The sequence below is a fragment of the Staurois parvus genome, unplaced genomic scaffold, assembly GCF_062004578.1.
Source record: "Staurois parvus isolate SC_StPar_1 unplaced genomic scaffold, SC_StPar_1.0 ptg000151l, whole genome shotgun sequence".
In the NCBI taxonomy this organism is placed as follows: Eukaryota; Metazoa; Chordata; class Amphibia; order Anura; family Ranidae; genus Staurois; species Staurois parvus.
In genome coordinates, this window is record NW_028317947.1 from 9,696,464 (window position 1) to 9,984,821 (window position 288,358).

The window sequence follows — 288,358 nt, forward strand, 5'->3', positions numbered from 1 at the left end:
ACATAACATGCAGTAATGTGTACAATACCACAACACAATAGTGTGAGGGGCCTTTAGCTATATATGTAATCTATAAACCTTCCTCCCCTTCTCAATTTATTCTCTCTACTCCAATCCAATCTGATTTCTTTGTATGTAAAAGTCATCCTAGCGGCTAATTAGCTACCCCTTCTACTGGCTCCTGGGGAGCCTGGCACTGAAGCTTACCATAGAGGGTTTCGGAGACCAGATCATCTCCGGTCACCTCTTTGGTATTAGGAACTGGAAGCAGCCAAGATTTTGTCACTTCCAGTCGTTTGTTTACAAGCTATTATGAGTGTGTACAATCATCAGATCAGACAGATCTTGGCTTGATCTAATACTGTTAAGGGCAGAGGGAACATCTGGGGTCAGATAGACCCCAGATGTCTCAGTAAGGAGGACCTGTGTCTGCTGATTGTTGTCAAAAGGGATGTTTACTTTCCTTGTGACAGCAATAAAAGTGATTAAAAAAAAATTAAAAAAGAATGTAAAAATAAAAAAAAAATCAAATCGAATACATAATTTAAACAAAATTAAAGCACCCTCATCCTCCCATGCTTGCGCACAAAGGTGAATGCATGCGTCAGTTCCGCATGCATATGTGAACAGTGATCGCACCACACATGTAAGATATAATGTTGAATGTCAGAGCAAGAACAATAATTCTAGCCGCAGACCACCTGTGTAACTCTACACTGGTAACCTATAAAGGCATTTAGAGTGTCCCCTTTAGAGATTTTAAGGTACCGTAGTTTGGTGCCATTCCACAGCCGTACGCAATTTTAAAGTATGACATGTTAGGTTCCTATTTGCTCGGCGTAACATCAGCTTTTATATTTTACTAAAAAATGGTTATTATGTTGTTTCTGTGCACTAAAATTTATTAAAGTGTATTTTTTCCAAAAAATTGCAACACTCACTGTTTTATTCTCTAGGGCCTCTGCTTAAAACATATATAATGTTTTGGGGTTCTAAGTCATTTTCTTGCAAAAAAAATGGATAATTTTTATATCCTAGATTGTAAGCTCCAAGGAGCAGGGACCTCCTATCCCTCTTGTATTGAACTGTATTGTTACTGTTGGAGCTATATAAATCCTGTATAATAATAATATGTAGGAGAGACGTGTCAGAATAGGCTTGGGAAGCAGATGGTTAAAATTAGACCCCTTGATGTGTATGCACTTAGCATGAACAAAAAATATATCTAATGTTAAGTCAGCTTTGACTGATATTTCATATTTAATTGATTGAAAAGAAATAAGACACATTTTTCATTTTTTTAATAGTACACATAACAAGTAAATAAAGAAAATGCATGTGAAGATCTGTCCACATTCCCTTTTAAATTAGCTTATTTATATTAAAAACATGAACAAGAAAGAAATAGGAGTGAATTTATTACACATTCTGTACAATATAATTCCTATCACTGACAGTTAAACCAGTCTCCTTTCAGTTCCACATCAGTAATATCACGACTATCTGTAGAGGTTTCCAGGGGAATTCAGCTTCTGCAAAAATGTTTTTTTTTGTTTTGGCAGCGAGTTACACAGTCAATTAAAGCCGATATGATAAAGATCAGCAATAATACCAAATGTCATATGAGTCAGACAGAAGAAAGCCATTTCTGAATAGTAAACTATGATTCACAGATTACTTGAGTTGCCTAATTTGCGTCAGTTTAGGTTTCTTTTAAAGTTGGGTTTTCACCTGAAATGCCATGAAGTGGTGGCAAACTGTTTATTTGTCTTCTCAAAGTCAGTGGTTGTTCTGATCAAGTTATATGGAGTCCATTAATATCACTGTCAGAAATATTTACACATTCAGTTAAAGGGTCAGCCCACCCAAATTGATATTTCTGTTTTAGCTGGAATCTGGTGACTTGAGTTGCCCTTGGCTTCTTGTATGTCTTCTTGAGACCTTCAAAAGTGGACCTCCCTGGCATAATTCCCGTCTCTGTTCCTGTCTATGTTCTAGCACATGCTTTGAGTGTTGAAGCTAGTCCTGTGATATTTTTTTTATAATATGAAATAAATATAATTCCAGCAAGAACAGTGGGAATCCTCCGAAATAGCGACAGCAGGTGTGTAGAGCCAGGAAGGCAAAGAAGATATCTCACCAGTAAAGTCAGAGGATTATACAGAATTAAAGAATACTGGCACCATCCAGGAAATATATTTTTAAACAAATACTGTAAAGGTGGGATGGATGCCTTCACAAATAAACTTGCAAATGGAATACATTAAAAATAGGTTACCCGGTCACCACCTTATATAACTATCTAAAATATACTTTTTATTAACAAGATAAATGCCCCTCTGATGATGCCATTATAGTGAAACACATAAAGGCCTGGTCCCAGAGCCATGTGGATCACTGTCCAGTTTCGTCTCCTGTTTATAGCTCATTTCGATGGTTGACTGCCTTCATGCATTTACTTCATTCTGCTTATGAGATATTTGGATACTGGCACCTGGACTGCACTTTTATTGAGAATGATGATATGAGGCCTGTGTATTTGATGATATTGGGACTATGGATGAAATCATGTGGGTCTGGGTGTTTGATGTTATTGGTACAATGGATGACATCATATGGGGAGATTTCATCACCTATCACTACATATGTTATAGAAAGTGCTCATTTTCATATGCTGATATAAATCTATGTGGTATACAACAGTATTTGAGAACTAAATTATCTATTGATTGAAGTCTGAGCTTTTCCACCCATATCCACATCCATTATTTGTTGGATATAAGCATGGCAAAGCAGCAGCTGGGAATTACATCTTGTATACTAATATTGATTGTGGACAATACTCTTTCTATTCAATGTATTGGCTGTACATTGGTACTCATCAAGGGACATTTGAGAATCACTACTCCTTAAAATGGAATTTTAGGTAAAAAATAAAAATGGGCAGACAGGCAGGATTTTAATGCAGAAGAGACATGCTTTGTCTCTCCTGCATTAAAGCTACATACCTGCCTGTTCCCCCCCTGTACAGGGAGCTGTGCAGGCGAGCAGCTCACTGTACAAATTCGGTAATGTTGAATTTGACATAACTCCCGTGCATGCACGGGAGTGACCAGGGGCGGACTGACCGTTTGAAAACTCAGGCACTGCCCGAGGGCGCGGGGTCAGTAGGGGGCTCCATGAGATGCCCCTGGTACCTTTTTCATAGGCTTTTTCAGTTTGGGCAAGGGCACAGGGGCTCCATGATCCCCTATTGCCCGGGGGCCCCATGAGTTGTCAGTCCGCCCCTGGGAGTGACGTTATCCCCACCTGCCCAATGACCGTGCCCGGCATTTAGAAATTGGAAGCCGGGCGCCTGAAGGATGTCAGCGGGCCAGACTGGGAGCCGCAGGACAGCGCATCATGGGATCGGAGGTGAGTATAGTTCTGTTTTAAGCATTAGCTTAATGAGAGGGAAGCTCATTACTATGACAACATGATACCAAACAAGGTGGCTAGGATTGCCTAACCCGAGACACCTGAGGACGTCACGTGACTGTGATGTAACACAGAGTGTTAGCGAGGTTATGACACTAAACTACCAGGAAGTGATCAGACACATATGAGACCAGAGCTGATCACTAGCCACCTTTAGAGGGCTCTGAATCGGCAGAGATTTGATCCTTCTACAGCCGGATTTATACACACTCCTTTGCATTGTAACTATTTGAAACTATCTGACCCCATTAGAGGACAGTCTTTGTCTAGGGTAAGCCCACTTTTTTCAATCCCAGAGCGGTTTTGTTTGCTAATTTTATGTTTGAGATTCACAGTACAATCCTATTTTCTCACAAGGTACAATTGACAGAGTGGAGGAATCCTCCATTATATGGCCAGTCAATATGCCAATTGACCATTTTGTCTGACTTTGGATAGCTAATGTGAGAGACTATTTAAAATTAATAAATACTTTTATATATCAAGCACACAATTATATTCTTGGGTCAGATTATCATGTGACCTTCTAGGAAGAATTTCCAAAATATTTATGGTGAAGTGCGATGCCTGTGGACTCCTGTGTTGTAATATAAAAGATTCACTGATAAATAGTAAATGTGGTCACTGTACTAAGTATTTTTATGGACAGGTCAATGCAATACAATAGACATTTTCATTTTTAAGCATGGTGGTTGTGATTCGGGTTTTGACATTGTGCCTTTTTAGACCGTGTTCATCTTGTAAGTGTAATCAAAAGTATATTTTAGATATTTATAGACATATTTTGTCAGACGGTTTAAATCAAAAATGAAAATATCGGTTATGGGTTGACTGATCCTTTAGAAAGCACTTTTGTGTCCATTAACTGAAGATTTAGGGAGAAAATGTGGTTGTTGTGTCAGTGTCCATTGCAAAGGAGCCTCTCTTGCTTGGCTTGGCTGTTGACCATTCTGCAAATTTTTCCTGGCTCAGGCAACCAAAGTCTTGAAAGAACTTGCACAGGTCATTTCTGAATTTGACCCCAATGATGACATAGAGGAATGGGTTCAAGCAACATCGGAAACAGGCAAGGGTGTAGGTAACATAATCGGCGATATCAATGGTCTTGCTGATTTTGCAATCAGTGCTGTTATCAAAGGTCTTAATCAAGCTGACACTATTGTAAGGAAGTTGGAAGACCAAAAACACAATAACAATGGCAATGATGACCTTGATGGCTTTGTACTTCTCAAAATTACGCACATGAAGCAGTGTCATGATAATCATGCTGTAACAGAAGACCATGATGATCAACGGCATAAGAAATCCAATAACCATCTGGGAGATCTTGAGTCCAGCGTTCAGGCTTTGTAATTCAGCAGAGATAATGTCACAAGTTTTCTCACCATTAATGGTGTTGACACCACTGTAGATCAACTCAGGGATAGACAGGAAGAAAGCAACGACCCAAATGAGAGCACTGGAGAGTTTACTGATCAACACTGTCCTGGACCGGTGTCGGTGGGCAGAGGTGGCCAGGACAATAACAAAGTATCTTTCAATGCTCACGGACATAAGTATGAACATCCCACTAAAGAAGCTCATTTTGTAGAGACAAAATATGACTTTGCACATGTCGTTGCCAAAAATCCAGGTCTGGACAGTGCTAGCTGCCCAGAAAGGCAAGGTGAAGAGGAAGACCATGTCCGCTAGAGCCAAGTTCAGCATGTAATAATCTGTTCCAGTTTTCAGTCTGTTAAAGCAGACATACCTCAGCATCACTAAGCCATTCCCTGCCAGCCCTATCACAAAAATACATCCATACATTATTGGCAAGAAGATAGACCGGAACCCACGGACATCTGCTTTCTCACAAGTTTGTAAATAGCTGTTGTAATCTGGTGTAAAGTTACTATCTTCATCCTCAGGTGTAACAGTATCATTCTCCTGACCATCATCCTCAGGTATAGCGGTATCATTCTCTTGACCAGCACATAGCTAAAAAAAAAAAACAAAACAATTTATAGAAAACTTTTATATAGGAGATAAACATATTGAAGTATTGTAAGCTTAAAGCGGACATCCACCCAAAAGGGGAAATTCTGCTTTAAGGCCTTATACACCACTCCCCAATAAAGATTGGCAGAAACAGAAACAAAATCTCCTGCGCTCAGAGACCCAGATCAGAATTCAACGGGTTGAACCATATAGGAAAGTTCAATAGCCGATCAAATGTTGTGCAACTCTGACACAAGGCTGGGGAAGCCCAATAACAGATGTAACGAAGAACAAAAACAAAAGCGCACCAACCCTGCGCATTACCTCAGTAAATAAAGGGTACATTTATTGAACTGAGATATATACTCACAACAGTAGCAATAATAAAAGTATATAAAATCCAACATCAGTGCACTGGAATAGCAGACATGTACGGGTCCCATCGAGAGTTGACTCTCGGGATGAATCTGACGCATTTCGAAGGGGGATCCCTTCTTCCTGAGAGCTAGTCAAACTGAGAATAGCTTCCTCTATATATAGCACAAGGCCATGTGTGAGCTTTCCCATATGGGCAGGACATTTACATCATGGGGGGGTGGGGCAACAGTGCTACAAAATCACAGAGCAAATACAAATAAAATAAACATAAAAACATGCTCAGGATAAATGCTCTTCATCCCGAGAGTCTCCCCTCACTGGAACCCGCACGTGTCTGATATTCCAGTGCACTGATGTCGGATTTTATATGCTTTTATTATTTCTACTTTTGTGAGTATATATCTCAATTCAATAACTTCACCCTTTATTTACTGAGGTAATGCGCAAGGTTGGTGCGCTTATGTTTTTGTTCTTTTACAGCAATAAGGATTGGCACCTTGGGGGAGGGGGTACCCGAATTTGACAGGTACCCACTTCCACTGAAGCGAAAGTTGTCCCCCCCCCCCCCCCCCCCCCTCTTTCTCCCTAGTGTTCTAGGACATGTGACAGGTCCCAGAAGACTACGGGACCATTCACAAAGTGCAGCGCTACTTGCACATGTGCACAAGTTGTCAAAGCCAGCCAGGCGCCCACACTGAAGATTTCGGTGCCAGGGACACAGGATGGCCAGTGAACCTAGCTGGTGTAAGGACACCGCTGGATAGAGGGACCCTAAATCGATGTTTTTTAGCAGGGGCTAGTGGGTTAAATAACTTTCCAGGTTTTAACATCTCATGGAGACTCCAGGGGCAGGATACCTGGCATTTTTGGGTATGGAGGAGCACTTGCCATCTATTCTTGGATATAGAGAGAGTTGGTTATATTGCATCTCCACTATTTAGGAGAAGCCTTTTATTGTAATGTATACAAGGCTTCCTCCAAGGTGGAGATTATGATGATATCTGCCTGCCTGTCCACCTCGGCCATTAAAACGGTAGTAAACCACTGCCTTTAAAAAAACAAACAAAAGAAAAACCCATGAAAAACAATGGCATAATTTTGCTAGTACACATCACATACTAGTACATTATGAAATACTTACCTTAGAACAAAGCCCTGACAGGGCACATGGTTTTTATACACTTACATAAAAAACACTTTAAATCCTAGCAAAAAGCAAATCCTTCTCAGAGGACAAGTGTAGCTCTATCAAGCCCCGCTCTACATGTTTCGTCGCATGACATCATCAGTAGCTTTTTGCTGGGATTTAAAGTGCCATACACATGGTTTTTATGTAAGTGCAATTTTAATAGTTTTTTACCTAATAAATACGGTGTTAAGCTATGGAAGTTTCCTTTTGATGTTTTTACGGTGGTGGAGGAGTACTGTGGAGGTTCTGGAGGAGTTTTGTCGCAAACAATTGATCGAGAGGTGTTTTCACTATGGAGTCTATCATCAGAGAATAGAGGTGTCAAGACCACACAGACGGCCAACTTTCCTGCAGGAGAGCGCTGCAACATCTCATGCGATATTTGACCTACCATTCCAAGTGGTCAAATATTTGTGTTGGCTGGGGCTCTGGAGGGGGAGCACTAATTGGAGCACTACACAAAGAGAATAGCTATGGATAAGAAGATTTACTACTGTATCACTTAATATTCACACCGGATGCAGATGGGGGTTTCTTTGGGTTTTGTTTGAAATGTATCAATTCGTTTGGAACTTTTATATGTTTGCACAGTTATTGGGACTTATATATATATATATATATATATATATATATATATATTATATATATGTGTGTGTGTATATGTATGTATATATATATATATATATATATATATATATATATATATATATATATATATATATATATATGTATATGTATTGTTTTATACAATTTCACTGTATACACAGTTTCATGACATTGTATATGTGCTATTTTTAGCACTATGGTCGTTTAAGCACCTTGCATTTACTTATTGGTTTATTTGGGATTTAGTCACTGGGGAGGAGGGATATAATTGCCAGCCCGCGGGGCATTATAGCACATGCATATTTTTGGGGACCCTTTGTGTAGTAGGGAGTTCATTCATTTAATTAATTAATTAATTAATTAAAGTAGTTTTTGGGAGAGGCAGTGCAGCAATTTTCAATGGACACATGAGCATCACAACTGGAGCATGGAGCAATGGAAGAAGGCAGTCTAGTCTAATAAACTCAAGAATTGTTTGAGGAACACGAGTTTAGGTGTTGACATGGCCTCCAAATTCTCCGTATCTCAGTCGAATTGAATATCTGTGGGATGTGCTGGTGCCAGATTGCACAGCATACCTTCAAAGGAGGTCTAGTGGAGTCCCATATCTCGACAAGCTATGGTGGGGTGGTCATAGTGTTTTGTGATTCATATATTTGAAAGAAGGGCAGAACATAATTATCAGATTCATAACCATATGTTAAAATGTTTTGGCTGATCAGTGTAAAATATCGGTTTAGACTAGCCATATCAATCTATTGACTGGTACTGTGTATATATAGCACGTACCTAGAGATATGTCTGCAAGCTTGGACAGTACCAAGATGGGCCAAAATCTGACAGAAGCCACAGCCCATGGGGGTCTTACTTTGCTACCATCAAACACCTCAATCCTAATGGCATTGGTTATCTCTTTCCTCTGAACCACTACAGTTTTCAGAACACTGACTGTCAGCTTGCTCACTCAGCATGATTCCTCATGTCTACCCTTGGTCTGTTGGCTTACTGTTGGCTCCCTTGATCAGTGACAGCATGAGTAATCAATGCACCTAGCTAAGGTTTCCTCTGTGCAGCTGAACATTTCTCCATTCCACACTCCAGCTCCCAGTGCCTCTTCCACCAGTGATCCTGCCACTAACAATTGGTTGAAATCACCAGTTGCAGAATCACAAAGTGTCTGTTTGTCAGTAATTTTTCCATACTCAGTTCATTATATAAATACTTACATAATTTAATTTAATTGGCATCAGATATAGGTAATTAAAGGGGGCAGTTATGAGGATAGCTTGTGTATGAATCTGTATATAACTGTATTCTGTTGCTGGTTGGAAAATGCCATATTATTAACAGAAAACAATGACCTAATACAGTATACATCATATATAGAATAATATTATAGACTTAGCTCATTAATGTTACGTTCATCTTGTGGGAAGGACAGAGAACCGAATTTGGGAAATGAGTAATGGTACTGAATGTCATTACTAAAGGTTTATATGTATATTACAAATGAAACTTCTCAGTAAAAGAACATTTTAAGCAAGAAATCTGATTATAAATCAGAGATTAGGATCCAAAAAGGGGCCTGGAGGGGCCTATAAACAAGCACAATGAAAAGCACTTGTTAAATAGAAGCTTCAGTCTCCCCACCCAAAAATTAATAGACTTTTAATATATAGACACTTACCTGTCCAAGGAGCGCGTCCTCACTTGAGCTTGTTCTTCACCCGCTCTTTGGGTCCCTGATGTCAGCAGCTTAACTAAGAGAAACCAGTTGTGAAGCTTTGTGGCCTCACAGCCAGATTCTCACTGCGCATGCATGAGCCGCACTGCTCTTTGACACAGGTTCCGCAGAGAACTTACTTGTCTGAATCCTATCATCTTGTACATATTTTTTTGCCCATTAACATTGAAAGACAGAGTTATCAAGTTGGATTTAACTGTACAGTAATCCAAAATAGAACGTACAGAAGAGGCCAAAACGTTGAGGAAATAGTAGTAAATAGCCATTTGGAAAAGACAAAACTTTTCCAAACTGGATACCCCAGTGCCCCAAAGGGACTTTTCGTAGGCCTGCCCTTATATACCTACAGTAAAACTTTTATTTTATTTATTCAGAAATGCAACATAGTTGAGATCATTTTTTTTTTTTTTACAACAGTAGTTCTGAACAAGTTGTATATGCGCATGCCCACCATAGGCAAAATGATCAAACAACTGATAGAATAATGTCATTGTACATGTGCAATGAAGTACAGTATGTGGTATCTGGTATTGGTAGTGCTCAGTAATCACAACACAATGGTGTTATGTACCCTGATGACGCCATGCATTTGGTGAAACATGTAGGAAAAGGTGACAGGAAATGTGTACTAGGGAATAGTGGTTCATGAAGTAAATAGACAAGAGCGAGAGAAGATAGAGAGCAAGCACTAGGGGGTCACCCAAGACTCACACTTTTGTAATTGAATCCTATGGAAACAATGTGTGAATCTTGGGTGGAAACATTGAGAATTACAACTTAGATGGCACCTTTTCAGGGCTATCAGAAGTGGGTATCCTCTCTCCCTAAAGCTGGGCACACTGGTACCAAATGTCGGCTGGTTCAGCAGGAACCGTCTGACTTTTGATATATCTCTACTCTTCTCTGTTGAACAGAAGCCAGTCTAATGACCAGCTTCTGTCGAATGTTTGTGCTAGGAAGCCAGCATTAGATCAGTGCTTGCAGCTCCAAGTGCTGATAAAGTACTCTGGAGAGGGAGAGATTCCTGCACCAACATCATATGTGCTGATCTGGGGATTAATCATTTTTTCAGGAACTTAACATGTACAGTTGGGAGGAAAGAAAGGAAAGGGGAGACATGATAGAAACCTTTTAAATACATCGAGGGGGTGAATAAGATTCAGGAGGGCAATATTTTCAACACAAAACCAAAATCAAGAACACGGGGACATGACCTTAAACTAACTAGAGGAAAGTTCAAAACTAATCTCAGAAAGTATTATTTTACTGAAAGGGTAGGTAATGCTTGGAATAAACTTCCAGCAGAGGTAGTGAGCCAGTCAACAGCAAATAGCTTCAAACATGCTTAGGACAAGCACAGACCTATACTCAGACAAAAAAGTAAAAAAAACCCCCAAAACAACACCCCCCCCCCCCAAAAAAAAAACACACATACACACAAAAGGGCAGACTCGTGGATGACTCGTTCTTTTTCTGACGTCACTTTTCTATGTTCAACCCACTGGATGAGCAAATTGAACTACCTGTGATACCCAGATTTACTGTTTCTTCAGTCTTTTTCTGTAGTAGATATTAAAATGCAGTGGCAATGACATGACTCAGAAAATGGTAGACAGTAGAACTTTTCTTAGAATAAATGGACAAATCACCCCAAATTGTTACAGGGGATTTTTTTCAGTTTCTAGTGCAGTATGTGGAAACATGTCTCTGTAGCAACATTTTCATACATGTATACTAATAGTGGGTGAGAGGTTTTGTTTGGCCTGGTGCTAGCTGCAGAAAAACTATTTGAAAGGCAAAATTTTATTAGGGAAACAACACTTATGGGTTTATTTATTCTGAATAATTCGCTGGACAAATGTCACAAACATTTTCCCAGTTGTCAGGAATTCTGATCATATTTGGCTTAATACATTGATTTGCTATGATCGTCAGTATCATCTTGTGGCCATAATATGGTATTTTTGCTGAAATACCTTAACCAGGAAAATACCACATTATGGCCATTAGATGGAACTGATAGGAAATCAAAGTATTAAGCAAATTACATTCAGAATTTGTGAGGGCTGGGTGAAAGCTTGTGACTTTCTAACATCAAATTTTGTATAAATAGACCCCTTAATGTGGACTACATTCTTCCATTGATATTTAGAAAATCAGGCAATACTTGCTTCTCTAAGCGCAGTATCTCCAATATCTCCTCATTTTGACAGTATCAGAACTAGTGCAGCTGTCAGGTAGATTTCTCCATCGAGGTCCATCACTTGTGCACAGTGATAGAGGAGAAGGGGGAGCTGGCCGGGGATTAGGGAGACATGTTAAATGTGGCAAGGACGGACAGCTCACCCCTCATGGTTCTAACCAGGCCAGCCACAGCTCCAAGCACCTATCAGATGCAATCACTGTTTAAGTACACAACTGCTTGAATGAAACAGTCATTATTGGAAATTCAACCATCCATGCTGTTTAGCATGGATGGAGGAATTTGTTGGTTTTCTCTTGTTTAGCCTGTATGGCTAGCATAATAACCTGAATAAACCAGTCAAACACCTATAGGGTAGGACATAGCAGATTTATCACTGTTGGAAAACCAGAGGTACAAAACCATCTCTATGTCACTCATCCCCTCTATATATGAAAATACATTTTTGCAGGTGTACAAGTTTTTTTTTTTGCTTTGCACATGTCTGCTTTTGTATTCTGTTCTTCCACCACATCCTCTCACCTGAGGTCAGGAAGCCACAGATTCTTACTGAGAATGGAAAGAAGTTTTTGCTGCAGCAGGTGTAGCTAGTTTACAGCTAAACAATCCACCTTGACCACCCACCTACTTTACATGTCCCTTTTACTATCTGAATTTATTATATTTTATTATATTGAGTATGTATTTATAGGTCTCTCGGTTAACATTTTACTGGTAATTTCACTGATAATTGAATACAGTAGGTGCCCTACAATGTTTCCCTTTGAAGAACTATTGTCATGCTCCTCAAAAGGAAATACAGGGGCAGCCATTGTGGGCTCCTTCTTAAATTGCTCATTGCCCGGCTGCCTTGCTGACTTCCTAACTTGAGTGCTTTCTGTTTCACTAACCTGAAATAGGTTCTAGTTTCACGTGCTGCATGATCGTTCTAGTATAGTGGCAAAGAAATGATTGATGATGAAGAAGACAGCTAGGCAAAAGGCATTTTAAAGAGATCAGCAACAGCAGACACTGCACTATTCCCATGAAAGGTGGACTTTAGCTTTTAAAACTCTTGCCGACCATGCAATGCATATTTGTGTCGGCCGGAGGGTGGGTCTTAATGCCTACAAATGAGTGGTGAGCTCCCGCTTCCTGTAGGTGACCAAGAGGCGGTTGGATGGATCCCAGAGCATGTGACCAGTGTGACAGCCAATCATAGTGATTATGTGATTGGGAAGTCCATCCAGCCTCCCGTCATTAAAACCTACCTAAATGGGAGGGAGTGGGAATGAGTTAACCTCATGAATTAAGGTGAGGGAACCTGTGAGTATTGAAATATGGGCGATGCCATTGCTGAGTTGGATTTTAAAGCTAAAGGTCCTGGACTGTCATCTTAAACATGACTGCATAAGTTAGCAAATCGGTGACCTGGAACAATTAAGCAAGACAAGAGTTTGGACTATTAATGCAGGCCATAGATGGGTCGTTTATCGGCCAAATTTTTGTCCGCACGAAAAATTGGGTGATATTCATGCCGTTAGTGGGTTCAGCACGTCGGCCGTTTTTCGCGGATCTTCTCGTTTAGTTTTATCGGTCATGCTGGAAAATCCACGAAAAAATGGACGTTTTTCGTGGACATTGGTGGCAGCACCGGTGCCAGCAACGACCGATTTTCCGTTTATCAGCCAACAATTCGGCCGATAAACGGCCCGTCTATGGCCTGCATTAGGCTTCACTGGCTGCATGATTGTTCTAGGGGATTATCTTACTAGGTACGCATGAGAAGTCTTTGTTCATTCAACCCAGTTGGTTGAACAACAAAAAACTGAGAGGTCGCTGTACTAACACAAGGGATGTTAGTGTAGCGCTCTCCCCTGCTGAGCTATTTTTGTTCTGACAGGGGGAATGACCCCCCCCCCCCCCTGCCAGAACACACTGATCAAATGCCAATCGGATCTTGGTTTGACAGAAGCCAGTCTTAGACACACTGTCTGAATATTGGCCAGGTTCCGTTGAGCCAGCCAATATTTGGCCTGTTTTACCAGCCTTTAGGCTGGCCATAGATTGTTTTTTTTTTTTTTTTTTTTCGATCAGCCACAGGGCTGATCGTGAAAGAACTGAATGGATTTCCCCATCCACACAAGTGAAGTGGATAGAGGAATTCTCCCATCTCTGGCATTGCATTCTGACAGTGGGGAATCCTCCATTGTCAGAATACACTGACCAGCGCTGATGCCATTGATTGAATTAAATTTTTCTAACATCGTGTTTGACAAACGCCAGTCATTGGATCAACTTCTGTCAAGTGGGGGATGGCCATAGATGGATCGAAATTCAGACAGTCCCTGCTAAAGCATATGAATTTTGATCCATCTTTGGCCAACTTAAGCTCAAGTCAGCATGATGATGTCCTCCTCGGGGTGTGTCCATGACAGCCTGGGCTTACTGGAAGTGTGTTGACTGAGGCTGTACATCATTTAGCCACAAAGACTGGAAGCATCTGGTTGTGTAAAGGAATTACTAAGTATGACAATGAGTATTGCAGCAAAAGGTTTTTGTTTTTGTTTTTTTGTGATGCGCAAGGCAATTGTCTTTTTTCATTTACAGATCTTTACCTTTTGCCAAATGCTATCTAGAATTGTTTTTCATAACAATTACTCATTGTTCTGTTGTCTACAAAAGTTTACATGACTGAAAAACCAAACTCACACATGACTGACTGGAAATTTCCCTTCTTTGTAATATCACTGACAACATGCTGCTGATGAGATCATGGTCAGCAATGGCACATCCCTTTTTATGGTTTCTTTCTATAACATGCCTTGTGTTTCAGTAAGTAGTTTTAAATTCAATATTTTTTAATATGCCTCAATATATGTATATTAAATTCCCAAAGCAATAATAGTATACTGACCTACTTTAAGGATTAGAAAGGGAGGTTGGGGAGCACCTACCAGGATGGCTATAACCTGACAATGCTTTATTATGAATGTTCCCCTAAATATGGGTGAGTTTGGCATAGTAATAGTCATTTTTTTGATTATTTTGTCGGTAATCATTGTAAAGTTCTTCTTAGATATTGTGGGGTTGATTTACTGAAACTGGAGAGTGCAAAATCTGGCGCAGCTGTGCATGGCAGCCAATCAGCTTCTAACTTCAGCTTGTTTAATTAAGCTTTGACAAAAAAAAAAATGGAATCTGATTTCTATGCAGAGCTGCACCGGATTTTGCACTCTTCAGTTTTATTAAATAAACCCACTCTGTGAAAGTAATCCAGATTCACCACTTGCCCCCCAGAGGATGTAACCCCCTTCCTGACCAGACCATTTTTTGCGATATGGCGCGGTGTTACTTTAACTGACAATTGCGCAGTCATGCAAGCTGCACCCGAATTAAATTTATGTCCTTCCTTTTCCGACAAATGGAGCTTTTTTTTGGTGATATTTGATCTCTTGTGCGGTTTTTATTTTTTGCGCTATAAACAAAAAAAGACTTTTGAAAAAAAAACAAAAAACAATATTTTTTACTTTTTGTTATAAAATATATCCAGTGAAAAACCAAATTTAATCACAAATTTACACCAAAATGTATTCTGCTAAAAAAAAACAAAAACCTAATACGTGTAAATGAATTGGCTTACGTGAAAGTTATAGTGTCTACAAATGGCGGTATATATACTGGAATTTTTATTTATTTTTTTATACTAGTAATGGTGGCAATCAGCGACTTATAGCGGGTATGCGGCGGGAATTCTGACACTGGGGGAGGGGGGGCTGACTAACTGTCACTGACATCCCCAGTGACACGAATACAGTGATCAGTGCTAATAAAAAGCACTGACACTGTACTAATGATACTGGGCAGGAATGGGAAAATGTGGGGCGAAGGGTTAACTGTGTGATGTGCTTTACTGTGTAAACATGCTGCTTTGTATTGCTCTACTATGCAGAGCAATACAAAGCAGTGTGCTGGAGCTGACAGGGGAGAGATCTGTATTGTTTACTTACAGACCTCTCCCCCATCAGTGATACTCGGCGATCACCGCAGGTAGGGTGCTCGCGCCCATCCCCTACCCGAAAATACAAAATCACGTATATATACATGATTTTGCGCAGTCCTGCCACCCTGTAGCAATAGTTCTGCTATAGAGCAGTCTGGAAGCGTTTAAAGAGGAACTTCACCGCAATCCCCCATTAACTGCTATGCTGGGTTCTCATAGAACATACCCACCTGCAGATCCAGAGTTGTCCTACAGCGATCCACTCTTCAGGTGTCACAGCCTGACTGTCCTGCATCACCATCTTGGTTTCCTCATCCTGCTGCCCCACCCTCCAATGACACAATACAGCTTTGCCGCCGGCTGATCGGTGAATGATCTCCCATAGCATGCTAGGATACATGGCAAGGAAGGATATCGGAGGGGGCAGCAGGAGCAGGACATGTTATACTAGCCCAGGCAAGAATGGTGGCGCAGTCAGGGCCGAAGGGAAAAACAAAAAAAGGAAAGACCCTTTTATTCCCCTATCTGTTAAAAAAAATTTTAGTGGAAAAAAAAAATATGTGAAAGTAAAGTTACACCCAAGCGCTTAAACCCCCTACATACACACACATACAAATGTTATCACACTTGTCAAAGTGCCTACATATAAAAACATTCACGTGCTTCACATGCTTGTTATGGCCGTGCACGCCAGAATGAGAACAAAAATTCTTGGCCCATTATTCAAAGTTAATGCTAAATTGAAGACCCGTATGGGCTTTTAGAATGTCAACGATGAAAAATTTAAGGTACCAAAGTTTGTCGCCGTTTCACAGGCGGGTTGGGTATCTATTTATTCGGTGCAACCTCATATATTTTTGCAATAAAATGGGGAAATGTATTGTGTTTGTGTGCCCTAAAATTAACTTTAGTGTATTTTTTCCTGAAATTTTGCACTTGATAAACCGCCACATACACTAAAGTCATCTTTTATATTTTTCCAATAAAATGGGAAAATGTATTGTGTTTGCGTGCCCTAAAATCACCATTAGTGTATTTTTTACTGAAACTTTGTGCTTGATAAACCACCGCATTAATATCATGTGACATGAACAAAATTGGAACTGCCACCATTTTATTCTCCCAAGTGTCTGCTTTCAGAAAAAAAAAATGCGAACAGGGCTCTGGTGGCAAACGGGTTAAAACTATAATTTGTGTTGCTCTTCAGATAACCTGTGCCTGTTTTTCTAAGAATTTCTTCCTTTTGGCAAACAAATTGTTACAGAGTGCAGATAAACACATAGGATGCTTGTGGTTAAGATGTCATGTAGGTTGGGTGTAGTCTGATAGAGTTGCCTGGATTATATACATACAAGGGGGGCTGTGTCGGTGACAAGCCTATTTTGGATGCTGCCTTTGTAGTAGAGTTCCTTTGTATCAAAGGTGTGCAGAAAATGATACCATACAAAGATACTGTTTGGCAGTTGTGGTTTAGAGGGAGTGACAAAATGCAGAGGGGATAGGTTGGGAGGAGTTGAGACAGTGTATTGTGCCACAGAAACCAAAGCATGGTAGTTACTTGACCCCAAATATCAGTGAAATCTGATTTCTAAAAGTATGATGCCCACAAAGTCTCAGAATACTCACCTGCACAGTAGTCAGAACAATTACCACCAAGGAGAATTTCTGCAGCATTTCTGAAATGATGAAAGGAATAAAGTCAGTATCTGTTGTATTTATAAGTAAAGGAATGTATTCAAGCTCTATTGTATATAGAATACTGTTTTCTTACATTTCTACACATAAATTGGTACTTTAGGCTTCAAAATAACACCTTTGTGGATTAAAAGTGACCCTAAAGAAGAAATTCTTTATTATTATTTATTGAGTAGATCTTGGTGTCCACTGCAATCCATTTGATTGGTTTGCTGATATAAAAGCCAAAGAATACACTGATAGAACCAGGGTTTCTCCACCAGGATTCCGTGGAACTCTAGGGTCCCTCCAGAGGTTGCTAGGGGTTGCTTGAGTAATGATCAATTTTTGCCTCTCAGGTAAGGTCCCACTGACACCATTGATCGTTTTAGCTATATATAAGGGGGTAATTCTTCCCAATGACCACAAGTGTAAGGAGCATTCTTCCCACCGACCATCACACTAATGTATCATGAGTTATAGATATATGATAATTTATAGCAGGGGTTCCCTGAAACCGGAAAGTTATTTCAAGGTTGAGAAAGGCTGATCTACAGTATATCACGCAGGAAAAAGCAAAAATCTCAAAAACTCTCTGCACTCTAGAAATTTAGTGGATGTATATCCAAAACCTTCTTTTTGTTTGAAAGGTTCGACCCCCCCCCCCCTTTTTTATTTTTTGCTATATACACAGTGGGGAGATTTACCCTCTTTTGTTCCATGGCCATTTTCACAAAGATAGAAATTGATGGGAAACCCCTGTTGTCACCAGAACAGGTGAGGTTAAGGCTCCATGTACACAGGACACTTCTGAACAATGGACACTGACTGCTGGAAAACATAGGTTAAAAAAAGTATTTTTAGCTGTGTTTGCATACCGCGTTTATGCGCGTTTGCGTTTAGAAGTGTTTTTTAAAGATAACCTCAGGAGACCTTCCAAAATGCACTGAAAAACAGTAAAAAATTAACTATTTCAGACATTTTGAGAGAAATAGAGAGAGCAGAAGTGGAGAGAGCAGTATGTGTTGAGATTAGCTGTTTTTTTTTTTTGTGGTGTTTGGATGTGTTCCAGCTCATTTCTGTGCAGAAATTATTGCAGCAGTGTCTAACATACTTTCTTTCATGCGAATCCTCAAACTATGGTGTGCCAGGTTCATTTGAGTACTGGGAAAATGCTTTGCATGCATTTTTCATGATGAAAAAAGGCTCTGGACAGCATCTGGAAATGAAAGAGTTAAAAATATTTTCTAACCGCAAATGCTTATAAACGTGGTTAACCACGTTTACACACGTTTACAAGCATTTGGCATTTGAAACACTGATAAAATCTACTCCTGAACGCGGGTTTGGTGCGTTCAAAAAAAGACTGGAACAAAAATGTTTTCTACATTTACTAAGTTAAACAATCTTTGATTATGTAAGAATGAGGGGGGTGAAAGAAGATGAGTGGAAGTTAGTTTTGTGCTGGAAAGTTCATTTTAAGTGACCAGGTTCCTTTAAATGTAGGCATGTCAACAAGGGATAGCTGCATTGTGCGTTCAAAGCACTGTTACTGTTACCTTGACCAAAACCATAGAGGGTAAACCACGTTATAAACTTTCTGTTTTCAAGTTACTTTTTCCACTCAGCAAACCACTCTGTCAAAGTTGTGAAATGACAAACAAGCATTCGTTTCTCATCTACTTGAGAAGCAGCATAAAATGTCCCACAACTGTTTCTCAGTTTTGATCATCTAGGTGATGCAATGCAAATTAAGCAGAATTGATTAACTCTTTCACAGCCACTGAGAACTATCCAAAGATAGGAGCATTAGGGTAATTTTTGCAGCTCAGTAAAGCTACTAAAATTGCTAAAATTGATCAGTAAAGAGACGGAACAAAAGGCTTCCTATCAGGGGTGGACCAACTCATGGGGCTCCCGGGCAATAGGGGATCATGGGGCCCCTGTGTCCTTGGCCAAACTCAAAAAAGCCTATGAAAAAAGTACCAGGGGCATCTCATGGGGCCCCCTACTGACCCCGGGCCCTCGGGCAGTGCCCGAGTTTCCAAATGGTCAGTCCGCCCCTGCTTCCTATAGGATAACAGATAGCAGCAACTACAGTAAATGCAAATTATCTCATAATGTGTGTGATTAAATGATACTTTTTGTAGGTTGCACCATAGTTATCAGTTTGTACATTCGCCTAGAGACTGATTTCTACCCTTTTGGGCTATGTTTATAAAAAATTTGCTTGTGAATGTCTAAAGCATTTGCCCAGCTGTCACAAATAATCCATGCTTTTTGTCTAATATGTTTAATTCCTATAATCATCGACTCCATCTAGTGGCCATAATGCTGGATTCTCCTGTTTGAGGTATTTCAGGAAAATACCACATTATGGTCACTAGATGGAGGTAATGATCATGGGGAAAAAATATATTAGGCAAAATATTGGTATTATTACTGACAGCTATGTGAATTCTTAAACCATTAATACAGATTTTTATTTTATTTTTTTAGTAAAAGGACCCCATAGTGATTACTTGCTAGCAATTTAGCACAGTGATTGAGCTTTTAAAAAAATAGACCATGTGCTTCTGCCCTAACACAACAAATAATGTAAACTATCCGTCCACTCACATTTAATATTTTTAGAATTCTGACAGGTTTTAACTCTTCTCCTTTGCTTTATATACACTTTAAAGGATAAGTTCACCTTTGGAACATGTTACATGTTCCACCTGTTTTTAGTTTGGAACATGTATCATGATCCAGCATCTGCAGCCCCCCGATTCCCCCTCCCTGTGACAGCGGGCAGGGGATCATCTCTCTGCACCCGCTGTCACAAATAGAAAATAACAGGTCCATGCTGGGCTCCACCCACAAAACCATGTCATTCATTCATTCATAATTTCCTGTGAATGAATGCCTACAAGTTTTGCTGGCTATTGCTGTATATATAATGCTGTCATAGTCCAACGATCTTCCTGCTCTTAGGTACAAGGTACGGAAAGACAGCTATCCTGAGAGTCTGTAGGAGCCTTACATCCAGTGTTCTGCAGGCTCATTAGAAAAAAAAATGCTTATTTTTTTACCTGCAAAAAAATGTGCATTTAGTGCTTTTTTTTTTTCTTTTAAAAGTGAACTTGTTCTTTAACCGCTTCCTGACTGCCCTATAGCAGATATACTGCAACGGGGCGGCACGGGTGCGCAAATTCATAAGTGATTTTGCATTTCCGGTTAGGGGGCATGCGTGAGCCCTACCTGTGCCGTCATACGCGGTCGCAGCTGTCATTCACTGGGTTCTGGCCGGTGATTACTTGCTGGCACCCGGTGATTGCCGAGGATCTCCAACGGGGAGGAGAACTGTGTGTAAACAATACAGTTCTCCTCCCTATCAGCTTGTGCACATTGCTTTGGATGGCTGTGCTGTGCACAGCCATCCAAAGCAGTGTGCTTACAGTGAAGCACAGACACAGAGCTTACTGTGAAACAGCACACAGTTAACTCTTTGATCGCCCCCTCATGTTAACCCCTTCCTGCCCAGTGCCATTAGTACAGTGTCGGTGCTTTTTTTTTTTAAGCACTGATCACTGTATTGGTGTCACTGGGGATGTCAGTGACACCAAGTCAGTTTCCCCCAGTGTCAGAATGCCCGCTGCAGTCCCGCTATAATTCGCTGATCACCGCTATCACTAGTAAAAATGTAAAAAAAATTCCAGTATCTACAGTATACCGCCATTTGTAAACGCTATAACTTTCATGTAAACCAATTCATTTACATGTATTGGGATTTTTTTTTTCTTAGCAAAGACATGTAGCTGAATACATTTTGGTGTAAATTTATAACAATTAGATTTTTACAATTTTTTTTTTTACTGTACATGTTTAATAGCAAAAAGGTAAAAATATAGTTTTTTTTCTCAAAATTTTTGGTCTTTTTTTTACATTTTTATTATTGTCAGTTAAAGTAACGCAGCTCTGTAAGGAAAAAAATGGCCTGGTCAGGAAGGGGGGTAAATCCTCAGGAGGGCAAGTGGTTAAGGCTTCCTCGTAGAACAAATACATTGTATAACCTGGACAAAGAGAGAACTCAATCAAATTGCAACAACACAATATCGTATTATTTGCAAACTGTATGACCATATGCTTCTTGAATCTTAAAGTGGCAGCTTAATATAGCTTTCCTTTTTCACAGAAACAAAAGGTACAATACTAACATGACAGCTAACCACCTCTAACCATGCTCAAGTCAAAACCTAATCCTGAAGTTTAACTCCTTTGCCCAGTCCTGGAGTCCTTTTATGTGGGTCTTTATGCCTGGAGGTGGGAGGGACCTCCTGATCATGGTACCACTGTGAATGGTTGTCACAGTGGTCACATGATCACGAGCCCTTCTTCCAGCTTCCGATCATAATGAGAGACCAAGACCTATGACAGCTTGTTCACTGTGCTGGAAGCACATAGTGATCGCCCTCCCATCACAGAAACCTGTTCATGGATGCATATGTATACCCTCTTTGCTTCTGCACATATGCATTACGTGGGCGGCAAGAGGGTAACAGTTTCCACACAGTGCTTCTACTGCAAGTACATGACTATAGATCAGTCAATAGTTTACTTTCAGTGGTAGGACCAGGAAGGCAGAATCAGGAGCTGGAGGGATGTCAGACCACTGCTTAGGGGACTCTACTTTAATGGATGTATGCTCTCAATGTTCTGACATACTGTATACATCCCCGTTACTCATCAGAAATTCTGTCAAGTCCCATTTAACATCTGCTTTTCCTAAAGTATGCTCCGAAATGAGTGTATCACTGTAGGCACATAGCTTTGTTGTAGATTCTATGACTACAACACATTGCCACTCATTTTGTGTGTTCTTAGGTCAATAGCCCATGTGATGTGTGATGATTACTCCATGGCGGACCTCCCAGAAGGTATGTGGGCCCCTACAGCAGTTGGGAAGGTAATTTTCAAGTGGTTAATGAAAATGTAATCAGGCTCAATTCTTTAGTGTTCTTTGTTGAAATTGAAGGAAAAGACCTTCTGAAGCATGGACAGACATCTCTGTTCATACTTCTTGGAGAGATATTCACTCATAATTGAAATAGCATTACCTGGCTGTTTACTTAAACTCAACTTGAGGCATTGCTTATAGGTATCAGGGAGCAACCACCTCTATATCTCTGTGTGGAGATGGTCCAGATTGCATCAACCATCCTCTTTTGGTCATTCTCAACCTCAACAGATGTACAGTTGGTGATATTATTCCTTCTGCTCTTTCGTTTTGTTCCAACAATCCCCTACTTTATGTATTGAGGCATACTACACTAAAAGGGCTCTCTCGCATACCCTTTTTTCTTGTCTCCTGTGATACCCATGAGAGGGAGTCATTCTCCACTCCAAAGAACCACAACACAGAATTTTGGATGTATGGCCATAGGGTTCCAATGCTGTTTATGTATAGCTAATAAGGATTCATTTTGCTAAAGGTGGAGTGGGAATTAATAGATTCTGATTGGTTCATATGGTTTACTGCACTGCACCTAATAATAATAACCCTTTATTAAGACTTTTGGCACTTTAGGGTTGAGCTGCATACATCAGATATCTGACTTCAGTTCAAAGGGGATATTCACTATTTAATGCAAAGAGCACAGTTCAGCCTGAAATATGACAGACCAAGCAATCAAAGTAAATTCATTTTATTAAGTTGGACCATTAATGAAGGTTAATGAATATTAATTGGTTGTTAAGGGTACTGTGCACTACTCCACCCCCACTTTTATTGAAGAAGGTGATACATTCTTAGTAAATGAAGGGAGCCTGGTCATTGTACAAAGTGCAATAACCCATAGCAACCAAATACATTTTAGTTGGCTGCAGTCACTTCAGAGATCAAGAATTATTGGTTACCTTGGGTCACTGCACTTTCTACATAATCATTGTATGTTGCCCTATGAATTAAACCCATTACTGTAACTGTTACCCACGGCTATGTCCATAGGTGTATTGCTGTGTGAAGCAGAGATTTGTATGTAGATCTCCATTTCTGGAAAAAGAAATGCAAACCACGTACAACTAATAACTGGCGTCAATGATCCACCTAATCTTTTTCATTACCGTTACATGTATAGATGGATTTACGAAACCCAATTTGCATCTGCAGTTCTCCACAGGCAAATTCACCCACTTTTACGTATGTCAAAGTAACCCAGTGTTCCCAAGTGTCCCCGATTTTACAGTAACAATTTCTGATTTAGAAGACCTGTCAATGGAAATTATAGGAAATGAGCCCAGTTTTTAAATTTGACCAAGAGAATAATACAATTCCCCCTAACAAAATTCCCATGTTATTATGTATTTTTATGGGGATTTTTTAAGCATTTTCATTTTATATGTAGCATCTCAAATACCATAACGTTTGTAACAAGATATCAAAGTGAAAAATAAATCAAACCAAAGTCACCATAATACATTGCTTATACTATATTATGAATGAATGTCATTGCAGAGCAGTATGATTCTTAGTTTTGTGAACTGGCTCTGCATGAGATCTAAAGAGACTAGTATGACATTCCTGTATGGTAATAAGAGGAGTAACTCACCAAAGTTTCTCAGCAGCGGCATGGTGACTGATGTGTGTTCCTGTTTGTAGGCTATATGTGATCCTCTATTGACTCTGAAATGAATGAGCAGTAGTCCATACTATACATAGAGAATATACAAAACTAGAACGCCCTCCCCTTCTTCCTGAATCACTTCATCCTGAACACCCAGCAGTATACTGAATTGTGTATGCACTCACAGACAACTCCGTGATCCCAGTGTAGAATCATACGCAATACTTGTAAGAAAATCACTGTGCAAACTTTGGCATTGCATAGTCTACAAACCCCAGATCATTTTATTTTGGTGCACAGCTTGTGGAGCAAACCTCATGGCATGGATATTTAGGCACATTGTGAAGACGTGTCAACTTTTTTTTATAGCATGATATTTTTAGCATGATCACATTTTTTACTGCTAGTTTTACAGAGATTGTAGTACTGAAAATGTAAAAATATACTGTGGAATTAACTAAGCCTCCTGCGCCGTTATAATGACACAGAAAATTGTCAGAAGTGGCATGCATCACATTAAGACAACAGGTACACCTGTTTCAGGTCTATCTGTGCCAGTTTCTATTTCAGAGCGAAATAAAAACTGGTTCAGATCTGCCACTAAGTAAAAGAGGGAATATGATAGTGTCCCATATAGAAAATTTCCACAGATTTCTGTAAGGTGCAACCTTGTCGTACAGAATGTGAGCTGTCAGCAGACTGCTCATTCCCCTCTCTCTACTTGAGCAGAGCCTGCAGGGTAAACTACTCCTTCCCGATCTAAGCCCAGCAGGAGATGACCAAGAGATCGGAGGATGCAGCTCCAGCAGTTCATTCTCTGTGTTGTCTGTCACAGACACAACAGAACAGAGAACTGGTCACTGTTAATTAACAAAGGGGCTTACACCCATTTTGTTAATTAGGAGCATCATTTGCTCCATTTGTTATGTTTAGAAGCACCATGTGCTGCATCATGCTTGCATCACTCTTTGCCAATTCCTCCCATAGTTTCTATTGCTGCATTAACCACTTCGTCCCTGCCCTATAGCAGAAGTACTGCTACAGAGTGGCAGGGATGCACAAAATCACATAAATATACATGATTTGCATTTTTGGGTAGGGGGCGTGCTCGACAACCTACCTGCGCCGCTTTTGGCTGCCGGACATATCAATCACAGGGTTCCGGACGGCGATTCTCAGCTGAGACTGTGATCGTCAGCAGAGCTGACAGGGGAGAGACCTGTGTGTAAACAACACAGTTCTCTCTCCTGTCAGCATAGACATGTGGCTTTGTATTTCTCGGCATAGCAGAGCAATACAAAGCAGCATGTCTCCATAGTAAAGCACAACACAGCACATAATGTAAAACACAAACATCACACAGTTAACCCTTTGATCGCCCCAGATGTTACCCTCTTCCTGCCCAGTGTCATTAGTACAGTGTCAGTGCTTTTTATTAGACACACACACAGCCCGGCTTGGGATCAAGCCTGAAAGTGGTTTCCCATAGCAAGTGGCTTCCTTTGGAGATACAAAAGAAGAGGAGCCTAGAGCGCCAGTGGGGGACCCCAGAAAAGGAGGTTCGGGGCTGCTCTATGCAATACCATTGCACAGCACAGGTAAGTATAACATATACCGTATTTGCCGGCGTATAAGACGACTTTTTACCCCTTGAAAATCTTCTCAAAAGTCGGGGGTCGTCTTATACGCCGGTATACGGCATACTGACACTTTTTAGGGGGGCGGCGCGTTGCCGCCGCTGCCCCCCCCTTCCCCCAATGGAAGGGACACTAAGTACAGGGGTGGGCAGCGGCTGTTTCTTACCTGGTTCCGGTCCCACGACGATCCGGTCCAGGAAGCGCGGCTGCGCCTTCAGTTCGGCCACTGGATGTTCGTGCGGCTGCTCGGCTCCGCCTCCTCACCAGTGATTGGCCGCCAGAACTGTAGCTCAGGAAAGGCACACAGGCGGCCAATCACCGGCGAGGGGGTGGAGCCGAGCGGCCCCGCGAAAATCGAGTGCAGGACCAGCAGGTAAGTGGCTGCAGCAGCACCATACGAGAACAGGGTCAGCAAGTGTCAGTGGGAGGAATAGTGCCTCATCATTGGTGTCACTGATACCAATGATGGAGCACTATTCCTCCCACTGATACCAATGATGGGGCACTATTCCTCCCACTGACACCAACGATGGGGCACTATTCCCCCCACTGATACCAATGATGGGGCACTATTCCCCCCACTGATACTAATGATGGGGCACTATTCCTGCCACTGATACCAATGATGGGGCACTATTCCCTCCACTGATACTAATGATGGGGCACTATTCCTCCCACTGACACCAATGATGGGGCACTATTCCTCCCACTGATACCAATGATGGGGCACTATTCCTGCCACTGATACCAATGATGGGGCACTATTCCTCCCACTGATACTAATGATGGGGCACTATTCCTTCCACTGATACCAATGATGGGGCACTATTCCTGCCACTGATACCAATGATGGGGCACTATTCCCCCCACTGATACTAATGATGGGGCACTATTCCTCCTACTGACACCAATGATGGGGCACTATTCCTCCCACTGATACTAATGATGGGGCACTATTCCTTCCACTGATACTAATGATGGGGCACTATTCCTGCCACTGATACCAATGATGGGGCACTATTCCCCCCACTGATACTAATGATGGGGCACTATTCCTCCTACTGACACCAATGATGGGGCACTATTCCTCCCACTGATGCCAATGATGGGGCACTATTCCTCCCACTGATGCCAATGATGGGGCACTATTCCTCCCACTGATACCAATGATGGGGCACTATTCCTCCCACTGGTGTGCATTGGAAGAGGGGTAGTCTTATACGGCGAGTATAGCTCAAACACTAAATTTTAGCAGGAAAAGTAGGGGGGTCGTCTTATACGCCCAGTCGTCTTATACGCCGGCAAATACGGTATATACAAATATGCAGTGCTGAGAAAAGGAAAAATTAAAGTGACTGGTGCGAGCGCTTTATAGTGCTATATGTGATAATGAGTATAACGTGAATTGTACAATGATGACATATCAGCAAGTGAAAATAAATAAATATAATAAATATGAATATAAAGTGACTTGAGTGATTTGTTGAATTATTGACATACAACAGCAAAATACATAAAGTCCAACATTCAGGTGATCCGTGTCGAAACTGATAATGTGATTGCACTCACCAGAAGCGCAAAAGTAAAGCGCTTGTGTGTATATATTATCCCTTTGTGGTCATCTGGGTAGGTAAGGATGGTGGAATAAGTTAAGGATAAGTTTTCTTTTCACTTAAAAGACCGCCACCCCCCTCCCCCTAGTCCCCTAAATTATCCTATGCATAAATACTGCCACCCAGGTGTTTACTAACCTCCTGCAGACTTCCTGGTTGTTTAAACCCTGGCAAAAAACAAATCTACAAATTTAGGGTGGCACTTGTCACACTTATGCCATAACGTCCCATTATATATTACCAGTTCAATTAACAAAAAAACAACTGGCTCCTAACTTTTTTAGCTGGCTCTTAGACTTTGTGGTATATTGTCTTATCTGTCTTTTTGGATCTCTCCTATGTAGGCTGCACCAGACCACGGAGGAAAACATTTGGCGAGCACTGTCACCTAATAGAAGATGGTAAAGAAAAGCACAGTGTGCCCCACTTCGAATTTCATCTAAAGTCCACCCAAGGTTTAAAGGTACGTTTGATTGAGGGTATGCCGAGGGAACTCCTCGAGGCAGTGCGCTTCCATAGACAGAGGGAGACCTTCTGGATATACAACCTTGACACTCGCTCTCCTGGTGGTCTCAATCAGGAGCTACCATTCTCTAAACCCTTACTGAATACCTTGTAGGAACGCTATTTAATCAGAGTCTAGCATCAGTCAAGTCAATTAAACTCCTGGGATATTGATCTAGTCAGTTAAGTAGCAGAGGGGGTTGTTTCAGCTGCTTTGGTGTTAATGAAATTAACAACAGGTGCACTAGATGGGCAACAATGAGATGACCCCCAAAACAGAAATGGTTTTACAGGTAGAGGCCACTGACATTTTTTTTCCCTACTCATCTTTTCTGACTCATCTTTTCTAGTTCTAGTTTTGTATTTGGCTAGGGTCAGTGTCACTACTGGTAGCATGAGGCAATACCTGGACCCTACAGAGGTTGCACAGGCAGTCCAACTCCTCCAGGATGGCACATCAATAGGTCTGCTGTGTCTCACAATCTTGAGAGCATGAAGGAGATTCCAGTAGACAGGCTCAACTCTAGGAGAGCTGGACAGGGCCGTAGAAGGTTCTTAACCCATCAGCAGGGCCATTATCTGCTCCTTTGTGCAAGGAGGAACAGGATGAGCACTGCCAGAGCCCTACAAAATGACCTTCAGCAGACCACTGGTGTGAATGTCTCTGACCAAACAATCAGAAACATAGTTCATGAGGGTGGCCTGAGGGCCTGATGTCCTCTAGTGTGCCCTGTGCTCACTGCCGGCACCATAGCGCTCGATTGGCATTTGCCATTGAACACCAGAATTGGCAGGTCTGCCACTGGCGCCCTCTGCTTTTTACAGATGGGAGCAGGTTCACCCTGAGCACATGTGACAGACGTGAAAGGGTTTGGAGAATGGTATGCTGCCTGTAACATCAGCATGACCGTTTTGGTTGTGGGTCAGTGTTGGCTGGGGAGACATATTCATGGAGGGACGCACAGATCGCTACAGGCTAGACAATGGTACCCTAACTGCCATTAGGTATCGGGATGAAATCCCTGACCCTTTGTCAAACCCTACGCTGGTGCAGTGGGTCCTGTGTTCCTCCTGGTGCACGAGAATGCCAGGCCTCATGTGTATGCAGGCATTTCCTTGAGGATGAATGAATTGATACTATTGAATGCTCACCTGACCTAAATCCAATAGAACACCTCTGGGATATCATGTTTCGGTCCATCTGACACCGCCAGGTTGCACCTCAGACTGTCCAGGAGCTCAGTGATGCCCTGGTCCAGATTTGGGAGGAAATACCCCAGGATACCATCCGTCATCTCATTAGGCGCATACCCCGAAGTTGTCAGGCATGCATACAAACACATGGGGGCCATACCAACTACTGAGTACCATTTTGAGTTGCTGCAATGAAATCTCAGCAAAATAGACTGGCCTTCTACATAATTTTTTTACTTTGCTTTTCAGGGTGTCTTTAAATTCAGTCCTCCTGTATGTTGATCATTTTCATTTCCATCAAACAATGGGGCATCCTTATGTTCTTAACACATTACCCCGTCCATATCAGTATAGATATCCAGCATGAGATTTTTCCCCATTGAGATCTGATGGGTTTTCAAAGTGTTTCTTTACTTTTTTTGGGCAGTGTATATATACAGTATATTAGAAACAGAGAGTGTATACTGTATATAGCTTTATTTGTGTTACTATTGTATATGACAGTTCTACCTTCTAGATAAACTGATATTAGTGCATCATGTGTTATAATCATGTTTCACATTAATGTCTCAATTAACAATTACTTTATCTGCTATCCTTAATTTACATTTTATTATTGATATCCAGTTATTGTTGCGCTATTAATAAAAAATATGTTAATAGTGCCCACCACCAAGAGGTCTCTATTTCACTACACACGTGGAGGAATATTGTGGACACAGATTCATCATAATTTGAATTTTGTCATCAAAAGACTTTTTCATTGTTGGTGTTTCATGTATTTTGACTTAATAATATTATTGGAAGGAGCACATTTAAACTATAAGTGACTCACTATTAATATATTTTTATAAATAGTGCAACAATATCTGGATATTATTAACTGAGTATTTGTATTGTGTATTTTTTGAGCGCAGCTATTGTTTCACTGTTTGTTTTATGGTTCACAATTTGGATTTTCTTGGCACTCAGCGCAGTTACATAATTTTCACGTTACATTTTATTATTGCTTTTTAGTTACCTGTGTACTTTATCATGCTTTTACATTTATTGGAATTTGTTATAGGTATTGCAATATAAATGAATCTTGCTGAGCTCTGTAGTCCTACGCGGGCAGATCGCTATGCATAGAGGCTTCTCATTCCTGTCTATTTAGCCTGATGAAAGAGCGCGTGCTCTGAAACGCGTTGCTTTGACTCTGGTCACCTCATCCCGCTGACATTTTTAGCCACGTGTGCTCTCCAGCACCATCTTTGAAGTGCCTGGCCGACTTCCCTATACCATTCATGGTGTGGATGCAGACCCTGGCGGCTCCCCAGCAGCTTTCCCAGCACAGTGTCCCGGACCTACTATTATGTGATGAGCCTTAGGACTTAGAGGGGCTTTTTCCCTTTGTTCTTTACTAGATGCCCTTATGCAGGCTCTGCCTGTTTGGTGTGTCCTCTGCACAGGCAGAGGGAGGCATGTGAGTTGTCTGCCAGGTTACCAGCAGACATCCTTTTGCACCACATCCAGTCTGGCCAGGATCTGCAGCAGTTTTTCTTATACAAACTGCTGTGATTTATGTGTTTAGGTATATGTGTTTTGTTTATGGGGTGCACATCACTCATGCCAGCTTCCTGTACCATTATAATTGTGCATTAAGCTTTGTTTTATTCCCCTCAATATTTTATGCAACCTTGTTTGATATATTCAGATTTTTAGAATGGTACAATTGGGCTTTAATCTTCCTAACACATAGCAAGCATTTTTAAAGGCCATAGCATGAAAAATCTTCTCATGCCAGCTTGTCCCTGTGGTAATTACAACATATAGATGGTTGTTATTTGTGTGAGAATTCTTTATGGATCACGGGGCACCCTACACTTACTGTATATGCTGTTACATAATGCTAGAAGTAGTGTATAACAAGTGTGTGCAGGGTTTGTGGTTGTGAAGAGGATGTGGTAAAGGTGTTCCAGCCAGCTATCTTCTGCAAGAACAACAGGTAAGTAAGCCAAGAGTGGTGCAGATCAGTGCCGCACAAAGTCAACAAAAGGGGTTCTTGAGCAAAAATGTTTACCCACCCTCCACCGAACCATAATGATCATTATATTCATAATGATTGTTATTTTCAGCAATGAAATATAAAATGTTCTAGAAAAAAAGACAGTTGCATGCCTGAACACAACAATCACAATAACAGATGACATATGCATTGTAGCTTAGTGAATTCAGTTTTTTTTGTGATATAAAATTATATCAACAGTTAAATGGCCATTTTATTAAAATGTATTTGTTCACACCTCAATATACAGGAAACCCACTGACAGATGCAACTACCTCCACATTCCAGCTTCCACCCCCAACACATGAAACGTGCCATCATACACAGTCAGGCCATTAGATACCACTGAGTATGTTCTGACCCAAGAGACAGAGATAAACATCTCGGGACACTAGCAGACTCCTTCCATAAGAAAGGTTACAAGGACAAAACTATCAACACCAGCATAAACACAGCCTTGAGAACCCGAAGGGAAAATCTACTTCAGTACAAAGAGAAAAAAAACAAACAACCGTGTACCTGTCAGGAATGGACTTGCCAATAGTGGTGGGACTCGCCTGCCTTGTGGGCTGCAGTACCAGGGCTGGCCGGCGGGTGCTCTCAACAACCAGAGGTTCACTTCGGCAATTAGCCATCACCTGGGGCTGATTGCAGGTGGTGTATTTAAGGGATGGCCAGACCTGCAGTCTGTGCCTTGGTGTGTGTTTTTCCATGGGCCCCTGTATCTTGTAACCTGCATTCCTGTTCCTGTTCCTGTTTCTGCCTGACTTGTTGCCGACCCTGCCTGATCCTGATTTCTGACTTCTCCTGTTTGATCCCTGGCTTGTGACCCTGACCATTCTCTGCCTGACCCCCTGTACCTACCTGTCCGTTAGTTGCTGTACCCGGCTCGGGACCTGACTACTCTCCGCCTGCTCCTCCTGTACCTACCTGCCCGATAGTTATCGACCCGGCCTGCCTGACTACGTTGTGCTCTATATGTGTATGTACCTGTGTATCTATATCAGTTTAGGTTTGGGTTTGTTTCACCTTGTTGTATGTATTTGTGTTAGCTTGGGGTTTGGTGCACTGCGTTTATATTTGTATTGTTAGTCTTAATAAATTGTCTTATTTATACCATATCTGAAGCCTGCGTTTCCCTGTGTCAGTACACACACTTCTGGTCACACCCCCATCCCTGACAGTACCTCTAGTAACCACATACAACCCAGCACTAGAAGGAATAAGAAAAATAATCAAAGATTTACAACCCATCATAACAGAGGATGGAACTCTGAAAGAAATATTCCAGCAACCCCCAATACTGGCTTTCAGACAACCCCCCAACCTCAGAAATAAACTAATCAGTAGGAAACTTCCTTCTGATTATGTCACAAATAATGGAAGCACACCCTGCAATAAGAAACGCTGCAAGCTGTGCAACCAAATCAATCCATCAAAAAGTGTCAGACACTCAAAAGGAATCTTCAATATTTCCGGATCATACAGCTGCACCTCCAGTAATGTTGTGTATCTTATCCAGTGCAGAAAATGCAGCAAAGGATCTTATGTTGGCGAAACAGGACAGAAGTTGCAAACAAGGATGAATTTGCACAGACATACCATCAAGGAACATAAAGAAGATGACCTCTGCACACCTGTAGTACACCATTTCACACAACCAGGCCACACAATGGGAGACCTCAATGTTTTAGTTCTGAAAGGAAAATTCAAATCCATTCAGGAAAGAAAAACATTTGAACTAAGAATAATAATTCTATTTGACACAAGAGATAACGGCCTTAACTTGGACATGGGATTCCTCAACCATTATGCGACAGTTTTATGACTATCTATTAGCTGAAGCTTGACCCCCTCTGTGTGAGTGTAGTACCCCCCCCCCCTCGCTTTTGATGTATCTTATCTGTAGATTTTTTTTTTTTTTCAATCCCTTCTAACATTCTGCTTAAACTTTGTGATTTGTAATAGTACTGTTTGGACTTTGAAGAAGGGGACATACCCCGAAAGCTTGTCCTCAAAATTGTATGTTAGTGCAAATAAAAAATGTATCACGGACAGTACTCAATTGTTTCTGTTGCAAATGCACTAATACGGCTACAATCACCTCAAGCATTCCTAGCAGAAAATTTCTGAGATATTTCTGACATAAAATAATGAATGGATTTAAAATAACTTGTCTACTTTAGCGAACTAATCTTTACACTATATGTAATAATTGCACTGCAACAACAAATCACATCATACCATAGCAGCAGCACATTATACTGCTCTTACACCAAATTACGTATATGGTTACAAGCAGGGGCGGACTGACAACTCAGCGCCCGAGTGCTCGAATGGTCTTTCCGCCCCTGGTTACAAGCGAATATCACACTATAGCAAATTGCATCAATTAGCTACAGAATTATATCACATCACAGCAGCACATTATCACCCTGCACAGACATACAATATCCATCCTAGATTGGAAGCTCCAAGGAGCAGGGTCCTCCTATCCCTCTTGTATTGAACTGTATTGTTGCTGTATTGTCTCCCGTTATATTGTAAAGTGCTGAGCAAACTGTTGGTGCTATATAAATCCTGTATAATAATAATATCAGGCCACATTGGTACATTATATCACCCTGCAACCCCATATAAAGCTGCAAAAGCAATTTATATTAACTTGGAACACATGACAGCAGCTCACCCTCAATTTCCCAACTTGCAGCCCTTCTCATAATTATCTATTACTGGATCCCATTATGTGTAGCCCTCTTATATTCATTCACCACCAGCTTCCTCATATGCAGTCCCTGCAAACCTCCTGTTATGGAGCCCAAATTGTAGCCAGCAAGTCTGGCAGATGCCCCTGGAAGTTGGAAATCACTGATGTAGACATTGCTGCTCTAGTGATCTTCTCTACCTTCTGGGTTCCATGCTGAGCGGCTGCTCTTCTGCATTGTTAACACAGGAAGGTGGCCACTTTGCACAAGCGCCATTTGGAGAATGCTTTGCTTTTTCTCAATGAACGCAAAGCTTTTTCTGATTGGACGAGATGGAAAGACAGGGTGGTAACAACCTGAGTTCACTAAGCAGTAGCGCAGCTGCTCTACATGAAACCTGGAAGCTAGAGATCACTGGAGTAGTGGTATCAACTAGAGTAGTTTCCAGCTTCTAGAAAGATCCCATAAATATGGTATATGCATAGTTACATTGGTCCAAGCTGGACCAATGTAACTATGTACACAAAATGCTGTACCTAGAATTCTTTCAAAACAGCCCTCTCCCACAAATTATGGTCATTGTAGAATTCTCTTTTACATTGGTTGGCAGTGTAAATGCTCCTGTCATATCGGTGGTTATATTGAGAGTTCTCTGACTTGGAACAAATGTGCATGTCAGCGACTCAAAGTGATACTAAAAGCTATATATTTTTAATTAATTAAAGAGAGTTAATATTTAGTGCTCTGTGCAGTGATATTGCATAGAAATGTAATTTTCCTCCACTTTTGGCAGTGTCGTGCCAGCTCTGTCCGCTTCTCCTTCTTTCGGAGTATCTGCTGAAGCAAGCTAAGTGCCGAGAAGCCACCTGTTCATGCGTGCTCATGTGCCAAGCTGTGCGAATTCAAAGATATGCACGGTGTGCCAGTAAGCCGTGCCCCCGTTCCCTGGTCACAGGACATTGACTGACAGCAGCAGGAGCCTATGGCTTTGCTGCCCCTAGTTTCTCCTGTGATAGCAGGAAATGAGAATGGTGCTGGAGCTAAACACCGCTGGAGCAGTGAGATGAGTCATGACTGATGGACATGCAGAATATCGAGGCTAACACTTACCCCCTAATCCATAAAACCACCACCACCCTTCAACCTCCCCCACCTAAATAAACACGCGACTCTCTTTATGGTGTAAAACTGGCCATAGCAGCCATTTATTTAACATAACTCTAACATAACACTTCTTACAATACACTCAAATAATAACTGACAGTAATGATCCCAACCGAGTCCAAGGTCTTCGAAGGCACCATTACGCACATCAAAAACTCGGCTGTATCTGACACCCAATGAAAAGGTCTCCAGCCGTTACTACACCAACTCGGGGACAATACTTCAGTTACGTAGTCCCAGATACAGCCAATGAACTCCCACATTACCAACGTGACCTTATAATTGGGATACTTACGATGGGCCCAACCCATAATCCACCAATATGTCACTCCAGCACCGCCTTCAAAGACCCATAGACCCCTGCCGGCTGCCATGACAAAACAAACAAACACCTCAGGACACAAATGCCGTTCCAGACAAGAAACAAACTCAAAGAACCCACACAAGACAAACAGGACAAACACAAAGAACAAACCATGACCAAAATAGCAAAACAAAAACACGAAACAGCTCCAGGGAGGGAGGGCAGGAGAAACCACCCCCGTGCTGACACAAGCTCCGACTGACCTCCGACAAGACCAAACCCACCTCCTAATCCTGGCAAGACCACCCCTCAAGTTTGCGTACTCCAATCAAGTGAGTAACCACCCCCTTACCTCCTGCATATACTCCCACCCAAATACACGCTCCGCCTCGTCTGCACGCCCCCTTCATGCTGGCCCTCCCTTTTAGCTTTGCTCAGTCCAAGCCCTGACTGGTAAGTGTTTAGGGATGGGGGAAGTTAGGACAAGTAATGGGGTTTTTTTTTTTACCTTGATACAGAGAATGCATTAGGTAAAAAACATTTAGAGCAAAAAAACTCTTGAAGCAAGAGGGGTGAGTATGACAGCCACGCAAATAGCATTTTTTAGAAGGAATCCGCATTGGCAGGCCCCATATTTCTTTCATGACAAGTTACCATTGATGTGTCTTCTATTTGTTCTGCCTTTGATCAGTTTGAAGGGAGAAGTGCTCGTTTCCAGTTTATGGGTGTGATATTGCAAGATGTGTAAGAATGGTACCCTTCGATGAATCCGATCTATATATGGCAGTTTGATGTGTATTTTTTTGTTTTATGAAAATATGTACCTTACAAGTTTTTCTTCTTTTGTAGCACAGAACAATCTTCTTAGAACAGAAGGTGTTCCAAAGTGAGGGAATCCTTGTCTGTCACTAGAACTTTACATAACTGGTAAGTCGGAGTCCACTTCTACACTACTATGTTACAAATTTTTTGTGATATAATTGCACGGTCATGCAATGCTGTACATAAATTACATTTAATTTTTTCCCCACAAATAGAGCATACTTTTGGTTGTATTTGATCACCTCTGTGTTTTTTATTTTTTGTGCTATGAACTGACAATTTTGAAAAAAACCCCGCAATATTTTTGACTTTTTGCTATAAAACACATCCAATGAAAAAATAACATTTCTTCATAAATTTAGGCCACAATGTATTCTGCTACATGTCTTTGGTAAAAAAAATCCCAATAGGTGTATATGGATTGGTTTATGTGAAGGTTATAGTGTCTACAAATGGCGGTTTATATACTGCTATTTTTATTTTTTACTTTTACTAGTAAGGGTGACGATCAGCGTCTTATAATGGGACTGCAGCGGGCATTCTGACACTGACACTGGGTGGGAACTAACTAACTAACTGCAACTGACATCTCCAATGACATTAATGCAGTGATCAGTGGTAATAAAAAGCACTGACACTGTACTAATTACACTAGGCAGGAAGGGGTTAACATCTGGGGTGATCAAAGAGTTCACAGTGTGCTGTTTTGTGCTTACTGTGTGCTGTTTTACTAGGGGACGTGCTGCTTTCTATCTCTCCGGTTTGCAGTGAGATAGAATGCAGCACTGCCCTGCTGACAGTAGAGACCTGTGTTGTACACACACAGATTTCTCCCCTGTCAGTTTCTCTGACGATCACTGAGTCCCGACAATGAGTCTCTGGCCGTGACCCGGTTGTTGACATCTCCAGGAGCCAATGACAGAGCAGGTTTGGCAGTGCGCGCACCCCCTACACGGAAATGCAAAATCACGTATTTATGCGTGATTTCGCACAGTGTGGCCTCTCTGTAGCAGTATATCTGCTATAGGGCAGTCTTTAAATGGTTAATCCTTATGCTGCTAGCATCAGTGAATAGATAGCAAAGTTTATCAAATTTACTCGTTTTAAACTATTTTGCTTACTTTCTTCAGTTACTTCTTGGTTTCTTGTTTAGGCAAATTATGTCATACATTCCAGGAGTCTTCTAGAGGGGAGGAAGGGTTTTCTCAGCTAAGCAAACCCTCATTCTTTTATAAATGAACTAAGGGCAGATGGGTATCCAGGAAGTCAATGCTACATGAATTATTTGCCCTTTTTCAAGATGGCCACAGCGAGAAATGCTGTGGGGTTTTTTTCAAAGTGATTTCTCAGCAAAATAAAGCATGGAGACATAGATGGATGAATGGGGTTTGCGTTGTATATTAAAAATGTATTAAATATCAATTTTGCTTTGTGGTGCTCAGATGCAGTGTAGTTCCACTTTACGTTTTTCTAGTCCTTTACTGATTTTCATCAGGCACAAGAGTACATTCAATATAATGTTATTACATATTATTACTGTCTTGTTTATTATACCCCTCCTTTTATTTTGCATAAATTGGGGAGAAACCGTTTAATACAGTTGTGTTCTCCCTGTCATCAATTTCCCTGATAATCTTTTATGGCAAGTATGTTCTGACCCCATTTTTTATCCTATTAATAGGATTTTTTTTTTCACTTTCACCCTTGCTGATCATGGTAAACAGGACAAATAGAGGGGGTGAATTTCCCTAATGGGGGTAACAGTAATAAACACTTGACAGGTGTTCTAATCACACATATTTTTGGTAAATAGAAAAGATGATGTTGCATGGAGTAAATGGATACCAAACATGTCAACATTTAAAATTGCACATGCCTGTGAAATGGCTAGAAACAGTACCCAAAATTACCCATAGATAATGCTTTAAGCTTTTACAGGTTATCAGTTTAGAGTTAAATATGAGCTCTTGTGGCAGAATTATTTCTCTCTCTGACGTTTGCAGCGACACCTCACTTGTGGTGCAGTCACCATTTACTTATGTGTGGGACCTACGTGTGCTATGGCATTTGCACGCAAACACGATGGAGATGGTTTAAAATTTCTTTAACCACTTGCCTACTGGACACTTATACCCCCTTCGTTCCCAGGCCAATTTTCAGCTTGCAGCGCTGTCGCACTTTAATAATTGCTCGGTCATGCAATATTGTACCCATATGAAATTTTTATCATTTTTTGTCTCACAAATACTACTTTCTTTTAGTGGTATTTAATCACCACTGGGTGTTTTATTTTTTGCACTATAAACAAAAAAAGAGCAAAAAAAAAAAGTTTTTCTTTGTTTCTATTATAAAATTTAGCAAACAGGTAATTTTTCTCCTCCTTTGATGTGCGTTGATGAGGCTGCACTGATAGGCAGCACTGATGGGCACTGATGAGGTGGCATGGATAGGCAGTACTGATGTGCGCTGATAGGCAGCACTGATGATGCTGCACTAATATACAGCAATGAGGGGCACTGATAGGCGGCACCAATGGGCAGTACTGACTAATGGCACTGCTGGGGGGCACTGCTGGGCACTGATCTTCACTGCCCTGATGATCAGTGCCGATCTGTTCTCTGACAATTGCCGGTGATTGGCAGTACTTTTCTCACACTGTGACAGCGTGAGGAAAGTGTAGCCGATAACCAGCAACTGTATTTACCCGGTGATCTGCTGTGTCATTGGACACAGCTGATCACGTGGTAGAAGACCGCTGTGATTGGCATTTTACCACATCACGTGATCAGCTGTGACCGTTGGACACCGCGATCGCGGAGATCACCGGGTGTGCGCCGCTGGGGGCGTGTGGGAGGGCACGTTCTGGGAGGACATCATATGATGCCCTTCCAGAACTGAACAGCCGTGCTGTAGCCATTATTCGGCTATAGTGCAGTTGCCAAGTGGTTAATATTATTAAAATTTTTTAAATATTTTTAAATAAATTTTTATACTCTATATGCTTTTTTTAATTTAACACCGTCCCTTGTAATGGTTTGTGGCATTGACAGGTCCTTATTGAAAGAGCAGGAGAGGTCTATGACCCCTGGTCCCTCCTCTGCCCTCCAAGGCAGCTTGTCTTTAGCTGGGGTATCCCTAGCTAAATGTAGTGTCCTTTGCAGCTAGGCTGTTTTCTAACTTTGGTTATATTCTCTGGTTTGTTAGGTTTTTTTGAGTACAGGACATTAATTATTTCTGTCTGCTGGTGAGTTGTTCCCAGTAGTTTGAGAAGTAACAATGTATATCTGTCTGCTTAGCCAGTCAGTGAGTTTTTTTTTATTAAATGATGTGAGCTAAGGGGAAATATTTGGAGCAACCAAAATAAAAGGTCATTTGCCTTAATACCAGGGCCTTAGCCTGGAGAGAATGCCACATTGTGGATGTCTTTTCTTGGGGCCTGGCCTTAACTAGTGGCCTGAGCCAAGTCCAAAGAAATCTAAGCCAGCCTAAGTTTGGGCCTAGAGAATGAAGATGAATGCTATCTGTGTGGAGCATCTTTGGAGGAGTCTGCTAAGCTGAAGAATGTCCACAACAGCTTGGGGGAAGCTGGTGCTGGATGAACATGGCATGGAGACCTCATTACTCAGCTCATTAAAGTTGTTCTTAATCCCCCTATGTTTTTCCCCCGTTACCTGTATTGATGTGTTCTCTTTATAATACATACTCACCTGCCTAGCAAATCCAGTGCTGTCCCACTACAATTTGCTGTTCGGGTGACATAGGTTGGGTTCTGTGCCTCTATCTTGGTCCTCTTTAGCTTGCAGTCTCTATTAGGTTCAAACAGCAATTTTCTGGATTTAAGGACATCACAGCTGGCGCATCACGCCTTGTGACAAGCCGAGTGCCGGCCTGTGTTCCCATGCTCCAGCGGCTTCCCTTGTGGGTGCCTTGGTGTGCACCTTGAACCTCCTACCACAGGAGCTGCCATTCCCCATTATTACACCCCAGGCATGCCTTACCATCTCCAGGTGTCAGTCACCGCATCACCAGCACGCCACTTCCATCTTTGGACAAGTAAGCAACCTATTCTGGATGTCACTCAGACACGACTCTATATTGTCATACTGTGAGCCTTTATGAGCCTGCAGTGCCTTTTCATATATAGCACTATGTATGGAGACTATACAAGTTTACATTAAAAGCATTATGTGGTTTTAAGAAGAAAATGCATTACGAGAGTATAACTTTATCAGTTACTTAATCAGCACTGTGACATTGCAATTTATAGAAGTACCTCCGAGTGCCTACAATCAGGATCAACTGATGACACACCAGGCACACACTCCGGCCGCTTTGTGTGTCTGTTCCTGCAGCCTCCTGAGAGATGTGATGTAAACAAATTAGCAGGCTGCAGGAAGCGACACATTATTCTGGCCTAGGCGGTACTTCTGTTTAGAGCAGAATGCACCAAGAGATGAATGCCTGGAATAGAGTTCTCACATTCCAGGCATTTCTTCATGGGTACATACTGTACTAGGTACAGCTAGGTGCATTACCCAGCCCTGCACAGCCACAGCAGCTGTCAGCCTCTCGAAGACTTTGACAGGCTGCCCGGCAGCAAGGCTGGACAAAGCACCTGTGCCTTCCACCCTCAACTAAACACCGGAGCCCCATGACCTGGAGCTAAGCTACAATATGGAAGAGCAGCTAAATCTTAAAATAAATAATGAATCATTTTTAATCATGTAATAATAATAGGAATGAAAACTTATTAAATAAAATGTTTAAGCTGTGATCTCATATAGTGGAAAGTCCCACTAGAAATTAGAAATAAATGGAAAGTCCTGAGGTCTTGTGATGTCAGTAAAACCAGCCAGTGTAGCACTCTGCTGAAGGTCAGTGTCCTGAAACTGAAAGTAAAAAAGAACCTGCCCACAATGAGAACAAAATTCCACCACCTTCATTCTAATATAAATACCGTTGTAAAAAAAAAACCTCAAAAAGTATTTGCAATTTTAATTCTTAAATTCACATATCTTTAAAGTATAACTTTTTTTTAGGTTTTGGATAGAGTGGAGAGTGATTAGAACACTTGTTAAGTTTTTACTGTTTGCCATTGTCATTGAGAGTGAAAGTAAAAGAAAATCTAAAATGTTAGGTTGTTAACAGAACAAAAATAGAGCAGGAGTCTTCCAATGGGGAAACTAGTTTTGGCGACAAGCAGAGATTCTGTCACTTTGTTGGGAATTCCTTTCACTTCCTGTTTTGGCTATGTGACAGAAAATGAAAGGAAATCTCCCAAATGTGAAACAGATGGTAAAAATAACTGTCAGAGGTTATACACCTACTCTACTTATAAAAAAAAAATGTCCTGCTCAATTTTTTTAATTTAGCAAATGAAAACCAGCATTTTCATACATTCTGAAACAAAAAAGTGTGTGTAATATCAGCCTATAGATTCAAATCCTGTGGCACAAAGTAATTCAGCCTCGAAAGTCACTTATAATCATTACTGAGTAGAAAGCGCACAAAGAAACCATAATAAAGCATTTTACATGTAGGAGTTTCAAAGTCTTTCAACTTCAAAAAGACCCTTGATACTAGAAGTATACAATCACAGAGTAAGTGCATCAACCTATCACCATAAAGCATTGGCTAATATTAATTGTATAAAAGTGAAATGCATTAATCCACCCACAAGCATCGGGGATGGACAGGTATATCCGCAACCACAGAAAATGTTTCAGGTAGAGAGCCCAGAAACCATGGCTGCCGATAGGGATGATGGAGAAGCACACCGCTGTCATTGTCAAGTGACCCAGGGTGCACATGAAAAGCTAAAGAAAGCTCATCTTCTTCTTGATTTTGTCACAGTGATGCTTTGTGGACTGCAGGTTTCAAGGGTACATTACCTTTGTGAAGCAATCAGATTGGGTCCTCTTCCACTGCTTCTCGTATGGTCCTCCATAAGTCCCATTGCTGGCCATGGCTTGATAAGCTCTTCACCTGGAACTTCCTTTATGGTCTCTGATATGCATGTCCCTCACCTGGGGTGTGTTCTTTACCACATTTTTATTGTATAGAAATAAATATCCTGGGTTTTTTTGTACTAAATCAGATTGTTTCCTCTGTTTTGGATCTTCTCATGCTTATTATCTGCAAAGAAAGGGATATGGCTGTGTTAGTCGAGCTGAACAGAATGTTCTGGATCTTCTCTACAGCCCCTTAACCTTGCCCTCAGATGGTAAGAACCCCAGTCAAGGTGGCTCTAAATGCTTCACAATATTGATACAAAATAGAAGATGAACATGGTCTGTAATTAGCCTAAACATGGGGAGGGTAAAGGTGAATTTATGACTATGTACTGTGACATTCTGTGGCTGTAGGGCAGGGTGAAGGAAACTGTTCTTTACGTGTTACCAACACCAGAACTTAAATAGAAAATACAAAATAGTTGATGGACAGGATCAGGTCATAGTTGTGGCTCATGCCAGCAGGAAAAAGCAGCATATGGTTACACTACAGGAAGACAATGAGGTGACCGCAGGACAGAAGGTCATTGTGAATGATATAGAAGGCTACTAGGCAGTTTGGAGATGAAGTGATCGTTCTGTTTAGTAAAAACAGGAACAACATGATACGACACAGGGGTGTAGAAATGTTTTAAAAATCTACTTGTCCTTCATGACAATCTACTTGTCCGGATAAAAAAATAATTTTTTTTTTTAACCAAAACAGTATTTAAATCGGAGGTGATTTTAGTAATGTCTGGGGCTTTTAAAAATAAAAGGGTCTTTATGGCGACTTAAAAGTGTAATATTTTTAACATTGCGCTGTTTATCTCCTCCTCCCCCTGGAATAGATATATTAAAAGGAAGCAAAGAAACAACCAATAGTGTAGTGCTAGTTTAGGCTTCAGGAGCCTTTGAGAAAGCCGACCGGTGCTCAACACTTCAGGTGGGCAGTGACCTCATCACTCTGGGCCAAGCTTAGATGCCATTTTGGAAAGTCAAGTATGCTAATAGCCTGTGACATGCCTCTATGAATTTATAACGTGTGAGCGGAATTTTAACTTTCTTGTGGAAATAAACTGACATTCTGCACTATTGGATGTTTCTTTGCTTCCTTTTAATATAACTATTCCTGGGAGATGAGTAATGACCAGTGCAGATAACCCTTCTTTTGCAGTGGGGTCCATGATATAAGGTGAGGATATACCCATGAGGTGTGGTGAAGGGCATGGTGATGAAGAAAGTCATATTGTACAGCGCTGAGCAAACCCTTTGGTGCGCTATAAATACTGTATAATAATAATATTATTGTTAAGACAAGAATTAATATATCAATTGAAGATTGTACGGTGCATGGGACTCTCACATTGGACTATACATTTTCTTTAGTTTTTTTTATGCTTTAAGAGCTATAGTGTGTGTGTGTATACGGTGTGTGATATATATATATATAGAGCACATTCACAAAAGGATACTGAATACTGGGGGATCTGTTTATGATAAAGGGTTATGGTATGAAGTTATATGATATTTAATTTGTTATGTCATATTGTCATATGTCATATTGAAAGCGCTTTACCAGCTAATATTTTATTTATTTTTAGTTGTGAGTACTATTCTATCTTAAAGGTGAATTTATTACTATGTACGATGTCATTCAGTGGCTGAGCGGCAGGATGAGGATGAGGGAAACTTCTATGTGTCATCAGCACCCAAAGAGAGTAGTTGATGGACAGGATCAGGTCATGGTTGTGCTTCATGCCACTAGGAAGAGGCAGCATAGGGTTACACTACAGGATGTTAATGAGGCAAACGCAGGACAAGGGGTCAGTATTAACAACATAACAGGCTACTGGACAGTTGGGGATGAAGTTACCCAAAACAGGAACTACATGATAACAGACAGAAGATATTCAACAACTATTTTCCATTGTTATAGACACAACACATTTATTCAGGAATATGTATAAGTGGTGTTAACCAGGCAGTCACAGAAGGAACTTCCTAAGACTTCAGAAATGTTAGAAGTACCGTTTCTAAAATGGAAATGAGGTCGTGTAAAAAACTGTGATTTTTTTATTGTAATTTTTTTTTCTGGCAAAGCAATTTTTTTATCTGTAGTTATGTTACTGGCTGTATCATCAGCAGTTAGTTATATTGACTGGAAATCTTAGAATCAGGCTAAGAATTTTAACCCATGATTGCGTTGGGTTGAGTTTAGACAGAGTGCTATTTTTATGTGTACATGTATGAAAGTATCCAAGATTTAATAAACTGCACAAAACAGGCGTTTTCTGCTCTACTACAAAGACACAACAGTGTGCACTATGTGCATTTCCTGTGATAACTCGGAGGAGAATAAAATTGGGGTTTCCATGTTTTATTGTGCTTGGGGACCATTTAAGCTCAAGGTTCAACAGAGGTGGCTTATAAAGACAGTCCAGCTTTCTCATTTCTACACAGACTGCAAACGTTTTCCACTAACAGCTTTATCTGGTTGATACTGTGTGACTGGTCATAAACATCTACTTTTATCCAGATCTGATGGCCCCTTTGAGATGGTCAGGAAAAATAGACCCTGCTGGGGTTACCCTGAAAAGATGAGAAGAACCGCTTTTGATATAGGAGGCACAAAGAGATTTTGTTTGACGTTGTTGGACTGTCTTTGTGACCTGGCTAATCCTTTCCTCTTATACCTCTTATGTGTTGGTTGCATTAATTTTTTTTTTTTCAGGCATAAAGCACTTATGCAACTGAGGCTCATACAGCTTAAAACCTGGTATTTAGAGGTGCAAAGGAGGCACAGGTGCAGCATACAGCCCATTGCTAAAACTTGACAAAAACAATGACAGAATGAAGTACTTCTTTAATAGTACGTGGCTGATTGAAGTCCTCTCATTTTAAATTTGTATGTGTTCAGGGACATATGTGTTTAATCAGGGGGTCTCAACCTTTTGAAGCGCAAGGGCCACTTAAGCGATTTGGTAACCAGTCACGGGCAACAATGAAATGAAATGGTTCAGAATTTCAAATGTTTTATTTTGAATAACATAACCAACATTTTCCTCCTGTAGCCGCTGAATGCTGGCGAGAGGAAGAGGAGGAGAAGTGGTTACAGGAGGAAAATGGAGAGGATGGGTTCCCCCGATTCATTCCTCCTGTTCAAATGTAAATCAGAATGTGGCAGGGAGGCCGCATGGGCTTTTTCTGTGGGTTAGCTGTGCTTTGCCATAGATTTCTATTATATCATGCAGGTGTGGGGCACTAAAACTCCTGCGCACTAAAACTCCTGTACTCATAATAGAAGTCTATGGCTCAGTACATCTAACCCTCAGGAAACCTGCAGGTGCACTGCGTTGTACCCACGGATCAGTGTGAAAGCAGGCTAATAGTTGTAAACCCTTTTATAGGTGCTAATATGCCCATTGCGAAAGTGCAGTGTATGTGTTGTTTAATACACTAACCTTTTTTTTTCTCTTCCAGCTTCTGGCATCGCTCTCAAGAAAGGTCCCAGGTAAAGTGCACTTGTTATCGCACCACCTGGGAAAGGAACAGAGGAAGTGTCGGCTTGTGCGATTCCTGCTCTGCGCAGCTACCTGCTTCCTCTTCTGCCTGTTCAGTGCACTCTGATGCTCTGGGATGGTGGGTCAGCAAACTACTTCCCTAGTTTGAAGTCAAGGGCCACATCAGAGGGCTGATTGCGGAATTCCTGGCTTCTTTATTAGACATTTGAAAAGTGAGCGTAGTCATCCAAGATCAGGAACTTTATTTGCGGGAGTACCAGGGGAAAATAAGGAGTAAAAAAGCCTGAAAAGGTAATGAATGCAGCCACCTCAGCTGTGTAATTCTGTTTTTGGGTTTGCATAGTGTATCTATAGGTAAAAATTTTTATTTGATTTTGAACAGAGGAGAAGGGTTGAGTTTTTTATGCTCTGCGCCACCATTGCTGAAATTCACCCCTTTTATTTGTATTGGTTACCATGGTCACTGATAGTGCATAGAAATCAAATCTTTAGAGTTGTTCCCAGATCAAGAGGTAAAGGGTCATCTTCCAATGGAGGCAATCTGTTCTAAGGACAACTGCCTAAGACGGGTATTCCCCTCACTTTGGGAGATTTCTCAAATTCTTGTTGTGAAGGAAACTCTCCAGTTATATGTTGACAGAAAAAAAAATAACCTTGCAAAGTATTACCCCTTTCTCTACCCAACACAAAAACAAAACAAATGGCTACAGGTACATTTTAAAATCACTTTTTCCACAAAATTTATCTGGACCAACACTTGGGTTCCTAATTATCTCCAAGGTTCTATCAGAAAGATCCTTCCACTAAAGTTTGCTCTTCCTTCTTCCCACAAAGCCTATTCCTGCTACCGCATGCTCTGTAATGTAACATAAAGTATGCCAACATGTAAAGTAGAGCTTCATCATAATGGTTGTCATGTGGGTAAAACTGGAAACTCAGGTGCATACAGTTGAAACGTGAAAAATTTGAATATCGTGCAAAAGTTGATTTATTTCAGTAATGCAACTTAAAAGGTGAAACTAATATATGCGATAGACTCATTACATGCAAAGCAAGATAGTTCAAGCCGTGATTTGTCATAATTGTGATGATTATGGCTTACAGCTCATGAAAACCCCAAATCCACAATCTCAGAAAATTTGAATATTGTGAAAAGGTGCAATATTCTCGGCTCAAAGTGTCTCACTCTAATCAGCTAATTAAGCCATAACACATGCAAAGGGTTCCTGAGCCATTAAATGGTCTCTCAGTCTGGTTCAGTAGGAATCACAATCATGGGAAAGACTGCTGACCTGACAGTTGTGCAGAAAACCATCATTGACACCCTCCATAAGGAGGGAAAGCCTCAAAAGGTAATTGCAAAAGAAGTTGGATGTTCCCAAAGTACTGTATCAAAGCACATTAATAGAAAGTTATGTGGAAGGGAAAAGTGTGGAAGAAAAAGGTGCACAAGCAGCAGGGTTGACCACAGCCTGGAGAGGATTGTCAGGAAATGGCCATTCAAAGTGTTGGGGACTTTCACAAGGAGTGGACTGAGGCTGGAGTCAGTGCATCAAGAGCAACCACACACAGACGGATCCTGAACATGGGCTTCAAATGTTGTATTCCTCTTGTCAAGCCACTCCTGAACAGCAAACAACGTCGGAAGCGTTTTACCTGGGCTAAAGAAAAACAGACCTGGTCTGTTGCTCAGTGGTCCAAAGTCCTCTTTTCTGACAAGAGCAACTTTTGAATCTCATTTGGAAACCAAGGACCCCGAGTATGGAGGAAGAATGGAGAGGCACACACTGCAAGATGCTTGAAGTCCAGTGTGAAGTTTCCACAGTCTGTGTTGATTTGGGGAGCCATGTCATCTGCTGGTGTTGGCCCACTGTGCTTCATTAAGTCCAGGGTCAATGCAGCCGTCTAACCAGGAGATTTTGGAGCACTTCATGCTTCCTTCCGCAGACGAGCTTTATGGGGATGCTGACTTCATTTTCCAGCAGGACTTGGCACCTGCCCACACTGCCAAAAGCACCAAAACCTGGTTCAATGACCGTGGGATTACTGTGCTTGATTGACCAGCAAACTCGCCTGACCTGAACCCCATAGAGAATCTATGGGGCATTGCCAAGAGAAAGATGAGAGACATGAGACCGAACAATGCAGAAGAGCTGAAGGCCGCTATTGAAGCATCCTGGTCTTCCATAACACCTCAGCAGTGCCACAGGCTAATAGCTTCCATGCCACGCCGCATTGAGGCAGTAATTGCTGCAAAAGGGGCCCAAACCAAGTACTGAGTACATATGCATGCTTCTACTTTTCAGAGGTCCAATATTGTTCTATGTACAATCCTTGTTTTATTGATTGCATGTAATATTCTAATTTTCTGAGATTGTGGATTTGGGGTTTTCATGAGCTGTAAGCCATAATCATCACAATGATGACAAATCACGGCTTGAACTATCTTGCTTTGCATGTAATGAGTCTATCTCATATATTCGTTTCACTTTTTAAGTTGCATTACTGAAATAAATAAACTTTTGCACGATATTCTAATTTTCCGAGTTTCACCTGTAGATCTCACGACTCAAGATTCCAAGAGATCTAAGAAGCTAGTGGGTGATTGCATTTGTCAGTGTCAGAAAATATTTTTTTAGACCTTTTTTAAAATTTTTTCTTTAATATTTTCTCTCGCATATTTCCCCTGACGCAGTATTTATTAATTATCTCTGAGGCCTTCTCTTTGACTGTGACACATTGTAAATAATGTATGGGCTATTATTAAGCATGTTGTCAGCGCTGATATGACAGAGCCTGGGAGTAGTGCATAGAATAAGCCTTGCTCCCAGCTGTTTGTGGCTGGAACATCTGCAATGATTTATAGCATATCTGACACCACTTAGACTTCCCCATCTTACTGGACTGGAGGTGCGTGGGATATGTAGCACACGCTGCAGAGGGTTTGTTTTCTTAGAATGCCTATTAATGAGAGAGAGTACATGAGAGTTGAAATTAACTCTACACAAGTCAAATTGGACACATAACATAACTCCAATGCAGGAAAATAACAACCCTTTCTGTCTGGAGCAAATAGAAAAGTGTGGGTTTACTTATACACTTACCTCGTATAAACATGTATAAGTGGAAAAACTGAAAGCAACAAGGTCCCAAGGGTACCAACTCCTTAGTATGTTATAGCTTACAAGGTCTTCAAACTGCCCGGGGGCCAGATGTGGCCCTTTGCTTGCCTTTATCCAGCCCTTGGGGCATTATTTCTTCCACTTAAGTATTCCTCCATCTGACACCAACAATGGGGCATAATTACTGTCACTGACACCAACAATACAAGGAACTATTCCTCCCACTGACACCAACAATGGGGCATAATTACTGTCACTGACACCAACAATACAAGGAACTATTCCTCCCACTGACACCAACAATGGGGCATAATTACTGTCACTGACACCAAGGAAGGGGCATTATTGTATTCACTTTTCCATCTACTTACACCAATGATGGGACACTATTCCCCCCACTGATACTAATGATGGGGCACTATTCCTCCTACTGACACCAATGATGAGGTATTGCTTGCTATGGAGGCAAGACATTTTCTACTCCCACTGACCACAGTCTGGCCCCCCTAAAGCCGGTAAACTGGCCCTTTATTTAGAATGTTTGGAGACCCCTGTTATAGCTCATCAGGACCAAAATTGTAAAGTGATCGTAAAAGGAATTTTTTTTAAAGTAACAAACATGTCATACTTGCCTGCTCTGTACAATCATTTTGCACAGAGTAGCCCTGATCCTTCTCTTCTCGTGTCCCCCTGCTGGGGTTTTGGCTCATCCAAAAGCCACTTGCTATGGGGGCACTCATGCAGACTTGATCCTGAGCTGCATTCTGTGTGTTATTTGACACACTGAGTGAGGCCAGCCCTGCCCCCCATGCTCTCCTTACAGGCTGTGATTGACAGCAGCAGGAGCCAATGGCTCCCCCTGCTACCTCCGTAGCCAGTAAAGAGAGGGTGGAGAGAGCTTCATACAACCATCTTTACACCCGTAATGCGCACATGCAGCACCTCTCATTCCACTCTCATTGTTGCACTTCCCTCACATGACCATTTTAGCTACATTAACCTCCTGTGTGGCTCTTTTTCCCTCTGTTATCGTGCCCTTTTTGGGGTATAGAGACTCTAGAATGATCACATCCCAGAAAAGTGAAGGCTGTAGGCCACATTTTACCTAATGCACATGGAGTGCACACACACTTATTCAGAACAGACACTTGTGGTTTGATTATACACATATACAGCACAAGCAGACACCTACACAGCAAGAAAAATTGCACAGTCAGCCAGAGCAGACACAGTCTTAGCAGACACACACAGCAGGAGTAGAGACACACAATCAAGGGTGGACACGTGCAATCAGAGCAGACACATACACAGCAGGAGTAGAGACACACAATCAAGGGTGGACACCTGCAATCAGAGCAGACACATACACAGCAGGAGTAGAGACACACAATCAAGGGTGGACATGTGCAATCAGAGCAGACACATACACAGCAGGAGTAGAGACACATAATCAAGGGTGGACACGTGCAATCAGAGCAGACACATACACAGCAGGAGTAGAGACACACAATCAAGGGTGGACACGTGCAATCAGAGCAGACACATACACAGCAGGAGTAGAGACACACAATCAAGGGTGGACATGTGCAATCAGAGCAGACACACACAGCAGGAGTAGAGACACACAATCAAGGGTGGACACGTGCAATCAGAGCAGACACATACACAGCAGGAGTAGAGACACACAATCAAGGGTGGACACCTGCAATCAGAGCAGACACATACACAGCTGGAGTAGAGACACACAATCAAGGGTGGACATGTGCAATCAGAGCAGACACATACACAGCTGGAGTAGAGACACACAATCAAGGGTGGACACGTGCAATCAGAGCAGACACATACACAGCAGGAGTAGAGACACATAATCAAGGGTGGACACGTGCCATCAGAGCAGACACATACACAGCAGGAGTAGAGACACACAAGGGTGGACACCTGCAATCAGAGCAGACACATACACAGCAGGAGTAGAGACACACAATCAAGGGTGGACACGTGCAATCAGAGCAGACACACACAGCAGGAGTAGAGACACACAATCAAGGGTGGACACGTGCAATCAGAGCAGACACATACACAGCAGGAGTAGAGACACACAATCAAGGGTGGACATGTGCAATCAGAGCAGACACATACACAGCAGGAGTAGAGACACACAATCAAGGGTGGACACGTGCAATCAGAGCAGACACACACAGCAGGAGTAGAGACACACAATCAAAGGTGGACACGTGCAATCAGAGCAGACACACACAGCAGGAGTAGAGACACACAATCAAGGGTGGACACGTGCAATCAGAGCAGACACACACAGCAGGAGTAGAGACACACAATCAAGGGTGGACACGTGCAATCAGAGCAGACACATACACACAGGAGTAGAGACACACAATCTAGGGTGGACACGTGCAATCAGAGCAGACACTTACACAGCAGGAGTAGAGACACACAATCAAGGGTGGACACGTGCAATCAGAGCAGACACACACAGCAGGAGTAGAGACACACAATCAAGGGTGGACACGTGCAATCAGAGCAGACACATACACAGCAGGAGTAGACACACACAATCAAGGGTGGACACGTGCAATCAGAGCAGACACATACACAGCAGGAGTAGAGACACACAATCAAGGGTGGACACGTGCAATCAGAGCAGACACATACACAGCAGGAGTAGAGACACACAATCAAGGGTGGACATGTGCAATCAGAGCAGACACTTACACAGCAGGAGGTATAAACAAAGTCTGAGCTCATGAATGTATTAGAATACCAATGAATAATGTTCTGATAACTATTGTTAAAAGTGTTTGGTGGCAACGTGGTACAATTACTATATATTTTTTTTGGCATAGAAAAAGTCCAATAATGCTGCTGTTAATATAAGTTAGTGGCTTAGCATTGTCAGTCTGCAGCAGGATTTGCTATTGTTGTGCAGCATGTTGGGGAGCATGTCCACTCTTGAACCCGTTCCTGCCTAGACCCATGGCTAGTAATTTTGTCTTAGCAGTGTACCATGGGCCAAGGAACTATCCTTCTGTTCCCTCAATGTGGGGATTTCTGCTTGGGGGGGGGGCTGCCCTGGCTTAACCGGCACCTGTTGATGGTCCTCTGCACAACTGGGTCAGGCCTTTCAGGTCTATTGAGACCCAACTCAGCCACTTGGGCACAATTTTCATTTCCAAGAAACGACCCCATATAGAGGGTTGAAGAAGATTTCCAAACATTTAAATGGCTTTTACCAGTTTATAGAAACAATAGAAGCAAAGATATGTACATACTTCAGCCTTCCCTTGGTGGCGGGTGGCACTCAGCTTTAAATTACAAACAGTCCAGCATACAGTTGCAAGAAAAAGTATGTGAACCCCTTGGGATTACGTGGAGTTTTGCATGAATTGGGCATAAAATGTGCTCTGAACGTCATCTAAGTCACAACAATAGAAGAACACAGTCTGCTGAACATAATACTACACAAACATTAGATGTTGCCATGGTTTACTTGCACATAACATGTAAACATTCACAGTGCAGGGAGGAAAAAGTATGTGAGGCCCTAGCTTAATGAGCTCCCAGAGCTGATTGGAGCCAGGATTGAGCCAACCTTGACTCCAACCAGTGTAATGATATTGGATGTGTTGCTGACAGCTGTCCTGCCCTTAAAAAACACACACCTGTTTTGGGTTTACTGGTTTCAAGAAGCACTGTCTGATGTGAACCATGCCTCGCAGAAAAGAGCTCTCAGAAGACCTACGATCAAGAATTGTTGACTTGCATGACGCTGGAAAGGGTTACAAAAGTATCTCCAAAAGCCTTGATGTTCATGTGTCCACGGTAAGACAGACTGTCTACAAATGGAGAAAGTTTAGCACTGTTGCTACTCTCCCTAGGCATGGTCGTCCTGTAAAAATGACTGCAAGAGCACAGCGCAGAATGCTGCATGAGGTAAAGAAGAATCCCAGAGTGTCAGCTAAAGACCTACAGAAATCTCTGGCACATGCTAACATTTTTGTTGACACATCTACAATAAGGAAAAGATTAAACAAGAATGGAGTACATGGGAGGACACCACGGAGGAAGCCATTGCTGTCCAAAAAGAATATTGCAGCACGTTTGAAGTTTGCAAAAGAGCACCTGGATGTTCCACAGCACTACTGGCAAAATATACTGTGGAGAGATGAAACCAAGATTGAGTTGTTTGGGAAGAACACACAACACTGTGTGTGGAGAAAAAAAAGGCACAGCACACCAACATCAAAACCTCATCCCCACTGTAAAACATGGCGGAGGGAGCATCATGGTTTGGGGCTGCTTTGCTGCCTCAGGGCCTGGATGGATTGTTGTCATTGATGGGAAAATGAATTCCAGAGTTTATCAAGACATTTTGCAGGAAAACATACGACCATCTGTCCACCAACTGAAACTCCGCAGAGGATGGGTGATGCAACAGGACAATGACCCAAAGCATACAAGTAATTCAACAAAACAATGGCTGCAACAGCACAGAATACGCCTTCTGGAGTGGCCCAGTCAGAGTCCTGACCTCAACCCGATTGAAATGCTATGGCATGACCTTAAGAGAGCGATTCACACCAGACATCCCAACAATATTGCTACACTGAAACAGTTTTGTGAAGAGGAGTGGTCCAAAATTACTCCAGATCGTTGTGCAGGTCTGATCTGCAACTACAGGAAACGTTTGGTTGAGGTTATTGCTGCCAAAGGAGGGTCAACCAGTTATTAAGTCCAAAGGTTCACATACTTTTTCCTCCCTGCACTGTGAATGTTTACATGTTATGTGCAATTAAACCATGGCAACATCTAATGTTTGTGTAGTATTATGTTCAGCAGACTGTGTTCTTCTATTGTTGTGACTTAGATGACGTTCAGAGCACATTTTATGCCCAATTCATGCAAAACTCCACGTAATCCCAAGGGGTTCACATACTTTTTCTTGCAACTGTAGTTCAGAGAGATGTGGAATGGAGGAGAGGCCTGGTATATTAAGAGAGAGTCCAGCATCCCAAAACGGGGATGCAAGTAGTCCCATTAGATGCATACAGTCCTGCTATACAGGCTTCTAGTCCAGTCTACCCACAGAGAAAAACAGTAGCCATTCTCATGTAGAATAACCAAGAAAGCTCTTTGCCTTCCTAATATATGCTTCCCTATGGTGCCCCTCTCCTAGCAAGGGCAGACTCCTTACTTCTCTGACTCCTGTCTTTGGAGCCATGTATTGGCGTAGAAGGGCCACTTCTGTGCCCTACTCTACACTATTACTGGCAGGATCTCCAGGTACAAAACTTTGCAATAGATGCATAAAAATATTTCTTAAAGAATACTGTACAGTAAGATGTGATAGCAAAAAATACTGGAAAATATAGCTTTTTAAAGATGACATCATCAAAGTGTGACTGTCTCTTTTCATACAAGTAATCTGGACAAAGTGGAGTCTCGTGGCTTGCACCTGAGTTCCCCAAGTCGGCATTCATTACAGGTTGTGGAGCGATGGCTAGCCATTGACATACTGTATATACTGAAAATTAGATTAAGAGCCAATTCACACTGACTTGTGCTAAAATGCATGCACATTTTCATCCATTTTAGTCGCATTTTAACAACCGCTGATGTCTGTTGACATACATTTTGCACTTTAGCGCAACACAACTCAACGTTAGGCTGTGAATAGGAAACATTGGAAAGTATTGTTTTTCAGATGTCCTTCCATTGAGCTGCATTTTACAGCTGCGCTAAAATGCACCGGTGTGAATTGGCCCTTAGGGATTACATTCACTTTAATGACCTCTTCAACAATTCCAGAAAGGTATGATGTTTCTTTTTTGCTCATTGTGCCTTGTACCAGCTATGGATATTGCTTAAGTGTATGTAAGGGAAAAAACTTTCTTTTCTGGTTGGAAAGTGGTAGAATATGTCATGATTTTATTGCTGTTTGTGTCCCCGAATGGGGGAGCATTGCCCTCTCCATAATTAGTAGAATGTAAAATGATGGTAAATTCAAAATTGTCAACAGAGTAGGGGGTGAAGGAAAATCTTCTAATGGGGTCACCTGTTCATAGTAAAAAGCAAAACATATATGGCAAAGTAGCACAGGTTTAAACCGCACATTTTATTATGTTATTACATCTGTTTAATGTTTGAAACAATTAGGTGCGTGACGTGTTAATCTCCCCAAAACTTGAAGAAGCCTCTTTGGGAAGAGTGCTTCTTAATGTCCTGTCTGTAAAATAGTCAAACCATCTATAGAGACCTTTGGGGTAAAGTAAGTAATCGGGTTTGGACTGTAAAATGGGCATTATGCTTGCTGTGTTTAATAGTGCTTGTGGCCTGCTGTTCAAGAACCAATGGGCTGCTTAAAGTAGACCTAAAGGCAAAACTTATTTATTTTATTTTTTTTAATTTTGGATAAAGTAAAGTAAGTAATCGGGTTTGGACTGTAAAATGGGCATTATGCTTGCTGTGTTTAATAGTGCTTGTGGCCTGTTGTTTGAGAACCAATGGGGAGCTTAAAGTAGACCTAAAGGCAAAACTTTTTTTTTTTTCATTTTGGAAAGAGCAAGGAGGTGGTGTAACCCCTATCAGATTCTTTTTCATCGTGTGTGTCCCATTGCAGAAATCTTCCTTTACGTCCTGTCCCATAGACAAAACAGGAAGTGAGATGAAATCCCTGCAAATTAAGGGAATCCCCAGGTCACCAGTGGAAGATTTCCCCTCTATTACTTTTCTGGGGATAACCCAAAATATTGATTTTCTTTTACTTTCTCTTTTAATGATGGGACAAATAGAGAGGGTGAATCTCCCTAAAAGGGACACAGACAGCAATAGAAGCTGAATAGCATTCTAATCCCTCTCCACTCTTTCCAAAACTAAAAAAAAGGTTTTGCCTTTTGTTATGCTTTAAACACTTCTTGACCATGCTGTATTATTATTATACAGGATTTATATAGCGCCAACAGTTTGTGCAGCTCTTTACAATATAAAGGAGACAGTACAATTACAATACATTTCAGTACAGAAGGAATGTGAGGGCCTGAATGATGGCTACAGCGCGGTCGCCCAGTTCTGGGAGTGCGCCATATGACATCCTCCCAGAATGCGCCCCCAGCAGCACGCACTCAGCACTCTCTGTGATTGCTGTGTCCTTTGGACACAGCTGACCACATGACATGGTAAAAGGCCAATCACAGCTGCCTTTTACCATGTGATCAGCTGTGTCCAATTACAGCTGGTCACTACGTAAATACACTTGCTGGTACACTTGGCAGTACTTTCCTCACGCTGCCACAGCACGAGGAAAGTACTGCCGATCAACGGCAACTGTGAAAGGATTCATCTACACTGATAATCAGGGCACTGATTAGTACAGCCCCAAAAGTGCCCATCAGAGTTGCCCATCAGTGCTGCCAATCTGTGCCTGTCACTTAGTGCCCTTCAGTGTTGCCCGTTAGTGCCACCTATCAGTGTCGCCTCATCAATGCCTTCTCATCAATGCCGACCAGTGCCGCCCCATCTGTGCAGCCTCATCAGTGCCACCTTTATTCAGTGAAGGACAAAAATTACCTGTTTGCAAAACTTTCTAATTGAAACAAAGTATTTTTTTCATTTATAGTGCAAAAAATAAAAATCCCAATGGTGATTAAATACCATCAAAAGAAAGCTCTACTTGTGTGAAAAAAAATGATAAAAGATTTCATGTCGGTAAAGTTGTTCATGACCGCGCAATTGTCATTCAAAGTGCAACAGTGCTGAAAGCTGAAAATTGGCCTGGGCAGGAAAGGGGTGAAATTGCTTAGTAGGCAAGTGGATAACTTCATTTGGAAAAATGTCGATGTAAGTCCCTTGTATTTCATATCGAGCAGGGTTGCCCGTTCAAAAACATTTTCTAGGATACCAAGCTTAGTAAAAGTTCATGAAAACCTTTAATATGTACTTCATTTATGGCTGGGCTTCTCTCTACTACTAGGTCAGCCCTGGAAGTCATAAAGGAAGAAGAACTGACCTAGAGGGCAAGGTGAGAGCTGTGGTCAGGGTACATCACATAATTCATTGTTAAGCTAATAAAAATGTTTATTGTCAAGAGCAGAGAATCAGGAAACTGCTGGCTAGTGGTTTTAAAGTCTGAGAGGAAAATGAAGTCACGCAAACACTAATAAATGTGACAGTCATCTGTGAAGGAGTGACTGACATTAGGAAACCATGCCAAGTGCATCAGCCTGTATCTGGAATAAGGAAACAGATGGAATCCCCTAAGTCACCAGATTCAGTTGCTTTTCACCCATTTCTTATGTTTATTGTTTCTAGTGGCCATGCGGAGATTCCCATTTAAACAAGGACTACTAGAAATATTCTCACTTCTCATTTTATTAAAGGAACAATGACTCGGATATTTAAAGCTTTAAAGCTTACATTATTTAGGACAGTTACTAATAACCAGTGATGAGCAAAGCTATCCAGTGGTGATGAATTCATTTTGGATTATTCATTAAATGACATTGACAGCAAGTACAAAAGGGATCTGTAGCCCATAATGTATCCCAGCGTGCGAATCCTCCTCCAACACTCTTCTGTTTGTTACCTTCGTTTTCAGTGCTAACGACCTGGTGCTGCTTATTTTTAGCAGATTGCTGGTGGTACTGAAATCAAGTTAAAGTCACAAAGATACTCTATGTATTACCCAGCTAAAAAGTGTTCTTTACCTTAAAGTCTATGTCACTTTAGTGATCCTTTAGGTTGGCAGGAACTGTTAGGAGAGTAAAGCTGTCCCTTCTCATAAGCTCCATGCTACCAGCTTGGGGAGACCGGTTCCTTTTATTGGACGCAGAAATCCTGTTAGATTTGGGTAGCCATCTTGATGCAGACATGCTTCATGCAGGATGCCTGTGGTGTGGGGGATAGGTCATAGACAGAGAACTGCTTGATAGGGAGAGAGCAAAGTACAGCTTATTAAACTGCCTTATTAGTCCAACGGTCTACTTCCACTCCTGAGCACTCATAGATTCCTAAAGTAGTGATAACCTCAGTGATATTCCGCCACTGTCTGAACAAGTGAAGCAAGTTGGAATTCCTCCTGCACAATTGTGTAACCTGTGGTATTTCAGTTATATTTTGGCTTTTACATCATAAAGCTATATTAAAGCATCTGCTTGGCGTTGACTCCTCCCACTGCATGGATACGCCTGGTAAACCCTTCCAACAAACCCTTCTCTCTGTCACTCTGCTCTCTCCTTCTATGAACCTGCTACTTGTCAGTACATGAACCGGCTGACTCCTTGTACTGCTTCTTCCTCTCACACTCCAGCCCTGCTGTACAGGGACTGCAAGACTGTTGATACTAGGCCAAATTCTGGTTCTTGCATTAGAAAATTACACTCACCGGACACTTTATTAGGTACACCTGTTTAATTGCTTGGTAATACAAATTTCTAATCGGTCGATCACATGGCAGCAACTTAATTCATTTAGGCATGTAGACATGGTGAGTAGGACTTGTTGATGTTCAAACTAAGCATCAGAATAGGGAAGAAAGGGGATTTAAGTGAGTTTGAATGTGGCATGGTTGTTTGTGCCAGATGGGCTGGTCTTTGTATTTAAAAAACTGCTGGTCTGGGATTTTCACACACAACCATCTCTAGGGTTTACAGAGAATGGTCAGAAAAGAGAAAATATCCAGTGAGTGGCAGTTGTTTGAACGAAAATGCCTTGTTGATGTCAGAGGTCAGAGAGAATGGGCAGACTGGTTCAAGATGATAGAAAGGCAACAGTAACTCAAATAATAACTCGTTACAACCAAAGTATGCAGAATACCATCTCTGAATTCACAACACCTCGAACCTTGAAGCAGAAGCAGGGCTACAGCAGCAGAAGCAGCAAGGTGTGCCTAATAAAGTGACCGGTGAATGTACATTTAATGATGTGTTAACGATGACAGAGGCCTGCACTTATACTTACCTTTATACTATAGTCTTCCACAATGTTTACACCCTCAGGGGAAAAACTTCTGTCTGCTGGCCATGCTGGGGCAGTAGATCCATATAGGTATGTATGGAACATCTTCAGACTCCGGAAAAAGCCTCATAGCAGTCTGGGTGGAGTTACTGCAAAGGAGTGGCTAACACACAAGATTTTCTCATGAGGATGTAAAAATGGCAGGAGGATAAAGGTAGGTATTCATTTGAGGAAGGGGGCAAAAAGGAAACGTGCACTTATGCTTTAGCCTGTCTTAAACACCCAACACTCCAAAACCAAACATTAACGGTTAAACCAAACTCCCTCTGCCTGCCCTTAAAGTGGTTGTAACCCTCAAACATAAAATATGAACAAAGCATATCCCTCGATAGCAGAGGTCAGCATCCAGTAAATTGTGATCTACCAGTAGTTCTTGGCCAGGTGAATGGTAGATCACGGTCAGGGCTTGCTGACCCGGCATCCCAGAGCATCAAACGGAGTGCAGTGCAAAGGAACTACTTGTAGTAGGGAGCAAGAGCAGCATAAGTTGATGTCTCCTCTGTAGTGCTGGTTCCTACACCTTGTCATGGTTGGTGGGTGTAGCACCTACCAAGCATGACCCATTCAAGTGAATGAGGCCACTCTGCAAGTGCTCTGAAACTGTGTGCAATACAGCAAACAAGGGGTTAAACAGGCAGCGGTGTATTGCTTTCTCATCACCTGCTTTAACTTCTTTGACCCCGCAGAAGCATGCAGTTTCGGGACACTTGCAGAGAGGCCCCATTTACTTGAATGGGTCTTGACTGACAGGCGGTAGCACCTACCAAAAGCAACAGGGGGTATAATACCTGCTGCAGCATGTGTATACCTTTGGCTGCTGCCTCAGCGGCTAAGGGGGGGTAGGGATTGGGTGCGGTAAAACCATGACTGAACCACAGGGTTTTACTACCCCCAACTTTACATGTGAATGAGCCCTAAGAGTGCCGCTGCCCAATGCAACTAAGAGCTCATTCACAAGTGCAGCAGACACTACTGCTCCTCTGCAAAGCGATCTGAGTGTGTTTGACTGGCATTAAGGAGGTGATATGTTGCCTTCTCAACATATGATTTAATCCCATGATTGCTGTGCAAAGCACACGAACGTGACACTTTAGTACTGCAATTAGAGGTTTAAGTCAGGCGTGGGGAGGTGACACTGGCTGATATTATGCCCAATGATCTCCCATGTTGTTCAGGTAGATCTTCACCTCTTTAAAGTTGCCTTCCCCTGCTCTATAGTGTGTCTCAATCCAGAGCACTGTGTCATTTTTGTCTACTGCCTCCTTCCTCTGCTTTCTGCACGAGTCACCTCTCATAAGTTTTCCTGACACCAAGAGAAAAATGGTGATGGGGAGGACACAGCCTGTGATTGACAGCCTCAGATCTTCCTGCGTACTGTGTGAAGGGGGGTTTGTCCCTTCCCTCCAATCAGGGCTCCCCTTATTGAGCTCTGCCAAGTTTTACTTTAGCTCCCCTCCCTCTGCTTTTCAGAGCTTAGAGATCCTGTGTAAATTCTGTACTTTGATTGAATGTAGGGGAAAGACCCTTGCAGATAAGCAGGTACAACGTATGTAGGAGGATTTGTTGCTGCCCTGTGTATCACCTGAGGCCAGTTACTTTACTGGGCATACTGTATGTAGGGTTTTACAGTCACTTTGAAGTGGATCTCTAGGCAAAAGCTTTTTTCATAGTTTTAGATAGAGGGGTTAGATCCTTTGTCAAGGATTGTTCTCTGTCAAGGATTCTATTGTTCTCTGTGTCCCCATTGGGGAGATTCACTCCTTTGTACCAGTGGTCGTTGTCACAGAGAAAGAAAGGGGAAATACAAAATTTTTGAGCTGTTCTCAAAGCAAGGGGTGAATGGATATTTTCCACTTAGGACACCTCCTTTGGGGACAACTGTTTCCATTCACTTTGATTCGCCTGTCAATTTTTGGACTGTATTAAATGCCCTTAAAAATAACCCAAAGGGAGGGTTTAACAAAGACTGGAACCATGGCTGGTGGCGGGGACACAGTTCATATACCCAGACTGATGTTTCAGATTTCAGTAGATGCTGGAGAGGTAAACCACATATCGGCTTGTCACAGTTATCTTGGGGACCCCTTTGGTGAAAGCTCCACATTTGAGGCCAGCATGATGATGGCTTCCAATAGGAAAGAATGGGGCCATGGCATGCATCCATAAGATAAGAAGGTGGTGCAACAGGATGTGTTTTGGACAAAAGGTTGCTTGGCAGCAAGTGGGGCTATGGAATAAATATCTTTGAATTAAGGCTGAAGGTAAGTACTTATCCTGGTGGGCCGAACTTAACAGAGGCAGAGCATTGAGTTGGGCTTTATCCTTTTACTGCTGCCACTGCAAGTATTATGGTTCAGCAGTATTGGGAGTTTGTTTACTTTTTTACAGAGGCTTTCGTGTAGAAGCGATTCATTTCTATAGTCCAGAAACCTGTGGCACCCCATTGTGTGTCCTGGGCTTACCTGTGTCCTTCATGAGCCTGGGACATGCATTGTCACTTTCAGGAGTGGAGGATGGAGATCCATTTCTCAATCTCTCCAGTGATAAATGAATCCAGATGTGCTCAGCTCTGAACACTTCTGGGTTCAGAGCTGTCCAATGTGAACTGATCAGGTACAGTGTGTACTTGATCTGGTTGGGGGGATTGCAGAGAAGGCATAAGAGGTCCAAGAGAGTAAAGAGTACTTGTCACTTTGCATATGCTATAACATAAGAAGCTTGTCATCCAATAAAAGTAGCAATAAAGCTAGGAGAAAAAATGAAAAATGTTTAAGAATATGTTAAAATAAATGTTAAAAGACAAAAAGCCCCCACCCATGTGAGCTCGCATGGCCAAACACAGCTGCCAAATATATAGCGCAAACATGTATATAAATGACAACTGCGCAGCACATATAGGGTATTGCTGCACACATTGATGAGCTGCAAAGGGCTTTGCCAATGGAAATTGCTAGTTATCATAGTTTGTCAAACTTTGGCTGCTACCTGCAGTTATGTGGTATCTATTTACTCAACTCATCCTCACCCTTTAAAAGAGAAGTAGGGTCAAACCTCTTTTGGCCCTACTCCTCCTATGGATCGCAGGAGTGCACTTTTCGTTCCGCACTACTTTGACCCATTTTTTTACTAACAGCGGGCTAAAGCCTGCTGACATCAGAGTCGGTCCAGGCTCTGCAGGAATCCTGACCATACTGCCAGATTCCACCCAGATGCCTGACTACCAGCTGATTCTGCCTCTCAGCATGTTGTTGAGCGCCTGGGCCAGCCACTTCCACTCACTGTACAGCCTGGCACTCCAATGAGCACTGGAGAGGCAGAGCAGAGAGCCAGTGACTCTGCAGAATTGAGCAATCAGTGGTTTTTGATCACTCAGTTCTCGGTCTGAACTTCTCTGTTAAAACTTACAGAAAATTTGGAGGTTGTATTGTGTTTGTGTGCACAAACATAGTTTTAGTGTCTTTTTTTATTGCACATATAGACTTTTAGTGAATATATAGATTTGATAAATGTTGTTTGTCAGAAAGAATCGCATTCAGAAAATATATGATGCTTAGGGGTTTAAAGAAGAACTACAGTCTTTTTAGCACAAATTAAAAATCAGCAGCTCAAATTCTGTAGCTGCTGAATTTTAATAAACGCTCACTGGCCCAGGGGTCCAGCACTGTCTTCACCGGGGCCGGTTCTTCGCTGGTCTTCAGATCCCCAGTTCCTGCCATCTTGGCTGTGGTAGCCAGTTTCATAGCTGGGTCCCTACTGCAAATGTGTAAAATAGAGCTGCGCACTTGAATTGGTCCCACAGCATCCTGAGATGTGTTCATATCCCTGGAGGCTGCAGTTGGGGAGGGGGGAGTCCACACTTCTGTCATTCTAACCTAGGCAAGAATTGCGGAAGTGGAAGCAGGTATAGTGTGCAAACCTGGTGGACAACTACAGCAAACGTCTGACCTCTGTGACTGCCAACAAGGATTTGCCACCAAGTACTAAGTCACGTTTTGTGAAGGGGATCAAATACTTATTTCCCTCATGAACATGTAAATCAGTGCAGAATTTGTTAGACATGCATTTCTTTTGAATTTGTTGTTCCTATTCTGTCTCTCAGTGTTACAATACACCTACCATTCGATTTTTAGACTGATCTTTTCTTTGTCAGTGGGCAAACATTCAAAATCAGCAGAGGATCAAATACTTATTTCCTTCACTGTACCTGTCAGAAAAAAGTACTGCTCCCCCAGCAAATGGACCTTCTAAATATGATAGGAGGGAGAGGCAGGAGAGGAGAGGTTCTTCAACGTTTAATTGAAGGTCCACTTTAAGAGCATTTTTCATGGGAAAAAATGTGGACTTTCCCATGTGTGCGAAAAAAAAAACTGTCAGAAAAAGGATTACACTATGGTGGGCCATGGTAGAAGTTACATTTCTTGTTTCAGGCATTTTATTTTGCATTTTAACAATAAGTGTAATAAGACAAGGAACTGAATTGAAAAGTACAAAAAGAAAAATATCTCTACTAGCCAGGATGAAAGGCCTAAGGTCTTACTTGTAAGTTTGAGAATCACGGCTATATACCTCCAATATAGAATCTTTATGTAGCCACCAGAAGGTGTGAGGAATATTTTTCTCATAAATCCTCTGTCTTCCTGAGAGCAGAGAGCAAGGTCTGCATAAAAACAAAAAGCCACTTGAAAGCAGTAAAATGTCAGTGCACGAAGAGCAGAAGTGAAAGCTGAGGTAAGACCATGAGCAGGTGTGGAGACAACAAAGACTGGGTGTGGGGGCCTGTGAGAACACAGTGTGCTGCACTGCTCACACTTCTTAAAGCCCAAGTTGCAGTTTTCACATTCAGGCACTAAGGCCCCATTCACATGGGGTGTTTATACCTGGCATTTTTGTGCACTCAGGAGGCACAGGTGCAGCATCCAGCTCAGCAGCTTGAAAGACTATCGTTGGATGCTGTACCCAGTGGTACTTGAGTTTAGGGTGTATGTGTTTACAGATTGCCGACTGTTAGAATACAAAAGCTTGCTGGGCTCAACGAGAGAAATCTTTAGGTCTGTGGCAAGCTTTAACCTCTGTTTGGATCTGCAGATGCCATGATGAACAGCAAACAGTCAGTTTAGGGCTTGAATTGTCAGTTGACTGTTGAGAGCTGACATATAGACCCTGGTAACTGTCACTGTTATCACCAGAAGCATGCCTTATATCACACTGCGCAAATGAAAATGCTGCAGAAATTTTGGTAAGTTTTATTTGGAATTTGATAACATTTAGGTCCCGTTTGCACTTGAGGATGGGGCCGACTGGGATTATCAATGGGAGACTCAGGGGGTCTTCTGTGATAAGCTGTGGGCCGGAAGTCCTATTCAAAGCAATGAGGGACTGACAGCGTCTATCGATGTTTGTGAATGTTCACATGTAAATGGTCCTGCAACGATTTCCCAACTGTCTGTGTCCAGAGCCGATCGCTGCATGACCAATTACATGCGAACAGCACTGTCAGCCTCCTATTGCTTTAAACGGAGCTTCCTGTCCACAGCTAATTGCAGCAAACACCGCAGACTCCCTGCAGGGAATTGCAAATGGCCCCATTGCAAGTGTGAATGGAGCCTTATTGGAAATTTCTAACTTTATTTATTTCAGGTACTTATATAGCGCTGTCAATTTACACAGCTCTTTACATATATATTGTACATTCACATCAGTCCCTAACCCTCAAGGGGTGTACAATCTAAGGTCCCTAACTCACATTCATACATACACATACTAGGGAAAATTTAGGCAGGATCCAATTCACCTACCAACATGTCTTTGGAGTGTGGGAAAAAACCGGAGTAAACCCACGCAGGCATAGGGAGAACATGCAAACTCCAGGCAGGTGGTGCCGTGGTTGGGATTTGAGCCAACGACCCTTGTACTGCCAGGTGGAAGTGCTAACCATTTAGCCACTGTGCTGCCCTAACTTGCTTTCTTTTGGAAAACAGTCAGGGTCTGTTCACATTAGTCAGCTGCAATGAATGCACAGCCTCCAGTGTATGCTGTGTCACACAGTGCAGACATGCAATTTCGGTTCATCACACTGTTTACTTATTTTTTAACCAAGCTTTTGTGAAATGTCAGGAGTGGCATTTCATTACGGGGGGGGGGGGGGGGGGGGTCTATTAGGCCCACAAAAAAAATTGGAGGAGGACTGCATCCTCTTCCATTTGGGCAGACTGAATCAAAGGCAGCTGTGTGTAAATGGACAGTGGAGTCCATTTACTTGCAGCCTCCCATAGAGCAGAGCAGGGTGTGTCCAATCCCCCTGCTCTCCTAGGATCAGCAGGAGATCTGTGAGTGGCTTCCCTGCTGGTCAGAATGCAAACTGCCCATGTGCAAGGGCCCTAAAGCAGATCTAAAACAAAAAAGCAAAATGTGACATATTGCAGCTTACCAACCTTAGATTTCATACACACAAGGGCTTAGCCCAGTGCAGCATACGCTTTTTAGAGTAGTGGTGAACTGCGTCCAGGAAGCCTATATAAGTGAATGGAGGCGCCATGGCTGAACAAAACTCACCCCAACTGCTGAAATTCTGAATTTGAAGTATACGCAGGAAGGGTTGAATGGCAGTGTATGTCAGGGCCGTGCACCTGTCCTTGTATATCTCAATATTGCTTGCGCAGGTGAGCCTAGACCGCTGCTGCATCTCCATTCGAACATGTAGGCTTCCTACACACGCTAATACAAAAAGATAAACAAATAGCTCTTCTATACACCTCCTCCTCTTCTAATCTCCATTGAATAAGAGGGGGTTGTTTTGTAGTTTGAGGAAGATGGCTAGGAAGGCAGATAAAACTGTTAAAGTAAAACCAAAGACAAAACATCTTTGTTTGTTTGTTTTGGATATAGTGGAGCAGGATCAGAACACCTGTCAGTTTTTTATTTTGATCCGTACCCCTGTTAGGGAGATTCACCCTTTTTACCTTTAACACCAAGAGTGAAATTGAAAGGTATAGATGGAAATCTTCCAGTAGGAACATCAGTTGTGGTGTCCCTGGTGACGTCCAGGGATTTCTTCACTTTGGAAGGATTTCCTCTCACTTCCTGTGTTGGCTATAGGACGGGAAGTAAAGGGCAGTCTTCAATGGGACACAAATGTCAAAAACCCCTCACTTATGCTATCCAAAATGAAAAAAGTTTTGCCTTTCGTTCTACTTTAAAGACTTTAGTTTAGTGCACAGAAAGTTACAAAAACATTGTATTTTTGGCAGGATAGACAGGAGGTTTTCTGTAGTAGCAGAAAATGTTCTTATCCCTTAAAAAGAACATTAATGCAGCCACTACATCTAAGGAATGGTAAGCTGCAATATATTGCCTATATTTTTGTTCTTGGCTTTGAATACATTTTAGGGCATCATTCATATGTGGCATCTGCAGTTATCTATAGACACACATAGCACTGCTCAGCTCACCCACTCCCTCCTCACAGACTTTGACTGACACAGCAAGAGTCAATGGCTCCCACTGCTGACGAGTCTCCCGAGAGAAGAGGAAGAGGGGAGAAAAGATGCTGCAGATGGGCACATCGCTGGATCGAGATCAGGATTAGGTAAGTGTTTAAGGTGGGCCTGAAGGGAGAAACTTTTAGAAGCTTTTTTACCATTTTGCAGAGAATGCATTAGGGTTTCAAAAAACCTTTTATCTTTACAATCACTTTAAACAAAGGGTTGAATTAATTCCTAAAATAATAATCCAATATTAGAATATTGATCTATGGCTTTATTCAATTTCCACCATGGTTTAGTGATTAAATTGACCCTATAGGGGCTCATTCACACTTCTGGTGGATCACTTTTCACAGAGCAGCAAGCAGCTGGCTGTCAGGTGTTCAGGAGGTAATACTGCTGGTGCATATGTATACTCCTGTTTTGCTACCTTTGCAGCTTAAAGGGGGAGAGTTGGGGGCAGTAAAAACACAGCTCGACCACCTATTCTGCCGCCACACAAACGATAGTGTAAACTAAGCCTTAGGGTAAATTGGACCATGCTTTATAACAATTGTTTGCTGTCTTCATCAAACATGGTTTCTTGGTTTCTGTGGATGCATTTTTTTTTTGGTTGAACCTAAGAGATATATGATATTTTCACCTTATTATATAACTATAAAGTATTTTAATTACTACCTCTTTGGATAGCTGGGAGAAGGTGAAAGGATCAAGGTAAGAAGATAAACTAAAATGTTTTGTGATCCCTCAAAAAAATGCAACTCAACCTAGCGTTTTCAACTACCCCCCCTCCCCCCAACTGCAAGTATTAACAAGCCCCAAGTAACAAATTAATTAGAGTTTTGAATTTACTCATATTTGAATTAACACCAGATCAAATAGATTCGCTTTAATCTGCATATGATGTCTGTTTAAGCAACATGACAAGAAAATATGTTTTTTTTCAGTGTTGCATTAAAAAAATGATATTTCATTTGTAAGTATTATATCTGTGCAATGCTTTGTACCAGAATTATAATTTTAGTGTCAGTATAAAAAAGACAAACGATAGGATAGAATTTATACTTTTTATCAACAGTTCACTATTTTATTTAGACTAACTGATCAAAGTGGGGAAAAGGAGATTTCTTTGGTTTTCCTACTGTTTTGTTTATGGATTGTATAAAAGATGATCTGTTATTTTTCTGTCTTAAATAATGACAAAGTTCCTGCTTATAGAAATATACAGTGGAGTAATGTAAGGTGGTTAAAACCTAATTCCACTTTGAGACTCTGTTTCATGTTGCATCCAATCTTAGGGTGTAACATGAAGCATGGTCACATACATCCACACTCTAAATCCATGAACCCAAATTGCCTCCTTACCTTTATTGCAAGGTGCTGTTTACTATAAATAGTTGTTGTTTTTTTTATTGTTTTCTTTTTAATTTAGTGTAGCTGTGCATTTTCCTGCCCACACAGCCACATTCTTCATGTACTGGGATAACTCAGTGAAAATACTGAAAGCTCTGCCAGCCACTGCAGCACTTAGCAGAGCATGCATCAGCAGGGTGGTGACATCATAGCAATTGTAGTCCAACCAGCACATCCTCTAGCACCATAACAGAAGGTTCTGACCTCCATAGGGACCTGGAGCTGGTGGTGGACAATTCAAGCAACGCACTGATTACTGCTCTGCAGGCCTCAGTGCAAAAATGTAGTAAATGCACATTTACTACAATTTGCAAAAGGTAGACTATGTCTTTAAAGTACAGAGGCACTGAAATGGCATCTCCTCTACCGTTGTTTTTTGTTGGCTGCAGTGACCTGGCAGCCTGCTATTCTTCTAGCAGTTTATGTATATGCTGTTAGAGAGGGATTGTGTTGTGATCTTCGAGGATGAATTGCTGAACAGTACCTGCATCAGCAGAGGTCCTGTTTTAGAGCTTTTAGTGCTTGGTAAAAATATATAACTGCACTTTCATCATCTGTCCACCTGTTTAGCTTTATTTGGATACACTAGTATAGAATTAGTCACATGGTCACCTTGTCCATGCAGGGCAAAGTGCAGTATCCCTAGAAAAGGCATCCCTAACCCCATATACTCATCTTACTTGCTTCACATATTCCTGCTGGCAAAGTAATCGCCTGTTTTGGAGACATGAGGTGGTGACATTACTCTGTCATTTATGTGATATTGCTTGATCCTAGCTATTGGTTGCTAAGCCCATGCACCATCACGGGGGAGCATGCCTTATGCTCCCCTATTCCCAGGAGTACCGTGTGTTCTCAGCAGCTGCAGAGGAACAAGGAACTGCAAGAAAACACATGTATGGTGAGTAGGGGTCAGGGGATTGCTCTTTGCATAGACCCTGTCACTTTATCCTTCCTTGACAATGGCGACAGTGTCTTTTTAAAGTAGTTGTTTATTCCGCTATGCCTTCAGCTGTCATCAGTGAATTATAACCCTCAATAGAATAATACAATTAAGAAAACGGATAGATATGACGTCTTTCCTAGTCAGAGCTTCTGTAAAATATGTACATTAGATGTACCATGGCACCATTTTCAGTAACCTGACCACCCATCTGTGCATCGTGAGAACCCAGTGGAGGTCATGTTGTAGGAGGGAACGTTTAAAGGGGAAATGTTGAGGGATGACTGTACCTTGAGTTCAAAAACTTGTTTTTCTTTACATGACATCATTTCTGTCACCACAAATTTGAGTTTTCTTCATCAGCAGTTTATTAAATATGTCTACACAAAAAAGGTAGATATTATTTCAGGGCAAAAGCATTTTGTGACATTTCTAATATCAGAGTGTTCATATATAGGAGAGCATATACTTTTGAAGCCAACAGTTCCACTGAACTAGGAAAACGCCTAAAAAAACTGCTGGCATTTCAGTAGAAGATGATATACAGTTATTGTATTTAAAGAGGCACTGTCACCTTGACCATAAAGGTCAACGTGATTGCATCTTCATGAAGGGGGCCTCCCTGACCCATTGACATTAACTGTCCCAGGTCACTTCACCTGCCCTTCTATCATCACTGTTGGCAGCAACACCTATATCTTCTGGGCCAATCCCCAGGACCGATTACTGTCACATTTCATAGGAAGGATGACACATCCGACACCAGCTGGCAATAAGGAGTTCTTTATCATCTGTTGGAGGGGCACAGGAATGTAGCAAATCCTGGACATGTGTTAAATGCATCTGCCTTCAGGAGGTAGACACTGGCAAGTAAAAAAAGGTGAAGGCCTGCTCCTGTATAGCTCCACCTTTACCAGAAATGCTATTGTTGTTAGTGTGGTAGGAGGTTGGTTGCTTTTTCATCAGCACTACTAAAGAAAAATTCTCCCTTGCTTTTGTCTTCTATTTTTTCCTCTTCAAAACAGAAATTCTTTTTTAAATCTCCTGTTAAGAATTTAATTATGCTGCTTAAGCTGGTCTCTATATGTAACAACCTGGCTCAGCCAATTTTTAACACAGCTTTGGAGGTCGTACTCAGACCCTGTTGGACTCAAGATTGTGGGGCCTACTTGGAATGTAACCATAATGCACTGGGCTCTGCTTGTGGCACCATGTGGACCTTGTGTCCTATATTAGTTAGCCACAAGGTGCTTTCCATGTTCAGCGACATGGCACAGCCACTGGTGTGACCTAGGGTCTGAAGACTCTGAAGTGTATGGATGGGGCAAAGATCAGTGGAATGTGACCTTTGGACACTGCACTCTGCAGACGGGCTTTCCAACCTATGTGTACTGTCTCAGTCATTTAGTTTGAGTCCAGAGGAGTGCAGGGCTTGGACTAGCTGCCGTTAAGAGTCTGGATTTCAGCCCTGCCCACCAGAACTCAAGGGAAAAGGAAAGCCTGAGAGACTGAGACTGTATTCTACTGGAGGAGAGAATCTCAGAGAGTCCGTCTGGGACTGGTGTTGAGGACTCCACAGAGGAAGAAGGCACAGGCTTTAGATGAGAGCCTCAATGTTGCATGACTTCCTGCTTGGCTGTGGGGAGAACACCTGGACTGACTGCTGACCTGAGGACTCCTACACAACATCAGTGATGAAAAGCTATTTGGTCACCTATTACTTTTGCAAGTGATAGACTTGTTGGCTAAGTAGAAACTGCCTTTATGACTATCTAGCCAGGACACCTTAGTGGTTTCCTTTCATTACAAACACTCTCATGTTGAAAGTGGATACTCCTATAGATATTTAAGGGTTGCACCACTGGCAGACTGAAAAAAACGTGCTAGCTGTTGGTTCTGAAAGGACCTTGGACAGCAGATGGGCCATACTGTTTGTTGCATTATTTGGTGTCCTCTGCTAGATTTTAACTTTATTGTGTTTATTTTATAGTTGTTAGCCAGATCCTTCAATTCTTATCTGCATTTGGCAAAGCCCATTCACAGGCAATAAGAGCGAAATAAAGAATCTGAAGCCCCAAACACATCATGAAAATATCAGACGAATGATTGTTTGTTTGTTTTTTGCATGCTAGTCTCATATCATAAGTGAACAGGTTACTAAAGTTACGAACAATCTTGTACGTCAAAAAGAAAATTCGGAAGTGATGTAACATATTTGTATTGTATTTTTGGATGAAAACTGTGCTGATATGAAAATCGTAGGATCTGCTATCAGTCGAGAAAAATGTTTGTGCTTGTCCCTTCAGATAATTTCAGATGAAAGCTGTGTTCTAAAGATCAGATTATCGTACAATCGCTTTGAAAGCTGTATTTTGCATTTGATTTTCTGATCTTGTTTACTAGGCTTTAGACCCTGACTTACAAGTTATTTGTTCCTGTGTTTAATATCAGGTTAGCCTTTTAGATGTAACTGTTTTAAACAGAACTTCCCTTTCAAAGGCTTGACCTGGTCCCAGAACATCTTTTGCATTATTACTGGTTTGTGGAGAGTGTTGGGTCCACTTTAGGGCAGTTCACCACTGGGGAGGCCAGAAAAACTCAAACTTTTCCAGCAGTGCTATATTCAGGAATTTCTTGACAACTGGGCCATTCCTCTTGTGGACAGACTTCAATGATGCTTTGCTAGAATCCTTGTTTAGGTCCCAGTTTGAATAATCTGGAACCACTAAATCTTCTTCTGGTGCCAACTTTTTGTTTGTGGAACCATGTTCTAATAGATCACACCTTTTATTTCACTACATTAAAGTTTTACAACTCATTTCTTAAATGTACTGTATAATATTCACTACTTCAGCTGTGCTGGCCTTTTAGAAGCATGGCTGTTCATATGCTTGGGGCATTGTGGCTACCTAGTTGGGATGCAGACAATCCATTTATACAATATATTTCAGGGAAGTCATCTCTTTACCATGCTTTTAATAGTTGCATGCCCAAACCTCCTGATTCTGGGGACCTGCTGCACTATAGACAATCTGATGGTGATATAGCGCAGCCTTCATTTCCTAATACAGCTGCACAGCTGGGTGATTGAAATCTGTCTCCCATGTGAACTGCAGGTCTCATAGCCAAAAACCTTCTGTTTAAAAGCATATTTCCACTTTTACCTGTGCAGTCTTTTTTTGTTATATTGGGTCTCTTGGAATTTCTTTTGCATTTAAATGCTTCGGTTTCACCTGCAGTTTCTACTCTGGACAATGTGAGCAGATTTCTGGTCATTTTACATTTTCTTTATCTCCTGGATTTTCATTACTCTTTTGTTCATAATTCTTAACTATGCATTCATTTTCTCTCTCTTTCTCTTCCTCTCTCTTTACTACTGGGAAGGCTGTTTTAATATATACTGTATCTCCTTTCCACACGTTATTTTCCTTTTTGGTGGTTGATTGATGTACTTTTATGTTCTTGTTGTATCCTTGATTCTATCAGACTACACTCTCCTCTTAGCTGTGCTACCTGCCATACACTGAAATATCAGATACGTTATGTTGCCTTTCACTGTTAGCAGCAATTTTCAATATTTTTCTTTTAGCCTTGGTCAAGCATATATTTCTTATGATATTCTCCTAGTAGGAAGACTCATCCTTTTAGATTGTAAGCTCCATGAGCAGGGCCCTCCTATTCCTTCTGTACTGAAATGTATTGTAATTGTACTGTCTCCCGTTATATTGTAAAGCGCTGCGCAAACTGTTGGCTCTATATAAATCCTGTATAATAATAATAATAATAATCCATTGGATTTCTCAGGGCTGTTGCCGATACCCATCAGTACCATTGCTTTTGGTAGTCCCATACATGCCAGTATGACTACATTCCTGTGTTCCCCAATGGACGATAAAGGGAATAAGGTCTTTGTATACACCATAAAATCTTTTTCTTGGAGTTTATTAAGGGATACAGTTCCCAACCCCCTGTTTGCTTTTTTTTTTTATCCTTTGCACTGCTTGCTCACAAACTGAGGCAGTCTGTTAAAGGTGGGTTTATAAGGGGGCATTCGAGGTGGGCCTTAAGGGTCCTTTCGGTTTTCAGTGTCCACCTCCTGAAGGCAGCTGCATATAACTGAAAAAAAGGTTTTACAAGAAGTACAATAATCTAATTTTTATTGCTGGATGATAGAGGAAGGAGTGATGGTGGAGCACTGATAATGTGATTATAAGCCGATCAGGGGCCCCTTTGCGCAGATACTTCACATTTCCTTGAATATGCAAGGTAATTTTAGCTCTTTAAATGTCAAATATCTTAGTTTGTACATTTTACATATTGTATGTATGTGAATATTTTTAGCAACTCATTCTTATAATTTTCCTTACTTGGGGTTGGCTGTATTTTGACTTTCTGATATGCATATGTAATGGTTGACAAATGAGCACTTTTTTAGAGCTTGGTATCCATTTACTGCATGGCATCTTGCAATGAAATGATAAATTGGTATAGAATTGGTGTCGATGCTCCATTGTAATGGATGGCTTTTTTTATGCAAGTGGGTTTATGCATTAGTTACTTAATTTAGAAGCACAAGTTTCTGCTATAGATACTGAATGTTGGCCATGGTAATTTAGACATTATATGCAAATTGCTTTCTTCCTGATGGTTGTGGATGTCATGGGATGGATCCTGTAGAAGGGGAGCTCCATTTACTGGTTAAGCCAAAAACTGCTGCAAGTCACTATAAGGAACCTGGATGAGTAAAGCTGGATACACATAGTGCAAATATCCTGCTGAACCGGCCAACATTCGGACCATGTGTACAGCTGTCCTTCTGACAGGAGCCGGTCCAAGGCTTTTGTGGAGGGGACTTGCTGGAAAACCAGCATCTGATTAGCGTTCGCAGCCAATGGCTGTGAGTGCTGATTATTGTGTTCTGACGGGGATGAGGGAGTCCCCATGTCAGAACACAAAGGCACAGCGGGAGAGATCGCTGCACTAACATTGCATAGTTAGTACAGTGATCCCTCCAGTTTTTTTTTGTCTTGCACATTTGTATGTAGCAGCTGGGGTTTGTGATGCACATTCGATGTGTTTAAATTGCACTCTCTTGGTGGTTTGCATAGTGCAGAAAGTGATATATAATTGGCTATGTGTGATTGTTGAGAGCTGAATTTTCATTTCTAGGTTAGATTCTGCCAGTCTTCGGAAGTAGAATTGCTCAGTGGCTTTATGATGTCAATTACTTTGTTAGAATTTTTTTGTATTGCATGCCCTATACCAGCTAATGAAGTTAATCGAATCAGAAAAGAAAATGTTTTATTGTATCATTTTTGATGCTCTTAGCAGGGCATCTGATTTTTGCAGCTTTGCCTTAATGCAAAAACATCTTTGCGTGTCCTTGTTGCTGATTTCCTACCTTCATTGAATATGTCATTCATCTTCTGGTTCACTCAGTAGTTGCTCTGAAGTAGCCTATTCATATTCAAATCAAACTGTGAATTCTCTTTGGTTTCCTGTTTGTAAGACCGGTGGCTGCTATGCCTCCTGTTTCCCCAGCCACTGGTCTTGGTGCATCCCTTCTGTAGTTCTTTCTCCAGGAATCAGTGATGTAATTCAGCTCCACTTGCAGTGGTGGGTGGACTGGGACTCTCAAACACATTCAACATGTACAGGTCTAGTGTACTCGCCCACATTCACTACTATTCCCTGTGGTTGATGGGAACTGTAGTTTCCTTTTACTGCAGAGAGAGAGGAGAGGATATGATGTAATCCTGGCTCTTACACCTCATCCTTGGCAAAGCAGATGCTGTAATCTTTTGAATTACAGAGATGAGGACATGAAAATTCAATTAGACTTTTTCACCTCAATGGTAAGGATTTTCAAAATTGTATTAACTGTTTAGTGTTTTGTGTAGGGCGTGTACTAATGGGTGATTTTATTTGCCTATACTGGAGTTCTTTAAAATTATTTTAAAGGCATTTAACCTCACTGGCTATGATTGACAGCAGCAGGAGCCATTGTCTCCCACTCCAGTGAGGAGGGAGAGAGAGACGCTGATCTCGGGCACAGCACTGGCTCAAGATCCAGCTCAGGTGCAGCTCAAATATTAAAGGGAAGCTACATGCAGAAGTTTTGTTTAGCTTAATGCATTAAAGTGATTGTAAACCCTCTCTTTTTAAAACAACCCATTCAGTTCAAAATAGAAATGGCAAAACATTGGTGTATAGAAATAAAAAGCATCACAAATACTTTTTTTTGCCTTTTTTTATAAGTGATCTCTCTGTTCTCAGTTGCACAAGAGCTGGGGGAGGAGAAACCACATAACACTGATCTTCTCACTGAAAGGCTGTGTAGGGATTGTCTGCCAGGACAAGTCTGATCATTGGAGGATGAGTGTGGTCAGTTTTTAAAAGGAAAGCAAAGAGACTGGCAGAAACACCAGGGATTTAACACAAAGGAAGCAATACAAAGAGAACAGAATACTTTTTCATATAAGTACATGGTATAGCAGGCACAGATCAGGAATATAAAATGTCCGGTTTACATATTCTTTAAGGTAAAAAATAACATATTGGCTGTGATTGGCAGCTTGGCTTTGCCTTCTCTCTGCTGTGAGTGGCAAGATGGTAGTATGAAATGGAGAAATAGCTGGGTTTCTAGGGACAGACTGGGGCAGAATTTTGGGGCAATCCGATAAACGTCTGGGTTTGGCGGTTGCCACGAGATACTGGTACTTGCCTGACTGCATTGTGCCAAGTGTACAGTTTGGTGGAGGGGGGATTATGGTGTGGAGTTGTTTTTCAGGGGTTGTGCTTGGCCCCTTAGTTCCAGTGAAGGGAACTCTTAAGGCAGGAGTCCTCAAACTTTTTAAACAGGGGGCCAGTTTACTGACCTTCACAATGTTGGGGGGCGGGACTATAGTTTGAAAAAAATATGGTCAAATTCCTATGCACACTGCACATATCTTATTTGTTGTGCAAGAAAACAGGAAAAAACAATACAATATCTGTTTTTTTTCTGTCTTAAGGTGTCAGCATACCAAGACATTTTGGACAGTTTCATGTTCCCAACTTTGTGGGAACAGTTTGGGGATGGCCCCTTCCTCATCCAACATGACTGCGCATCAGTGCACAAAGCAAGGTCCATGAAGACATGGATGAGCGAGTTTTGGGTGGAGGAACTTGACTGGCCTCAACCCGATAGAGCACCTTTGGGATGAATTAGAGTGGAGACTGCGTGCCTGACCTCACAAATGTGCTTCTGAAAGAATGGTCAAACCTTCCCATAGACACCCTCCTAAACCTTGTGGACTACCTTCCCAGAAGAGTTGAAGCTGTTATAGCTGCAAAGGGCGGGGCCAACTCAATATTGAACCCTACGGACTAAGACTGGGATTCCATTAACATTCATGTGTGTGTAAAGGTAGGCCGACCAATACTTTTGACAATATAGTGTATCTAATTTAAAGTAAGATTGGTAATCTCTGATATCTGTTAAAGTTTTTTTTAGCATGATGCTGCTTTGCAAATGCATGTGTTGTATGGATAAAAATGTTATCTGAACTACAGTTGGTTAGAATGAGATATGTGTGCACATTCACTGCTATCAGTAGCTGCGTGTGGGATCAGAGAGGTAGATGATACTTCCTGTAATGCGTGAAGAGAAAGTGTTTTTAGGCCAAATCTCTTCTATATCTGACACCCACGCATGATAAGTAGAATAGGAAACTGTATACTTTTTATTTATTTATTTTTTTATGGGTACGTGGTTTGACATCTTGTTTGTAGACAGACATGTCCCTTTGAGAAAAGTATCCTTGGCAGGGAAACTGCATGCTTTTTTTTAATCTTTAGGCTAGTACAAAATGCTACCTGTCACACTTAGAGTCGCATAAGGTGCTAAAAAATACAAGATTCCAAGAATAATACACATTTGTGTATTTCAACTCTGTATTTAGCAGTTTTTATGGAGTTCAGCTTTAAAGCCTATTTCCGGGAAGAACAGAAATTCTCCCTTGCAGTGGGACTTCCCCTGTACTGCAGGGTTTATATGCTCATTTTGTCTGCAGTGGTCCTTAACCTTCTTGAGACCAGGGTTCAGTAAATTGTTCAAAAACTTTTTCCCCAGCAGTAAAAAAAAGTATTTGTATTTGCAGTAAAAGTATGGAAATACCAAATATGTATTGAATACTGGAAAGCTCTGGATGGGACTGGGTGTTACTCTGGAGGGATGGGGACACGGTATTGAACTTGATAGCCTTGTACAAAATGAGGTTTCTAGGGGGAGCTGGGGCAACTCTGAGGGCTGGAATCTCTGGAGGGGGCTGGAGTTTCTCCAGAAGGTTTGGAGCTTTTGCTGAGGCACTGTGTGAGACTGGAGGACACTGCAGGAAGTTGGGGCCCTGTAGGACACTGATGGTTCTTAGTGGGGCCTGGGGGCACTTTGGGAGGTTGAGGGGCACTGCAGACCACTATGGGTGTTGTAAGGCACTGGCAGTGGGCCATGGCCTGGTGGCTGACAACCACTGATCTAGGGGACTGGGAGAAGCAGTTTTATTTAGCTGATCCTCTACAACCCTAGAATCTGGCACTTCCCTACCCTCTGACAATAGACTGTCCCTCCGCATTCTTACGTCCAATGCTGGGCTATGTTAGAGCACCAATGACCACCAGTGCATGGGGAGAAGAGGCTACAGGGACCTGTCTTACAGCCTGGAGAATTGGGCAAGAAAAACTGCTTTTGCATAGCCCTAAACCGACATGAGCCCCTTTGAAGTGGGGCTGACTCGCCTTTTTTCCTTCCCTTGAGTTCAGTTTTAATCTCTGAGATGTCAGGAAAAATAATGGGGCATTACCCATGAGATGCTAATAATATAGTAGAAATATAGCATAGTGACCATTCAGCCACTAGGCAAGATAGGGTTTGTCTCAGCTTTTTTTCTTGATGTCTTAAAGTAGAATTCTAGGTTTCCTATCACTTTAAATAGTTGTGTTACCATCACAGGATGAAGCGACCATTGTGTTTGCTGCAACTTACTGTAGCGCTGTGTTACGACAGCAGTACAAGTGACTCTCTGTCTGCTGCCAGAATTAAAATGTCAGGCTTCTCAGCCAATCATGGGAAGCCTTGTATGGGAAGTCGCCCGTGCTGCAGCCGGAACACAGTGTCACTTACTGTATGTATCTAATGCTACAACAGTATGTTACAGCACACACAGCCCTTCAACCACAAATATAAACACAGTCAAAAATAAACCATTTGATGAAAAGGTTTTTAAAAATATTTACCTCAGACTCTTACATTTGGCTGTTTCAGTACTGTTGAAATCACTGTACCCCCCCACTGCCTCCTGGGATAGGTGGGCACTCAAAATCCCACTAGCATGCGCTCATGCACTGTGCTGGAGGACACTGTAGCTTTCCCAGTCAGCAAAGGTAAAGCAAAAACCGTTTCACCATGTGCCTTTAGGAAGCTGACAGGGTTCAAGGTATTTTTTTTTTCTCTAGCGTGTACCCCCAAAGGAACCGTTGATGTTTGGGTCCCCTGACTCCGGATGTCAAACGACTTTCCTGGCAATGCTACTCTCTGTGACACACAAGGCCGAAGGGTATTTAGTTACAACAATAAATCAGCAGTCAAGAACCAAAATTAATAATAAGTACTCTTAACAAATATACGGAAACAGTTACAAAATAATGTGTGTCTCAGTAACAATAACAAGCGGACCAATGACTGACCAATCGTTATACTAAGGGAGGTCGTGACTAATGGCAATGCGAGGATAATGGTGTGACAGTCTCTATCAAACCCTCCTCCACTAGGCAGTGCTCTGGGGCCCAAATCTGGTGTTGGAGCACTCAAACATAAGTCCTTTCAAACCTAGTTATAGGTTCCTAAGCGGGGTCCCATGTGGGCAATACTGTTCCTTTAAATAGCCAGCAGCCTGTCACCAACACCTAGGATGACGACTCTCGCTCACCATCTGGCCATCTGCAGGGTTTTGATTGAGCAATCTGCTGTTATCAGGATTCATTGTACCTTCCAAAAGCCCGCACTTGGTTTTTATAAAAGCAACCTGTTCACTTTTTAAATGTTTCGGATTGATCACAGTTTCTGACTTTGATTCTTGGGTGTACGTTTGTCTCTTGTCCTGCTTCATCTCATTTCTTTGAACTCAGGTTACTCCCAAAAATGACCTTTTGGCTATGTTACTAGATTAATCTTCTGCCTTGGCACCATCTTTACCCAGATGGCTAAGGCAATTGACCTCTCCCTACCTACCAACTTGCTTCAAGACTGGTACTCCGCTATGGCCTCTCTGTTGTCACCAGCAATGCCATCCCAAAAAGCTGTATTCTGAAGTATCTGACTTATAAATCCAAGGACTCTTGTGAAGACTGGATACTGCCATTTGTAAATAGTTAATATATTGGGATCCTAGAGTAAACCTGAAAATAATTAGCAAAATGACCAGGTTATTATAGTAAGGTGTTGAAATTTATTTTTGATTTTTGAAAACTATGGCCTTTCAGATCTAGGACTTTTCTTGATTGTGAAGCTGTATGTGGTCACTAAGAGTGAAAGTATGCTCACGTATCGCGTGTTGAGATAGTAACCACAATTTCAACACTAACATGGGAAATGGCTACATAATGGGTATGTTCTGTCCCACTTACGAATAGTCTTAGAGGTCACTACCACAAATCTGACTGATATCACTAAAACCAAGCTTGGGCTAAATGTTTCTGGTTAGAATACGGAAGTGCAGGAACCTCTATAAGGATTTATTGCTGTTACTTCTGATTGAATAATGTGTCCCTAGTTATGGATACTACAACAAAAATTGAGAGAAAGATTTTCTAACTATATCACATTCAATCCAAAATTCTGCTAAGCAAAAACAAAGTTTACAAATGCAAACATACACAAAAGCTTTAATGTCCAAAGTTTTGACACAATGATAAATCTCAGCTGAAAATAACTGTCTCTGCATTCTCTGCATTAGGGTACACTGTACACTACCAGCACAAACACAGGTACCAGGGGTGGACTGACAACTCATGGGGCCCCCGGGCAATAGGGGATCGTGGGGCCCCTGTGTCCTTGCCCAAACTCAAAAAAGCCTATGAAAAAGGTACCAGGGGCATCTCATGGGGCCCCCTACTGACCCCGGGCCCTCGGGCAGTGCCCGAGTTTCCAAATGGTCAGTCCGCCCCTGACAGGTACTCATATATGTGGCCCCATGGATGTAGACCCACTTCTGCAAGGCTGCATACATCTGTACACTTGACAGGAGAAGGGGATAAACTGCTCCTGACCACCAATAATTGTGGGATTGTTTTGGGAAGGAAGGGCCACTGACAACCAACGATTGTGGAGATGTTTTGACGCTATCCATCACATCTCGCCATTGCACACAATTCGATTTTTAGAGCAATGCCATTTCACCTTCCTAGTAACCCTCTTCCACTAGTAATGGAAGACAAGTATTTGGCTTCAGTGGGTGACGTTTAAGTGCTATGAACACCTTAAAGTAGAAGGAAGAGGTATAAACTTAACTTTTAAATGTTGCCTTCCTATTGCCCCCGCATACTGTGTATTTTCTAATAAATTGCAATTGAAATTCTTTTCCATTTTCTTTTGACTTCTCTCTGTGTGGCTGCTGTAGTCGGTGAATGGGAATTCATTCCTGCATAGAGTAGTGGACGCTGGCAGGTGATTTCTCAGCTCAGAGGGTGTTGCACAGAGGACCTGGAGCCTTACAGTCACATGGGAGCAATGGAGGGAGAGGGGAAACATTTAAAAGCTGGTTTATAGTTTAGTCTTGTCTTATACTTTAACCACCTCAATACTAACATTCATTTCCAAAAATAGGCCACAAAAAATAGGAGTGTTTGTACTTTCCTGGCATTTATAATGCTTCATAATGGAAAGTAAGGGAAACAGATTTTTGTTCTTAATGTTTGGTCTAGGAAAGATGTATCTGTCTAAAATAAAATCCATACAAATGTAGGGGATCTAGATTGAGCAGATGTTGACAAACTGTACAAGTCCTGTCCTACTTCTTTGTTGATCAGGCACCCACCTACCTGCCTTTGTAACCACCATCTTGGACACATTTCTCTTGGCCAGAAGCCTGCTCACACATTCCCAGCCTGTCCACACTTAGATGCATTTTCAGCACTTTACTGCAACTTCACATATATCACATTTAAAGTGGAACTTCACTCTCTCAATCAACATTGGCTATTTTTAATCCTTATGCTGCTAGCATTAGTAAATAGATAGGAAAGTACAGTGGTACCTCGGTTTACGAATTTAATGCATTCTCCGGGGTGTTTTGTATTGCACAAAATTTGTAAACCGAAACATGGTTTGCTATAGGAATGCATTGAAAGACACCTCCACACTCGTCGGCACGTGCTACCCACAGACTACACACAGACTCCAGCATGCACGGGAGCGGTGCTATAAACCTAGCAGGCGTAATGCATGCTGGGGAAACTTGCTTTGTATTGCGAAAAACATTCGTAAACCAAGGCATTATTTTCAATGGATTTTCATTCATAAACCGAAAATGACGTTAATCAAGGCATTTGTAAACCGAGGTACCACTGTATATCATATTTACTTGTTTTAAACTTTTTTTTTTTTTTACATTTCTTCAGTTGCTTCCTGGTTTCCATGCCTAGGCAAATGATATCATACATCCCAGCAGTCTTCAGGAGGCGAGGGAGGGTTCTCAGCTTAGCCAATGCCTGCCAGAAATGCCAGGGGGTGTTTTTCAAAACAATTTCTTACCAAATATAGTATGAGGACATGGATGGATGGGGGCGTTTTCTTTGAATATTAACAATGAATTAAATAGCATTTTTGGTTTGTGGTACTCAGATACAGTGCATTTCCATTTTAACATACAGACAGAACTTCAATGCAGAGCACCACTAGCATGAATATACATACCACAGCAGTCAGGGCAGAGCAAAATTCCACATATTTAGCCATTTTCCCTCCATTCTTGTCCTAGGGAGCACCACGGAGGTGGGACCACTTCCGCGGTTTTACTAGTTCCTCAGCCTTAGACTATCCACCACTGACTCACAGGACCCACAAATGAAGATCAGGGGTGAAAAGAACCCTCTATTAGTATACTGCCAGTCACTTACAAATGCCCATTCTATAGTTTTTCCAGCCAGACATGCTCCATGATGTTATCTATTCCCAGGTTTCAGCTGCCACTCCCATAAGAGAACTCGGTCACAGGTCCCCAAGGCCATACGCACCATGCTACAGGACCTGCAGAAGGTCAGGGGTAGACATGGTGACTTCTGCTAGTCTTCACACAATCAATGCCATTTCCCCTGGAAATTTATCCTTGAACAGGGTTCTTTAGATCAGCTCAGTGTAGGATTGATTACATCATGCAGCTCTGGGGTTTCCCGTTCCCATCCCTGGTCTGACTGGGCCCCACCCGTAGCTGGCACTAACATCACCTATGACCTAACAACAGGAAGGACCAAACTTAATGGGGCACTGCATCTGCCAACGCACTAATGCAAGACCAAGTAATTGTCAGTCAAACTATCACAGTACTGAGACCTAAAAAATGCCCTGGTAATGAAGGGGTATTACAGGCTGGTACTAAAGTGGTTAACCACTTGCCTTCCAGAGGATTTACTCCACTTCCTGACCAGGCCATTTTTCGCGTTACTTTAACTGACAATTGTGCAGTCATGCAATGCTGCACCTAAATTAAATTTACATCCTTTTTTTCTCACGAGTAGAGCTTTCTTTTGGTGGTATTTGATCGCCTGTGCGGTTTTTATTTTTTGTGCTATAAAAACAAAAGACCGGAAATTTTTAGAACAAAAAACATATTTTTGACTTTTTGCTACTAAACCTGTCCAGTAAAAAAATCTAATAAATCAAATTTCATCATAAATTTAGGCCAATATTTATACTACTACATATCTTTGCTATAAAAGAAATCCCAATACGTGTAAATTAATTGGTTTACGTGAAAGTTATAGCGTCTGCAAATGGCAGTGTAGATACTGGGATTTTTTTTTTTTTTTACTTGTAATGGCGGCGATCAGCGACTTATAGCGGGACTGTGGCGGGCATTCTGACACTGGGGGGGAACGGACTTGGTGTCACTGACATCCCCAGTGACACCAATACAGTGATCAGTGCTAATAAAAAGCACTGATACTATACTAATGACACTGGGCAGGAAGGGGATAACATAAGGGGAAATCAAAGGGTTAGCTGTGTGTGCTTTATTATGGGGCTGTGTTAGTGCTTTCCATTGTAAGCACACTGCTTTGCATGTGACAGGGGAGAGAACTGTATTGTTTACATACAGGTCTCTCCCTCCGTCGGTAATGCTCCTTGATCACCGGGTGCCGGCGAGTAATCACTGGTGTGTGTGATTTTGTGCACCCCTGTAGGAGTAAAGCTGCTATACTGCTATAGGGCGGCAGGAAAGCGGTTAATGTGAGTTGAGTTGATTTCAGCACAGCTTTGTGTGCTTGGATGCATTAGCTCTTTGCTGTGTGTCCTCCAAACGCATCTTTAGCTGAACTCCAAACTCGCGCTCTTTCTTTATTCCCAGTTACCTGCCAGCTGGGTTACTCCTATCCTGCCACATCCCTTTTTTGTTTGTGAGCTGCGGGGTGGGAATGACCCAGCTCATCAAAGTAAAAAAAGAGTGTAAGTTTGGAGGATCTCCACTTTTTGGTTGCAATTGTTGCTTAAAATTGGCCTTTGAACAGTAATTGCAGGCTAATACAGTCTTCATTTACTTGTACAAACCAATTTTTTCCAGTTACTTTTTCACTCGTTATAAAAATGGTATGAAACTGGACCCCATATGTTTCATTTCCATATCCTTGATTACAATGTAGAAAGTCAGAAACCATTTGGACCAAACCTTCAAAACAGGATGGATAGCACAAACATTTCACTTCATTTCATTTTCCACATATTCATGTGAAGTCATAGAAGGTGTACATTGTCCTGCTGTTCTCCTCCATGCCTTTAGAACGTTTTGTTTATGAGCTAAAGCTATGATGTACATATGGATATTGTTCAGATCATTCACTGAAAATCTTATGAAATTAGCAACCACTAACAGTTTTTCCCTTTTTGTTTTAATTGCTTTCTACCGATTTCAAACCAAAGATAAAAACAATTGGATGGGTGATAGATTCCAAACATTTTCAAGGTAATCATGTGCTTTCTGGAACGTTCAAAACATTTTTAAACTTTTGATTTTTGGTTACTTTTTCAATTAAACTTTTGAACTGAAAGTGATTTGTATTGATGCAAGTGAAATTACAGTTTGCGTTGCATCAAATTACTTTTTCATGCCTCCGTTACATTATAAAGAGGATTGCAGGAAAAAAAATCCATGTACGTGGCAAGTTTTAGGGTGGATTCATATTAAAGTACATCTGTGTATATATGCATGTGAGATAGGGACCTTGTCACTGTTCTATCTAGCCAGCCACATAACACGTTAATGGCAGCAATGAAGGTTGGCCTTAATTCCCACATGTCAAACACATGCGCCCATGGTGGCTGAGGTTTCTGTGCTGGGAGTCTGCTCAATGCATGCTCCCATCACAGTGACTCACAGACAGCATTTGGTCTTTGGTTATGATTGGGAGCCAGCAAGATGGGCTCCTGATTACGTGGCCACAGTGATCACGTGATAGGAAAGTCCATCCCACCTCCTAGTATTAAGACCCAGGTAAAAGGCCAACATAAGCAGGCAGGAAGGAGTTGTGGGAGTAGAAGGAGGTGGTGCATGTAAAGTAGGAGAAGGATTCTGTAAGAAGGAGTTTGTAAATTATTTTGTTTAGCATTTAGTTTCCAAGTGGGAAATTGTTGGCCAAACAGAGCTTGTATCCAAATAGATGCAGACACTGTTCAGGAACTCTGACAGCCATATAGTCACTGGCAAGGGAAATTTGTCCAATCATGCTGTTTAGTGGAATCTGTTGGATGTCAGGGCTGAAATCATATGTGGATATGACAAGCCTGGTTTCCCTCAACTGTTTATTTTTATATTTAACGCCTTAACACCACCTCCTGGCAACCCTTTCAATGGGCTTTAATGCCCAGGAGGTGGCATGGCTTCTGTATCATGTGATTGGCTCTCACAGGAGTCGCATGATTGGGAGGCTTCTCTGCTGGCTTCTGATCAGAAGCTATGAGAGAAAGCTGTCCATGACAGCTCGGTTTGTATATCACTTTATATCGCCGTGGACGCCTGTGTGTCAGCTTGGTATTAAAGCCCACTTTTCTTGCCAAAGCATACATAGGTTGCGTGGTCGGCAAGAGGTTAAGAGTTCACGCAACAACTAGAGTAGTGGGGTAGTAGTAGAGTAGTGGGGTACTGTGACTAAAACATGATCCTGTTATGTATTAAATAAGGACAGTCAAAAACAATAAAACTGGCAGTTTCAGGCACCATGTGAAATTAGCAAACTGTTAATGGTGTCCAGGAAATAATTGCATCTGGTTAGACTCAAGATACCAAAACCAGCTTCTATCTTCCAGTCTTCCACTAGGTCCTCAGGGCTGAAGAAGTCCCTTGTCTTCCTGACTGTCAGTAAGTTGCAAGAGGGTAGGGTGGGTTCTGGGAGGAGTGCAGTGCCATTGGGTCTAATCGTTGACCAGCATTGTAACGGGCTCTATTATTATACAGGATTTATATAGCACCAACAGTTTGCGCAGCACTTTACAAAATGAAGGTGGACATTACAGTTATACAATATTACAATATAATTTGGTACAAGAGAAAACAGACACATACCCCTGACTGCTGCACACACATACATTTGTGCTCAAAATTTTGCACACCCTGGCAGAAAGTATAACATTTTGGCATTGATTTTGAATATATGAGGGATCATGCCAAAACACTATCTTTTATTTAATGATAGTGATCATATGATGTCATTTATTATAGCATAGTGGTTTTGCTCCTTCTTAAATCGTAATGACAGAAATTACCCAAATGGCCCTGATCAAAAAAGTGTCCATACCCTGGAATGTTTGACCTTGGTTCAGACAAACACAGGTTAAAATGGCAATTAAAGGTTAATTTCCTAAATCTGTGGCTTTTTAAATTGTTTTTTAAATTGCAATTAGTGTCTGTGTATAATTAGTCAATGAGTTTATTAGCTCTCACGTGGATGCAGTGAGCAGGCTATATGGGGATCAGAAAAGAACTGTCAAAAGATCTGCGTAACAAGGTAATTCAACTTTATAAGGATATGAAAGGATATCCAAAGCCTTGCATATGCTAGTCAGTACTGTTATGTCAATTATTAAAATGGGGGAAATTCAGATATCTCTTGATACCAAGCCATGGCAAGGTAGACCAATAAAGATTACAGCCACAACTGCCAGAAGAATTGTTCAGGATACAAAGGAAAACCCTACAGGTAACCTCAGGAGAAGTACAGGCTGCTCTGGCAAAAGACAGTGTGGTTGTTTCAAGGAGCACAATACAAAAACACTAGAACAAAAATGAGTTGCACGGCCAAATTGCCAGAAAGAAGCCTTTACTGCACCAATGCCACAAAAAAGACCGCTTACAATATTCTCAACAACACCTTGACACACCTCACATCTTCTGGCACACTGTAATCTGGAGTGACGAGACCAAAATAGAGCTTTATGGTCACAACTATAAGCTATGTTTGGAGAGGGGTCAACAGTGGCAAGAATAGCATTGATATTTTGAGGGTGTGTGAATTCTAAAGGCACGGGGAATCTTGTGAAGACTGATGGCATGATGAATGCAGCATGTTATCAGAATATACTGGCAGACAATTTGCTTTCTGCTGCATGAAAGCTGCTCATGGGACGCTGTTGGACTTTCCAGCATGACAATGGCCCTAAGCACAAGGCCAAGTTGGCCCTCCAGTGGTTACAGCAGAAAAAGATGAAGGTTCTTGAGTGTCCATCACAGTCTCCTGACATTAATATCATCGAGCCACTCTGGTCATCTTGCATGAACCGCATGTTTGAGCTCTCCCCAAAGACCTGGAGGCATTTTGTCAAGATGAATGGGCAGCTATACCACCTGCAAGAATTCGGGGCCTCATAGACAACTATTACAAAAGACTGTCATCGATGCTAAAAGGGGCAATACACAGTATCGGGGGCGGACTGACAACTCATGGGGCCCCCGGGCAATAGGGGATCATGGGGCCCCTGTGTCCTTGCCCAAACTCAAAAAAGCCTATGGAAAAGGTACCAGGGGCATCTCATGGGCCCCCTACTGACCCTCGGCCCTCGGGCAGTGCCCAAGTTTCCAAATGGCCAGTCCGCCCCTGCACAGTATAAAGAACTAAGTGTATACAGACTTTTGAACACTGGTCATTTCATTTGTTTACTCGTTGCTATGTTTTGTTTTACGAGTGTGCCATTCTATTATGGCCTGCAGTTAAATATGAATCCCATAAGAAATAAAAGAATTACGTTTTGCCTACTCACGCATGTTTTCTTTAATAATGGTACATTACCAATTCTCCAAGGGTATGCAAACTTTTTCGCACAACTGTATGTTGTATGTTATAGCCTGGATTGCTGTACTCTATACATTATATTATACTTTTTACAGTGCTAACCACTGTATTCTGTAAGCTGTGCTATACATTACATACTCCTGACCAATGTGTAAATTCTCTAAACCATTTTCCGATCTGTTTTGATTAAATTATTAGCTCTCCATCTATATTCTGCTTTTAGTTTTGGATTAAAACAATCTTTTCAGTTTATCTGTTTCTGATATATATTCTCTTGAGATTGAGTAATATAACCTTTTCATAGAAAAAAAAAAAAACAGGTTGTAGACTAGGAAGAAAATCATAAAACAAGGTTTTAGCTGATGTGGTTAGCTTTGAACCTTCTGTAGAACGCTGTAGCACCACCAGAATTTCCATAACACAAAATAATGGTCGTATTGCTCTAGTTTTCACTAGGGTCAAACAACGTCCCCAGGAAGTTAATACTGTGTCCTAATTTGACAGCTGCCTAAAGTGGAACTTCACTCTCTCAATCAACATTGACCAATATTATATTTACTTATTTTAAATGGTTTTCTTACGCATTTCTTCAGTTACTTCCTGGTTTGCAGGCCTAGACAATTGATGTCATTCATCCCAGGAGTCTTCAGGTGGGGAGGAGGGGTTTTCTCAGCTAAGCACACCCTCCTGTTTGCATGCCTGAGCTAAGGGCAGATGGATTCCAGAACATAAATGCCACATGAATCGGCTGCCCTTACTGAAGATGGCTACAGACAAAAATACTAGTGGGGTGTTTTTCTAAGTGATTTCTCTGTAAAATAAAGCATGGGGAGATGGATGGGTTACTTTGTTTTGAATATTAAAAATGAATGAATGGTGTTTTTGGTTTGTGGTGCTCAGATGCAGTGTAGTATTCTGATATAAAATTCCCTGTTTAGCACAATTATGTATTAATGGAGAAGTACAGACAAAGCAAGTTTGGGTGTACTTTTTCTGTGGATCACAGGAGTGCAGCTTGTTTCTACACTCCTGTGACCCGTTTTCAGCTGACAACGCGCTAAAGCCTGCTGCAAGCTGATGTCAAAGAGCCAGTCCAGGCTGGGGAAAGATCGCTACCATATGGTTGGGACCCATCCAGGAGCTTGGATCAGCACCTGGCTCATCCTCTCAGCAATCTGCTGAGAGCCTGAGCCCAGATGCTCCTACCCCCTCCACAGCCCAGTGATCAACAGAGTGCTGGAGGTGGGGGGAAGCAGACAGCAGTGCTGCAAGCTGCTCAGAGCAGCTGGGAGAACTGAGCTAGCAGCGGTGTTTGAATGCTCAGTTCTCACCCATAGAGCCATCGTACCGGTGCTGTACCCACCTAAGTAAGTATGATTTAAAAAAAAAAACAATATTTCTCTTTTAATTTGCAAAATTCCATGTATTTTTAATGTGCATATAAACCTTACATCTGTCAAATGCAGAATCTGTTGATCTTGGTTTTTTTTTTTTTGCTAATGGTTTTTTGAAGCATCTGAGATTGAGTGAACACAGCTCCTAGGAAGAGCAAAGCAACAAGTTCACTTTGAAGCTATTCCCTGCATTAGGTTATACTTATTTTTTTTTTTTTTTGTTTACTCAACTCTCCTTTTGTTGTTGGGGGGAGTAGACCTGTGTAAGCCTCAAGTGAATCTTAGTTGATGCTTACAAAAGACTAGGAACTCTCTCCCCATCCTCATGTGACATCGGTGGTGTCTGAGAGGCCACCTGACAAGCACCAGTGCTAGATGAAGTAGAGTGAGACATATGCTCCTCTAAACCCAGAGGTACCAGGTATATAACTTCCCTCCTGGGCATCAATGGAACAACAGGGGGGTAAAGGGAAAACAATCATAAGCTGTTGCCATCTTTGAAGCTAACCTGTTCCCTTGCTCTACGTGGGCATAGCACAAGTTCACTTTAAATTGGCTGTAAACCCTCACATATACCCAGTGAAGTGGCTGACCTCAGGCGATACTCATAGATGAAAAAAATCCTCCTACATAAATTGTACCTGTCTATATGCAGTCTTCTCTTCTCTATACCTGTTCAAAGTGCTGAATTTATAAATCTTGTCTAAGTCTGGGTTCACACTTGTGCTGTGCAACATACTGCATGTGATTCGCACAGGAACAGCACTGCATTCTTGTGCAAATCACATGCGAATTGTGTGCGGAACGATTTGAGCCATACATTTTATATGGCTCAAATTGTACCACATTTGCATGACAAAGGCGCAGGACTCTTTTTTTTTTTTTTGGTCCGCACTAGAATTGGATCACATGGGTGTTCACACCTATGCAATCCGATTCTGCACATCGCACCGCGTTTTGCGAACTGATTTCAGGGTGTCATTAACTTAAAATACACACCCGCAATGGTTTGTGTGAATGGGGTGCGATTATGATGCGGTGCGGAAATCACACAGAAGCCGCAGCACAAAAAGGGGGTGGCGAGCTGAAGTTACACTTTGCAGAGCTCAGTGAGGAGAGCTCCGAGAGCTGATTGGAAGGAAGAGACACGTCTCCATTCATACATCACACAGGAACAGAGCTGAGGCTGTCGCTCTGCTGGAGGTCTCTCCTCTGTCACCATTTTTCTCTTGGTGTCAGGAAAGTGATTCATGCTGATAGCAGAGGAACAAGTAGCAGACAGAAATGACACTGAGTGCTCCTAATTGAGACAAGTGCACACTATAGAGAGATATGCTTTGTTCTTATTTCATGTCTGAGGTCTACAAACACTTTGAGCAGTAACAGCATAAGTACAGGCAAAGATAGTAGTTATGCACATAAACCTAGCCTTTCTGCACATTACAGCTTGGTTCCCTTTTACAGCACATGGTTTCTTACAACATGGAGCATTCAACTTGCAGCTAGTCTCTACACGCCAAATGCAACTCTGCTGTTGACTCTTTGCCTAGTCCTCAACCTGGACTATTACCCAACATTTTCAGAACCAGCTGTCTCGTGACTGCAGCTACACCACTCATGCTCTCCCCTCGATTCTCTTGTACCTTCAGTGTATTATGGTACTGAGTTTAGCAGGATCCAGGGATGGACTGCTATACACTGCAAGCATGTGTCCCTCCATAAATCAAAGCTTCTCCATATATGTATATGGAGGGCCCCCTTATACTGTCTCTGATCCAGGAAGATATTACTCACTAGATTTCACAACCACTTCAAAATCTTTTTGGCTGGGCATGTGCTGTGCTCTACAATGTATTCCTATGGACTTCCAAGAACAAGTGAGTTTGTACCATAAAGGCATCAGGTATCCAATTACTTGAACTACCCTTTTCATGAAAGTAAAGCGGTGCTAAGCCCAGAACCAAAAATGTATTATATTGCAGCCTACCAATCATTAATTGTGGTGGGCATTTGCCCGCAATCTCAAACCGCTCTGCAAAACTGACAAATATCCACCATTTTCGTTCTGGTGCCATTCATTTTCAATGGCACCAAAACGAAGCTGCAAGTCTGCCACAATTGATGCGCTGAATCACTGTAAACTGCACCACACGAAGCTTGTCGCTCAAAAAGGAGCAGGAGCTTCTTTCAGGCGACAATCTTTGTGCATTGCAGTTTGCTGCAATTTATTGCATGACAATCGCGGCAGAATCGCACCCTTGTTTAGGTGCAATTGAAAATGATTTGTCAGTTTTGCAGAACGTTGGACAGAATTGCTGCGATTCTCCCCGCGATGACGAACACCCAGGTGTAAACAGGGCCTAAATTTTTTACCACTAGGTGGTGGCGACTTTGTATGAAAACACTGTATGATTATTCATCACCGCTATGTTTTTTTTTTGTGTATGCTGAAAAAATTGAAAAAAAAAAAGCTAAATATTCCATTTGGGTTGATACGGTTTTTTAAAGTGGTTGTAAAGGCTGAAGGTTTCTTACCTTCATGCATTCTACAGTATGTGTGAATGGACACACGGAGCAGTGGGTGCCCCCATAGCAAGCTGCTTGCTGTGGGGGCACCCGGCAGACAGGAGGAGCCAGGAGAGGAGGAGCCAGGAAAGCCTACAGGGGACCCGAAAAGAGGAGGATCCAGGCTGCTCTGTGCAAATCCACTGCACACAGCAGGTAAGGATAGACATGGTTGGTATTTTACAAACAAAAAAAATGAACCTTTAGAATCACTTTAATCATATGGGTATTTGTATTATTGAACACAGAAATCAAATTAAATGATGGTAAACTTTGCGAAAAGGTGTAAGGTTTTTGGCATTGGGTTTGAGTTTCCTATTCTTTACAGCTGATACTTGATTTCCTCATGTGCTCTGACAAAGCCTCAAAAGTACCTGGTGCTTCTGTATATTGGGGAGCATGTGACTCTTTCCTCTTTCTCCCATGATGCTGCAATTGAGTGTCTAATTGCAAAGCCTAAGCACTGTCATATGAGCATAGGGTGATCTTCGTACCTTCTGTAAATTCCAATCCAGAACATACAAGCTGTGGTGATTTAATTCCCAGAATGCCTGCGTGTAGCACTATAGTGGCTCAAACAGCCATTCACACTCAAGTGTGCTCTGACTTGTTCTAACTTGCACTCACCTGGGTTGCAGACCGGCAGATTCAGTCTTTATGGAGTAGTAGAAGAAATAACACGTGGGCATTGTACTGTCGGCAGAAAGTGAGTAACAAGAATCCGGAGCAGTGGATTAACATCAAATTTTGTGTGAACATTGGCAAAGGTGCGGGTTAAACTCTAGCTCTCTTACAACAGGCTTATGGTGAGCATTCCTTGAAGAAATCAAGTGTTTTTGAATGGCATGAGTGGCGCTCCACCCAAAAGGGGAAGTTCCGCTTTAATGCCTTGTCCCCCACTCCCCATTAAGGATTAGCGCCTTTGGGGAGCGGGGTGGGGCCTGGTACCCAAATTTGACAGGTACCCGCTCCCACTTCTGCTGCGATCGCCAAGGCGATCAGAAGTGGAAGTTGTCCTCCCTCCCCGCAGTCTTCTGAGGCATGTGACAGGTCCCAGAAGACTACGGGGCCATTCACAAAGCGTAGCCCTTCTCGCACATGCGCAATGGGCACCCGGCTGTGAAGCCGCAAGCTGTTACAGCCAGGTGCCCACACTAAAATGTCGGCACCAGGGAGAGTAGACGGCCGGTGAAACCAGCCATGGTGAGGACACCGCTGGACCAAGGGACAAGTGAGTGGTTATATTTTAAAAGTCAGCAGCTACAGTTTTTTATTTATTTATTTTTTCAACTGGAACTCCGCTTTAAGGAGGGGCAGGAAAATGTCCACAATGATGCAAGAAGTGGGCAGCCAAAAATGCAAAGGATGGATGCAGATGTGGACAGAGTGTGAACCCTTGTACGCTCAGATTGAAGATTGAGTGTGTGAATGATGGCAGAAGAATTGAAAGTGAACAGGGAAAATGTGCAGAAGATTCTAACCGAGGATTCAGGAATGAGAAAGATTTCTGAAAGGATGGTGCCTCAAATCCTGACAGAACTTTAGAAAGAACGTTGTCTTCAAATTTCATCCAAACTTTTGAAGAATTCAGAGGTGTTTGGTGTTTTTTCCTGTGCATTCCAGGAATTAAATTGCCACACCTCGTACATAGAGCTTTTTCTTAAGGTTCCAATGGGTGCGTGAAGTCGAAGGGGATTGGGGGAAAGTCAGCATCTGCAATGGAGGGGGTAGGGTCCGGTACTCTGAATGGGGAAATTACAAGTTTGCTTTAAAGTGATTGTAAACCCTTAAAGATCCCTGGTGAAGTGACTATTCTCAGGTGATACACAGAGAAGAAACAAATCCTGCATCCACCTGTTTATCGGACCGTGTGTACATCTGTCCTTTTGTCGAAGGGACATACTGGAAAATCAGCATCCAATCAGCCAATGGCTGTGAGCGCTGATTAGTGTGTTTCCTCAGGGGAGGGATTCCTTCTATCAGAACACAATGGAAAAGCCAGAGAGATTGTAGTACTAACATCACTCAATACAGCGATCTCTCCGTTTTTTTTCATTCAGCCTGCTGGGTTGAACAAAAAAACCGTAATGAGTGTACCAGGCTTTAGAGCAGCGGATCACTGGACAATCTCTCCAGCAACTAATGTGTTTATCAAGATCAGTTCTCCAGGCTAAGAGAACCCCAGATTACAAACATACTACAGTTGGGGGGTGCAGTTGTCTGGATCCTGGAAGGTTATATTACCCTTTAGTTTTGCTCTGTAATTACTCTGCTCTATAAGATTTACCATGACTCTAAAATCCACAAACAATCCCAAAATGAGTGACGCTCTCAACAAGAGATATTAAATTTATTAACTTTATTAACAGCTATTAAATACCTCTGTACAATTCTGTAACTGCAGTTCCACTTGTTGGAAATTGCACAAAAAAGAGATAAAGGCAGCAGCCATTATTGACTGATACTTTGATAAAACATCATCGCCTCCTACTGGTAAAGTATTGTTTCTGCAACAACTAGTGATTGACTATGAGCCAGGAAAATGTCATCAAGATGCTACCAAGGCAGGGGCAGACTGACCATTTGAGCACTCGGGCACTGCCCGAGGGCCCAGGGTCAGTAGGGGGCCCCATGAAATGCCCCTGGTACCTTTTTTATAGGCTTTTTTTGGGTGTGCTTTGAGTGTGGGCAAGGACACGGGCCCTATGATCCCCTATTGCCCGGGGGCCCCATGAGTTGTCAGTCCGCCCCTGTACCAAGGTCTCCAGCTGTTCTTGAATTCCAGGGGTAGTTCTGAGTTTTGAAACATATGTTGAATTACAAATCCCAACTCTCTTGCCAACTACTACTACTACTGCGCATGCATCCCCGTTTATTTCCTTCAGATCTTCAGGCTGGTACTGCCCACAAGCCTCTTCTAGAAAGGACCAGCATCAAAGCTGTGTGGTGGTAATTTACTCAATGGGCGTTTTGCGGTACATTTTTTTTCTTATTATTTTGTATGTTCTGACCTTCACCCCATCCTCCATTCTCCCCTAAGCGACCATAACATGTTGCGCACCCGGTGCCTCCTGGGATTTGCAGTTTTTCCATTCTCACATATAATGACACCATGTAGAGCAAGTGTAGGCAAACTCATTAAAGTTTAGGAGATTTTACATACTTTTTTAATGGATGTGCTGTGCAATACTGGCTTTAGTAGGGATACTGATGACTAGCATTCAAAGTATTACAATTTTTTTTCTTTATTACTTAGGTTTAGGTTTTAGTGACACTTTAACCACTTGACCTCCGGAAGGTTTTACCCACTTTAGCTATTCAGCACTGTGCTACTTTAACTGACAGTTGCTCAGTCGTGCAAAACTGTACCCAAATGAAATTCTTATATTTTTTTCACACAGAGCTTTCTTTTGGAGGTATTTAATCACCTCTGTTTTTTTTTGTTTATTTTTTGCTATATAAATGAAAAAAAATAACAAATTAAAAAGAAAAAACATTTGTTTTAGTTTCTGTTTAGTTTCTGTGGCCCTAGAATGCCAGGACAGTACATATACCCCCCAAAATGAAAGTAGACAGTCCAATGTATTTAGTAAAAGGCATGGTGAGTTTTTTTGTATCTTTTTTCATATATTTTTTTTTAAAATTAGGAAATTCAACAATTTGACTGGTTTGGCGGTGATCAAAAATACTGACTGGTGACAGTATGTACAAATTAAAAAAAAGAAATTTAATATTTTTTTCAATTTTTGTAAAACCTTTTTTTTTTTTTTTTTTTTTTTTAAACCATTTTTTCTTTTTCTACAATTCATATGCCTTACTTTCAGCAAAGTTGTACAGTGTCCCCATAGTGACATTGTATTACTCTGGGGGGGGTGATCGGGGAATTTTTTTTTTTTTACGTGGTTATTATTTATAACAGTGAAGTTCACTGTTATAAGCAATAGTTTTAGCTGTCATGAATGGAACTGTTAATTACTGTTGACATGCTTTGATTGGTACATTTTTTTTCTTCACACATGTAAAAATTGGCATTTTTGGCCATACAGTCACTGAAACCCCCCAGAACATTATACGAGGAGTGTTCAAGTCAAAGCAGGACAGAAGTGATGTTAGCATGGCAGTACTACACATAGTAAGTGGCAAGTGTGTCCTATTACTGATAGGCAGCATACATGTCAAGGGCCAGTCCAGACACCATTAATCAAGATATCAAGGCAGATAACAGTGTTAGTGTGTGCATGGAACAGCCTGTGGTGATGCAGTTTATTGCCAGCGAAGGCGTAAACCCACGTCTGTCTACAGAAGACTTCAAGCTCAGTACGGTGGTGAGACACTCCGCTGCAGTAAGACATTTGAATGGTGTAAACATTTCAAAGATGGTCGAACATCTGTCAGTGAAGATCCCGGCCGTGGTGGTTCCCAGCCTACAGCAGTCATTCCTGTGAACATTCAGCGTGTAGAACGCCTTATCCTGGAGAATTGAGGCATAACCTGTCATGAAATTGCACAAGAAATGAATCTTTCTGTGGGAACAGTGAACACAATGATGATGAAGCCAATGGCTCCCGCTGCTATCAATCTGCCCAGTGAGTAGGGAGATTGCGGCGAGAGCTGCTGCTCTTGTGCACATCGCTGGTTCGGATCGGGCTTGGGTAAGAATAATGGGGGCTGTGGGGATCCTGCAGCACAGAAGGTTTTTCACCTTAATGCATAGAATAGTAACCACTTGCCCTCCAGAGGATTTACCCCCCTTCCTGACCAGGCCATTTCTTGTGTTACTTTAACTGACAGTTACACGTTCATGCAACGCTGCACCCAAATGAAATTTACATCCTTTTATCCCACAAATAGAGTTTTCCTTCGGTGGTATTTGATCACCTGTGCGTTTTTTATTTTTTGCACTATAAACAAAAAAAGACCAGCAATTTTGAAAGAAAAATAATATAAAACATATCCAGTGAGAAAAACTTAAAAAATCTAATTTCATCATAGATTTAGGCCAAAATTTTATTCTGCTACATGTCTTTGCTAAAAAAAAAAAATCAATTGAATTAATTGGTTTACGTGAAAGTTATAGCGTCTACAAATAGTGGTATATATAATGGAATTTGTTTTGTTTTGTTTTTTTTTTTTTTTTTATACTAGTAATGGTGGTGATCACTAACAGTAGTGGGACTGCGGCGGGCATTCTGATACTGGGGGGGTGGGAACTAACTGTCACTAACATCCCCAGTGACAGTAATACAGTGATCAGTGCTAATAAAAAGCACTGACACTATACTAATGACACTGGGCAGGAAGGGGTTAACTGTGTGCTGTGTGTTTCACATTATGTGCTGTTTTACGTAGCAGAGCAATACAATACAGTATGCTGGTGCTGACAGGGGAGGGTTCTGTATTGTTTACATACAGACCTCTCCGCTGTCAGTGTTCCTCGGCGATCGCTGGGTGCCGGTAGGGAATCTGCTGCTGGGATCCGGTGATTGACAGCTGTAGCCACCAATGGTGGCATGGGTTGGGCGGAGCGCGTGTGCTCCCTACCTGGAAATGCAAAATCTTGTGTGTGTGTGTATATATATATATATATATATATATATATATGTGTGTGTGTGTGTGTGATTTAGTGCAGCCCTGCCGCCCTGTAGCAGGTTTAAAATGAAGAACCTTAAAGCTTTAAACCACTTTAAAACAGAGGCCATGTAGAAATAAAATAGTAGTTGTATTATTTTTATGTTGCACATAACAGTTAATCAAATGTATATTTTCAGTAAATAAATAAAATCAACGTCAGTGCAAACACACACAATATAATACCCAATTTCTATGTAAATTATAAAAGATGGGTTTGTGTCGAGTAAATAGACGTCTTAAAATTGTGTGCACCTGTTGATATTGAGAAAGACGATGATACACAAAAATCTCCATAGACAACGATTTAAAAGCCATACTGCTCATCAGTTGGGAGTTAACTGTGAGCTATGGCCCTAGAATTATTGCTCTCTCTCCAACTTTTGTGGCGATGCCTCACATGTGTGCTGCAATTGCGGGTTAGATACATGTGTGCATTTGTGGGTATGTGCAGTGCAACAGGGGTTACAGCAATTTTTATTTATTTGCTTATTTTTTTAAATACATTTTATTATAATTTCTTTTTAGTTAACTTTATTGTTAACAGAAAGGCGTTTACAAACCCCCATGTGATAACATTGGGCAGGTGACAGGCACTGTTTATGGAGACACTGGGGGTCTTATAGATCCCCAGTGTCAGATGGCCGAAAATCAGCATACAGGAGAAGATGATGGTGCCAAGGAGGGAGCGTTAGAAAGGTATTAACCAATTAGTTCCACAATAAAGCAGAGGTCCAGTCAAATTAAAAAAAAATACGTCAACAGATACAAGAACTGTAGCTGCTGATGTTTGAAAACAGATGCTCTCTTGTCCCTTGATCTTGGCTGTCCTGTGCCCCTGGTGCTGGCATCTTCAGTGTGGGCACCTGGCTGTGACAGCTTGCGGCTTCACAGCCGGGTGCCCACTGCACATGCGCGAGTAGCTCTGCACTTTGTGAATGGTCTCGTAGTCTTCTGGGACCTGTCACGTGTCTCAGAAGACTACGGGGAGCTGGGGGGAGGACAACTTTTACTTCCGATCGCCTAGGCCAGGGATAGGCAACCTGTGGCTCTCCAGCTGTTGCAGGACTACACGTTCCATCATGCCTCTGCAAGTCATATAGCTGTAACGGTCAGTTTTGTAATGTTGCAATGCCTCATGGGAAATTAATTCCACAACAGCTAGAGAGCCACAGGTTGCCTACCCTTGGCCTAGGCGATCGCAGCGGAAGTAGGAGCGGGTACCTGTCAAATTCGGGTACCCTCTCCCTCAAAGTTGCCAATCCTTAAGGGGGAACGGGGGACGAAGCCTTAGAGCAGAACTTTCCCTTTTGGGTGGAGCTCCTCTTTAAAGTATAACTAAAAGCAAATCATTTTTAGTTTTGGATATAGTGGAGCGGGCTTAGAACATCTGGCATATTTTTTGATGCTGTCTGCTCTCTCATTAACCACTCGCCTCCAGAGGATTTACCCCCCCTTCCTGACTAGGCCATTTTTTGCTTTATGGTGCTGCGTTACTTTAACTGACAATTGCGCGGTCGTGCAACGCTGCACCCAAATGAAATTTGTCTTTTTTTTCCACGAATTTAGCGTTCTTTCTGTGGTATTTGATCGCCTGTGCTGTTTTTTATTTTTTGCGCTATTAAAATGAAAAAGACCAACAATTTTGAGAGAAAAACAATATTTTTGACTTTTTGCTATTAAATATGTCCAGTAAAAAAATTTTAAAAATCACATTTTGTCATAAATTTAGGCCAAAATGTATTCTGCTACATGTCTTTGTTAAAAAAACAAAACAAAATGTGTAAATTAATTGGTTTATGTGAAAGTTATAGCGTTTACAAATGGCGGTATAGATACTGGGATTTTTCTTTTTACTAATAATGGCAGCGATCAGTGACTTATTGCGGGACTGCGGTGGGCATTCTGACACTGGGGGGAACTGACTTGGTGTCACCGACATCCCCAGTGACACCAATACAGTGATCAGTGCTAAAAAAAAAAAAAAAAAAAAAGCACTGACACTGTACTAATGGCACTGGGCAGGAAGGGGTTAACATGAGGGGTGATCAAAGGGTTAACTGTGTGCTGGGAGTGTTTTTCTGGGGGGTAGTGTGTTGGTGCTTCACTGTAAGCACACTGCTTTGAATGGCTGTGTGCCCAAGCCGACAGGGAGGAGGACTGTTAGTAAACAAAGGAGTCCTCCTTCCCAGCGGAGATGCTTGGTAATCATCGGGCGCCGGCGTGTAATCACGAGGCGGGACTTGATGATTAACAGCCGCAGCTGCGAATGGCAGTGGGGGTAGGACGCGTGCGCCCCCTACCTGGAAATGCAAAATCACGTGTATATATACACCTGATTTTGCGCAACCCTGCCTCCTTGTAGCAGTATATCTGCTTTAGGGTGGCAGGGAAGCGGTTATGGAGATCTACTCCCTTTCTCTGTCATGTTTACTATTATTACTGAAAATTTAAGTAAAAACCCAAATTTTGGGTTGTCCCCAGAACAGTCATAGAGGGGATTTATTCCAGTGGGGATGCCTGTTCTGGTAAAAGTGATGACAACCAAATCATTTTGGAGGGATTTCTTCTCACTCTCACTTCCTCTTTTGGTTATGAGACAGGAAGCGAAGGGAAGTCTCCACAATGAGAAACAGATGGCCAAAAAAAAAAAGAAAAATGACTGAGTTAGAATTCTCCTTTACTCTATCCAAAATGAAAAACGTAACATAAATAAAGTTTATGATTTTACACATGCTTTTATCATTCGTAATCTGCTTTAAAAGTCATTCATATGTGCAGCAGTCCTTGGTCTGCTGTGATCTCTTTTCAGAGACGTTTGACAGGCAGTGAGGAGGCGGTTTGCCTATTTTAACTGCTGACCCAATGTGCTGCAACCATGATGATGACGGTTGTGGCGCAGTCTAATTCAATTGAATGGGTCATGTAGGGCAGCGGTACAAAAAAAGCAGTGTGATTACAGTGAAACACGCTGACACCATCCCCCAATAAAACACTCCCAGCACACTGTTAAGCCTGTGACCACCCCCATGTTAACCACTTCCTGCCCAGTGCCATTAGCACTGATCACGGTATATTGGTGTCACTGGGGATGTCAGTGACACCAAGTCAGTTCCTATGTTTAAAAAAAAAAAAAAAAAAAAAAAAAGCTTTCTTACACTGCTCTGTGAGGTATGGCTGCCAACATTTGAACTCTCAACCCCTGAGCTATGTTTCTAATTTTGGACACCATATTTTTTTTCCACTAGAGCGCTAAATGAGCAAGAGAACCTAAAGAGCAAGCTGTGAAAAGTTGAAACTGCTGTCAGAAGTGGGATTTGAACCCACGCCTCCAGTGGAGACTGCGACCTGAACGCAGCGCCTTAGACCGCTCGGCCATCCTGACTTGTTGAGCTTGCCCCAGGATAAGACTGATGATGCTCATGGGTTGATCCAATGTGACAGTAACTCTGCCGAGGCCTACATGACAACATTTTCGGTACATGTTGCTGTTCTGCAAGGAGCTTATTGGACAAAATCCGCTGAAGGCCAGTATAATCCCTGCAATAGTTGCCCAAATGTTTATCAAGTAACTATTTTCACTAAATATATGCTAAAATCATTATTAGCACACATAAACACAGCGTAACATAACTTATTAAATTCCTACTAAGTTCCCTGGAATGTAAAGGGAAATGAATGGCTATTTATTTGCTAGCGAGACCGCTAACAAATAATGGCCAGTGTAAACGTATCTTTTGAAGTGCATGTATTTACTTCCTATGCTACTACTATCATCTATGTATATGCTGCTCATGGTCTGATGGTGGCAGGGGGGATAGGCAATAGACTCGTGTGTACCTCCTTTACTTTTTCTTTTTCTATTTTGTTTTATAACCTAACAAAATGTTAATAAAAACTTAGCAGGAATTTTTTTTTTTTGGATCAAATAAGTCCTCGTTCACATGGGGGTGCACAGGGATGCACAGGGATGCACAGGTGTTCCATGGATTCCTGTGCAGGCAGTCCCATTCACATCAGTTGGGATGCAGTTGCTCCCAGTCTGACGTGTGTAGGTGCGGGTGCCCAGCCCCGAACACAGACAGTGTAAGTTCAGGGACCTGCACCTGCACCCACACAGATGTCAAATCAAGAGCAGTGGCTGTGCCCAATTGACATTAATTGGACTGCCTGCATGGGGATGCACAGAGCAGTTGTACATCCCCATGAGTGTAAACACAGCCCTGCATGGGTGGATGCTGTAGTAAGCCCATGTGAATGAGGCCTCACTACCTTACTTTTTTTTTTTTAATAATTTTTTTTTACAGTATTTTTTTTATATTCTCCTCTCTTTGTTTTGTTTTTTTTTTTGGGGGGGGGGGGGGGTAGTACAGGGGAGGTTGGTGCAGCTGATCTATTTGCAGAGTGAAGTCCCCCTGCGCGTTGAGGCCTGCGCACATGTGAATAAGCCTTACAGCAGAATTAAATGTCCGCTGTCACCAGGGCTTTTTTTAAAATAAAAGAATAGGTGTAGGTAGTCCTCCCTTCCGAGTCATCCCCTATTGACTTCTGAGCACCGTCCCTTGGTTCCACCCCCTACCCATCCCCCACTACCTCCCCTTTTCAGAGAATGTAGAACTATTATTATTATACAGGATTTATGTAGCGCTAACAGTTTGCTCAGCACTGTACAATATAACGGGAGACAATACAGCAACAATACAGTTCAATACAAGAGGGATAGGAGGGCCCTGATCCTTGGAGCTTACAATCTAAGAGACTATGTATTATTTTGTGGTGCTAAGTAATTTGTTAATAACAAGAAAAGCTGTAAAGTATATCCCCTGCAGCCAGGAATAATAGATCCTCCCAAGCAACAATAGACCCCTGCCAGCAACACAGAGACTTCTTAAACTAAATATGTTTTGGGTGTTTTAGGAAATCAATCAGCCTAAAATGTGCATTTCAGACTGTGCAGTAAATTAAAAAAAGGATTTCCCAGTGATAAAAACATGAGCAGCGAGGGGGGGGGGGGGGGGGGAAGTCATCCAGCTGTTGAACTGAGCACAGGGTCTGTTCTGTACTCACATAGGCACTGAGACTAAGCAAGCACAGGGATCCCTGGCCATCTTCTGTGCTTACATACAGCATCATCCAACCTTCACACTGACCGCACAGCTCTGAGCAACTTCCATGTGATATGGAAGCCGGGCTAAGATGCCGCAGGATCAGAACCACATGCTCCAGCAGCCTTCTCTCAGTGCCAATGAGCTCTCCAACCACTCTACATACTAAGAAACCTCAGTCTCTATATACAGTTACAAAATCCTCCACCTAATGGAGACTAATACATGAAATCAGGTACTCCCTCCTCATCTCCACTCCCTACTGACCTCTGGTCCCTTGGTACCACCACCCACCACCCACCTCCCGGTATCTCCCTTTTTAGAGAATACAGAACCAAGTATCATTTTGTGGAGATAATAATTTGTATGGAATTTCATAAAAACAAGAAAAGCAGTAAAATATATCACCCACAACACCCCCTACAACAAAATACACCCCAGCAACAATAGATCCACCAAAGAAATAAAATACCCCCACCAGCAACACACACTCTTAGCAAACTAAATGTCATCTTTTAGGGATTTTAAATAAACTAGAAAAATGTAGTCTGTATATAAAACTACAACTTATAGACACACACACATATATATATATATATATATATGAAATCCGCATTAACTGTAGCACCACCCCACACACACTAAAATACCATCACCCAACAACAACAGATCCCCCTCAACAGTAAATCCCTCCCTGCATTAACAATAGACCCCTCATAATAAAATACCTCCCCAGCAACACACAATCTTAGCAAACTAAATGTCATCTTTTAGGGATTTTAAATAAACTAGAAAAACTTGGTCTGTATATAAAACTACAACTTATAGACACACACACGAAATCAGCATTAACTGTAGCACCACCCCACCCCACACACACTAAAATACCATCACCCAACAACAGATTCCCCTTAACGATAGACCCTTAACAGTAAAATACCTCCCCAGCAGCAATAAATCCCCCAGTACTCCGTATCAATAGTCTCTCCAGCACCCCTTGCCAGTACTTACATTCAGTGCTGGAACTGCATCAGCGGGTAGAACCATATATGAAAGCTCCTCCAATAGCCAATCAAAGGTTGTGCAGCTGTAACACAAGGCTGAGAGGAAGGGATCCCCCTTCGAAACGCGTCAGATTCATCTTGAGAATCTCCCCTCTCGATGGGACACGTACGTGTCTGCTATTCCAGTGCACTGATGTTGGATTTTTATATGCTTTTATTATTGCTACTGTTGTGAGTATATATCTCAATTCAGTAAATGTACCCTTTATTTACTGAGGTAATGCGCAAGGTTGGTGCACTTTTGTTTTTGTTACCCACTGAGCAGGCAGGCTTTTATTGCAGAAGAGACATGCAATAAATTACACCTACCCGCCTGCTCCCAGCCATCCCCGGACTGTAAACTGAGCTGCAAATGGCAAAGTACCCCCCCCCCCCACACACACACACCATGTTGAGGGCAGGTGGCCTGGTATGTTTCAGAAGGAGGGGGCAGCATGCTCGTCCCCCCTTTCCTGGCCTGCCAGTGTGGGGGGCCTCACGCCTTTTTTAAAAAATTTTTGACAACTGCCAGCTCTTTTGTTTACATTCTGCTATCAGCAAGGAATCCACCGCTGACAGCAGAGATGACTCGTGGTTGTTAGAGGTAGTTGTTTAGGAACCGGATCCCGCCAGCATTTGTCCCACCATGCTGCAACCACATGCATTGCACACAGTTGCAGGGTGGTTGAGGCATAGCCTAAGTCTGGCCATACAATAATCAACCAGCAGGTTACATAGTTAGTCTGGCTGAAAAAAGACAAAAGTCCATCCAGTTCAACCATAGAGAAAAAAAAAAAAAGTTATAATCCTATACCCACAGTTGATCCAGGGGAAGGAAAAAAAAACTCAGCAAAGCATGATCTAATTTGCTTCTGCTGGGAAAAAAAATTCCTTCCTGATCCCCCGAGAGGCAATCGGATATTCCCTGGATCAACTTTACCTATAAATGTTATTATCCAGTTATATTCTGTGTATCCAAGAAAGAATCCAGGACTTTTTTGAAGCAATCCACTGAGCTGGCCAGAACAAACTCTTGAGGGAGCCTGCTCCACATTTTCACAGCTCTTACTGTGAAGAAACCTTTCTGTGTTTGGAGATTAAATCTCTTTTCCTCCAGATGTAAAGAGTTTCCCTTTGTCCTCTGTGATGACCTCAGGGTGAATAACTCTACACCGAGTTCACTATATGAACCACTGATGTATTTATACATGGAGATCATATCCCCCCTTATGTATTATACATGGTGATCATACCCCCCCCCTCCCTTATGTATTATACATGGAGATCATATCCCCCCTTATGTATTATACATGGAGATCATATCCCCCCTTATGTATTATACATGGAGATCATATCCCCCCTTATGTATTATACATGGAGATCATATCCCCCCCTTATGTATTATACATGGAGATCATATCCCCCCTTATGTATTATACATGGAGATCATATCCTCCCTTAATCTCCTTTTCTCAAGAAAGAATAAATTCAGTTCCTCTAATCCTCAGATTGAAGGAAAAAAAAAAAGATCCAATTCCCTCACCCACACATTTGAGATGGATGGGGTAATCACTCCCACAACGCTGTTGTATTGTACCGGTGGGGAGCCCTTCCTGCCGGCAGAATGCATGTTGCACGCGGTTGCGGAGTGGTTGTGGTGTAGCCTAAGTTACATGAATGGACTACATTGGGCCGTGGTACAGCCTGCCAGCTGCAACATGCAGTGTCAATTCTACTGTAGCTGTGAAGCAAAGCATCACGACCACACTGTGTGCACAGCCCTGAATGGCTGCATGTCCATGTTCAGGTGGGCAGTCCGTAAAACCGCTGCTCAACAGCTGGATATTACTAGCTGATCCTTGGCCCGGGAACAAATCCTTACACCATATCTGCTATGCATGCCGACGGTGAACACCTAAAATTGTAGGCACAGCATTTTAAGCAATGGATCATTATAAAGATAAGGCAAAAGATGGCAAAAAAAATGCCGACAACAGTCAAGGCGAGGATAGAGTCGGAATCTTCAAACTTGCGCTTCTCTGACGGGTCGTTCTGAATAGACAGCTTAATTCCAGCTTTAAGCTGTCCCTGGTGCCAGCAGTAATATGTGGCTTTGTCACTCTTCCTGACATAGCGGAAGTTCAGGTTATTGCCATGGTCTATGTAGATCCTCGTCGCCGTCTTCTGTCCAATCAGATATTCCGATTTGTAATATCTTCTGTTGCCTTTATCCCAAGCGACAGCATCTGTTGGTTTGGCGCCTGGGCAGGCAAGAGTAAGGCTGCTCCCCAAGGTGTGGGTATGTTTTTCTGTTGGAGCCCTGGAAAGAAATGGGATGTAATCCTTGATTTTGCCAAGTTTGTGTACCCAATGTTTGATGGTTCCTTTAATTCCCGGCTGCCTGTCATGGCAGGGGACCAGGCAGCTCTTGATGAATATTTCTGGTCTGCGGTCAGAAAGTTCCGTTTTCAGGTTTTCAGAAACAGCATGTGAGCCGCAGGAAACAACACCATTCTCTGCCAGCATGTACCTAGGATCCAGATAGGTACTATTGACATAGCAAAAGCCGATCTTTCTTTTCTCCCCGCGTACATCACAGCGGTCACACTTGCTCCATTTCCAGAAGGCGGTGAAGGCAGTCAAGTGTTTGGTTTCCAGGTCTGTCTGCGGCTGTTGGTGGTGCTCCTGAAATGACACATAGGCACTGGAGCTGTCCTGCACATCAAGGTCGTACCCCCAGTAGAATGCTCCATCGCCGTTTCCACAGATATACAGTCCTGAGTCTGTCACACGAGCCTTGTGGATGATGATGCTGTATACTTTGATGCTGATCCTCGACTCCAAGTAAAGCGACTTCTGTTTGCCGCCATCTCCCGCCCGTGTCAGCGGCCGAGTTTCTAAACTGTCGGCTGACTCTTTGTAGAACCAAAAGACAGGACTCTTTAAATCCGGTCTGCATTGGCAGCTCAGCTCTATGTTCATGTCTGTGCCGTATGCCACACTTTCATAGATCGGAATGGAGGGGCACGCATGTGTGGTGCCCATGAAATTATCAGCAACAACAGCACCACGTACTGCTGTCATTTGCCAACCGACGAGTAGCAGCAAAACGCCGAAGAGTTTTCTGAATTCCATCGCAGAGCAGTAACCGAACGGTCTGCTCAGTACTGAAGCCAGAGTCTTCTGAGGAGCTGTGAGCCAGGCTGCTTGTTTGCTGTGATGTCATAGGGCACAGTGGTTGCCATGGAAACCTCACCTAGGCATTGCAATGGATAGGGCTGGAAGAAAACAGTGAGCTGCTCTCACAGATAGATTGCTTTGGTCTGGGAAGATGTAACAGACATTACTGGATGGAAATTGCCACATATCTTACATTGATAAGCACAGAGCATAGGAATCGCCTATAGAAAGCAATCAGATGTTAGATTTCATTTGATCTGATTGGCTGCAACAGGCAAACCTTGTGTTTTCCTTATGTAGTTTTTATATATAATGAGCTCAATGAATGGACATTTAACACAAGGATAGGGCTGATTATTATCTGTGGGGGTGTAATTTTCAGTCTCATTAGACTCAGATAAACTAGATCTGTGGTAGGGATGTGAGGGGTGCAGTGCGGGTCAGTTACAAAACAAATTCAAATTCCAACTGTCATGTGATAGCTGCAGGTCTGGATGTGGGACTCTTATGTCTGGAAACCCCAAACACTAAAGCTATGGCAATGGCTCCCTTTTTGGTGTCTAAGGCTCATTTACACCAGCAGCATCCAATGCAAGGACAAGGCGCAAAGAAAAACGCATTGTAGTCCAACATAATGTAAAAACAATTGTCATGCTGTGAACAGACCCAAAATGTAACCCTGCAAGGCTCAACTACCTGGTTTGTGTTTTTCCTTAAGTATTTTTTATTCATTCTATTAGAAAAAATATTAGTTTTTTTTTCCTTTAATATTTTTCTACTTTAACCTCTTCCATACCGGGCACTTTTACCCCCTTCTTGCTCAGGCCAGTTTTCAGGTTTCAGCGCTCTCACACCTTGAATGACAATTGCGCGGTCATACAACATTGTACCCAAACTAAAATTTTATCATTTTCTTCACACAACTAGAGATTTCTTTTGGTGGTATTTAATCACCGCTGGGGTTTTTATTTTTTGCTAAATTAACAAAAAAAGACCAAAATGTTTTTAAACAAAACACGTTTTTCTTTGTTTCTGTTATAAAAGTTTGCAAATAAATAATTGTTCTTCATAAATTTAGGCCAAAATGTATTCTGCTACATGTCTTTGGTGAAAATAACCCAAATTAGGATGTATTTTTTAGTTTGTAGGAAAGTTATTGAGTTCACAAACTATGGTATAGATCTGAAAATTGATCAATCCTGAAGTACTGACAGCCAATCTATTTTCTTGAGGTCCAAGAATGTCAGAACAGTACAGATATCCCCCAAATGACCCCTTTTTGAAAAGTAGACAGTGAGACGTATTTCATAAGAGGCATGGCGAGTTTTTTGAAGTTGTATTTTTTTTGTCATAATTTTTCGTAAAATGAAAAAATTAAAACAATTATTTTCACTTTTTTTTACATACTGTCACCAGTGTAGTACAGCGTCGTCATATAACTGGCATGGCGGTGATCAGGGACACTGACTGGTGACCGTATGAAAAAAAATATATATAATTTTTGTTTTGTTTTTTTTATTATTTTTAATTTTTTATTAAATTTTTTTTCTTTTTTTAAGATTTTTTTTTTTTCATATTTCACTATGACCAAAGCAGTACAGTGTTACCATAGTACCATTGTACTACTTTGGGGAAATGATCAGTATTTTTTTTTTTTTTACATAATTTGCTTATAGCAAAGAATTACTTTGCTATAAGCAAGCATTTACCTGAATGACTTCGATTCATTCAGGGTTTTTTTTGTGCTTAGCTGTGATTTTGCTACGGCTAATCACATGACATAGCTGGGCTGTGATTGGCCCAGCTTCTGCATGTGATCGCTGTGACCATTCACAGCTAGACACTACACTAGTATACAATGGATGGCATGAATGAAGCCATCCATTGTATACAACTGTCATGTGACCTGCTGTGATTGGCCACAGGTCACATGGTACCAGCAACGGGGCCGGTACTCAGATCTGTCATAGGCTGTGCCCGAGGTACACGGCTGGTGACAGATCGCGCCGCTGCATGGCTCTGCAGGCGCGCAATCTGCGCATGCCCGAAAGGACGCCATATGGCGTCCACCCGGAACGCTGAGGGATTTTGCTGGCTGCCAATCGGCCATTGGCCGGTGGGAAGAGGTTAATAAACAGTTTGCATGAGTGGATGCTGTAGTAAGCCCCGTGTGAGCGAGCTCCTACTACCTTTTTTTTTTTTTTTTTTACAGTGTTATTTTTTTACATTCTTTTTTTTGGGGGGGGCGGGTGATCATTGAGAGGGGAGGGGGGCAGTACAGGGGAGGTTGGTGCAGCTGGTCTATTTGCAGAGTGAAGTCCCCCTGTGGCACCCCTGCAACACCCAAAGCTGTCGGGAGGGGAGAGGAGGAGCAGCCTGCAGCCACGGGGGGGTGGGGAAGGGTGGGGGGTTCGGTTCTGTGGGCGGGGGGATCGGTGGTGTTGCACTGTATAGAGTGCTGGGAAAAGCCAACCACCTCCTGATAATTCTGCTTCCCCCAGCTCTGTGTGAAGTTTAGGAATCCTGCAGCATGATGGTTAGGGGGAGGGGTGCTTAGACCCCACAGTGTTCAGAGCAGCCTGAGGGGTGCCACTGAAATCCCCCCAGATCCAGCTTTGATTGATACACCCTCTGTGAACAAAGTCTTAAAACAAGCAGTGAGGAGGTGACATATTACCTCATCACTGCCTTTCAAATACCACAGCGAATAGCTTTTCAGAGGGACGTTGAGGCCTGCGCACATGTGAATAAGCCTTACAGCAGAACTACACGTCCGCTGTCACCAGGGATTTTTTTTAAATAAAAGAATAGGTGTAGGTAGTCCTCCCTTCTGAGTCATCCCTTATTGACTTCTGAGCGCCGTCCCTTGGTTCCACCCCCTACCCATCCCCCACTACCTCCCCTTTTCAGAGAATGTATTATTTTGTGGTGCTAAGTAATTTGTTAATAACAAGAAAAGCTGTAAAATATATCCCCTGCAGCCAGGAATAATAGATCCTCCCAAGCAACATTAGACCCCTGCCAGCAACACAGAGTCTTCTTAAACTAAATATGTTTTGGGAGTTTTAGGAAATCAATCGGCCTAAAATGTGCATTTCAGACTGTGCAGTAAATTAAAAAAAGGATTTCCCAGTGATAAAAACATGAGCAGCGAGGGGGGGGGGGGGGGGGGGGAGTCATCCAGCTGTTGAACTGAGCACAGGGTCTGTTCTGTACTCACATAGGCACTGAGACTAGGCAAGCACAGGGATCCCTGGCCATCTTCTGTGCTTACATACAGCATCATCCAACCTTCACACTGACCGCACAGCTCTGAGCAACTTCCACGTGATATGGAAGCTGGGCTAAGATGCCGCAGGATCAGAACCACATGCTCCAGCAGCCTTCTCTCAGTGCCAATGAGCTCTCCAACCACTCTACATACTAAGAAACCTCAGTCTCTATATACAGTTACAAAATCCTCCACTTAATGGAGACTAATACATGAAATCAGGTACTCCCTCCTCATCTCCACTCCCTACTGAGTCAGCGGGTAGAACCATATATGAAAGCTCCTCCAATAGCCAATCAAAGGTTGTGCAGCTCTAACACAAGGCTGAGAATAAGGGATCCCCCTTCGAAACGCGCCAGCTTCTCCCCTCTCGATGGGACACGTACGTGTCTGCTATTCCAGTGCACTGATCTTGGATTTGATATGCTTTTATTATTGCTACTGTTGTGAGTATATATCTCAATTCAATAAATTCACCCTTTATTTACTGAGGTAATGCGCAAGGTTGGTGCGCTTTTGTTTTTGTTGCACACTGAGCAGGTAGGCTTTTATTGCAGAAGAGACATGCAATAAATTACACCTACCCGCCTGCTCTCAGCCATCCCCGGACTGTAAACTGAGCTGCAAATGGCAAAGTACCCCCCCCACACACACACCATGTTGAGGGCAGGTGGCCTGGTATGTTTCAGGAGGGGGCAGCATGCTCGTCCCCCTATTCCTGGCCTGCCAGTGTGGGGGGCCTCACGCCTTCTTTTTTGTTTTTTTGACAACCGCCAGCTCTTTTGTTTCCAAAATTTGATTTGAATCCACCGCTGACAGCAGAGATGACTCGCGGTTGTTAGAGGTAGTTGTTTAGGAACCGAATCCCGCAAGCATTTGTCCCGCCATGCTGCAACCACATGCATTGCACACAGTTGCAGGGTGGTTGAGGCATAGCCTAAGTCTGGCCATACAATAATCAACCAGCAGGTTACATAGTTACATAGTTAGTCCGGCTGAAAGAAGACAAACGTCCATCCAGTTCAACCATAGAGAAAAGAAAAAAAAAAAAGTTATAATCCTATACCCACAGTTGATCCAGAAGAAGGCAAAAAACCCCCCAGCAAACTACGATCTAATTTGCTTCTGCTGGGAAAAAAAAATCCTTCCTGATCCCCCGAGAGGCAATCGGATATTCCCTGGATCAACTTTACCTATAAATGTTATATCCAGTTATATTCTGTGTATCCAAGAAAGAATCCAGGACTTTATTGAAGCAATCCACTGAGCTGGCCAGAACCAACTCTTGAGGGAGTCTATTCCACATTTTCACAGCTCTCACTGTGAAGAAACCTTTCCATGTTTGGAGATTAAATTTCTTTTCCTCCAGACATAAAGAGTGCCCCCTTGTCCTCTGTGATGACCTCATGGTGAATAGCTCTACACCGAGTTCACTATATGAACCACTGATGTATTTATACATGGAGATCATATCCCCCCTTATGTATTATACATGGAGATCATATCCCCCCTTATGTATTATACATGGAGATCATATCCCCCCTTATGTATTATACATGGAGATCATATCCCCCTTATGTATTATACATGGAGATCATATCCCCCCTTATGTATTATACATGGAGATCCTATCCCCCCTTATGTATTATACATGGAGATCATATCCCCCCCTTATGTATTATACATGGAGATCATATCCCCCGTTATGTATTATACATGGAGATCATATCCCCCTTATGTATTATACATAGAGATCATATCCCCCTTATGTATTATACATAGAGATCATATCCCCCCTTATGTATTATACATGGTGATCATATCCCCCCTTATGTATTATACATGGAGATCCTACCCCCCTTATGTATTATACATGGAAATCATATCCCCCCTTATGTATTATACATGGAAATCATATCCCCCCTTATGTATTATACATGGAGATCATATCCCCCCCTTATGTATTATAGATGGAGATCATATCCCCCCTTATGTATTATAGATGGAGATCATATCCCCCCTTATGTATTATAGATGGAGATCATATCCCCCCTTATGTATTATACATGGAGATCATATCCCCCCTTATGTATTATACATGGAGATCATATCCCCCTTATGTATTATACATGGAGATCATATCCCCCCTTATGTATTATACTTGGAGATCATATCCCCCCTTATGTATTATACATGGAGATCATATCCCCCCCTTATGTATTATGCATGGAGATCATATCCCCCCCTTATGTATTATGCATGGAGATCATATCCCCCCTTATGTATTATGCATGGAGATCATATCCCCCCTTATGTATTATGCATGGAGATCATATCCCCCCTTATGTATTATACATGTTGATCATATCCCCCTTATGTATTATACATGGAGATCATATCCCCCCTTATGTATTATACATGGAGATCATATCCCCCCTTAATCTCCTTTTCTCAAGAAAGAATAAATTCAGTTCCTCTAATCCTCAGATTGAAGGAAAAAAAAAAATGATCCAATTCCCTCACCCACACATTTGAGATGGATGGGGTAATCACTCCCACAACGCTGTTGTATTGTATCGGTGGGGAGCCCTTCCTGCCGGCAGAATGCATGTTGCACGCGGTTGCGGAGTGGTTGTGGTGTAGCCTAAGTTACATGAATGGACTACATTGGGCCGTGGTACAGCCTGCCAGCTGCAACATGCAGTGTCAATTCTACTGTAGCTGTGAAGCAAAGCATCACGACCACACTGTGTGCACAGCCCTGAATGGCTGCATGTCCATGTTCAGGTGGGCAGTCAGTAAAACCGCTGCTCAACAGCTGGATATTACTAGCTGATCCTTGGCCCGGGAACAAATCCTTACACCATATCTGCTATGCATGCCGACGGTGAACACCTAAAATTGTAGGCACAGCATTTTAAGCAATGGATCATTATAAAGATAAGGCAAAAGATGGCAAAAAAAATGCCGACAACAGTCAAGGCGAGGATGGAGTCGGAATCTTCAAACTTGCGCTTCTCTGACGGGTCGTTCTGAATAGACAGCTTAATTCCAGCTTTAAGCTGTCCCTGGTGCCAGCAGTAATATGTGGCTTTGTCACTCTTCCTGACATAGCGGAAGTTCAGGTTATTGCCATGGTCTATGTAGATCCTCGTCGCCGTCTTCTGTCCAATCAGATATTCCGATTTGTAATATCTTCTGTTGCCTTTATCCCAAGCGACAGCATCTGTTGGTTTGGCGCCTGGGCAGGCAAGAGTAAGGCTGCTCCCCAAGGTGTGGGTATGTTTTTCTGTTGGAGCCCTGGAAAGAAATGGGATGTAATCCTTGATTTTGCCAAGTTTGTGCATCCAATGTTTGATGGTTCCTTTAATTCCCGGCTGCCTGTCATGGCAGGGGACCAGGCAGCTCTTGATGAATATTTCTGGTCTGCGGTCAGAAAGTTCCGTTTTCAAGTTTTCAGGAACAGCATGTGAGCCGCAGGAAACAACACCATTCTCTGCCAGCATGTACCTAGGATCCAGATAGGTACTATTGACGTAGCAAAAGCCGATCTTTCTTTTCTCCCCGCGTACATCACAGCGGTCACACTTGCTCCATTTCCAGAAGGCGGTGAAGGCAGTCAAGTGTTTGGTTTCCAGGTCTGTCTGCGGCTGTTGGTGGTGCTCCTGAAATGACACGTAGGCACTGGAGCTGTCCTGCACATCAAGGTCGTACCCCCAGTAGAATGCTCCATCGCCGTTTCCACAGATATACAGTCCTGAGTCTGTCACACGAGCCTTGTGGATGATGATGCTGTATACTTTGATGCTGATCCTCGACTCCAAGTAAAGCGACTTCTGTTTGCCGCCATCTCCCGCCCGTGTCAGCTGCCGAGTTTCTAAACTGTCGGTTGACTCTTTGTAGAACCAAAAGACAGGACTCTTTAAATCCGGTCTGCATTGGCAGCTCAGCTCTATGTTCATGTCTGTGCCGTATGCCACACTTTCATAGATCGGAATGGAGGGGCACGCATGTCTGGTGCCCATGAAATTATCAGCAACAACAGCACCACGTACTGCTGTCATTTGCCAACCGACGAGTAGCAGCAAAACGCCGAAGAGTTTTCTGAATTCCATCGCAGAGCAGTAACCGAACGGTCTGCTCAGTACTGAAGCCAGAGTCTTCTGAGGAGCTGTGAGCCAGGCTGCTTGTTTGCTGTGATGTCATAGGGCACAGTGGTTGCCATGGAAACCTCACCTAGGCATTGCAATGGAAGGGGCTGGAAGAAAACAGTGAGCTGCTCTCACAGATAGATTGCTTTGGTCTGGGAAGATGTAACAGACATTACTGGATGGAAATTGCCACATTTCTTACATTGATAAGCACAGAGCATAGGAATCAGCCTATAGAAAGCAATCAGATGTTAGATTTCATTTTATCTGATTGGCTGCAACAGGCAAACCTTGTGTTTTCCTTATGTAGTTTTTATATATAATGAGCTCAATGAATGGACATTTAACACAAGGATAGGGCGGATTATTTTCTGTGGGGGTGTAATTTTCAGTCTCATTAGACTCAGATAAAACTAGATCTGTGGTAGGGATGTGAGGGGTGCAGTGCGTGTCAGTTACAAAACAAATTCAAATTCCAACTGTCATGTGATAGCTGCAGGTCTGGATGTGGGACTCTTATGTCTGGAAACCCCAAACACTAAAGCTATGGAAATGGCTCCCTTTTTGGTGTCTAAGGCTCCTTTACACCAGCAGCATCCAATGCAAGGACAAGGCGCAAAGAAAAACGCATTGTAGTCCAACACAATGTAAAAACAATTGTCATGCTGTGAACAGACCCAAAATGTAACCCTGCAAGGCTCAACTACCTGGTTTGTGTTTTTCCTTAGGTACTTTTTATTCATTCTATTAGAAAAAATAGTTTTTTTTTCCTTTAATATTTTTCTACTTTAACCTCTTCCATACCGGGCACTTTTACCCCCTTCCTGCCCAGGCCAGTTTTCAGGTTTCAGCGCTCTCACACTTTGAATGACAATTGCGCGGTCATACAACATTGTACCCAAACTAAAATTTTATCATTTTCTTCACACAACTAGAGCTTTCTTTTTGTGGTATTTAATCATCGCTGGGGTGTTTATTGTTTTCTAAATTAACAAAAAAAGACCAAAAATGTTGAAAACAAAACACGTTTTTCTTGCAAATAAATATTTGTTCTTCATAAATTTAGGCCGAGATGTATTCTGCTACATGTCTTTGGTGAAAATAACCCAAATTTGGATGTATTTTTTAGTTTGTAGGAAAGTTATAGAGTTCACAAACTATGGTATAGATCTGAATATTGATCAATCCTGAAGTACTGACAGCCAATCTAATTTCTTGAGGTCCAAGAATGTCAGAACAGTACATATATCCCCCAAATGACCCCTTTTTGTAAAGTAGACAGTCCGACGTACTTCATAAGAGGCATGGCAAGTTTTTTGAAGTTGTATTTTTTTTGTCATAATTTTTCGTAAAATGAAAAAATTAAAACAATTATTTTCACTTTTTTTTTTACATAATGTCACCAGTGCAGTACAGCGTCATCATATAACTGGCATGGAGGTGATCAGGGACACTGACTGGTGACAGTATTAAAAAAAATATATATAATTTTTTTATTTTTAATTTTTTAATTTTTTTTTTCTTTTTTTAAGATTTTTTTTTCATATTTCACTATGACCAAAGTAGTACAGTGTTACCATAGTACCATTTTACTACTTTGGGGAAGGGATCAGTATTTTTTTTTTTTTTTACACAATTTGCTTATAGCAAAGAATTACTTTGCTATAAGCAAGCATTTACCTGAATGATTTCGATTCATTCAGGGTTTTTTTTTTTTGTGCTTAGCTGTGAGTTGGCTACGGCTAATCACATGACATAGCTGGGCTGTGATTGGCCCAGCTTCTGCATGTGATCGCTGTTACCATTCACAGCTAGACACACTAATATACAATGGATGGCATGAATGAAGCCATCCATTGTATACAACTGTCATGTGACCTGCTGTGATTGGTCACAGCAGGTCATTTGGTACCGGCAACGGGGCCGGTACTCAGATCTGTCATAGGCTCTGCCCGAGGTACACGGCCAGTGACAGATCGCGCCACTGCGTGGCTCTGCAGGCGTGCAAACTGCGCATGCCCGAAAGGATGCCATATGGCGTCCACCTGGAACGCTGAGGGATTTTGCTGGCTGCCAATCGGCCATTGCCCGGGCAGGAAGAGGTTAATAAACAGCCTGCATGAGTGGATGCTGTAGTAAGCCCCGTGTGAGCGAGGTCCTACTACTTTTTTTTTTTTTTTTTTAGTTATTTTTTTATATTCTTTTTTTTTTTTTTGAGGGGGGGGCAGTACAGGGGAGGTTGGTGCAGCTGGTCTATTTGCAGAGTGAAGTCCCTCTGTGGCACCCCTGCAACACCCAAAGCTGTCAGGAGGGGAGAGGAGGGGCAGCCTGCAGCCACAGGGGATTGGTTTTGTGGGCGGGGGGATCGGTGGTGTGGGCGGGGGGATCAGTTCTGTGGGCGGGGGGATTGGTGGTGTTGCACTGTATAGAGTGCTGGGAAAAGCCAACCACCTCCTGATAATTCTGCTTCCCCAAGCTCTGTGTGAAGTGCAGGAATCCTGCAGCATGACGGTTAGGGGGAGGGGTGCTTAGCCCCCACAGTGTTCAGAGCAGCCTAAGGGGTGCCACTGAAATTTTGGGGGCACAGCCCCCCAGATCCAGCCTTGATTGATACACTCTCTGTGAACAAAGTCTTAAAACAAGCAGTGAGGAGGTGTCATGTTACCTCATCACTGCCTTTCAAATACCACAGCGAATAGCTTTTCAGAGGGACGTTGAGGCCTGCGCACATGTGAATAAGCCTTACAGCAGAACTACACGTCCGCTGTCACCAGGGATTTTTTTTAAATAAAAGAATAGGTGTAGGTAGTCCTCCCTTCCGAGTCATCCCTTATTGACTTCTGAGCACCGTCCCTTGGTTCCACCCCCTACCCATCCCCCACTACCTCCCCTTTTCAGAGAATGTATTATTTTGTGGTGCTAAGTAATTTGTTAATAACAAGAAAAGCTGTAAAATATATCCCCTGCAGCCAGGAATAATAGATCCTCCCAAGCAACATTAGACCCCTGCCAGCAACACAGAGTCTTCTCAAACTACATATGTTTTGGGAGTTTTAGGAAATCAATCAACCTAAAATGTGCATTTCAGACTGTGCAGTAATTTAAAAAAAAGGATTTCCCAGTGATAAAAACATGAGCAGCGAGGGGGGGGGGGGGGGGGGGGGGGGAAGTCATCCAGCTGTTGAACTGAGCACAGGGTCTGTTCTGTACTCACATAGGCACTGAGACTAAGCAAGCACAGGGATCCCTGGCCATCTTCTGTGCTTACATACAGCATCATCCAACCTTCACACTGACCGCACAGCTCTGAGCAACTTCCACGTGATATGGAAGCTGGGCTAAGATGCCGCAGGATCAGAACCACATGCTCCAGCAGCCTTCTCTCAGTGCCAATGAGCTCTCTGACCACTCTACATACTAAGAAACCTCAGTCTCTATATACAGTTACAAAATCCTCCACCTAATGGAGACTAATACATGAAATCAGGTACTCCCTCCTCATCTCCACTCCCTACTGAGTCAGCGGGTAGAACCATATATGAAAGCTCCTCCAATAGCCAATCAAAGGTTGTGCAGCTCTAACACAAGGCTGAGAAGAAGGGATCCCCCTTCGAAACGCGTCAGCTTCTCCCCCCTCGATGGGACACGTACGTGTCTGCTATTCCAGTGCACTGATCTTGGATTTGATATGCTTTTATTATTGCTACTGTTGTGAGTATATATCTCAATTCAATAAATTCACCCTTTATTTACTGAGGTAATGCGCAAGGTTGGGGCGCTTTTGTTTTTGTTGCACACTGAGCAGGCAGGCTTTTATTGCAGAAGAGACATGCAATAAATTACACCTACCCGCCTGCTCTCAGCCATCCCCACGCTGTAAACTGAGCTGCAAATGGCAAAGTACCCCCCCCCCCCCCCCACACACACACACACACACACCCACACCATGTTGAGGGCAAGTGGCCTGGTATTTTTCAGAAGGAGGGGGCATTCTCGTCCCCTCTTTCCTGGCCTGCCAGTGTGGGGGGCCTCACGTCTTTTTTTATTTTTTTGACAACCGCCAGCTCTTTTGTTTCCTAAATTTGATTTGAATCCACCGCTGACAGCAGAGATGACTCGCGGTTGTTAGAGCAAATTGTTTATGAACCATAACCCGCCAGCATTTGTCCCGCCATGCTGCAACCACATGCATTGCACACAGTTGCAGGGTGGTTGAGGCATAGCCTAAGTCTGGCCATACAATAATCAACCAGCAGGTTACATAGTTACATAGTTAGTCCGGCTGAAAAAAGACAAAAGTCCATCCAGTTCAACCATAGAGAAAAAAAAAAGTTATAATCCTATACCCACAGTTGATCCAAAGGAAGGCAAAAAACCCAGCAAAGCATGATCTAATTTGCTTCTGCTTGGAAAAAAAATTCCTTCCTGATCCCCCGAGAGGCAATCGGATATTCTCTGGATCAACTTTACCTATAAATGTTATTATCCAGTTATATTCTGTGTATCCAAGAAAGAATCCAGGACTTTTTTGAAGCAATCCACTGAGCTGGCCAGAACCAACTCTTGAGGGAGTCTATTCCACATTCTCACAGCTCTTACTGTGAAGAAACCTTTCCGTGTTTGGAGATTAAATTTCTTTTCCTCCAGATGTAAAGAGATCCCCCTTGTCCTCTGTGATGACCTCAAGGTGAATAGCTCTACATCGAGTTCACTACATGAACCACTGATGTATTTATACATGTTCATCATATCCCCCCTTATGTATTATACATGGAGATCATATCCCCCCTTATGTATTATACATGGAGATCATATCCCCCCTTATGTATTATACATGGAGATCATATCCCCCCTTATATATTATACATGGAGATCATATCCCCCCTTATGTATTATACATGGAGATCATATCCCCCCTTATGTATTATACATGGAGATCATATCCCCCCTTATGTATTCTACATGGAGATCATATCCCCCCTTAATCTCCTCTTCTCAAGAGAGAATAAATTCAGTTCCTCTAATCCTCAGGTTGAAGGAAAAAAAAAAGATCCAATTCGCTCACCCACACATTTGAGATGGACGGGGTAATCACTCCCACAATGCTGTTGTATTGTACCGGTGGGGAGCCCTTCCTGCCGGCAGAATGCATGTTGCACGCGGTTGCGGAGTGGTTGTGGTGTAGCCTAAGTTACATGAATGGACTACATTGGGCCGTGGTACAGCCTGCCAGCTGCAACATGCAGTGTCAATTCTACTGTAGCTGTGAAGCAAAGCATCACGACCACACTGTGTGCACAGCCCTGAATGGCTGCATGTCCATGTTCAGGTGGGCAGTCAGTAAAACCGCTGCTCAACAGCTGGATATTACTAGCTGATCCTTGGCCCGGGAACAAATCCTTACACCATATCTGCTATGCATGCCGACGGTGAACACCTAAATTGTAGGCACAGCATTTTAAGCAATGGATCATTATAAAGATAAGGCAAAAGATGGCAAAAAAAATGCCGACAACAGTCAAGGCGAGGATGGAGTCGGAATCTTCAAACTTGCGCTTCTCTGACGGGTCGTTCTGAATAGACAGCTTAATTCCAGCTTTAAGCTGTCCCTGGTGCCAGCAGTAATATGTGGCTTTGTCACTCTTCCTGACATAGCGGAAGTTCAGGTTATTGCCATGGTCTATGTAGATCCTCGTCGCCGTCTTCTGTCCAATCAGATATTCCGATTTGTAATATCTTCTGTTGCCTTTATCCCAAGCGACAGCATCTGTTGGTTTGGCGCCTGGGCAGGCAAGAGTAAGGCTGCTCCCCAAGGTGTGGGTATGTTTTTCTGTTGGAGCCCTGGAAAGAAATGGGATGTAATCCTTGATTTTGCCAAGTTTGTGCATCCAATGTTTGATGGTTCCTTTAATTCCCGGCTGCCTGTCATGGCAGGGGACCAGGCAGCTCTTGATGAATATTTCTGGTCTGCGGTCAGAAAGTTCCGTTTTCAGGTTTTCAGGAACAGCATGTGAGCCGCAGGAAACAACTCCATTCTCTGCCAGCATGTACCTAGGATCCAGATAGGTACTATTGACGTAGCAAAAGCCGATCTTTCTTTTCTCCCCGCGTACATCACAGCGGTCACACTTGCTCCATTTCCAGAAGGCGGTGAAGGCAGTCAAGTGTTTGGTTTCCAGGTCTGTCTGCGGCTGTTGGTGGTGCTCCTGAAATGACACGTAGGCACTGGAGCTGTCCTGCACATCAAGGTCGTACCCCCAGTAGAATGCTCCATCGCCGTTTCCACAGATATACAGTCCTGAGTCTGTCACACGAGCCTTGTGGATGATGATGCTGTATACTTTGATGCTGATCCTCGACTCCAAGTAAAGCGACTTCTGTTTGCCGCCATCTCCCGCCCGTGTCAGCGGCCGAGTTTCTAAACTGTCGGCTGACTCTTTGTAGAACCAAAAGACAGGACTCTTTAAATCCGGTCTGCATTGGCAGCTCAGCTCTATGTTCATGTCTGTGCCGTATGCCACACTTTCATAGATCGGAATGGAGGGGCACGCATGTCTGGTGCCCATGAAATTATCAGCAACAACAGCACCACGTACTGCTGTCATTTGCCAACCGACGAGTAGCAGCAAAACGCCGAAGAGTTTTCTGAATTCCATCGCAGAGCAGTAACCGAACGGTCTGCTCAGTACTGAAGCCAGAGTCTTCTGAGGAGCTGTGAGCCAGGCTGCTTGTTTGCTGTGATGTCATAGGGCACAGTGGTTGCCATGGAAACCTCACCTAGGCATTGCAATGGAAGGGGCTGGAAGAAAACAGTGAGCTGCTCTCACAGATAGATTGCTTTGGTCTGGGAAGATGTAACAGACATTACTGGATGGAAATTGCCACATTTCTTACATTGATAAGCACAGAGCATAGGAATCAGCCTATAGAAAGCAATCAGATGTTAGATTTCATTTTATCTGATTGGCTGCAACAGGCAAACCTTGTGTTTTCCTTATGTAGTTTTTATATATAATGAGCTCAATGAATAGACATTTAACACAAGGATAGGGCTGATTATTATCTGTGGGGGTGTAATTTTCAGTCTTAGACTCAGATAAAACTAGATCTGTGTTAGGGATGTGAGGGGTGCAGTGCGGGTCAGTTACAAAACAAATTCAAATTCCAACTGTCATGTGATAGCTGCAGGTCTGGATGTGAGACTCTTATGTCTGGAAACCCCAAACACTAAAGCTATGGAAATGGCTCCCTTTTTGGTGTCTAAGGCTCCTTTACACCAGCAGCATCCAATGCAAGGACAAGGCGCAAAGAAAAACGCATTGTAGTCCAACACAATGTAAAAACAATTGTCATGCTGTGAACAGACCCAAAATGTAACCCTGCAAGGCTCAACTACCTGGTTTGTGTTTTTCCTTAGGTACTTTTTATTCATTCTATTAGAAAAAATATTAGTTTTTTTTTTTCCTTTAATATTTTTCTACTTTAACCTCTTCTATACCGGGCACTTTTACCCCCTTCCTGCCCAAGCCAGTTTTCAGGTTTCTGCGCTCTCACACTTTGAATGACAATTGCGCGGTCATACAACATTGTACCCAAACTAAAATTTTATCATTTTCTTCACACAACTAGAGCTTTCTTTTGGTGGTATTTAATCACCGCTGGGGTTTTTATTTTTTGCTAAATTAACAAAAAAAGACCAAAAATGCTGAAAACAAAACACATTTTTCTTTGTTTCCGTTATAAAAGTTTGCAAATAAATAATTGTTCTTCATAAATTTAGGCCAAAATGTATTCTGCTACATGTCTTTGGTGAAAATAACCCAAATTAGGATGTATTTTTTAGTTTGTAGGAAAGTTATTGAGTTCACAAACTATGGTATAGATCTGAAAATTGATCAATCCTGAAGTACTGACAGCCAATCTATTTTCTTGAGGTCCAAGAATGTCAGAACAGTACAGATATCCCCCAAATGTCAGAACAGTACAGATATCCCCCAAATGACCCCTTTTTGAAAAGTAGACAGTCAGACGTATTTCATAAGAGGCATGGCTAGTTTTTTGAAGTTGTATTTTTTTTGTCATAATTTTTCAGAAAATGAAAAAATTAAAACAATTATTTTCACTTTTTTTACATACTGTCACCAGTGTAGTACAGCGTCGTCATATAACTGGCATGGCGGTGATCAGGGACACTGACTGGTGACCGTATGAAAAAAAAAAAATATATATATTTTGTTTTGTTTTTTTTATTATTTTTAATTTTTTATTAATTTTTTTTTCTTTTTTTAAGATTTTTTTTTCATATTTCACTATGACCAAAGTAGTACAGTGTTACCATAGTACCATTGTACTACTTTGGGGAAATGATCAGTATTTTTTTTTTTTTTTACATAATTTGCTTATAGCAAAGAATTACTTTGCTATAAGCAAGCATTTACCTGAATGACTTCGATTCATTCAGGGTTTTTTTTGTGCTTAGCTGTGATTTTGCTACGGCTAATCACATGACATAGCTGGGCTGTGATTGGCCCAGCTTCTGCATGTGATCGCTGTGACCATTCACAGCTAGACACTACACTAGTATACAATGGATGGTATGAATGAAGCCATCCATTGTATACAACTGTCATGTGACCTGCTGTGATTGGCCACAGGTCACATGGTACTGGCAACGGGGCCGGTACTCAGATCTGTCATAGGCTGTGCCCGAGGTACACGGCTGGTGACAGATCGCGCTGCTGCGTGGCTCTGCAGGCGCGCAAACTGCGCATGCCCGAAAGGACGCCATATGGCGTCCACTCGGAACGCTGAGGGATTTTGCTGGCTGCCAATCGGCCATTGGCCGGGCGGAAAGAGGTTAATAAACAGCCTGCATGAGTGGATGCTGTAGTAAGCCCCGTGTGAGCGAGCTCCTACTACCTTTTTTTTTTTTTTTTTTTTACAGTGTTATTTTTTTACATTCTTTTTTTTTGGGGGGGCGGGTGATCATTGAGAGGGGAGGGGGGCAGTACAGGGGAGGTTGGTGCAGCTGGTCTATTTGCAGAGTGAAGTCCCCCTGTGGCACCCCTGCAACACCCAAAGCGGTCGGGAGGGGACAGGAGGAGCAGCCTGCAGCCACGGGGGGGGGGGTGGGGGGGGGGTGGGTGGGGGATCGGTTCTGTGGGCGGGGGGATCGGTGGTGTTGCACTGTATAGAGTGCTGGGAAAAGCCATCCACCTCCTGATAATTCTGCTTCCCCCAGCTCTGTGTGTAGTTTAGGAATCCTGCAGCATGATGGTTAGGGGGAGGGGTGCTTAGACCCCACAGTGTTCAGAGCAGCCTGAGGGGTGCCACTGAAATCCCCCCAGATCCAGCTTTGATTGATACACCCTCTGTGAACAAAGTCTTAAAACAAGCAGTGAGGAGGTGACATATTACCTCATCACTGCCTTTCAAATACCACAGCGAATAGCTTTTCAGAGGGACGTTGAGGCCTGCGCACATGTGAATAAGCCTTACAGCAGAACTACACGTCCGCTGTCACCAGGGATTTTTGAAAATAACAGAATAGGTGTAGGTAGTCCTCCCTTCCGAGTCATCCCTTATTGACTTCTGAGCACCGTCCCTTGGTTCCACCCCCTACCCATCCTCCAGTACCTCCCCTTTTCAGAGAATGTATTATTTTGTGGTGCTAAGTAATTTGTTAATAACAAGAAAAGCTGTAAAGTATATCCCCTGCAGCCAGGAATAATAGATCCTCCCAAGCAACAATAGACCCCTGCCAGCAACACAGAGACTTCTTAAACTAAATATGTTTTGGGTGTTTTAGGAAATCAATCAGCCTAAAATGTGCATTTCAGAGTGTGCAGTAAATTAAAAAAAAGGATTTCCCAGTGATAAAAACATGAGCAGCGAGGGGGGGGGGGGGGGGGGAAGTCATCCAGCTGTTGAACTGAGCACAGGGTCTGTTCTGTACTCACATAGGCACTGAGACTAAGCAAGCACAGGGATCCCTGGCCATCTTCTGTGCTTACATACAGCATCATCCAACCTTCACACTGACCGCACAGCTCTGAGCAACTTCCACGTGATATGGAAGCCGGGCTAAGATGCCGCAGGATCAGAACCACATGCTCCAGCAGCCTTCTCTCAGTGCCAATGAGCTCTCCAACCACTCTACATACTAAGAAACCTCAGTCTCTATATACAGTTACAAAATCCTCCACCTAATGGAGACTAATACATGAAATCAGGTACTCCCTCCTCATCTCCACTCCCTACTGACCTCTGGTCCCTTGGTACCACCACCCACCACCCACCTCCCGGTATCTCCCTTTTTAGAGAATACAGAACCAAGTATCATTTTGTGGAGATAATAATTTGTATGGAATTTCATAAAAACAAGAAAAGCAGTAAAATATATCACCCACAACACCCCCTACAACAAAATACACCCCGGCAACAATAGATCCACCAAAGAAATAAAATACCCCCACCAGCAACACACAATCTTAGCAAACTAAATGTCATCTTTTAGGGATTTTAAATAAACTAGAAAAATGTAGTCTGTATATAAAACTACAACTTATAGACACACACATATATATATATGAAATCAGCATTAACTGTAGCACCACCCCACACACACTAAAATACCAGCACCCAACAACAACAGATCCCCCTCAACAGTAAATCCCTCCCTGCATTAACAATAGACCCCTCATAATAAAATACCTCCCCAGCAACACACAATCTTAGCAAACTAAATGTCATCTTTTAGGGATTTTAAATAAACTAGAAAAACTTGGTCTGTATATAAAACTACAACTTATAGACACACACACGAAATCAGCATTAACTGTAGCACCACCCCACCCCACACACACTAAAATACCATCACCCAACAACAGATTCCCCTTAACGATAGACCCTTAACAGTAAAATACCTCCCCAGAAGCAATAAATCCCCCAGTACTCCGTATCAATAGTCTCTCCAGCACCCCTTGCCAGTACTTACATTCAGTGCTGGAACTGCATCAGCGGGTAGAACCATATATGAAAGCTCCTCCAATAGCCAATCAAAGGTTGTGCAGCTGTAACACAAGGCTGAGAGGAAGGGATCCCCCTTCGAAACGCGTCAGCTTCATCTTGAGAGTCTCCCCTCTCGATGGGACACGTACGTGTCTGCTATTCCAGTGCACTGATGTTGGATTTGATATGCTTTTATTATTGCTACTGTTGTGAGTATATATCTCAATTCAGTAAATGTACCCTTTATTTACTGAGGTAATGCGCAAGGTTGGTGCACTTTTGTTTTTGTTGCACACTGAGCAGGCAGGCTTTTATTGCAGAAGAGACATGCAATAAATTACACCTACCCGCCTGCTCCCAGCCATCCCCGGACTGTAAACTGAGCTGCAAATGGCAAAGTACCCCCCCCATACCCCCCCTCCACACACACACACACACACACCATGTTAAGGGCAGGTGGCCTGGTATGTTTCAGAAGGAGGGGGCAGCATGCTCGTCCCCCCTTTCCTGGCCTGCCAGTGTGGGGGGCCTCACGCCTTTTTTAGAAAATTTTTGACAACTGCCAGCTCTTTTGTTTACATTCTGCTATCAGCAAGGAATCCACCGCTGACAGCAGAGATGACTCGTGGTTGTTAGAGGTAGTTGTTTAGGAACCGGATCCCGCCAGCATTTGTCCCACCATGCTGGAACCACATGCATTGCACACAGTTGCAGGGTGGTTGAGGCATAGCCTAAGTCTGGCCATACAATAATCAACCAGCAGGTTACATAGTCTGGCTGAAAAAAGACAAAAGTCCATCCAGTTCAACCATAGAGAAAAAAAAAAAAAAAGTTATAATCCTATACCCACAGTTGATCCAGAGGAAGGCAAAAAACCCAGCAAAGCATGATCTAATTTGCTTCTGCTGGGAAAAAAAATTCCTTCCTGATCCCTCGAGAGGCAATCGGATATTCCCTGGATCAACTTTACCTATAAATGTTATTATCCAGTTATATTCTGTGTATCCAAGAAAGAATCCAGGACTTTTTTGAAGCAATCCACTGAGCTGGCCAGAACCAACTCTTGAGGGAGCCTGCTCCACATTTTCACAGCTCTTACTGTGAAGAAACCTTTCTGTGTTTGGAGATTAAATCTCTTTTCCTCCAGATGTAAAGAGTTTCCCTTTGTCCTCTGTGATGACCTCAGGGTGAATAACTCTACACCGAGTTCACTATATGAACCACTGATGTATTTATACATGGAGATCATATCCCCCCTTATGTATTATACATGGAGATCATATCCCCCCTTATGTATTATACATGTTGATCATATCCCCCCTTATGTATTATACATGGAGATCATATCCCCCCTTATGTATTATACATGGAGATCATATCCCCCCTATGTATTATACATGGAGATCATACCCCCCCCCCCCTTATGTATTCTACATGGAGATCATATTCCCCCCTTATGTATTATACATGGTGATCATATCCCCTCTTATGTATTATACATGGAGATCATATCCCCCCTTATGTATTATACATGGAGATCATATCCCCCTTATGTATTATACATGGAGATCATATCCCCCCTTATGTATTATACATGGAGATCATATCCCCCCTTATGTATAATACATGGAGATCATATCCCCCCTTATGTATTATACACGGAGATCATATCCCACCTTAATCTCCTCTTCTCAAGAAAGAATAAATTCAGTTCCTCTAATCCTCAGATTGAAGGAAAAAAAAAGATCCAATTCCCTCACCCACACATTTGAGATGGACGGGGTAATCACTCCCACAATGCTGTTGTATTGTACCGGTGGGGAGCCCTTCCTGCCGGCACAATGCATGTTGCACGCGGTTGCGGAGTGGTTGTGGTGTAGCCTAAGTTACATGAATGGACTACATTGGGCCGTGGTACAGCCTGCCAGCTGCAACATGCAGTGTCAATTCTACTGTAGCTGTGAAACAAAGCATCACGACCACACTGTGTGCACAGCCCTGAATGGCTGCATGTCCATGTTCAGGTGGGCAGTCAGTAAAACCGCTGAGAACAGCTGGATATTACTACCTGATCCATGGCCCGGGAACAAATCCTTACACCATATCTGCTATGCATGCCGACGGTGAACACCTAAAATTGTAGGCACAGCATTTTAAGCAATGGATCATTATAAAGATAAGGCAAAAGATGGCAAAAAAAATGCCGACAACAGTCAAGGCGAGGATGGAGTCGGAATCTTCAAACTTGCGCTTCTCTGACGGGTCGTTCTGAATAGACAGCTTAATTCCAGCTTTAAGCTGTCCCTGGTGCCAGCAGTAATATGTGGCTTTGTCACTCTTCCTGACATAGCGGAAGTTCAGGTTATTGCCATGGTCTATGTAGATCCTCGTCGCCGTCTTCTGTCCAATCAGATATTCCGATTTGTAATATCTTCTGTTGCCTTTATCCCAAGCGACAGCATCTGTTGGTTTGGCGCCTGGGCAGGCAAGAGTAAGGCTGCTCCCCAAGGTGTGGGTATGTTTTTCTGTTGGAGCCCTGGAAAGAAATGGGATGTAATCCTTGATTTTGCCAAGTTTGTGCACCCAATGTTTGATGGTTCCTTTAATTCCCGGCTGCCTGTCATGGCAGGGGACCAGGCAGCTCTTGATGAATATTTCTGGTCTGCGGTCAGAAAGTTCCGTTTTCAGGTTTTCAGGAACAGCATGTGAGCCGCAGGAAACAACTCCATTCTCTGCCAGCATGTACCTAGGATCCAGATAGGTACTATTGACGTAGCAAAAGCCGATCTTTCTTTTCTCCCCGCGTACATCACAGCGGTCACACTTGCTCCATTTCCAGAAGGCGGTGAAGGCAGTCAAGTGCTTGGTTTCCAGGTCTGTCTGCGGCTGTTGGTGGTGCTCCTGAAATGACACGTAGGCACTGGAGCTGTCCTGCACATCAAGGTCGTACCCCCAGTAGAATGCTCCATCGCCGTTTCCACAGATATACAGTCCTGAGTCTGTCACACGAGCCTTGTGGATGATGATGCTGTATACTTTGATGCTGATCCTCGACTCCAAGTAAAGCGACTTCTGTTTGCCGCCATCTCCCGCCCGTGTCAGCGGCCGAGTTTCTAAACTGTCGGCTGACTCTTTGTAGAACCAAAAGACAGGACTCTTTAAATCCGGTCTGCATTGGCAGCTCAGCTCTATGTTCATGTCTGTGCCGTATGCCACACTTTCATAGATCGGAATGGAGGGGCACGCATGTCTGGTGCCCATGAAATTATCAGCAACAACAGCACCACGTACTGCTGTCATTTGCCAACCGACGAGTAGCAGCAAAACGCCGAAGAGTTTTCTGAATTCCATCGCAGAGCAGTAACCGAACGGTCTGCTCAGTACTGAAGCCAGAGTCTTCTGAGGAGCTGTGAGCCAGGCTGCTTGTTTGCTGTGATGTCATAGGGCACAGTGGTTGCCATGGAAACCTCACCTAGGCATTGCAATGGAAGGGGCTGGAAGAAAACAGTGAGCTGCTCTCACAGATAGATTGCTTTGGTCTGGGAAGATGTAACAGACATTACTGGATGGAAATTGCCACATTTCTTACATTGATAAGCACAGAGCATAGGAATCAGCCTATAGAAAGCAATCAGATGTTAGATTTCATTTGATCTGATTGGCTGCAACAGGCAAACCTTGTTTTCCTTATGTAGTTTTTATATATAATGAGCTCAATGAATGGACATTTAACACAAGGATAGGGCTGATTATTATCTGTGGGGGTGTAATTTTCAGTCTCAGACTCAGATAAAACTAGATCTGTGGTAGGGATGTGAGGGGTGCAGTGCGTGTCAGTTACAAAACAAATTCAAATTCCAACTGTCATGTGATAGCTGCAGGTCTGGATGTGAGACTCTTATGTCTAGAAACCCCAAACACTAAAGCTATGGCAATGGCTCCCTTTTTGGCTCTAAGGCTCCTTTACACCAGCAGCATCCAATGCAATGACAAGGCGCAAAGAAAAACGCATTGTAGTCCAACACCATGTAAAAACAATTGTCATGCTGTGAACAGACCCAAAATGTAACCCTGCAAGGCTCAACTACCTGGTTTTTGTTTTTCCTTAGGTATTTTTTATTCATTCTATTAGAAAAAATATTAGTTTTTTTTTCCTTTAATATTTTTCTACTTTAACCTCTTCCATACCGGGCACTTTTACCCCCTTCCTGCCCAGGCCAGTTTTCAGGTTTCAGCGCTCTCACACTTTGAATGACAATTGCGCGGTCATACAACATTGTACCCAAACTAAAATTTTATCATTTTCTTCACACAACTAGAGCTTTCTTTTGGTGGTATTTAATCACCACTGAGGTTTTTATTTTTTGCTAAATTAACAAAAGACCAACATTTTTGAAAACAAAACACATTTTTCTTTGTTTCTGTTATAAAAGTTTGCAAATAAATAATTGTTCTTCATAAATTTAGGCCGAGATGCATTCTGCTACATGTCTTTGGTGAAAATAACCCAAATTAGGATGTATTTTTTAGTTTGTAGGAAAGTTATAGAGTTCACAAACTATGGTATAGATCTGAAAATTGATCAATCCTGAAGTACTGACAGCCAATCTAATTTCTTGAGGTCCAAGAATGTCAGAATAGTACAGATATCCCCCAAATGACCCCTTTGTGCAAAGTAGACAGTCCGACGTACTTCATAAGAGGCATGGCGAGTTTTTTGAAGTTGTATTTTTTTTGTCATACTTTTTCGGAAAATGAAAAAATTAAAACAAATTTCACTTTTTTTTACATACTGTCACCAGTGCAGTACAGTGTCATCATATAACTGGCTTGGCGGTGATCAGGGACACTGACTGGTGACAGTATGAAAAAAAATATATATAATTTTTTTTCATTTTTTTATTATTTTTAATTTTTTATTACATTTATTTTCTTTTTTTTTTAATTTTTTTTTCATATTTCACTATGACTAAAGTAGTACAATGTTACCATAGTACCATTGTACTACTTTGGTGAAGTGATCAGTATTTTTTTTTTTTTTTACACAATTTGCTTATTGCAAAGAATTACTTTGCTATAAGCAAGCATTTACCTGAATGACATCGATTCATTCAGGGTTTTTTTTTTTTGTGCTTAGCTGTGATTTGGCTACGGCTAAACACATGACATAGCTGGGCTGTGATTGGCCCAGCTTCTGCATGTGATCGCTGTGACCATTCACAGCTAGACACACTAGTATACAACGGATGGCATGAATGCAGCCATCCATTGTATACAACTGTCATGTGACCTGCTGTGATTGGTCATAGCAGGTCACATGGTACCGGCAACGGGGCCGGTATTCAGATCTGTCATAGGCTGTGCCTGAGGTACACGGCCAGTGACAGATCGCGCCGCTGCGTGGCTCTGCAGGAGCGCAAACTGCGCATGCCCGAAAGGACGCCATATGGCGTCCACCCGGAACGCTGAGGGATTTTGCTGGCTGCCAATCGACCATTGGCCGGGCAGGAAGAGGTTAATAAACAGCCTGCATGAGTGGATGCTGTAGTAAGCCCCGTGTGAGCGAGGCCTTACTACCTTTTTTTTTTTTTTTTTTTTACAGTGTTATTTTTTTATATTCTTTTTTTTTGGGGGGGAAGGTGATCATTGAGAGGGGAGGGGAGCAGTACAGGGGAGGTTGGTGCAGCTGGTCTATTTGTATAGTGAAGTCCCCCTGTGGCACCCCTGCAACACCCAAAGCTGTCAGGAGGGGAGAGGAGGAGCAGCCTGCAGCCACAGGGGATTGGTGGTGTGGGCGGGGGATCGGTTCTGTGGGCGGCGGGATCAGTGGTGTTGCACTGTATAGAGTGCTGGGAAAAGCCAACCACCTCCTGATAATTCTGCTTCCTCAAGCTCTGTGTGAAGTGCAGGAATCCTTCAGCATGATGGTTAGGGGGAGGGGTGCTTAGTCCCCACAGTGTTCAGAGCAGCCTGAGGGGTGCCACTGAAATCTTGGGGGCCCAGCCCCCCAGATCCAGCCTTGATTGATACACCCTCTGTGAACGAAGTGAATGAAAACAAGCAGTGAGGAGGTGACATGTTACTTCATCACTGCCTTTCAAATACCACAGCGAATAGCTTTTCAGAGGGACGTTGAGGCCTGCGCACATGTGAATAAGCCTTACAGCAGAACTACACGTCCGCTGTCACCAGGGATTTTTTTAAATAAAAGAATAGGTGTAGGTAGTCCTCCCTTCCGAGTAATCCCTTATTGACTTCTGAGCACCGTCCCTTGGTTCCACCCCCTACCCATCCCCCAGTACCTCCCCTTTTCAGAGAATGTATTATTTTGTGGTGCTAAGTAATTTGTTAATAACAAGAAAAGCTGTAAAGTATATCCCCTGCAGCCAGGAATAATAGATCCTCCCAAGCAACATTAGACCCCTGCCAGCAACACAGAGTCTTCTCAAACTACATATGTTTTGGGAGTTTTAGGAAATCAATCAACCTAAAATGTGCATTTCAGACTGTGCAGTAAATTAAAAAAAAGGATTTCCCAGTGATAAAAACATGAGCAGCGAGGGGGGGGGGGGGGAGAAGTCATCCAGCTGTTGAACTGAGCACAGGGTCTGTTCTGTACTCACATAGGCACTGAGACTAAGCAAGTACAGGGATCCCTGGCCATCTTCTGTGCTTACATACAGCATCATCCAACCTTCACACTGACCGCACAGCTCTGAGCAACTTCCACGTGATATGGAAGCCGGGCTAAGATGCCGCAAGATCAGAACCACATGCTCCAGCAGCCTTCTCTCAGTGCCAATGAGCTCTCCAACCACTCTACATACTAAGAAACCTCAGTCTCTATATACAGTTACAAAATCCTCCACCTAATGGAGACTAATACATGAAACCAGGTACTCCCTCCTCATCTCCACTCCCTACTGAGTCAGCGGGTAGAACCATATATGAAAGCTCCTCCAATAGCCAATCAAAGGTTGTGCAGCTCTAACACAAGGCTGAGAGGAAGGGACGCCCCTTCGAAATGCGTCAGTTTCTCCCCTCTCGATGGGACCCGTACGTGTCTGCTATTCCAGTGCACTGATCTTGGATTTGATATGCTTTTAGTATTGCTACTGTTGTGAGTATATATCTCAATTCAATAAATTCACCCTTTATTTACTGAGGTAATGCGCAAGGTTGGGGCGCTTTTGTTTTTGTTGCACACTGAGCAGGCAGGCTTTTATTGCAGAAGAGACATGCAATAAATTACACCTACCTGCCTGCTCTCAGCCATCCCCGGACTGTAAACTGAGCTGCAAATGGCAAAGTACCCCCCCCCCCCCCCACACACACACACACACACACACACACACACCCACACCATGTTGAGGGCAGGTGGCCTGGTATGTTTCAGAAGGAGGGGGCAGCATTCTCGTCCCCCCTTTCCTGGCCTGCCAGTGTGGGGGGCCTCACGTCTTTTTTATTTTTTTGACAACCGCCAGCTCTTTTGTTTCCAAAATTTGATTTGAATCCACCGCTGACAGCAGAGATGACTCGCGGTTGTTAGAGCAAATTGTTTAGGAACTGGATCCCGCCAGCATTTGTCCCACCATGCTGCAACCACATGCATTGCACACAGTTGCAGGGTGGTTGAGGCATAGCCTAAGTCTGGCCATACAATAATCAACCAGTAGGTTACATAGTTACATAGTTAGTCCGGCTGAAAAAAGACAAAAGTCCATCCAGTTCAACCATAGAGAAAAGAAAAAAAAAAAAGTTATAATCCTATACCCACAGTTGATCAAGAGGAAGGCAAAAATAACCCAGCAAAGCACGATCCAATTTGCTCCTGCTGGGAAAAAAAATTCCTTCCTGATCCCCTGAGAGGCAATCGGATATTCCCTGGATCAACTTTACCTATAAATGTTATTATCCAGTTATATTCTGTGTATCCAAGAAAGAATCCAGGACTTTTTTGAAGCAATCCACTGAGCTGGCCAGAACCAACTCTTGAGGGAGTCTATTCCACATTTTCACAGCTCTCCCTGTGAAGAAACCTTTCCGTGTTTGGAGATTAAATCTCTTTTCCTCCAGATGTAAAGAGATCCCCCTTGTCCTCTGTGATGACCTCAAGGTGAATAGCTCTACACCGAGTTCAGTACATGAACCACTGATGTATTTATACATGGAGATCATATCCCCCTTATGTATTATACATGGAGATCATATCCCCCCTTATGTATTATACATGGTGATCATATCCCCCCTTATGTATTATACATGGAGATCATATCCCCCCTTATGTATTATACATGGTGATCATATCCCCCTTATGTATTATACATGGAGATCATATCCCCCCTTATGTATTATACATGGAGATCATATCACCCCTTATGTATAATACATGGAGATCATATCCCCCCTTATGTATTATACATGGAGATCATATCCCCCCTTATGTATTATACATGGAGATCATATCCCCCCTTATGTATTCTACATGGAGATCATATCCCCCCTTAATCTCCTCTTCTCAAGAGAGAATAAATTCAGTTCCTCTAATCCTCAGGTTGAAGGAAAAAAAAAAGATCCAATTCCCTCACCCACACATTTGAGATGGACGGGGTAATCACTCCCACAATGCTGTTGTATTGTACCGGTGGGGAGCCCTTCCTGCCGGCAGAATGCATGTTGCACGCGGTTGCGGAGTGGTTGTGGTGTAGCCTAAGTTACATGAATGGACTACATTGGGCCGTGGTACAGCCTGCCAGCTGCAACATGCAGTGTCAATTCTACTGTAGCTGTGAAGCAAAGCATCACGACCACACTGTGTGCACAGCCCTGAATGGCTGCATGTCCATGTTCAGGTGGGCAGTCAGTAAAACCGCTGCTCAACAGCTGGATATTACTAGCTGATCCTTGGCCCGGGAACAAATCCTTACACCATATCTGCTATGCATGCCGACGGTGAACACCTAAAATTGTAGGCACAGCATTTTAAGCAATGGATCATTATAAAGATAAGGCAAAAGATGGCAAAAAAAATGCCGACAACAGTCAAGGCGAGGATGGAGTCGGAATCTTCAAACTTGCGCTTCTCTGACGGGTCGTTCTGAATAGACAGCTTAATTCCAGCTTTAAGCTGTCCCTGGTGCCAGCAGTAATATGTGGCTTTGTCACTCTTCCTGACATAGCGGAAGTTCAGGTTATTGCCATGGTCTATGTAGATCCTCGTCGCCGTCTTCTGTCCAATCAGATATTCCGATTTGTAATATCTTCTGTTGCCTTTATCCCAAGCGACAGCATCTGTTGGTTTGGCGCCTGGGCAGGCAAGAGTAAGGCTGCTCCCCAAGGTGTGGGTATGTTTTTCTGTTGGAGCCCTGGAAAGAAATGGGATGTAATCCTTGATTTTGCCAAGTTTGTGCATCCAATGTTTGATGGTTCCTTTAATTCCCGGCTGCCTGTCATGGCAGGGGACCAGGCAGCTCTTGATGAATATTTCTGGTCTGCGGTCAGAAAGTTCCGTTTTCAGGTTTTCAGGAACAGCATGTGAGCCGCAGGAAACAACTCCATTCTCTGCCAGCATGTACCTAGGATCCAGATAGGTACTATTGACGTAGCAAAAGCCGATCTTTCTTTTCTCCCCGCGTACATCACAGCGGTCACACTTGCTCCATTTCCAGAAGGCGGTGAAGGCAGTCAAGTGTTTGGTTTCCAGGTCTGTCTGCGGCTGTTGGTGGTGCTCCTGAAATGACACGTAGGCACTGGAGCTGTCCTGCACATCAAGGTCGTACCCCCAGTAGAATGCTCCATCGCCGTTTCCACAGATATACAGTCCTGAGTCTGTCACACGAGCCTTGTGGATGATGATGCTGTATACTTTGATGCTGATCCTCGACTCCAAGTAAAGCGACTTCTGTTTGCCGCCATCTCCCGCCCGTGTCAGCGGCCGAGTTTCTAAACTGTCGGCTGACTCTTTGTAGAACCAAAAGACAGGACTCTTTAAATCCGGTCTGCATTGGCAGCTCAGCTCTATGTTCATGTCTGTGCCGTATGCCACACTTTCATAGATCGGAATGGAGGGGCACGCATGTCTGGTGCCCATGAAATTATCAGCAACAACAGCACCACGTACTGCTGTCATTTGCCAACCGACGAGTAGCAGCAAAACGCCGAAGAGTTTTCTGAATTCCATCGCAGAGCAGTAACCGAACGGTCTGCTCAGTACTGAAGCCAGAGTCTTCTGAGGAGCTGTGAGCCAGGCTGCTTGTTTGCTGTGATGTCATAGGGCACAGTGGTTGCCATGGAAACCTCACCTAGGCATTGCAATGGAAGGGGCTGGAAGAAAACAGTGAGCTGCTCTCACAGATAGATTGCTTTGGTCTGGGAAGATGTAACAGACATTACTGGATGGAAATTGCCACATTTCTTACATTGATAAGCACAGAGCATAGGAATCAGCCTATAGAAAGCAATCAGATGTTAGATTTCATTTGATCTGATTGGCTGCAACAGGCAAACCTTGTGTTTTCCTTATGTAGTTTTTATATATAATGAGCTCAATGAATAGACATTTAACACAAGGATAGGGCTGATTATTATCTGTGGGGGTGTAATTTTCAGTCTTAGACTCAGATAAAACTAGATCTGTGTTAGGGATGTGAGGGGTGCAGTGCGGGTCAGTTACAAAACAAATTCAAATTCCAACTGTCATGTGATAGCTGCAGGTCTGGATGTGAGACTCTTATGTCTGGAAACCCCAAACACTAAAGCTATGGAAATGGCTCCCTTTTTGGTGTCTAAGGCTCCTTTACACCAGCAGCATCCAATGCAAGGACAAGGCGCAAAGAAAAACGCATTGTAGTCCAACACAATGTAAAAACAATTGTCATGCTGTGAACAGACCCAAAATGTAACCCTGCAAGGCTCAACTACCTGGTTTGTGTTTTTCCTTAGGTACTTTTTATTCATTCTATTAGAAAAAATATTAGTTTTTTTTTTTCCTTTAATATTTTTCTACTTTAACCTCTTCTATACCGGGCACTTTTACCCCCTTCCTGCCCAAGCCAGTTTTCAGGTTTCTGCGCTCTCACACTTTGAATGACAATTGCGCGGTCATACAACATTGTACCCAAACTAAAATTTTATCATTTTCTTCACACAACTAGAGCTTTCTTTTGGTGGTATTTAATCACCGCTGGGGTTTTTATTTTTTGCTAAATTAACAAAAAAAGACCAAAAATGCTGAAAACAAAACACATTTTTCTTTGTTTCCGTTATAAAAGTTTGCAAATAAATAATTGTTCTTCATAAATTTAGGCCAAAATGTATTCTGCTACTGTCTTTGGTGAAAATAACCCAAATTAGGATGTATTTTTTAGTTTGTAGGAAAGTTATTGAGTTCACAAACTATGGTATAGATCTGAAAATTGATCAATCCTGAAGTACTGACAGCCAATCTATTTTCTTGAGGTCCAAGAATGTCAGAACAGTACAGATATCCCCCAAATGTCAGAACAGTACAGATATCCCCCAAATGACCCCTTTTTGAAAAGTAGACAGTCAGACGTATTTCATAAGAGGCATGGCTAGTTTTTTGAAGTTGTATTTTTTTTGTCATAATTTTTCAGAAAATGAAAAAATTAAAACAATTATTTTCACTTTTTTTACATACTGTCACCAGTGTAGTACAGCGTCGTCATATAACTGGCATGGCGGTGATCAGGGACACTGACTGGTGACCGTATGAAAAAAAAAATATATATATATTTTGTTTTGTTTTTTTTATTATTTTTAATTTTTTATTAATTTTTTTTTCTTTTTTTAAGATTTTTTTTTCATATTTCACTATGACCAAAGTAGTACAGTGTTACCATAGTACCATTGTACTACTTTGGGGAAATGATCAGTATTTTTTTTTTTTTTTACATAATTTGCTTATAGCAAAGAATTACTTTGCTATAAGCAAGCATTTACCTGAATGACTTCGATTCATTCAGGGTTTTTTTTGTGCTTAGCTGTGATTTTGCTACGGCTAATCACATGACATAGCTGGGCTGTGATTGGCCCAGCTTCTGCATGTGATCGCTGTGACCATTCACAGCTAGACACTACACTAGTATACAATGGATGGTATGAATGAAGCCATCCATTGTATACAACTGTCATGTGACCTGCTGTGATTGGCCACAGGTCACATGGTACTGGCAACGGGGCCGGTACTCAGATCTGTCATAGGCTGTGCCCGAGGTACACGGCTGGTGACAGATCGCGCTGCTGCGTGGCTCTGCAGGCGCGCAAACTGCGCATGCCCGAAAGGACGCCATATGGCGTCCACTCGGAACGCTGAGGGATTTTGCTGGCTGCCAATCGGCCATTGGCCGGGCGGAAAGAGGTTAATAAACAGCCTGCATGAGTGGATGCTGTAGTAAGCCCCGTGTGAGCGAGCTCCTACTACCTTTTTTTTTTTTTTTTTTTTTACAGTGTTATTTTTTTACATTCTTTTTTTTTGGGGGGGCGGGTGATCATTGAGAGGGGAGGGGGGCAGTACAGGGGAGGTTGGTGCAGCTGGTCTATTTGCAGAGTGAAGTCCCCCTGTGGCACCCCTGCAACACCCAAAGCGGTCGGGAGGGGACAGGAGGAGCAGCCTGCAGCCACGGGGGGGGGTGGGGGGGGGGGTGGGTGGGGGATCGGTTCTGTGGGCGGGGGGATCGGTGGTGTTGCACTGTATAGAGTGCTGGGAAAAGCCATCCACCTCCTGATAATTCTGCTTCCCCCAGCTCTGTGTGTAGTTTAGGAATCCTGCAGCATGATGGTTAGGGGGAGGGGTGCTTAGACCCCACAGTGTTCAGAGCAGCCTGAGGGGTGCCACTGAAATCCCCCCAGATCCAGCTTTGATTGATACACCCTCTGTGAACAAAGTCTTAAAACAAGCAGTGAGGAGGTGACATATTACCTCATCACTGCCTTTCAAATACCACAGCGAATAGCTTTTCAGAGGGACGTTGAGGCCTGCGCACATGTGAATAAGCCTTACAGCAGAACTACACGTCCGCTGTCACCAGGGATTTTTGAAAATAACAGAATAGGTGTAGGTAGTCCTCCCTTCCGAGTCATCCCTTATTGACTTCTGAGCACCGTCCCTTGGTTCCACCCCCTACCCATCCTCCACTACCTCCCCTTTTCAGAGAATGTATTATTTTGTGGTGCTAAGTAATTTGTTAATAACAAGAAAAGCTGTAAAGTATATCCCCTGCAGCCAGGAATAATAGATCCTCCCAAGCAACAATAGACCCCTGCCAGCAACACAGAGACTTCTTAAACTAAATATGTTTTGGGTGTTTTAGGAAATCAATCAGCCTAAAATGTGCATTTCAGAGTGTGCAGTAAATTAAAAAAAAGGATTTCCCAGTGATAAAAACATGAGCAGCGAGGGGGGGGGAAGTCATCCAGCTGTTGAACTGAGCACAGGGTCTGTTCTGTACTCACATAGGCACTGAGACTAAGCAAGCACAGGGATCCCTGGCCATCTTCTGTGCTTACATACAGCATCATCCAACCTTCACACTGACCGCACAGCTCTGAGCAACTTCCACGTGATATGGAAGCCGGGCTAAGATGCCGCAGGATCAGAACCACATGCTCCAGCAGCCTTCTCTCAGTGCCAATGAGCTCTCCAACCACTCTACATACTAAGAAACCTCAGTCTCTATATACAGTTACAAAATCCTCCACCTAATGGAGACTAATACATGAAATCAGGTACTCCCTCCTCATCTCCACTCCCTACTGACCTCTGGTCCCTTGGTACCACCACCCACCACCCACCTCCCGGTATCTCCCTTTTTAGAGAATACAGAACCAAGTATCATTTTGTGGAGATAATAATTTGTATGGAATTTCATAAAAACAAGAAAAGCAGTAAAATATATCACCCACAACACCCCCTACAACAAAATACACCCCGGCAACAATAGATCCACCAAAGAAATAAAATACCCCCACCAGCAACACACAATCTTAGCAAACTAAATGTCATCTTTTAGGGATTTTAAATAAACTAGAAAAATGTATTCTGTATATAAAACTACAACTTATAGACACACACATATATATATATGAAATCAGCATTAACTGTAGCACCACCCCACACACACTAAAATACCAGCACCCAACAACAACAGATCCCCCTCAACAGTAAATCCCTCCCTGCATTAACAATAGACCCCTCATAATAAAATACCTCCCCAGCAACACACAATCTTAGCAAACTAAATGTCATCTTTTAGGGATTTTAAATAAACTAGAAAAACTTGGTCTGTATATAAAACTACAACTTATAGACACACACACGAAATCAGCATTAACTGTAGCACCACCCCACCCCACACACACTAAAATACCATCACCCAACAACAGATTCCCCTTAACGATAGACCCTTAACAGTAAAATACCTCCCCAGAAGCAATAAATCCCCCAGTACTCCGTATCAATAGTCTCTCCAGCACCCCTTGCCAGTACTTACATTCAGTGCTGGAACTGCATCAGCGGGTAGAACCATATATGAAAGCTCCTCCAATAGCCAATCAAAGGTTGTGCAGCTGTAACACAAGGCTGAGAGGAAGGGATCCCCCTTCGAAACGCGTCAGCTTCATCTTGAGAGTCTCCCCTCTCGATGGGACACGTACGTGTCTGCTATTCCAGTGCACTGATGTTGGATTTGATATGCTTTTATTATTGCTACTGTTGTGAGTATATATCTCAATTCAGTAAATGTACCCTTTATTTACTGAGGTAATGCGCAAGGTTGGTGCACTTTTGTTTTTGTTGCACACTGAGCAGGCAGGCTTTTATTGCAGAAGAGACATGCAATAAATTACACCTACCCGCCTGCTCCCAGCCATCCCCGGACTGTAAACTGAGCTGCAAATGGCAAAGTACCCCCCCCATACCCCCCCTCCACACACACACACACACACACACACACCATGTTAAGGGCAGGTGGCCTGGTATGTTTCAGAAGGAGGGGGCAGCATGCTCGTCCCCCCTTTCCTGGCCTGCCAGTGTGGGGGGCCTCACGCCTTTTTTAGAAAATTTTTGACAACTGCCAGCTCTTTTGTTTACATTCTGCTATCAGCAAGGAATCCACCGCTGACAGCAGAGATGACTCGTGGTTGTTAGAGGTAGTTGTTTAGGAACCGGATCCCGCCAGCATTTGTCCCACCATGCTGGAACCACATGCATTGCACACAGTTGCAGGGTGGTTGAGGCATAGCCTAAGTCTGGCCATACAATAATCAACCAGCAGGTTACATAGTCTGGCTGAAAAAAGACAAAAGTCCATCCAGTTCAACCATAGAGAAAAAAAAAAAAAAAAGTTATAATCCTATACCCACAGTTGATCCAGAGGAAGGCAAAAAACCCAGCAAAGCATGATCTAATTTGCTTCTGCTGGGAAAAAAAATTCCTTCCTGATCCCTCGAGAGGCAATCGGATATTCCCTGGATCAACTTTACCTATAAATGTTATTATCCAGTTATATTCTGTGTATCCAAGAAAGAATCCAGGACTTTTTTGAAGCAATCCACTGAGCTGGCCAGAACCAACTCTTGAGGGAGCCTGCTCCACATTTTCACAGCTCTTACTGTGAAGAAACCTTTCTGTGTTTGGAGATTAAATCTCTTTTCCTCCAGATGTAAAGAGTTTCCCTTTGTCCTCTGTGATGACCTCAGGGTGAATAACTCTACACCGAGTTCACTATATGAACCATTGATGTATTTATACATGGAGATCATATCCCCCCTTATGTATTATACATGGAGATCATATCCCCCCTTATGTATTATACATGTTGATCATATCCCCCCTTATGTATTATACATGGAGATCATATCCCCCCTATGTATTATACATGGAGATCATACCCCCCCCCCTTATGTATTCTACATGGAGATCATATCCCCCCCTTATGTATTATACATGGTGATCATATCCCCTCTTATGTATTATACATGGAGATCATATCCCCCCTTATGTATTATACATGGAGATCATATCCCCCTTATGTATTATACATGGAGATCATATCCCCCCTTATGTATTATACATGGAGATCATATCCCCCCTTATGTATTATACATGGAGATCATATCCCCCCTTATGTATTATACATGGAGATCATATCCCCCCTTATGTATAATACATGGAGATCATATCCCCCCTTATGTATTATACATGGAGATCATATCCCACCTTAATCTCCTCTTCTCAAGAAAGAATAAATTCAGTTCCTCTAATCCTCAGATTGAAGGAAAAAAAAAGATCCAATTCCCTCACCCACACATTTGAGATGGACGGGGTAATCACTCCCACAATGCTGTTGTATTGTACCGGTGGGGAGCCCTTCCTGCCGGCAGAATGCATGTTGCACGCGGTTGCGGAGTGGTTGTGGTGTAGCCTAAGTTACATGAATGGACTACATTGGGCCGTGGTACAGCCTGCCAGCTGCAACATGCAGTGTCAATTCTACTGTAGCTGTGAAACAAAGCATCACGACCACACTGTGTGCACAGCCCTGAATGGCTGCATGTCCATGTTCAGGTGGGCAGTCAGTAAAACCGCTGAGAACAGCTGGATATTACTACCTGATCCTTGGCCCGGGAACAAATCCTTACACCATATCTGCTATGCATGCCGACGGTGAACACCTAAAATTGTAGGCACAGCATTTTAAGCAATGGATCATTATAAAGATAAGGCAAAAGATGGCAAAAAAAATGCCGACAACAGTCAAGGCGAGGATGGAGTCGGAATCTTCAAACTTGCGCTTCTCTGACGGGTCGTTCTGAATAGACAGCTTAATTCCAGCTTTAAGCTGTCCCTGGTGCCAGCAGTAATATGTGGCTTTGTCACTCTTCCTGACATAGCGGAAGTTCAGGTTATTGCCATGGTCTATGTAGATCCTCGTCGCCGTCTTCTGTCCAATCAGATATTCCGATTTGTAATATCTTCTGTTGCCTTTATCCCAAGCGACAGCATCTGTTGGTTTGGCGCCTGGGCAGGCAAGAGTAAGGCTGCTCCCCAAGGTGTGGGTATGTTTTTCTGTTGGAGCCCTGGAAAGAAATGGGATGTAATCCTTGATTTTGCCAAGTTTGTGCATCCAATGTTTGATGGTTCCTTTAATTCCCGGCTGCCTGTCATGGCAGGGGACCAGGCAGCTCTTGATGAATATTTCTGGTCTGCGGTCAGAAAGTTCCGTTTTCAGGTTTTCAGGAACAGCATGTGAGCCGCAGGAAACAACTCCATTCTCTGCCAGCATGTACCTAGGATCCAGATAGGTACTATTGACATAGCAAAAGCCGATCTTTCTTTTCTCCCCGCGTACATCACAGCGGTCACACTTGCTCCATTTCCAGAAGGCGGTGAAGGCAGTCAAGTGTTTGGTTTCCAGGTCTGTCTGCGGCTGTTGGTGGTGCTCCTGAAATGACACGTAGGCACTGGAGCTGTCCTGCACATCAAGGTCGTACCCCCAGTAGAATGCTCCATCGCCGTTTCCACAGATATACAGTCCTGAGTCTGTCACACGAGCCTTGTGGATGATGATGCTGTATACTTTGATGCTGATCCTCGACTCCAAGTAAAGCGACTTCTGTTTGCCGCCATCTCCCGCCCGTGTCAGCGGCCGAGTTTCTAAACTGTCGGCTGACTCTTTGTAGAACCAAAAGACAGGACTCTTTAAATCCGGTCTGCATTGGCAGCTCAGCTCTATGTTCATGTCTGTGCCGTATGCCACACTTTCATAGATCGGAATGGAGGGGCACGCATGTCTGGTGCCCATGAAAATTATCAGCAACAACAGCACCACGTACTGCTGTCAATTGCCAACCGACGAGTAGCAGCAAAACGCCGAAGAGTTTTCTGAATTCCATCGCAGAGCAGTAACCGAACGGTCTGCTCAGTACTGAAGCCAGAGTCTTCTGAGGAGCTGTGAGCCAGGCTGCTTGTTTGCTGTGATGTCATAGGGCACAGTGGTTGCCATGGAAACCTCACCTAGGCATTGCAATGGAAGGGGCTGGAAGAAAACAGTGAGCTGCTCTCACAGATAGATTGCTTTGGTCTGGAAGATGTAACAGACATTACTGGATGGAAATTGCCACATTTCTTACATTGATAAGCACAGAGCATAGGAATCAGCCTATAGAAAGCAATCAGATGTTAGATTTCATTTGATCTGATTGGCTGCAACAGGCAAACCTTGTTTTCCTTATGTAGTTTTTATATATAATGAGCTCAATGAATGGACATTTAACACAAGGATAGGGCTGATTATTATCTGTGGGGGTGTAATTTTCAGTCTCAGACTCAGATAAAACTAGATCTGTGGTAGGGATGTGAGGGGTGCAGTGCGGGTCAGTTACAAAACAAATTCAAATTCCAACTGTCATGTGATAGCTGCAGGTCTGGATGTGAGACTCTTATGTCTAGAAACCCCAAACACTAAAGCTATGGCAATGGCTCCCTTTTTGGCTCTAAGGCTCCTTTACACCAGCAGCATCCAATGCAATGACAAGGCGCAAAGAAAACGCATTGTAGTCCAACACCATGTAAAAACAATTGTCATGCTGTGAACAGACCCAAAATGTAACCCTGCAAGGCTCAACTACCTGGTTTTGTTTTTCCTTAGGTATTTTTTATTCATTCTATTAGAAAAAATATTAGTTTTTTTTTTCCTTTAATATTTTTCTACTTTAACCTCTTCCATACCGGGCACTTTTACCCCCTTCCTGCCCAGGCCAGTTTTCAGGTTTCAGCGCTCTCACACTTTGAATGTCAATTGCGCGGTCATACAACATTGTACCCAAACTAAAATTTTATCATTTTCTTCACACAACTAGAGCTTTCTTTTGGTGGTATTTAATCACCACTGAGGTTTTTATTTTTTGCTAAATTAACAAAAGACCAACATTTTTGAAAACAAAACACATTTTTCTTTGTTTCTGTTATAAAAGTTTGCAAATAAATAATTGTTCTTCATAAATTTAGGCCGAGATGCATTCTGCTACATGTCTTTGGTGAAAATAACCCAAATTAGGATGTATTTTTTAGTTTGTAGGAAAGTTATAGAGTTCACAAACTATGGTATAGATCTGAAAATTGATCAATCCTGAAGTACTGACAGCCAATCTAATTTCTTGAGGTCCAAGAATGTCAGAATAGTACAGATATCCCCCAAATGACCCCTTTGTGCAAAGTAGACAGTCCGACGTACTTCATAAGAGGCATGGCGAGTTTTTGAAGTTGTATTTTTTTTGTCATAATTTTTCGGAAAATGAAAAAATTAAAACAAATTTCACTTTTTTTTACATACTGTCACCAGTGCAGTACAGTGTCATCATATAACTGGCTTGGCGGTGATCAGGGACACTGACTGGTGACAGTATGAAAAAAAATATATATAATTTTTTTTCATTTTTTTATTATTTTTAATTTTTTATTACATTTATTTCTTTTTTTTTTAATTTTTTTTTCATATTTCACTATGACTAAAGTAGTACAATGTTACCATAGTACCATTGTACTACTTTGGTGAAGTGATCAGTATTTTTTTTTTTTTTTACACAATTTGCTTATTGCAAAGAATTACTTTGCTATAAGCAAGCATTTACCTGAATGACATCGATTCATTCAGGGTTTTTTTTTTTTGTGCTTAGCTGTGATTTGGCTACGGCTAAACACATGACATAGCTGGGCTGTGATTGGCCCAGCTTCTGCATGTGATCGCTGTGACCATTCACAGCTAGACACACTAGTATACAACGGATGGCATGAATGCAGCCATCCATTGTATACAACTGTCATGTGACCTGCTGTGATTGGTCATAGCAGGTCACATGGTACCGGCAACGGGGCCGGTATTCAGATCTGTCATAGGCTGTGCCTGAGGTACACGGCCAGTGACAGATCGCGCCGCTGCGTGGCTCTGCAGGAGCGCAAACTGCGCATGCCCGAAAGGACGCCATATGGCGTCCACCCGGAACGCTGAGGGATTTTGCTGGCTGCCAATCGACCATTGGCCGGGCAGGAAGAGGTTAATAAACAGCCTGCATGAGTGGATGCTGTAGTAAGCCCCGTGTGAGCGAGGCCTTACTACCTTTTTTTTTTTTTTTTTTTTTACAGTGTTATTTTTTTATATTCTTTTTTTGGGGGGAAGGTGATCATTGAGAGGGGAGGGAGCAGTACAGGGGAGGTTGGTGCAGCTGGTCTATTTGTATAGTGAAGTCCCCCTGTGGCACCCCTGCAACACCCAAAGCTGTCAGGAGGGGAGAGGAGGAGCAGCCTGCAGCCACAGGGGATTGGTGGTGTGGGCGGGGGATCGGTTCTGTGGGCGGCGGGATCAGTGGTGTTGCACTGTATAGAGTGCTGGGAAAAGCCAACCACCTCCTGATAATTCTGCTTCCCTCAAGCTCTGTGTGAAGTGCAGGAATCCTTCAGCATGATGGTTAGGGGGAGGGGTGCTTAGTCCCCACAGTGTTCAGAGCAGCCTGAGGGGTGCCACTGAAATCTTGGGGGCCCAGCCCCCCAGATCCAGCCTTGATTGATACACCCTCTTGTGAACGAAGTGAATGAAAACAAGCAGTGAGGAGGTGACATGTTACTTCATCACTGCCTTTCAAATACCACAGCGAATAGCTTTTCAGAGGGACGTTGAGGCCTGCGCACATGTGAATAAGCCTTACAGCAGAACTACACGTCCGCTGTCACCAGGGATTTTTTTAAATAAAAGAATAGGTGTAGGTAGTCCTCCCTTCCGAGTAATCCCTTATTGACTTCTGAGCACCGTCCCTTGGTTCCACCCCCTACCCATCCCCCAGTACCTCCCCTTTTCAGAGAATGTATTATTTTGTGGTGCTAAGTAATTTGTTAATAACAAGAAAAGCTGTAAAGTATATCCCCTGCAGCCAGGAATAATAGATCCTCCCAAGCAACATTAGACCCCTGCCAGCAACACAGAGTCTTCTCAAACTACATATGTTTGGGAGTTTAGGAAATCAATCAACCTAAAATGTGCATTTCAGACTGTGCAGTAAATTAAAAAAAAGGATTTCCCAGTGATAAAAACATGAGCAGCGAGGGGGGGGGGGGGGGGGGGGGGAGAAGTCATCCAGCTGTTGAACTGAGCACAGGGTCTGTTCTGTACTCACATAGGCACTGAGACTAAGCAAGTACAGGGATCCCTGGCCATCTTCTGTGCTTACATACAGCATCATCCAACCTTCACACTGACCGCACAGCTCTGAGCAACTTCCACGTGATATGGAAGCCGGGCTAAGATGCCGCAAGATCAGAACACATGCTCCAGTAGCCTTCTCTCAGTGCCAATGAGCTCTCCAACCACTCTACATACTAAGAAACCTCAGTCTCTATATACAGTTACAAAATCCTCCACCTAATGGAGACTAATACATGAAACCAGGTATCCCTCCTCATCTCCACTCCCTACTGAGTCAGCGGGTAGAACCATATATGAAAGCTCCTCCAATAGCCAATCAAGGTTGTGCAGCTCTAACACAAGGCTGAGAGGAAGGGACGCCCCTTCGAAATGCGTCAGTTTCTCCCCTCTCGATGGGACCCGTACGTGTCTGCTATTCCAGTGCACTGATCTTGGATTTGATATGCTTTTAGTATTGCTACTGTTGTGAGTATATATCTCAATTCAATAAATTCACCCCTTTATTTACTGAGGTAATGCGCATGGTTGGGGGGCGCTTTTGTTTTTGTTGCACACTGAGCAGGCAGGCTTTTATTGCAGAAGAGACATGCAATAAATTACACCTACCTGCCTGCTCTCAGCCATCCCCGGACTGTAAACTGAGCTGCAAATGGCAAAGTACCCCCCCCCCCCCCCCCCCCCCCACACACACACACACACACACACACACACACACCCACCCACACCATGTTGAGGGCAGGTGGCCTGGTATGTTTCAGAAGGAGGGGGCAGCATTCTCGTCCCCCCTTTCCTGGCCTGCAGTGTGGGGGGCCTCACGTCTTTTTTATTTTTTTGACAACCGCCAGCTCTTTTGTTTCCAAAATTTGATTTGAATCCACCGCTGACAGCAGAGATGACTCGCGGTTGTTAGAGCAAATTGTTTAGGAACTGGATCCCGCCAGCATTTGTCCCACCATGCTGCAACCACATGCATTGCACACAGTTGCAGGGTGGTTGAGGCATAGCCTAAGTCTGGCCATACAATAATCAACCAGTAGGTTACATAGTTACATAGTTAGTCCGGCTGAAAAAAGACAAAAGTCCATCCAGTTCAACCATAGAGAAAAGAAAAAAAAAAAAGTTATAATCCTATACCCACAGTTGATCAAGAGGAAGGCAAAAATAACCCAGCAAAGCACGATCCAATTTGCTCTGCTGGGAAAAAAAATTCCCTTCCTGATCCCCTGAGAGGCAATCGGATATTCCCTGGATCAACTTTACCTATAAATGTTATATCCAGTTATATTCTGTGTATCCAAGAAAGAATCCAGGACTTTTTTGAAGCAATCCACTGAGCTGGCCAGAACCAACTCTTGAGGGAGTCTATTCCACATTTTCACAGCTCTCCCTGTGAAGAAACCTTTCCGTGTTTGGAGATTAAATCTCTTTTCCTCCAGATGTAAAGAGATCCCCCTTGTCCTCTGTGATGACCTCAAGGTGAATAGCTCTACACCGAGTTCAGTACATGAACCACTGATGTATTTATACATGGAGATCATATCCCCCTTATGTATTATACATGGAGATCATATCCCCCCTTATGTATTATACATGGTGATCATATCCCCCCTTATGTATTATACATGGAGATCATATCCCCCTTATGTATTATACATGGTGATCATATCCCCCCCTTATGTATTCTACATGGAGATCATATCCCCCCTTATGTATTATACATGGAGATCATATCCCTCCTATGTATTATACATGGAGATCATATCCCCCCTTATGTATTATACATGGAGATCATATCACCCCTTATGTATTATACATGGAGATCATATCCCCCCTTATGTATTATACATGGAGATCATATCCCCCCTTATGTATTATACATGGAGATCATATCCCCCCTTATGTATTCTACATGGAGATCATATCCCCCCTTAATCTCCTCTTCTCAAGAGAGAATAAATTCAGTTCCTCTAATCCTCAGGTTGAAGGAAAAAAAAAAGATCCAATTCGCTCACCCACACATTTGAGATGGACGGGGTAATCACTCCCACAATGCTGTTGTATTGTACCGGTGGGGAGCCCTTCCTGCCGGCAGAATGCATGTTGCACGCGGTTGCGGAGTGGTTGTGGTGTAGCCTAAGTTACATGAATGGACTACATTGGGCCGTGGTACAGCCTGCCAGCTGCAACATGCAGTGTCAATTCTACTGTAGCTGTGAAGCAAAGCATCACGACCACACTGTGTGCACAGCCCTGAATGGCTGCATGTCCATGTTCAGGTGGGCAGTCAGTAAAACCGCTGCTCAACAGCTGGATATTACTAGCTGATCCTTGGCCCGGGAACAAATCCTTACACCATATCTGCTATGCATGCCGACGGTGAACACCTAAAATTGTAGGCACAGCATTTTAAGCAATGGATCATTATAAAGATAAGGCAAAAGATGGCAAAAAAAATGCCGACAACAGTCAAGGCGAGGATGGAGTCGGAATCTTCAAACTTGCGCTTCTCTGACGGGTCGTTCTGAATAGACAGCTTAATTCCAGCTTTAAGCTGTCCCTGGTGCCAGCAGTAATATGTGGCTTTGTCACTCTTCCTGACATAGCGGAAGTTCAGGTTATTGCCATGGTCTATGTAGATCCTCGTCGCCGTCTTCTGTCCAATCAGATATTCCGATTTGTAATATCTTCTGTTGCCTTTATCCCAAGCGACAGCATCTGTTGGTTTGGCGCCTGGGCAGGCAAGAGTAAGGCTGCTCCCCAAGGTGTGGGTATGTTTTTCTGTTGGAGCCCTGGAAAGAAATGGGATGTAATCCTTGATTTTGCCAAGTTTGTGCATCCAATGTTTGATGGTTCCTTTAATTCCCGGCTGCCTGTCATGGCAGGGGACCAGGCAGCTCTTGATGAATATTTCTGGTCTGCGGTCAGAAAGTTCCGTTTTCAGGTTTTCAGGAACAGCATGTGAGCCGCAGGAAACAACACCATTCTCTGCCAGCATGTACCTAGGATCCAGATAGGTACTATTGACATAGCAAAAGCCGATCTTTCTTTTCTCCCCGCGTACATCACAGCGGTCACACTTGCTCCATTTCCAGAAGGCGGTGAAGGCAGTCAAGTGCTTGGTTTCCAGGTCTGTCTGCGGCTGTTGGTGGTGCTCCTGAAATGACACATAGGCACTGGAGCTATCCTGCACATCAAGGTCGTACCCCCAGTAGAATGCTCCATCGCCGTTTCCACAGATATACAGTCCTGAGTCTGTCACACGAGCCTTGTGGATGATGATGCTGTATACTTTGATGCTGATCCTCGACTCCAAGTAAAGCGACTTCTGTTTGCCGCCATCTCCCGCCCGTGTCAGCGGCCGAGTTTCTAAACTGTCGGCTGACTCTTTGTAGAACCAAAAGACAGGACTCTTTAAATCCGGTCTGCATTGGCAGCTCAGCTCTATGTTCATGTCTGTGCCGTATGCCACACTTTCATAGATCGGAATGGAGGGGCACGCATGTCTGGTGCCAATGAAATCATCAGCAACAACAGCACCACGTACTGCTGTCATTTGCCAACCGACGAGTAGCAGCAAAACGCCGAAGAGTTTTCTGAATTCCATCGCAGAGCAGTAACCGAACGGTCTGCTCAGTACTGAAGCCAGAGTCTTCTGAGGAGCTGTGAGCCAGGCTGCTTGTTTGCTGTGATGTCATAGGGCACAGTGGTTGCCATGGAAACCTCACCTAGGCATTGCAATGGAAGGGGCTGGAAGAAAACAGTGAGCTGCTCTCACAGATAGATTGCTTTGGTCTGGGAAGATTTAACAGACATTACTGGATGGAAATTGCCACATATCTTACATTGATAAGCACAGAGCATAGGAATCAGCCTATAGAAAGCAATCAGATGTTAGATTTCATTTTATCTGATTGGCTGCAACAGGCAAACCTTGTGTTTTCCTTATGTAGTTTTATATATAATGAGCTCAATGAATAGACATTTAACACAAGGATAGGGCGGATTATTATCTGTGGGGGTGTAATTTTCAGTCTCAGACTCAGATAAAGCTAGATCTGTGGTAGGGATGTGAGGGGTGCAGTGCGTGTCAGTTACAAAACAAATTTAAATTCCAACTGTCATGTGATAGCTGCAGGTCTGGATGTGGGACTCTTATGTCTGGAAACCCCAAACACTAAAGCTATGGAAATGGCTCCCTTTTTGGTGTCTAAGGCTCATTTACACCAGCAGCATCCAATGCAAGGACAAGGCGCAAAGAAAAACGCATTGTAGTCCAACATAATGTAAAAACAATTGTCATGCTGTGAACAGACCCAAAATATAACCCTGCAAGGCTCAACTACCTGGTTTGTGTTTTTCCTTAGGTACTTTTTATTCATTCTATTAGAAAAAATATTAGTTTTTTTTTTCCTTTAATATTTTTCTACTTTAACCACTTCCATACCGGGCACTCTTACCCCCTTCCTGCCCAGGCCAGTTTTCAGGTTTCAGCGCTCTCACACTTTGAATGACAATTGCGCGGTCATACAACATTGTACCCAAACTAAAATTTTATCATTTTCTTCACACAACTAGAGCTTTCTTTTGGTGGTATTTAATCACCGCTGGGGTTTTTATTTTTTGCTAAATTAACAAAAAAAAGACCAAAAATGCTGAAAACAAAACACATTTTTGTTTGTTTCTGTTATAAAAGTTTGCAAATAAATAATTGTTCTTCATAAATTTAGGCCGAGATGTATTCTGCTACATGTCTTTGGTGAAAATAACCCAAATTAGGATGTATTTTTTAGTTTGTAGGAAAGTTATAGAGTTCACAAACTATGGTATAGATCTGAAAATTGATCAATCCTGAAGTACTGACAGCCAATCTAATTTCCTAATGTCCAAGAATGTCAGAACAGTACAGATATCCCCCAAATGACCCCTTTTTGAAAAGTAGACAGTCCGACGTACTTCATAAGAGGCATGGCGAGTTTTTTGAAGTTGTATTTTTTTTGTCATAATTTTTCAGAAAATGAAAAAATGAAAACATTTATTTTCACTTTTTTTTACATACTGTCACCAGTGTAGTACGGCGGTGATCAGGGACACTGACTGGTGACAGTATGAAAAAAAAATATATAATTTTTTTTTTTATTATTTTTAATTTTGTATTAAATTTTTTTTCTTTTTTTAAGATTTTTTTTTTCATATTTCCCTATGACTAAAGTAGTACAATGTTACCATAGTACCGTTGTACTACTTTGGGGAAGTGATCAGTATTTTTCTTTTTTTTTTTTTACACAATTTGCTTATAGCAAAGAATTACTTTGCTATAAGCAAGCATTTACCTGAATGACTTTGATTCATTCAGGGTTTTTTTTGTGCTTAGCTGTGATTTTGCTATGGCTAATCACATGACATAGCTGGGCTGTGATTGGCCCAGCTTCTGCATGTGATCGCTGTGACCATTCACAGCTAGACACTCTAGTATACAATGGATGGCATGAATGAAGCCATCCATTGTATACAACTGTCATGTGACCTGCTGTGATTTGCCACAGTTCACATGGTATCGGCAACTGGGCCGGTACTCAGATCTGTCATAGGCTGTGCCCGAGGTACACGGCTGGTGACAGATCGCGCCGCTGCGTGGCCGGGCGGAAAGAGGTTAATAAACAGCCTGCAGGAGTGGATGCTGTAGTAAGCCTCGTGTGTGCGAGGTCCTACTACCTTTTTTTTTTTTTTTTTTTTACAGTGTTATTTTTTTACATTCTTTTTTTTTTGGGGGGGGGGTGATCATTGAGAGGGGAGGGGGGCAGTACAGGGGAGGTTGGTGCAGCTGGTTTATTTGCAGAGTGAAGTCCCCCTGTGGCACCCCTGCAACACCCAAAGCTGTCAGGAGGGGAGAGGAGGAGCAGCCTGCAGCCACAGGGGGGGGGGTGGGGGATCGGTTCTGTGGGCGGGGGGATCGGTAGTGTTGCACTGTATAGAGTGCTGGGAAAAGCCAACCACCTCCTGATAATTCTGCTTCCCCCAGCTCTGTGTGAAGTGCAGGAATCCTGCAGCATGATGGTTAGGGGGAGGGGTGCTTAGACCCCACAGTCTTCAGAGCAGCCTGAGGGGTGCCACTGAAATCTTGGGGGCCCAGCCCCCCAGATCCAGCCTTGATTGATACACCCTCTGTGAACAAAGTCTTAAAACAAGCAGTGAGGAGGTGACATGTTACTTCATCACTGCCTTTCAAATACCACAGCGAATAGCTTTTCAGAGGGACGTTGAGGCCTGCGCACATGTGAATAAGCCTTACAGCAGAACTACACGTCCGCTGTCACCAGGGATTTTTTAAAATAAAAGAATAGGTGTAGGTAGTCCTCCCTTCCGAGTCATCCCTTATTGACTTCTGAGCACCGTCCCTTGGTTCCACCCCCTACCCATCCCCCACTACCTCCCCTTTTCAGAGAATGTATTATTTTGTGGTGCTAAGTAATTTGTTAATAAAAAGAAAAGCTGTAAAGTATATCCCCTGCAGCCAGGAATAATAGATCCTCCCAAGCAACAATAGACCCCTGCCAGCAACACAGAGTCTTCTTAAACTAAATATGTTTTGGGAGTTTTAGGAAATCAATCAGTCTAAAATGTGCATTTCAGACTGTGCAGTAAATTAGAAAAAGGATTTCCCGGTGATAAAAACATGAGCAGCGAGGGGGGGGGGGGAGAAGTCATCCAGCTGTTGAACTGAGCACAGGGTCTGTTCTGTACTCACATAGGCACTGAGACTAAGCAAGCACAGGGATCCCTGGCCATCTTCTGTGCTTACATACAGCATCATCCAACCTTCACACTGACCGCACAGCTCTGAGCAACTTCCACGTGATATGGAAGCCGGGCTAAGATGCCGCAGGATCAGAACCACATGCTCCAGCAGCCTTCTCTCAGTGCCAATGAGCTCTCCAACCACTCTACATACTAAGAAACCTCAGTCTCTATATACAGTTACAAAATCCTCCACCTAATGGAGACTAATACATGAAATCAGGTACTCCCTCCTCATCTCCACTCCCTACTGACCTCTGGTCCCTTGGTACCACCACCCACCACCCACCTCCCGGTATCTCCCTTTTTAGAGAATACAGAACCAAGTATCATTTTGTGGAGATAATAATTTGTATGGAATTTCCTAAAAACAAGAAAAGCCATAAAATGCATCACCCGCAACACCCCCTACAACAAAATACACCCCAGCAACAATAGATCCACCCAAGAAATAAAATACCCCCACCAGCAACACACAATCTTAGCAAACTAAATGTCATATTTTAGGGATTTTAAGTAAACTAGAAAATCGTAGTCTGTATATAAAACTACAACTTATAGACACACACATATATATATATGAAATCCGCATTAACTGTAGCACCACCCCACACACACTAAAATACCATCACCCAACAACAACAGATCCCCCTCAACAGTAAATCCCTCCCTGCATTAACAATAGGCCCCTCATAATAAAATACCTCACCAGCAACACACAATCTTAGCAAACTAAATGTCATCTTTTAGGGATTTTAAATAAACTAGAAAACGTAGTCAGTATATAAAACTACAACTTATAGACACACACACACAAAATCAGCATTAACAGTAGCACCACCCCACCCCACACACACTAAAATACCCAACAACAGATTCCCCTTAACGATAGACCCCTAACAGTAAAATACCTCCCCAGCAGCAATAGATCCCCCAGTACTCCATATCAATAGTCTCTCCAGCACCCCTTGCCAGTACTTACATTCAGTGCTGGAACTGCGTCAGCCAACCATATATGAAAGCTCCTCCGATAGCCAATCAAAGGTTGTGCAGTTCTAAGTGCACTGATATTGGATTTGATATGCTTTTATTATTGCTACTGTTGTGAGTATATATCTCAATTCAATAAATTCACCCTTTATTTACTGAGGTAATGCGCAAGGTTGGTGCGCTTTTGCTTTTGTTGCACACTGAGCAGGCAGGCTTTTATTGCAGAAGAGACATTCAATAAATTACACCTACCCGCCTGCTCTCAGCCATCCTCGGACTGTAAACTGAGCTGCAAATGGCAAAGTACCCCCCCCACACACACACACCATGTTGAGGGCAGGTGGCCTGGTATGTTTCAGAAGGAGGGGGCAGCATGCTCGTCCCCCCTTTCCTGGCCTGCCAGTTTGGGGGCCTCACGCCTTTTTTACATTTTTTTTTGACAACTGCCAGCTCTTTTGTTTACATTCTGCTATCAGCAAGGAACCGACCGCTGACAGCAGAGATGACTCGTAGTTGTTTAGGAACCGGAACCCGCCAGCATTTGTCCCACCATGCTGCAACCACATGCATTGCACACAGTTGCAGGGTGGTTGAGGCATAGCCTAAGTCTGGCCATACAATAATCAACCAGCAGGTTACATAGTTACATAGTTAGTCCGGCTGAAAGAAGACAAACGTTTATCCAGTTCAACCATAGAGAAAAAAAAAAAAAGTTATAATCCTATACCCACAGTTGATCCTGAGGAAGGCAAAAAAACCCAGCAAAGCACGATCTAATTTGCTCCTGCTGGGAAAAAAAATTCCTCCCTGATCCCCCGAGAGGCAATCGGATATTCCCTGGATCAACTTTACCTATAAATGTTATTATCCAGTTATATTCCGTGTATCCTAGAAAGAATCCAGGACTTTTTTGAAGCAATCCATTGAGCTGGCCAGAACCAACTCTTGAGGGAGTCTATTCCACATTTTCACAGCTCTCCCTGTGAAGAAACCTTTGCGTGTTTGGAGATTAAATCTCTTTTCCTCCAGATGTAAAGAGTGCCCCCTTGTCCTCTGTGATGTCCTCAGGGTGAATAGCTCTACACCGAGTTCACTATATGAACCACTGATGTATTTATAAATGGAGATCATATCCCCCCTTATGTAATATACATGGAGATCATATCCCCCCTTATGTATTATACATGGAGATCATATCCCCCTTATGTATTATACATGGAGATCATATCCCCCCTTATGTATTTATAAATGGAGATCATATCCCCCCTTATGTATTATACATGGAGATCATATCCCCCCTTATGTATTATACATGGTGATCATATCCCCCCTTTTGTATTATACATGGAGATCATATCCCCCCTTAATCTCCTCTTCTCAAGAGAGAATAAATTCAGTTCCTCTAATCCTCAGATTGAAGGAAAAAAAAAAGATCCAATTCCCTCACCCACACATTTGAGATGGATGGGGTAATCACTCCCACAATGCTGTTGTATTGTACCGGTGGGGAGCCCTTCCTGCAGGCAGAATGCATGTTGCACGCGGTTGCGGAGTGGTTGTGGTGTAGCTTAAGTTACATGAATGGACTACATTGGGCCGTGGTACAGCCTGCCAGCTGCAACATGCAGTGTCAATTCTACTGTAGCTGTGAAGCAAAGCATCACGACCACACTGTGTGCACAGCCCTGAATGGCTGCATGTCCATGTTCAGGTGGGCAGTCAGTAAACCCGCTGCTCAACAGCTGGATATTACTACCTGATCCATGGCCCGGGAACAAATCCTTACACCATATCTGCTATGCATGCCGACGGTGAACACCTAAAATTGTAGGCACAGCATTTTAAGCAATGGATCATTATAAAGATAAGGCAAAAGATGGCAAAAAAAATGCCGACAACAGTCAAGGCGAGGATAGAGTCGGAATCTTCAAACTTGCGCTTCTCTGACGGGTCGTTCTGAATAGACAGCTTAATTCCAGCTTTAAGCTGTCCCTGGTGCCAGCAGTAATATGTGGCTTTGTCACTCTTCCTGACATAGCGGAAGTTCAGGTTATTGCCATGGTCTATGTAGATCCTCGTCGCCGTCTTCTGTCCAATCAGATATTCCGATTTGTAATATCTTCTGTTGCCTTTATCCCAAGCGACAGCATCTGTTGGTTTGGCGCCTGGGCAGGCAAGAGTAAGGCTGCTCCCCAAGGTGTGGGTATGTTTTTCTGTTGGAGCCCTGGAAAGAAATGGGATGTAATCCTTGATTTTGCCAAGTTTGTGCATCCAATGTTTGATGGTTCCTTTAATTCCCGGCTGCCTGTCATGGCAGGGGACCAGGCAGCTCTTGATGAATATTTCCGGTCTGCGGTCAGAAAGTTCCGTTTTCAGGTTTTCAGGAACAGCATGTGAGCCGCAGGAAACAACACCATTCTCTGCCAGCATGTACCTAGGATCCAGATAGGTACTATTGACATAGCAAAAGCCGATCTTTCTTTTCTCCCCGCGTACATCACAGCGGTCACACTTGCTCCATTTCCAGAAGGCGGTGAAGGCAGTCAAGTGCTTGGTTTCCAGGTCTGTCTGCGGCTGTTGGTGGTGCTCCTGAAATGACACATAGGCACTGGAGCTATCCTGCACATCAAGGTCGTACCCCCAGTAGAATGCTCCATCGCCGTTTCCACAGATATACAGTCCTGAGTCTGTCACACGAGCCTTGTGGATGATGATGCTGTATACTTTGATGCTGATCCTCGACTCCAAGTAAAGCGACTTCTTTTTGCCGCCATCTCCAGCCGGTGTCAGCGGCCGAGTTTCTAAACTGTCGGCTGACTCTTTGTAGAACCAAAAGACAGGACTCTTTAAATCCGGTCTGCATTGGCAGCTCAGCTCTATGTTCATGTCTGTGCCGTATGCCACACTTTCATAGATCGGAATGGAGGGGCACGCATGTGTGGTGCCAATGAAATCATCAGCAACAACAGCACCACGTACTGCTGTCATTTGCCAACCGACGAGTAGCAGCAAAACGCCGAAGAGTTTTCTGAATTCCATCGCAGAGCAGTAACCGAACGGTCTGCTCAGTACTGAAGCCAGAGTCTTCTGAGGAGCTGTGAGCCAGGCTGCTTGTTTGCTGTGATGTCATAGGGCACAGTGGTTGCCATGGAAACCTCACCTAGGCATTGCAATGGAAGGGGCTGGAAGAAAACAGTGAGCTGCTCTCACAGATTGCTTTGGTCTGGGAAGTTTTAACAGACATTACTGGATGGAAATTGCCACATATCTTACATTGATAAGCACAGAGCATAGGAATCAGCCTATAGAAAGCAATCAGATGTTAGATTTCATTTTATCTGATTGGCTGCAACAGGCAAACCTTGTGTTTTCCTTATGTAGTTTTTATATATAATGAGCTCAATGAATAGACATTTAACACAAGGATAGGGCGGATTATTATCTGTGGGGGTGTAATTTTCAGTCTCAGACTCAGATAAAACTAGATCTGTGTTAGGGATGTGAGGGGTGCAGTGCGTGTCAGTTACAAAACAAATTTAAATTCCAACTGTCATGTGATAGCTGCAGGTCTGGATGTGGGACTCTTATGTCTGGAAACCCCAAACACTAAAGCTATGGAAATGGCTCCCTTTTTGGTGTCTAAGGCTCCTTTACACCAGCAGCATCCAATGCAAGGACAAGGCGCAAAGGAAAATGCATTGTAGTCCAACACCATGTAAAAACAATTGTTATGCTGTGAATAGACCCAAAATGTAACCCTGCAAGGCTCAACTACCTGGTTTGTGTTTTTTCTTAGGTATTTTTTATTCATTCTATTAGAAAAAATATTAGTTTTTTTTCCCTTTAATATTTTTCTACTTTAACCTATTCCATACCGGGCACGTTTACCCCCTTCCTGCCCTGGCCATTTTTCAGGTTTCAGCGCTCTCACACTTTGAATGACAATTGCGCGGTCATACAACATTGTACCCAAACTAAAATTTTATCATTTTCTTCACACAACTAGAGCTTTCTTTTGGTGGTATTTAATCACCGCTGGGGTTTTTATTTTTTTCTAAATTAACAAAAAAAGACCAAAAATGCTGAAAACAAAACACATTTTTCTTTGTTTCTGTTATAAAAGTTTGCAAATAAATAATTGTTCTTCATAAATTTAGGCCAAAATGTATTCTGCTACATGTCTTTGGTGAAAATAACCCAAATTAGGATGTATTTTTTAGTTTGTAGGAAAGTTATAGAGTTCACAAACTATGGTATAGATCTGAAAATTGATCAATCCTGAAGTACTGACGGCCAATCTAATTTCTTGAGGTCCAAGAATGTCAGAACAGTACAGATATCCCCCAAATGTCAGAATAGTACAGATATCCCCCAAATGTCAGAACAGTACAGATATCCCCCAAATGACACCTTTTTGAAAAGTAGACAGTCAGACGTACTTCATAAGAGGCATGGCGAGTTTTTTGAAGTTGTATTTTTTTTGTCATAATTTTTCAGAAAATGAAAAAATTAAAACAATTATTTTCACTTTTTTTTTACATACTGTCACCAGTGTAGTACAGCGTCGTCATATAACTGGCATGGCGGTGATCAGGGACACTGACTGGTGACCGTATGAAAAAAAAATATGTATAATTTTTGTTTTGTTTTTTTCTATTATTTTTAATTTTTTATTAAATTTTTTTTCTTTTTTTAAGATTTTTTTTTTTTTTTCATATTTCACTATGACCAAAGTAGTAAAGTGTTATCATAGTACCATTGTACTACTTTGGGGAAATGATCAGTATTTTTTTTTTTTTTTTTTTTACATAATTTGCTTATAGCAAAGAATTACTTTGCTATAAGCAAGCATTTACCTGAATGACTTCGATTCATTCAGGGTTTTTTTTGTGCTTAGCTGTGATTTTGCTACGGCTAATCACATGACATAGCTGGGCTGTGATTGTCCCAGCTTCTGCATGTGATCGCTGTGACCATTCACAGCTAGACACTACACTAGTATACAATGGATGGCATGAATGAAGCCATCCATTGTATACAACTGTCATGTGACCTGCTGTGATTGGCCACAGGTCACATGGTACCGGCAACGGGGTCAGTACTCAGATCTGTCATAGGCTGTGCCCGAGGTACACGGCTGGTGACAGATTGCGCCGCTGCGTGGTTCTGCAGGCGCTCAAACTGCGCATGCCCGATAGGACGCCATATGGCGTCCACCCGGAAAGCTGAGGGATTTTGCTGGCTGCCAATCGGCCATTGGCCGGGTGGGAAGAGGTTAATAAACAGCCTGCATGAGTGGATGCTGTAGTAAGCCCCATGTGAGCGAGGTCCTACTACCTTTTTTTTTTTTTTTACATTCTTTTTTTTGGGGGGGGCGGGTGATCATTGAGAGGGGAGGGGGGCAGTACAGGGGAGGTTGGTGCAGCTGGTCTATTTGCAGAGTGAAGTCCCCCTGTGGCACCCCTGCAACACCCAAAGCTGTCGGGAGGGGAGAGGAGGAGCAGCCTGCAGCCACGGGGGGGTGGGGGATCGGTGGTGTGGGTGGGGGGATCGGTTCTGTGGGCGGGGGGATCGGTGGTGTTGCACTGTATAGAGTGCTGGGAAAAGCCAACCACCTCCTGATAATTCTGCTTCCCCCAGCTCTGTGTGAAGTGCAGGAATCCTGCAGCATGATGGTTAGGGAGAGGGGTGCTTAGACCCCTCAGTGTTCAGAGCAGCCTGAGGGGTGCCACTAAAATCCCCCCAGATCCAGCCTTGATTGATACACCCTCTGTGAACAAAGTCTTAAAACAAGCAGTGAGGAGGTGACATATTACCTCATCACTGCCTTTCAAATACCACAGCGAATAGCTTTTCAGAGGGACGTTGAGGCCTGCGCACATGTGAATAAGCCTTACAGCAGAACTACACGTCCGCTGTCACCAGGGATTTTTGAAAATAACAGAATAGGTGTAGGTAGTCCTCCCTTCCGAGTCATCCCTTATTGACTTCTGAGCACCGTCCCTTGGTTCCACCCCCTACCCATCCCCCACTACCTCCCCTTTTCAGAGAATGTATTATTTTGTGGTGCTAAGTAATTTGTTAATAACAAGAAAAGCTGTAAAGTATATCCCCTGCAGCCAGGAATAATAGATCCTCCCAAGCAACATTAGACCCCTGCCAGCAACACAGAGTCTTCTCAAACTAAATATGTTTTGGGAGTTTTAGGAAATCAATCAGCCTAAAATGTGCATTTCAGACTGTGCAGTAAATTAGAAAGGATTTCCCGGTGATAAAAAAATGAGCAGCGAGGGGGGGGGGGGGAAGTCATCCAGCTGTTGAACTGAGCACAGGGTCTGTTCTGTACTCACATAGGCACTGAGACTAAGCAAGCACAGGGATCCCTGGCCATCTTCTGTGCTTACATACAGCATCATCCAACCTTCACACTGACCGCACAGCTCTGAGCAACTTCCACGTGATATGGAAGCCGGGCTAAGATGCCGCAGGATCAGAACCACATGCTCCAGCAGCCTTCTCTCAGTGCCAATGAGCTCTCCAACCACTCTACATACTAAGAAACCTCAGTCTCTATATACAGTTACAAAATCCTCCACCTAATGGAGACTAATACATGAAATCAGGTACTCCCTCCTCATCTCCACTCCCTACTGAGTCAGCGGGTAGAACCATATATGAAAGCTCATCCAATAGCCAATCAAAGGTTGTGCAGCTCTAACACAAGGCTGAGAAGAAGGGATCCCCCTTCAAAACGCGTCTGCTTCTCCCCTCTCGATGGGACCCGTACGTGTCTGCTATTCCAGTGCACTGATATTGGATTTGATATGCTTTTATTATTGCTACTGTTGTGAGTATATATCTCAATTCAATAAATTCACCCTTTATTTACTGAGGTAATGCGCAAGGTTGGTGCGTTTTTGTTTTTGTTACACACTGAGCAGGCAGGCTTTTATTGCAGAAGAGACATGCAATAAATTACACCTACCCGCCTGCTCTCAGCCATCCTCGGACTGTAAACTGAGCTGCAAATGGCAAAGTACCCCCCCCCCCCCCCACACACACACACCATGTTGAGGGCAGGTGGCCTGGTATGTTTCAGAAGGAGGGGGCAGCATGTTCCTCTTTCCTGGCCTGCCAGTGTGGGGGGCCTCACGTCTTCTTTTTTATTTTTTTGACAACCGCCAGCTCTTTTGTTTCCAAAATTTGATTTGAATCCACCGCTGACAGCAGAGATGACTCCTGGTTGTTAGAGCAAATTGTTTAGGAACCGGAACCCGCCAGCATTTGTCCCACCATGCTGCAACCACATACATTGCACACAGTTGCAGGGTGGTTGAGGCATAGCCTAAGTCTGGCCATACAATAATCAACCAGCAGGTTACATAGTTACATAGTTAGTCCGGCTGAAAGAAGACAAAAGTCAATCCAGTTCAACCATAGAGAAAAGAAAAAAAAAAAAGTTATAATCCTATACCCACAGTTGATCCAGAGGAAGGCAAAAAACCCCCCCCCAGCAAACTACGATCTAATTTGCTTCTGCTGGGAAAAAAAATTCCTTCCTGATCCCCTGAGAGGCAATCGGATATTCCCTGGATCAACTTTACCTATAAATGTTATATCCAGTTATATTCTGTGTATCCAAGAAAGAATCCAGGACTTTATTGAAGCAATCCACTGAGCTGGCCAGAACCAACTCTTGAGGGAGTCTATTCCACATTTTCACAGCTCTCACTGTGAAGAAACCTTTCCGTGTTTGGAGATTAAATTTCTTTTCCTCCAGACATAAAGAGTGCCCCTTGTCCCTTGTGATGACCTCAGGGGGAATAGCTCTACACCGAGTTCACTATATGAACCACTGATGTATTTATACATGGAGATCATATCCCCCCCTTATGTATTATACATGGAGATCATATCCCCCCCTTATGTATTATACATGGAGATCATATCCCCCCTTATGTATTATACATGGAGATCATATCCCCCCCCTTATGTATTATACATGGAGATCATATCCCCCCCTTATGTATTATACATGGTGATCATATCCCCCCCCTTATGTATTATACATGGAGATCATATCCCCCTTATGTATTATACATGGAGATCATATCCCCCTTATGTATTATACATGGTGATCATATCCCCCTTATGTATTATACATGGTGATCATATCCCCCCTTATGTATTATACATGTTGATCATATCCCCCTTATGTATTATACATGGAGATCATATCCCCCCTTATGTATTATACATGGAGATCATATCCCCCCTTATGTATTATACATGGAGATCATATCCCCCCTTATGTATTATACATGGAGATCATATCCCCCCTTATGTATTATACATGGAGATCATATCCCCCCTTATGTATTATACATGGAGATCATATCCCCCCCCCATATGTATTATACATGGAGATCATATCCCCCCTTATGTATTATACATGGAGATCATATCCCCCCCCTTATGTATTATACATGGAGATCATATCCCCCCCCTTATGTATTATACATGGAGATCCTATCCCCCCCCTTATGTATTATACATGGAGATCATATCCCCCCCCTTATGTATTATACATGGAGATCCTATCCCCCCCCTTATGTATTATACATGGAGATCATATCCCCCCTTAATCTCCTCTTCTCAAGAGAGAATAAATTCAGTTCCTCTAATCCTCAGGTTGAAGGAAAAAAAAATGATCCAATTTGCTCACCCACACATTTGAGATGGATGGGGTAATCACTCCCACAATGCTGTTGTATTATACCGGTGGGGAGCCCTTCCTGCAGGCAGAATGCATGTTGCACGCGGTTACGGAGTGGTTGTGGTGTAGCCTAAGTTACATGAATGGACTACATTGGGCCGTGGTACAGCCTGCCAGCTGCAACATGCAGTGTCAATTCTACTGTAGCTGTGAAGCAAAGCATCACGACCACACTGTGTGCACAGCCCTGAATGGCTGCATGTCCATGTTCAGGTGGGCAGTCAGTAAACCCGCTGCTCAACAGCTGGATATTACTACCTGATCCATGGCCCGGGAACAAATCCTTACACCATATCTGCTATGCATGCCGACGGTGAACACCTAAAATTGTAGGCACAGCATTTTAAGCAATGGATCATTATAAAGATAAGGCAAAAGATGGCAAAAAAAATGCCGACAACAGTCAAGGCGAGGATAGAGTCGGAATCTTCAAACTTGCGCTTCTCTGACGGGTCGTTCTGAATAGACAGCTTAATTCCAGCTTTAAGCTGTCCCTGGTGCCAGCAGTAATATGTGGCTTTGTCACTCTTCCTGACATAGCGGAAGTTCAGGTTATTGCCATGGTCTATGTAGATCCTCGTCGCCGTCTTCTGTCCAATCAGATATTCCGATTTGTAATATCTTCTGTTGCCTTTATCCCAAGCGACAGCATCTGTTGGTTTGGCGCCTGGGCAGGCAAGAGTAAGGCTGCTCCCCAAGGTGTGGGTATGTTTTTCTGTGGGAGCCCTGGAAAGAAATGGGATGTAATCCTTGATTTTGCCAAGTTTGTGCATCCAATGTTTGATGGTTCCTTTAATTCCCGGCTGCCTGTCATGGCAGGGGACCAGGCAGCTCTTGATGAATATTTCCGGTCTGCGGTCAGAAAGTTCCGTTTTCAGGTTTTCAGGAACAGCATGTGAGCCGCAGGAAACAACACCATTCTCTGCCAGCATGTACCTAGGATCCAGATAGGTACTATTGACATAGCAAAAGCCGATCTTTCTTTTCTCCCCGCGTACATCACAGCGGTCACACTTGCTCCATTTCCAGAAGGCGGTGAAGGCAGTCAAGTGCTTGGTTTCCAGGTCTGTCTGCGGCTGTTGGTGGTGCTCCTGAAATGACACATAGGCACTGGAGCTATCCTGCACATCAAGGTCGTACCCCCAGTAGAATGCTCCATCGCCGTTTCCACAGATATACAGTCCTGAGTCTGTCACACGAGCCTTGTGGATGATGATGCTGTATACTTTGATGCTGATCCTCGACTCCAAGTAAAGCGACTTCTGTTTGCCGCCATCTCCCGCCCGTGTCAGCGGCCGAGTTTCTAAACTGTCGGCTGACTCTTTGTAGAACCAAAAGACAGGACTCTTTAAATCCGGTCTGCATTGGCAGCTCAGCTCTATGTTCATGTCTGTGCCGTATGCCACACTTTCATAGATCGGAATGGAGGGGCACGCATGTGTGGTGCCAATGAAATCATCAGCAACAACAGCACCACGTACTGCTGTCATTTGCCAACCGACGAGTAGCAGCAAAACGCCGAAGAGTTTTCTGAATTCCATCGCAGAGCAGTAACCGAACGGTCTGCTCAGTACTGAAGCCAGAGTCTTCTGAGGAGCTGTGAGCCAGGCTGCTTGTTTGCTGTGATGTCATAGGGCACAGTGGTTGCCATGGAAACCTCACCTAGGCATTGCAATGGAAGGGGCTGGAAGAAAACAGTGAGCTGCTCTCACAGATAGATTGCTTTGGTCTGGGAAGATTTAACAGACATTACTGGATGGAAATTGCCACATATCTTACATTGATAAGCACAGAGCATAGGAATCAGCCTATAGAAAGCAATCAGATGTTAGATTTCATTTTATCTGATTGGCTGCAACAGGCAAACCTTGTGTTTTCCTTATGTAGTTTTATATATAATGAGCTCAATGGATGGACATTTAACACAAGGATAGGGCGGATTATTATCTGTGGGGGTGTAATTTTCAGTCTCATTAGACTCAGATAAAACTAGATCTGTGTTAGGGATGTGAGGGGTGCAGTGCGTGTCAGTTACAAAACAAATTCAAATTCCAACTGTCATGTGATAGCTGCAGGTCTGGATGTGGGACTCTTATGTCTGGAAACCCCAAACACTAAAGCTATGGAAATGGCTCCCTTTTTGGTGTCTAAGGCTCATTTACACCAGCAGCATCCAATGCAAGGACAAGGCGCAAAGAAAAACGCATTGTAGTCCAACATAATGTAAAAACAATTGTCATGCTGTGAACAGACCCAAAATATAACCCTGCAAGGCTCAACTACCTGGTTTGTGTTTTTTTTTTTTTTCTTTTCCTTTAATATTTTTCTAATTTAATGAATAAAAAATACCTTTTTTTCCCCCGTTAATATTTTTCTACTTTAGCAAAATATTAAAGAAAAAAAACAGCTATTAATTTAATACCGGTTTTCCTTTACTATTTTTCTACTTTAATACCTTTTTTTTCTTTAATCATTTTTTACTTTAAGTAGTAAATACCGGTCTTTTTCCATTTAATATTTTCTAATTTAACCCCTTGATGTCCACTGTATGCAAATATGCGGCCTCTCGGCTGCTGGGCCTTGACGCCGAGCCGCTGCATATTTGCATACCATTTGACAAACACACATGTACTGAGAGCGTGTGCCCTGCGCACTCCCAACACATGTTGGTGTCTCACGGAAAGGTCCCGATCTCCCCTTGCGATCAGGACCTTGTCCGATCATGCGATTGCCATGGCAGCAAATCACAGCAGTCACATGACCCTAAAACCCCGCCCCACCTCCCGGCATCTGAAACCCCTTAAAGGGCCAGGAGGCACCGGTGTAAAGAGATTAAAACACTTTCTTTAATCATTGTCTAATTAAATTAATACCCGGTTTCTTCTTTAATCATTTTTTACTTTAATGAATACCTTTTTTTTTTCAATATTTTTCTAATTAATTTTTTTAAAAATAATTTTCTAATTTAATAAATACTGTTTTTTTCTCTTTAATTTTTTTTTTCTTTTTAAAGCCAGTTTCTGCTTTCTTTGAGACCTTTGTTAATAAGGGTGCTTTCATTCATGCCGCTACAGTCACTGATCCCTGGCAGTTGATTGGCAGCTATATCAGCATAGTGATAGCTTTACGCGCTTTAATAAATGATTAGTTTATTTTCTGAAGTCTTTTGCAATAGGACTAAATGATTTATAGTCAACTAACGCAAATGATATGCCATTCACAGGTACTTGGATTTTGATTGTCAAGATATGATCATAACTTTTGATTGTACGTCATTGATCGTATCTCTGTTTCCACCATGTAATCGCATATTCTGATTTATTGATTGTATTCATAACCAAAGTATATTTGTGCAGATCAATGCAAAACTATAACATTCTTTCCTGGCCGATCAACTCATTTTAATCAAATTTGATCTAAATCGAGTCCAGATCGATCGGAAGGGAAATTCTGACTGGTTGTTTGCAGATTTGAACATTTTTACCTAATCACACATTGATCAGATAGTAAAACTGATGTGTGTATGGTCACTATAAGCCTACAAATGACGTGTATGCCGCTTCCTCGCAGACTATCACTCCTGTAGGGTGAGTTTGTGCACACTTCATGCTCCCAGGTACTCTTCCCTCCCCCATCATAAATCATTTATGTTATTGGTAAAAGGAGTTATGAACCCATTCCTTGGTACCCCCCGCCCTTTAAGAGGTTCTAAATGCCAGGAGGTGGGCATTCTGATCCTATGACCACTGTGATTGGCTATCACAGCAGTCACATGATTAGAAAACTCTCGGTTGCAAGTGTACATCGGGAGCTTTCCGGTCCCCTCCAGTAATCATGCCGGAAGCACGCAGGGCACGTGTCCTCAGCACAGAAAATGTTTACATAGGGACAAATGTATGCAGCCTGTTGGTGTTAAAGCCCACCTGCCAAGCAGCAGCATATATGTGTACAGCTGGCAGGAACAGGATAGAGATAGATTATATATAAATTGAGTATGAAATAAGTTGAAGATTTTGTGTTCCTTTTTTGTATTTTCTATATCCTATTGTGTTAAAATTTTAATTAAAAAAATTGACAGAAAAAAAAAAAAAAGTCTGGAGCGTGTCATTGTTGTGTTTGCTACTGACACACGGGGTCTTCAGAGATGTTGGGTTTGCTGTACCTTTGAGGTGGAAGGGATTCAAGGTAAGCTTTCTCCCCCTTAGATATATATTTATTAGGGACCACACATATATAATTTATCCCATAGTTGGAAATCTTCAGGTTGTTTTCAGTTAGGCAGCACGCTTTGCAGAGGAGCCTTGCTGTGGAAATGTGGCTTTACATGTATTTGTAAGTGTATACAACAGAAACTTTGTTTTTAGACTGAAGATGATGACAGTTTAGTAGCATCCATAGGGTTCTCTGGGGCCTAAACATTTCCTGCATTGCAAGATGCCCCCTAGTATTCGAAGTGAAGCTGCTACATAGGTGGGGCCTGCGCACTGAACAGCAGGCCAGGTTGGAAACAAATGCCAGAGGCCACAGGCAGGATTCTATTTCTAGATGGGGAGGATGGGTTACATTAGCTCAGCAGCAAAGTGGAGTTTTAAACTTGATAGGTGCACTCTGCTTGAGAGTGCCTTTGTCCCCTTAAAGCATATCTAAACCTAAAAATGTAATATACCGTAGCTTGTCATGCCTTAGAATGGGTGTCTGCATTACTTTTCTTCAGTGTTTCTCTTAGGAAGTGTTATTCCCAGGAATACCAGATTACATTGTCTACACCTTTTTCTTCACTGTACCTATTGGGGGGGATGGGTAGCCATGACTGTCACACAGGCTGGACTTCAAACATGTCTGCCTTTGTGCATTTCCAGTACATGGTGGATTTTAGGACTAATAGTTTAATTAAGACACCCTGCTGCTGTTAGACTTGTTGCCCTTTTAATGGTGTGTAGTCAACATAAAATCACATTGTACAGCGCTGAGCGAACTGTTGGTGCTTTATAAATACTGTATAATAATAGGGTTACAAGGTGTTTGTTTCTTGCTTGAATATGACAGTTTCTCAGCTCCCTCATTTGTAAATGTAACCTAGCCTGTACATTGTATATTTTCAGGTCGGCCACAGTGCAGATATACCCACAGCTCTCCTGTATTTTACCCGTGACCCCATAGACTATTAGAATACGCATTTGTAACTCTCTGAAAGATGCATCATGCTGGACCTTTGGGTGTGCTTTCAGAAAGAGCTACAAAAATGCACATCCAATAGGAGTCTATGGGAGCGCAGGTACACCCACGGTGCAACAGTGTGAGCCTGGCCTAAAGCAGCATTGGTTTTATTGATCTTGAAATGTCTACTTGTGCAATTTATCAACAACTCCTGTATATTTTTGGATAGGTCCCTTGCATTCATTTCTCAGGGAGCATTGCCTTGGGCTTTGTACTTTAATAAGAGTAAAGAAATCAATATGCAGTCTAGTACCTTCCATCCACTCATATCAGGGGGTGGATACCAACACCACCTAGGCACTGCTCCCCGATATTTACATCCTATTCATAAAATGAAGGCTGAGGTGGCCCACAGAGTTCCCTTTACTTTAGGCATAGTCCACCTTTTTGAAAAATCTAATAAATGTTCTGAAGGCGCCATCTTAATTATCATCATTGTTCTGTCAACCTATATCTGATTGTTTACTTAAGAGAGTAAGGAATTTAAAGAGCAAGATACAGACAGTAGCAAGACTATAAAATTGTCATTTTACTGATCATCTAATAAAACGTGGACTGTCAATCACAATCCACTACACTATAAACAAAATGTGTGCACTGGGCCTGCACAGCATTACAACTTGAATCAGTATCACAGGTAGAAAACAAAGGCTCTAGCATTGCCAACCCCCGTACGTGTACAGAACCTTGATTACAAGGGGGCAGTGCGCCCCCCCAAAAGAATTAGTATGGATAATTTTATGCCCAGCTTGGACCATGTAACTATGCGTGGAAGCTGAAAATCACTGAAGTAGGTACTGCTCCTCCAGAGGTCCCAACTTGCTTGTGGGGGCTCTGCACAGAGGGGCTTGCACTGCAGCATTCTGAATACAGGAATTTTACTTTCTAAATGAGTGCAGAGCATCCTCTAATTGGAAGAAGCAGAGCAGTGATTTCATGATCTCTACCTGTCCAACCAGAGAGCACTTGGCACAGGCATCACTCAGAAATGATATTGCATTTTGTGAATTAATGCAAAGTGGCTGACCTCCTGTGTTCACAATTTAGCAGGGCAGCTGTTCAGTGTGGGACCCAGAAACAAGTGGAGATTGCTGGAGTAGTGGTGTCAAGCAGGTACAGCCAGGTCTGGTATAGGCATAGTTAGACAGGTCCAAGCTGCACCAATGCACCTATATATAAAATATCCATACCTGGAAGTCTTCTTTAGGCTGTGGTATGGCCATATCTCTTATATATTGTTTGTATCCACCTGATGGACCAATAACGTACAGTGGCAGAGTCTATTAAAAAGGGTGTGAGCCCGGGTTCACACTGATGCAGTGCAGAATTCGCAGCGATTTATGTGCAAATTCTGCACCGCATTAGAATCGCACCCAGTTCATGCAAACCGCTGCGGGTGTGTATGTTAACACCCAGAAAGCAGTCCGCAAAACGCGGTGCGCAGAATCAGATTGCATAGGTGTGAATACCCATGCAATCCAATTCTAGTGCAAACCCTGGGATTCTGCACATTTTGTGTGTGGTGCGAATAGAACCATACAAAATGTATAGCTCCAATCACACCGCACACAAATCGCATGTGATATACTGCACCGCATATGTGTGAACCCAGGCTAACATCAGTTACAAATGAGAATTCAACACGTGAAAGACGTTTCCATCTTTATTCAATCTTCAGGTATTAAAAAAATAAAAATAAAATACAACCTTGTACATGGTCATCACAAAGACAGCATTAAGAATTGTGTATTCAGCTACACTGGACAGAGGGGACTTTAAAGGACACCTGTCATGACAGAAACATGTAGGCTATCATGCTGACTGGCTGTCTTGGCTTTGGAACTTTGACTGACCCCAAAGCAAGTATGCACAGTAGTAAGTAGTACTGACTTCTCTTTGTCACTTCTTGCTGGATACTTCTCACAGACCAGTAAATGCAAAGATGGCCAAAAAAAAAGCCTTCCCAGAATGTTAGATAACATTTTTCCCTCATGACAATTTCCCTGTAAAATGCAACATAAGCTTTTGTCTGAGAAGTTACAATGAGTGTGACTCCAAAACAGATCTAGTGCTGGTGTCTTGTACGTCTACAGCTCAGCCACAGACCTCCAGGTAAAACCTCACATGGCTGTCAGTTTCATCCCTAAAACACAATAGGGGCAGACACAAACATAAAAAGAAAACGGCTAGACAAGTACCTGCAGTTCAGTGGATTCTCATTTAGAGGCAATTGCATCTCCCTACAACCAAAAACCTAAATCTAGTTATCGTTCCTGATCTGTCACGGATGCGGTTGTAGCGCTGGCTTTGGATGGGTCCAACTAAGTTATTCAGATCAATCGTTAGTGATCCTCCCCTTGTACATTGCAGTTATGCCAGTTCCATGGCCATTGAACCCATAAAACCAGTGAAGAGACTGGGACAGGTCTTATCCAATCCAGCCTTTTTCTGCAGCACTTTTTTTTATAGTTTAGGAATGACTTGAGGAATCCTGCCTAACCAAGGTTTGGGCCACATATTAAAAAGCAGAACTGGTAAACTGTGGAAGGATTCTCTCATTCCTTCCGCTCTCCCTCCTCCGTGGGCTGGTGGTCTACTGGTGTCTCTTCCACAGTTCCACTGTTGCTCTCAGATCCTGTGTTACTGTCACTAGTTCCTTCATCCAGCGTACTGTCCACAGCCTCCTGTCCGCTTTCCTTGTCCTCCGGAGTTGATGTCCCCTCCTCTCCATTCTGCTGGCTCTCACTGGTTTCTTCTGCAGGGGGCAAAGATGGGGTGTCCTCTGGAAATGGGAAATGAAAATTATATCCATATCCAAGAAGCATTTTTGGGTCACATACAGCCCTATTATCCCTGAACTGAGCAGGTTGCACCAATTATCATGCTGCCCAAACATACACATTGATCTTTCAGTATCCAGCCCACAACATTCAGGTCACTTCCCACTATCCAGAGTTTGTGGGCAGATTTCACATCAACACCCACTTTCCCATCTCCAGAATATGTACATTAACAACCCCCATGTCAGTACTGTGTTTTCAGTGATGTAGGGGTAAGGGAGGGGGGGTGAGACTAGATATCCATTAAACACCTGGAAGTGCACACATCACATTTCGTTATTGGGCACACTTGTGTCAGATAGTGGGGGGCAGATTTCAAGAAAGCCAAGCTTAACACACCACAGGAGCAGACAGAATCAGGTTCACCTCTGCATAGAAGCCAGTCAGCTTCCAGGTTTTATTGCCACAGCTTAATTGAACAAGGTGAGGTTAGAAGCTGATTGGTTACCATGCACAGCTGCACCAGATTCTGAGTGCTCCATTTTTAGTACATCTCCCCTATCTACACACCCCGCACACAAGTACACGCATTTATTTATTTTAATCAAAAGGGGAATTTATCCTTTAAATACTGAATTTATATAAATGTTTGGCAACTAAAAACAAAGTATATATTCAGACAATAATTAGTTACAATAATTATCTAAATGAGATTGGTGCGGCCTCATAAGAGAGCACACAGGGCGGTAGACTATTAGGCATTTTAAAATAAACAGCCAAATTAGAATATTTACTGACGGAGTGGAAAATTCTGTGCAAGAAGGCTTTCGGTTACACCAGCTACAGTACTACCCGGCACAGCTTTCATTGCTTGCAGCAAAGATTATGTCAGAGGGAACATTAGAACTCACTTAAAGTCTGTGCCCCGGGTTATGAAATCATTAATCTGAGACCATTTTAACCTACAGCAGTGCTGCTTTCATTGTAACACAAGGCTTTCTTGTGATACAACATTAATCAGTAGCTTAAAGTCATACTAAAAGGAAGTTTTTTTTTTTTTTTTTTTAAATAACAAACATGATATACTTGCCTGCTCTGTGTAATGGTTTTGCACAGAGTAGCCCTGATCATCTTCTTCTAGGATCCCCTGCCGGTGCTCCTGCCTCCCCCCCCCCAGCAAGCTGCTTGCTATGGGGGCATTCATGTGTGCCTGCTCCATGTGTCCATTCACACACAAAATGGGGTCAGCCCTGATCCCTTCTCATTGGCTGTGATTGACAGCAGCGGGAGCCAATGGCTCCTGCTGCTATGTTTGAGCCACAGAGGAGGGAGAGAGCCAGGAGGGCAGCTGCTCTTGTGCACATTGATGGCTCAAGATTGGGCTCAGGTAAGTATTAGGAGAGCTGGGGGGAAATAGGAGGTAAAAAAAAAACCCCTTCAGCCTTTGGAAACACTTTAATGCTGGGAGGTGGAGACAGACTTCCCAGCCATGTGGTTGACTGTCAGTGTTCAGGAGCACTTGCCCAGGTCCCAATCATAAACGGTGACTGACAGCTGTGACAATGCATTCACTGACCTGGGGGCTCTGAGAGAATGTGTTCCCAGCATTGAGAAGGGACACCAGCTCTCTCTATATGTTGGCATTAAAGCCAACTGCTTTAGTGGCACATAAATGCATATATCCAGCATGAAGGGGTTAATCTTGCTTGTGCACTCAAGAAGTAAGCCAAAGCAACTGTTTGACACATTCATTCACTGTCCACAGAGGTCCATGGTATGTCTGTACAGCCAGACAGCTGACACTGCCAAAACTCAGCCAACCACCACTCCATTCAGAGATGTTCAGAAAAACCCAGCTTGTCATCTTTTTCACACCAACAGGCATCAGCACCATGTGTATACTGGGACGCCCCAGTCTATAACTGGCCTTCAACAATAAAAGTTCCAGCTCAAATTACCAATCAGCTTGCAAACAAACCAAACTAGCCTAACAGTATGCATTAAACACGGGTTTAGTTTGCACAGATTTGTGCGTAAGCTGCAGAGCTTCTTCACGGCACCCCGATATTCTGCAGTTCCTAACTCCATATTTTGAGAGCCCCCATAGTAGAAGCACATGTATTTCATGGATAGACTGAAGGCAGGTGAACCTGAGGAAGCCCACCCCTCCTTAAAGGCACATGTGCTCCTTGCTGTGAAGGCCAGTTACAGACTGGGGCAGTGGCCATTTCTTGTATTGTTGGTGAGAGGGCTCACTGGGCACCTTGGCTGCCATTGTCTATATGCTGGGTGTCCAGTGCGCTCGTGTGCCTTTAAGGAGGGGTGGGCTCCCTCAGGTTCACATGCCCGCAGTCTATCCATTAAATACATGTGCCTCTACTATGGGGCTCTGCAGAGCATGCATGGTTTTGCAAATGTGTGCAAACTAAACCCGTTTTTAACACATACTATCAGACAAGCTAATTCAGTTGGTTTCAAGCTGGTTGGCAAGTTGAGCTGGGAATTTTTCTCTTCTATAGGGACTTACCCGTCTCCATGGGAGTTTCTTCCTCTTCGGTCTTCTCTTCAGACTTTGGCGTTTCTTGCTCCTCTTCGGCTGCCGTGGCGGCAGCAGCAGCTGCTGCTGCAGCGGCTGCAATTTGGTTGCGCTCAGCTTGCTCTGCTGCTTCCTTCTCACGTTCCTCCTGCCGCTTGCGGGCCTGCTCCTCAGCCTGGGCTATTTCTGCAGCAATCTTGTCCATGTCCACCTCCACCTTTAGACTGCATAACTGGATAAGAAACAATAAATCATACTTCTAGGAATCATGCAAGAACATACAACATTTAATTACAGGAGCACAGAAACAATACAATATAAAGACAGTCTATACTGACTTTTACCTACAAGTAATATGCCTTGTTCATTTTAACTGACAGCTGTCATAATGTTATGGCTAATCAGTGTACAACACTGATCATTACAATGGCACCTGAAAGTGGGCAGGAAGTAAACATGTTCTCCCTGAAGTTTGAGTGTGCAAAAAAAAAAATACTTGAAGATTTAAGAGACTTTGACAAGGGCAAAATAATAATGGCTAGACAACTGGGTCAGAGCAACGCCAAATCTCCCGTTCCCAGTCTGCAGTGGTCAGGACCAACCAAGTCCATGGAAGGAAAACTGGCCAACCAGTGACAAGGTCATGGGCAGACAAGGCTCACTGATGCATGTGAGGACTGAACACTGGCCCATGTAGTGTAATCCAATAGAAGAGCTACTGAAGCTCAAATTGCTGACAAAGTTCATGCTGGTTACCACACAGTGCATGGCAATGTCTTGTGTATGGGGCCATGTAGCCGCAAACCAGTCAGGGGGCCCATGCTGACCCGTGTCCACAGCCAAAAGCACTTGCAACAGGTACAAGAGCATCAGAACTGGACCACAGAGCAATGGAAGGGGTGGCTTAATCTGATCACGGTTTCTTTTACACTGTGGATGGCTGGGTGTGTGTGCATCTAATAGTGATCTGCCATTTACAGCTTGGTGCCAGATAGCACAGAATACCTTCACAGGTCTAGTGGAGTCCGAGCCTCGATGGGTCAGGGCTGTTTTGACAAAAAGAGGACCTACTCAATATTAGCTGGGTGGTCATAATGTTATGGCTCATCGGTGTCTAGTGCAAAAATGAAATGTGCATTCTTTTCTAAATAGATGTGAATGTAACTGGATTTAAGCCCAATGCCTGCTAAACTTTTTTGGACAGAACAGAACGGGTTAGAACTTTTGGAAGGTATTAGAGGAGGTTCATTGTGGGGGAAAAAAAAAATAATAAAATTAACAAATCCTGTAGCTGCTGACTTAATAAAAAAGACACTTCCCTGCCCAAGGATCCAACGTTGTCCTCACAAGCCTTCCGGTTCCCAGCATCCTAACTGTGGGCACCCAGCTATGCTGCTTTCAGCTTCACAGCCAACTGCGCTTTGTGAATGGTCCCACAGTCTTCTGGGACCTGAGATGTGTCCCTGTGGGGAGGGTGAGATCACCTAGGCTAGTTTTGACAGGTACAGGAGAGTGGGGGGAGGACGGCCTAAAGCAGAATTTCCCTTTTGGGTGGAGTTCTGTTTTAATGATCTGGTATTGTTGAAGCAATAAGTAACCTCCCCAAAACTGCACCCAGGCAGCCATGAAAACCGAACAGATACTTAACCCCTTGGTGCCTCCTGGCCCTTTAAGGGTTTCAGAAGCTGGGAGGCAGGGCAGAGTTTTAAGGTCATGTGACCGCCATGATTCACTGTCACAGCGGTCACATGATCGGGAAAGGTCCCGATCACAAGAGGAGATCGGGACCTTTCTGCGAGTACCAGACGTGTGCTGGGAGCGTGCAGGGCCGCTCTCAGCACATATGGTTTTTTTAATTGCACGCAAATGTGCGGCTGCCCGGCGTCAAGGCCCAGACACCGAGAGGCCATACATTTGTGTGCGCTCGGTGTGAAGAGGTTATTTGAATGCCGTGTCCTGGTTTGGGAAGTTTCCCACCACTTCATATTAGACTATAGAACAGAAAGGAAGGCGCTTCGAGGACACTGAATGCAAAAAACAGACCTGGGTTTCTCCTGTATAAAAGTGCAAGCTGAACCTCCTCCCCTTCTCTCTAGGCTGTGATCACAATATGCAGAAACCAGTAGGGGACCAAGGGGACAATAGTACTGTTAGTGGGTGTCCATAGAAATATATGGAGACTGCCCTGCAGAGCGCAGCAAGATTGGATATGGAGAGACTTGAAGTCCTTATTAAACTAAAAGATGAAAAATCAGCTGCCATTGTACACATTACAAGCCTTCCACCCCAACTAGCTCTGTGTAATACTTACCTATTATCAGTCTGCTCCACTTAGGTGATCTCCCGTATCAAATGGAGGCAGCTGCAGGGGAGAGGAGCATGCGCTCTGGCAACAGCTAGTAAAGCCTGGAGCAGTGGCGCCCCCAGTAGGCTTCAATAGAGCACCCATTGTAAGCGTTCCCTCCTCTCCCCTGCAGCTGCGATGTCTGACACAGGAGGGTGGGATAAGATGACCAGACTGGAGTGGCCTGAATATAGGCAAGATATGCATCTCACATGGGTTAGTATGCGTTATAGCGGGGGGGGGGGCAGTTTTAAGGCCAATTAAAGCGTAAGCTAGAATGCCACTTTTAAAACAAACTCATCAGTACATCACAGATACAAAGCGCGAGCACACACGCACACACAAAGCGCGAGCACACACACACACACACACAGATACAAAGCGCAACCACACACACAGATACACGAGCACAGAATTAGTTTCCTTTACTCTTGATGGCAGATTCTGTATGTCAAACATGAATTACCCGTTTAAGCTCGTTGTTGAAAGCTTCAGTACTTTCCAAGAATTTCCTTTTTTTCTCCTGATGACGGTCTTCAATCTGTAATAGCTCTGCTTCCAGTTTACGCTGGGGGAAAACACAGGAGAGGGTTAAGTGCGCTAGGATCTCCTACTCTGTCTGCCTTAGGAGAGCCCTGAAAAACTCCTCTTCAGGAAAGCCACTCTCACCTCAAATTAGTAACCTAATCTTTCCATTTTGAACAGCTCATCCCTAGTTATTACCTGTTATTTCACCTCCCTTCCCTTTAGATTGCAAGTTCTCATGAGCAGGGACATCCAATCCTCTTGTAAACTGTAGTGGCTCCCTTTATGTGTAGTGCAGGACAAAGTGTGGGGGTGCTATAGGAATCCTGTGTAATAATAAAACTGGACATTATGTGCAGCTTTGCATGGGCATTCTATTGAATGGGCAATGGGGCTGCCACACCTCATGAAAGAAGTCCCTACACTATTTTTGGAATAGCAGCCCACATGGGAACCATTGGTGTCACTAGCGGTGTCACCTGGTGCGGTAAAACATGTCGTCACATCCTCCCCTAATAATTTTTTCCCCCTTATATTTCTGCCCTACTTCAGGGCATTGAATAGGATAGCGTATTGGCACAGCTCCTCACCCCGTAGTCTGCCAAAGCGCTCTGTCCTGCCTCTGTTGAGTGACAGCAGGACAGAGCAGAAGACACTGAACAGGCTATAGAGCATCAGGCTCTCTCCTGTCTAGCCTGTCACAGTGCCCTGCAGGGTGCTGGCAGGCTAGTTTCAGACCAGCAGCGTGCGGTCAAAGTGCACACCCCAAACCCTGTAAATGATGCGGTCCATTCAATGCCAAATTGCACCCCCACCCCTTCCCGAACATAAGAATTACCCCTAGCATGGATGTCAGTGGAAACATGAATAACCCCCAGCATTGGTGTCAGTAGACGCATTAATAACCTGTCAGAAATATTCTGGGCTCACAGAATTAAACTGGAAGGCCTGAACGTATCTCTACATGGACATACATTACATTGCATGTGGTGTTATTTGACAGGAATATTTTTAATCCAGACTCGGGAGTTTTGTGCTATACATGTCTGAGCACCAGAACTTTTATTAGGACTATTTTCTAAACAATTTTGCGCCCGTCAAAGCCTCCTCAAATAGGGAATTGAAAGCGTTTAATAAAGACTAGATGACTTCAGCATGCTGTTAGCAGCTGTGTGTCCCCATTACGTGGAGCTTTAGGATTTAGAGCACACCCTTAACCACACCTCAGGATCTGGGTGAGGCAAGTTTTCTACCCAATCTCAGCAAGCTCAGTCATGATCCCATTTCCAGACGAGACATCGCTGCAGAGTGATAGAACCATCATCACTCTAGGAAAGAACAAACAGACGGCGCACAGGCCTAGTGCATTACCATAAAAAATAAAGTATGTGTTGTACTCACAAATAACAATATAGTCAAGGCACATCATAAAGAACAGCTGGGTCAACACCGCGCTGAGTAACAGTCCGCAATAGGGAGTGTAGACATCCAAAAGGCTGACACGTTTCGAGGACTTGCCTCTTCCTCAGCGCAGTGTTGACCCAGCTGTTCTTTATGATGTGCCTTGACTATATTGTCATTTGTGAGTACAACACATACTTTATTTTCTATGGTAATGCACTAGGACTGTGCGCCTTCGGTTTGTTCTTTCCTCATTCAGTATATTTGGATCCCCCCAGTCTCTTTGAGGGCAGCAAGGTGTGCATGTTCCAGGACATTCTTAATGTGGTTGTAGCCTGCAGCGAGTCCATCCCCAAGCGCAGGAGCATTTGTGTTTGCTGGTTCATCGTCACTCTAGGACTAGAACAACTACAAGCAGTTTAACTTTCATAACTAATAAAAATGGAAGTCTTCAAATTAAGCTTCATGCACCTACACTCATTTAGGGGACTGCCAAGAAACACACCTTTTCAGGGGATGCCTGACGTGATCTACCAGGTCCCCATAGGACTTGATAATTAAAAGCTTTACAGACATACAGAGGTTGAAATAAGTATTGAACATATCACCAAAATGTATTCTGCAACATGTCTTTACTAAAAAAAAAATTCCCAATACGTGTGAATTGGTTTACGTGAAAGTTATAGCGTTTACAAATGGCGGCATATATAATAATTTTTTTTTTTTTTTTTAAATACTAGTAATGGCGATCAGCGACTTATAGCGGGACTGCGGAGGGCATTCTGACACTGGGGGGGAACTGACTGTCAGTGACACTAATACAGTGATCAGTGCTAATAAAAAGCACCATCACTGTACTAACAGCACTGGGCAGATCAAAGGGTTAACAGTGTGCGGTGTGTGTTTTACTAGGTAGACAAGCTGCTTTATATTGTTCTGCGGAGCAATACAAAGTTGCCTGTTCATGCTGACAGGAGAAAGATCTGTGATGTTTACATACAGAGCTCTATATGGTTTTGGTGGTAAAGTTTTCTTTTATCCTTTTCCTGTCCATTTGTTGCACTGATGAGAAAAGCAATTCATAGAAGTTTTTTTTACAGTAAATATTTTTTGTTTAGGTTGCCAGGCATATGAGCCAATAAAAATATTCTTAAAAGCAATTCAGCCTTTAAAAGTCAGCAGCTATGTCACCTTCTCTGTAGAGGACTGGGACTCCATGGTGGATAACATACATAGGAGCTTCAGAGCTCTGTCTGTGAGATGGTCCTTAAAGTATAAACCCGTTGGTATTATACCCCCTCTAGACTACACATCATGTTCCCAGAGACGTCCCACCTTTGCTTTCGAGGTTGTGGCCTAGCTGGTACCCTTCTACATACATTTTGGGCCTGTCCAGGCCTTTCATTGATATGGCATAAGATCTCTGCTGTGGCTAATGCCCCACTGCAGTTGTCTATGCAGACTTGCCTACTGGGAGCCCATATCTCGGGAATACAGACTGAAGCTTTGAGGCTGATTCACACCATCTGTGTCTCAGCCCTATGGGCTATGCCCTTCATTGGAGGTCACCCACGGTACCATTGGCCTCAGTTATATGAAGAAGCGATGCGGTGATGCTCATGGAACGTATTCACTATATGTTACTGGATAGGATGCACTTATTTGACAAAAAATGGGATGTTTGGAAAACTCAGACATTTACTGTCTGACCAATGAATATTCATGATGTCTTTCTGTTGGTGGCTTTATTACTCTGCCTACCTTTCTGCCTACCTTGTTCACGTACTTAATTTTTATGTTCTACATAATTGTACCTTATTAGAATGAATATTACAGATGTGCCTTTTTTCTGTTGTATGTTATACCTTATGCTGTTAGTCAGCTGCGAGTCCTGGTGGCTTACAGCTGGCTGCTCACTGTGCATGTGTGAGCTGCACTGTGCTTTGTGAATGGTCCTACAGCCTTCTGGGACCTGGCATGTGTCCCAGAAGGTTTGGGGGGGGTCGTTAACTAGTTGCCGACCGCAGATAGCCGAATGACGGCACGCACCCGGCGATCTCCGTGATCGCTGTATCCTACGGACACAGCTGATCATGTGATGTGGTAAAAGGCCAATCACAGCGGCCTTTTACCACGTGATCAGCGGTGTCCAATGACACGCTGATCACAGGGAAATGCGAGTGCCGGTTCTCGGCTGCACTTTCCTCACGCTGTCAGATCGTGAGGAAAGTACTGCCGAGAACCGGCAGTTGTCAGAGCGAGGATCGGCACCGATCATCAGGGCACTGATGATCAGTGCCCTGATGATCGGTGCCCAGAAGTGCCACCCGCAAGTTCCGCCCACCTGTGCCCAGCAGTGCGCCCACTAGCTCCGCCCACCTGTGCCCAATAGTGCACCCACCTGTGCCCAGCAGTGCAGCCAGTCAGTGCAGCCAGTCAGTGCAGCCAGTCAGTGCCAAGCAGTGATGCCAGTCAGTGCCGTCTATCAGTACCTATCATCAGTATCACCTATCAGTGCTGCATATTAGTAGTGCCCATCAGTGCTGCATATTAGTAGTGCCCATCAGTGCTGCATATTAGTAGTGCCCATCAGTGCTGCATATTAGTAGTGCCCATCAGTGCTGCATATTAGTAGTGCCCATCAGTGCTGCATATTAGTAGTGCCCATCAGTGCTGCATATTAGTAGTGCCCATCAGTGCTGCATATTAGTAGTGCCCATCAGTGCTGCATATTAGTAGTGCCCATCAGTGCTGCATATTAGTAGTGCCCATCAGTGCTGCATATTAGTAGTGCCCATCAGTGCTGCATATTAGTAGTGCCCATCAGTGCTGCATATTAGTAGTGCCCATCAGTGCTGCATATTAGTAGTGCCCATCAGTGCTGCATATTAGTAGTGCCCATCAGTGCTGCATATTAGTAGTGCCCATCAGTGCTGCATATTAGTAGTGCCCATCAGTGCTGCATATTAGTAGTGCCCATCAGTGCTGCATATTAGTAGTGCCCATCAGTGCTGCATATTAGTAGTGCCCATCAGTGCTGCATATTAGTAGTGCCCATCAGTGCTGCATATTAGTAGTGCCCATCAGTGCTGCATATTAGTAGTGCCCATCAGTGCTGCATATTAGTAGTGCCCATCAGTGCTGCATATTAGTAGTGCCCATCAGTGCTGCATATTAGTAGTGCCCATCAGTGCTGCATATTAGTAGTGCCCATCAGTGCTGCATATTAGTAGTGCCCATCAGTGCTGCATATTAGTAGTGCCCATCAGTGCTGCATATTAGTAGTGCCCATCAGTGCTGCATATTAGTAGTGCCCATCAGTGCTGCATATTAGTAGTGCCCATCAGTGCTGCATATTAGTAGTGCCCATCAGTGCTGCATATTAGTAGTGCCCATCAGTGCTGCATATTAGTAGTGCCCATCAGTGCTGCATATTAGTAGTGCCCATCAGTGCTGCATATTAGTAGTGCCCATCAGTGCTGCATATTAGTAGTGCCCATCAGTGCTGCATATTAGTAGTGCCCATCAGTGCTGCATATTAGTAGTGCCCATCAGTGCTGCATATTAGTAGTGCCCATCAGTGCTGCATATTAGTAGTGCCCATCAGTGCTGCATATTAGTAGTGCCCATCAGTGCTGCATATTAGTAGTGCCCATCAGTGCTGCATATTAGTAGTGCCCATCAGTGCTGCATATTAGTAGTGCCCATCAGTGCTGCATATTAGTAGTGCCCATCAGTGCTGCATATTAGTAGTGCCCATCAGTGCTGCATATTAGTAGTGCCCATCAGTGCTGCATATTAGTAGTGCCCATCAGTGCTGCATATTAGTAGTGCCCATCAGTGCTGCATATTAGTAGTGCCCATCAGTGCTGCATATTAGTAGTGCCCATCAGTGCTGCATATTAGTAGTGCCCATCAGTGCTGCATATTAGTAGTGCCCATCAGTGCTGCATATTAGTAGTGCCCATCAGTGCTGCATATTAGTAGTGCCCATCAGTGCTGCATATTAGTAGTGCCCATCAGTGCTGCATATTAGTAGTGCCCATCAGTGCTGCATATTAGTAGTGCCCATCAGTGCTGCATATTAGTAGTGCCCATCAGTGCTGCATATTAGTAGTGCCCATCAGTGCTGCATATTAGTAGTGCCCATCAGTGCTGCATATTAGTAGTGCCCATCAGTGCTGCATATTAGTAGTGCCCATCAGTGCTGCATATTAGTAGTGCCCATCAGTGCTGCATATTAGTAGTGCCCATCAGTGCTGCATATTAGTAGTGCCCATCAGTGCTGCATATTAGTAGTGCCCATCAGTGCTGCATATTAGTAGTGCCCATCAGTGCTGCATATTAGTAGTGCCCATCAGTGCTGCATATTAGTAGTGCCCATCAGTGCTGCATATTAGTAGTGCCCATCAGTGCTGCATATTAGTAGTGCCCATCAGTGCTGCATATTAGTAGTGCCCATCAGTGCTGCATATTAGTAGTGCCCATCAGTGCTGCATATTAGTAGTGCCCATCAGTGCTGCATATTAGTAGTGCCCATCAGTGCTGCATATTAGTAGTGCCCATCAGTGCTGCATATTAGTAGTGCCCATCAGTGCTGCATATTAGTAGTGCCCATCAGTGCTGCATATTAGTAGTGCCCATCAGTGCTGCCTATCAGTGCCCATCAGTGCCGCCTATCAGTGCCCATCAGTGCCGCCTATCAGTGCCCATCAGTGCCGCCTATCAGTGCCCATCAGTGCCGCCTATCAGTGCCCATCAGTGCCGCCTATCAGTGCCCATCAGTGCCGCCTATCAGTGCCCATCAGTGCCGCCTATCAGTGCCCATCAGTGCCGCCTATCAGTGCCGCCTATCAGTGCCCATCAGTGCCGCCTATCAGTGCCCATCAGTGCCGCCCATCAGTGCCCATCAGTGCTGCCTCATCAACGCACATCAGTGAAGGAGAAAAATTACCTGTTTGAAAAATTTTATAATAGAAACAAAGAAACTTTTTTTTTTCAAATTTTTTGCACTTTTTTTATTTATAGCGCAAAAAGTAAAGTGCCCAGCGGCGATTAAATACCACCAAAAGAAAGCTCTATTTGTGAGAAAAAAATGATCAAAATTTCATATGGGTACAATGTTGCATGACCGCGCAATTGTCAAAGTGCGGCAGCGCTGAAAGCTGAAAATTGGCCTGGTAAATAAGGGGGTATAAGTGCCTGGTAGGCAAGTGGTTAATTGTGAACTTTCACACTTTAGGTGGATCGCTACAGCGATCCGACCACAATTGGGAGTGGGCACCTGTTAACCCCCCCCAAGAAAGTGTGCCAAAAACAAAAGAGGAGAGCATGGAGCTGAACTTTGTCTTTAGGGTGAAATTTCACTTTAAAATGATTGACAACCTTTAATTTAGAACCTTGGTAAAAAAACCTATTGTGCATCAGCACACCCCAACCACCCTTAAACTTACCTTAGCCCCATTTTAATCCAGCAATGTGCACAAGAGCCTTCAGTCTCCCACTACTATCAATCACAACCAGTGAGCAAGGGCAGGGTCGAACTGCGCTCAGTATGTGAATGTACAAAGCAGCAGTTCTGGAGGGAGTCTGCTCAGGTGCCCCCATAGCAAGCTGCTTACTATGGGGGCTCTAGGCAGGAGGGAGAGGCCAGGAGTGCCGACAGGGGACCCAGGAAGGAGGAGGATTGAGACTGCTCTCTGCATAACCATTGCACAGAACAGACAAGTATGACATGTTATTTCATTAGAGAGAAAAAAAAAAAAAAACCTTGTGTATTGCTTTAAAAGCTTATCTCTGGTTTTGTAATGAAGTTCATGAAGACCAGCTGGTAAAAACAAACTATTTTGCTAATAGATGCAGCAGCTCTCAGCACTGTATGGACTTCCTGTCCCACACTTGGAACAAAATTGAGTCAGGCTGACTGCTGCTCAGCCATTCACAGGGAGCTTTGTATTCCGTGAGCTGGAGATTATGATGTCATCTGCCAGAATACAAAGCTCCCTGTGAATGGCTGAGTAGTGCTCATCCGGACTCAATTTTGTTCCTGGGTGTGGGACTGGAAGGTCACATCCCATTGCAGCCCATAGAGCTCAGAGTTGCTGCGTGTCTTATAAGTGAAGTACACCAGCTTCTCCTAATGATCCATATAAACGTCACTAAAAGGTGGAGATCAGCTGTAATATAAAGCTCAATGTTATTTCCAGTCTTGAAGGATACAACAACGTTTACACATTCTACCAACCTCAGAATATTTGTAAGTGATCCAATTTCTGGTTTTCATGACTCAGAAGTCCAGCATGGAAATTGGTGGCTTCCTAAATATTATGTAAAGCAGCACCCAACAGACAACATGCATTATTTGTGCTTTCCTGAGAACCATTTCCCCAACACCCTGCATTACTCGGGGTTCAGAGACATGACAGTTCTCACCTGATGCACCATGAGGGACTGGACTTGTCTCTTAAGAACCTGCATTCTGGCAGTTGTGACCACAGACCTCACATCTGGCACTACGCTCTCACTCAGGATCTCACTGATTAGGCGGTGATTCCTCTGGAAGCGTGCAGCAGCAGTGTGCTTCATGGAAAATCCATCATCGTAATCTGCAGGACAAAAGTAAAACTTTCATAACGGTCATTCATTTTTTTATATTTCAAAGTAATCTGCTTCATTTTAAACATCTTCGGCATTGTGTTACCCTTTTTACAAAGTATAGTTTGTAATTATAGATGTACAGAAGCAATATATTTGCAGTTTACACAAGCAGACTGTTTCTTGTCCACAGTGGATCTACTCATCCACAGGAAATGATCTTCATCCAATCCAGCCAACAACTGCATAGTGGAAACCCATCAATACGTTTACAATTGGGAGATTTTGAAAAGCTGATGCAAGAGCCAAGTGTTACCATTTTACAGTTAATTGTTGATGTGCAATGTGGATGACTTTGTTGATGCTGAATTTTCACATTTAAATATATTGTGCGTTTTGAGAAGAACGTCCCTTTTGAACCACTAGGGGGCATTACAGCACACACAACGTGACTCCTATCTGTGTGAGATGACTTGCTGTAATTATGTTTGTCTTCATGGTAATGTCACATAAGTGTGACACTTACACCCTAAAGTGTATGAAAAGCCTTCATTTTTTTTCCCCACTTCCACAAAGTTAGTTTTTGTTACCCGTGTTCTCCTGGTGAGATCTTCCTTAACCACTTGGCAACCACGCTATAGCTGAATGGCGGCTACAGCACGGTTGTCCAGTTCTGGGAGGGCATCATAGGACATTATCCCATAACACCCCCCCCACCCCAGCGTCACACACATGGAGATCTCTGTGATTGACACAGCTGATCACGTAAAAGGCCAATCACAGTGGCCTTTTACCACGTGATCAGCCGTGTCTAATGACACAACATATCACCGTGTAAATACAGTTGCCAGTTATCGGCTGCACTTTGCTCACACTGTCCTGTCACAGCATGAGGAAAGTACTGCCGATAACCGGCAATTGTCAGAGGACAGATCGGCACTGATGATCAGTGCCACCCACCTGATCAGTGCCTCCCTCTGACATTAAGGGGAGAGGTCTCCCCGTACTGTCAGATTTGAAAACAACGCGGCCATGCGGAGCTCCGCCCACACATCCGCATCATCCATTCACAGACTTCTGTGAATGAATGAACTGCAAGTCTCGGCAGCCTTAGCGGCTGTGGGTTTGTAGTTTTCAATGAACTATCACAGCACTGTGGAGCTCCGTGGTAGTTCATTGAAACTTCCTGTCAGTATAGCGGTTTACCCATATATCCCGTACGGCAAGCAGATATTCTGACAGGTCTGCAGGAGACCTGCATGGCATCAGCCATCTACTGATCGCTGGTGCAAAGCTTCCCAGGCTCCTTTGGACAAAAATAATAAATGCACATTTTTTTTTTACCTGCAAAAAAAAGAAAAAAAGAAAACGTGCACTCCTTATTACTATTATAACACTGAACATTTTGTAATCCAAGTTCTATTATTAACCTTACTTTCATGTAATGAGCTAAATAAATGTATAAAACTCTGTTTTGTCAATTTTGGAAATGGTTGTATTCATTGAGATATTGAATAAAATCTTGCTTTTCAAAAAGGGTGTACTCATTTATGAGCACATATATTTTATTATATATTTCTTGTTCTGTCAACCGGCTGTAGGAGTCCTTTGAAAATTCCTGAATTAATAAAATCTTAAAAAAAGCATGGGCTCTTAGCCCTAGTTCACACTGGTGCAACTTAAAAGTGCGACATATGGTTTACAAATCACACCTGAGGTAGCAAATAATATTTCTATGGCGCGGTCTTAAAACCATTCCTGCACTACTTTTTCCAATTTCATTGCAAATTGCATTGACTTGAAATAGCGCAATTTCAAAGTCACATGCAGTGTGAGCCAGGGCTCAGGGTCGTCTCACATGGGCGTTCCGTTTGTTTCACCAGTTCAGTCATGGTTTTTTTCAAGGGGGAGAAAAAAAAAAAAAAAAAAAAGATTTACATCAGTCTTTTATATCCACTTAACCACTTGAGTACCAGAGCCATTTTTCAATGTTTTAACAGTTTTGGTTTACATGATAAAAAAAAAAAAAAATCATTTTAGGCCTGAAAATTATCGTATTTTTCGCTCCATAAGACGCACTTTTTTCCCCCCAAAAAAGGGGGAAAATGTCAGTGCGTCTTATGGAGCGAATATAAAGCGGCCGGTCCGGTATTTTTGCGGCCACCATGTCAGAATACCGGGCCGGCCGCTCAGCTGTTCTCTCCTGCAGGGCCTTACCTGTTCCTCGCTCCAGCGCTGCACAGTCTTCCCGCGCTGGCTTCTGTGACAGCCGGGTGTCCGCTGCGCTTTGTGAATGGTCCGGTGTCTTCTGGGACACATGAAAGGTCCCAGAAGGCGCCAGGCCATTCTCAAAGTGCAGCGGGCACCCGGCTGTCACAGAAGCCGGCCCGGGAAGAAGAGGGAAGGCAACTCCGCGGAAGTGGGAGCGGGTACTTGTCAAATTCAGGTACCCACTCCCCCTCCCTCCCCAAAGGTCAGCAGTCTCTGGTCATTCCCTGCACTGTCCGCAGTCTCTGGTCATCCCCTGCACTGTGTCCGCAGTCTCTGGTCATCCCCTGCACTGTGTCCGCAGTCTCTGGTCATCCCCTGCACTGTGTCCGCAGTCTCTGGTCATCCCCTGCACTGTGTCCGCAGTCTCTGGTCATCCCCTGCACTGTGTCCGCAGTCTCTGGTCATCCCCTGCACTGTGTCCGCAGTCTCTGGTCATCCCCTGCACTGTGTCCGCAGTCTCTGGTCATCCCCTGCACTGTGTCCGCAGTCTCTGGTCATCCCCTGCACTGTGTCCGCAGTCTCTGGTCATCCCCTGCACTGTGTCCGCAGTCTCTGGTCATCCCCTGCACTGTGTCCGCAGTCTCTGGTCATCCCCTGCACTGTGTCCGCAGTCTCTGGTCATCCCCTGCACTGTGTCCGCAGTCTCTGGTCATCCCCTGCACTGTGTCCGCAGTCTCTGGTCATCCCCTGCACTGTGTCCGCAGTCTCTGGTCATCCCCTGCACTGTGTCCGCAGTCTCTGGTCATCCCCTGCACTGTGTCCGCAGTCTCTGGTCATCCCCTGCACTGTGTCCGCAGTCTCTGGTCATCCCCTGCACTGTGTCCGCAGTCTCTGGTCATCCCCTGCACTGTGTCCGCAGACTCTGGTCATCTCCTGCACTGTGTCCGCAGTCTCTGGTCATCTCCTGCACTGTGTCCGCAGTCTCTGGTCATCTCCTGCACTGTGTCCGCAGTCTCTGGTCATCTCCTGCACTGTGTCCGCAGTCTCTGGTCATCTCCTGCACTGTGTCCGCAGTCTCTGGTCATCTCCTGCACTGTGTCCGCAGTCTCTGGTCATCTCCTGCACTGTGTCCGCAGTCTCTGGTCATCTCCTGCACTGTGTCCGCAGTCTCTGGTCATCTCCTGCACTGTGTCCGCAGTCTCTGGTCATCTCCTGCACTGTGTCCGCAGTCTCTGGTCATCTCCTGCACTGTGTCCGCAGTCTCTGGTCATCTCCTGCACTGTGTCCGCAGTCTCTGGTCATCTCCTGCACTGTGTCCGCGGTCTCTTGGTCATCTCCTGCACTGTGTCCGCAGTCTCTGGGTCATCTCCTGCACTGTGTCCGCAGTCTCTGGTCATCTCCTGCACTGTGTCCGCAGTCTCTGGTCATCCCCTGTACTGTGTCCGCAGTCTCTTGGTCATCCCCTGCACTGTGTCCGCAGTCTCTTGGTCATCCCCTGCACTGTGTCCGCAGTCTCTGGTCATCCCCTGCACTGTGTCCGCAGTCTCTGGTCATCCCCTGCACTGTGTCCGCAGTCTCTGGTCATCCCCTGCACTGTGTCCGCAGTCTCTGGTCATCTCCTGCACTGTGTCCGCAGTCTCTGGTCATCCCCTGCACTGTGTCCGCAGTCTCTGGTCATCCCCTGTACTATGTCCGCAGTCTCTGGTCATCTCCTGTACTATGTCCGCAGTCTCTGGTCATCTCCTGTACTATGTCCGCAGTCTCTGGTCATCTCCTGTACTATGTCCGCAGTCTCTGGTCATCTCCTGTACCATGTCCGCAGTCTCTGGTCATCCCCTGTACTGTCTGCAGTCCATTGGTTCAGAATATTTTTTTTTTCTTGTTTTTCATCTCTCAAACCTAGGTGCGTCTTATGGTCAGGTGCGTCTTATGGAGCGAAAAATACGGTAGTTAAAACCCCCAAACATAATATTTTCTGAAAGCAGACACCCTAGAGAATAAATCTGTGGTAGTTCCAATTTTTTGTCACATAATATTGGCCCAATGGCTTAAAAAAGGCAAAATTTGAGGTACAAATGTAGGGCACACAACTTACCCATTTTTTTGGCAAAATATAAAAGTAAATAGATACCAAACATGTCAAGCATTAAAATTGTGTGTACCCATGAAACTGAAAAAACTTCAATACCCTATATTTTCCACAGGTGATGCTTTAAAAGCCCCCACAGGTCATCAGTTTAGCATTACCCATTGCTGGCTGTAAATGTATTTACCTGCTTTTTGGTTTTTCCTTATTTTTTAGCGCTGAAAAGGAGCGGTCGTTAAGCCCCTGCCAAAGAAGTAAACAATGGGTGACCCCTCTCCTTGGTTTACTTCACTAGCAGCTCCGAATGGCAGCTCCTTCTCCGTGCTACAAAATGAAGAATAAAGCATTTACATTTGACATGATGACAGCACCAGCAAGGGAGCCGGTCTGTATACACTGCTCTCTTCACTATAATACACGGCTCCCCTCACTATAATACACGGCTCCCCTCACTATAATACACGGCTCCCCTCACTATAATACACGGCTCCCCTCACTATAATACACGGCTCCCCATCACTGTATACAGGGCTCCCCATCACTGTATACAGGGCTCCCCATCACTGTATACAGGGCTCCCCATCACTGTATACAGGGCTCCCCATCACTGTATACACTTCTCTTCTGCCCCCACTTTGAATGCAGCACACACTGCCACTGACATACTATACACTGTCATTGATCAAGGGGTTAGACAAGTGCCTAACTATGCATAATGTGTGTAAAGTGTACTAATAGCTCTCCAGGTTTCTCCAGGGATGAGAAACATTGATATCTCTGTAAAGCTCGGTGTTGGTTGTCAACACAAAGCTCTAGGCTGACTGTACACAGCCAATCAGCAAGTCCCAGCCGTGAATCATTGGCCAGGACTTGCTGACAGGCTCTGGCTGTGTACAGTCATGTGTGCAGGGCTGCTGATAAGGGGGTACCCCCGGGCCTTACTATAACAGGGGGCCCCGGCCAGCAGTAGCTTCAAACCTCATAATCCAGTACATGTGTGCATGTGGCTCCCATGTAGTAAACTACCAGGGCGGGGGGGGGCATCAATTTATCCAGAGGGGCCCAGGACACTAAGATAGAGGGACTTTTTTTCTTTTTCGGCACAAGCAGATTCACACAACATCCAGTGCTGCATATGCTGGTTAAAAGCCGACTCACAGTCTCTGCTGCTGGCAAAGTTATGTCTTCCTCACTACCAGCTGAGAAGAGGGTGGGCTCCGGCTGAGGGGATCATCGGACGGCAGAACTGTGGCAGGCTTAGCAGGACAACTAATCTTGGAGGGGGTTGAACACAGTGACAGTCGGATCTGGAGAGGATCCTCCCTGTGTGTTCTCATCAGCATTACAGTAATCACACAGTGCAGCAGGAGCTCTGTCATGGCTCTGTCACTGTCACATGGCTGTTGGGTGCTGACTTTAACGTCTGGCTATACTATGTATTGCAGGTTGGATTGTGACACAGTTCAGCCATAAAGTCAGCACCCAACAGCCATGTGACACTGACAGCCATGACAGAGCTCCTGCTGTACTGGGTGATTACTGTAATGCTGATGAGAACACACAGGGAGAGGCTAATTTACACTCAGGCACCTTTGTCTTCACAGTCCCACTGCCCCCCTCCTGTGCTGCTGCAATGTGACATGTGGGGGGCAGCAGGACAGGAGAGGGTAGGGTCACTTTGATCACACACACAGCTTGGGAATGACAAACCCTCTCAGATCTCACCTATCCTGCAGAAGCTTCTCGAGATGGTGTCAATATAAAGGATCTGGTGCCAGCAGGGTAGCCGTTTCCCAGGTAGACAGGTGAAGATTTCCGGTGGCAGCTACAGCAAAGAGCAGGGGGAAGGCTCCTCCACCCTGACCTCCTCTTCTTCCTTCTCCATGGGGTCCTCTACTAGCACCCCCTGGCCACACCCACCCCACAGAGCTGAGCGCATATCACCATTCCTGACAGGGGCCCCGACTGATCCCTGCACTCACCTGGGATCTGCTCACCACTCCACCCTCCTTTGCATTCTGGAAGATCCGCTCTGACAGCGGGACATGCAGACTGCCCTGCCTACTGTTCTGTCCTTGCTCTGGCAGCAGCCTTATGCAGGCCAACTAAAACTTCCATGCTGTGCCCTCTCTCCTACTGGGAGCAGCATGGAAGTTTTAGTTTGCCTCCTGGGGGGGGGACTGAAGACAGGCATTATAGAAATCCGAATTTCCAGCGCCCTAGGGTGGCTGCCGGCCCTGATTACACTTGTACAAAAAAAGAAGTGTAATGCTATTATAATAATTTGTATAGGATAAGCATATAAATATCAAGGTCCCTAAATGTGAAAAATATTACAGCCCGAAATTAATGTGAAGAGATTCAATATATACATGAAAGCCCTGTACTGGAATCAACAAGTATGAATCAAAAATCCACAGCACCAAAATCATAAGTATGACATAATATATTTGATTCATACTTGGTCTGAATACAGGACTTTCATGTATATATTGTATCTCCTCACATTCATTTCATGCCGAAATATTTTTCATATTTAAGGACCTTGATATTTATATACTTATTCTATATTATAGATCACTTGAATACAAAGCTGCATTTTGTTTTGTGGAGGGGCCAGGGGTTTGGTCATGGGCGGGGTCAAAGGGGGCCCCCCCATCAGGTAGGCTGTATGGGGCCCCATGATGTCTAACAGCAGCCCTGCATGTGCGTACCCGAAGTAGGCAGCGACATATGGGCACGTCACTTTGCCTACAGCAGCTGTGCAGGAAGTTAACAAAGGATCAGATGGCTGTTTACAAATCTAGGTTCCTTCAGACATTCTAATTATTAAAAAAAAAAAAAAAAGATAATTTAAAAATGTAACGGATTTCAGCTTACCAGCCCTCAAAAGTAGTGGCTGCTCTAGTTTTCTGTTTCAGAAAGGACTTGTAAGTCACATTATAATACATTTTTGGTCATTGTTCAAGAGGCAATATTATGTTTAACTCACCATCAGGATCCTCTGCTGGCTGAATGCTCATATAAGGCTCTCCTTTGTCCATGCGGGACTGGCGCTGGCGGCTTTCTTCCTCTAGAGCAGCTTCGGCTCTGCTTTTGGCATTGATGTAGGCGAGATAAGCAGGTGAGTTGTGGTAGGTTTTCATTGACTCATTGTACTCTATCTGCAGGAAATCACACAAATGGCCACAATTAATATCTCACACAAGAAGTATGAACCTGACCTTGATTCCAACCTACATGATCATTCAAGGAAAAAGTACTGTTTTTTCCATTGGGGTCTACATTTTGTTTGTGCATTACACTCTGTCCACATTGAGAACTAAAAAGGCGACTTGTGTGTTTTTAAAATGTATGCTCTTTGAGATTACCTTCTCGGTGACATCTACTGTTTTTCTAGAATGAAGATACATCTTGAGGTTTGCGTATGTGAACAGAACCAGAAGTCACAGTAATGTGCCATGCTGTTCGAACAAGGACTTTTACACCTAGCACTCTCTAGGATGTAATGAATGCCTATCTGAATGGAATAAAGGGTGCCGATACAACTGGACACTATTTGAAATTGGGATAAGGAGGATTTGCATTCATCTGAAATGCCCAGCTTCAAGCACAGATATTTTTTTTCCCCCACTTAAAAATTGTGTACATAACATCTGTCTATCGATCTCATCTGCCCATCATAACATGAGCTAAATATATATAGAAGAAAAAATAAAATAAATCCATCAGCTATCTGGGCTTGTGTCAGCGGTATCAATTTGAGAAGATTCAAAATTTTGACAGCCTGCAAAAAAAGGGCAGGGGGGTAAGGAGCCAGAAATGTCAGTAGGGCACCTGAGAGGAGATCGGCTGCTCTGTGCAAAACCATTACATACTGTAGGTATGTATAATGTGTATTTTTTTATGAAAAAAAAAAAAGTTTCAAGCTTTACAAATCACTAACCTGGCATACTAAACTTCAGCTTTAACACCTCAACCACAAGGCTGTGACTTACCTTTTATATCAAAAGTAGAACCACACAAACCATCCCACACTGAAAAGTAATTGTGCCAAAGTTGTGCCATTTATACCGGATGATCCATCCCTCTGGCTGCTCCAAGCTTCTGACCTCCCATGATCCAAAAACTTAGCAGATTGGCTTTTGACCACCCTAGGCCTCCTGTGAGTGTACATGCTTTGTATGATTATACTACAGATATTAGACTGCAAGCTTCTGAGGTGGGGAGGAGAGATGTCTGACCAAAAAACAGCAGAGGGTAGAACATATTCCCATCCTTTTTTTGGCTTGGAACCAATGTGATTTTTAGCTGAGCTGACATGTTACTGGCACACAGCTAACAAAGTGGTAAATGGGAATAATCATGGAAGCCTAGTGAGTGAGCAATGCAACCTTTTATACTAGTCCTTTACAAGTCATTTTAGCACTTTGTATGTTGGAGATCAGCCGGTTTGGCAGCTGTGTGGGCACTGGAGGAATGAACCACCAGTAGACTGTAAGAGCTCGCTCACATTAGTGGTGGTACTCTCAGCAGAGGGCATTTGACAGGCTCGGGGAAACATTGTATCACCTTATCTGCTTTAACCCCTTGACCCTCATGCTTGCACAACGTAGTGCTCATTAAAAGCAACAAGGAGTATAATTCCTGCAGTGGCACATGTACAACCCCAGGCGCTGTCTCTGCAGCTAAAGGTGCAGTGATTGGGGGCAATAAAAGCATGGCTCAAACGCTGGGTTTTACTGCCCCCCTTCCATCAATTTCCAAATGAGCCTTAAAACTGTTGTGGAAGTAGCTAAGACACAAAGGTTTTGTTCTTTCAGCTGCATTTTTTCTGCTATCTTCTCTACAATGGGTTGTATGACATTATATGGCTTTGTAATGGCTGTGGCAGTTTTTGCAGGACTGGGAATTTTGATGGAGAACTAATGAAAGGCATTAAACCCCTTCCTGCCGGCCTAATGCAATGTGACTGGGCAGGAGCCCTATTATCCTGGAAGGCCGTTATTTAATGCTACAGTGAGATCGGTCACCTGCTGTGTGCACCGGACACATCCAATGACAGATTACTGTACCAGCCCGTTTCTGGTACCAAGTGATCCCTGCAGCCAATCACATGACAATTGTACACAATGAAAGTTTAATTAATGCCTTTCATTGTGTACTATTGTAATGAGCTCTGAGATATGCAACAGTGATCACATGGTACAGAATGGGCCAATCACAGCCTGTTTGTACCATGCGAAAAAGAAAAAAATGTTTTAAAAATGATTTTCCCCATACTGTCACTAGTGATTACCAACACACCAGTTATCAGATGATGCTGTACTGCACTGGTGACAGTAAAGTAAAAAAGGTTTTTAAAAAACAATTCATACATACATACATATACATATATATATACACACACACACACACACACACGCATTTTTGGCTGTGAGTACAGCAGGACTGACAGATTTTCAGATAGAAGTTTGTAGACTATAAAACTTTCCTACAGTCTAAATCATATACACAGATTTGGGTTATTTTCACCAAAGAAATGTAGCTGTATACATTTTGACCTACATTTATGAAGAACCATTGTTTAATTTGCCAAATGTTATAACAAAAATTTAAAAATACTGAAAATTTTTGAAAAAACACAAAAAACAACAAAAAAAGAAAAACAAAAAACACGTTTTTCTTTATTTAGCAATAAATAAAAATCCCAGTGGTGATTAAATACCACCAAAAGAAAGCTGTATTTGTGTGAAAAAAAACGCTAAAAATTTCATATGGCTATAGTGTTGCATGACTACAAAATTGTCAAACTGCAACAGCACTGAAAGCATTTGATATTGAAGTTAGTAGAGTCTACTTGCCAGCAGCCACCATTACACAAAATTGTCAGAGCAGTCTGCTTTTAGAAACTTGTGGAAGTGGCCAGTGCATTTTTTACCAATAAAAAAAAAAAAAAAAAAAAAAACACAACACCTGCATTTATCATAACCACAAAAGTAGATTTTGCCAAGGCCTCCATTTCTGAATAATGCAGAGCTTGTTCCCATCCCCCCCGAGAGCCCAAACTCTCCAGTAAGATAAACACTTGTAAGTACATTTGTCATTTCTAGTTCCTGTGGTGCAGAGCTTCAATTATAAACCAAAAAGAACAGCCAGAGATATGAAATACATCACAGCAACAACACAAGCTTCATGCATGAACATTACAGAATGCACAGATGTCTCTGAAGGCAAAATAAATCTAGAATACAGTTTATAGAGGAAGGGCCACTCACAACATTCACATAATTGCTTCCATTATACAGCAGATTATACAGTGTACAGAAAAACAGAGAAGTAACATGTTTGTTCCAGAGGTGCCTGTTCGGATAGCCAGTTTATAAAGAGGAATTAAGGATCAGGAAACAATTTTCCCTTCGTACACAATCGTATCCTGCCAGACATCTAAACCATAGGAGAACAGCGGACGTTTACCGAGATCCATTGTCTGCCTGGGTAGCATATGTCAGTCATGTACTGAGGTCAGCCTGTCAAGTGTGAGGAACTACATTGTGAGGACTGACAGCTTCGGGATATAGTCTGCCTAAAGGGACTTCATTGGGGTGTGGCGTGGAATCATTGGGGAAGTGACCAGAGCCAAGTAGACTGAACTTGGAAGAAGCATTAGGCATTATACAGACACCCCCTACGTTTGTGCATCGCCTTACACACAGAACTCAAAGCCCTATTTACAACAAAGGTGTGCAAACCTAGTTTTACAAACTGGCTCCCAGAATCCAACATAGGAGCTTCATTGATAAAATCTATCTAATGCAACTACTGACTTCTCTTATAATAGAATGAAAACTAGGTGCCCCATCTATGCTGCAGTCTGGTACACACTGGGTGCCGTGCAGGAACGTGCAAAATCACGCATTTTCCTACACCACACAGAAACGTGCTGCCCTTTTGCTTACACATGCGAGTGCCATCAATTCTTTGTTTGCACCCACCAGAACACAGTACCATGCGTTTTAGTGCAAAGCGATTTTAAAAATCGCACCTGCACCTTTTTTCTGTTTCTCAGTCATAGAGCTGCCCTACAATGTGACGTACCGGAACGCGCACACTTGGACCCACCTCTTGGAGTGAACGGGCCCTTAAAGTGAAGCCTCTATCAGGTTTTTAGTTAAGGAAGAAAAAATGGTTCAAATTTGGAGACCACTAAAGCCTAAAACTATGAGCCTAGAAAAAGCCTGTGAAAATTGCAGAGCCCTCCGCTGGCGGCTCAGGCTCAATGAAATCTCTAGATCTGAGCTGGTCACACTACACCTTGTGAACATAGAACTAAAACTATGACTGCCCCTGCAGAGACAGTAGGTGCATGAAGGCTTTGAGAATTCCTACATATTTCATTCCCTGTTGTGAAGCCCTTTTACTAAACCGTATGTAACACACTGGGAAATAACTGGTGAAATCAATGTACTAAACACAGGCCAGACTGGAATACCATGCATGTGCCTGTTAATACTGCTACACAGATTCAACAGTGAGGGTCATCCCAGTATGTGTGCTACTATATAGTACGGACTACAGCAATCTCTCTTAAAACTTATACATTAAACCAATTGATCATGTTTTGTTAAATGAAATGTGCTTCGTAGATCCTAATGTGCCTTTGGTCCAAACAAAAGGCAGTAAAAACGATTATTCATAAGGCATCAAAGTACGGATCCATAGCAACGATTTTACTCAAAAGAATACAGAGCGACAAAAGGCAGCAGCGTGGCCAATGTCCAACACAACATCCGAGGGCTAGTTCACACCTACAGCCGCTGCTGTGCATGATGGGGAAGTGGTGCTGATGTGTTGTGACGCATCAGATGCTTTACGTTTTTTTTCCCCACAATTTATTGAAATGTCACAAAAATGCCATTTCGTTCATCTGCTCCGAGTGGCAACTCATGGTGCAAACTGCAGCACACTGAACTCACAGGACTCATAGCAAACTGCCAAGTCTATGCGTGGGGCAGCGTTGCCCAGCACATATAGGGTGAATGGGCCTTACTTTGCACCATACAGGCAATAATACCCAATGACAAGATGGACTCAATGACCTAAAACTAACTGATCCTCAGCAATTTTATTAAAGTATTTCAACCACATTTTTGACTTTATATTTTTCTTAGCTTCAGACAGCAACTTCTGTTTTCTCATGAGAAGACCCCATCACTGTATGAAGGAGATCCTCTGTCAGACAGTACAAGGATTAGGACTGTCTCTAGGTTTTCACTGAAACAAAGTGATTAGGACCATTGCTATTGAAGGGACTTACTACTCCATATATTTATTCTATTATTCGGAACACTGCTCTAAATTTGAGCTAGGGGCAGGGCTTTCTTTCCATGAACATTGGAGGTAAATCTTAACGGGATCATCCACCTAATCCTGATGTTTTCCAGCCTGGGACCTAGTGAACAGCCGTGTCAACCCTCACACTCTACACAATACAACACCTCCAGCCTGCAGAGTGGCACCTGAGGCTCTGCTGGGACATTTGAGAAGGATTTTTTTCTCATCTAAATACTAATTCCTCGTACCTTTTCAGCTTCATATTCGTTCAAGTACTCTTGCTTCTCCTCATCGGTTAGGTCACGCCACATCCCACCAATGATCTTGCCAATCTCCCACAACTTAAGGTCAGGGTTGGAAGCCTTCACTTGGTCCCAGACCTATTCAGAGACATGAAGGGTGGCGGAGAGGATTTTTGTTTTAATTACTAAAAGGTCTACAGGTTTAGTCTATGTACAATCTTTATTCTAGATTTATTCTACAGAAATACAGGGGTGATTGGGAATCTATTAAAGGTGGAGACGGACAGCAGCACCTCCCCCAATCTATCACGTACCTTTCTGCTGTATCTCATGTATGGCATCAGTGGCTTATCCGGGGGCTTTGGTGGTTTTGGGATGGTAATCCCAGATGAGGCCTAAAAAGAAAAGCAGACATGAAAGTTAAAGTTCACATTTAGCAGTGTTTAGAGACTTACAAAAAACTGCATACTACTTCATTATATAAAATGTAGCTCACTGATACTAAATGCAGCTTATCACTTCCACCTTATATATGCCATCCCCTCATGTCTCTAATGGTGCCAAGTTCACTGGCCAATCGGTTCCTCAGACTTTTCCTGCCTAGACGTGGCTCTGTGTGTGAATGGACATGTACAGCTACAGCTCGGGAGTGTGCCTGCTCAGGTGCCCCCATAGCAAGCTGCTTGCTGTAGGGGTACCCAATAGGTGGGAGGGGCCAGGAGCACCAACGGGGGATCCGAGAAGAGGATCAGGGCTGCTCTGTGCAAAACCACTGCACAGAGCAAGTAAGTAGAGATATAACAAAAAAAACCAAAAAAAAAAAACCACACACAACAAACAAGACTATCACTTTAATAAAATTAAAATGAACTTATTGGTTTGCCCTCACGTTTTGGCTATACTTCTCGTGAGCACTTGGGCTACTTTCACACTGCTCCATTGCAAAAACATGATAAAAACGCATATGCGTCTTTGCCACATTTCTGGTGTTGTGCTTTGTACCTGTGGGGAAAAAAAAAAAAAAAAAAAAAAAAAAAGGACGTGACTTTAAAAAAAAACAACAAAAAACGCAACAGTGGGTGTTGCATTTGATGTTTTTTCCATTCATTTCAAAGAGGAGGTGCGTTTTTGGTGCTTTTTTTGTCCTGCACCAAAAAAATCAGGCTCCAGGACTTTGAAAAATGCAACGGACCCACAACTGACCGGTGTGAAGAGTTACATAGGATTTAATGGTCATGCGTTTTTCTTCTACAAAAATAGAAGAAAAAACCCGATCAGTGTGAAAGCAGCCTTACTTATATGCTCTCCTGTGACCCAGAAAAAGCCTGCTGCCGGCTGACCTCACAGAGCTACTCCAGACTCGAGAGATCCCAACAATGTCAGGATCCACACAGATGGCTTACAGGCAGCTGTCTCAGCACGCTGCTGAGGACCTGAGCCAGAAGCTCACCTCCCCGGTGCTCCAGTGACCACTGGAGAGGCAGAACACAAAGCAGTGATTGACAGTCACCACTCTCTGCTCAGAGTGGACCAAGAACTGAGCAATCAGCCATCATGTGATCATTCAGTTCTTTGGCTTAGAGCCAGCGGAGGACAGTTTACAGCATTGGACCAATGCTGCTGCAGGTAGGTATATGTATACATTTTTATCAATTACCAAAATTCTCTACCATACTACTCTTTTAGGAAATAGGAAAATAACCCCCATATAAGCCCAAGTGGCAGCTGAGAGGAGGAAATCAAATGATCAAAATGAGCAATTTGGGGGGAGGGAAGCACAAGTTTACTTTAAGCCCCTCCCTAAAACATAAAAGGACAGCTCATATACGCAGATCATCATTTATAGAGCAGCACCAAGTCCAAATTCTGGATTTTAAATGAAATGCTGATTAGGGTGCCATGTAAATGATACGCTCAAATAAATGGAAGAAAAGAAAGAATTTAGCAACCAGTCAGTCTGATCCCCCTGGTTCCTGACATTTTCCCAGTCCTGCTGCCTATTTATGGAGTCAATAGCTAAATCAGTAAAATATCTCAAATACAAATAAAAGTGTTCCTTAAAAGGAACACTTTTTATTCAGAGTCTAGCATCAAGTCAATGAAACTCCTGGGATATTGATCTGGTCAGTTAAGTAGCAGGGGGGGTTCTTAATCAGTTTCAACTGCTTTGGTGTTAATGAAATAACAGGTGCACTAGATGGGCAACAATGAGACGACCCCCAGAACAGGAATAGTTTTACAGGTGGAGGCCACTGACATTTTTTTCCCTACTCATCTTTTCTGTTTTTCACTAGTTTTGCATTTGGCTAGGGTCAGTGTCACTACTGGTAGCATGAGGCGATATCTGGACCCTACAGAGGTTGTACAGGCAGTCCAACTCCTCCAGGATGGCACATCAATACGTGCCATTGCCAGAAGGTTTGCTGTGTCTCCCAGCACAGTCTCAAGAGCATGGAGGAGGTTTAGGGAGACAGGTAGTTGCTCCAAGAGAGCTGGACAGGGCCGTAGAAGGTCCTTAACCCATCAGCAGGACCGGTATCTGCTCCTTTGTGCAAGGAGAAACAGGATGAGCACTGCCAGAGCCCTACAAAATTACCTCCAGCAGGCCACTGGTGTGAATGTCTCTGACCAAACAATCAGAAACAGACTTCATGAGGGTGGCTTGACAGCAGGTTCACCCTGAGCACATGTGACAGACATGAAAGGGTCTGGAGAAGCCGTGGAGAACGTTCTGCTGCCTGCTCAGCATGACTGTTTTGGTGGTGGGTCAGTGATGGTCTGGGGAGGCATATCCATGGAGGGACGCACAGACCTCTGCAGGCTAGACAATGGCACCCTGACTGCCATTAGGTATTGGGATGAAATCCTTGGACCCATTGTCAGACCCTACGCTGGAGCAGTGGGTCCTGGGTTCCTCCTGGTGCACAACAATGCCTGGCCTCATGTGGCGAAAGTATGCAGACAGTTCCTGGAGGATGAAGGAATTGATACCATTGAATGGCCGCCACACTCACCTGACCTAAATCCAATAGAACACCTCTGGGAGATCATCTTTCGGTCCATCCGATGCCGCCAGGTTGCACCTCAGACTGTCCAGGAGCTCAGTGGTGCCCTGGTCCAGACCTGGGAGGAAATCCCCCAGGACACCATCCGTCGTCTCATTAGGAGCATGCCCTGACGTTGTCAGGCATGCATACAAGCACGTGGAGGCCATACAAACTACTGAGGATCATTTTAAGTTGCTGCAATGAAATCTCAGCAAAATGGCCTAGCCTGCTGAATAATTTTTTCACTTTGATTTTCAGTCTTTGAATTCAGTCCTCTGTAGGTTGATTATTGTCATTTCCATCAAATGATGGGGCATCCTTATGTTCCTAACACATTAACCAGTCCATATCGGTATAGATATCCAACAGATTTTTCCCCATTAACATCTCATGTGTTTTCAAACTGTTCCTTTCATATTTTTGAGCAGTGTACAATGAAAAGCAAGATTACTAAATCGGATTTTTTTGAGCTTTTATACCAGTTGTTGAATAATCTTGTTGGGCTACATTCAGACGTGAGTTCATGTGCGGACACATTGCGGCGATCAGACATGGCTAAAGGCCACCTTTGGACGCAGGACAGTCTCTGCTAAGGATGCAACCTAAACTATGCAGAAACGCCAACCCTGGATGCACACTGGCTGTGTTCAGGGTTGGAATTTCCACTAATCGCTCCGATGAGCGGGCACATCTGAACTCCAGCAGGGTCTGACATTGATTTGTAGAGTACAAATCTGATATCTTCTGCTGACACCTGCAGCAGTTTGCACATAGTGCGTACAACTACGTTTACAACCACCGGCACAAATCTACTGATTCTTGCCAGCAGCCACACACGAATTCTCCTGTGGATGTTGCTTTATCTGCTCACAGCTACAATTGTTTCCTCATTGTAGAACATATTCTAGAAAATGACAAGATGACTATTGGATGTTAGTGGCAACACAAAGATCTTACACTTTCCATAAGTATATATGGAACAAATAAGATCTATACTAAAAAGGAATGACTAAACAACCACGTAGAAAAACTTTAGCTATAAACTCAAAAATTTAACATAACTTGCCCATATGCAGAAAGAGGGTAAAGAAGAAACTAGAAGACAAGCATGGTGTTAAAAAAAAAAAAAAAAAAAAAAAAAAGTGCTACTAGAGACAAACATATCAGCAGGTTTCCAAACCCGGAGCAGGAAGTTTAAATAAAACACATAAAAAGATAAAGCAGAGTTGTCACTAAAAATACACCTGTATGGGGGAAAAATTACATGTCCATTGAACGAAAAGAAAGCATATTCTCAGAATCAGGGTGCAATACATTGTTAGCATAGATGGTTTATGGGTCAACCCACTGTTTTTTTTTTAGTAATTCTGTATGTGTGTGTTTGCCCCACTGCAACCAATTGCATTTCTAACAGTGGAAACATCTGTATCCTGGCCAAAGCCAGATGACATCCAGCCACACACTAGCTGTTACACTGCGATCTTTGTGATTGTTCTTTGATAGCATCTTATTTTGTGTCACTTCAAGTGGTTTTAAAGGCTGAAGGTTTTTAACCCTCATGCATTCTATGCATGAAGGTAAAAAACCTGTGTGCAGCAGCTCCCCCAGCCCCCTCAATATTTACCAGAGCCTCATTGCGATCTAGCGATGCGAGTAACAGCCTTGGCTGTCCTGAGTCTCTGCTTTCTCATTGGCTGAGACAGCAAGCAGGAGCCACTGGCTACTGCTGTTGTCAATCACGGCCAGTCAAGCCAATGCGGACGGGGGCAACAAGCTGCGGCTCCGTGTGTGAATGGACACGGAGCAGTGGGTGCCCCCATAGCAAGCTGCTTGCTGTGGGGGGCACCTGACAGACAGGGGGAGACAGGAAAGTCTGAAGGGGACTCTAGCAGAGGAGGATCCAGGCTGTTCTGTGCAAAACCACTGCACACAGCAAGTATAGTCATGTTCATTTTTTTTTCCGGTAAAATGACACCTTTACAAAATCGCTTTAAGGAAGCCAGTAGCATCTTTGAATGACCATCACCTTTGTATTCATACAGTTTAATCTGTTTTTGTTTTTTTAAGTGTGAAAGTGGCTTCCTTTTATTGTTATTTTTTATAGAGTCAAGTTGTACTGCACCCTGGTTCTGAGGATATCCTCTTTCCCCCCTCAATTAATAAGTCATTTTTCTTTTATGCACGAGTATTTTTAGCAGCAATTCGACTTTGTTTTCATTCTTATGTATGTTTTTTAAAATGTATCCTCCAGCCCTGATAAAGGGGTACTGTGTGGCCCCAAAATGCCTTGGCTGACTTGCACCCTGCTTGATGTATTCAAATAAACAAGACAGACTTTGGACTCCTAGGGATTTTTCATTTGGCGCCTTCTTTAACAAGCAGAACAGTGGAAGTTCGGGGAGTACAGCAGAGAGAAAAGGCAAGTGGATACTGCGAACGCAAAAAGTACGTGTTTGGGCAAACTGATACAAAATTACTGAGTACATGCAAAGGTTCAAAGAACTAGAGCGGGATTAAAGAGACACGAAATATCCTTATCCATAATCCACGCACATTCACTACTTAGTAACCCTGTAATCTATTGTTCATGAAATCTTTCTTTACTGTGTTTTTTCTTCATCCTTGTAACAGTCCACTGTGAGCTCCCAAACTTCACCCCCCCCTTCTTTGGGAAAGAGAATGGCACATTATATTTAATCACATGGACTGCTCTATGGACGCTACAAATCCCATAATCCACCTCAGGAGCAAGCAAGAGTGACTAGGCTCCAACATACAGTGGAGCGGAGAACAAACAGCTATCCATAGAAGGCAGAGAACAATGGAAGGTCCTTTTTTTAGCATCTTGGTGTTTTTGGGCACTAACTTGTTTTTTTGTTATAAAGGTTCAATTAAGTGTGAGAACACCTTTCTAACCCACAAGACATCAAAGAAGAAGCCCAACTTACTTTGCTACTGTGGATCATTTTTAGTTTCTTTAGAAAAATGTGCAGTAAAGGCCTTGAAATTTGCGCAAGGATCCCTGATGTGAAAAAACAAAACGAAAAAAAAAACCAAAAACCTTGCCCATTCACGTAGACACTGCTGTAAACTCATACATGTGATAGGAGCTAAAAGGGTTAGTGCACCTTTACCTAAAACCAACAATGCAGGTAAGAAGTGTCCTGTAGATAAAACCAAACTATGCAGCTCTGACCCCCCCCATCATCACAGGAGTGAGCTATCAAGCCATAGTCCATGTGTGGTCCACCTTTTCCTCCATCGCAGCATTGCTGAACTCCTGCGACAGGGAAGAGAGCGCATGCAAGTGGGTTTAAATCACTCGGAGAGTCTTAGCAACGTCCTTGCCTCCAGAGATGATGCCATCTGTGGGAGTTTTTCAGTCAGGATTCAGGAGGGAAAAGACCTACAACTATAGCCAAGGAATTATCCAACTTTAGTCAAAGCTGCGCAGTTTGTTTTTATCTACAGACACCCCTTATCTACAAAGCCAGTTTTTTACTAAAGGTGAACTAACCCTTTAAACCAGGGGTGTCCAATTCCATTCCATCGCAGGCCGTATCGGCATTCTGGTTGCCCTCAAAGGGCCAGTTGTATCTGTAAAACTAGATGTCCAGAGCACACCCCCCCCATTACATCGGATGTCAAGAATCGCACATCCTAACATCACCGTGCACCCCGTTTGGGGGAAGAGCTGGAAAGCAGAAAGTGCAGGGTCTGGAGGAGGACCAGAGGAGGAGTGGAGTCAGTTACCAGTCTGCTAAATGCTGAGACCAGTGGAGGTAGAGATGAGGGGGTGCAGGATTTGGCAGGTGTTCTATTCTCCGTTCTGCTGCCGACTGCACAGACAAGGTGGGGGTGGAGACAAGGGGGTACCTGCAGGAGAGGTGCAAGGGCCACATGAAATGGCCTGAAGGGCCGGATATGGCCTGGAGGGCTGGATTCGGGCTGCGGGCCTTGTTTGATACCTGTACTTTAAACCTACCAACTGCACAAGGGTGCCCTTTATTGCAAGCTTGCATCACTTGTCAATACTGGGCCACACATGGGTCCTCCTAGTGTTGTAAGACAAAGATCTTTTCCTTCCCATTCTACTTCTGTCAGTAACTGCACTGTACTGGAGTACAGTAAGCAGCTGTTTAGCCCCTAAACTGTGTATATATTTCAGTTTTTTTCAGCGCCTGGGAACTATACCTTTACAATTATGAATACTAGTAGCTCTTTTTTGTATGCTGCAATTTATATTGCAGTTCTTAAAAACCCTCAAGAGTCTCTGCATAAGCACAGTTCAACCAGCCACCCATAGGGACAATGATGGGACATGGTGATTTGCAATATGCACAGTCCTGTTTATTCATATTAACCAACATGAAAAGTCAGCACCATGTCTCATACCACAGTTAGCCAGGCAATGCCTTTGCACAGATTGCCTGGTTAGTCCCTGCTTTGCAAAGAGGCCGGTTTCAGTTTAAAGCACAATTCCCAGTTCCATCTGTGCTGCAACGCCTCAGGTCACACATCATGACAATCTCCTACCGTTACCCTGCTGTTGCTGCCTGGGTTCCCTCCCAGCCTGTAGTTGTTGTAGGCAAGATGGCTGTATGGATTGTATCCCACAAACCCTGGTGTGCTGGGCATTTGCTGATGGAAACAAATGAGACAAAAACACGAATGAGAAATGGATTTCAAACAAAGGAAATAAAATATTTAAAAAAAGAAAAAAAAAATTCACAAAATGAAAATGGTTTGCATATGGCGTGTTCAAGAAGCTGTGAAAATTGGTCTATTAGAAGCTGAGCACATGGACGTTTTGGTGAGTGGGGGGGGGGACGGGGGTGAGGTATTACAATATACATATTTTAGTTCCTAGATTTGATCATTTGAGATTTTAAATCTGTGCAGCGAGCTGAAATGTTCACAAATCAAGATTTACCAGTTGGCAAAAGGGAGATTTCATATACAATGTATCGAATATCTCCATATACTGAAGAGTTGGGAATCTTTATTTTGTACATTAAATGCACCATGGATGGAAAATTTAAAACGGAGAAAATCACAAGTTAATAAAACCAAAGCTAGGAGCCGGAAGGCATTTTAGAGGAGTCAGGGAACACTCCAAAACCTAATGCAACCTACAATTGTTTAGGGCACATAGGCTATTCAGCCTGTTTTTTTTCTGTCTTGATATACACCAAAATTCAAATAGTGAGGATTATATTCCTCTGACAATGAGGTTTACCAGGTATTCACTGTAGTCAAAGGGCATCAGTATCCAAGCGTGAAAGCTCAACAGCAAAATCTGGTATTTCAGTATCTGCAGGTGCAATTACAGTCCTAACATCATTTGATAGAAAGCAGAATTATAGGTAGGCATTCGGTTCCATGATGAGTTCTTTACTAAGCACTGTACACACCACAGTGCAACCTTTTAACAAATCTATGGAAGGTTGATGTAAACATGTAAAAGTCTGTAGTGTTTTGTTATAGCCTACAAATATGGCCATTTATCTTTAATAGGTAATAATGTTAAGAACATTGATAATTACCAAATGAGAAACAGAATGCAAATTCTTAAATACAAAAAAAAAAAAAATCCAAAAGCTGGGGCTGTTGTAGATGCCGTTTATTACATTGCAGAAAAAGCAAGCACACGGGCACCGCAAACACACAGGATGACAGCACGCATCTAACAAACATGTAATCATATGGAAAGCAAGCATGAAGATTTGTTTCATATACAAAGCTGATAAACCGGGAGGGGGCGGGGGGGGCTGCCCATAAAGATATTAACTAATTTTAAGTCACATTTTGATGTGTTTAAAATTAGTGCACATCCATTATCTGGGTTTAGGAATCAACATCTGTTGGAGAAGTGGGGGAATGGCTGTTTCATACAAATAAAACATCCAATGACAACCCTATAACTTCAAATAAAGCTTTTTATTGTTGAAAACAGACAGCCACTTCAAAACCCATGTAACATCATACTGAGGAGGAGAAAAAAAAAAAAAAAGAAACTACAACCTGACCTATAGGACTGCCCTAACAACAATCCTTCCAAGGCTTGCTGGTATTAAAAGTTAATGGTTTATAGAATAGTTTACTTACTGTAGTGGGTGCCGGGGCAGGGGGCGGAGCATATGACGGCCGCTCTATTAATAAAAAATAACACAATAAATGATAGCCATAAATTTTATTTAATTTAAATCAAAATAGCAAATAAAACAAATACAATTATAACTTCCATTTAAAGATTAAAAAGCAATTCTTAACACCCTAAAATGTGATGAAAAATGAATGCATTCGCCCAGTCTATGAACAGCTGAATTTCTGTAGAAGTGGAAGCAAAGACAATGTCCAGGGATCAGTTTTAGTCCTGACTGAGAACACTCCTTTAGCTTGGCCATACATGGCTTGAATTTTGGCCGATTCCCACTGTCGGTACCACCTCAACCTTGACTTCAGATGCTATCACCATTCGGGTATTCAGGCAGCCATGGCTGTCAGAATTACAATAGCCTGCAAGGGAGATTGTTTAGCATGGATGGGGGAAATAAAACTTCTCTCATTCAGTGGGTTGAAAAAGCAAAAACTTGCCATTTACGGCTTCCACTACAATATACACTGTATCTATACAATCTACAATGTTCACTCAGCTTTATTAAGTTTGTAAAGGCAATACCTGGGCTATGATTGGCTGCGAAAAGTTCAACCCGCCCACTATGTCTCAATACTGTACCAATAAAACAGCACAAATGAGAAGCAACCTGAGTCCATGCAATCCTACAGACTCAAATGCTGAACTTCCCAAATAGACTTTACATAGAATCACAAACCATATGCAAAAGATTGCAAGCTCATAGTGCAACAGAGCTGAATATCCTTTGTTCTAGTTAGACCTGACCAGACATGTCATGCTGAGAAGTCCATCTGCTGCATTCAAAGATCTCTGTATACGAATGATGCAGCTGTGCAGGCAGTGTCCTGAACAGCCTCACCAATTTTAAAAGTGGCAGCGCCTGTGGGGGAGAGGACCCCTTGTATGCCATCACTCGTATATCGCTACGTTACTTTTACCTAAATATGGGTGTAACGTGCAATGTGTTGCCAAAAGGTGGAGTTTGTTTGCATTTAATTGTTAATGATCACACACACTATTTAAATATACATGTCGTTACTAATTGTAGAACAGTGGCTACTATCTGAAATAACACTGGGAAAGGGAACAGCGCACCAGATTTACAAACATCCCATCCGATAAAACCAAGTTTGATCACCGACACAGCTGCCCAAACCAAGCAAGTTTGCTTTTTATGTATCGGCTTACTTTCTGGAATGATCGTGTTCGTCCCCAGTCACACTGATACGACTTTGAAATTGTGCGACTTCCAGTGAAGTTGCACGATTTCAAAGTCAAATGACATTCCGCCTTCAGGTGCGGCTTGCAAGACACAGATGTCTATGCAAGTCGCACCTGAAGGAGTGCCTGCACTACTTTCAAAATCGAGTCAGAATCACACCGATATAACCGCTTTAACTGCACACAATAGGGTGCGACTTGCCATGCGATTTGAAACTCGCATCGCATGGCAAGTTGCACCCGGTATGACCAGGCAATTAAAGTTTTTCCTGCACCTGACTTTACTGAACTTCTTTAATTGCTAATTTATGTGCAAGCTTATTGAGAGAGAAAATAAGCAAAGATCGGTAACCTATACAACAAAAACCCCCATAAATCTTACACTTTCCCAGCAGTAAACTGAAATCCGACATTGCACTCACATTCTGAAAGTGTACAACAATCTATACAACCATGTTTCACAAAGAAAAAAAAAAAAAAAAAAAGAAGGATCACTTACTTGACATTTTTGCTAAATATTTTATTCACGGTTCACACTGAACCTGCAAAACAAGAAAAGATAAGCTTGTTAATATATTACCCAATATGTAACAGCTCCCCCACCCCCACAGACAAAGATAACTTGAACACAATCTTCACATTTAGGCAACCGCCAAACCCAGACACGTCCATCGGATTGCCAGACAGAGAAGTGTAATTGGTCACTCCAGACAACACATCTCCAATGCTCTAGAGTTCAGTGGCGGCGTGCTTTACACTACTGTATCCAACGTTTTGCATTGCACTTGGTGATGTAAGACTTGGATGCAGCTGCTCGGCCATGGAAACCTATTCCATGAAGCTCTCTATGTACTGTTGTGCTAATCTGAAGGCCACATGAAGTTTGGAGGTCTTTACCTATTGACTCTGCAGGCAGTTGGCGACTTCTGTGCGCTTCAGCATGTGCTGACCTCGCTCTGTCATGTGACGTGGACTACCACTTGGTGGCTGAGTTGCTGTTGTTCCCAGTTGCTTCCACTTTGTTATAATCCCACTAACAGTTGACCGTGGAATATTTAGTACTGGGGTGTGGAAATTTTTTAGAAAAACTACTTGCCCAGGGACTAAATCGGTGTCCCAATCTACTTGTCCAGATAAAAAAAAATAATTTTAACCAAAACTGTTTAAATTGGAGGTGATTTCAGTAATGTATGGGGCTTTTAAAAACAAAAAAGAGCTTTGTGGCGTAATATTTTTAACACTGCGCTGTATCGCCTCTCTCCAGCACCACACTTGGGGACTAGCAGGGAGGGGAGAGACCTTTCAGTGTAATGAGCACTGATTGGCTGCTCCTCAGGAAAGGGGAGTGTCAGGGTGTATCCTTTATCCCTTTAGCTGCCAGAACCGTTTTTGCATTTTTCACACAAGTTTAAAAAAATCATTTGAGGCTTGCAGATTACATAAAACCCCCAAACATGATATATTTTCTGAATGCAGAGACTGTAGAGAATAACAGTGGTAGTTCCAATTTTTTATGTCACACGATATTACCGCAAACTTTCAGTAAACAATACAAGTAAGTTAATTTTAGGGCACAAAAAAAAAAAAAAGCAATAAATTGCCTTTTTTGTAAAATATAAAAGATGAGATCGCAGAGATAACCAGCTTATCAAACCTTAAAACTTGCGTGCGCTCATGAAACAGTGACGAGCTTCAGTACCCTGTATTTTCTATAGGTCGACACTTTTAAAGCCCCTTATAGGTCACCAGTTTAGCGTTAGAGGTTTGGGGCTAGAATTATTGCTCTCATTTTGGTGTGCGCGCTGATATGTGACGAGTATCACAATCAATGTTTTCATGCGTAGGTGCCCCAGCACGTGCTTTATCAATTTTTATTTTGAGGGGGGGAATGTGCTTGGGTGTAACTTTCATTTTTTACAATACATTTTTTTTCTTTTAAACTTTTTTTCATCACATAGGGAACAAGTCTTGAGGCATCCAGGGTCTAAAAAGCCCTGCATGTCTCCCCTGTGCTCCACTGAATGGAACGCGGTGCACGGATGGGCAGGCGGAGCGGGGGGGGGGATAGAGGCTTGCACTGTGTGTAACTGCCATCTGAATGCTTCCACCTGACAGGTGAGCCCGCTGCTGGCTAAAGGTAGAAAAAAAAAAAAAAACAACAAACTACCTGCATGACACCCAGAACTACATGTCCTGGGCGTAGGGCGATGGGAATCGAACATCCCTGTAGTTGCAAGGAGATTTCAAGGGATGGACTTGTTGCACAGGTGGCAACCTATCACGGTACCAGTCACTGAGCTCCTGAGAGCGACCCATTCTTTCACAAATGTTTGTAGAAGCAGTCTGCATGCCTAGGTGATTATTTTATACACCTGTGGCCATGGAGGGGATTGGCACACCTGAATCCAATGATTTGGAGGGCTGGCCCAATACTTTTGGCAATATAGTACAGCTAAAAAGATCAGATGAATTAGTGGGAAGTTATCTGAGAGGCAGAAATTGCTCAATGAACCCCTAGAAGTCTCTGGAGGAACCCTAGTTCCGTGGAACCCCGATTCACCCCTCTTGATTAATGTGCTCACCATTTCTTGTACCATATCCAGCTTCTGACCATATCTAGTTGCTCATTGCTCAAGGAACCCCTAGAGACCTCTGGAGGAATCCTGGTTGAGAAATCTTGCTCAAGAAACTAGTGGTGCACTGAAATGAAAATTTTGGTGCCAAAACCAAAAATTCAGGATGCATTTAGCCAAAAATTGAAATGGACAGTTTTTAAAAATGTATATATTTTTCAAAAGCAATTTTTGAAAACATTAAATACAATTTATTGAAAAAAAATATATATATATTTCCTAATTCTTTTGAATACGAAAGATGAGTAAATAGATACCAAACATGTCACGCTTTAAAATTGCGTGCCCTCGTGGAATGGTGTCAACTACGGTACTTGAAAATGTCCATGGGTGACGCTTTCAAAATCTCTACAGGTTACCAGTTTAACGTTACAGAAGAGGTCTAGTGCCAGAATTATTGCTCTTGCTCTGATGTTCGCGGTGAAACTTCACGTGTGGTTTAACCACTTGGCAACCGCACTATAGCCAAATAACGGCTAAAGCGCAGTTGTTCAGTTCTGGGAGGGTGTCATACGATGTCCTCCCAGAACATGCCCCCCGGTGATCTCTGTAAGCACTGTGTCCTATGGACACAGATCAGGCGATGTGGTAAAAGGCCAATCACAGCAGTCTTTTACCATGTGTTCAGCTGTGTCCAGATCACCGGGGAAATGCAGTTGCCGATTATTGGCTGCACTTTCCTCACACTGTCAACGCGAGGAAAGTGCTGCCGATAACCAGCAATTGTCAGAAAACAGATCAGCCCTGATGATCAGTGCCCAGCAGTGCCACCCTATCTGTTCCACGCATCAGTGCTGCCTATCCGTGCCGCCTAATCAATGCACATCAGTGAAGGAGAAAAATTACCTGTTTGCAAAATTTTATAATAGAAAGAAATTTTCTTCTTCAAATGTCATTTTTTTGTTTATGGTGCAAAAAAGAAAACACCCAGTGGTGATTAAATACCACCAAAAGAAATCTCTATTTGTGTGAAAAAAATGATAAACATTTCATATGGGTACAATGTAGCATGACCGCGCAATTGTCATTCAAAGTGTGATAGCGCTGAAAGCTGAAAATTGGCCTGGGCAGGAAGGGGGTAGAAGTGCCCGGTAGGCAAGTGGTTAAACACAGCTTACATATGTGGGCGTGGCTTACATATGCATTCACCACTGCACACCTGCACAGGGGGACGGGGGCACTTAAAACTTTTTTTTAATTATATTTTTACACTATCCCTTTAAAAACATTTTTAAATCGCTTTCATTCCTATCTCAGGGAATGCAAACATACGTTGTGATATAAATAATTAGTGACAGGTCCACTTTATGGAGAGATCTTGGATCAATAAGACCCCACATCTCTCCTCTACAATTGTAAAGCATTAGATAGATAGATATATATATAAAAGCCTTGTTGGCTGGGATTGTTGGCTGGGTTCTCAGGTAAGGCTAAGGCTGAGAGCCAGCAGGTGACGGTGAGGGGCAGTGTTATTTTTGGTACCTGTATCGGTGCCTATTTTCATATCGGCCGAAGGCCGATACGGGTATTTTCGGTCGACATTTTGGTGCATCCCAACAAGGAACCCTAGGGATCCATGCAACCCTGGTTGAGAAAACCTGCTCTAGAAGCTGGAAATTACTATAGTAGAACATTGATACTACAGTGATTATTGCTTTCTTCTGAGGCCTGTGCAAGGCATTCTCTGATTGGATGAGGTGGGGAGATGACATCATGAACTCCAAGTCAAATTAGAGAACACCTTGTGTTCAGTGAGAAAATATAAAGGCAGTGAAGTGCTCAGCACTTTCACCAAACAGTTCTAAGGTTTTCTGTTTGAATGCCAACCACAGCACTGCCTTGCCTGGAGTTTGCATGTTCTCCCTGTGCCTGCGTGGGTTTCCTCCCACACTCCAAAGACACACTGGTAGTTTAGCCCTAGTATCTGTACATATGAATGCGAGTTAGATTGTAAGCTCCTTGAGGGCAGGGACTGGTGTGAATGTATAATATATCTGTAAAGTGCTGTGTAACACTGACGGCACTCTAGAAGTACCATAAATAAAAGGCTGCTCTCACACTGATCAGTTGTTGTTCAGTAAAAAAAAAAGGTGGAAGAAAAGTGCATCCCTATAAAGCGGTAGTGAACTCCACTGCAAAGTTTTCATTTAGGGGCCCGAGATGAGTTATGCCATAATGTGCTAGTGTATGCATGGCAGATCATTTACATGATGGCACACTTCGCTATCAAACAGTGAACTCCAGGACTACAGTGAGATTGATCTGGAGAGCCCCAGCGCTTCCATCTTCCCCTGCTCTTCCTTCCTGGTCCCTGTGCTAGGCCAGGCCGAGATTAGGTCACTTCCACACGAGCACAGAACTAACATTGCTGTGGCACGGATCAGTGTACATGACAGCCGACAGGCAGGAGGATGCATTTATGGCAGAAGAGACCAATAGGGGCTCTCAAAAATACCCGGCATGTCAGCAACTTTAAAAAATGGACTTCACTTCCACTTTAATCCTCTGGAGCATTCACACAGAAATCCCCTCAGGGACGCATTCACGCAGAAATCCCCTCAGGGACGCATTCACGCAGAAATCCCCTCAGGGACGCATTCACGCAGAAATCCCCTCAGGGACGCATTCACGCAGAAATCCCCTCAGGGACGCATTCACGCAGAAATCCCCTCAGGGACGCATTCACGCAGAAATCCCCTCAGGGACGCATTCACGCAGAAATCCCCTCAGGGACGCATTCACGCAGAAATCCCCTCAGGGACGCATTCACGCAGAAATCCCCTCAGGGACGCATTCACACAGCGGGGGAGAAATCCCCTCAGGGCCGCATTCACACAGCGGGGGAGAAATCTCCCCAGGGCCGCATTCACACAGCGGGGGAGAAATCTCCCCAGGGCCGCATTCACACAGCGGGGGAGAAATCTCCCCAGGGCCGCATTCACACAGCGGGGGAGAAATCTCCCCAGGGCCGCATTCACACAGCGGGGGAGAAATCTCCCCGGGCCGCATTCACACAGCGGGGGAGAAATCTCCCCGGGCCGCATTCACACAGAAATCCCCTCAGGGCCGCATTCACACAGAAATCCCCTCAGGGCCGCATTCACACAGAAATCCCCTCAGGGCCGCATTCACACAGAAATCCCCTCAGGGCCGCATTCACACAGAAATCCCCTCAGGGCCGCATTCACACAGCGGGGGAGAAATCCCCTCAGGGCCGCATTCACACAGCGGGGGAGAAATCCCCTCAGGGCCGCATTCACACAGCGGGGGAGAAATCCCCTCAGGGCCGCATTCACACAGAAATCTCCTCAGGGCCGCATTCACACAGAAATCTCCTCAGGGCCGCATTCACACAGCGGGGGAGAAATCCCCTCAGGGCCGCATTCACACAGCGGGGGAGAAATCTCCTCAGGGCCGCATTCACACAGCGGGGGAGAAATCTCCTCAGGGCCGCATTCACACAGAAATCCCCTCAGGGACGCATTCACACAGAAAGGGAGAAATCCCCTCAGGGCCACATTCACACCAAAATCTCCTCAGGGCCGCATTCACACTGACGGGGAGAAATCTCCTCAGGGCCGCATTCACACAAATCTCCTCAGGGCCGCATTCACACAAATCTCCTCAGGGCCGCATTCACACAAATCTCCTCAGGGCCGCATTCACACAGACGGGGGGAAAAATCTCCTCAGGGCCGCATTCACACAGAAATCTCCTCAGGGCCGCATTCACACAGAAATCCCCTCAGGGCCGCATTCACACAGAAATCCCCTCAGGGCCGCATTCACACAGAAATCCCCTCAGGGACGCATTCACACAGAAATCCCCTCAGGGACGCATTCACACAGAAATCCCCTCAGGGACGCATTCACACAGAAATCCCCTCAGGGACGCATTCACACAGAAATCCCCTCAGGGAGGCATTCACACAGCGGGGGAGAAATCTCAGGGCCGCATGCACACAAATCTCCTCAGGGACGCATTCACACAGCGGGGGAGAAATCTCCTCAGGGCCGCATTCACACAGAAATCTCCTCAGGGCCGCATTCACACACAAATCTCCTCAGGGCCGCATTCACACACAAATCTCCTCAGGGCCGCATTCACACACAAATCTCCTCAGGGCCGCATTCACACACAAATCTCCTCAGGGCCGCATTCACACACAAATCTCCTCAGGGACGCATTCACACACAAATCTCCTCAGGGACGCATTCACACAGAAATCTCCTCAGGGACGCATTCACACAGAAATCTCCTCAGGGCCGCATTCACACTGACGGGGAGAAATCTCCTCAGGGCCGCATTCACACAAGTCTCCTCAGGGCCGCATTCACACAGCGGGGGGGACAAATCCCCTCAGGGACGCATTCACACAGGAATCCCCTCAGGGACGCATTCACACAGGAATCCCCTCAGGGACGCATTCACACAGGAATCCCCTCAGGGACGCATTCACACAGGAATCCCCTCAGGGACGCAGTCACACAGCGGTGCCTCATGAAGGGGCGCAGTCTCGGTGACTGTATGAAATGGAGGGGAGGTCTGGGGCCTGTACTGCCATTCATTTCTAATGGCGCCTTTAATGTGGAAATCCAGACAGAGAGGAAAGCGGCAAAACATGGATTGTGCCGACACCGGACGGGGTGCAGGACCTGGAGGTGGGCGCAGATGTGGCCTACACCGGGAATACATCCATTATGAGCGGCTCTGACCCTATGGAGGAAGTGCCCCCCTCTACAGGACACCCGGCATGCCGCGCTCCCGCCCCTCCACAGACCGGCCCGGCACCCCATACTGTCCGCTCCACTCACCTCCCCGCTCCGCTCTCTTTGTCCCTCGTACAGGAAGAGGCGGCCCAAACTTCCGCCGCACTTTCCACACCACACCCCTCTCCGCACAGAACACAATGAGCGCCGCCCACTCCGCCTCCATTTAAATACCGGACATTGCTGACAGGAGACCCACCCAATGAGCGGCCGGCGGTCCTGTACTAGAGATAGACAGTGCCGGGGGAGGGGGCAAAGTCCGCCACTCCGTTACACCGAGGAGGAGGAGCCAGTCTGTCCAATCTGCAGCCACCGTCGCATGGCTAAGAGAGAAGGGACTCTCTGATTGGCTGATCCGGTGTGCGGCAGATGCTGCAGTGGGCGGGGCGAGGGAAGACTGCTGTCCTCATGGTAATACAGAACGCCAGCTGTCTGTCCTCCAGATCACACTCCTGGGGGCGGAGCCTTCAGTCTGCACACTTCTCATAGGTCACATATGGATGGCAGCCAGGTGTCCGCCATGTATTACACCTTCTCCTTACATCAGAGTCCCCCCTCCCCTGACATCAGAGTCCCCCCCTTACATCACAGTCTCCCCTTGCATCACAAACTCTCCTTTACATCAGAGTCCCCCTTACATCAGAATCTCCCCTTACATAAGAGTCTCCCCTTACATCAGAGTCCCCCTCTTGCATCAGAGCCCCTCTAACAGAGCCCCCATACATCAGAGTCCCCCCTTACATCAGAGTCCCCCCTTACATCAGAACCACCCCTAACATCAGAGCCCCCTTACATTACAGTATCCCCTTACATCAGAGTCTCTCTTATGTCAGTGTCCCCCTTACATGCTAACAAAGTCCCCACCTACAACAGGGTCCCCATCAGGGTCCCTCTTACATCAGAGCCACCCCTTACATCAAAACTCCTAAAAGAGAGTGTTTACTGGAGTGTTGTGGGGGAGGGGACACAGTAGCTCAGCAGAGATAATTGTACTGACATTGGATACATTGTACAGTGACTCCTCCTGAGCTTTCAGGGTTTATTTCAATCAGCCCGCTGGGTTGAACAAAAAAAAACCTAGTAGTGTGTACTATGCTTTACATCAGAGTCTCCCCCTAAAACAGGGTCCCCATCAGAGACCCCCTTACATCAGAGGCTCCCCCTAAATCAGGGTCCCCATCAGAGTCCCTCTTACATCAGAGTCCCCATCAGAGACCCCCTTACATCAGAGTCTCCCCCTAAATTAGGGTCTCTATCAGAGTCCCCCTTACATCAGAGTCTCCCCCTAAATCAGAGTCCCCATCAGAGTCTCCCCCCTAAATCATAGTCCTCATCAGAGCATCTTTACATCAGAGTCTCCCACTAAACCAGGGTCCTCATCAGAGTCCCCTTTACATCAGGGTCCTCATCAGAGCCCCTTTACATCAGAGTCTCCCCCCTAAACCAGGGTCCTCATCAGAGTCCCCCTTACATCAGTGCATGCACAGTAGGAAACCGGCTGTGAAGACGCAAGGCTTCACTGCCAGCTTCCCTTAGTCAAGATGGCGACACCAGCACCCGGCAGCTGATTGCAGGTCTCAGGTAGGACATTGCTGGACCCCTGGACAGGTAAGTGCTCTCATATTAAAAGCCAGCAGCAACAGTATTTGTAGCTGCTTTTTTTTTTTTTTTTTGGATGGGGGGGGGGGGCAGAACTCCACTTTAATAATAAATGTCGTCCTAAAAATGATGTAGGGTGATATGTAACGTCTAGAACCATCATCCTCTTCATACACCTAACATGTGGGTTCATGTATGTTAGTGGGGGAGGGGGGGGGGGTATTGTAAAATCCCATGCTGTCCCTGACATAAGCCTTGCATCAGCAGCAGCAAAAGTTGATAAAGCTGAACTTTGGGGATGAAGAATTCCACCCCCCACTGGAATGGTGAACTGCCCATTGTGTCTAGGAGAGGGTGGATAGGATGATATAACACTTGTATTTATAACACATCACTTGGACCAACCTCACACACATGTACGAAGCATGGAATTGTCCTGTATTTTCTGTTATGTACCTGATCAACCCTGACCTGAAAACTATGTGGGATGTTGCTAGGATGTTGCTAAGTGAGCCCATCTATTACTGTTCACCTCCACCATCTAGTGGACAAAATGTGGTACTTTCAGTGTTTTCATCGAGATGTCAGAAAACTATACTGCATTATGGCCACTAGATGGCAATGACAATCAGGGATCAAACCTGCATGAATCATCAGCTCCATCTAGTGGCCAAAATATGGTACATGCGTCCAACTAATGTTTTAGAAATAGACACCATGGTGCTTACATCCTTTTCTACAGCATGATCTGTGTAAGGATTGGAAGCTCAGGAACTGATTGTTTCTGAGAACCAGTAGTTCCAGCACTAGTGCAGTTCAGAAAAAGGTTCCGCAGGAGTCTAGGTGATGTTTTAAAGTTTTACTACACCCAAGACCCTGCATTCACTATATCTGGTCTCCCCGGACCCTGCATTCACTATATCTGGTCTCCCCAGATCCTGCATTCACTATATCTGCTCTCCCTGGACCCTGCATTCACTATATCTGGTCTGCCCGGACCCTGCATTCACTATATCTGGTCTCCCCAGCCTCTGCATTCACTATATCTGGTCTCCCCAGACCCTGCATTCACTATATCTGGTCTCCCCGGCCTCTGCATTCACTATATCTGGTCTCCCCGTAACCCTGCATCTATTATATCTGGTCTCCCCGGAACCCTGTATCTACCGTACTCTATCTGGTCTCACCAGAACCCTGCATCTACTATATCCGGTCTCCCCGGACCCTGCATTCACTATATCTGGTCTCCCCGGACCCTGCATTCACTATATCTGGTCTCCCCGGACCCTGCATTCACTATATCTGGTCTCCCAGGTCCCTGCATTCACTATATCTGGTCTGCCCGGACCCTGCATTCACTATATCTGGTTTCCCTAGCCTCTGCATTCACTATATCTGGTCTCCCCAGACCCTGCATTCACTATATCTGGTCTCCCCGGCCTCTGCATTCACTATATCTGGTCTCCCCGTAACCCTGCATCTATTATATCTGGTCTCCCCGGAACCCTGTATCTACCGTACTCTATCTGGTCTCACCAGAACCCTGCATCTACTATATCCGGTCTCCCCAGACCCTGCATTCACTATATCTGGTCTCCCCGGACCCTGCATTCACTATATCTGGTCTCCCCGGACCCTGCATTCACTATATCTGGTCTCCCAGGTCCCTGCATTCACTATATCCGGTCTCCCCGGACCCCACATTCACTATATCTGGCCCCCCCGGACCCTGCATTCACTATATCCGCTCTCCCCGGACCCTGCATCTACTATATCTGGTTTCCCCGGACCCTGCATATACTACACCTGGTCTCCCCAGACCCTGCATATACTACACCTGGTCTCCCCGGACCCCGCATTCACTATATCTGGTTTTCCCCGGACCCCACATTCACTATATCTGGTCTCCCCAGACCCTGTATCTACTATATCTGGTCTCCCCGGACCCTGCATATACTACACCTGGTCTCCCCGGACCCTGCATTCACTATATCTGGTCTCCCCGGACCCTGCATCTACTATACCTGGTCTCCCCAGACCCTGCATTCACTATATCCGGTCTCTCTGGACCCCGCATTCACTATATCCGGTCTCCCCGGACCCCGCATTCACTATATCTCGTCTCCTGGACCCTGCATTCACTATATCTGGTCTCCCACAGTACACAGAACATTGAATGCAATTATTTTAGTAAATATAAACTGCTAAATACCTTTTCTCATCAGCAGTTAGAACAGTCTTGTGACTTCTATCAGTGTCCAGCTGAGCACAGATTAAAACTTGTAGGAGGAGTTTTCATTCTCTCACTGTCCTATGAGTCTACATGACCTCTGACCCTCTATCTGGACTGTGGTTATTGGCCCTGTGCTGATCACATGCACCCTCCCAAGAAAACAAAAACAAACACTCTAGCAATACACACTAAACTGAGCATGTGCAGCGTGCCTCCTAGAGCTCTGAACTATTGGCAGATGGACTGGGGACTGTGGAAGAAGGGGAGGATCAGAGATGTCAGGATCAAGCAGCAGTTTTACACAATGCAGAGGATTAACCCCTTAGGCTCCACAGTGAGTATAACAAGCATGCTTTACTGCATATACAGACTGATTTTACTGTTGTGGGTTTAGTAACACTTTAAGACTTTTGTTTAGCACAGTTACATTGGTCCAGACTGGCACAATGTAAGTATTTCTATCTAATACCTGAGCAATCACTGGGAAGGTTGAAAATCACTATAGCAGTTGGTGCTACTGCAGAGATTGTTGCGATCTTCTGGGCCCTGTGCCGCCTTTTCTCTCCACCTAATCCAGTCATAGAATGCCTGATTTGCTTAAAACAGAACGTCACCCAAAAGGGGAAGTTCTGCTTGTTACATCCCCTCCCCCCACTCCACTGCCACATTTAGCACTTTTTTTGGGGGGAGTGGGTACCTGGTTTTGACAGGTACCCGCTGCCACATATGGTCAGATGCTCTGCAGCCCCCTCCCCCGCATCCTTCTGGGACACTTCACAGGTCCCATAAGACTGCAGGACCATTCACAAAGCGCAGCCCGCTTCGCGCATGCGCAGTATGAAGCCGCAAGACTTCACTGCCGGTTTCCGTATCTGAAGCTGCCGGCACAGGTGAGGACATTGCTGGATCCCTGGACAGGTAAGTATCAATAGTAGCTGCTGACTTTTAATTTTTATGGGGGAGCCTGGAGCTCCGCTTTAACCCATTTTCCGCTGAAGGAGCAGAGCAGGAGGGCCTTAAAGTGGAATTACACTGCATATGAGCACCACAAACCATAAATGCAATTTAATTCATTTTTAATCATCAAAACAAGCTCCCCCATTCATTCATGTCCCTGTGATTTATTTAGCTGAGAACTCCTTTGAAAAACACCCCCCTAGCACCATCTTGAGTAAGGGCAGATGACTTATGTAGGATTTACTTCCTGGAATCCATCTGTTCTTGACTCAGGCATGCAGGCAGAAGGGCGTGCTTAGCTGAGAAAGCCCGTCCTTCTTTCCTGAAGACTTCTGGGATGTATGACATCATTTGCCTAGATATAGATACCTGGAAGTAACTGAAGAAATGTAAAAGAAAAGTATAAAACCATTAAATATGATATACCTTCCTCTCAAGTTACTAATTCTCGCAGCATAAGGATTAAAAATAGTTAATGTTGCCTGAGCGAGTGAAGTTCCGCTTTAACACCTAGCCACCGCACACATGGCCTCCATGCAGCTCAGAGGTTCTGTACAGAGACCTGGCACAATGACCAAACTTTCACTGACAGTTTCTAGTCACTGTTTGCTAATGAGAGCCAATCATAGTGATTACGTGATTGGGAAGCTGCCTCCTGGCACTTACACCCAATTAATGGGCCACCAGGAGTCAGCGGCAAGGGGTAAAGAAAACTGGACACAGTGAGACATGAAGTCAAGTATAGTGTAAAATAGTTAGGATTTACATACACTTTGGGCTGGGATCAGCAAATATTATCTAAATAAAAAGTTGTGTATTCTGCTTTGAATCTTGGTGTGCTTTGTGTAGACCTGTCTCTGCTGCTCTCTCTCCTTGTGCAAGATGACTGGTCTTGTCTCCGCCTCCTCCTACAGTTTTCTGCAGGCAACCTGTAGTGGGAGGGCCTGCCAGGCTCCTCCCACAGCTCTGCTCTCTGCACAGGCTACTTATAGCATAGTTTTGATATGGCCACCATATTAACTTCACCTTCATCACTTATGAAAACTGAACTTTCAGATTTGGGTGAAATAACCATTTAAAACTACCCTTCAAGGCCACACATACACTATATTGCCAAAAGTATTGGGCCAGCCCACATGGAAGAAAATTATAAGTATAGCCATTCTGAATACAGTACAGAAGGATTAGAACCCCAGTCAAGTTTTATTGCTGCCTGTGTCCCTGGTAGGTAGTTTCTGACCATTGTTCCCACATAGAAGAAAAATATATTTGAAATGCATCTTAAAAAATATTCTTCCCAAATATATTAACATATATTTGAAATGCTACAATTTTGGCCATATGCAATATATTTCAATATATATATATATATATATATATATATATATACATATATACACACACTGCATGTTGAAATACATTTTTTATATATTAAAAATTACATATATTACATATTATATGGGCTGCACAGTGGCTAAGTGGTTAGCACTTCTGCCTGGCAGTACTAGGGTTGCGAGTTCAAATCCCAACCACTGCACCACCTGCCTGGAATTTACATGTTCTCCCTGTGCCTGCATGGGTTTTTGCGGGTACTCCGGTTTCTTCCCACATTCAAAGACATGCTGGTAGGTTAATTGGCTCCTGTCTAAATTAGCCCTAGTATGTGTATGCATGAATGTGAGTTAGGGACCTTAGATTGTACACCCCTTGAGGGTTAGGGACTGATGTGAATGTACCATATATATGTAAAGAGCTGCATAAATTGATGGTGCTATATAAGTACCTGAAATAAATAATATATGAAAAATATTTTTAAAAATATATATTTATTAAAAATATTCTTCAGATTTTTTTTAACATATAAAAAAGTAATTTTACCATATATTTTTACATATATTTGTAAATGCATTCCAAAAAAAAAAAAAGTATATTTGTATTTTTGAAGACATACAGTATATTTAGAAATATATGCAGTATATATATATATATTTATTGAAATATATTTTGAAATATATTGAATATGGCCAAAATTGTAGCATTTCAAATATGTCAATATATTTGGGAACAATATTTCAATAAATATTACATATATATATTGTGGGAACTCGCTTCAACGTGGTAGAGCTTCTTCAAAGCACACAGCAACTCGCTTCTTTTAAGGGCTTTTTTGCCCACTTTTATTTACAAGAAAGTTCAAGAAACACAAATGCTTCCCACGCAGGGGTATCCAACATCAAGCAAATCATATTCAGCCTCCTGGCTTGTACACGGTTTTAAGTCTGCCTCCTGCAGACTCTTCCCAAAGTATGGCACTAGCACACAGCTAGTCTGGCTTCCACCTCTCCTAGGTGTAGCCCACCTGACTCCACGGCAGAGACCTCCCGTCTGCCTGGGTGGAGACCTCCTGACTCCTAACTGCCGGGGTGGAGCCCTCCTGACTCCTGTCTGCCGGGGTGGAGCCCAGAATCATGGCCTGGCCTCCGCTAAAAGGCCTGCACACACCTGTGCAATCAGCACGCTGGCTGCTCCCAAAATATGGGTCCAGGATTGGAGATTTCATCCCTCCCAAATCTCTAAGAAATCTCCAGGCTACAGGTCCCAAAACAGGCTTTACCAACCAAAGAGGAAACTGATAAACCAGTTTCCTCTGCATTAGGAGATCTGCCTGGAGCCCCTCAACCTCTATGGTTGAGAATCCTGGGTCTCCATCGTGCTTTCCACCGTGGCAGGATACCGCACTGCCACTATATATATATATATATATATATATATATATATATACACACTGCATGTTGAAACGCATTTTTATTACAAAATATATGAAAAAATATTTTTAAAAATACATTTCAAATGTACTGTATGTCTTAAAAAATACAAATCTACATTTTTGGAATGCATTTACTAATATATGTAAAAATATATGTTAAAATTACTTTTTCTATATGTAAAAAAAATCTGAAGAATATATTTAAAGAATATATATTTTTATTTACCAAAACATATTCAAGCTATAGTTATATAATGGATATGGGCTGAAAGTGCACACACTCGGGTTTAATTTGAGGGTATGTACATCCAAATTGGAGGAAGGGTTTAGGAATTACAGCTCTTAAGAGTAGCCATCCCCCCTTTTTCAAAGGACCAAAAGTAACTGGGCAATTGAATCAAAAGCTGTTTCATGGCCAGGCGTGGGCTACTCCATTATTTCTTCATCAATTAAGCAGGTAAAAAGTCTGGAGTTGATTCTAAGTGTGATATTTGCATTTGGAATCTATTGCTGTGAACCTACATCATGCGTTCAAAGGAGCTGTCCATGCAAGTGAAACAGGCCATTGTAAGGCTTCAAAAACAAATCCACCAGAGAGATAGTAGCAACATTAGGAGTGGCCAAATTAACAGATTGGTACATTCTGAGGAAAGAAGAACGCACTGGTGAACTCAGCAACATAAAAAAAAGCAAGGATGTCCATGGAAGACAACAGTGGTGGATGATCGCAGGATCCTCTCTATGGTAAAGGAAAAACCCATTCACAACATCCAGCCAAGTGAAGGACGCTCTCCAGGAGGTGGGCGTATCATTGTCAAAGTCTACAATCAAGAGAAGACTTCACGAGAGCAAATACAGAGAGTTCACCACAAGGTGCAAACCATTCATAAGCCTGAAGAATAGAAAAGCCAGATTAGGCTTTGCCAAAATACATCTAAAAAAGCCAGACCAGTTCTGGAAAAGCATTCTTTGGACAGATGAAACTAAGTTTAATCTGTACGAGAATGACGGGAAGAAAAAGTGTGGAGAAGGCTTGTAACAGCTCATGATCCTAAGCACACAACGTCATCTGTAAAACATGGTGGAGGCAGTGTGATGGCATGGGCATGCATGGCTTCCAGTGGCACTGGGTCATTGGTGTTTATTGATGATGTGACAGAAGACAGAAGCAGCCGGATGAATTCTGCAGTGTTTAGAAATATACTGTCAGCCCAGATTCAGCCAAATGCAGCAAAGTTGATTGGACAGCGCTTCACAGTACAGATGGACGATGATCCAAAACACACTGCAAAAGCAACCCAGGAGCTTTTGAAGGAAAACAAAGAACAACTGAAGACAGCTGCAGTTAGAGCCTGGCAAAGCATCAGAAAGGAGGAAACCCAGTCTTTGGTAATGTCCATGGGTTCCAGACTTCAAGCAGTTATTGCCAGTAAAGGATTCTCAACAAAATATTAAAAATGAACATTTTATTTCTGAATATATTCAACTGTCCAATTACTTTTGGTCCCTTGAAAAAGGGGGGATGGCTACTCTTAAGAGCTGTAATTCCTAAACCCTTCCTCCATTTTGGATGTACATACCCTCAAATTAAACCTGAGTGTGCACTTTCAGCCCATATCCATTATATAACAATAGCTTGAATATGTTTTGGTAAATCCCTGAAAAAAACTAAAATTGTGCCTGTGTCCAAATATATAAGGACCTAACTGTATGTGATAAGAATGGGTCGCTCTCAGGAGCTCAGTGACTCCAAGCGTGGTCCCGTGATAGGTTGTCACCTGTGCAATAAGTCCATCCGTGACATTTCCTGGCTACTAAATATTCCACGCTCAACTGTTAGTGGTATTATAACAAAGTGGAAGCAACTGGGAACAACAGCAACTCAGCCACCAAGTTGTAGGCTACGTAAAATGACAGAGCGTGGTCAGTGCATGCTGAAGCGCACAGTGTGCAGAAGTCTCCAACTGTCTGCAGAGTCAATAGCTAAAGACCTCCAAACTTGGTGTGGCCTTCAGATTAGCACAACAACAGTGTGTAGAGACTTTCATGGAATGGGTTTCCATGGCTGAGCAGCTGCATCCAAGCCTTACATCACCAAGTGCAATGCAGAGCTTTGGATGCAGTGGTGTAAAGCACTCCGTCACTAGACTCTAGAGCAGTGGAGACGTGTTCTCTGGACAGACCAATCACGCTTCTCTGTCTGGCAATCCGATGGATGTGTCTGGGTTTGGTGGTTTCCAAGAGAACGGTACTTGCCTGACTGCATTGTGGCAATTGTAAAGTTTGGTGGAGGGGGATTATGGTGTTGGGTTGTTTTTCAGGGGTTGGGCTTGGCCCCCTAGTTCCAGTGAAGGGAACTCTTAAGGCATCAGCATACCAAGACATTTTGGACAATTTCATGCTCCCAACTTTGTGGGAACAGTTTGGGGATGGCCCCTTCCTGTTCCAACATGAGTGCACACCAGTGCACAAAGCAAGGTCCATAAAGACATGGATGAGTAAATTTGGGGTGGAGGAACTTGACTGGCCTGCACAGAGTCCTGACCTCAACCCAACAGAACACCTTTGGGATGAATTAGAGCGGAGACTGTGAGCCAGGCCTTCTTATCCCACATCAGTGCCTGACCTCACAAATGCACTTCTTGAAGAATGGTCAAACCTTCCCATAGACACCCTCCTAGACCTTGTGGACGGCCTTCCCAGAAGAGTTGAAGCTGTTATAGCTGCAAAGGGCGGGGCCAACTCAATATTGAACCCTACAGACTAAGACTGGGATGTCATTAAAGTCCATGTGTGTGTAAAGGCAGGCCGACCAATACTTTTGGCAAAATAGTTTATGTTTAGCAATCTTAAAAAAAAAAAATACTCAAACTCGGATTTATCTAGATGGAAAAAAAACTTCAAATTTATTTAGACTTGCCCCATTTCTACCCAAATAGCCATGTACAGAAATAAATTCACGTAAGCTGCGCTTTATTTAAAAAATAGCTCTTATTAACAGCAAATTTTCTGCTATGCTTTCCTTCTGTGATCAACGAATCCTCTTGTATGGAGACAATTCAGAACAGACATTTGAAGCCAGATCTTCTCTGACACATCCTTCAAGCATTAACACGGTATAGGCACAGTCAATCAAAGCATTTACATTCAATAAGCCGTATATTGCTAAACGTTAAAGCTAAGCAGCCCTTAATTCAAAGGGATAAGGACACCTAAAAGCAATTCTAGCAGCGAGTTAAATATCCTTTATGCATATTTTATTAAAGTGACATTTAGCAATTGAGTCATGTATTATTAACAGACAACGTGATGCCAAAAATAAATACAAAGCTGTATGTGGTCTTAAAGATATTTAGAGGGCTCATGATCATAACCAGAGCAATTCATCTTGTGAAGGTTCAATTAATATAAAATGATTTTATTTACAGCTATTATAAATTACGAGAGTAGGACTTAGGTGGGCTTTAAAGGGTAACTTCACTTTCGTGGAAAAAAACTAAGCAAATAAATAAAAAAATATATATAGCATATAAAATGATTACACAAAGCATGTTGAAATTTTATATTATAATTTTTCTTTATAATGTTTAATGTTCCTTTTAACCTGCAGCCACTATCCTTTCCTGTAAAATTCGATGCAATCTGGCCATCTGGAGGCGTTCTCTACACCGTTGGTGTAGAGCGGGGGTATCCAAACATTTTGAACAAAGGGCCAGTTTACTGTCCATAAGGCTTTTGGGGGGCCGGATCATGGTCACTTGGAGTAGAAAATGTCCTGGCATCAGTGAGAGTAAACAATGAACCATCTTTAGTATCAAGTGAAGGAGTATTTGGTGTTAGTGAGGGGAATAGTGCTGCATCCTTGGTGTCAGTGGAAGGAATAGGGCCACAGTTTAGAGACCACTGGTGTAGAGCACGCCCCCAGAAATGTCCTTTCCTTGCTTGTGTGATTGGCTCACTGATTTTCCCAGAAGTCTGCACAAAGTCAGATTTTAGGCATCCCATGCAATAGAAATTTCAGCTTTGGTTAGATACTCCCACAAGAGTTACCTATTTTTAAAGGGATGCGGACACTGAAGCTTTCCTCATTTGAACACTTATGCAGGCCATAGATGGGTCGAAAATCGGCCGAAAAAAAAAATTGCCCAATTAATGGGTTTATTGGTTGGCCGTTTTTGCGGGGTTTTGGCACATTTTTTTAACAGTAAAGTTGGAAAATTCGTGGCCGATTTTGACGATTGGCCGATTTTCCCGGCAATGATGGGCAAATCGGCCTATCGTTTTACCGAAATCTGCGCATGAGCCGTGACCTGCAAGAAGAAGAAAAAGAAGAATAAGAAAAATAAGAAGAAGAAGAAAAAGAGGAAGAAGAAAATGAAGAAGAAGAAGACAAAAAAGAAGAAGAAGAAAAAGAAGAAGAAAAAGAAGAATAAGAATTCCAATTCACTATTATATTTTATATGAAAAGTCTCACGGCTGCAATAATGTATCTATTTGTATCCGAATAAAACCATCTGTATCCAAAATGGATACAAATGGATACATTGTTGCTATCGCAATATTTTTTCATGTCAAATATAATAGTGGAGCTCTCTGCAAGGCACAGAAGTAATTAAATGCCGGCCGTAGATGGGACGGCAGTTATAGAATCCCTTCATCTCTGCCTCTCCTGGTCTCAGCATTCAGCAGACTCTGGAAACTGACTCCACTCCTCCTCTGGTCCTCCTCCAGACCCTGCACTTTCCGCTTTTGGAGCTCAAAGGTGATGCACAGTGATGTTAGGAAGGGTGTGGGATTCTTCATATCTGATGTAATGGGGGTGAAGTGCTCTGGACATCTAGTCTTACAGATACAACTGGCCTTTTGTGGGCAAACATAATGCTGATATGGCCCGCGATGAAATGGAGTTTGCCACCCCTGCATTAGAGATAGATATAATTTTCGACTTTTTCACCTGTAAAGATTTCAGCTGTGCCAGCTAGGTAAACTATCACAGTGACAATCTCTTTATAGCAGGCTTGTAGTTAAGTAGAACTTAGAATGGATGAGGGGGGTGGGAGGGTTGGGTTTGATAAGGATATGCAAGTTAAAAGTGCTTGTAGCTTTAAACTTGTTCCCACATTCAGAATTGAGGCCATTCACAAATCAGCAGCATTTGTGCCACAATGCAAATTGGTGGTGTTCCTGCAATTTCTTGCAGTTTAAGTGTGCTTTGCATAGGATGCTGTTATGGACCACCTCCAAGGTCACCTTATTACTTTAGAACAGCCTTTTTCAACTTTCTACCCCAGAGGATTCCTTCTTATTAATTTTAGGTCATGGGGAACCCCTGCTAAAACCAATTCATCCATCAGTGGAAAAAATGCACTTTAAATTGGTGGCTAATGGGAGGAGAACCTCCTTACAGTGCTGGTCAGAAGGCCAACTGGCATTGGCCCCAGAACTTTGCAGGCTCCATTTAATAAGAGGTCAATTAACCACTGCTTAAGCAACCCATAGCAATGTCCACAGGAACCTTGGTTGAGAATGGCTATCTTAGAAAAAAAAAGTAATTTTGACCTATTTTTAAATTCCATATCTTGGATCTTGGCTGTAGTAGAACTTACTTCTTCATTGTCAAAGCTGGATTGACAATCCACCAAGCTAGGTTCCATGCTTGGCTACAGAGGAGCATATGGAGATCGATAGAAGAAGTGTGTTTTTATTCCAGGCCAATAGGAAGTTGCGGTGGAGAGGCTTTGAATGGGATTGAGAGAAAGAAACTGCCTCATGTGAGGTCACCATGAGCCTCAGACGCTTATGGAGAATCTCACTTATAGATGTCCCTTTGATCTTAAGACATAAGATCTTAGAAAGAAGAGTTTGTTTTCTGGAAGGAATACTTTTGCCTGGTCTGTATCTAGAATGAGCCCTAAGTATTCTAGATGAAGGGAAGGTTGGATGGAAAACTTTTAGAAGTTGAGTCTAAAGTATCTGAATAGTCCTGTGTGCATTTGCAGATTGTTGGAAGGAAGACAAGTCCTTCAGAAAAAGGTTGTCTAGGTACCCTGCGCCCTGAATTTTTTAAGCAGGCACGTAGGGGTGCAAGTGCCTTTGTGAATACTCTGGATGCAGAGGCTAGGTCAAATGGCAGTATGAAAAGTTGGAAATGTTTTTCTCCAAATATTAAGCACAGGAAGCATGGCGAGGTAGGTAAATGGCAATATGTAGATTAGCATCTTGGATGTCTCTGATGCTAGGCATTCCCCTTCTTTCAGAAAGGCAATAACTGACCTTGCGATTCTATGCAAAACTTTGGAATATGGCGTTACTTGTTTAGGAATTTTATTTCCAGGTTAGGATGAAAATCCTTGTTTGGTTTTGGTACTGCGAATAGGTTTGAATAGCATTTTTTAAACCTGTCCTCCAGAGGGACCAGGCCAACCACTCCTTGAGACAAGAGATGGTTCAGGGCAGCAGATTTTAGTTGCTTTGAGAGATGAAAACAATGGATGGTGGGTTGAAATTCTACTTTGTACCTCTTTGAAATAATCGAATGATTGAACCCATGGGTCTGGAATATCTGTGACTCAGAGAAGGGCAAACTGTAATCAGCATGCCCCCACTCTTAGGAGTGAGGGCACCCTTTCATTGTAAGGAAGGTTTTGGGGTAGACTTGGTAGATCTTGTGTCCCAACTGTTTTTCCAAATGGAAGGGCTTTGTTTTGGCTTTGAAGAAGAAGCCTGTAGAGAATGATGGATCACTATTGTGGAAGAAGGACCTTTCCACTATGACATCTTTGATGAATTTATTAAGTGCCTCACTAAATAGATGTCTTCCTTCAAGCTGCTTCAGATGAGCAAGCTTTTAGCCATAAGATTCTGCTCACATGGACAGAAATAAGAGTCATTCTGGAGATTTGGGTCATGATTCATTCTCGGGCATCAACACAAAAAAGTATAATGAAGGGAAGTGTTAGTATGTGCCAAAGTTCGGCCCTGGAATACAGGATCCTGTGGCTTTTTTCATTCCCCTAGTTCAATTATCTGCCATTTGACAAACAGAAATTGCAGCAGTAGCCAGCTGCAGACCTGGGCCTGCAAAATTAAAGAGAACTGTTAAGAGCTTCTCAAATTTTCTGTCAGCAGAATATTTTTTATTAAAGCCGATAGTTATCCAAGAAAGTCTGACATAGTTGCAAAAAAATCTGCCTTGGTCAGGTAGGCTCCTTGTTGCATGCCGTAGCTAGACCTAGAATCAAATGCAGAGACCGGTCTTAGCATAGGGTCCTACTTCGCTGCAAGGGAAGTATCACTACTTTGAGCGGTTTGAGTGATTTGCAGGCCTTCAACAGAGCAAATGTTTCCCTGGGTTTTTGCTGTGCTTCTCTGGTTTCTGCCATTGTTGTTAGTGAGGGTGTTTCCCTGTGGGGTACTCACAGAGTAGGGTGCAGAATTGGGGTACGTGTGTCTGTAGAAAGGTACACAGCAACCCAGGTATCAACCGATTTGGACTGCTTCTATTGTTTTTAGTAGAAGACAGCGCAGAGTTGATTGAAGAATTTGAAATAAAATACATCTTTGGTACATAACGGTAGTGGAATTTCTAAACTAAAGGATGTAGTGAAAACTAATAAGGTTCAAAGAAAAAGAAAAACATTTTGGATGGATTTTCATTTTCAATTTCCATTTGTTCAGTAGTACAGGCGTACCTTGGTTCACGAACGCTTCAGTTAACGTAATTTTCGGTTTATGAACTAAAATCCATTAAAATAATGCCTCAGTTTACGAATTATCCCTGTACAGTATTTATGCCTTTAAAGTGCACTTTATAAAGAGTTTTGAACAGATAACACTTTTTTTTACTTTTTTCTGACCTCCAGAACGGATTAATTGGTTTTCAATGCATTTACGAATTTGTTTCGCAATACGAATGGATTAATTGGTTTTCAGTGAATTTACGAATTAATTTTTAATCATGTCCCTGTACAGTATTTATGCCTTTAAAGTGCACTTTATAAAGAGTTTTGAACAGATAAAAAACTTTTTTTTAAACTTTTTTCTGACCTCCAGAACGGATTAATTGGCTTTCAATGCATTCCTATAGGAAATCACATTTCGGTTTACGAATTTTTTGCAATACAAAATGTCCCGCAGAACGCATTAAATTTGTAAACCAAGGTACGCCTGTACTGGGATAGATTTCTCATTGAGGCATTTAAGATAACTATACCACATTTTACCCACTAGATGGAGATGAAGATAAAGGCATTAATATGTAGCAAAAATGTGGGACATTTTGTTGTCAATTTTTTTGACATTCACTAAACGCATGTTTTAAAAATAGACTCCTAAGTGTTTGTGTTTTTAATAAACCCTGTATATGATTGCATAGCTAAAGTAAGAGGTTCTATTTAGAGAAGCAATATACCTTCAAATTACATATTCTACATTTCCTATACAATTACAGTTAAACTCTATTTAAACTCAAAACACTTAGGCTCCATTCACACTTGTACGACTCCAAAGTTGCACCTTTGATTCAACTTTGATGCAACTGTGACGCAGCTTTGGATAGGTAAGACTTGGATGTGACTTGCCTCACTCCAAAGTCGGACTTACTGTTGCACCACTGTTGCATGTAAAACACTCATTTACGACTTTCATGCAACTTTTGATGTTGAAGTCTGTGGTCCTCAAGTTGAATGAAAGTCGGACCAAAGTAGTGCATGAACTACTCTGAAGTCGCTACAACTTTAAGTCACACATATATGAATGGATATCTTTGGAATATGAATGGATATCTTTGGAACATATGGGGTACAACTTGATGTCCAAAGTTGCATGACAAGTCACACAAGGGTGAATGGGGTCAATGCGATTTTTCTATAAAGTAATGTCAAAATGGTTAATCATTTCCTTTTTTATTCCCTGCTTTCAAATAGTTCATACCTTGGGAATTAGTTTTCTCTTGTCTGATCATAAGTGCCATCTACGTTGCCATAATGCTCTCCAGAGGATTTACCCCCCTTCCTAACCAGGCCATTTTTTGCTATACGAAGCTGCGTTATTTTAACTGACAATTGCGTGGTCATGCAACGCTGTACATAAATGGCATTTATTTTCTTTTTTTCACATAAATAGAGCTTTCTTTCGGTGGTATTTGATCGCCTATGCATTTTCAATTGTTTGTGCTATAAACAAAAAAAGACTGTCAATTTTGAAAACAATTTTGGGTATTTTTTGCTAAAAAAATGTAAAAAAAAAAATTTTGTCATAAATTTAGGCCAAAATGTATTCTGATACATGTCTTTGCTAAAAAACAATCCCAATATGTGTAAATTAATTGGTTTACATGAAAGTTATAGGCCTGCAAATTGCGGTATATATATATATACGGTGTATGTGTGTGTATGTGTGTGTGTATGTATATATATATATATATATATATATATATATACACACACATGGAATTATTTTTTTTTATATACTAGTAATGGTAACGATCAGCAACTTACAGCAGGACTGCAGCGGGTATTCTGACACTGGGTGGGAACTAACTGCTACTGACATCCCAATGACACTAATACAGTGATCAGTGCTAATAAAAAGTACTGAGACTGTATTAACACTGGGCAGGAAGGGGTTAACATCTGGTGGCGATCAAAGGGTCAACTGTGTGCTGTGTGTGTTTTACATTATGTGCTGTGTGTTGTGTTTTACTAGGGAAACATGCTGCTGTGTATTTCTCTGCTGTGCAGAAAAATACACAGCAACATGTTCTTTCTGGCAGGAGAGAGACCTATGTTGTTTACGTTGTTTACAGTCAGTGTTACTCGGTGATCACCGGGTGCCGGAGGGGAATCTCCAGCTGGGACCCGGTGATTGACATCTGCAGCCTGCAATGGTGGCGCAGGTAGGGTAGTATGCGCGCACCCCCTACCCGTAAATGTATATCATGCACGTGATTTTGCACAGCCCTGCCACTCTGTAGCAGTAGTTCTACTATAGGGCGACAGGAAGCGGTTAAATACCTTATTGGGGAAAAATGAAAAAAAAAAAACAGATTATGGCCATTAGATGGTGCTGATGATCATAGGAGATAATTATATTACAGAATGCGGAAAGTTTCGCTGGAGCTGTGTAGATGTTTGACACATTCATTCAGCAAACTTTTTATACATAGACCCTTTTTTTATACATAGACCCTTATGTATTTCAGGCACATCTCTAGATGAAGAGGAAAATAATAGGAGTACACACTTGTACTGTTTGTGGACAGTGTGGTCCCACCTCTGCTACATTAATTGTGTCTTAGAAGATTTTGCATAGTATTGATCAGGGGTGGACTGACAACTCATGGGGCCCCCGGGCAATAGGGGATCATGGGGCCCCTGTGTCCTTGCCCACACTCAAAGCACACCTAAAAAAGCCTATAAAAGATACCAGGGGCATTTCATGGGACTGGTATTGCCCGAGTGCTCGACTGGTCAGTCCTCCCCTGGTATTGAAGCCTTCTTGCAGTGTCGGGACAGGGTCGTCCAGCACCCAGAACAAGGATGGGTGCAGCATGGTATACAATGGGTATACTGCCCTGCTCCCAATTCTCTGCCTCCTTGCTCTGTCTGCTCGTGGTTGGCATGGAGTATGCGCCGCAAATGTGTGGCCAATTTCTTGATTTCTAGCAGATAGGTGGTTGCATGTGCATGGTGTGCTTTTGTGTCAGCTGAAGGCGGTTTGGTGGACAGTGGGCATGTTGGAGCGCAGTGTGACAGCTGTCAGAGCAGACATGAAGCTGTGGGCCACTGGTTGCTAGCCACTGATCTACAGCTTGGTGTGGTGAAGGGATGCCTCCCCTATCACTGTGCCCTGGGTGGCTGTCCCTCCTGCCCACGCTTTCTCCTGGCTCTGCATCCATGTTTGGCTTACTGCCCAACTCTTGGAAACCTGAAAATTGCTCCCTGCAGTGGGGCTGCGCAAAGATAGCTGTTCGTTTAGGTCTAGGGGACATGGAAAAGAAGATTTACTTACTCAATCCTCCACTCCTCTGAGCTGCTAAACCAGTCTCTGCAGCATCTTCTCTCCCATGCTCCAGTGGTCATCATGCACTAGACATGATGATGCCGAGGGACAGTCCACCGTTGGAACATGGGACAGTGCTGTCTGCTGGATGAGTGGAGAATCGGGTAAGTAAAATTCTTTTAGTGTCTAGGGACACTTACCCTAGACTTACCCTAGACTTGAAGGTTAAGCAGTTAACCCTTGAAGTGCGTGGGCAGACTCCGCTCTGTAAATGTTCTGATTTCCCAAAGTTGGGCCTTAAAGCCAAACTCCAGATGGCCATCTTTCAATCGAAGATACCAGATGTGCTGGATGAATGAAAAAGCAGAAGACAGCGATAAAGCAAGAGGGTGAGTAAATCGAACCTGTGCTTGGCCCATTCTGACATTTACAATGTTTGTTGATTAACATCAACTGATTTTTAATTGGTTTCATTTGTTCCCTGGATCTGCTCTTTAAATAGGCCACCTAAAGTTCTATTCATTATCTTACCAATTTGCTGGGAGGGCTGCCAGGAAGCCGAATTTGGCTTTTGAGTACACGTAACGAAGAATAAGAAGTAGACAGGACCGTGATTAATCCTACATGAGGGCTTGAAAAGGTAAAGCATACTTCTTTGCACCTACTGCTATTTCGCTCAATAAATATATATATATATACGTATATACAGACTAATGATATAAAAAGTAACACTTGTACGTGAATTTGGTTTCAAAGTTTCCACATAACTGTTACATAGATTCATATGGCTGCCATGGTACTACAAGTGTTACTAATGCACCCCTATAACATTCAGGATGTCCCTACTAGTCTTTGGAATGGTTGGCTGAAAGTTCATGGACTCATGGAGGGAATACTACATGATCGCCTCATGATTAGTCGAACCTCTATATCGGGTATATTGTCCTGTTTGGTTTGGGCACACGCTTCGTCTGCAGCTGCCAGATGGAGGTCAAATCTTAAGGATACGGATTTCTTCCTTAGTTTTGGATTGTCTTTGAAGAAGGAACCTTCCCACTGTTTGATCACTTGATCCACCTTCTCTGTTCTGTAAAAGGCAAGATATGTTAGTATATAAACATTGGTTCTAGTCACTTATTTGTAATCTTGTAAAATGTAAAAGCTGAAAGTTAAAGAAGACTTCATATAAATGGTCTGCTAAATTCTGGTTCCCTTGACTGGGTTAGGCCCAAGGGGAATTCACCTCTCCCTACTTCTAACCTCCTACCCATGCTCCCTCCCTACTTTTTCTGCGATTCAGCCTATTCATTGCATTTTGTACCCATCTTTTGCTCCTAATTTAATGGCCATTCCTTGGTCTTTGCCTGTCAGGACCAGGATCTGAAGCCATGACCTCTGCAGTTGCTCTCCTTGCTGAGCCACTGGACAGTATCATCCTGCCTGAACCCTTGGATAATCTCGCCTAGCACCTTGTTTCTGGTGAACCTTGAACTACTTTCTCCTCCCATGAACTTCCTATTTAAGCCATGCCTTTGCACCTCCTGTTTGCCAGATAGTTGTGCTCTCTCCAGTCAATATCTTTCTCATTTGTGTATGTGCAGCTGTCTTTATCTCCACTACCTACACCTACCCACTTTGTCCCCCATCCCTGGTCCCCACTGTACTTGCAGCCAGTGTAGCGGTCTGGGGATTTGAGATCCTTGTTCTTCTTCCTCTTCTTTCTGTTGGGCTTACAGAACAAATTAGATATCAACTGGTCAAAGTGGTCAGGTGCTGGTGCTGTCAGTGCATTTGTAGTATGTTTCTGAAATGCGCAAAAAACACACATTTTCTGTGGCTTTGTCCTGCATTCCATAAACACCTTGGTGTGAATGCAGCCTACAAATTTGGATTTCCTGGCATTTTTCGTCCTGGTAACCCATATGGAAGAAAAATATATTTGAAACATATTTTAAAAATATTCTTCCCAAATATATTGACATATATTTGAAATGCTACAATTTTGGCCATATTCAATATATTTCAAAATATATTTCTATATATATATATATATATATATATATATATATACATACACTGCACTTTGAAATGCATTTTTATTACAAAATATATGAAAAATATTTGTAAAAATACATTTCAAATATAATGTATGTCTTTAAAAATACAAATCTACATTTTTGGAATGCATTTACAAATATATGTAAACGTATATGTTAAAATGACTTTTTTATATGTTAAAAAAAATCTGAAGAATATATTTAAAAAATATATATTTTTAAAAATATAAAGACAGTATATTTGAAATGTATTTTTAAAAATATTTTTCATATATTTTGTAATAAATACGCATATCAACATGCAGTATATGTTAAAAAGAAAACTGAAGAATATATTTAAAAAATATATATTTTTAAAAATATTTTTCATATAATTTGTAATATATAACAAATGCATTTCAACATGCAGTATATACAGTGAGGAACAGAAGTATTTGAACCCCCTGCGATTTTGCAAATTCTCCCACTTAGAAATCATGGAGGGGTCTGAAATTCACATTATAGGTGCATACCCACTCTGAGAGACAGAATTAAAAAAAAAATTCAGGAAATCACATTGTATGATTTTTAAAGAATGTATTTGTCTTGCACTGCTGAACATAAGTATTTGAACACCTAAGAAACAGCAAGAATTCTGGCTCTCAAAGACCTGTTACTGTGCCTTTAAAAAGTCCACCTCTACTCCACTCATTAATCTAACTTAGTAGCACCTGTCTGAGCTCTTTAAAGACACCTGTCCACCCCACAGTCAGTCAGACGCCAACTACTACCATGGGCAAGACTTAAGAGCTGTCAAAAGACACCAGAGACAAAATTGTGGACCTCCACAAGGCTGGAAAGGGCTATGGGGCAATTGCCAAGCAGCTTGGTGAAAATAGATCAACTGTTGGAGCAATTATTAGAAAATGGAAGAGGCTAAACACGACCATCAGTCTCCCTCAGACTGGGGCTCCATGCAAGATCTCACCTCGTGGGGTAACACTGATGATAAGAAAGGTGAGGAATCAGCCCAGAACTACAAGGGAGGAGCTGGTCAATGACATGAAGAAAGCTGGGACCACAGTTTCAAAGGTCACTGTCGGTAGAACACTACGCCGTCATTGTTTCAAATCATGCAGTGCACGAAAGGTTCCCCAGCTCAAGTCATCACATGTCCAGGCCCGTCTGAAGTTTGCCAATGACCATCTGGATGATCCAGAGGAGGCATGGGAGAAAGTCATGTGGTCAGATGAGACCAAAGTAGAACTTTTTGGTCTGAACTTCACTCGTCGTCTTTGGAGGAAAAAGAAGGATGAGTTACTTCCCAAGAACACCATCCCTACTGTGAAGCATGGGGGTGGTAACATCATGCTTTGGGGGTGCTTTTCTGTGAAGGGGACAGGACGACTTCACTGTATTAAGGAGAGGATGAATGGGGCCATTTATTGTGAGATTTTGAGCAACAACCTCCTTCCTTTAGTCAGAACATTGAAGATGGGTCGTGGCTGGGTCTTCCAACATGACAACGACCCGAAGCACACAGCCAGGATAACCAAGGAGTGGCTCCGTAAGAAGCATATCAAGGTTCCCGAGTGGCCTAGCCAGTCTCCAGACCTAAATCCAATAGAACATCTTTGAAGGGAGCTGAAACTCCATGTTACTCAGCGACAGCCCCGAAACCTGACAGATCTAGAGGAGATCTGTGTGGAGGAGTGGGCCAAAATCCCTGTTGCAGTGTGTGCAAACCTGGTCAAGAACTACAGGAAACATTTGACCTCTGTAATTGCAAACAAAGGCTTCTGTACCAAATATTAACACTGATTTTCTCAGGTGTTCAAATACTTCTGTTCAGCAGTGCAAGACAAATACATTCTTTAAAAATCATACAATGTGATTTCCTGAATTTTTTCTTTAAATTCTGTCACTCAGAGTGGGAATGCACCTACAATGTGAATGTCAGACCCCGCCATGATTTCTAAGTGGGAGAACTTGCAAAATCGCAGGGTGTTCAAATACTTCTGTTCCTCACTGTGTGTATATATATATATATATATATATATATATATATATATATATATATATATTTTAACTATATTGAATATGGCCAAAATTGTAGAATTTCAAATGTATGTCACTATATTTGGGAAGAATATTTTTAAAATATATTTCAAATATATTTTTCTTCTATGTGGGAAAAATAGTCAGAAACTACCTACCAGGGACACAGGCAGCAATAAAACTTGACTGGGGTTCTAATCCTCCCATACTATATTCAGAATGGCTAAATTTATAATTTTAATCCAGTGTATCCAGTAGATGGGGTGAATTAAACTGAGATGTTTACCGCAAACCAAAAAGCATTAAAACACGTGTGTGGATTGCCAACCAGGGGCGGACTGATCATTTGGAAACTCGGGCACTGCCCGAGGGCCCTGGGTCAGTAGGGGGCCCCATGAGATGCCCCTGGTACCCTTTTTCATAGGCTTTTTTGAGTTTGAGCAAGGACACAGGGGCCCCATGATCCCCTATTGCCCGGGGGCCCCATGAGTTGTCAGTCTGCCCCTGTTGCCAACATAGCATTGCTCACCAATACTTGATCATATCCCAGAGCTAAATTGCCCATGTATTCAATCATTGCTTAATTCATAGCTTGCAATACTTACTGTACTGTGCCGCTGGCCTCTGCACCCTCCTCTGCTATATTACCATTGAAGAGCAGCTGTTTTTTTGTAGCTTCTGTACAGACCTCTGTATTTTTTTCTATAGATCCTGCAGCAATATAAACATTATACATTTAGCCATTGGTCACATACACGCCTTTTTGTGTCAACACTTTATCACTAAAAATAAAACACATAGCCATTTGTCCAGCATTTCCTTTATGGTAAAATGTTGTCAGCAGGACAGGAAGTGAGGGTAGATCTTTTCAACTGAGCCACAGATAGCAGTAAAAACCCAATAAGGGTTCTTAAAGTGTCACTAAACCCACAACAAAAATCAGTCTGTATAAGCAGTAAAGCATGCTTGTTATACTCACTGTGGAACCAAAGGGGTTAATCTTCCACATTGTGTAAAAAAGCTGTTTGATCCTGTCTTCTCTGATCCTGCCTTTTTTGCTGTACCCAATCCACCTGCCATAGCACAGGAGCAGCAGTGGCAAGTCTGTAAATGCTCTGTTTGGTGTGTATTGCTAGAAAGTTTGTTTTTCTTTTCTTGGGAGAGTGCATCCAATCAGCACAGGGCCATTCAGCGCTGGCCAGACAGAGGACCAGGGGTCATGCAGCCTCATAGGACTGTCAGAGGAGAAGGAAAACTCCTACAAGATTAACCAGTGCTTGGCCGGACACTGATAGAAGTCCCAAGACTTCTCTAACTGCTGTTGAGAAAGGGTAATTAGCAATTTATATTTACTAAAATAATTGCATTTCCATGTTCTGTGTACTGTGGAAGACTGGATACAGTGAATGAAGGGTCCTGGCTTTAGTAACACTTTAACCTTCTTCACTCTATCCAAAGCTGAGAAAAACGTTTTGGCTGAACATACACATTAAGGCCTCATGCATACTAGGCGCTTCTGAATGCTTTTCTCCTGAAAAGAGCCTAAAGTCCTGTTTTTAAAGCATGTTTAGGTGCGTACAGACGCTTTCAGGAGTTTATTCATTTCATAGGCCAGAATATTAAAAGAGAAGTGTGTGATTCGTGACAGACAAAAAATTATACCCACCTAGCTGGATGCAGCAATGGTCCAATGCTGCATCTATTCCCCGCCAGTTCCAGACGGAGAACTAAGTGTTCGAACATCGCTGATCGCTCAGCTGTTGGTCTTCAGGCTGCACAGAGCTGGCGACTGTCAGTCACCAGCTCTCTGTTCTGCCCCTCCAGTGCTGTATGAGGTGTGCATGAAGCCTAAACATTTAATATATAGGCGTACCTCGGTTTACGAATTTAATACGTTCTGCGGGACTTTTCGTATTGTGAAACATTCGTAAACTGAAAAGCGGTTTCCCATAGGAATGCATTGGAAAACAATTAATCCATTCCGGAGGTCAGAAAAAAGTAGAAAAAAAGTCTTTTATCTGTTCAGAACTCTTTATCAAGTGCACTTTAAAGGCATAAATACTGTACAGGGACATGATTAAAAAACAATTCGTAAATGCATTGAAAACCAATGAATCCATTCGTATTGCGAAAAAAAATTTGTAAACCGAAGCATTATTTTCAATGGTTTATTCGTAAACCAAAAATTACGTTAACCAAGGCATTTGTAAACCAAGGTACGCCTGTAGTTCGAGATGCTAAAAAGAATAAGTTATACTAGAATCTCACCTGAAGGTAAGGTAAAACTTATTTTGCTTGTAGATGATTTGGGTTCCTGGATTTGTTTAGTGCCATATAACCTGCAGATCAAAACAAGCGGTAATTACATGTGTTCATACCATGAGTGATGCCCAGCATCATTCATCCCATTTCCTGTGAGCCCAAGACATCTTGGGGGGACCTGAAGTCGGTGACAGCTTCTTGGGTAGGAGGAGCTTGATCTGAACACCCCCAATCTCCTCCCTTCCAAGAAGCTGTCACCGACTTCAGGTCCCCCTCTGATTGAGATCTGAATGATCACTCTATGCCACCAGCTCAACATATATTATTTTGAGTGGTCAAATGCCCTCTAGGCTATTACTCCTGTCTATGCAACTTTTGAATGAGGATCATGACTGGGGGTCTCTGGAATTGTTTTTGGGGTCCAAGAGCAGTAGCACATCAACACCAGCTACATGAAAGCACAGCTGGGTTAGAAGACTCTACCAAACTAGTGTAATGGAACCCCACTATTTATCCTTTGCTCTATATTTTATTCATAGGTTTACCTGTTGGGCAAGTGTGTACTTTGTGGGTTCCAGGACTATTCCCCATTGTTGTAATTCCCTGATAACTGATGGATTATGGTTTCTTTGACCTACCTGATCTCTTCACTTTCCAGCAATCTGCGGTATGCAGAGATTTCATGCTCGAGCTTCATGTTGGTGTTGAGAAGCAGCTGGTGCTTTTGTATCTGAGTCCTAACCCCAGCTCTGACCTCCTGCAGCTCCTGTTCTAAGTCTGCAATGATGGCTGACAATGCTTCAAGCTGTTTCTGATGTTGCTGTTCTGTGGCATGTAGCGTGAATTTCAGACTTCTCTCCTTTAAAACAACAATAATAAATTCAGTACTAGCTTTTTAGACAGCAAAAGTATGGACTGCACACCTTACAGTGTTTGACCTTGGTGACAGATGACTGCTTGTAGTGACACTAGCAGATGACTCTGGATAGACCACAATAAAAGACGAGAGACCACCAGCTCTCCAATACAATTACTATACACTTTTGTAAGTGCAAAGTCGCATGTGTCTTGTGTAACCCAAGATTTAGGGGTCCCTTTCTCAAGGCAGCAAAGTGGCTGCTCTCACACTCATCACTGTGTCGCCTTGAGGTAGGGTCCCTATGTAGCCCCAAAACATGCTGGTGACATCCCATCCTTCACATATAAGCCACACATATGAGCCCAGTTTTAGCAAACAATGGAGTGCAGTGACAACAAAGTATTCGGAGATGAACAAATGAACTAAAACAATTGCATGATATTTATGCCTTTTTTTCGCAGAGACCTCTTAACCATCACATCTACAGTATATGAGTATGTTTAGCATCCATTCCAAAACTACATACATCAAAGCAAACACATAGCTAGACAATTGCCAACTTCCAACCTTTTGGACACTTAACCATCACATCTACAGTATATGAGTATGTTTAGCATCCATTCCAAAACTACATACATCAAAGTAAACACATAGCTAGACAATTGCCAACTTCCAACCTTTTGGCAACACTAGTTTAAGGAAGCCCTTTTCTATTCCAGCATTGGCATGTGCCCCTGGACACAAAGCCAGCTCCATAAAAACATGATTTGATGAGCTTGATGTGGTATAAATTGAGTGGCCTGCACAGAACCCTGACAATACTCTACTGAACATCCTTCAGATAAATCAGAACACCAATTTAGGTCTTCTCATCCAAGTACTGTATCTGACTCTACAAAACCTCTTTGGCTCAATGACCCAGAATCAAGGTTGTTATATTTGCAAGAGGAAAGGGAAGAGGATAGGTATCCATATCAATATCAAATAGTCCATCAAGCTCGTACTACATACAGTCAGGTCCATAAATATTGGGACATCGACGCAATTCTAACATTTTTGGCTCTATACACCACCACAATAGATTTGAAATGAAACAAACAAGATGTGCTTTAACTGCAGACTGTCAGCTTTAATTTGAGGGTATTTACATCCAAATCAGGTGAACGGTGTAGGAATTACAACAGTTTGCATATGTGCCTCCTACTTGTTAAGGGACCAAAAGTAATGGGACAATTGGCTTCTCAGCTGTTCCATGGCCAGGTGTGTGTTATTCCCTCATTATCCCAATTACAATGAGCAGATAAAAGGTCCAGAGTTCATTTCAAGTGTGCTATTTGCATTTGGAATCTGTTGCTGTCAACTCTCAAGATGAGATCCACAGAGCTGTCACTATCAGTGAAGCAAGCCATCATTAGGCTGAAAAAAAGAAAACAAACCCATCAGAGAGATAGCAAAAACATTAGGCGTGGCCAAAACAACTGTTTGGAACATTCTTAAAAAGAAGGAACGCACCGGTGAGATCAGCAACACCAAAAGACCCGGAAGACCACGGAAAACAACTGTGGTGGATGACCGAAGAATTCTTTCCCTGGTGAAGAAAACACCCTTCACAACAGTTGGCCAGATCAAGAACACTCTCCAGGAGGTAGGTGTATGTGTGTCAATTGTGGTGGTGTATAGAGCCAAAAATGTTAGAATTGTGTTGATGTCTCAATATTTATGGACCTGACTGTAGGTGAGATGGCTAGGTTTACACAACTACGTACACAATTTACATGTTTTTTTTTTTCAAACATGCCTCTATTAAAAGTAATTATAGTGTACCCCAATAACAAGGAGTAAATGTGAGCAAACAGCTTACTTTGTTGCAAAAATATAAATAATATAAATAGCAATAAAATGAACTGGGTTTAATTCACAAAGACTGGAGGAAGAAAGACATTTTCTTTCCCATAGATCTTTGTTTCTATTTTCTGAGGTCAAAAAACATATGGAGTCCTGGGGTCAGGTGTATTTAATGTGCAGAATGCAGTGGTCAGGTGTTTAATTCACAGAGGGTAAGGGTTGGGTGTAAGTAACATTCAGAGTGCAGGGTTTAGGAGGTTTGGGGTGTTGTTGGACCCCTTATCCCCACACCAGTATCTACGTCCCAGTGTAATTACCATGGTACAAACTACTGCTAGAAAAGCACTATTGGAAGCAGCATTTGGTCAGCTTTTCAATTGTACTGACCAGTAAACAAGAGAAAGAAGAGATAGTCTTATGATGCCTCTTATCATCCCTTAGTCCTCACAGTTCTCTGGCTAAATGTAGCCATAAATATTTAAAGGTGGACAGATTAGGAAGATTCAATAAGAAAAAAGTTACCATAGTTAGTAAAATTTGTACATTATAAGGCTTGCTGCAGCCCCCTCTATTCCTAAGGTCCCTGGTAATGCCCTATAGAAATTCAGCCCAGGAGACATGTTTACAATCATGGCATGTACATGGAATTCATGCCTGAGGACAGTGGGATCATCAAAGGCAAAAAAAAATGCAGCAAGTGTATGTGCTTATTAACCTAAACCGTGCTTCAAATTCACAAGGCAAAGTCTGGTTCTTGCGTTCTTCAGCTTTTTCCCTCTTGGCAGTTGCTAAAATGTGATAAATCTTCAGTTTTTTAAGTAGAATTCCCACAGACAATGCGTAGCCTAAACCACTTTGACATGATCAAACATAGTTGACAACAGATGGTTTTTGCCTTGACGTTTTTGACCGAGCTCATTAAATGCTTGCTTAGTGGAAAATCACAGATCCTTCCACCTCTGAACATCTTTAGTCTCGGGAATTACTTCCAATTCCTTTTAGAACCCCCGATACTGTTATTTAAGTTAGAACAAATTTTAAAGGTTCAGTCCACCTAGAATTTATTGGTAGAGTCTGCTGGCATCCTACTCTGTATAGAAGTGCAAGTATCTTACTTTACTTTGGCCATACAGGGACTAACATGTTACCAATGACAGCACCTTGTGCTTTACACTGATGTAGCACCCTCCTGGGTGAGATACATTTAGTTTTGCTCTACTGTAATCAGTGGAACAGGGACATATTGGCTCAGAGTTTCACAGGCTGCTGCTTTGCTACTTCCCCCTGTATTCTGGAACTATCTGGGGGTTTCCAGAACATAGTGGGGGGGGGGGGGCAGACGTTGCAGTCTGAATATTATGGAACATGGAACTTCCACCAAAGGGGAAGAGCCCTTAAATAGTCTGAGCCTGAGCAGCAAAGGGGAATTGGCAGCATGCTGGTGTAAGGAAAAATTCCAGTGTCCAGGCAGGAGTGGACCCCTGTTGAGGGGGTCTTGCCCTATGAGCAAAGCAAAATAACATGAAAAATGCACAAAAAAGAGCTTATACATACAAACAGTGTGAATGGGGATCCAATCAGAAGTGTTGTCAGTTTATGGACATTCAAAGATTTACATATAATTAACCACTTCCCGTCTAGCCCACGTACATAAACAGCCAGGCGGGAGCAGTGCCGAAGCGGGTTGCCATTTATTAATGGCCATTAACTGCCTGTGCATGCTCCCTGGGAGTGCGTGGCACCGTGATCCGGTGCCCACTGTGTCCAATCACTGTATGGGACCTCTGTGTGAGGTCCCGATTCATGTGATCCCTGATTGGCCAATCAGTGATCACATGAATAGTAGTAAGCAAAATGTCACTTCCTGACATCATTGCTTACTACTTGTGAAATCTGTGAATGATCACAGAGGTCACATGGTACAAGGCTATTCACAACAGCCTTGTACTATGTGACAAGCTGTGACCAATCACAACTCGCACAGTATTTCTCAATGGCTGCAGACAGAGAGAAGGAGAAATTATTGCTTTTACAGCCTTTATGGGTGTAAAAGCAATCAGTGTAAAAAAAGAAAAAAAAAATCTTCATCACCCCCCACAAATAGTAGCGTCACTATGGTGACACAGTACTGCTAGGGTGATGGTATGTTAAAAAAATAAATAAATAATAATATTAAAAAAAAAAAAATGTACAACAAAATTGTTTTTTGAATTATACTTTTTGGTTATAAACTAATTTGGGTTATTTTTCTTTTTTTACTAAAAAGATAGCTGAATACATTTTGGCCAAGATGTATGAAGAAGAATTATTTATTTGCAAAATGTTATAAGAAAAACACTTTTTTTTAAAAATGTTTGGACTTTTTCATTTATATAGCAAAGAAAAATAAAAATCCCAGTGGTGAATAAATACCACCAAAATAAAGTTTTATCTGTCTCAAAAAAAAAAAAAATCATTTGGGTACAGTGTTGCATGACCGCGCAATTGTCATTCGAAGTCTGATAGCGCTGAAAGCTGAATATTGGCCTGGACAAGAAGGGGGTGAAAGTGTCCAGACTTGAGGTGGTTAACAACCATTAATACAAGTGGGGTCTCAGCACTCTGCTCTCTCCCCTCTTTATTTGTACCTGCTATTTGTTCACATTAGAAATTAGAGAGCTGAAAGTCTACTTGTTAAGGAAATGTAAATATTTGAAAGTCCACAGCCTGGCTGCAGTTCTAATTTAAAAAGTAATTGTAAAATTTACCTAAAGATCATTTTTAATTCGACTTCAAATACTTTACACACTTGGTTTTATAGAGTCATGATTAGGTAACGATCTTCTTTCTGGCAGTTGTTTGCTTTTCAAACAGCATTGTCAGCATTTTCGCTGAACAAATGCTGACATAACTTGCGCAGAAAATACTGTTTCAGTGAGTCTGAGTAGACCATATACTTGCACAGAGGTCAGAGGAGCATAAACACATCATTTGTACTACACATATACACAGGTCCCAGTGGACATCATTACAAAGCAAGCATAGAAACATATTTTTGAAACATATTTTTGAACTTCAGGCACATATTCCACTTGACATCCTTGGATTGAAGCAACTGAGCAAATAACTGTCAGCCAAAAAGCAGCTGCATCCAACCAGATGTAGGTGCTGTTCAGGTATTTTGGGAAGGGAGGTGGCTGTCAGCAGGGGCGGACTGACAACTCATGGGGCCCCCGGGCAATAGGGGATCATGGGGCCCCTGTGTCCTTGCCCAAACTCAAAAAAGCCTATGAAAAAGGTACATGGGGCATCGCATGGGGCCCCCTACTGACCCAGGGCCCTCGGGCAGTGCCCGAGTTCCCAAATGGTCAGTCTGCCCCTGGCTGTCAGAATACAATGGCAGCAGCGGGAGATTTGTCAATCCACACTGTGTAGCATGGGTGAAGGAATCTGTCAGTATATGTTCAGCTTTAGTATAGAGCAGCCTTTCCTAATCAGGGTTCCTCCAAAGGTTGCTAAGAGTTCTTTGATCAATGAGCTATTTCTGCCTCTTAGATAAGTTATCAAATGCTATTGCTCCTTTTAGCATTTTGTATGGTGGATCAATCTTCCCCACTCAGCAGTCTTCCTACTGACTACCAGTGTAAGGAGCATTCTTCCCATTGACTACCAGTGTAATGGGACCCTTCTCTTAATGACTATCAGTGTAAAGGGGCCTGCTCCCAGTGGGCACCAATTTAAAGAAGGTTCTTCTCCACTGATCACTAATCTACAGGAGCCCTTCTCAACTGACCATCAATGTATGGGGAACTCTTCACTGACAAGCAATGTAAGAGGACTCTTCACTGAGCATCAAAACACAGGGGGCCCTTCTCAGCTAACCACCAATGTAAGATAACTCTTTACTGACAACCAATGTAAGACAACCTTTGGATCACCTTTAGTTTTCACAGACCCTTCTAAACTAGCCAGTGAAGAGGACTCTTCACTGACCACCGATTTACAGGGCCCCCTCTCAACATAACACAGTGTAAGGAAACCTCGCTGACAACCAATGTAGGGGACACTTCACTGACCACTGATTTACAGAAGCCCTTCTCAACTAGCCATCAATATAAGGGACTCTTCAATGACATCCAATTTAAGGAGACTCTTCACTGACCACCAATCTATGGCGGCCCTTTGCAACGTGCCACTAAATGTAAGGGTACTCTTCACTGACCACAAATCTACAGGGGCCATCCTCAATGTATCACCAATGTAAGGAAACTCTTCACTGATCATCAGTCTACAGGGGCCATCCTCAATGTACCACCAATAAAAGGGAACTCTTCACTGATCATCAGTCTACAGGTGCCATCCTCAATGTACCAACACTAAAAGGGAACTCTTCACTGATCACCAATCTACAGGGGCCATCCTCAACATACCACCAATGTAAGGGAACTCTTTACTGATCATCAGTCTACAGGGACCATCCTCAATGTACCACCAATAAAAGGGAACTCTTCACTGATCACCAAACTACAGGGGCCATCCTCAACATACCACCAATGTAAGGGAACTCTTCACTGATCATCAGTATACAGGGCCCCTTCCCAGCTGTGTAACGGGATACTTTTCCACTGCCTAATAGTGTTAGGGGACATTTTTACACTGACCACCAGTGAAACAATACAATTTTCACTCTCCGTATTTCTTTTTCTGACAATATTACTGTTACTTTCATTCCATTGTTATTATGGAAAATAATTTTATTATACAGAGTGGTTGTCAAGTTGAGCGCATTCATTATTCTCTGCTTTTTTTTTTGTCAGCTTACTGTTCACGCTAATGTACCCTGGGCAGGTATAGTACGTTCTTAGATTCCCTAACACCTGAAAGTTTGTTCAAAGATTCCTCAGTGTTAAAAAAGGTTGAGAAAGACTGGTATAGATATTAGGTTACTGCACCATTTCAGTGCTGCTCCCTATTGGACAAACTAATGGAAGTAGCCTCAAGAGGGGTAGGGAGCATGGGTTATCCTAGGGAAGGGGCTATCCATGCCATTGGTAGGGAGGGGTTCAAATGCTTTCTCAGGCAACTAACAGATACAACAAAATAAAAAAAATTAAAAAAAATAAAGGATCCAAAGCCCACAATACTTCCTGTGTCACTAGTATGAGTACATGTTATCATTTAAGGATTTACCATGGCTTGGAGAGACTCAATCTCAACTTGAAGGGTTTTATATTGTTTCCTGGCTTCATTCAGATTGGCTCTTGCAGCCCTCAGTTCTTCTTCATCCTTCTGCATCTTCTGCCTGGCCTCCTCCTCTTCCAGCTAGAGAGAAATCAAATGACAGGTTCATAATGTAAATGATCTTTCTGTACAGTAGGTCAAGTAATAATACTGTATGTGACAGGCAGAATTGGACAGTGACAGATGACAGGTATATTCTTATTCCCAGGGATCAGACGTCTTTTGAAGTCTGCCAAGGTTTATCAGTTTATACAAATGTCAAGGCAAATGTTCAAAACGGTATATTCTTGTTCCCGGGTCAGAAAGCAAGGCTGTTTTTTTTTTTCAGAAAACATTTTCTTCAGGGTAATGATTGTACTGTATGACATGAAATGGCCTATCGGAAACAGGTGTTTAGGTGCAATTGGGGACACCATTCATTTTTTGTTATTGCTATCGGAAACAGGGCCAAAAATCTGCAAAAGGGCCCCTTAACAAAACATTAGGGGCAACTCCTTTAGTGTTATAAAACCTTAATTAATTTCATAGTAACATAGTAACCATATATGGTTTTCCAGTTATATTTTATTCAATTGTATTTGCCAAGTTTTATTGTTACCCGCATAGTTTCCTAGCTAGACAGAGAGCTATGGGCAGGGCTGCTGTTAGAAACCATGGGGCCCCATACAGCCAACCTGACAGGGCCCCTCCCCCAAAAAAACACAGTTTACTATACTATTATTATTATTATACAGGATTTATATAGCGCCAACAGTTTGTTCAGCGCTGTACAATATGAAGGGAGACAATACAGCAACAATACAGTTCAATACAAGAGGGTTAAGAGGGCCCTGCTCCTTGGAGCTTACAATCTACTACAGTTATGGATGAACACAGTGAGTGATCGGTACCGATCTCTCATTGTGTTCATTAAGGAAGGGGCTGGTAAATTTGACATATTTACTGGACCCTTCCCCTACTCTCCATCCTGAAGGATCCTATTGTGTGCTTGCAGCTGTCAGTGGAATGGAGAGGAAGGAAGCGGCAGCACTGTGGGGGAAGCAGGAGGAAATGTATATTGCACAGGGAGGGTGGTGGATGCGGCAGGGGGCAGTTACTAGAGCTGATCCCCTGTATGGCTTTCTCTTTAGCAGGTATAAGCCAGTGGGAGGGAAAGGAGAAGAAGCCAGCTTTCAGCTGCTAAGGAGAGAGCCATACAGGGGATCAGTTCCAGTAAATGCCCCCCTTCCCTGCTGTGGCGATCACCCTTCCTGCCCACATCCAATTCACCTAGCTGCCTGGGCCCCCATGCTGGCCAGGGCCCCGTACAGGAGGACTGGTGGTACCCCCTTATCCTCGATCCTGGTTATGGGTCACTATTTTGGGCCTCATACAGGTTGCATTGTCTACTGCGGCTATAGTTACACCCTTGATCAGAAACTTCCTAGAGGTATTATTGCTGTAGATTTTCCGGGCAACCACTAATCCATACACCTGATTGAAAGGTACCTGTCAGGATAGACAGAAACTAGGAAGCAGAACACATTGCTGCTTTTGCATGGTCAGGCAGTTCCAATGCTGTTACGCCCGTGGGACTTTGCAGCTCTGTTAAACTAGACGAAGGACAAAAGACCTTGAAAAGATCTTCAAAAAGTACCTATGTGTCTATAAGTACAAAAGTCAGAATTGTCCAGGCTATGGTATTTAGTATTTTACTCTATATAGATGTCAAAGCTGGACAATGAAGAAGCAGGAAAAGTATTGATGCTTTGATGCGTTGATGTAGGGCAGGCTAATAGTTCTAAGTATATTGTGGACAGCTAGGAAAGCATGGATCCTATGCACCTTTTAGATCCTAAATATATAAATTTTTCCTCCCATGGATCCTTTAACAAATCCAGTCCAACCTTTCACTAGAAGGTCACTAAATTACTACATTGAAACTGTCTTATTTTGGACATATTATGAAAATAAGCTCACTGGAAAAGACGGCTATACTTGGGAATTTTGAAGGAAAAAGATGAGGACAACCAGCAATAAGGTCACTGATATGGTCACGGAAAGTATGAACATGCCATTGTGAAGACTTAAGACCCAAATGGTAGACAGATCATTCTAGAGAAACACTATGCATGAGTCAGTGGAGAGTCCTCAGGGGAACGTCTTACAGCAATATTATCCTTAATACCTAATGGAGTTCCTTAGTTGCTCCAAAATGTTACTGCTATGTCATCATTTAAATTTTTTTGGACAAGCAATTTGGTGTGCTGATGATGAACCACACACTTCCACACTATCTATGTGGTCAATATCATCTTGCTAACACAATCATCATCTGATGACAAACCATGCATTTTCGCATCATCCATGTGGTCAACATCATCTTGACGACCTTCAAAATTATCATCTGATTACAAACCATGCAGTTTCATTCTATCCAGGTGGTTTGCATCATCTTGATGGCACCTAAAATTATGATCTTATGACGATCCGTGTGCTTTCAAATTGTCCATGTGGTAAAAATCATCTTAATGACACTTAAAACCATCATCTGATCTAGAACCATGTGGTCAACATCATCTTGATGACTTTGAAAATGATCATCTCATGATGGATGAACCATGCACTTCCACACTTTCCATGTGGATTTTAATGACACTTAAAATCATCACCTGATCTAGAACCACACACATGCATTGTTGTTTATTTGCCTTTAAATAATTTTGTCCTTTCCTCACTCCATAGTTAGAGGAGGCTCTATATAGTCCCACTCTTCTTGCTTAGTGTCCATTCACCATATGTCCTGTATTCTACTGGAGCTGGACACACTATTATTTTTATGACCTATCTGATGTTGATCTGTTATGATCTTCACAGGTTTTTGGATTAAAAAGCTTTCTACGATCTGCATGGATTGAGTCACTGTCTGCTAATTCTAGAGGTAGACTGTAAGTTACAGCTGTTTTGCCGCAACTGGATCAGTTATAGAAATCCCACTTTCAGTGTTTAGCTTGTTGAAGCAAAACACTTCCACACCGTACATGTGGCCAACATCAACTTGATGACTCTTACAATCATCATCTGATGAAAAACCACGCACTTTTACACTATATGTGTTGTTGACTTCATCTTGGTGACACCTAAAATTATCATCTGATAATGAACCACACACTTCCACACTATCTATGTTGTTGACATCATAAACTTGTCTGATTTTAGCAACAGCCATCACATTTTTTTCTAGTTTGGATATCTTGGGTAGGGTTAAAACTACTGTTGGGTATATAATGCTGTCTGTGTTGTCTTTGGAATTGGGTTTTTCTAGACTGCCTCTACCAGGCATTCTAGTGGTATGTACTATATGGCATAGCAATTTTTACACATAACTCACAGTAGTCAGTTCCACCACTGTATTCTTTTTAAGACTGTGATGGTTCATGTTGACAAAATTTCCTATTACTATGCTATCAATTATGATTTAGTCAAAACCTACCTAAACCTACTCTCAGCCACATTCTAAACTTAATCTAACCATGTAAAGAAAAGATAGCTATACCTACCTATTCTGAAGCCGCTCTGGTCCGGTCCCATGCTGAGCTGTCAGTGGAGGCTTCTGTGTAGAGCAGAGGCAGCTGACAGTAAATGCTCCATCTACACAGAAGCCGTGGCTGAAGACCAGACCAGAGCAGCTTCAGAAAAGGTATGTATAGCAATCTTTTCTTTCCAGTGTTAGATGGATTAGACATAGAATGTGGGTGAGAGTAGGTTTAGCATTAGATTTTTGATTAAACTTCCACTTTGACTGAACAATGAAAATAACTAAATAATTAAATGTTTGCTTTAGTAACTCAGGTCTCTCTTGTAGGGGGTTTATCCTGTATTTGGTTGTGTTACAGCAGTTAATAAAAAATCTATCTGGACATGCATGTAGCCACTAAAGAATCTCCGAAAGTATGCATACTGAACTCGGAGAATAGAGAACAACAAGTAAGTGAGATGTGTCAGGAGTGAGACATAATTCCTTATTCTGTCCCTCTGTAAGTTATGACTGTTCCTTTATTACAGGTAATTAAATAGCATCAACAATCTACACAACGCTTTGCATATTGTGCATTCGCACCAGTCCCCGCCCTTGAGGAGCTTACAATCTAAGGTCCCCATCTCACACACATACTAGGGCAAATTAGTCTACCAGCATGTCTTTGGCATGCAGGAGGAAAATCCATGTAGGTAGTGTCCCCAGTGCTGCAGACAGATGTGCTAACCACTAAGCCACCTCTACGTGATCAAGAACATTCTCTATAATATAAAATAAATGAAAATCAACCGACCGTGATGTATCCACAGATTGCTGTGGATAACAAGACACCTTTATTTTTACATTTTACAGGTCCCAATGTTCCCAAGGTGTAACAAAACAAAGGCCACCTTGGGCAGCAAGGACAGCCTCGTCATAGATACTGTCCCAAGCCCACCTCCCCATCAGCCTTGACAAAAATAAAATCATGTAAAACAAATAAAAATAAGACATTAACATTATTGTTTCAATTAAACTGAATTATTTAGTAAAAAAAGTAAATAAAATCAATCAAACATGCCAATTCTAGCAGCATTGAGATATATAATTCCAAGGTCATACATCGTCTAGGTTCATCTCATTAAATGTAAAAAATGATAATATAGTAACGAGATAAAATAAAAAGCCCAAACCACACCTAATTGTGTTCCAGCCACCCTCCAGTGCCTAAAGCTAGCCTCAATCCTTGGTGTTCCCCTGCTTTAAAATACTGGTGTTCTCAATCACGGTGGAACACATGACACTCATATAATATCATGTACATCAGAACTCAGCCTGCAAGATGGAAGGGCATCACCTGCAGCCAATACTAGGACAAGTTCAGAGACATGAACAAAGATATGCAGCCGCTCTAGGTGGGTCTTCTAAGACATTCCCTCCACCTTTAGGCTCCATTCACACTTGTACGACTCCAAATTTGCATGATTTTGGAGTGCAACTTTGGTGCAACCTTGGATGGGTGTGACTTGGATGTGACTTGTCCCTCTGAAAGGTTGGACCCACTGTGTCACCAATGTTGCATGTAAAACATTCAGGTATGACTTTCCTGCAACTTTTGGGGGTTAACATTAAACTCTAAGGCCCTGGAGTTGCATGAATATCAGACCAAAGTAGTGCATGAAATGCTTTGAAGTCGGTGCAAATTTATTTTGCACATATATGAATGTTTAGCATTGAAAAACGTGGTACAACTGCCTCCATAGTGTCCTTTCTTGCTTCTTTGTGGCTTTTTTTATACTGTAATGTAGCAGATGATTTATCAGAAGTGCAGCTCATTGGATCCTACTTGTTTCTGCATTCAGAGGCATGAAGTCCTGGTCCACTGGTTGCTCTTTGGCCCGGCCCTGCTTGCAGCTAATCAGTCTCTGCTGATGAGCTGATAGAGTCTAAATTGGATTACAAATCCTTGTGCAGGTAAAATTGTATATTTACTGGCCAGCACAATGGCTTAGTGTTTAGCACGTCTGCCTTGCAGCACTAGGATCTCTGGTTGGTATCCCAAGTAGGACATTATCTGCATAGAGTTTGCATGTTCTCCCCTGTGTTTGTGTGGGTATTCACCAACCTCCTCCTGCACTTCAAAGACATGCTGGTAGGTCAAAGAGTATGTCAATCCAACATTTTATATACCTGATATGTGCCTGCTTTACTGTGTACTTGTATGAAAAAGTATCTTGCTCTCTGCTCCTGCCAGTCCCTCTGTTTTCCTGTTAAAAACTGACCACACTATGCAGGAGAGCACAGCATGATCAGTTCTCTAGCTATGCTGCTCTCCAATGATCATACTTGTACTGACATGCTCCCACCCCCAAATAGCCATTCACTGAAAAGTCCAGTGTGCTGCTGTCTCTCCACCCCCAGCTCTTTAAGCTACTTAGCTAGCTGAGAACAGAGGGTATGTGATCACTTATAAAAAAGGGAAAAAAGATATTTATAATTTTTTTTTATACACAAATGTATTGACTTTCATTTCTATTTTAAACTGAACAAGTCGTTTTAAAATTTACTTTAATGGGCCCTAGTATATGTATATATGTATGAAGAAACAAAAAGAGAAATCCAAAAAGAACTGTATATGAAGAAACAAAAAGAGCGCGCACGGGCCTAGTGCGTTACCTTTTAAAAACGAGATTTATTGATAAAAAGTAAAATACTCACAAAGAAATAAAATCAAATAGAGAGCATGTCACAAGAAATGCAGCGTGGTCCAATCACCCTGAACGATGTCTGGTGGAGGACTGTAGACCTCTAGGTGGCTGTTGGCTGACGCGTTTTGAGGCTGTGCCTCTTCCTCAGAGGCTGATTTTATTCCTTTGTGATTATTTTACTTTTTGTCAATAAATCTTGTTTTTAAAGGTAATGAACTAGGCCCGTACGCCCTCTTTTTGTTTCTACATATACAGTTCTTTTTGGATTTCCCTGGTCCGTTGAGGGCAGCAAAGCTTGCATTCCTTCCATACTCCATGTGGGGATCCAGACATTGTGGAGTCCACTGTCCAGCACAGGAGTTCAGGCATTCGGCTGCTTTTTTTTCTTCCACGTATATATGTATGCAAGATAGGGACTAGATTGAAAGCTTTTTGAGGCAAGGGACTGATGTGAATGTGCAATATGTAAATAGTCTTCTTTATATAAATATCTGAATTTGACCTGTCTATCTAGCTGCTTGTCCAGTTTTGGTTTTGACTTTCACATTTTTACATAGCTTTACTATATTACAAGTTCTATATAGAAATGTATAGATAATTTCCCTCCATCTTAGCACTACTAAGATTGAAATACACCCTGTATATGTAATTGCATCATATGTAAAGGAACACACACTGCAATAAAAACTTGACAAAGGGTTTAACCCTTCCCCACTAAAACAAAAAAAGTTGCCCTTTCCTCCACTTAAAAAAAATAGCTGCCCACCTGTATATAAATAATATATATCTATATAGAAGGTGTACCTAAAAGTAAAAATAAATACTTATCCATCTGGCTGCAAATTGCTAGTTGCCTGGCTGTCATGCTGATCCAGCATCACAAAAGAAGTAGAACTATGCATTCTCACTCCAGATGCACTATGCTTTAGACCAAAGGCCTAAAAAGAACTGAAACAAAAGACAGCCAGACATCTAGGCTTTTTCCTTTAAAGAGGTTGAATTAAAAATACACTGAGGCAACTATAGTGCATTAAAATGATAACTGGAATAGATGTAGTATCAATAGGCTATGCAAGCCAATTAGCAATATATTATATTCTCAATGTCATTAATTTTTAAAAAGGAGTCTTTAGGCCTCTGCTCAATCTCCATCAGCGGATGAATATGAAAGCAGGACATTAATACGGTTATTTGGGTGATAATGCTATTGATCATAAATGTTGCAAAGCATGCTGGGTGCATCCTGCTGTGTAAGCATCACACACATCTATCTATACATTATAGTTCCAGTTTATCTGCAATGCTAGCGGCGCTCCCTCCCCAACAATCCCTGCACTGAAGGAGCAGACAATCAGCCTGCAATGACTCTGCAGCCCTGTCCTGGAAGGTGCCCGGCTATGGACACTTACCTGGCTCCTGGCTGACAGCTCGCAGGGGATGTGACTACTGGTGATGAGAGCTTCATAGTGTCTCCTGATCTCATTGAGGAGCTGGGACAGTTCCATCCTGCTCCCATCCTCCTCCTTGGCAAAATGAATATCATCGATGGGATGAATTAACTGCTGCATAGCCTGGACTGCCTGCAGAGAGGGATCAAGAGAGATAGAGGGAGAAGAGGGGGTGGGGGGGAATAAAGAAAAAGAAAAAAGACGGAAAATATAAAGGAAGAGACAAGAAGTACGAGAGAATAATAAAAAGAAAATAGTAAAGAAAGGATAGATGGATGGGATGAGGGATTTTACAAAGAGAAGAATAGAGGGGGAAAAAAGGAAGGGAAGAAGGAGAGAGAGGAAAAGAGGGAGTAGGGTGAGAATATTAGGGATGAAAATAAAGAAGGAACGGAGGGAGGGAAGGAAGGATGGAAGGAAGGGAAAAAAGGGATAGAGGAAAGGAGAAAGCAGGAAGGAAATATTAGGGATGAAAAGAAGGAATTAAGGAAGGAAGGAGAGAAAAAGGAGAGGGAAGGAGGGAGTAAGGAAGGGGAAGAAGGAAGAAGAGGAAGAGTTAGAGGAAAGGAGAGAGTAGGAAAGGAAAGGAAAGAGAGAAAGAAAGAGAGAGAGAGAGAAAGAGAGAGAGAGAGAGAAAGAGAGGGGAAGAAGGAAGAGGAAAGGAGAGAGTGGGAAAGGGAAAAGAAAGAAAGAAAGAAAGAGAGAGAGAGAAAGAGAGGGGAAGATGAAGAGGAAAGGAGAGAGTGGGAAAGGAATGGGAAAAGAAAGAAAGAAAGAAAAAGAGAGGGGAAGAAGGAAGAGGAAAGGAGAGAGTGGGAAAGGAAAGGGAAAAGAAAGAAAGAAAATTAAGGAAGAAGGGGAGGAAGAAAGGTTGAAAAGAAAGAAGAGTAGGGGTGCGTAAGGAAGGAAAGAGAGAGAGGAAGGCAAGAGTAGGAAGGGAGAATTGAAGAAGGAATTAAAGAAAAAGGGAAGGATGGAAGGAAAGAGTTAGAGGGAGGGGGAATAAAGTGAAAGAAAAAAGACAGAAAATATAAAGGGAGAGACAAGACGTAAGAGAGAATAATAAAATGAAAGGGTAAGGAAAGGATAGATGGATGGGATGAGGGATTTTACGAAAGAAAGAGAGAAAGAAAGAAAGAGAGAGAAAGAAAGAAAGAAAAAGAAAGAAAAAGAAAGAAAGAAAGAAAGAAAAAGAAGAAAATTAAGGAGGGGAGGAAGAAAGGTTGAAAGGAAAGAAGAGTAGGGGTGAGTAAGGAAGGAGAGGGAGAAAGGATAGAGAGAGTAGGAAGGGAAAATTGACAAAGGAATTAAGGAAGAAAGGGAAGGATGGAAGGGAAGAGTTATTGGGAAGAAGGGAGTAGGAAGGGAAAAATAGGGAATAAAATAAAGAAGGGAGGGAGGATAGGATAAAAGTTAAAAAGAAAAGGATGGAGGGAAGGAAAGTAAGAAAGGATGAAAGGAAGAGAGGGAAGGAGAGAGTAAGAAGAAAATATTAGGGATGAAAATAAAGAAATAAGGAAATAAAGATGAGAGGAGGGAAACAGAAAGGGAAGGAGGAAGAAAGGAAGGAAGGGAGGGAAGGAGTAAATACATTATTAAGGTTTTTCTCAGACATTATGACAGTTTCATTAAATACCTGCACAGCTCTTTGGCAGTATCTGCATTAGTTTCTTTTATTTCCACCTGCGGATTCAGCCATTAAGTCTGTTGTTTTTTAACTTCTTTACCCGATCAAGCTGTCCAGAAAAAGTGACAGTTAAAGGGTTGAGTCAAACCATTTACCACTGACGGGTGCTTACAATGAACAGCTTTTATTCGTTTATGTAAAACCATTATCCCAAAAGGATTTAAACAGTGTTATCTCAGGTTCAGCTTTAATTTGTTAGTCAAATCCTTCTAAATCAGCTAATCCATTCAACACTATCCTCTCCCCAGATTACCAGTTCTGCTGACCAAAGATGTCTCAGTTGCTCCTCTATCCAGAGTGCAGACACCCTGAGACAGGAAGGGTACTACTGGTCAGATCAACAGGTGAAAATAAAGGGAAAAAGTAAAAAAAAAAGAAAACTAGTCCAGCCACTACATTTCAGGATTGGTGAGTTGCAATATACTACATTTTGTTTTAGGGATTAATACTGCTTTAAAGAGAATATACTGCAGGGCTGCTGTTAGAAGCCACAGGGCCCCATACAACCAACCTGACAGGACCCCATTAAAAAAAAACACAGTTTACTATGCTTCTGGTATGAATGAAAACAGTAAGTGATCAGTACCAATCACTCATTGTGTTCATTCAGGAAAGGAAGGATCTTATTGTGTGCTTACAGCTACTGGTGAGGAGGAGAGGAGGGAAGCCGGCACTGTGGAGGCTCAAACCAGAAGGTGGGTCCAGACCAGCAGGGGAGCCAGGCAGCTGGGTGAATCAGATGTGCACAGGGAGGGTGATTGGTGTGGTGGGTGAGGGGGAACCTCACCCAGCTGAAAGCTGGATTCTCCTCTCTTTCCCACTGGCTTTCAGCTGCTGCAGAGAGAGTCATACAGGGGATCAGTTCTAGTAATTGTCACCCCCCCCTCGCCCACATATGATTCACCCAGCTGCCTGCGCCCCCTGCTGGCATGGGCCCTGTACAGGAGGACTGGTGGACCCCCTTATCCACAGCTCTAATATACTGTATTGTGTATATATGCTGATATGCTGCTTATTAACCGTCAAAGGACCTCCAAGTGTCAGCTCTTCTGTGTTGATTGCCCACACTCAGCTCCTGCTTTGTTTAATTCTTCCACATGGTTATGTAAAGCAAGGAGAATGATCCCATTAACAGCGAGTGTTGTTTTACAGAATGTGTTGTTATACTACCAGGTTACATAGTGCCTACTGGAGTTCTTCTTTAATTGTTTATCTCAGTTCTGACTATAAAAGTATAGGTTTATATTATGATGTAAGATGGTAGTCAGAGATTAGAGAGATCGCACACTTCTAGCAGGAAGGCACTTGCTAAAACTTGTCCCCAGCAGAGTCTTTCCTCAAGGCACAAGCTACTTGATACTCCCATAACATATAATTATAATACATCTTTTTTTTTTGTTAATCCTCTTTTTTACTATGGGAACATGTAAAATGATTTAATCTAATAGCTCTACAAATCAGCCTTTGGATACACGTTATATTACATGGAACAAATCATTATGTCAGATGAGTATATTAAAGTACATATAATTCTTAAATTAATGTCATTTAATTTGCAAAAGTACTGTGTATCATAAACTAATGCCATATTTGATTTTTAATAAAATCCTTTTGTTGCATATCAGTGCAGCTGATCTCCTTAAGCCTTGTTGTAGTCACTTCCCTTCTGCATGCAATCCTACATTGCATTTCTCAGCTTGGCTGCCTTGATAAGAACAGCAGTAGACCTTGCCTATATAATGTGTGTTAAAACACCACTTTAGTATCCATGTAAAACACAAGTGATGGGGCTCTTCCACCTTCTGTGTCCTCCAAAATACCATAATATATTTTAAGGACCTCTGTCTCCTGTATCCTCCCTAATACGCTAGTAGATTGTAATCTCTTACACCATATGTATCCTCATACTGTACCTAGAAGATTATGAGCTCCTCCACCTTATGCATCCTCCCTCATGTCCTAGTAGATTGTAATCTCTTCCACCATATGTATCCTCATACCTAGAAGATTATAAGCTCCTGCACCTTATGCATCCTTCCTCATGCCCTAGTAGATTGTAAGCTCTTCCACCTTCTGTATCCTTGTACCTAGTAGATTATGAGCTCCTCCACCTTCTGCATCTTCCCTCATACCCTAGTAGATTGTAAACTCTCCCATCTTCTGTACCCTCATTCATACCCTAGTAGATTGTAAGACCTTCCATCTTCTGTATCTTCTATTATACCCTAGTAGACTGTGAGCTGAGCTCTTACATCTTCTGTATCCTCCCTCATACCCTAGTAGATTGTAATCTCTTCCACCTTCTGCATCCTCCCTCATACCCTAGTAGATTGTAATCTCTTCCACCTTCTGCATCCTCCCTCATACCCTAGTAGATTGTAATCTCTTCCACCTTCTGCATTCTCCCTCATACCCTAGTAGATTGTAATCTCTTTCACCTTCTGCATCCTCCCTTATACCCTAGTAGATTGTGAGCTTTTTCACCTTCCGTACCCTCCATCATACCCTAGTAGATTGTAAGCCCTTCTATCTTCTGTATCCTCCCTCATACCATAGTAGATTGTAATCTCTTCCACCTTCTGCATCCTCCCTCATACCCTAGTAGATTGTAATCTCTTCCCCCTTCTGCATCCTCCCTCATACCCTAGTAGATTGTAATCTCTTCCCCCTTCTGCATCCTCCCTCTTACCCTAGTAGATTGTAATCTCTTTCACCTTCTGCATCCTCCCTTATACCCTAGTAGATTGTGAGCTTTTTCACCTTCCGTACCCTCCATCATACCCTAGTAGATTGTAAGCCCTTCTATCTTCTGTATCCTCCCTCATACCATAGTAGATTGTAATCTCTTCCCCCTTCTGCATCCTCCCTCATACCCTAGTAGATTGTAATCTCTTCCCCCTTCTGCATCCTCCCTCATACCCTAGTAGATTGTAATCTCTTTCACCTTCTGCATCCTCCCTTATACCCTAGTAGATTGTGAGCTTTTTCACCTTCCGTACCCTCCATCATACCCTAGTAGATTGTAAGCCCTTCTATCTTCTGTATCCTCCCTCATACCATAGTAGATCGTAAGCTCTTATATCTTCTATCTCCTATATCCTCCCTAATACTCTAGTAGATTGTAATGTAGACTGTATCCTCACACCTAGAAGATTATGAGCTCCTCCACTTTATGCATCCTCCCTCTAGTAGATTGTAAACTTTTTCATCTTCTGTATCCTTGTTCATACCTTAGTAGATTGTAAACTCTTCCACCTTCTGTATCCTTGTACCTAGTAGATTATGAGCTCCTCCACCTTCTGCATCCTAGTTCATACCCTAGTAGATTGTAATCTCTTTCACCTTCTGCATCCTCCCTCATACCCTAGTAGATTATAAGCTTTTTCATCTTCTGTATCCTCCCTCATACCCTAGTAGATTGTAAGACCTTCCGTACCCTCCATCATAACCTAGTAGACTGTAAGCCCTTCTATCTTCTGTATCCTCCCTCATACCATAGTAGATCATAAGCTCTTATATCTTCTATCTCCTATGTCCTCCCTAAAACTCTAGTAGATTGTAATGTAGACTGTATCCTCATACCTAGAAGATTATGAACTCCTCCACTTTATGCATCCTCCCTCTAGTAGATTGTAAACTTTTTCATCTTCTGTATCCTTGTTCATACCTTAGTAGATTGTAAGCTCTTCCACCTTCTGTATCCTTGTACCTATTAGATTATGAGCTCCTCCACCCTCTGCATCTTAGTTCATACCGTAGTAGATTGTAAATAGATGGTAAGCTCTTCCACCTTCTGTATCCTTGTACATAGTAGATTATGAGCTCCTCCACCTTCTGCATCCTCCCTCATACCCTGGTAGATTGTAAGCTATTCTATCTTCTGTATCCTCCCTCATACCCTAGTAGATTGTAAGCTCTTCTATATTCTGTATCCTCCCTCATACCATGGTAGATTGTAAGCTCTTCTATCTTCTCTATCCTCCTTCATACCCTAGTAGATTGTAAGCTCTTCTATATTCTGTATCCTCCCTCATACCATGGTAGATTGTAAGCTCTTCTATCTTCTCTATCCTCCTTCATACCCTAGTAGATTGTAAGCTATTCTATCTTCTGTATCCTCCCTCATACCCTAGTAGATTGTAAGCTCTTCTATATTCTGTATCCTCCCTCATACCATGGTAGATTGTAAGCTCTTCTATCTTCTCTATCCTCCTTCATACCCTAGTAGATTGTAAGCTCTTCTATCTTCTCTATCCTTCCCATACCCTAGTAGATTGTAAGCTCTTACATCGTCTGTATCTTTCCTCATACCCTAGGAGTTTGTAAGCTCTTCCACCTTTGGATCCTCGCTTAAAGCATTGTAGATTACAAGCTCTTCCACCTACTGTATCCTCCCTTATAACCTTAGAGAGGGAAAGTTGTTCCACCTGCTTCGTCAGTGCCCAGCAGTGCCACCCACCAGTGCCACACACCTGTGCCACCCACAAGTGCCAAGCAGTGCCACCCACATGTGCCCATCAGTGCCATCCACCTGCGCCCAGCGTTGCCACCCAGCAGTGCCCCACATCAATGCCACCCAGCAGTGCCACACATCAGTGCCCAGCAGTGCTGCCAGTCAGTGCCATCAGTCAGTGCCACCCATCAGTGCCCATCAGTGTCACCTATCAGTGCCCATCATTGCTGTATATCAGTGCAGCATCATCAGTTCCAGCTTATCAGTGCCACCTATCATTGCCCATCAGTGCTGCCTATCCGTGCCACCTCATCAGTGCCGCCTATTAGTGCCCATGAGTACCGCCTATCAGTGCCCATCAGTGCAGCCTCATCAACGCACATCAGTGAAGGAGAAAAATTACCTGTTTGCAAAATTTTATAATAGAAAATTAAAACACCCAGTGGTGATTAAATACCACCAAAAGAAAGCTCTATTTGTGTGAAAAAGATGATAAAAGTTGCATATGGGTACAGTGTTGCATGATCGCGCAACTGTCATTCAAGGGGGTATAAGTGCCCAGTAGGCAAGTAGTTAATTACTATACCTACCCCCTATTGCCTATGTTCACCTTTCATTCCTTCACTTTGCCCATTCAAGGTGATAGGTCTCCTTATTCCATTCACTGCCGGGCCCAGCTCTCTATTTCTCCCCTCAGGTGACCAGACCATTTTTGAAATTTTTCACATTTTTATCATTTTTCACTTACAGCTTTCAGAGTCTAGAAAAGATGCCCCAAACCATACATTTTTTAAAAGCACACGGCCAGTTGTGTTTTGCACACAAATACAACATAACTTACAAAATCCCTACTAAATCTAAAGCAAAAAAAAAGAGTTGATAAATAACAAGTATCTTGTACCTTTTTTGAACCTGTGAAAATAGCAAAACAGTATATTAGGAGTGAATAATGAGCATGTGATGGGAAGGTTGGGGGGGGGGGGGTTGTGTATTTCTCTTCTTATTTTAATGCTATGATTTTGTTTCACTTTTTTATTCAAGTATTTTCCCCTGGTGACAGTATGTACACCAATTGTGACAGGTCCTCTTTGATTTACCAGGGGTTTAACTAGACCCTTCTCTATCTGTGATATAGAAAAAGATCAGATACACAGAAGCCTTAAGGCACAGGTGTCAAGCACAAGGCCCGCGGGCTGAATCCGACCCTACAGGCCCCTCTCCTGCAGGTACCCCCTTCTTTCCGCCCCCAACATGTCTCAGTAGTTGGCAGCAGAGAGGAAAATAGAACACCTGCCAAATCTTGCACCTCTCAGTGCAGCTGCAGCACCCTCTCATCTCTGCCTTCCCTGGTCTCAGCATTCAGCAGACTCTGGTAACTGACTCCACTCCTCGTCTGGTCCTCCTCCAGACCCTGCACTTTTCTGCTTTCCAGCTCTGCCCCCGAAGGGGGTGCATGGTGATGTTAGGGAGGGTGTGGGATTCTTGATATCTGATGTAATGGGGGGAATGGGGTGCTCTGGACATCTAGTCTTACAGATACAACTGGCCCTTTGAGGGCAACCATAATGCTGATACGGCCTGCGATGCAATGGAGTTTGACACCCCTGCCTTAGAGGATGTCACAGCACCCCAGCCTCTCCCTCTGCTCAGTATTGAGTGTGGAGGGCAGACGGTTGTGTTAGGTTAAGAGCAGAACAAACAGAGCACAAATGTACAAATCAGCAGAGTAAATTATATCCATAGCCAATCCTAGGAGAGATGGCTAGTAAAATGATGCTGCCATTAGTATGCATGGGGGCAGCATATGGTTATCAGAGGCATCTTAAAGCGGAACTAAACTGTATCACAAACTGAAAATGCTATTTAACCCATTTTTTTAATTGAAAGCAAACTCCCGCATCCATCAGTGTCTCAATGCTTTATTTTGTTGAGTAATCACTTTTGACAAACACCCCTTTAGCATTTCAAGCTCTGGCCATATTGGGTAAGGGCAGATGATTCATGTATCATTTACATCCGTTCACTTCCCCCTAAGTGGTTCTAAAGCCTCATGGTTTATGTACCTTAATGCATTCTATTCATTAGGTTAAAAAACCATCTGTATAAAAGAATTCCTCGCCCCAACCTATACTTACCAGAGCCCCATCGCGATCCAGTGCTGTGCAGGAGAGCTGCGACTCTCCTATCTTTGTTCCTCCTCACTGGGCAGATTGATAGCAGCGGTAGCCATTGGCTTCCGCTCCTGTCAATCAACTCCATTGACGAGGGAACGGGGTGGGGCTGAGTCCCGCTGTGTGTGTCAATGAACGCAGCAGCAGGGACTCGGGAGTGAGCCCGCATGAGTGCCCCTATGGCAGTGCTTCTCAAATAGTGGGGCGCGCCCCCCAGGGGGGCGCGAGGCTCCATCAAGGGGGGCGCGTACAGGTTTGGGCAGAGGGCTGCTGTCTCTTACCTGGCTCCCACGATGATCCATCCAGGAAGCGCTGCTCCTTCCATCACTCCGGCCACTCCCTCATTCCTGCCGCTCGGCTCCGCCTCCTCACCGGTGATTGGCCGCCAGAACTGTAGCTCAGGAAAGGTACACAGGCGGCCAATCACGGGCGAGGAGGCGGAGCCGAGCGGACCCGCGAAAATCGAGTGAGGGAAAAGCCGGTAAGTGTGCAGTGCAGAGGTGCTGCTGCAACCACATATGCTGGCTGCAGCAGCACCATACTGCAACAGGGGTCAGCAAGTGTCATTGGTGTTTGTGGGAGGAATAGTGCTGCATCATTGGTATCACTGATACTAATGATAGGGCATTATTCCTCCCACTGACACCAACAATGGGGCACTATTCCTCCCACTGACACCAATGATGGGGCACTATTCTTCCCACTGATACTAATGATGGGGCATTATTCCTCCCACTGACACCAACGATGGGGCACTATTCCTCCCAGTGATACCAATGATGGGGCACTATTCCTCCCACTGACACCAATGATGGGGCACTATTCCTTCCACTGACACCAATGATGGGGCACTATTCCTCCCACTGATACCAATGATGGGGCACTATTCCTCCCACTGACACCAATGATGGGGCACTATTCCTCCCACTGATACCAATGATGGGGCACTATTCCTCCCACTGACACCAATGATGGGGCACTATTCCTCCCACTGACACCAATGATGGGGCACTATTCCTCCCACTGACACCAATGATGGGGCACTATTCCTCCCACTGACACCAATGATGGGGCACTATTCCTCCCACTGACACCAATGATGGGGCACTATTCCTCCCACTGATACCAATGATGGGGCACTATTCCTCCCACTGACACCAATGATGGGGCACTATTCCTCCCACTGATACTAATGATGGGGCACTATTCCTACTTATAACAATTTTATAGACAAATGATACTATTTACAGTCGCGTGGGGGGGCGCAAAATGTTTTCTTCTTCCTAGGGGGGGGGGGCATGACAGAAAATAATTGAGAAGCACTGCCCTATGGGAATTGGGTTCTTTTTGGGGGCCTCAGGAAGAGGTAGGGATCCAGGAGCGTGAGACCCCCTGAGAAGAGGAGGATCAGGGTCGCTCTGTGCAATTCTATTGCAAAGAGCAAGTAAGTATAGATGTGTTTGTTATTTAAAAAAAAAATAAAAAAATTTAGCTCATGCTTGCAGACAGGAGGGTGTGCTTAGCTGAGTAAGTCCCTCCTCCCCTCCTCCAGATGAAAGAAAACCAGGGCTTTTTTTCTCAGAATAGGTGCAGGAACTCCCCCTTTCTGAGCCCCTCCTTGTCTCCGCTGCTTACCCTCCTCTGAGCACTGTACTTTGGTTCCACCCCCTACGCACCTCCCAGTACTGCCCCTTTTAAAGAATACAGAACCAAGTATCATTTTGTGGTGATAAACAATTTGTATGGAATTTGTTAATGATAACAAGATAAGCAGTAAGATAGATCCCCTGCAGCCAGCAACAATAGATCCCCCAGTAACAATAGACTCCCCCAGCAACAATAGGTCCTCCCAACAATAGACTGCACTCCAGCAACAAAAGATCCCCTGCAGCAACAATAGACCCCCACACCAGCAACAATAAACCCTTACACAACAACAATGGACCATTCACAACAAAATGTCACCCCCAGCAACAAAAGAACTCTCCCAGAATCATTGCCCTCCAAGCAATGACAGATCTCCCAGCAGCCTCTTCCTCAACAGTAGATCCCTACCAGCAACATAAGACCCACCGGCAACAATAGACCCCCCCACCACCGACAACAGTAGACCCTCACACAAAACCAGATCACCCAGCAGCCAGCATCAATAGATCCTCCAACACACCTCAAGCCCTCTTGCCATTACATACATTAAGTGCTGGAGGTGCCAAAACTGCATTCCCCAGCTGAAAAAAAGCCCTGAAGAAAACTATAATGCCCATGAATACTCCTGGTATTGACCTCAAACAATTTATGTGCACTTTGGCCACCTACTGGACACACCTGCTCAGGGATTGGCTGAGGCTCCTTAATTATTCAGACTGCTCATCTGACTTGCTCCACCCCTATGTTCTAAAACTTTCCAGAAGGCAGAGGAGAGCAATCAAACCTGCAGGCCGTGGAACACAGAACAACCCAAAGCAATCAACAACTGAGCCAAAAAGAAACTTTAAATTTAAATTAAATTTACCTAACCATCCTAGCACCCAAGGCTGCATGCACACTGGGTTATTAATAACAATGGTAACGTTAGCTATGTAAAGTCACGTTAAAAACCTGAGTTTTTCAGCATTTTTTAACATTTTGTATTAGCGTTTAACAGCGTTTTGCTGCGTTTTTAGAGGGGTTTTTTTTTGTAAAAAAAAGTCCAAAAACGCTGGTTTGCTACGTTTTACCGCGTTTTACCACGTTTTACAGTGTTTTACTGCATTTTGCCACGTTTTTCAGTGTCAGCCCTCATGCTCACTGGATGTTTTGATAATGCTGGTAATGTTAGCTGTGTAAAATAACGATAAAAACATGAGTTTTTCAGCTTTTTTAGCATTTTTGCATTAGCGTCTAGCTGCGTTTTGCCGCAATTAGCGGCGCTTTCCCGCATTTGTGTGTTTTAGCGTTTTTTTGGCAAAAAACTTTTTTTTGGTCAAAAAACTCCAAAAACGCCAGTTTGCTGTGTTTTACAGCATTTTTCAGTCAGCCCTCATGCTCACTGGATGTTTTGATAATGCTGGTAATGTTAGCTGTGTAAAGTAGAGTTTTTCAGCTTTTTTAGCATTTTTGCATTAACGTCTAGCAGCGTTTTGCTGCGATTAGCAGAGTATTGCCGCGATTAGCAGCGTTTTCCCTCATTTGTGTGTTTTAGCGTTTTACAAAAAAATTTATTTTTTGGGTCAAGAAACTCCAAGAACACCGGTTTGCGGTGTTTTACAGCATTTTTCAGCATTTTTTAGAATTAGAGAGTTTTTACAACTACAAAATCCTCTAGAAACCCACTAGTTCTGTTTTTTTTTCATCCAAAAAAAATCCCAGCCAAAAAATGTTGATCACAGTCTATGTATGCATGGACACATAGGATAACATGCTGGGGGGATTTATAGCTGTAATAAAAAAAAGTCAAAAGCCAAAAACAGCCGCTGTAGAAATGTCAAGTGTGCATGAGGACTAATAGTGTTTTTACAGCTAAAAAACTCCTGAAGACACACACTAGTCCTGTTTTTTTTTCCAGCCAAAAAACGCCCCTGCCAAACGTTGATTACAGTCTATGTGTGCATGGACACATAGGATAACATGCTGGGGGGTTTACTAGCTGTAGAAAAAACATCAAAAGCCAAAAACAGCCGCTGTGAAAACGTCCGGTGTGCATGAGGACTAACTAAGAGGGTGCTACATCTAGAAAGAACATATTTAGAGTACCCGTGTCAGTAGAGAAGTATGCAGGGTGCCAACTACTGACCTGAAAATGATACCTGCCTGGTTGCTTCTTCACTGACTTGGAACATATGAAGAAGGTAAAGTGCAATCAGGGGCGGACTGACAATTCATGGGGCCCCCGGGCAATAGGGGATCATGGGGCCCCTGTGTCCTCTCCCACACCCAAAAAAGCCTATGAAAAAGCCAATGAAAGGTACCAGGGGCATCTCATGGGGCCCCCTACTGAGCCCGGGCCCTCGGGCAGTGCCCGAGTACTTGAGTGGTCAGTCCGCCCCTGAGTGCAATATACTGTAGTCCGAACTCCTTATCTGCATACTTGTTTTGTCTTAGTGACTCCAAAAGCATTGATGTCAGGACATGTTCATGAAAGTTGGGTAAATGCAATTTCCAGAAAGTGATCACCAGTGCTATTCACTATATTGCTCTTTTTTTCCATTTAAAGGAATCTGTCCCCTAAAACCAATGCTTTTCCAAATAGCAGCTTACTAATTACCAATATTCTCCATGAACTTGTCCATATCTCTAGTAACATTACACTGTAATTTTTAAATTTTCTCAAGCCTTGGTATTATTCCAGACACAGAACAATTTCCAGATCTTCAGCCCTGTGCATCTACGACGCAGTGATGGGGATTTAAATACAAGTTGGCCAGATTCCATCGATAGTAGGATCTGACAGGTCTTATTAGTAAATGTCACTAATAGGTTCATATTATGAGAAGACATGGAATCTTCATTGACATCTTTCTTAAAATAAAAATTATAGTGTATTTTTACTGAGCATGTACTATAAACTATTATTGCAGTGCACACCTTGAAGCTTTTCTTCCTATAATTTTCACCTTTTAGCATGCTTACTCATCCATAACTTTGTAATTGTATTAAATGTAGAGTTTAGTAAATTAAGCACAAGACGCCAGAAGCCTAAAGAGAAAAACTTGGCTGAATAAAAAAAAAAAAAAATCTCCCTTCTGGTGTAAAAAACCAACTAAAGGAGGAAATATTCACCCCCTCTCTGTTGCTGTCCCCCACAGTAATTAACTTTCTGTCTCTCAATCCAAAACACTGAGGGCATCCTGTGACAGGATGTAACCAGGGGCGGACTGACCATTTGGAAACTCGGGCACTGCCCGAGGGCCCGGGGTCAGTAGAGGGCCCCATGAGATGCCCCTGGTACCTTTTTCATAGGCTTTTTTGAGTTTGGGCAAGGACACAGGGGCCCCATGATCCCCTATTGCCTGGGGCCCCATAAGTTGTCAGTCCGCCCCTGGACGTAACTATGTCACCTGGCACTTACATACAGTAAAATGATGGAGTGGCCAATGGAGAGTGGTCAGCTCCACTCCCTTCATTATCCAAGACCGCCCACCACTAGAAAAAGATCCAGAGAGGAAGGGGACCCAGTGTATAACATGACCGGACCGAAAACGTTTGGAAAAGGGAAGTATAAAAAACTGAATCTGTAATAAACATGGTTAAGATATGGACAAATAGAGATGCATCATAAAGTATATAAGTGAATAATCTCTGCTTTATTGTATCAATACCAATCTTGTGTAAAAATGTCTTATAAAATGGCATCACCAGACCCCCCAAATTGTATCACTGGGTAATATGTGGAATATATGGGTCAGGTGGTCCATATAGTGAACTCGGTGTAGAGTTATTCACTTTAAGGTCATCACAGAGGACAAGGGGGCGCACTTTAAGTCTGGAGGAAAAGAGATTTAATCTCCAAATACGGAAAGACTTCTTCACAGTAACAGTGGTGAAAATGTGGACTGGACTCCCCAGCTCAGTAGATTGTTTTAAAATGTTTCTAAATGTACATAATATAACTGGATACTAATATTTATAGGTAGAGTTGATCCAGGAAATATCTGATTGCCTCTTGGGAGATCAGGAAGGAATTTCTTTCCCTACTGGAGAACATTGAATCAAGCTTTATTGGGATTTTTTGCCTTCCTCTGGACCAACTGTGGGTATAGGATTGTGTATATAAGATTGTATTTTTTTCCCTTTTAATGGTTGAACTAGATGTTCGTGTGTCTTTTTTTCAACCAGACTATGTAACTATGTTCCAAGTAAACATAAAACAGCTAGGCAAACTATATCTGGTAAGTCTGTGAATGGATAAGGGCAATGGAGGTGTCCTTAATGAAATATTTCACCTGGGGCATGTTAATGGGACTTTGAAGCTAAAACAAATTATTGAATTGAATGCTCACCACTCCAGTCTCTGAAAAAACGAAGAAAAACTACCAGCTGAAGGTCCTGCAGAATCCAAGAGGTCTAGGAGTGCAGATCTAATGGTTCCCCATTGCTGTGGTTCCTCCAGCAGGTTCCTGAATCACTACAGGACACAATTGTAACACATGGGCCAGCAGATCGATCCACCAAACACAGTGGGGTACCAGGAATCCAGGACTCCGATACTCCTAAAAGTGCTGGATTCTGCAGGATCCTCAGTCAGGTGTTTCTCTTCACTTTTGCAGAGGTTGGAAGAGCAGGCATTGGGGGAGGCGAGTTTTACATTCTTTCTTTGCAGGTAACAATTTGTTGTCAATGTTTATGTTTGAGATGCAATTGCTTTAAGAGTCTGTGGAAGTCACATAAAATTGTGTTATTGTTGGTCAGTACTTCATAACTCCAGGTCAATAAGTCTTGTAGGCCTATATATTTAGTTAGATGTAGCCACTTAATGATGAACTGCTGTGTTTCCACACTAGGTAGAGAGCACTACATACTGTACCTCTTGATGACTCAATGCCAAATGTATTTTCTCTGATTCTTTATTTGCAAGAACCATCTTCAAGCCTTCGATATCCTGTGTGAATTCGGCCGTCATTGTTCGTAGATGTTCATTTTTTTCATTAAGCCGCCTCACTTCTGAAGACTCTTGATTAACTCTAAATAAAGAATTAATTGTAGATGCTGGTGGAACTTGTTTAAACTTTTTTGAGATGTTTTAAGCCAAGTGGTTCTCTGCCAATCTCTGCAGACTGGGGCATTATAATTTTTGCTAATACATTTTTTGCAACTCACTTTGTAAATTGCCTTCTAGGGTAGGGAAAGGTGTGGGTCAATGAAATGATGGGTATTCCTGTTCTCTCCAGTGGGGACACATAGAGATAAAAAACCTGATGGAGGTTCTAATCCTTCCCCACTTTGTCCAAAATGTAAAAAAGTTTTAGTTTGAGTTCTCAGAAGGACATAGGAAATGTGTCACTTTGCAACTGGCTTTCCCCAGTGGCAGCATAACACTACATTGGAATGCAACACCACTCTTTATCTTTGTCATGACCAAGACATTTGGGCTAAACATGGACTTCTGGTGGGAATATCTCATCATTGGAGCTACCAAGAGATATAAGAGGCCATATTATGAACGATAGTTTATTGCTTATCCAAGTACACCTATCTTAGTATGTATGTAGGTGGCCATGGATAATGGATAATCCAATGTCCATAGGTAGTTTATGTGGTGGGTTTTTCATTACACTACATGTTAACAATTTTACATTCCATCGCTAATGAAATATAAGTTAAAAAAACAAACATTTTCAAGGCTGTAGTATGAATAAACTGTCATAATATATTTAGGAATACAATGCCATACCTTTGTTTAAGCAGTGTCAGATCCATACTGTAATTGTCAATTTCCATAGATGTTTTTGCATTTTCTGCGGCCATCATACATATCTAAAAATAGAAAAACATTATTATTTTATTAAACATGTTTTTTTGGATTAGCAGTGACTGATACTGTATGTTCATGACGATCCCTAACAGTCCTAAAACATCTTGGTAGTTTAGCTTACTTCCATGCAAACTTCATTTTCAATGTTAGTGTTCTAGTGGCTTTAGACTGTGAGCCTTAAGAGATAGGGATTGACTAGAATTGATCTATGTACTCTGTAGAGCCCCTTGGAACATAATGGAATTATGTAAACACTGGAAATAAATAGCTGTTGGGTAAGGTGATTGTGATGTGGTCTTTGCCAAAAAATAGTGGCTTTAAAGTAGATGTAAACTCTAAAATATTATGTACCATCATTTTTTTCTTTAACAAAATACTTGTTTCACCATTTTCCCACCCTTTGTTGCATTTTAATGCCGATGAGCTCCTGCAGCCATTCCCTGTCCACATTCCAGCAATGACTGCATGACATTTCTCAGAGTGGGTTTCCTCCTGGTGATAACAGTGATCCATTCCCATGCAATGTGTGTTAAACCCCCACTTGTAGTCTCCATCAAGTTACAGGGTGACATAGCAAGATCACAACTGGTAGACAAAGACAGAGCATTGTCCGTTATAACAGGAAGTCTTTAAATTAGGAATTTCATGGAAGAATCTCAAGGTTTTTTTTAAATTAAAGGTGGATATGTATTGATATTGAAAATGGCATGTTAAAGTAAATTTAACATGTTATGAGATTATAGAATTTTGTTTTACCATAGTTTACTGACAAGATATCCTTAGAGTAGCCTTTCTACCCTAAAGGAACCTTTGAATTCATTTGTAGGTCACAGGAAATCGCTGCTAAATATTAATTCATCAGTGGTCAGTGGGAAGAATGCGCCTTACATTGGTGGTCAGTGGGAAGAATGATCCTTACATTGGTGGTCAGTGGGAAGAATGCCCCTTACATTAGTGATCAGTGGGAAGAATGCCCCTTACATTTGTGGTCAGTGGGATGAATGCTCCTTACATTGGTGATCAATAGGAAGAATGCCCCTTACATTAGTGATCTGTGGGAAGAATGCCCCCTTACAGTGGTAGTCAGAGTTCCACCAATAAAGAAAGCTAAAAAAATAGTTGGTATCAGGCTGCTAGCTCTGCTAAGAAATGTAGTACCTGGAAACTTGCAGGCATCATCAGATGGAAGATCAATCAGCCATAGCTCAAGAAACCCCTAGAAACCTCTTGAGGAACCCTAGGGTTCCATGTTAACATGTTTGAGAATGGCTGCCTTAGAGGGTCCTATACACTGTTCAGCCATAACATTATGATGACCCACCTAATATTGAGTAGGTTCCCTTTTTGCCAGCAAAACAGCCCTGACCCATCAAGGCATGGACTCCACTAGACCTCTGAAGGTATACTGTGGTATCTGGCACCAAGCTGTCAATAGCAGATCCTTTAATTCCTGTAAGTTGCAAGATGGGGCAACCTTGAATCGGACTTGTTTTTACAGCACATTCCACAGATGCTCGACAGCTGAGATCTGAAAAATTTTGGAGGCCAAGCCTTAAACTCAATGTTGTGTACCTCAAACCATTCTTGAACCATTTTTGCAGTGTAGCATGGTGGATTATCCTGCTGAAAAAAGGCCACTATCAGGGAAAACTGTTTCCATGAAGGGATGTACTTGGTCAGCAGCAACATTTAGGCAGGAGGTACGTGTCAAAGTAATATACGCATGAATGGCAGAACCAAGGTTTCCCAATAGAACATTGCCCCAAAGCATCGCACTGCCTCCACTGGCTTGCCTTCTTCGCATACTGTTCTGATACTCATGTGTCCATTGTAGGCACTTTTGGATGTGGACATGGGTCAGAATGGGTGCCTCAACTTGTCAACTTCAGGGACAACATGATTACTTGCTGCCTAATCTATCCCATCGACTTTTAGATGCTATTTTAACTAGATAATCAAAATTTTTCAGCTTACCTGTCACTGATCTTAATGTTATGGCTGATCTGTTTATATATTACCTGTCCTAAAAAAACAAGATCCTGCTTAGGACACCCTTACATGGATATTCCGATACCTGCATCTTTGAGCTGACTGACAGCTACCATTGACTGTCCGTGGGATTCCATTCATCTAGATGAATCTCATAACACTGTGTTCCTACTTCACTAATTTGCATATCTGCATTGACCACCATTTATCATTGAGATAAATGTAGACATGCTGACTCCGGCCAAAATCAGGGCATAAAAGAGGGCATAAAGGTCTTGGATGGGCAAGTCTGTATAAGACTGACCTTATTTATTATTTATTTGTACTTGTTTTTTCACTTCCTTATTTATACATTTAAAATGTAAATTCATTATCTACAATCAGATGAATAAAAGTACCTTTAGTATATAATTACATTTCAAAACTTCCATATAAAAAGTGTCATAGCAATTTACGGATGTAATTACTGAATGGGCTGAGTCCTCCACTGCAAGTGATGTACAGGTAACATCAGTGTTGTGTAATAATCCTCCATTTCTTATGATAATATATTTGGCAATGCCTATTGTTTGATGTGTTTTGTCTGACAGGAGGATTAGGAGAACAGAAAATCATTAAGGAATAGCCTACTAATCATTAGGAGAGATAGTTAATGATTTCAGCTCCAAGGTGTGACATTCTTTGCATGTACTCAAAGTTGTATTTGGTAGTCTTGCTCAATTAAAGGATTAGTCCATCCAAGACTGTTTTTATTAGTTATTTGTGGATGGTTGTTTGCTGAATCAACCACTAGAGTCTTATCTTTTAGGGAGAAGCACTGAGATCTTCTAAACCAAAGCTCCCACCTTCAGCCCTGCCTACAATGGAGCTTTACTTGAAACTCCAGGGAAAGTACAATTCTCCCGAGCAGTGAGGCTGCTCCTGCACAGTAGGGTTTTTAAGTTTCTTTACATCTAGAGGAGTGGAAAAAGCAGTTTTACTTACCTGATCCTACACTCCTGTAGTTTCAGTGTGCTGCAAAACCTGTCCCCGCAGCTTCTTCTTCCCTATGCTCTGGTGGGCTAATGCCTCTGACATCACCAAGACCGATGCAGAGTCCATAGCACTGCCTTGGGTGTAAGGACACTGAGGATTAGCCTACTGTCAGATAATAGGGGAGCACCAGTTGTTGGGGGAGTGGGGGATCAGGCAAGTAGAACTCCTTTTCCCATCCTGTAGACATAAATGAGCATTTAACCTTCGCAGTGTGGGGGCAGCCCCACTGCAAGGGAGGATTTTTACTTTTACTGGAGTTGGACTTTAACCGCTTCCCATATGCCCTATAGCAGAAATACTGCTACAGGGCAGCACGGGTGCGCAAAATCATGTTTAGCATTTCTGGGTTGGGGGCGTGTGTCTCCGCTTCCATGTGAACAGGGACTCTTGCTGAGTCCACCACCCACAGAGTCCTCAGGGAAGGGAGTCCAGAGGTGCTGTATCCAACCGGATGATCCAGAGGGTCCCCCAAAAGGATAGAATTGCCCAGAGGGAAGCCCAGAGATGGCAGATGTACCCTTATGATGATTTCACTGAACCATGGAGATGATACATGTTTCTATATGCATATTGGAATTATGCATCTGGTGAGTGTGTAATTTGAATATTTAATCACCAGAAGATGCACAGTTGATATTATATTTGTATACATAGACTTTGGCATCTTAAGTGGTCACTTTATGTATATGCACTACTGTCACTTTCAACCATCTTCACATTATCAGTGGGATTTTATGCTTATTTAGAACATGCTATTGTAATCATAGAACTATTTCTTGTTATATCGGCATCAATATCTGAGGATTGTTATTTGAACAGTGCTGCGTCCTTGTTGCTAGTTTGCGCACGCGCACTACCTGCGCCGCCATTCGCGGCCACGGATGTCAATCGCCGGGTCCCAGCTGGTGATTACTCGCCGGCTCCCGGTGATTTCCAACGATTTACGACGGGGAGGAGAACTGTTTTGTTTACTAACTGTTCTCCTAACCTGTCAGCTCGTGCACACTGCTTTGGATGGCTGTGCACAGCACACAGTTAACCCTTTGATCGCCCCTCATGTTAACCCCTTCCTGCCAAATGCCATTAGTACAGTGTCAGTGCTTTTTTTTAGAACAGATTTTGGCCTAATAAATTTTGGCCTAAATGTATGATGAAATTTGATCTTATAAATTTTTTTTACTAGACATGTTTAATAGCAAAAAGTCAAAAATATTTTTTTTTTCTCAAAATTGTTGGTGTTTTTTTTTATAGCGCAAAAAATAAAAACTGCACAGGCGATCAAATACCACCAAAAGAAAGGTCAATTTGTGGGGGAAAAAGGATGTAAATTTAATTTGGGTGAAGCATTGCATGACTGCGCAATTGTCAGTTAAAATAGCGCAGCACCGTAACGCTAAAAATGGCCTGTTCAGGAAACGGGGGGGGGGGAAGGGGGGGGGTAAATCCTCAGGAGGGCAAGTGGTTAAAATGCTGTTGAAGGGAAACTATTATAGTTTGGGTTAAATTATTTTTTAAAGCAGACCACTGTAATGCAAGGTTTGCTTGTAAGGTCCAGGTCCCCTCCCTCTGTTAAAATTGCTGTCCAGTATTACTTCAAAGCATTTACCTGTATCCAGGTCAGGGGCGGACTGACCATTTGGAAACTCAGGCATTGCCCGGGGGCCCCATGAGATGCCTCTGGTACACCTTTTTCATAGGCTTTTTTGAGTTTGGGCAAGGACACAGGGGCCCCATGATCCCCTATTGCCCGGGGGCCCCATGAGTTGTCAGTCCGCCCCTGATCCAGGTGCTTGGCTAGATACAGAAAAAATTAGGATACTGTGCTGCATCTTCTCTCTATGCCCTCACTGAACTGCCATGCAGGATCTGGTAACACTCTATACCCCCTGCCAGCAGGGGGAGTAGACAAGCCAAAAGAACTCAATGGGCATGTATGTTGGCCGCATTGGACTGTGGGAGTGAAAGTTTTAAATGGGAGCCATGCTGTGTAATGCATTGGATTACAGTTCCCAGATAGAGACAATGATAAGGAAAGGAAAGGAATTGCATTTTCGCAGGCTGTGGACCAAGCAACTTTTTCTTGCAGCGTAAGGGGACTGAAATGTGCACATCCATCGCATAGTGTGCACGCATCCAGCCACAAGCCAGCGACCTGAGCCAGAGATTGGGGTCCTGAAAGGACAGAGCTCTGGGTGCAGAGGCTTATCACTACTGTTGGGACACAGTGTCTTGCTTCAGGGAGACAAGAGTGCTGTTAACCTGCAGACTGAGGAGCAGGGCCACTCCAGGCAGATCCAAATGAAATCTGAAAAGCGGGATCGCTGGGACCGGTGACAGGACACTGCTGCCATAGAACTGTTGCTGCTAGTAGTGACTGAGCACACAGGAACTGGACATGTGACTAGCAGCCTTTTACCACTGCATGCAGAATTTACCGGGACTGTACTTATGTGCACCACAATAAAGACTGGGCCCCAATGCAATCATCTAAATTATTGTATGGTGAGAGTCCTATTGGTAACCATTATGTGTTTTTTGGTTGGCATTTTCAGAGCCTGTGCTGCTGGGAAATTAGTTCTGCCAAGAGGGGACTGTGTGCTTACTTTACTCTGTGGATTACAAGTTCTCTCTGTTGAGAGAGTGAGCGCTTCACCAAGAGGTAATGAGCCCCAACACCAGCAGGGACTGAGACTTACAGATAGCATGCTCCTTATTCAAGTCCTTTGTCTATTCTGCTTTTGCCTGACATTGCCCGTGCCACTAGTTATGTAATAGGCTGTAGATGAGTAGTAGTTGACTGTTCTAACCCTGTCTATACTGGACTGATTTATTTATTTCAGGTACTTATATAGCGCCGTCAATTTATGCACTTTACACATATACTGTATATTGTACATTCACATCAGTCCCTAACCCTCAAGGGATGTACAATCTAAGGTCCCTAATTTACATTCATGCATACATATACTAGGGCCAATTTAGACAGCATCCAATTAACCTACCAGCATGTCTTTGGAGTGTGGGAGGAAACTGGAGTACCCAGAGGAAACCCACGCAGGCACAGGGAGAACATGCAAACTCCAGGCAGGTGGTGCCGTGGCTGGGATTCGAACCAACGATGCTAGTACTGCCAGGCAGAAGTGCTAATCATTTAACCATTTGATGCTACTCTTATTAGTCTAACCTCAATTTCCTCATGTGTAAATTTAAGCTTTAGCTACTGAGCTTTGTAAACATACCTATTTTTAACAAATCTGGGGAGAGCCTGGAAAACATGAAGGTTAAAGACAACTCCATTTGCTGGCTGATTATGAAAATCCAGAATATTAATTTAATTTATTTAGCTCTGGACATGATAAAGAAAGTGTATACAAAACCACTATACATTCTCTTTTAATTGCCGAAGCATCACAGAGGGTCTTTATATTGGGCCCTTTTCAACATCTGTTGACCATATCTGTGTGTATCTGGCTATGTACATGGGATAGTCTTGTGATTCAGCTGCACCAGGAGTCTGTCATCTGATGCCCCTACAGGAACAAACATATAGGGCTCTTACTGAATAGAGAAGTTCTTTACTCTCTTGTTCTTTTTCTTTCCAGTCAATGACCTGTGGATCAATTTTTTTCATCTTCTCCTCTATTTTCATTTCCAGTGCATTGTTGGACTGTTCCAGGTGACGACAGTGTTGAATAAAGTCAGCCAACCTTTCATTGAGGTGTCTCAATGTCTCCTTTTGATCTGGTGGTAGGAAATTCTCCTTCAGTGACATCTTTACGTGTCCTTGGTGCTGAAATTCAGAGAACCCTGTTAATGAAGGATATCATCCAATACAAGCTATTTGCAGGTAGAGAGTACCTGCTATCTATACGTAAAACCACACTACAGAGATACAAGATCTAAACAGTAGTTTATGAGTAAAGCTAACAATATGCAAGTTGAATTTATCACATAGGTGTTTTCAGCTTTATTTCCAACTCTACGGAGATATAAAAGAAAAATATGCTGATATCTGTTTTTATTGTGTTGTTGCATTGTTTTCCAACCAAGGTGAGCCAAACACGACCAATTTGTGACAAATTGAACTGGTTCAGTTAGGTTTAATTAGGGTAATTTAAGTTTAATGCTCTATATATAAAGAACACTTGGATGTGTTGCAATCTCTTATTGTTGTATGACACCTGTTGTGAGAAAAGCACAAGACTTCCGTTGATGACCTCATTTGAAACTATAAGTACCATGGTCATTAGAAGTCAATAATTTTCTGAGTCACGCTGAGCTGAAATAGAGAGACAGATGAGGACTTCTGACTTCATATGCGGCATGCATATTTCAGGTTAGCAAGGGTGTGCTCCCACTAGGTGGTATGTACCATGCCCAAGCACATTTGACCACCAAAATCCAGTTGAGTAGTGTGATTGCTCCATACTGAGCTCTGGCAAGGTCAAGCTGGTCTGAGGCAGGATTCAGTTGTACATTTATGTGTGACTGCTACAATGTGTCCGAAAGCGAAACTCTGGTAGACCACTGAGCACTCAAAAAGTACAAAAGCATGAATCATTGAGGTCTGGATGGTAGAAGTGATAATGTAAGCGTGTTTTAGGCCCTGTACAATGTTGCAACCAGCAAGAAGTGGAGACAATTGTACCCCAGCATGGTACAAGGCAGTCATGCCTAATGTGAGTATTTGGGTAGTCTCTGAAAAAAGAACCACTGTGGATGGTTTTTCAGAGGGTTGCTAAGTAGAGGTTCCCAAGAGCTCCTAAATGCTTATTTGTCTTTGTTTTCTTCTTTGCTGACCTGCAATTTTAATGACACTGGTGAGCCAAGCATTTGGCTTGCAGTTGCGGGGCAGCCCCTATTGATTTAAATGGGTGAGTTTCACTAGCTTTGCCACCTGTCAACTCAGTAAGCCTTGTTATATTTGCCACAGCAGCAATGAAAATCTTTTGGATGTGTAGGCCAATTAAAATCTTTTTAGGTCATTTTCTCCTAGCTCCGTGAGCTTTCACATCCAGGGTGAGCCATTGAGTCCCATATATATGTGTATATATATATTTGATTAAATACCTTGTATTGGATATATTAAAGTTGTTTGGTAATTGAACAATTTTCCTTTGATATACCTTTAGACTGCTTTGGCGGTAGAAATTTCCTCAAAAAACCTCCCCTGAAGAAGCCCGTGAGGACGAAACATGTAGGGAGTAACTACATTTACCTAACCAAGTTTGAATCTCAGTATTCTTAGAACTGAAATTGTTTTTATGTTTCTGTATTTTTTCCTTTCTTGTGTTTTTTACAAAAATATGAAATAAAAATTATATAACTTTTTAATGTGTGGTATTCATGTCCATGCACCCTGAAAGTCCCATCTTTTCTATTGAATATTAGCAATGAAAATGTGTCATGTGTACAGACCCCTCTACCTGTGTGGTAAGTTTAGGGTGGATGGTCTGGGGGCAGTAAAACTGCATCTCAACTACCTGTCTTTACAGTGCCCAGGTCACCCACAAGAAGACAAAGCCTGAATGACTCCCGGGTGCCCCAAATCACCCATGTCTTAAATTAGAAGCTGATTGGCTACCATGCACGGCTGCACCAGATTCTGAGTGCTCCAGTTTTTGTAAATCTCCCCCTATGTAAACTATTTATTTAAGCATTTGCTTAGAGTCCTGCCTCAGTGGAAAAGTAGCTATCCTATACGCTAACAGAAGAATGTTCTGCGTATTCTGAGAAATGTGGCTGATGACAACATTTACAGATTATGCTGCCCCAAGCATATGTGAATGATGAGGCTCCTTTGTACAACACTTGTCAACTATAGAGTATTCTGATCTTTAACCACTTAGTACTAGCCTGTATTGCCTCTTCATTACCGGGCTATTTCTTAATTTTAAGTGCTTTTGGTGACAGTTTGAATGATAATTACTTGGCCGTGCAAATTAATTTTATATCATTATTTGGTGGTATTTTTTTTTCACCATATAAAGGCAACAGGCCAAAATGAAATATTTCTTAGATTTTCTGTTATAAAACTATCCTCAACTTTGAAAAAATATTACAAACAGTGAAGCGCTATCAGTGTAACGACCCTAAGTAAATAATTTATAAACACTATCTAGATAAATGTGTATATATATATATATATATATATATCTATGGTAAGATATAAGGCTCAACTTTGATTATCTGCTGCTGCTGATCTGGATCTGATTATGAATCAGTCCTTCCTCCCTTTATTTTTTGTAGCCGGCAGTCGGCTCTCTTGTAATAGCAATTGGAACGGCTAACTAGCTGCTCGATCACTATTACAAGTAGTCGGAGGGGACGCCCCATCTTCCGCCACTAGCCCGGGATCTCCTGTCCCATCGATAGACCCAAGTGGTAGACCCAGCTAGTGTCCGCTGGCTGGTTGTAGAGCTGAACAAAGACAGAATCTGTTTTCATTGGCTCTCCGCTATGTTAACCTATCATCACCGCCATTTTTAAAAACTCAAAGCTTAAAAAAAAACCCAGATATTGGTGTTTTGAATGCTTTTAAGAGCAGAGGAGGGATTTGGGGTCTTATAGACCCCAGATCCCACCATAAAGAGTACCTGCCACGTGCTTATTGCTGTCACAAAGATGTTTACATTCCTTGTACAGCAATAAAAGTGAATTAAAATTTTTGTTTGAAGCAACAGTGTAAAAAAAAATAAAGTAAGATTTTTTAAAAAAAAGTACCCCCGTCCCCACGTTCTCATGTGCAAAGGGGAATGCTTGTGTCATTGCCGCACAGAGGCGGACTGACCATTTGGAAACTCGGGCACTGCCCGAGGGCCCGGGGTCAGTAGGGGGCCCCATGAGATGCCCCTGGTACCTTTTTCATAGGCTTTTTTGAGTTTGGGCAAGGACACAGGGGCCCCATGATCCCCTATTGCCCGGGGGCCCCATGAGTTGTCAGTCCGCCCCTGTTGCTGCATGCACACAAACATCGATCGTCCCACACATGTGAAGTATCACAACGAACGCCATATCATGGGTAGTAATTCTAGCACTAGACCTCATCTGTAAATCTAATGTGGTAACCTGTAAAGGCTTTAAAAACTTTGCCTATGGATAGTAAAAATCATTTGTCGCCATTGCACGGGCGTGTGTAATTTTAAAGCGTGACATGTTTGGTATCTATTTACTCTACATAACATCATCTTTTAAATTTTACAAAACATTTGGGTTATGTATTCTGTTTTTTTGCATTCACATTCAAAAAAGTGTAATTTTCCCCAAAAAATTACATTTGAAAAAGCGCTGCGCAAATAGCGTGTGACATAAAAAAATTGCTAAACTCACCAATTTATTCTCTAGGGCCTCCGCTTTAAAAATATATATAAAGTTTGGGGGTTCTAAGACATTTTCTAGCAAAAAAATACTGATTGTAACATGTAAACAATAAGTGCCAGAAAAGGCTTGGTCCGCAAGTGGATATAATCGTTATAACAAATAATTAGAATTAATAATGACACAGTGATTCAAATGCTTAGGACATGCACATGGAAAACATTTTTATATGTGGATCCCTTGGTATCTGCTATGGCTTGAATTTTTTTCTTTTTTTTTTTACTTTTATTTAATAGCTATATAATTGAAATATGATGCACAAACTGTACAACTGAAAAAATAAAATGATTACATTCTCTCTGTGCTGATTCAGATCAGAAGATTGAGGCAGTTGTGTTTATTTTATGCTTTGACGTACATGAGAGTTCCAGATACAGATTAGCATATTTGCCATTTGATCCCTTGAGCAGCGGTGGACTGACCATTTGGAAACTCAGGCACTGCCTGAGGGCCCGGGGTCAGTAGGGGGCCCCATGAGATGCCCCTGGTACCTTTCTCATAGGCTTTTTTGAGTTTGGCCAAGGACACAGGGGCCCCATTATCCCCTATTGCCCGGGGGCCCCATGAGTTGTCAGTCTGCCCCTGCCCTTGAGGTTAAGTGCAGGAGGACAAATTAAATTCACATAAATACATTCTATTGAGCTATTAGTCGATATTCAAAGGTGTAATAAGCTGACCTTGCACATTAAGCTGAATTCCAGGTCAAAGACTTAATACACAGTTGAATACATATATGGGAGCTAACTTATCTGCTAAATTATGTTTATCTTGACCATCCTGTTTGAGATTTACACAGCCTGGCTCAACACCACAGCCAATATGGTGACCTGATTTTTTCTGCTTCCACTAAGTAAGGTCACCGCCCTGCCCCAGACCTGTAATAGGACAGTGGAGGAGCAGCAGCAGACTGATGAGATCATTCATGGCTGTGATTATCAAAAATACAACTGTCTACTTTGCAAAAAGGGGTCATTTGGGGGATATCTGTACTGTTCTGACATTCTTGGACCTCAAGAAATTAGATTGGCTGTCAGTACTTCAGGATTGATCAATATTCAGATCTATACCATAGTTTGTGAACTCTATAACTTTCCTACAAACTAAATAATACATCCTAATTTGGGTTATTTTTGTTTTTATTTTTTGGTATTTTTTTGTTAATTTAGCAAAAAATAAAAACCCCAGCGATGATTAAATACCACCAAAAGAAAGCTCTAGTTGTGTGAAGAAAATGATAAAATTTTAGTTTGGGTACAATGTTGTATGACCGCGCAATTGTCATTCAAAGTGTGAGAGCGCTGAAAGCCGAAAACTGGCCTGGGCAGGAAGGTGTAAAATTGCCCGGTATTGAATTGGTTAAGCTGGCCATGGATGGATCAAAAATCAGCAACATGGAGCCACTTGAATGAAGTTAATCTAATGATCGACTTCTCACAAATGGGAATGTTGGAAAAGAAATGCCCGTAGCAAAAAAGAAAGAAGAAATGGCGCAGGGCATACATGACTAGGCCCAGAGTGGGGAAGGAGGAACAGAAAGGGTTAAGGCAGATCCAAGGGGTTTGTTTTGATAGTGGGGATATTTGGTTGGTGGAAGATTGAGAGTAGGTGGGGTTTCCTGCACCTTAGGGTGGGGGGTTTCAGTGAGGGGGCGTCAGTTGAGCTGGAAGTCAGGAGTGTGAGCTTCCCTCCCGCCCTTTCTGTTTTTGGTGAGTATTGGGTCCCTCCAGGTAAAGGGGGGGTTATGTTGGTTCCTAGGCGGTTGTTGGTCTTTGGAGGCGGTTCTTATTTGGAAGGTAAACAACAATGGTGTGGGACCCATCAGTGGTATGGGAAGCCCGGGGACATTCCCAGTTAACCAAGGTTTAACTGGAAGGTGGTGGTTCTGCACTGCGGACGGTATGGTTGTCTCCGAGCTGGTTGGTTGTGGCTGGAGGCCTAGTGTATATGGGTGTCCGCAGGTGCATTTCGGATTGTTTGGGGGTGCCTTCGAAGACCAACAACAATTTTTTGGGTTTCTGTTATAAGGAATGGTTGGTGTATTTAAATTTGTGTTGTTAATAAAAGGCCATGTTGGCCATTTACTCCAAAATTGGTGTCATGTTTTTTGTAAGTATAATTGGTTAAGGGGAAAGGGGGGGGGTTGGTACGGAACGGTCATGGTGGTAATGAGGAGTGGACAAGCCTGGTGCAATAGTCATGTTGAATTTGATAAGTACCTCCAGCCATTTGACTGCTAATCAGTGTATTCTGACAGCGGAGGCATCCCCACTCGCACAGGAGGATTCCTGTATCCACGTCCTCCATTCACCTTGATCAACCCGCTGGCTGGTCAAAAAAAAAACCAATCCATGTATGGCCAGCCCTAAGGCTGGTACCCACGGGCCCCATATCAGCTTGTAACAGGCGGTTCAACAGGAACCAGCCAATATTTGGCCAGTGTGTACAGCAGCCTGTCTGACAGAAGCTGGCCTAATGTCTTCTGTTGAACAGGCTTGCTGGAAAAGAGCAGCCGATCGGCATCTGATCAGCACTTGCAGCCAATGGCTGTGAATGCTGACCGGTGTGATCTAGTGGAGGTGGGCAGGTAGTCCTCCTTTCAGATCACAATAGCTCAGTGGGGAGATCACTCTACTAACATTGCATAGTTAGTACAGCGAACTCCTCGCAAGCTCCTACGGCCGGGTAAAACAAAAAGGCCAACATTCGACCTTTGTATGGCAGCTGGTCTGATTGAAGCTGGACATTCGTACGGGGAAATACTGAAAATGGTCTGCCATCGGCTTCCTATCAGCTCTCTTAGTCAATGGCTGAGAGAGCTGATCGGTATGTACTGGAGGGGCACAGTCCCCCTGTCAGAACACAATAGCATAGGGGGGAGATCGCTGTACTAACAACTCTTGAGTGCAGCGATCTTTCAGGTTTTTTTTCCGTTTAGCCCACTGGGTTGATAAAATAACTGATAGTGTATTCAGGGCATAAAGTTGGCCAAAGATGGACCGCATTTCGGTCAGGTTCAGCAGGGACAGGCCAAGATTTGATCCATCTATGGGCAGGCTGGTTGTACCCAGGTTGATCCTCGCTAAAACCAGCATGTCGGATTTTTTTACATGCGATCGTCTTCCAACATTTTAGTACAAAGGTCCAAATATTCATGGCTGACAACAAATTATGTTTCATAAATAAATGAAGAATATTAAAATGAATGAAATCAACACAGTACAAAAAATACAATCCGGACTTTACCTGCCCAACTAAAGTGAAACAAAGCAAAGAAATTCCTAATAAGGTCGATTAAAAGTACATTTAGTCAGTTTCTCATTAGAGTCCACTTTAAATCAGGATTATCATGAGAGTCCCCCTCTTACATCAGGGCCACCATCAGAGTCCACCCCCTTCCATCAGGGTCAACATCAGAGTCCCCCTCCCCCCTTACATCAGGGTCACCATCAGAGTCCCCCCCTCACATCGGGGTCTCCATTATAGTCCCTTCTTACATTAGAGTCATTATTATGTCAGAGTCTACAGCAGAGTCCCCCTTCTTTTATCAGACTCCACATCAGACTGACACCTTAAACCAGGGTCTCCATCAGATTCCAACCTAACATCGGGGTCTCCATCAGAGTCCCCTTTACATCAGAGTTCCAATCAGAACCCCTTTACATCAGAGTTCCCATCAAAGTCCCTACTTACATCAGAGTCCTCCTTACATCATGGTCACTAGCAGAGTCCCCCCTTACATCAGGGTCCCCATTATAGTCCCTACTTACATTAGAGTCCTTATTATGTCAGAGTCTACAGCAGAGTCCCCCTTACATCCCCCTTCTTTTATCAGACTCCACGTCAGATTGCCTCCTTACATCAGGGTCTCCATCAGAGTCCCCTTTACATCAGAGTTCCCATCAGAGCCCCTTTACATCAGAGTTCCCATCAGAGTCCCTACTTACATCAGAGTCCTTCTTGCATCAGGGTCACCAAAAGAGTCCACCCCCTTACATCAGGGTCTCCATTATAGTCACCCCTTACATTAGAGCCCTTATTATGTCAGAGTCTACAGCAGAGTCCCCCTTACATCCCTATTCTTTTATCAGACTCCACATCAGATTCCAACCTTACATCAGGGTCTCCATCAGAGTCCCCTTTACATCAGAGTTCCTATCAGAGCCCCTTTACATCAGAGTTCACATCAGAGTCTCTACTTACATCAGAGTCCTCCTTGCATCAGGGTCACCATCAGAGTCCACCCCCTTCCATCAGGGTCAACATCAGAGTCCCCCTCCCCTTTACATCAGGGTCTCCATTATAGTCCTTCCTTACATTAGAGTCCTTATTATGTCATAGTCTACAGCAGAGTCCCCCTTACATCCACCTTCTTTTATCAGACTCCACGTCAGATTGCCACCTTAAATCAGGGTCTCCTTTAGATTCCAACCTTACATCAGAATCTCCATCAGAGTCCCCTTTACATCATAGTTCCCATCAGAACCCCTTTACATCAGAGTTCCTATTAGAGTCCCTACTTACATCAGAGTTCTCCTTACATCAGGGTCACCATCAGAGTCCCCCCCCCTTACATTAGGGTCTCCATTATAGTCTCTTCTTACATCAGAGTCCTCCTTACATCGGGGTCCTTCTTTTATCCGACTCCACATCAGATTCCCACCTTACATCAAAGTCCCCTATACTTTGGGGTCACCATTAGCACCCCCTTACTTTGAGATCCCCATCAGAGCAGAGACTTTGCAAATCAGCAGCAGGCCAGATAAAAACTTGTATTGGGCTGCATGTGGCCCACGGGCCGTAATTTGGAGATCCCTGGTTTAGAGAGTAGCTGTGTCGGTGTCACTTACACTATGAAGAATCCAGCCTGTAGGGAGTGAGTGACATCTGACAGCCATGTGTATAGAAACGTAGAAAGCATGTGTTACCTTCAGTGATCAGCAATGCAGAAGTTGTAAAATCCCTTGTTGGTGCCTCGTCAAGGGTTCCGCCTGAGTAGGATCATGTATGGCCTGTGCATGGAAGTGTCCACACAGACCGGTATAAAACAAACACTCAGTTATTTCGTAAGCAAACACGTGAACTTCGATTCCTTTCTGAGGTCTGTTTGTCTTGGGAGGTACTAGGCACTCTTTCTGATCGTACTAATTCCAGTTCTGTTATTATTGACACAGGCCATTTCCACATGCTACACCTGTTTGTTAAACGTCTGATAACCCGATCTTCTCTTACAACGATCAGAAGATTGTTCTGTTTTGGGTGAAGTGTACAGATTTCGATTCCCGATCAAGTCTTTAAAGTGGACCTTCTCCTCATCTCTTTTTATAAAGCCACCAGTGCCATTCAAAAATATATAGGAAAACAAGTGCACTTACATAACGAAAGGCACCACATTAGCAATGAATACCATTTGTTCTGGCTCTGAAAAATAATGTCACCAGTGGCCGGCTTCTCCCTCTTACTGCTTGGCCAGCCCACAGGGCGATGTGCAATTAGAGGACAGATTGAAGGACAGTTTTTTTTTTAAAAGTGTATTTATATACTCTGTACCACTCAAGCCTTGAGATCCTTAATCATTAGTTAGGACAGACAGTGAGAAAATCTGGTATACAACTAATAATGAAGATCTTCCAGCACAGTACATGTGGGCCGTGAAGCTGTGGCTTAAAAGGAACTTTTTCTCTTTTTTGTTTATGTAGTGCAGAGGACTTTCTAAACAAAGGGCCAATTCACTGTCCTTCAGACTTTAGAGGGACCTGAGTGGCCATTGGACATGGAAAGTGTTCCGGCCATTCGGTGCCTTATCTTTGGTGTCAGTGGTAGGAATAGTGCCCCATCGTTGGTGCCAGTGGGAGGAATAGTACCCCATTGTTGGTGCCAGTGGGAGGAATAGTGCCCCATCGTTGGTGCCAGTGGGACGAATAGTGCCCCATCGTTGGTACCAGTGGGAGGAATAGTGCCCCATTGTTGGTGCCAGTGGGAGGAATAGTGCTCCATCATTTGTGTCAGTAGGAGGAATAGTGCCCCATCGTTGGTGCCAGTGGAAGGAATAGTGCCCCATCGTTGGTACTAGTGGGAGGAATAGTGCTCCATCATTTGTGTCAGTGGGAGGAATAGTGCCCCATGGTTGGTGCCAGTGGGAGGAATAGTACCCCATCGTTGGTGCCAGTGGGAGGAATAGTGCCCCATCGTTGGTGCCAGTGGGAGGAATAGTGCCCCATAGTTGGTGCCAGTGGGAGGAATAGTGCCCCATCGTTGGTGCCAGTAGGAGGAATAGTGCCACATCGTTGGTGCCAGTGGGAGGAATAGTACCCCATCATTGGTGCCAGTGGGAGGAATTGTGCCCCATTGTTGGTGCCAGTGGGAGGAATAGTGCCCCATCGTTGGTGCCAGTGGGAGGATTAGTGCTCCATCATTTGTGTCAGTGGGAGGAATAGTGCCCCATGGTTGGTGCCAGTGGGAGGAATAGTACCCCATCGTTGGTGCCAGTGGGAGGAATAGTGCCCCATTGTTGGTGCCAGTGGGAGGAATAGTGCCCCATAGTTGGTGCCAGTTGGAGGAATAGTGCCCCATCGTTGGTGCCAGTAGGAGGAATAGTGCCCCATCGTTGGTGCCAGTGGGAGGAATAGTACCCCATCATTGGTGCCAGTGGGAGGAATAGTGCCCCATTGTTGGTGCCAGTGGGAGGAATAGTGCCCCATCGTTGGTGCCAGTGGGAGGAATAGTGCCCCATCGTTGGTGCCAGTGGGAGGAATAGTACCCCATTGTTGGTACCAGTGGGAGGAATAGTGCCCCATTGTTGGTGCCAGTGGGAGGAATAGTGCTCCATCATTTGTGTCAGTGGGAGGAATAGTGCCCCATTGTTGGTGCCAGTGGGAGAAATAGTACCCCATCGTTGTTGTCAGTGGGAGGAATAGTGCCCCATTGTTGGTGTCAGTGGGAGGAATAGTGCCCCATCATTGTTGTTAGTGGGAGGAATAGTGCCCCATCATTGGTGCCAGTGGGAGGAATAGTGCCCCATGGTTGGTGCCAGTGGGAGGAATAGTGCCCCATGGTTGGTGCCAGTGGGAGGAATAGTGCCCTATCGTTGGTGCCAGTGGGAGGAATAGTGCCCCATCGTTGGTGCCAGTGGGAGGAATAGTGCTCCATCATTGGTGACAGTGGGAGGAATAGTGCTCCATCGTTGGTGACAGTGGGAGGAATAGTGCCCCATCGTTGGTGCCAGTGGAAGGAATAGTGCCCCATCATTGGTGCCAGTGGGAGGAATAGTGCTCCATCGTTGGTGCCAGTGGGAGGAATAGTGCCCCATCGTTGGTGTCATTGGAGGGAATAGTGCCCTAAGGGCCGGATAAAGGCAAGCAAAGGACCGGTGATGTAGTAGATAGCCAGAATTTGCAACAATGCATTTGCTTTCTGATAGTTGAAATGGAACAAAGGACAGGTGTTTCAACACATCTGCCAAAATGCCGTATAATAATGCAATACTTACATAGATCGGGATACTCAAGGATTACTTCCCTAAACTGGTACCCTGAGCTGCTAAATGTGGCCTTCCAGAAGGGATTCTGTACTAGCAGAATGGTGTGTCAAAAATGCAGCAATTCAAATAGCAGGCTAGGCAACAAAAGTCTTCCCCCAAAATCCAGGTAGCTC

General features: G+C 43.0%; 4 protein-coding genes, 1 long non-coding RNA gene, 1 other non-coding gene and 8 pseudogenes across 10 annotated transcripts; 1 reads left to right on the forward strand and 13 right to left on the reverse strand.

Moving 5' to 3' along the window:
* Window positions 1-1,286: 1,286 nt before the first annotated feature.
* Window positions 1,287-23,888, reverse strand: CCR7 (C-C motif chemokine receptor 7). Its single transcript, XM_089674401.1, has 3 exons — window positions 23,821-23,888; window positions 17,183-17,232; window positions 1,287-5,454 (listed from the first exon to the last, which is right to left on the reverse strand). Exons 1-3 carry the CDS (start codon window positions 23,840-23,842, stop codon window positions 4,351-4,353), a joined length of 1,176 nt encoding a protein of 391 aa, XP_089530527.1. The 5' UTR covers window positions 23,843-23,888; the 3' UTR covers window positions 1,287-4,350.
* Window positions 23,889-27,427: 3,539 nt separating this feature from the next.
* LOC149464424 (uncharacterized) lies at window positions 27,428-45,624 on the forward strand. The gene is made up of 3 exons (XR_016312377.1): window positions 27,428-27,548; window positions 35,853-35,930; window positions 45,299-45,624. It is a non-coding gene; the product is annotated as an uncharacterized LOC149464424 (long non-coding RNA).
* A 54,120-nt stretch (window positions 45,625-99,744) lies between these two features.
* Window positions 99,745-99,827, reverse strand: TRNAL-CAG (transfer RNA leucine (anticodon CAG)). The gene has a single exon. It is a non-coding gene; the product is annotated as a tRNA-Leu (tRNA).
* Window positions 99,828-104,195: 4,368 nt separating this feature from the next.
* On the reverse strand, window positions 104,196-105,725 carry LOC149464426 (Ig-like V-type domain-containing protein FAM187A pseudogene; annotated as a pseudogene).
* A 5,936-nt stretch (window positions 105,726-111,661) lies between these two features.
* LOC149464427 (Ig-like V-type domain-containing protein FAM187A pseudogene) lies at window positions 111,662-113,156 on the reverse strand (annotated as a pseudogene).
* Window positions 113,157-118,592: 5,436 nt separating this feature from the next.
* LOC149464428 (Ig-like V-type domain-containing protein FAM187A pseudogene) lies at window positions 118,593-119,848 on the reverse strand (annotated as a pseudogene).
* A 6,427-nt stretch (window positions 119,849-126,275) lies between these two features.
* On the reverse strand, window positions 126,276-127,429 carry LOC149464429 (Ig-like V-type domain-containing protein FAM187A). The gene has a single exon (XM_089674722.1). The coding sequence runs from the start codon at window positions 127,398-127,400 to the stop codon at window positions 126,297-126,299; it is 1,104 nt and encodes a 367-aa protein (XP_089530848.1). The 5' UTR covers window positions 127,401-127,429; the 3' UTR covers window positions 126,276-126,296.
* Window positions 127,430-132,720: 5,291 nt separating this feature from the next.
* LOC149464430 (Ig-like V-type domain-containing protein FAM187A pseudogene) lies at window positions 132,721-134,258 on the reverse strand (annotated as a pseudogene).
* Window positions 134,259-140,850: 6,592 nt separating this feature from the next.
* Window positions 140,851-141,971, reverse strand: LOC149464431 (Ig-like V-type domain-containing protein FAM187A pseudogene; annotated as a pseudogene).
* Window positions 141,972-147,491: 5,520 nt separating this feature from the next.
* LOC149464432 (Ig-like V-type domain-containing protein FAM187A pseudogene) lies at window positions 147,492-148,881 on the reverse strand (annotated as a pseudogene).
* A 5,688-nt stretch (window positions 148,882-154,569) lies between these two features.
* Window positions 154,570-156,241, reverse strand: LOC149464433 (Ig-like V-type domain-containing protein FAM187A pseudogene; annotated as a pseudogene).
* Window positions 156,242-161,894: 5,653 nt separating this feature from the next.
* LOC149464434 (Ig-like V-type domain-containing protein FAM187A pseudogene) lies at window positions 161,895-163,433 on the reverse strand (annotated as a pseudogene).
* A 5,412-nt stretch (window positions 163,434-168,845) lies between these two features.
* On the reverse strand, window positions 168,846-214,320 carry SMARCE1 (SWI/SNF related BAF chromatin remodeling complex subunit E1). 5 transcript variants are annotated; one of them, XM_089674403.1, is made up of 11 exons: window positions 214,257-214,320; window positions 207,155-207,197; window positions 205,404-205,447; window positions 203,832-203,936; window positions 196,563-196,643; window positions 196,255-196,386; window positions 190,665-190,836; window positions 183,214-183,386; window positions 175,322-175,423; window positions 172,503-172,743; window positions 168,846-169,977 (listed from the first exon to the last, which is right to left on the reverse strand). In XM_089674403.1, the coding sequence occupies exons 2-11, from the start codon at window positions 207,159-207,161 to the stop codon at window positions 169,751-169,753; spliced, it is 1,284 nt and encodes a 427-aa protein (XP_089530529.1). In that variant the 5' UTR covers window positions 207,162-207,197; window positions 214,257-214,320; the 3' UTR covers window positions 168,846-169,750. The 5 variants fall into 5 exon arrangements, with proteins under 5 accessions (XP_089530529.1, XP_089530530.1, XP_089530528.1 ...); XM_089674404.1 differs by lacking the exon at window positions 214,257-214,320 and adding an exon at window positions 214,103-214,236 and having other exon boundaries at window positions 203,838-203,936; XM_089674402.1 differs by lacking the exon at window positions 214,257-214,320 and adding an exon at window positions 214,103-214,236.
* A 10,170-nt stretch (window positions 214,321-224,490) lies between these two features.
* KRT222 (keratin 222) lies at window positions 224,491-277,117 on the reverse strand. The gene is made up of 9 exons (XM_089674407.1): window positions 276,891-277,117; window positions 270,227-270,309; window positions 269,360-269,516; window positions 254,508-254,678; window positions 246,844-246,975; window positions 239,609-239,829; window positions 238,977-239,047; window positions 237,314-237,419; window positions 224,491-233,701 (listed from the first exon to the last, which is right to left on the reverse strand). The coding sequence occupies exons 1-9, from the start codon at window positions 277,101-277,103 to the stop codon at window positions 233,488-233,490; spliced, it is 1,368 nt and encodes a 455-aa protein (XP_089530533.1). The 5' UTR covers window positions 277,104-277,117; the 3' UTR covers window positions 224,491-233,487.
* Window positions 277,118-288,358: the final 11,241 nt, after the last annotated feature.

Bases quoted from the DNA above. Each gene is read 5' to 3' on its own strand.
- LOC149464429 (XM_089674722.1), bottom strand. From the start codon at position 127,400: ATGAACATAGAGCTGAGCTGCCAATGCAGACCGGATTTAAAGAGTCCT.
- CCR7 (XM_089674401.1), bottom strand. From the start codon at position 23,842: ATGCCGCTGCTGAGAAACTTTG. The intron at 17,233-23,820 runs GTGAGTTACTCC...TCATCATTTCAG, and splicing joins GCCGCTGCTGAGAAACTTTG to AAATGCTGCAGAAATTCTCC. The intron at 5,455-17,182 runs GTGAGTATTCTG...TTTTTTTTTTAG, and splicing joins TTGTTCTGACTACTGTGCAG to CTATGTGCTGGTCAAGAGAA.
- SMARCE1 (XM_089674403.1), bottom strand. The intron at 196,387-196,562 runs GTACGTGATAGA...GTCTCTGAATAG, and splicing joins ACATGAGATACAGCAGAAAG to GTCTGGGACCAAGTGAAGGC. The intron at 169,978-172,502 runs GTAAGTCCCTAT...TCCCATTTCCAG, and splicing joins AGAAACTCCCATGGAGACGG to AGGACACCCCATCTTTGCCC.
- KRT222 (XM_089674407.1), bottom strand. From the start codon at position 277,103: ATGTCACTGAAGGAGAATTTCCTACCACCAGATCAAAAGGAGACATTG. The intron at 269,517-270,226 runs GTATGGCATTGT...TTCTTTATTTAG, and splicing joins CTGACACTGCTTAAACAAAG to AGTTAATCAAGAGTCTTCAG. The intron at 246,976-254,507 runs GTAAGTGTCCAT...ATTTCTCTCTAG, and splicing joins AGCTGTCAGCCAGGAGCCAG to CTGGAAGAGGAGGAGGCCAG.